The 255,000-nt window shown below is 46.2% G+C and overlaps 13 protein-coding genes and 1 long non-coding RNA gene across 19 annotated transcripts; 8 read left to right on the top strand and 6 right to left on the bottom strand.

Moving 5' to 3' along the window:
- Positions 1-22,141: 22,141 nt before the first annotated feature.
- Positions 22,142-30,351, top strand: sncb (synuclein, beta; the record flags this gene model as incomplete). The annotated part of the gene is made up of 5 exons (XM_079744573.1): positions 22,142-22,262; positions 25,807-25,836; positions 26,037-26,122; positions 27,938-28,021; positions 30,331-30,351. The coding sequence occupies 5 exons, from the start codon at positions 22,142-22,144 to the stop codon at positions 30,349-30,351; spliced, it is 342 nt and encodes a 113-aa protein (XP_079600699.1).
- Positions 30,352-39,955: 9,604 nt separating this feature from the next.
- cdhr2 (cadherin related family member 2) lies at positions 39,956-50,772 on the bottom strand. The gene is made up of 28 exons (XM_079744342.1): positions 50,715-50,772; positions 50,444-50,494; positions 50,261-50,350; positions 49,747-49,836; positions 49,535-49,657; positions 49,258-49,401; positions 48,642-48,717; positions 48,432-48,541; positions 47,796-48,002; positions 47,540-47,689; positions 46,939-47,100; positions 46,563-46,624; positions 46,104-46,347; positions 45,586-45,825; positions 45,405-45,474; positions 44,699-45,289; positions 44,341-44,412; positions 44,123-44,172; positions 43,870-44,021; positions 43,658-43,754; positions 43,440-43,528; positions 43,261-43,329; positions 42,926-43,061; positions 42,476-42,597; positions 42,019-42,132; positions 41,708-41,791; positions 40,390-40,447; positions 39,956-40,198 (listed from the first exon to the last, which is right to left on the bottom strand). Exons 2-28 carry the CDS (start codon positions 50,444-50,446, stop codon positions 40,061-40,063), a joined length of 3,543 nt encoding a protein of 1,180 aa, XP_079600468.1. The 5' UTR covers positions 50,447-50,494; positions 50,715-50,772; the 3' UTR covers positions 39,956-40,060.
- A 2,766-nt stretch (positions 50,773-53,538) lies between these two features.
- rnf44 (ring finger protein 44) lies at positions 53,539-61,156 on the top strand. 4 transcript variants are annotated; one of them, XM_079745317.1, is made up of 11 exons: positions 53,539-53,646; positions 56,039-56,230; positions 56,593-56,842; positions 57,697-57,864; positions 58,383-58,562; positions 58,912-59,073; positions 59,236-59,351; positions 60,142-60,229; positions 60,505-60,626; positions 60,756-60,855; positions 60,982-61,156. In XM_079745317.1, exons 2-11 carry the CDS (start codon positions 56,124-56,126, stop codon positions 61,042-61,044), a joined length of 1,356 nt encoding a protein of 451 aa, XP_079601443.1. In that variant the 5' UTR covers positions 53,539-53,646; positions 56,039-56,123; the 3' UTR covers positions 61,045-61,156. The 4 variants fall into 4 exon arrangements, with proteins under 4 accessions (XP_079601443.1, XP_079601445.1, XP_079601444.1 ...); XM_079745319.1 differs by lacking the exon at positions 53,539-53,646 and adding an exon at positions 54,801-55,204 and having other exon boundaries at positions 57,697-57,816; XM_079745318.1 differs by lacking the exon at positions 53,539-53,646 and adding an exon at positions 54,801-55,204 and having other exon boundaries at positions 58,921-59,073.
- A 4,319-nt stretch (positions 61,157-65,475) lies between these two features.
- On the bottom strand, positions 65,476-70,233 carry faf2 (Fas associated factor family member 2). The gene is made up of 11 exons (XM_079744278.1): positions 70,159-70,233; positions 69,376-69,444; positions 69,106-69,240; positions 68,902-68,978; positions 68,678-68,816; positions 68,486-68,571; positions 68,308-68,399; positions 67,918-68,095; positions 67,415-67,586; positions 67,179-67,322; positions 65,476-67,020 (listed from the first exon to the last, which is right to left on the bottom strand). The coding sequence occupies exons 1-11, from the start codon at positions 70,219-70,221 to the stop codon at positions 66,838-66,840; spliced, it is 1,338 nt and encodes a 445-aa protein (XP_079600404.1). The 5' UTR covers positions 70,222-70,233; the 3' UTR covers positions 65,476-66,837.
- A 528-nt stretch (positions 70,234-70,761) lies between these two features.
- pin4 (protein (peptidylprolyl cis/trans isomerase) NIMA-interacting, 4 (parvulin)) lies at positions 70,762-72,486 on the bottom strand. Its single transcript, XM_079745542.1, has 4 exons — positions 72,355-72,486; positions 72,098-72,168; positions 71,578-71,697; positions 70,762-71,128 (listed from the first exon to the last, which is right to left on the bottom strand). Exons 1-4 carry the CDS (start codon positions 72,425-72,427, stop codon positions 70,970-70,972), a joined length of 423 nt encoding a protein of 140 aa, XP_079601668.1. The 5' UTR covers positions 72,428-72,486; the 3' UTR covers positions 70,762-70,969.
- Positions 72,487-73,281: 795 nt separating this feature from the next.
- On the top strand, positions 73,282-81,295 carry slc30a9 (solute carrier family 30 member 9). Its single transcript, XM_079745191.1, has 19 exons — positions 73,282-73,363; positions 73,800-73,946; positions 74,093-74,260; positions 74,547-74,570; positions 74,657-74,704; positions 74,842-74,941; positions 75,451-75,543; positions 75,694-75,776; positions 75,906-75,964; positions 76,326-76,393; positions 77,034-77,192; positions 77,317-77,452; positions 77,676-77,715; positions 77,820-77,891; positions 78,114-78,221; positions 78,576-78,741; positions 78,978-79,107; positions 79,498-79,611; positions 79,874-81,295. The coding sequence occupies exons 2-19, from the start codon at positions 73,841-73,843 to the stop codon at positions 79,916-79,918; spliced, it is 1,719 nt and encodes a 572-aa protein (XP_079601317.1). The 5' UTR covers positions 73,282-73,363; positions 73,800-73,840; the 3' UTR covers positions 79,919-81,295.
- Positions 81,296-83,504: 2,209 nt separating this feature from the next.
- On the bottom strand, positions 83,505-85,665 carry grxcr1a (glutaredoxin and cysteine rich domain containing 1 a; the record flags this gene model as incomplete). Its single annotated transcript, XM_079745394.1, has 4 exons — positions 83,505-83,684; positions 84,172-84,237; positions 84,342-84,581; positions 85,255-85,665. 4 exons carry the CDS (start codon positions 85,663-85,665, stop codon positions 83,505-83,507), a joined length of 897 nt encoding a protein of 298 aa, XP_079601520.1.
- A 5,572-nt stretch (positions 85,666-91,237) lies between these two features.
- atp8a1 (ATPase phospholipid transporting 8A1) lies at positions 91,238-195,244 on the top strand. 3 transcript variants are annotated; one of them, XM_079744610.1, is made up of 37 exons: positions 91,238-91,566; positions 105,448-105,562; positions 109,071-109,170; positions 111,382-111,480; positions 115,249-115,294; positions 115,917-115,957; positions 118,446-118,519; positions 119,918-119,987; positions 120,125-120,252; positions 120,676-120,787; positions 121,573-121,738; positions 125,332-125,459; positions 125,760-125,837; positions 126,571-126,659; positions 129,553-129,597; positions 132,572-132,644; positions 137,636-137,741; positions 140,086-140,168; positions 141,648-141,697; positions 142,339-142,408; positions 142,928-143,012; positions 143,895-144,034; positions 146,414-146,552; positions 150,796-150,860; positions 156,033-156,205; positions 158,900-159,083; positions 160,965-161,075; positions 167,892-167,966; positions 169,791-169,913; positions 177,607-177,685; positions 179,106-179,167; positions 179,450-179,506; positions 180,180-180,287; positions 188,641-188,729; positions 189,231-189,323; positions 190,588-190,679; positions 192,155-195,244. In XM_079744610.1, exons 1-37 carry the CDS (start codon positions 91,518-91,520, stop codon positions 192,250-192,252), a joined length of 3,495 nt encoding a protein of 1,164 aa, XP_079600736.1. In that variant the 5' UTR covers positions 91,238-91,517; the 3' UTR covers positions 192,253-195,244. The 3 variants fall into 3 exon arrangements, with proteins under 3 accessions (XP_079600736.1, XP_079600737.1, XP_079600738.1); XM_079744611.1 differs by lacking the exon at positions 118,446-118,519 and adding an exon at positions 117,573-117,646; XM_079744612.1 differs by lacking the exon at positions 129,553-129,597.
- A 1,572-nt stretch (positions 195,245-196,816) lies between these two features.
- shisa3 (shisa family member 3) lies at positions 196,817-198,811 on the bottom strand (the record flags this gene model as incomplete). Its single annotated transcript, XM_079745492.1, has 2 exons — positions 196,817-197,528; positions 198,535-198,811. The coding sequence occupies 2 exons, from the start codon at positions 198,809-198,811 to the stop codon at positions 196,927-196,929; spliced, it is 879 nt and encodes a 292-aa protein (XP_079601618.1). The 3' UTR covers positions 196,817-196,926.
- Positions 198,812-200,812: 2,001 nt separating this feature from the next.
- On the top strand, positions 200,813-212,617 carry bend4 (BEN domain containing 4). The gene is made up of 6 exons (XM_079745053.1): positions 200,813-201,637; positions 204,592-205,197; positions 206,353-206,444; positions 206,717-206,743; positions 207,989-208,229; positions 209,389-212,617. The coding sequence occupies exons 1-6, from the start codon at positions 201,082-201,084 to the stop codon at positions 209,676-209,678; spliced, it is 1,812 nt and encodes a 603-aa protein (XP_079601179.1). The 5' UTR covers positions 200,813-201,081; the 3' UTR covers positions 209,679-212,617.
- A 1,799-nt stretch (positions 212,618-214,416) lies between these two features.
- Positions 214,417-223,268, top strand: LOC307081631 (uncharacterized protein; the record flags this gene model as incomplete). The annotated part of the gene is made up of 8 exons (XM_079744882.1): positions 214,417-214,796; positions 216,749-217,278; positions 217,598-218,195; positions 218,767-219,800; positions 220,092-220,187; positions 220,941-221,169; positions 222,119-222,260; positions 223,008-223,268. 8 exons carry the CDS (start codon positions 214,417-214,419, stop codon positions 223,266-223,268), a joined length of 3,270 nt encoding a protein of 1,089 aa, XP_079601008.1.
- Positions 223,269-225,002: 1,734 nt separating this feature from the next.
- Positions 225,003-232,630, top strand: sfxn5b (sideroflexin 5b; the record flags this gene model as incomplete). Its single annotated transcript, XM_079744622.1, has 14 exons — positions 225,003-225,059; positions 227,380-227,448; positions 227,562-227,639; positions 227,829-227,855; positions 227,995-228,049; positions 228,189-228,214; positions 228,400-228,453; positions 228,590-228,646; positions 229,013-229,078; positions 229,578-229,668; positions 230,136-230,251; positions 231,531-231,616; positions 232,057-232,174; positions 232,553-232,630. 14 exons carry the CDS (start codon positions 225,003-225,005, stop codon positions 232,628-232,630), a joined length of 978 nt encoding a protein of 325 aa, XP_079600748.1.
- Positions 232,631-240,853: 8,223 nt separating this feature from the next.
- On the bottom strand, positions 240,854-243,999 carry LOC307081382. Its single transcript, XR_013812143.1, has 4 exons — positions 243,846-243,999; positions 243,065-243,237; positions 242,542-242,798; positions 240,854-242,270 (listed from the first exon to the last, which is right to left on the bottom strand). It is a non-coding gene; the product is annotated as an uncharacterized lncRNA (long non-coding RNA).
- A 705-nt stretch (positions 244,000-244,704) lies between these two features.
- Positions 244,705-250,120, top strand: smyd5 (SMYD family member 5). Its single transcript, XM_079744328.1, has 13 exons — positions 244,705-244,813; positions 245,140-245,248; positions 245,728-245,867; positions 246,340-246,461; positions 246,553-246,622; positions 246,982-247,086; positions 247,298-247,360; positions 248,090-248,160; positions 248,318-248,424; positions 248,636-248,692; positions 248,793-248,887; positions 249,145-249,215; positions 249,791-250,120. The coding sequence occupies exons 1-13, from the start codon at positions 244,721-244,723 to the stop codon at positions 249,939-249,941; spliced, it is 1,254 nt and encodes a 417-aa protein (XP_079600454.1). The 5' UTR covers positions 244,705-244,720; the 3' UTR covers positions 249,942-250,120.
- Positions 250,121-255,000: the final 4,880 nt, after the last annotated feature.

The raw sequence follows: 255,000 nt of genomic DNA, 5'->3' as shown, positions 1-255,000 counted from the left end.
GCTCATGTCGCTGCCGCCCTGTGCAACATGCTAAATTAAAGCAAGGCTAATTCCGGCGACAAAAAGAAAAGCAATTCACAGTGTATGTAGAGAGGGACGAAACATTGGGCCACTCCGAGTTCATGTGTATTAACAGGAAGGGAATAAGGTTTTCTGGCAGAAGCGCCCGGGCTGTTGACGGTGAGTGAATGACAGGCCTGATGTGAATGACAGAGTGTGATGTGAATGACAGGGTGTAAATGAGGGTCCCCGGACGCGAGGGGAGCTGAAGGGTAGCCTCCCAACTCCTCCTGCCACATGTCCCCAGGAAACCAATTACTTCTGTGTCCAAGGTAACCGCGCCGCCTAATATGATTTAACTTTTATCTGTGCACGGCCCAGGGATTTTTATTTATGTGCCCTCTTTTTTTCCCTTGGAAAGCCGTGTTTCGTTTCATAAAAAAAAAAGGAAAACGAATCGTCTGTCGCGTCATAAAATAAGTATTATAACGCTTTTTATGGATTTTATTTAGATGGAAATCGGGATGAGAACACACCAGAGGGCCGGGCGATTTAGGCGCCGTTGAATAATGCTAATGTTTGGAAAGAGGTCTGTCAGGGTGGTATTGGCTTTAGGAAGAACTTGGCAAACCGCTTGCAAAGTTAAGCAACTTACGTCACGTCGTAAAGACACACAAAGATGATATCGCCTTTAAGCATTTAAACAGACATGGAGGGTTTGTATGGCCTTCCGTTGAACCTAGTTTAGTATTCAGTTGAAGCAGTGAATTCTAAACGCTTTGCTTTGATATTGTAATAGTGTATGTTCTTCGTCAAGTCCCATTAAACGACGCTAAAAAGCTCAAAATGCATTAGTCTAAGTGGAGTATAAATGTTATTGTGCACTTTTGAGGTGAGGGAGTTTTTGAATGCTACTTTAGTCAAATACACACCCTATGATTTCATCATACCTTATGATGGTTATCAGCCTTGTGAGACCATCCAGGTGTTCAAGTTGACGAATAGACCATCAGTCTGGCCATGGCTGGGCAGCAACTCATTTCTACATGTGTGCCAAATGACATTGTTAAAAACCCTCCCGACTATCAGATTAAATAACTAAGTGACACCAGGGGTGTTAATGGCAAGGTGTGGGCGCTGCCAAATGAAATGTGCTTTTTTGTTATCAGGCTACACTTGTTTGGGGCTTTTTCAAATATCTCTTAGTAAAATACAATTTTTAATAAAATCAGGGAAGGGAAAAACGACTAACCTGTATTTGACCCTCATCTTTTTATCCAATAACAGTGTGGGCCAGCCGTTTCCATGCCCACTTGCTATCGGGAGGGAGGCCAGGCAGAGGTTTAGGCTGTTTGCAGTAAACTTGGCAGACATAAGAAACCCGGTTGAACTACTTTTGAAGGAATTACCTCTGAAGAACATTAGGCATTCAGGCATATCATATATTGTTATGTAGGGAGATTTAAATGTGTTTTTTTGCTGGGTGAGGTGTTGTAGATTTCAGCCGTAATAACGCATTTACGGCCGTTTTCTCATTGTTTATAAGGCCTTGTTTAAGGCCTTGCTTATAGTGATAAATGATATGTAGGCCTAATTGCACTGACCATGATTTTGACTTTAACAATCCAATAGTCGTACTTCCAAGAAAAGTTGTCAAGGTGGATCAGTTTTTTCAATAGTTTGTGATATCTGATATAATAAACCCAGAATCCTCTTCGGGGACTTTACTTGATATTGTCGTGTGGGGTCAAAGTTGTCGTCGTAATCTCACCCTGTTGTCTCGTTGTGGTCTCTTGTTAAATTGAAGCCACTGGTAGCCATCCCTGAGCCCACAGCCTAACCCCTAGCTGCTCCTGAACAACATGTGTTTGAAACGGTCTGGTGAATCCCACTGCAAGTTATGGATAAAAAGTTCTGCTCTTGAAGAGTACAAGTATGGTATGAGTATGAGTCAACGAGTAAGCAGTTAGCAGATGCTTTCACTCAAAGTGGCTCAAATTGAAGTGAGCTAAGGGACATCAGGTTTAGCTCTTAAGTACAACAAGTGAAAAGAATAGCCTTGGAAGAAGCACATCCATGAAGTCAAAGACAGGTCTCTCTGTAGTTTGGAGGCCCTTGTAGGATCCGGTGGGTGGCATTGATTTTTTGATTGCATTGGTTTTAAGTTGCATTGTAGCAAAACGAATGCATGCACTTTTCTTTATAAACACCACTTTGCAAATATTGACCGATAAAAATACCGCAATAATAGATTACTTCAAGGAGTGGAGTGCTCTGAATGAAGAATATCTACATTTCTCCTTCTTTTCCCTTCTTAAATGGGACGGCTAATCATGCTAAAGTAAAGTCCTTCTCTTCTGTGTGGAGGAAATAGCTTCAGATGGAGCTTGTAAGTGCCTCACATAATGACACGTTTTCACCGCGGCACTTTGCTGTTTGTTTTGGACTTAAAAGGTTGAAAGGCGATTGAAAAACAAACCGTATCATCCGTAACCGCCAACACAGCACCAGAGTGTTCAATATATCCACATGTGAACCTTAATGATGAATTGATTATTTATATTATTGATTCATTCTTTCCTTTATTCCATTTTTTGTACGTATATTTCGCTTTTTATAATGGAAAATCCATGATTTGACATCAATAATTTTCATTAGTATGGCATTTGAATCCAATTTGTTACATGTAAAACAGATGAAAGGAATATTGTGCAAAAACAACTGCAAACCACCATCAACAAAAAATTAGAAAAAAACAATATCGGAATTGACTGTCTACAAAGCTCGCTAATTTAAAATATTCTGTCTTTGTTCCTCTGCCGGCTGGTCATCTGTATTTCTCTGTCCCTCTTGATCGAGAATGACAGAGTAATCTCTTTGGATGCTAATGCTAATTATACACCGGTCGCCGTTGCAAAACTGATGAGAGCTTAGGGCACACAAAACACAATCAAAGCAGCAAAGCGGACGCATAGCTCCACGAAAGCCAGGGCCGGGCCCCACGTTCTGCCGCCCACACCCCGGCCACGCCACACAAACCAACTGGCCACTTGTGGACTCCGCGTAGCCGCATCATAGCCTGTCAACAATCTCGTCTGAATTATGCACAGCGTGGGTAAACAACAGACTGAGGGACACAAATTGGCTGAACACCAGCTGTCTAATTAGCTTTGTGCTGCTCTTGAAAGCAAACAAACAGTGAAAATGGGACGTCTGAAAGCCGGCCATGAAGCGAACCACTCCGACTGTCGTGTGTCCCCCGCCCACCCCCCTCCTCTCACCCCCAACTCAACACCCCCCCCCCCCGGTCGGGGATCCGGGGGAACTCTGGTGCTGTGTTGGCGGTGCGGAGGTGAAGTTTGAAACTGGAGAGCGAGATTAGATCACACGGCAGGTCCCCAGAAGGCTGCCACTTGGTTATTTTGGAAACACTGTAAAGACTCACAAGAGGCCGGGATAGAATTTACATTTTAATGAAGTCTTAGCTGATTGCTATTACGCAAAGTCTCTCACAGCTGCCTGGTGGAGGCTTATGAGGAACGCACAGGCAAGCGTACACTACACTACACACGGGCGAAGTCTGTCCCAATCGCATACACGCACACGCAAACACACACATACACGCGCACTCAAGCTTGCACTGCTTGCATACACACAAACACACACAGATGCACAAGCAGACACACACGGACATCCACAATCTCTCTCCCATGCACACACGCACACAAACACATACACACGCAAACACACACAAAGACTCACCTAAGCACAGGAATGGGAAAGGTTTTGCCTGCCAAGAGGTTTTTCGCTGGAGCAAAAGAAGCTGTCTCAGACACACAGGAAGCTTGTTGAAGCCACAGTAGGGACCCAGAAGTGCTTTACCTGACAACCAGAGCCCTATTCTGCCGCTGCTATGCTTTCTTTATGGCCACGTTTCCTTAGCAAGCATGAGGGAATAGTGGGTGGGGGGAAAAAGTGGAAGCTAACTATTTATTAAAACCATTTGTGTCCCTCAGCAACCTGGGGGGGGCGGGGGCGAGAGGAGGGGGGTCGATGTGAAATGATGTGAAATCAGTTTCAATGTAATCACAGCGGTGTCCGCCTCAAAAGAGCGAGCCATGTTCGAATGCTTTTGCTGTCATCTTATTAGAAAAGACGGATAGAGACAGGGAGGCCCCTCTTTCTCCCTCCGTCTCCGTCCCACACTGACAGCCAACCGGGAGCGTGAGGCATCGCCGCGACGAATGTGTTCCTGATAACTCGCCGCTGGGGTTGATAGACTGCTCTCCTCCGTCAACACCGCCGACACACAGTCATCCGTCATTCAGAACCCGCGTGCGTCACGTGGGGGGGGCTTGAAACCCGACAACAGCCAACCCCACGCGTCGGTTAGTTATGAGTCCTAACCATCAATTACGTCACACGTGCGGCCGGCGTTTAGAAAAGAGGCACCTGGGGACATCAGCGAAGCGCTAAAAGCTAGCATCCATCCGTTTATTACGTTGGACGTGGCGGCAGTAGGAGACGGAGATGCAGCCGCCACGAGCACCCCCGACCACCACCACCACCACCACCACCACCACCACCACCACCACCACCACCACCACCATCTCCCCCGCCACCGCCCTTTTAGACAACGTTAATTTCCTCCCTTTGTGAAAAATGGCAGGTGCTCTTGGGCACCTCCCAAGCACCTTATCTCCCTGCGGCGTCTCCGGTGTGGCCCTTATCGCCCGGGCCCCGATGGAGCTATCGCCAGGTATGGCGGCGGGGTTCAGCATGCGACCGCACAGGGAGGCAAAAGACCCCTTCGTCTGTTTTGACGCACAGCTGGCACATTCCCATGCGATAGCGCATGACACAGCGATATTACCCTCCCTCCCGATAGCAAACAAGGGAAATATGGAGCCCAGTGGGGATTATTATCTGCCTTAATAAAAAGGGGCCGATCCGGGATAAGTCTGTGATATTTTTCTTCTTTTTTTTGTGCCTAAACGCCGGCGGGTGGCTGGCTGGCTAGGTGTGTTGATGTCGTGGTTGTGGCTGTTGTTGAGGTGAATAAAGTCTGCCTCTTTTGTCCCCCTGGCCCTCGCTGCTCTGTGCTGGGTCTCTCCATTCATTCTCATTCTCTTACGGCCTGGCTTGTTTCTTTATGTTTGTCGATCTTTCATTTACGAGGGCTACAGTGTTCATTTACTTTATTGTCCTCTTAGACAAAAGAAAACGCTGAGGCCACAGTCCTGGGACAGGCTTTTCTCTCGGGAACAACACACACACACAGACAGAGACGCACACACACGCACGCACGCACGCACGCACACACGCACGCACACAGACGCAGAGACACAAACACACACAGCTGTTGACACACACAGCGGCAAAAATGGAAAGACAATGGCTTGCAAGACACACACAAACACAGAGAGAGAGAGACAGAGAGAGAGACAGATTGGAAGTTAGAAAGAGTGAGAGTGAGAGAGAGACAGACAGACAGACAGACAGACAGACAGACAGACAGACAGACAGAGAGGCACAGAAAGAGAGATCCTTGATGCTGGTAAGAATTTAACAAAGGCGAATATCCTGGACACAGCTGGAGCACTTGAGATGCATTTTCACATGACAGAAAGAGCAGTGACTCCCAACCCTACTTAGACATATGATGACATACACCCTTTTAACTATATATTTAGGCTTCAAAGTGTGGATTTCTTTGCAGGCTTGAGAAAAAAAAAAAACTTCGCAGTGGGGGTTGACAAGAGATCCCATCGCTGATAAGCGCATAGGGGCAGCTGGGCCTGGTCGAAGCCCATGTGATAATGCTGCTCAGGTTTAGGTTAAGGTGATCCTCAGAGCTCAACGAGAACTGAATGCGTCACAGCGCAAAGGGTCACAGGCAAAACTAAATCATTTCAATTTGTTCTTTGCACTGTATTAAGTTAGGGACAATTAGTGGACCTTTTTATAACGGCATATTGTGACTTGTGTGTCACTGGATAAGAACCTTGATATTTCCTCTCTCTCTTTTTAACTTGATTCCTCTCCTCCTCCTCTTCCTCCTCCTCCACTCCATCTGCTCTCTCCATTTAATTTCCTCTCCTCTTCCTTCCCTATTCTTGGGCTCGTTTGAGGTTATCTCAAAGACCCTATCGCCATGGCAACGGTTAGTCACATCATCACCGCCCACCACATTGCAATTCTGTGATTTATTTTGTGTGGCTTTTTTTCCAATGCAGGTTTATCCAAGCACCCATACCTTGTTACCTTGTTGGCAGGTAGCCATTTTACCTGTTGTGGTGAAGTGAGGGGACGGGGGGAGGGTATTTTTTTTCTTCCGAGGGACATTACCATCTGGTGGATCAGGGTGTGTTTGCGCAGAATGAAAGGGGAGGGGTAGAGGGGAAGGGGGTTGAGGGAGAGGGTGAGAAAGGCGGGGGTCGTTATTGAACAGCATCCGGCTGGGATGACTCATGACAAGGCAATCACATGCCAATAAAGAACTCAGCCCCCCCCCCCACCCCCACCCTGCCGACTGGGTGTGTGAGGTCCAATCATATTTCAGCGCTTCTGTCTCAGCGCTAAGCTTTGTCAGACACATCCATCTCCCCGTAGTTAGCGGGCGATCGCCCGTCCTCAAATTGAATTAAAAAACTCATCATCGGGAAAAGTGCGGTCCGCCAATCGATTTAACAACTATCTGATGTACAAAATGGCAATATCGTCAGTCTGCTCATAATGGTTTGTGAAACAGCACTTTAAACACAAAGTATTACCGCGAGGGGAGGGAGTGCGAGGTGTTGTACAAGTGGTTTAATTGCGATGTGGTTAATTAAACGGGAGTGGAATGATTTCGGGCAAGCCACCAGAAGCTGCGTTTGCCTCAGCTCCTGCCATACCGTGCCGTACGTCTCAGGATGGAAACCACCATCTTCCAGTGCCAGACGAGCAAGCTCAGACTAATGGGAGAGAGGAAATATTGGCTACGAAAAAGTGTTACCCTTCAAAACTTGGAACTGCCTTTGCCTCCCTGTGGCCCTGATGAAGTTTTCTTAGTTGCGAGACTGTTTAAGTCATCTACTGCGCCTTTAGGCAGAATTCCCTCGTGTCGCACACCGATGATTTACATCATTGCCAAATTACTATGAAGTGTTTTCCGAGGACCCGAGGTGTTGTTCTGTTGTAGTATTGGTATGGATGTAGGGTTGGATATAAAGAACCGTTTGATAGCAAGATAATAATTAATAATAATAATTGCGTTCTGTAATTTTCACAACATCAATTGTCCCTGGTTTTATATTAAATCTTCATTTCTGATTCTCAGAGCATGTCCTCCTGCATCTAATCAATTAAAAACACAATAATTGATTCAACAAAATTAATATTTGCTGGGCCATGAAGTGCTTCCTAGCCTCACTCCTCCAGAAACAGAACTAGATTATCCTTCTGCTTATCATACTTCCATAAGTGTGGCACCTGGGTTTGAGTGATGATAAAACACAATCTCTAAATGAATACGTCTGGACCCTTCCACCAGAATTACACTTGTCTTGAGGTATCTTCCAGGCAGCTGCTTCATTCGGAGTCGCTGGCTGTTGAACAATACATTGCTTGCCAGGAAGAAGAATATAGAAATAAACAATTGGTCTACAGTTGTCCGATATATATAGCCTCGAATGAAATGGGTTAGTCATCACTTCATGGCTTCTCTGTAGCTCTCTCATTGTTCTTCTCCCTCTCTCAGTCTCACTCCCTCTCTTTCCATCGCTCGGTCTTACTCCCTCTCTTTCCATCGCTCTCTCTCTCTCTCTCTCTCTCTCTCTCTCTCTCTCTCTCTCTCTCTCTCTCTATAGAATGTGATAAAACAGTGTATTTTAAGATGAGTATGTACTGCCCAGTTAGAAATTTGACGACTGACGGCTTCCAAAACAATCCATGGATTTAATATACAGTATTCGCGTGCTTTCCTTTTGCTCCAGTCGAAGTACCATTAAATCTGCAGTGTGCATAGCAATCCACATGAGGGCTGATATCCTTCGGTGTAAATTGAACAGAAAAATGTTTCTTCTCTGTGTACACATTAGATTTGAGCTTTGGGCCTTTGCCAAACACTAGTGAAAAAGCAAGCACACTTCCCTCTAAGGGATTCAGTGAGCAGTACATGACATTTTCAAAGTTTCCCCACCAAAGTGCCACTCTATGTGTAGCACCCTCTGAGGTATTAAGGATCCCACCTTAATAAATGAATACAACATATAAATAAATAACAGAACTCTGAACTCACGTTTCCTGCATTTTATGCATAGCAAATTAACGGTTGTAGCGCTTTCCCTTTCATCAAGTATTCCTACAGAGCAAGGGAATTTCTGTGGGGCTCTGTGATGTTTTCTCTCAAGTGCTTCTCTCCTTTGACGAAGGGGTTCAGAGGTCAGGCTACAAAGATGCAGCCAAAAGTAACACGATGTACGGGTATGCGGCTCTGTGTCTGAACACAGCGATGCCTTGCACCCACACTATCTCCAAACGGTGGCTTTGTTCGTTCGCCTTCTTGTTTTGTGTGCTCCTTTTCAATTACAGCACCGTGCCTTCCTGTACGGCAGAACTCATCCATTTTGCCAGAGATTTGCATCAAGTTTCATGGAGTTTGAACGGCACATAACCGCACTGAATGCCGATTCTGGTCAACATTGTTGCACGACACAGGGATCCTATAAGCCCTTGCATCAGAAAAAATAATTAATTTCTTGTATAGTAACACAGAAGATGGTATTCCAGGACAAGGAACACATTTCAATTAATGTAGCCGGTTTGGAAGACCTTAAGAGAATAGTGTTCATGTGGTGCTCTTTATTGTTTCTGTTTCCTTTTCCCTCATGTTTTACATAACAAGCCTATTTCAGTCAAATTATTTCTTCAGCCTCACAGCCACCAGTACCACGCCTTTATTGTGTAATGAGCTTTTATTTTGAAACGAGAGGCTGGGCAGTACCGGACGATCCTCTTAGTTCCAACTATCCATCCTCAATACTTCTATTGATCCTGTGGGCTCCATTAACTCATCCAGCAGTGTGAACCCCCGCCCCCCCCCACACACACACACACACACACACACACACACACACACACACACACACGCACACACACACACACACACACACACAAACACAAACGAGGAGAACTCCACGTTATACCCACCACAGAGGTCATGGAGAGGAAGGCCCTAAATTCTGCTGACGGAAGCAAATTCCCCCGCATTAATATGGATGAGTAGGGGGGTGTGTGGGGGGGGGGGCGTCTAGGTCCTGGTTATCTGTGTCCATCATGGCTCGAAGATACCACGGTTAGATTGGAGAGTAACAGAGTTTGAGAGCCGAAAGATCGGAGTAGAGCAACATTTTGAAAGTAAACAACGCAAAGAAACATTCCCCTCCCTCTCTGCTCCCTCCCTCCCTCCCTCTCTGCTCCCTCCCTCCCTCCCTCTCTGCTCCCTCCCTCCCTCCCTCCCTCCCTGCTCCCTCCCTCTCTGCTCCCTCCCTCCCTCCCTCTCTGCTCCCTCCCTCCCTCCCTCCCTCTCTGCTCACTCCCTCCCTCCCTTCGCTTCTCCCCCATGGGAACGTGCCGCCTGTGATTGACAGGGAAGATGGATTCCCGGTTACAATCACGGAAGAGATGCCCTGATTGATCAGAAATTAACGGGGAGCTGTCTCAAATTTAAATTGGCTCATAAAGAGTGGGCGCAGTCCACTTGAAACTGATATTCTCCAAAAATAGCCCTTAAATGTGACCTACTCCACCTTTAAGAGTTTGGCTTGGTGGCAAAAAGGGGGCAGGTGGGGCATCACTGAACATTCACCCATGGCTCAAGCCAGGGGCCGTATCGACGGCCATGAGCGGTGTGTGTGTGACCAGGTGTGTGTGTGTTTGTGTGTATGTGTATGTGTGTGTGTGTGTGTGGGGGGGGGGTCCCGTCCAGAAGAAGGGGGCGCTGTAATTAAAGTGTAAGGCGGAGTGCAAAAGGCGCCGGCGGGCTCCTTGCCACGTCTCCCGTTGACTTTCATCTCCACGGCAGCGAAGGTCGCCGAAGGTGTTTAGAACAATCTCCGCAAATTGTTGGGACTGGGAGGCTTGATAATCTCCAACGGTTTTAATGGATCCGGTATCTGTTTACCAAGTGGCTGCTGCGCACAAAGTCATTTGGCAATTGTTTTACCCCCTAACACAATAATAGGACCGGGATTGGCTTTCTGATTAATGACATCAGTGGTTAAGTTGATATATTCAATAAGAACGCCAACCTTGAGCCCCGTGGAATTATTATGCGTGTGCGCGCAGGCGCGTGTGTGTGTGTGTTTGTCGTGTGCGCGTACGCCTGTGTTTCGTGTGTGTAAAAATACATCATCCAGAGGAGAAGAAAGAGAATGAGAGGTGTGTGTGTGTTTGTTCTGGAGAACAAAACGCAGAACAACAAAGCGATTGTTCTGCAATCGCTCCCCCCCCCTCTCACTCCCTCCCCCACTAGCTTCCGTCCCTCAGAATTATTCGCAGACGTTTCCTTATTATGCTGCTGCATAATGGACATGCAGACTCACAGCAGGTCAGGCGCTGGAGCAGGCTGTAAACCTCCTCAGTGACTCCTTTACTACTTCTTTCCTGCTGACTCAGGTAGGCAGGGGGAGAAAAAAGCGTCGCACATGACAATGCGAACCGGCGAGCCAGAGAGCGACTTGGCTGGACGTCCCCTTTAAGAACCGCGCGGCGGTTATGTAGAGTTCCCTCTGCAGTGCACCCCATCATGTGTGAGGAAGTCGTTGGCACGGTCCCAGGGCAGGCTGGCCTAGCGACCGGTGCATTTTGGCCGGGGGGGGGTTTGGGGTGGGTGGGAGGGGAGGGACACTGGCCTGCCTGCCTCACAGCAGATCTGAAGGGGTTTTTTTAATGGGTCATCTGGTCAACTCTTTTCCGGGCGTTTATGCTTGAGTGGATAGGGATGGACAAGCCCGCAGACTCCCCCCTCCCTCTGGAAGGGCTGCGGGGCCGAGCGGGGCTGCCTGCATGTCAGCCCAGGTGGCCCCGGCCCCCTGGCTCACACCGGCTCACACCGGCTCACACGGAGCACACCCCACCAGACAGCAGCCCTTCCACACGGGTCAGGTAGTTATCTAGCAGGAAACAGACCACTGCAGGAGACAGGCAGACTGGGAGACATGCAGACAGGCAGGCAGGCAGGCAGGCTGATATACTATGAGACAGACCGACAGACTGAGACACTGAGAGAGAGACAGACAGAAAGACGGGGAGACAGAAAGACAGAGCCGTAAAGACAGAGAGGCAGGAGGACAGACAGACAGACAGGATAGGAGACAGCCAGTCAGACAGACAGACAGGCAGGTAGACACGCAGGCAGACAGATGTATAGACAGACTGACAGTGTGAGCGTGCTTGGTTAGAGAGAGAGAGATAGGGAGATCAAAAGTACATGGTACATGTGACAAGACCGTTTAACATGAAGTATACTGCGGGATACGATTACAAGCGAAAGTGAGCGGAAGACAATCATGTAAAGACGCAGATGGCCCTTGCCAAAATAATCTCTGCTTCCCTCCGTCTTGGGTGACACATACCGATGGAGCAGTCGAGGGAGAGGAAGGAAAGAATTAGCAATACTTTCTTCTCGTAAGTACTTAACAAGCATAGCGTACAACTTGCTCTACCACATTGAAACTCGGATGCCATTTCCATATTCTCTCAGGAACTATTTAGGACGAGAACTCTGTTCTCCTCCATTTTTCTTTTTGCTTTGCGATCTTAATTTCATTTCCACACCGTCTATAATTGACTGTGATTTCCAAAGGCCTCTCTCATTGTATTTCCCAGGTGAAAGATTTCGTTGATTTCCCCCCCCCCCCCCAAGTTCTGTATGTGTTCAGGCGAACAATGCGAACACAATTACAAGACTTGGCAACGAAACCCCCCCTCAAAAGGCCTTGGCACCAAAAACCCTGTACAAATTGCAGAAGATAAAAGTGCAAACTCATTAGCCTGCTAGCTTTTCAATCAGCCAGGGCTTTTATATGGCATGCGTCTGGGGCTGCTACATCTCTCATCTGATGATCACCATTTCCACGCCACTTCAAAGGAAAACGCTGTTGCCTCCAAACCTTAGTGTCAACTAGTTTCGACGTAGGGGTTTGTCAGGAGCACAGATGCTAGGAGTGGAGACACCTGATATTTCGCAACCTCAACTCCCATCACCAGTTAAACAAAATCCATCCCTTTTGACTCTCACATTAGTTTAACACTAACCGAAAATAGAGGGGTACCTTATTATACACGGTCATGGCTGTAGTTTCCAGGCTCTTGCTGTTAGGGTTGGGAGGTTTCCTATTGTGAATCAAAAGCCGTCGCCCACCTCGAAGCCAAACTGAAAGTGAGAAGGGAGTCCATCTGTGGCCGTCCACCATCGAGCTGATGAACAGCCGGGGGAGAATTCCCAACAGGCAGCCAACACTGCAACAAGAGAAGCTACCACCTCTGCTTCTTCTCAGGAGATCAGGAGGGAAAGAGTGAGCGAGCTGGATGAGTGACACAGTTCTCACCTCGTTTCAGAGACTTAACAAACATCAAATTATTTTATGAGCATTTTTTAAAAAGGCTACACTTTTCGTGGATAAATTCATTTTTTGTTTTTTACTTTGCTTTTGGTTTTTGGATGACGTTGGACGTTGGTTTGAAGCACATACAAAGACGGTGCAGCAAAAAGGAGTAATGTTTTACCTTGGGGCTTGGACGAAGCACTCCACTTTGTTTTGCAAACGCAGTCTGCTACTAGCTGATTCATGGAAAACAACTCATTACGACCCTCCAATGTAAAGTTAGGCTATTTCTATACCTTTCATAAACAATCTCGAAAGACAAAACGGCTCTTCAACTCAAGCCTATAGTTTTGTTAATCAACGTGATTAGATTCAGCCGACATGCATATAAGCAGATCTATTGCACCCCTGGGTGCAGAGCACATAACCACCGCTCCCTGGAGATGGCGTTCATTTGCAAGTCTATCATTTCTTTTTTGCCATCTTTTTTTATCCAAGCCGCTGCCTGCTGCAATAATGGTTTATGTGAGATGTGACACTATTAACCTATTAAGGCTCATATCTCTGAATCCGCTCCCTTCATTTTCAGACACTCTTGTCATGTGCGTCGTCATCATCATCATCACGCTCGTCATAGTGATCGCGGTTTGCGTTGTGGAGACAAGGCGCCGCTGCGTGATGCCGCAGTGCCACCTGGCGGTGAAGATAGACACTGCGGCGTCGCTCGCCTCAGCTGTGGTGGCTTTTAAGGTCGATCAATTCCCCTTTCTTACATGCAACCCCTTCTCTGTACTAGTGTTAGCGTATACCACATACCTCATATTGGCAAACAGCAGCAGACTGGATATAGAATGCTAGTGGCTGATTTTAGCTGCTCACACCTTCTTCCCTGTCAGTATCAGTATCAGCGTTTTTTGACGCTGATACTGACAGGGAAGAAAAGTAACACGCAAGCAGCACGTATTACATAATATTTATTCATTAAACCAGAAAACATTTGTATGGGAAGCCATCCGGATGGATTGTGTGTGTGTGTGTGTGTGTGTGTGTGTGTGTGTGTGTGTGCGCGTGTGCGTGTGCGTGTGTGTGTGTGTGTGTGTGTGTGTGTGCGTGTGTGTGCGTGCGTCTGTGCGTGTTTGTGTGTGTGTGTGTGTGTGTGTGCGTGTGTGTGTGTGTGTGTGTGTGTGTGTGTGTTTGAGTGTATGTGTGTGTGTAGTGGGGGGGAGGGGAGAGAGTGAGACGGAAAGAGAGTGAGAGAGACAATAAAGTAGATTTACAAGCTTTGACAGAAAGCAGAAGCAAAGGGGGTTCTCCCCCATACCATAATAACCAGCCTTGTCTTCTGCTTCATTTGCCTTATTTTGCTGGTCTTGAGAAAGCTGAACCATTTGTATATGGTTAACTGTAATATGGATTTCCGTATACATAATGTATTCATTCTGTGAAACATGGCTTTTGTTCCGGTGTGGTGTATATATATAGCGAGTTATACTAGTAAAAGTGAATTAAGGAGGCATGCAGGAAGAAAATAGAACCTAACTCCAATAACTTAGTGTTTTGAATCTGCATAATGCTTTTGATACTGATACATCCTTTATTATACCCAAACGACAATTCAGCTGCAAAAATACCAGACTACACAATATGTTACAAATAATATAGTGCGTGCTGCGCTTCAAAAATTGCATTATGCAACAAACATGGTACAGCAGTATCCAGGCGAGATAAATTAACATATGTTATCAAAGGGGCTGGATATCTGATGAAGTCAATGTGTGTAAACAGGCTTTCATTGGGACTTGCATGTACATAAATAGATAAACATTGAATAAAAATTGAATTCCGAGCCTGATAAAGTGTGTATCCCAGCAGGTAATGGGAATCATGTATGTGATCAAATCTAAGACATTGTAACAAATAATGGTCTTTGCATTCCTACTTCCTATTTCCCAATCCCCACTTCCATATATACATGTGTGTATGTATATAAATACATTACGTCAAATCATGCATCTGCTTTGTACATATATGCCTACCCATTGGGATGATTTGACAAACCCGTCAGTTTAGTGAAACGGCTCAGCAAAGTGCAAGTACAGTGTCGACTGTTTAGAAGTTGGAGCCTCACCCGTTTTTCTTAAACCCTCATGCATTATGCATTATGCTAATGAACTCCTATGCCAAAGCTGATGCTCAAACATTTGCATGAGCCTCTGATTGCAAGAAGGAGAAAAAAACAAAATCCAGAAAGTTCAGCCGTTTGAAAGGGGGGTGCAACAGACAAACTGACGGACATACAGGCAGACAGACATGCAGACTGTGTGTGTGTGTGTGTGTGTGTGTGTGTGTGTGTGTGTGTGTGTGTGTGTGTGTGTGTGTGTGTGTGTGTGTGTGTGTGTGTGTGTGTGTGTGTGTGTGTATGTGTGTGTGTGTGTGCGTGTGTGTGTGTGTGTGTGTATGTGTTTTTGCTCGCGAAAGTCATTGGAGAAAAATGTCTTGGCATCTACCACCGCCATAAATTCAGCTGGAGCGCAGCCCCGGTCTACGTCAAGATTTTATAACCCGGATTGATTGAAATTTTATAACGCTTGCTATGATTGAATGATTGAATGACTCGACTCAACGGATTTGAAGTAAAACCATCCAGCAGAAGCTGAGGCCGTTAAAAAGACGGATGACAGATATAGGTGTTGTTGTTGACCGGCGGTGCCTCCATCGGCAACGACCAAGTGAAACGCGTGGGATCGCCGTCTGTCTGGGCAGAACTGCGGATCTGCCATAACGCAGATGATGGACGGAATCATAATGATAGAAAGCAGCACTGCTATCGAAATATGAAATGACTTCTAGACCCGTTTATGTCCACAAGTACCCTTGTATAATAGGTGGCCCTGCTGCTAGACATCTGTCCTCTAAGTACTGTGCTGCTTTTTTTGGCGCCTCCCATGGACATGATTGACGCACCGGGCGAGTTCAAAACGTTCAAACTGTCTAATGGCGCCTCGGCGCTCCGCATTTATGCAAGAGTGTAGAAAAAGGCACTTAACGTCTGAATGCTATTCCAGATACTTTGTAAGCATGCTGCTCTATGTACCAACACCTCTGATGTGATCGTTATTCAATAGCCCGAGGCTAAACACGGTTGTTCTATTACTGTAAATAGGGTACAATTTCAACTTTCATCACCTTTCAAGCAGCTAATGCATTTAATATACTTTGATACCATAATAAAATAAGGGGCCACAGATTTATATTGGGGATCCAGATACAGAACAGGGTGCCTGTAGTCCCAGAGGTCCAGGATGTTTTATTAGTCCAAATGGAAATCCCTGCTACTCCGGTCCTGTGTAAGAGGCAGACGGGTTCTGGGGAGTTGGTCAGTGTGTTTAGGCTCTCCCCAGCCCTGCCTACGTGCAGGCCCATGTGGGGGCGGCTGCCTGCCAGGTCGGGGCAGTGCAGGCCAGCTACAGCCCAGCTCCAGGCTGAGGAGGGGTGGTGGGGGATTGGACCGGGGATGTCGATTCTCTCTCTCTCCTCCCCCACGCCCGAGGCCCTGAGGGTCCTGAACTGGTTCCAACACCCCTCACCCACAACACACTCCAGGGAAGAAACGACCCAACAGTCACCATCTCCTGCCACCAGTACCGGGAATGTGGAATGTGTTGGGGAGCACTTGTTGTTTGCGCTTTGTTGTTGTTGATTGATGTTGTTTGTTTACGGTTTGTTAGTACCTTATTGGTCTCCTTGAGGGAGGAGATTTCCTCTGCATGCCAATACAGTTGATCTGTCTTTCTAGTGTTTGTTGTTGTCTTTAGTGTTGTTTGTTTCCTGTTTGTTTGTTGTTGTTGTTGATTGTCATTTGATATTATTTTTGTCATTGTTGGTTTGTTGTTATCTGTTTTGTTGTTGGTGGGGTGGGTGGTTTTAAGGTAATACATCTAGAAAGCAGAACTAACAGTCGGGATTAGTGCCAACTGATATCGCAAAACTATAAATTATCTTATGAAAAAATGCTGGACGGAGTCATTCGTTACTCACATATTCTGCACCTCACACACATCCCCACACACCACAGTCCTCCTAGCCCTTCTCCTCCTCCCTGTATACATTATTAAAGCACTGCATTCAAGCAGGGAAAGATCCACAATGGTCTGCCAACCTCCGTTGTTTTGGCAGAACAATAGCTGCAATATCAGGTTAATGGGGCGTGCTTACAGTGGAAAGGAAACCAAACAGGAAGTGAAGGTTAATGTACGTATCTGGGCTAGGGTACGGCCATAGCCTGTTGTGGATAGTACAAACACTTAAACTCTAACAAGGAAATAGATCAGGAAGCTGCTGCAAAAAGTTTAAAGACAATAAAGAATAAAGACTTTTATTTAGAACTTTAACAAAGTAATACAAAAGCCTGGCTCGTCTGCAGAATACCTCCCGTTCCAGCTTCGGCACACCATCTATACAGACTCGCTCTATGATTCCTCTCATAAACTCCAAGGTTTTTATCAAGCAAAGCCCATACATGACTTCACCACAAACCAATTCCTGTCGTTTCCGTTATTCTAGGACTTGCGCTGTGTATTGTCACCTCAATTTTCAACGGCCACGTCTGAACACTCTCTACCTTTGTGTCAGACAATGCCATGCATGCGTCACTCACACATCTTGTTGTTAAAGCCCTGAAGACAACGGTGCAGACTATTCACACCAGGGGCAGAATCTGTCCCTGAGCAAAGTGTGTCTACGCTTTGTCAATCTCAATAAACCTGGAGTATCTCTGGGTGATACTGCCCTCGGTCATATTGGTTCCCAGGCCCATGTCTTTGGCCTCAGAAACGTCCAGAGCTGGAAACTGACGACAGACGGAAGAAGAGCACACGTTGTTCATGGTCTCTCACATTCTCTCACCATTAGGTTGTCTCAACCTTAACAGAAAAACTCCATTGTACAAGGAATGTCAGTACATACTGGCACAGTACATCTTAGGACATTTACAAGAGACAAGATTCTCTTCAGGAGACGACTCTCAGTGTTTTTCCACGCTTATCCCATTCCTATAGCATGTAAGGCAAGATAATGATTATAATCTCTCTAAGGGTATGATCAAATTCTCCCACGACCTCAACCAAGTACGTTCTCGACATTTAAGTAATGTTTATTTGGTTTATTGGATTAACAAACATCCTGGACAGAAATGGCCCAACATAGAAGCTGTGGTGTAGTGCATTGCCCCCATGTAGGTTTATTGCAAAACAAGTTAACAGGTGAACATTACCATATCATATCAGCGTGAGTAACTACTATTTGGTTTTAGCAGCTTTGAAAAAACTAAATCGTAGTAACTCAGCTGATGTCATCAACGGTTTGCTCATTATGGACCCTGAGCTTGTATGACCAATAAACAAGCAGTTGATTAGCCTGAAAGCTGCCCGTCTGTAAAATCTTTCAAAAGTTAAATCCAGAAGCAAATCCTATGCATTATCTTTTGTACTTTCCCTCCTTTCCCAAATGGGCTTCAACATAAAGGTCTTGCTGTGAGCACTGACGTTGTCCAAAATAAATACATTTTGCTTGGAATATAGGCTCAAAGTGGTACATTTTCACAAGTCCACCATTTGGGGTGTCTTTGCGTCATCAACACGCTGTAAAAGACTCTCCTGCGCCCTCTAGTGGGACATGACGCTCCGCCTCGCAACGGCAGGCAGTGGGCATAAGGCGTCCTGCTGTCGGTTGTTATGGAGCTGAGTGAGCGTGTCCTCATCGGGACTTCTGAGGGTGTTCTCTGAGTGCAGCGTGTCTCTGACCAGTGTGACAGTAATAAAGGGGAATGTGTTGTTAGGCCTCCGTGTCTTTCTCCACTGGCATTGTGACATGGCAGGTGTGTGGGGGAGATTAAACTCTTAAGTGTTATCATCGCAGCCTCAGTAAGTGCGAGATTGTTCGGAGAGATGATTCAACTGATAGGCAGTGCTGCACTCATTTTATCTGGCGGAGGAGGAAGAGCCCCTCTCTATCCTGGAGTAGATGTGCTAGCAGGCTGTGACAGGCATGAAGGAGATGGTGTTGATATTGACAGGCTGGGACCGAGAGAATGACTGTGACGGCGCCTGTACCTTAAGTGTCCACTAGATGTCGTCATTTTCTCCAGCAGTAATTGAGTATTTCATGTATTTCATGTATTTATGTATTTCACCTGGGTTATTTGTAATGTTCCTCACCTGTTTAGAGTCTATTAAGTCTTGAGTTTATTGGTTGTGTGTTGTGTTACCCTGATCCCTCCTTGTGTTATTCACTGAGCAGGTACTCTCAAGTAAGCTCTCCTAGCATTCGCTGCCTTAACTGACAAAGGACATACAGGCGGAGGAGTTGACAAGGAGTGACGGGAGTGACAGGAGTGACAGGTCTTTTGCTGACACAAAGCAACCGGAGATGAGAGATGTGTCACTTTTTTTTATTTATTTTTTACTTTTATCTACAGTGCTTCAGTGCTTATTCACATAAAGGTTACAGTTTAGGTTATGGGCAAATCCTGTATTTTATCTTACAGCAGAAATTATAGCAGAAATTGTAACTTATCTTTTTATCTTTTTTTTTTATTGGATATATCATATGGAAAACCATGATCACAAACATTTACAAAATAAATGTTAATCCCTTTGCATTAGCCTACATCATTGGCATTTCTGTAATTCCTTCCGGAATTTTCATTAATACTATTACTTATTTTGATGTTTTTCTCCAAAAAACGATTTGAGTTTCATTTATTTTATCGCATGCATGTTGTCAGTCCTCTGAATGACCACGAGGGGGCAGGGTGGCTTTACAGATCCTAGGGGATGACGTATGGGCTCAGCTTGCCGTAAATCTCTTCCTCCCTATCTTTGAGCTAGCCACACACACGATCAAAGCACAGCTGGTAATCTGTAAATAAGTAAATATTTGAACTATTCGAATTGTGAGTTCAATGGCCTAGGCTACAATGCATTTTTAGCCTATTGAAGCTAATGTGGTGAGCCCTACACTGTGGCACATGGGAATCATGGACAGCTTCCCTGTCTTTAATTCAGAACCATGGACAGCTCCCCTCTGGCTTTAATTCAGAACCATGGACAGCTTCCCTCTGTCTTTAATGCAGAACCATAGACAACTCATCCCAGTCTTTAATTCAGAACCATGGACAGCTTCCCTCTGGCTTTAATTCAGAACCATGAGCGGCTTCTCTCTGTCTTTAATTCAGAACCATGGACAGCTCTGGTTCTACACGCTATGAGCTGGTATCGACAGAGGGAGGGGAGAATCACTTATTTAAAAAACTATGCGCCTTGTGTTCTTTGTTAAATATAAACAAGCACCAACGATATGAGTAGGACTTTAACCTAAACTGATTTAATTTGGGATTACAAAACGCCGTGCATTCTGATTTCAACTCACACAATGAACGCCATACAAATGCACCGCAGTTAAAATGCAAATTGCAATCGTTGTCGAGCGTGTCGTTTGTGTGTGTGTGTGTGTGTGTGTGTGTGTGTGTGTGTGTGTGCGTGCGTGCGTGCGTGCGTGCGTGTGTGTGTGTGTTGGGGGGCTGTGGTTACTCGTATCGTGACAAGATGATGAGAGACAGAAAAACTAGAGGTTGCTTTGCTGGGAATTCCTCAAAGGGGGGGAGGGGGCAGGTCCGGTTCACGCACTCCTTCTCCCACACACGTCACGTCGTGGTCGACATGTCGTCAACCAACATAATAAGACGCATGCGATTCTGATTTATGGATTTAGTCTTAATATCCTCCTATATATTGTGCAATTAATTATGTTAAGATGATTATCTGTCTCATCAAAAACATCAGCCTTTCCGTTTACTTCTATATGGCCGATGTTATAATTGTATGAGACAAAAATACATATAGAAGGTCAGTAGCCTGTTCATAATGCATTGATGAGATACAATACAGTACAATTCGCAAGGGATGTGAGGTCTATTACATGGTTTTCAGATGTGCTTTAGGTCGATACCTTTTAAGTTAGAAAAAAAATGTTATGTATTGGCCCTAAAAACGTGAATTGACTAGACTCAGTCAAGTTAATGTCTTACAAAAAAACGAAGTGGTCCCTGTTTCTAAGTTCAAACGCTGCATCGGGTACTTACACAGGAAAACGAATTGCAGGAGCTTATGCCTATATTGCAGTCACCCTTTTCCACGATGGCTCATCGTATCATTGATCGAAGGATTAATCACCTAGACCTACATTGTAGTCTACAGTATAAATAATATAGGGCAGAAATGAGTGAAAAAAAAACGTTTTCCATCGTACTTGATGGCCATGCCCCGCTGTAGGACCCAGTGACAGTAGCTGAGCGCTGGGCTGATCGATAGTGGTGGGAAGGGGGCGGGGGGCGGGGGGGTCGTGACGTCATCCACGCGGCTTGCATGAGGCACGTCCCCATTGGTGGAGAGCAGTGAGCGCTAGGCCCACCTAGTGATCATTCCGAGACTTCTCTCCTTTCGACGAGATTTTTGAATCGAGTGTGCAATTGTAACTGCAAAGGGGACCAATCGAAAGCTGTTATTAGGTAAGAAATCATGATCGCATGCCTATATTTAACAAAATGTTTCAGACGTCTCAACCCGTTTAGGCGTCTGGTGATAAAAAAAATAAAAAGGTTTAATCGTGCCTGAAATGAGATCGACATTCAAACGCTGCGATCCCCCACACGTTACACATGGTGTGTGTGTGTGTGTGTTAAGATCGCTGCATGTTGTATATTATATCATGTTACATGCTTATTATTATAACATACAGTATAGGCGATATTTTGACAGGAAAATCAAGGATGAGTAATGAAATGAAGGATGGAATCATGCATTTCTGTGTCTAATATTGTAGACGAACAGGCCTACTATATAAGACTGTATCAAGTATTGGACTTGGGGGGGCGGAAATGAAAACAATTACATTATGAACATTGGATTCGGCCATAGAATACTTTTCTAAGGTAATTGTATCATGCATTTCCTAACGCTGGTATGCATCACTGTAGGCTCCATATTTTCCCATCCCCCAGCAATACTGTCGAGCTCTTGTAGATTCCAGTCTATAATATATAGTATCTGTGGTCCATTAAGGCCTATGTGCCATCTTGACGAGCCATCGTGTCCCTGTCACTGAGAGCAGCATTACACGCGAGCAATAATAAATGAGATGCGTTGACAATCAACCATTTCATTGAAATCTCTTCTCGTTGAATATTTCATGCGTTGGCAAAGATGAGTCAAAAACGGGGGGCTGGAAGCGTGACTCCAAAGCGGGTTTCACTACAAGTCCCCGAGCGTCACGGTTGAATTGCATGTATTACAACTCGCCATAGGAGGCGTTGTTTCCCTCGCCGTGATAACCTATGGCCTAGTCACAGGTATAAACCTCTCACTATGGATTCTTCAAAGGACGATCCACGCCGAGCTCTGACATTGATGCAGAAGTGGACGTCCAGAAAAACGTCTTTGATAGGCTGAAATAATAATAAAGGACCGTCGTCTCTCCACAGAAACACTGCCAAGATGGATGTATTTATGAAGGGTTTGTCTAAAGCTAAGGAGGGGATGGCTGTGGCCGCAGAGAAGACCAAAGAAGGCGTAGCTGTTGCAGCTGAGAAGACTAAAGAAGGTGTCATGTTTGTAGGTAAGATGTCCAAGCCATGATTTGACATCTTCAGATGATCAGCTTCAGGGTGGCGATGACCAATCAAAATTGAAATTGTTTGTTTGTGTTTTATTATTCTAACTGACTACAGGTCTATAGGGGTTCCTGTTCCTGATTCGCTAAAGGTGATTCATGTAAAAATGTATATAGATGTGGTTTGATCCTGTATTATAATCTAAGATACGTAATTTAACAACCCTTAAATTGGTGAGATTATTTTCCACAGTCTCTTTGAGACTGTGTGGTGTCAGATTACACATTATGCTGCAGAAGAGACCTGACACTATCAGTTAACTCAGTCAATAAGGTGGTGTGTCATTCAGCTATAGTGAGCCGTTCAGCGGCTCAATTCATCAATATGTGGGCTAGGCATGAAGGTCAAAATACTGGGCTGTTTTTAGATCATCATGATGATAATCACCATATAAGTAACAGTCAATAGTTATAACAGAAGTGTGCATATATCCAATCAACTAAGGATGTGTAGGAGTAACATTAGTGGTAGGTGTTGTACATTACGTCCATTTTCTTAACCTTCACCCCTCTCCGTCTCTCGCTCCCTCTCTCTCGCTCACTCTCTCTCTCTCTCTCTTTCCGTCTCTCTATTTCTCTGTATCTCTCTCGCTCTCTCTCTTCCCCGTTCTCTCCCTTTATTTCTGTCTCTCTCCATCTGTGTCTCTCCCCCCTTCTCTTCCTTTCTTTCCGTCTCTCTCTCCCCCCTTCTCTCTCTCTCTGTCTCCCTCCCCTTCTCTCCCTCTCTTTCCATCTCTCTCTTTCTCTCTCTCTCTCTCTCTCTCTCTCTCTCTCTCTTTCTCTCTCTGGGGAGAAGCAGTAAGGAAGGGAGGCAACAGAAGGTGGTGGTGGTGGTGGTGGTGGTGGTGGTGGTGGTGGTGGTGGTGGTGGGGGACAGTGGGACACGGGGCTTGTGTGAGGAGGCAGCCTCTCTCCCAGTGTGTCAGTGAGCTGGGCAGCAGCAACAGATCGGGACGCTGGGACCCAGCAGCCCTGAGGTCTCCCACAGATCGGAGATTAGAATACGTTCATTCTGGCACCAGTCTACACCAACAGCGCTACACATTAACCAAAAGACAGCTGCTAAACAGCAAGCAGTCCCCTCCAATGTCAGGCGCATGGGCCCTTCTTCAGTGTTACTGCAATAAATGTTTTGGTGGAATTACAATATTTATACTATTTACAATTTAGTCAATTATCCAAGGCCAGTGATTATGTATTGTTCACTTTGTATCACTAAGGTTGTTAGTCATAAATCCTTAAAACCAAGAACAAGTGATATCGTGTATAAAATGAATGCAAGGGTGGGCGACGGTGCACTTAGTGTTGATGTTCTGTTTGTAGTTCCAGCCCATTAACATTTAGTCATCAAGCCTTTTCAATGCACTCCTTTCCATTCTAACGCACATCTCTGAACAAGAGCATAGAAAGATACAGACACACACACACACGTACGCACGCACGCACACACAATGTATTTTCCATTGTGTACGGCCGTGCTATGATTGGTGTTCATTTCTACGCCGTCTAATTCAGTCCCAGCGGTCTCTGGAGGAACCTGGGCTCCCTGTTGTCTTAGATCATTATCCTCCATCGCGCCCCACCAATCACAGCCATGACCTGCCACATGCAAGCACGTGCAAACCCTGTGCCTCTGCCCTCACTTCCACCCTGACAGGGTCTAATCCAGGTCTCCCCCTGCCTTTAAGAGGTCCAGGTCGGGGAGAGGAGAGTGAGCGGGGATTGAGAGGGGAGTTGGGGTGGGGTGTGGGGGGGATATCTGGAACATATCTCTGCCTCTCTGCCTTCTCCTGCTTGTGGAGCCTGCCACCACTGCCCTAGAAAAGGTCTGTGCGATGCGCTTGAAGGTCTGTCTGTGGAGGAGGGGCGGCAGCGACGCCATAGGCCTGCTCCTCCACCTTCGGACAGATGCCTCCTCCCCCGCTGACGCACATCCCCACCTCCCTCACGCACACACATACACACATATATATACGCAAACACCGCCACCACCATCGCCGCCTCCCTCTCCATCACCGCCAACACCACGACGACGTCCGCCCAGCTGAGGCGGAGGCTGTACTGTCACCCTCGGGGGGGGGGGGAGCGGGGAGGCAGAAGAGTGGAGGTGGTGGTGGAGGTGGCGTGGATTAATATCCTACACTTGCTAGCTGACGTCGCGAAGAAACAGCTGAAACAGATGACGGGTGATGCTCCTTCCGTCTCCCGCTCCGAGCTACCATTCAGTTTACAGTCCCGTTTAAAAAATGAATGAAAGAGGTCGATGCCTCAGCGACACAGGAGTTTCCCCGTCTAGGATTGGTTACGTTTTTGTCTTATCGTATCTCCTATTATTTCAAAGACAGCCCATTCAATGGGTTTTGTTGTCAGCGTTGGCAGAATCGTGCTTCGTATTGTTCAGAGGTTCAAAGTCTCACCATCAAACTCACTTTAGACGTTTAAGCGTTTCATTCACAGCCTCAGAGTCACCTTGCGGCGCATTAAAGAGGAACAATTCAATATCACATTAAACGAGAGACATGGCTGCCACGTTCATCTTACCCTATATATATCCAGTGACAATACTGTGGGAGTAGAGCTACATATCGACACGCTGGACCACTGATCTACCGGCTACGAGCCTTGTGTGTGTGTGCAGTGAACTTCGGCACTCCCCAGAGGTTAACACAAAGCAAAGTATTCCTGTACGCCCAAGTCTGCTATGAAGCTGGTTATAATGAAGAGGCAATCCTCCTGTCACAACCTTGTGGAGGGGCAGTTAGGGGTTAGATCACTCCTTGCTATGGAGGAGGAGGAGGAGGAGGAGGAGGAGGAGGAGGTGGGCTGGGGTGGGGGGTTGTGTAATCAGGGCCAGCAGGGCCTTCCCTGGAGTGCTCAAGGAGTACACTAGCGGTGGCACATCTGACGTAAGTGAGATTGGTGCGAAGGTCAAGGAGTGACAGAGAGAGGGGGAGAGTAAGGAAGTTGGAGTGGGTATGCTCACCAGACAAACGGAAGACCAAACTCTCCCTCTCTCCGCACGTTGACACGCAGGCCTTCTTTATGCAGCAGCAGCCAGATCGCTTTCCATTGCGTCCCGGGATCATTGACAATGTGACAAGCCATCCCCAGAATTGCAGCGTATAGAGCGAGGATCAATAGCAGGGGAATGAGAACTGTCTGCTCTTAAGGCGACAGAAACAGTCGCTTCTCCATGAGGATGGGAAGCAGGCTGAAGAAGGCTGAAATTGCCTGATGCGGTAGCTAGGCGAATACTGTTAGAGCGCCAGAGCCGTTATGAAGCAGCAAACTGAGATTGATAGCCGCCACATCACAATGAAATAACCTTGGTAGGAGAAATACTCTGTACAGCCATGTCGGTGCTGTTGAGCTAAAGGCATGCAGTCTGTCTTCTCCTATGCAGCGTCAGTATTTTAACGCTGTATCCCTTGCACAGGCACGCATTTTGCTGTTTATTTTGCTCATGTGTTTGTTTATATGTTTATTTCAGGTTCCAAGGCTAAAGACGGCGTTGGCTCAGGTGAGTTATTGGCTGACTGCACCCTATCTGACATCCTATCTGTGTAGGAGTCTCTGTAAACACATTTAGATACAAATTCCTCATTAAATCAAAGGAAGAAGTCAAGCGTGAGTCAATCCTCATTTTTGTTTTGTGTGTGTGTGTGTTTGTGTGTGTGTGTGTGTGTGTGTGTGTGTGTGTGTGTGTGTGTGTCCATCCAGTGGCCGAGAGGACCCACGGAGCGATGGGCAACATCGCTGCAGCCACTGGCCTGGTGAAGAAGGATGAGTTCCCCACAGACATGAACGTACGTAAACGATCCTTCCCGGGTTATCCGCCTCTGTTTATTCACACCAGAGCCACAGTGAACGCCAATGAGGTTGAAGGCAACTCTCAAGAGACGCGGGACAAGATACCGCAAAGAGTGCCTATGACAGTAAGGGGAACCAGTAAGTGAGAAGAAGGATAGCTAATAGACACTAGAAATACACGCTAAAACCTATAATCAATACGGATAGAGAGGAGCAGCTGGCCAGGGGGTGTCCATGTCCAGGTGACTTGAAATGACCTACCCATGGAGTCGTACTGAACAAGGATCTGTCCTCTGTCCTATATCAACAAGTCTATTATTACAGCCTGCTAATCAATGTCTACCAGTCTCTCTTTACCCCCTCGCGACACAACAGAATCCACCGGGATCTGGTGGCAGAGAAACTGGAGAGAGGCACAGCCAGGCGGGTTGGAGGGTGAAAGGTTTTAATTATAGATTAACAAGCGTCAAACTTTAATATCGGTCCACTTGGTCTCTGTGAGTTGAGGGCAGGACAGTAAGCCCGTAATCAGCCACTGTTGTAAAGCTAATAACTGAACCCAGAGACCAGCCGCCATGTGTTGGGGCCATGGGGTCGTTCCTCCTAATACTCCTCGCTCCGACACGCTGACCAAAGCCTCTGAGTTTGTTAACAACAGCGGCAGGACTCCCTCCATCACCGCACCGCCAAACCCCGTAAAGCCCCCGGCAGACTTAGACCCTCCCCCCCGGACGCAGTGATCTAGTAAATCTCTGGCACCCGGACTAATAGGCTTGGTCAAGGGCCTCGCTGTGGAAGAAAAAGTGATTTTCTTCTCACCGAAGTTTTCTGCCGCTTGTTCTTCAGTGAAATTCAATTGAAACCTATAGATTATTGAGATTTGGCGCAAATGTTCATTTCATAGTGGGATACATTTCTTTAAAGACAAACGTAAATTGTGTCAAAAAGACCCAATTTAATCGTCACGAGCAAGAAGTGAAAAAGTCTCATGCTGGAGCCTTAGAAATAATAATAAAATGATTGTCTTTTTCAGATGTGCCCTCATAATATACCTTATACAATATGTTATATAATAACATAATATATCATATTTAATCAGATATTCCATCAAAATGATCCCTGTGGTCACTTGCATTTGCTGCAGTGGGCAGTAACACTGCCCATGCTGCGTTTGACACACAGGGCCGCGCTGTGCCTTCCTGACCTAATTGACGTGATTAGCGGAGGCTTTAAAAATAAATGTGGGCCGAACTAACTAGCCTTGTTAGAAAGGGACCGTAGTAGCAGGTGCTGTGAATGATATGAGCAACGTGTGCACAGTAACCCTCTTAGTAAGAGATACTCGAAGATCAACAAACTTGTTTTGACACCGTAAATATATCCGTCTGTAGACAAGCTTTTGTTTGTATACTATTCAATGGGATGATATGTCAATATCAATATGTCTGCTTTAGTATCTATAATAGTGTATCTGTCATTCTGAGAGTGAATCATATATGCGTATTGTATGTGTTGAATGCAAATGAACTATGTGGAAATTAATGCATCGTGACTAAAACAAACTCCCCCCACATCTCTCTCTACATAGCAACTCTCCTTCTCTCTCCCATTCCGGCTTGGCCTGTATCATATCTCTTGAATTGCCAATTAATGTGGATGAATGCATACCGATTAAAGGTTAAAAATACCGACCCTCTCTCTCTCCCACCTCTCCTCTTCTCTCCTTCCTATTTCTCTCTCCTTCTCTTCATCTCTCCCTCTCTCTTCATCTCGCGCATGTCTCTTGCCCTCTGCTCCTCCTGTCTGTCCAGCCTGAGGAGTACGGCCAGGAGGCTACAGAGGGCCAGGAGGGGATGCTAGAGCCAGAAGGACAGACGTATGACGAGAGCCAGCAGGTAAGCGATGACCGCACAGGAAACCACAAGGCGTCCTCCGGTATCTATCTATACCCTGCTCCGGTGGAAGTGCTCCAAAGCATCACTTGGATATCCATGTGCTTTACAGTAGTAGTGATGCGGAGGGTATTAGCTGGGAAGGAAATGGCTCTGAATGATGCTTTCAGTGGTGGGGGTGCATGGTGTATGGTGGTTTGGAGACTCGAAGAGAAGGGGACACACATACAGACAGGGAGGGGCAGAGAGAGAGAGGGAGGTAGGATGAAGTGATGGAGTGAGAGAGAGAGAGGCGGGTGGGAGAGAGAGACAGAGGTAGAATGAAAGAGACAGAAAAAAAGAGAGAGGAGTGAGAGAAGAGAGAGGCAGAGAGGGGTGGAAGATAGAGTGAGAGTGAAGGGGAGAAACCCGGAGTCAGAGAAGGAGACAGATATAGAGACTGACCAAGCAACAGAGAGAGAGATATAGAGAGGGACAGAGCGACATAGAGAAAAGGAGAGAGAGAGATGGACAGAGCGAGTGAGAGAGAACCAGACAGATGGACAGAGATAGAGAGAGAGAGAGAGAGAGAGAGAGTGACGGACATTGCGACAGAGCAAAAGAGAGAGAGAGCCAGACAGATGGACAGAGCGACAGAAGGAAAGAGAGAGAGAAAGAAAGACATACAGAGGGAGAGAGAGAGACGGACAGAGGGGCAGAGAAAGGGAGCGAGAGATTGACAGACATAGCGACAGAGAGAAAGAGAGAGACAGACAGACAGATGGACAGAGTGACAGGGACAAAGAGAGAGAGAGAAACAGATGGACAGAGCAACAGAGAGAAAGAGAGATCGACGGACAGAGTGTGAGTGAGAGAGAGAGAGGGCTCGGCTCAGCTCCAAGTGATGCTTTTATGTGAGAACGGAGAGCTGTGTTAATATTCTCCAACTCGACGTGGTTACTCAGTGTGGATTTAGTGTTTTATCGCCACTTCTCTGTATTTCCCCTCCACTTGCTCTCCTGCCTCTGAGCTCCTGCAAATACAGACAGTAAGGTTTGTAAGAGAGGCGTATTTTTATTCTACTTCAGTTTATGTTTTCTATAAATAGATGGATCAGAGATCTGACTTAGCAAGCAGAGTGCCCTTTCAAGCCCTGCAAGCCATGGTGCTCATATAGTGAACGTCGTGGGTGTGTTTGCACGTGGGAGTGGAGGGAGCATGTGACCAGAGGCAGATTGATGCTAGAGCGTGCTTCCTCACGACCATGAGGATTTGACTCAACCCCTTCCATCACTACGAAGAAAAAAAAACATTCACGGGATTTATATGAATCGATAGCAACCCTTAAAGGGTGGAGGTGAGATGCAGCAGGAAGGAGTAATCTTTTGAGTGGTTCATGTATTTAATTGTATTTTATTGTATTAATCCACCATTAGAGCGAGTGAGGCTATTTTCAGAACATTTCCAGAGAACAAAAACACATTAATGTGATTTAACATGGCGTCAATAGCACGGGATGAATTGCATATTTCTCCCAGGGCTGAAGCGTGAATCCTGGTGTCCTCCAACCACGAAGCCCCCCCCCCCCAAGCCCCCCTGCCTCATCTGCTGCATCTCTTCCCCTCCCCCAGCACCCTTTGAAAATACCAGCAGTGTGTGTGTGTGTGTGTGTGTGTGTGTGTGTGTGTGTGTGTGTGTGTGTGTATTCAGTCAGGCTGAGGGGTGTGGTGGTGACGCGTAGCACGCAGTGCATTGTGGGTACAGGTCCTACCGTCAGGGTCTCGCGCATTGCTGTAAATATGGAGTCTGCTGGCGGAGCCCCTCCGTTGCCACGGGTACTTGTCCTGTGACTCTGACCTGGTAGGCTAATGCTAGACGGTGGTTCACCAGTGGGACATACAGAAACCCCTCTGAGTGGAACCCATGACCTAGATGTGTCGAAGGAATGACATGGACACACCAAGGGCTTTTTTGTTCTATTTTTTTCGATCATGTGTGGAGGAAATGGAGGCGGGCTGTGAGGAGGAAGCCTGTTCGGAATAGCAATGGTGGTTAAAAATGTGCTCACGACACGTCCTTGAAAGTGGTGCGAGCTTTTGCTGCCCTCTACAGGTTATTGGGGGGAACTGAATCAGCGGAATCAGTGACGTCTTTATTTATAGTGGAGGGATTTCTGTTGAATGGTAGAATATATTTGATCTGAACTACGTGGTATTATTCTATTCTATTATTGTTTTTCTATATATTTTGTTCACAATATATAAAGTATATATATTTGTATGCATGGCATGTGTGCCTTCCTTCTCTTAGTTCTGTTTCTGTGTTTCCCCCAGGACTACGAACCAGAAGCATAAAGCCATCCCTGAACGCCCCCAACACAACCAGCAGCACAATTATATTTCTGACAATAACGGACACACGCCGACTACATGTCCCACACAATAATAATACCCTCCATTGCAAAAAAGAAAACGACCGAAAAATAAAAAATCGGTGCATTCCCTCAGAACATAAGAAAAAAAAGTTCTTCCTTCGAGACCAATCTTTTATTATTCGATATTGTAAATGTCATGTTACTCATGTGATGTGTTGGGTGTAGGTATTTATTGAGACGTAGGACTGCCCTGCCGCACTCATTTCCTTGAATCCCTCCCAATGAAATGAGTCCGGAACCGGGGCTTGTGACTCTGTACTCGTGCGTATTTAGAAACATGTGCAATAGATGTATTCCTCAGCTTCCAGCCGACGGGAGTTGAAAAGATTAACAACAAATTAAGTCTATTTGCAAGCAGATAGGATTGCATCGATATCCTCTCTAAGTGTGTTTAAACTGCCTGTTTGTGGGTTTTCTCTTTTGCATTGATTTGAAAAAGTTATTTATTTAAAGGTTTTTTGAAGTAAGAGTTTTATACATTGTATCTTTATAGTTACTCGTGAATCATTCCAGTTAGTTATTTGTTAGAAATGGAAAAACGATACATATTTGTGTGTGTGCGTGTGGGTGTGTTTGTTTGTGTGTTCTGAAGATTTTAAAGTCAACCTGTAATGTCTGGAGATCATCACGGTTATCATAACAATATGTGCTTTAAAATACAGGACGTGTCAATATAACGATGTATGTGTCAAGCCAGACAAACAAATCCTCTGTAAATAAAAAAAGAGAAAAAAATCAACCACTTGTTGAGTGTTGCTTAAAATTACAATTATCATTGCTCAGAAGCTACCATACAACTCCTTTTTTACCATAAAAGTGTATCATAAAAACCAAAAAAGTGAATACAAACATTTAATTGATAAAGCTTTAAAATAAAAAAATCTAACTTTATGCACAAATCCAAGTTGCCTCCATCTTGTTAAAACACGACGATGCCGTTTAAGCATCGTGTTAGCAAATCTTTTATCTTGATTTCATGCTGTTGGAGTCTGTGCCTTGCTTGGTGGCGATCAAAACATTAGAATCTGCTGAGTTGGCTAGTGGAGGCTGCGGTCCGCGGCAGGGAGCTGCCATACTCGGGATGCCAGGCTAATCGCTCCCCTTTGGTCGGTCCTTTGTTCCGGTAATCCGGAGCGCTCAGAATTTGCCCAGACCGAGTGTCATCAGGCCCATACAGCGGGGGAGGGAGGGGGTATTAAACCGGCCCGTCCCTCCGTCTCCTCTTTAGACCAATTTTTTGCCACCAGACCGCAGCTGGGCGACCGGAGACGACTGGAAAGGAACAACTATGGCCTCCTTTAAGAAGTCTTTCGAGGGCCTAAAAAGCACCAGTCAATCAGCAGCAAAAGGAGTTACAGAGTCGGCAGGTACAGTGCTGTAAAGTGATGATCCGTCCCAATTTTATCAATTGTTATTATTATTAATATCATCATTATGAGTAGTAGCAGTAGTAGTAGTGGAAGCATTATGCACATCACTGCATAATGTACGGCCTGAATTAATTAGCAGGAAAACTGTTGAAACAATCCAAAAACCCAAAACATTTAGAACGGAGAACTTGTGAAGTTATAGAGGGAGAGAGAAATATCATTTATTCTTTTTTTACTCTTGTATTTCCAGCTCAGGCAGCTCAGGCAGCTGTGCAGCAGGTGGAGCAGTCCACTAAGGATACAACCGACATAGGTACAATCCCCCCCCCCACACACACACACACACACACACACACACACACACACACACACACAGCCATCCATGTTCTCTGAAAGAGAGGAGACATAGTTTGGTTATCACAGCTGACGTTGGTTGTGGCTCCCTTTTGGATGGGTTAGGGAGGCAGCAAGCACCAGTCAAATATATGTTCTTTTCCCTTTTTCTTTCTGTAGAAGACATTTTTTGATGAGGTTACAGTATAATGAACAATTACAGTACAATGGATGAAAATAAACGATTTATAATCAAATTGAACAAATAAAAGATGGAGGTGTATGGATTCCATTTAGATGAGTTATGCAGAATTGGTATTTCTAGATGTGATAATCTAATGCTTGACTTTTCTTGAAGCTGCACAAGAGGCCAGCAAACAGGCTCAGGAGACCATTGGGAGAGCTGCAGACAAGGCCTCAGACACCATCAAGGTCTTTGGACAGAAGCTGTAAACCAATTGAAAACCTACTGTTTACTGATGAATGTCTTGTCTTGCCATGAGTGTGTCAACAATGTTGGAAAGAAAATGGCTTCAAAGATAGGTATACTAGATAGATAGATAGATAGATAGATAGACAGATAGACAGATAGACAGATAGACAGATAGACAGATAGACAGATAGATAGATAGATAGATAGATAGATTGATAGAGATATTTTTGATCTTTTACTTTCTGCGCTTTGGCAATGTACATGTACGTTTTTCATGCCAATAAAGCCCTTTGAATCCTGAACCTTGAAGCTAGATAGAGAGACACAAACAGACAAACGGACAGAAAACACTATTCCACACACTTTTGGTGTGTATCTCAATGAATCTAAATGAATAAATATATGATCGAAAAAACGAATACAATCACCCATCACCCTCCATTAGTAACAATCGTATCACTAGATAGATAGATAGCCTTGAAACAAACAACGACCGCGGAGTGGAACAGGGCGGGCGAATACATGCTCTGTGGCGAGGGCTTCTTATCAACCAATCAACATAGTCATTATCACCAGCACAATACTGAGTGGGACGACGCTGGCAGCCTGATGCCTCCTGATGAGAACGTGATGAGAGCTGTTTACCTTGGCCCTGGCTGGCTCAAGTAACATCTCCACCCCATCCACCTCCCCCCCCCTTCCATCACACTACGAGTTGCTAGGCAACAGAACTCTGCCAGGGATTTGTTGGGCGTTTGAATTACTGGAGAGAATTCTGCTCTCAGTACACAGTGTCCTGGCCAAGGCGCAATTCAACATTATACTCTGTGAAGGAAAAGAGGACATGTTCAATGGCCAAATGAATAAAAATATCAGCAACATAAGTCTGCTTTGTAGTAGTACCTCAATAGGCCTACTGAAGTGGTCAAACGATTATGAGAGGAGTGCAGTGTGTGTGCGTTTGTTTGTGTGCGTGTGTGCTTGTGTGTATACTTGTGTGTGTGTGTCTAGAGGTGTGTGTTTGTGAGGGGGCGGTATTGAAAAATTTGTGTTTTTTTGAGTGCTGACGTGTGTGGGAGTAAGAAATCTGCTCGCTCCTTCTGAGACTTGTCTAAATTTCATATACTTTCCCAGCGAGCTACATTATGACATCAACAACAAATACATTGTTTCTTAGAGTCTTCATTTAAAATATATATATATATATATATATATGTTTATATATATATATGTATATAGATATCATATATATATGTTATGCAAAACTGCATGCATCTTTTCCAAAGTATTCTTGAGCCTGACTACCTTGATTGAGATCCCATATGTCAAATATCTTTGATATCTAATCAGAAAAGAGTATAGTCTATAAAATGTATGTCCTTCAATGAACTTACTTTTCACACTTCAAACACTGTGCAAATATCTGACTGCAGCGGCAATACCCCCACATTTGATCCTTCTTTTCATTTATTTCAATAAAGTCAACTTGTGGAATTCACAGGTTAAACCCTGTGCGTGCAGTCATCATTGTGTGATTATAGAAACCTGAACTTAATTACTGTAATTTGTCTATGATTGGATAGCAGAAGAGATATTTTGTCATTACATGACCACTCACTGCCAGAAACTCCACGGTGGTTTCCAGGGAAACAGGAAATCTGAAGGCTTCCATAGACACAGCCACAGCTAAAGCCAGAGGCTTGCCGAAGATAGATTATTCTAGAGAAAAACCTGTAGCCGCTGCTATCAGGCTCAACCATCTATCCCGATAGCCATGTGTCTTTTGTGAACACGAGGATTTGCAGATTACGTCTTAAATTGTGTGGAGAAAAGAAAATGAAGAGACTAAAGGCTGGCTTCCATTGTTGAGGTATGTCCCTCACTCATTACTCTCTCTGCTGCAGCTCGTTGTGTTGGGGATTACTGCTCTATCTGATGTTAATACTCTTTATGAATTCCGGTGCATGCTTATGATCTGTAACAACGGTGTCGTACAACCACATGTTGTGATGCACTGTGATGAATGAAAATGTTGGAAAGTGTCGTCACAATCTGAAGATATGAGAAGCTAATAATTACACCATTCTGGATTTAATTCAAACACAAAACCATACTTTACCATACCTAAAACCAATGTACCAATGTACATTTGCAAATCTATTCAACTAGATTTGTTGAAGAAGCTATTCAACTTGAGCATCCACAATGTTATTAGTTCAGGTCAAATAGTTTCCAGTAAGACTAACACTTACATAACACCTGATGTCCGTATGAACAACATGGCACATGAAACGTCAGAGATGTGTGCTCCTGACAGTCATGTGCATGAAAACAAACATGGGAGTCACCGTCGCCGTGCCTTGCAGGTCTCTGTCGGTCAGCGTTTGTGCGTGGGGAGAGAATGGGCAGCCTCGAGGATGAGAGCGGGAGACCTGTGAAGGACTGTCAGCACCGCGCCGGAGACACCGATGATGGAGAGCATCTGGGCGGAGCAGACGCTCTCAGAGCTGGCCCACAGCCGTCTCCCACCAACACCGGCCAGCGCTCAGCCAGCAAAGAGGACCGCCGGCCAGAAGTCCAGAAAGTGAACATCCAAGAGGAGGAGCCGGAGACCTCTGAAGCGGCTGTAGACCCCGCTGTGGCGGTAGACGGTGTAACTGTCATCGTTCCTGCGGAGCCCCCTGCCGCCATGACCCGCGTGGCAACCGACAGCTGCCCCCATGTCAAGAGCGTCCCACTGGAGGTCGACCCGCCCGGCACAGATGACCCAGCTACAGAAGATAAAGTGGTCGCCGCGTCTACCAGGGCGGCCACGTTGCCCTCTTGTGGTCCGACCGACAGCGAAACCAGAAACCAGAAACCAAATACTCAGGAAGGACGGGCTGTGGCTGAATCCCTCTCTGTGGACAATACCACAGGAAAGGAGAAACCTGAGCAGGGAGGAGATGAAGAAGCAGGGGGAGGAGGAGCAGGAGCAGGAGGAGGAGGAGAGGGAGCAGGAGGAGGGGTTGAGGCCCCTCCCGTCCCACCGTCCCCTGCCCCTCCGGGCCAGCAGCACATGCGCACCCAGGTGAGCCTGGAGGTGGTGCAGTGCCACTCGGTGGCTTGCAGCCCCATGACACCACCCGGGGGCGGCCACACGTTCGTGTTCCCCGAGGGAGCGCAGAGCAGCGACGGCAAGGTGCAGGTGGAGTATCGCTCCATTGCCACGGCGCCTATGACCCCGAGAACGCCCACTGCCTCGACCTTCCCGGAGGTGGTTAAAGGAGAGTCGGGGCGGGGGGAAGGGGAGGTCCGGATGGGCAACGGGAGCCCAGAGAAGGGTCCGGTTCAGTTAGACAGCTCACAAGTTACCGCCCAGCCACCAGGTCGGCCACAGACACACAGGATTCCGAGCATGGACCAGGACATTACAATCCTAGTGACGCAACATGACAGCATGACAGATTCACAGGATGAAGAGGATGAAGAGGAGGCCAGGGTATCTGTCAGTGCTGTAGCTGGGCCAATTGGGAAGGTAGAGGAGGACGAGGACCGTAAGGCTGAGGTGGGAAAGGAACGTGTTGACAATCAGGTGTCCACAGCCAACAGCCACATGGAGAAGAAAACTCTGACTGAACATGTGCCCAACAAACCCATAAGCAATCTTCAACAGAGCAAAATGCAAATCGAGGGCCCCTCAATCATTTTCCGTGACAAAGACCATCCAGTCGAAAAGAAGACATCAGAGTCTACGATGGGAGAAACCAAAGAAGAAGCAAGTCTAGGCGCCAACCTCCCCGAAGGGGTCACCAAAGAAGCGGGCTCCCTGAAGATGCCTGCGGTGCCCAACTCCCCGGCACCCTCGGGGTGCAGCAACATGTACACCCAGGTCAGCCTGGAGGTGGTGCAGTGTCAGTCTGCAGCTACTAGCCCCATGACTCCTCCCGAGGGGGGCAACGCCTTCATCTTCCCCCCCTCTATCGCCACGAAACCGCAGGTAGAATACCGCTCGATTGCCACGGCGCCGATGACACCAAGAACGCCCCTGACTCCCGTAGGTTTTCCCACGAGAGCGATGGAAGCGCCGGAGGTGCAGAAGATGCCAGAGATGGACACGGACAAGGGGAAAGGCAACGCCGGGGAAACGGTGGCCGATGTGCACGAGGAGGGAGGTTCGTCGGTGGGGAACGGGGAGGTCGAAATAGAGAAGGTGGAGGGTACTAAGGGAGACAAGGGAAAGGATGAGGGTACTACTGGAGAGGCTAAGGCAGATGGTAGTACTGGTAGAGAGGGAAAGGTGGAGGATAAATCAGGAGAAGAGGGAAAGATGGAAGATATGACGGGAAGAGAGGGTAAGGTGGAGGATAAATCTGGTGAAGAGGGAAAGGTGGAGGGTACTACTGGAGAGGCTAAGGTTGATGGTAGTACTAGAAGAGAGGGAAAGTTGGATGGTAGATCGGGAAAAGAGGGAAAGGTGGAGGTTAAATCGGGGGACAAGGGAAAGGTGGAGGATACATCGGGGAAAAAGGGAAAGGTGGAGGGTACGCTGGGAGAAGAGGGAAAGGTGGAGGGTACTACAGTAAGAGAGGCTAAGGTGGAGGGTAGTCCTGGAAGAGGGAGAAAGGTTGGTGGTAGTACAGTAAGAGATGGAAAGGTAGAGGGTGGTACATTAAGAGAGGATAAGCTGGATTGTAGTCCTGGAAGAGAGGGAAAGGTCGACGGCACGACAGCAGGGGAGGAAAGAGCTGAGAATAACTGCAAGGAGGGCGTTGAGGAGGAGGAGAGCGAGGAGCCGGTGCAGGAGGTGAGCTGGGACGACAAGGGGATGACCTGGGAGGTGTACGGGGCGGTGGTGGAGGTGGCCGTGCTGGGCTCGGCCATCCAGAAGCACCTGGAGAAGCAGGTGAAGAAGCAGAAGCAGCCGTCGCTGCCCCCACCACCTCCGCTGGACCCGACCGCTGTCCCGCTCCCCTGCCCCACCACCACCACCACCACCACCTCCGCCTCCGCCAGCGTCAACGCCACCGCCGACCCCACGCAGGCGAGCTCCGGTAAGGGCCGCGCAGGGAAGAAAGGGGAGCGTGGCGTGAAGGAGGGCCGCCGCAGGAGGAACCCCTTCCGCCTGCTGCTGCGGAACATGCAGCAGCCCCGCTGCTGCTCCAGAGCCCATAGTGCCGAGTGAGCGAGAGAGGGAGAGAGAGGGGGAGAGTGGGGGAGGGAGATGGAGAGAGGGAGGAAGGGAGAGGGAGAGAGGGGGGAAGGGAGAGGGAGAGAGGGGGGGAAGGAGAGAGGGAGAGGGAGAGAGAGAGGGAGAGGGAGAGAGAGATAGAGAGAGAGACAGAGAGAGAGAGAGAGAGGGAGAGAGAGAGAGGGAGAGGGAGAGAGAGAGGGAGATAGAGAGAGAGAGACAGAAAGAGAGAGAGAGAGAGAGGGAGAGAGAGAGAGGGGGAGGGAGGAAGGGAGAAGGGGAGGAAGGGAGAGGGAAAGAGAGAGGAAGGGAGAGGGAGAGAAGAAGGGAGAGGGAGAGAGGGGGGAGAGGGAGGGAGGTAGAGGGAAAGAGAAAGTAAGGGAGAGAGACACAGGAAGGAAGAGAAAGAGAGGAAGGTAGAGGGAAAAAGAAAAAGAGAGAGACTGAATAAGAGAAAGAAAGAAACAAAGAAAGAGTGAGAGAGATAGAGAAGGTGAGGGATGTGTGGGTGAGAGAGAGATCCAGGCTAGCAATCACATTACAGGCTTAGATAATTGACTTGACTTGGAGAAAAGTACAGAAATACAGAAATTGACTTACAGAAGAGCACAATGCATCATCTTAAACGGTGACTGGTCTACTTAACGGTGACCAGGAGTTCGTAATTTGTACTTCGTAATGTGCTACAGTCTCTCTGCGGGAAATGAGTGAAGGACAACCTGCCTTTTGGGACAACTTAAAGCACAGAAACATTTTATACACAATCGGCTTCATTTACTTAATGGATGAGCCATATGGGATTGGTTTTGCTCTGGCGATTTTTATTTTCACATTTGTTTATTAAAGATGTCTTGTTATTAATGTTATCAAACCCCCAAAAATGACATTAAACTAGCCGCCAACATGTAATACTCAATTTTACTTTTTGGATATTTTCGTTTTTTTAAACAACCATCTATTAGTTGTCTGCTAATTTAAGCAGTTTTTACATTTCTGTTTTTTACATCATTGATTAGTGGGTAGCTATGTGGCAACCAGGAATTATTTGAAACTTTGAGCATTTGTCATTTATTGGGTTATTGGGTGATGATGGGAAATGATGAATTATTCTTTTGAAAGTCACTGTAGTTAAATGAAGATGAGAATAGGGATATGTAGTATTGCATGGGTAGAGAGAAATCAAAAGTGGTCTAAAGTCACTTCAATATGGGAATGAGGAAAATCCAGTGTTTGAATGTGGCGACAAAGTCTTTTATGCTGTATATCCTTTTGGCGCAAACATCTATGCTTATTCTTTGTTACTGTCTACCTTGTATTGTGAGAGTTTTACATACACACTTATGGAAGATGTGGTACTCATAGTGTTTAAGAGAAGTTATAATTAAGGTTGGATATAATTTCTGAGTTAGTTTTGATTAGTGATTCAGTTGTAAATGTTAATGTGTTTACTTCATTGGTTATTTAGCATTTATCTACAGAAACATTGGAATAGAAGTTTTTCATATGACAACAGATTAGAAAAAAGTGCAATACATTAATTTTTCTAATCCAATACAGGGTTAAATATAAATTATATTATACTGGTCATAAGTAAAGCCTATTGCTGTTGTAAAAATAATATTTCCTAAAGTTTGCTAAAGTTAAGGATCCCGGAGAATATTTTTGTGTAGAATGCTTCCATGCTGAATATCCTTTAGTCACATAATGTAGGAGAGGTATATTTGCTTTTTAACCAGTTTTTAATCATAATTCTTCTTTCAAGAATTGTGTTGATTTGAGCATAATACATTGACAAAACAGAAAGCATGATAAGGAAAATGCATATGAAACAACATTTTAAATATAGTACTGAGTAGAATAAAGTGATTCACATGTGCAACACAAATTTGGTTGGTTTTCTTTCCTAATACCTTTTCCTTACCATTATGGATTGTTTTTCAAATCCCTGCATGGTACAATTGAAAGTCAAAATGCCATCATTCATCAGTTTTGAATGAAACAGAAAGGTGCATTTATTATTATTATTATTATTATTATTATAAGGTAATTGTTTTAATATTCTACAATTTTCATATTATTCTTAGGTAGCTTACGAGTCTATTAAATGTCTGTTACATGTCTATTACAGGGCTGTTACACATATGTTACATGTCTGGTACAGGTTGATTACATGTCTGTTACAGGTCTGTTACATGTTGATTACAGATAGGTTGCAGGTTTGTTCCAGATCCGTAATTGGTCCGTTCCGGGTCTGTTAGAGATTACAGGTCTGTTACAGGTCTGTTAGAGACATGTAACATGTCAGTTCCAGGTATGTTAGGGGTTACAGGTCCGTGACGCTGAAGGCAGGGTTGGTGAAGCCCATCTCGGAGCTCCCAGCCTCCCGCCGGTTGGCTCTCTGGGCCAGTGCTGCCCCCAGAGGCTCGATGTTGATGGACTCCTCGTCCTCCTCCTGGATGACCTGTTATATATATGAAGTCCCCTTTAAAGAAAGATATATCATCCCAAGTATAGACAAAGAAATGTATGTCAAAGGATAAAAGTACAGTTAACTATCCATAGGCAATAAAGAAAAATTGGTTCTTGACGGGAATATTGCTGACCCGTGTGTCATATTCCAGATAAGAACTTGAACTTTGAAAAAGGCCTCACCATCATAGTTCTGTCATTCTCAGAGTGCAGGCTCATGCCGTCGTCAAAGGAATTTTCACTTTAAAATAAAAACACAGACACACACAAAAATCGTCAAAGACATGGATACAATTCCATTATTCCGGTATCAGCTCATCCTTATATGATGAGAAATACAGAGAAGTAGTGAATCTGCTTCGGTCAACCTGGATCCTATTTGACTACTATTTTTCGACGTAACCCAAGGTCCGATGACGTGTAAACAACAGGCTACTTCCTCGTTTGAATGTAGATATGATGATGGCATATCATGATGTGTCATCACAATAAAATGTTTGATTGGAACTGTTCCCAGACTGTATATTTTTTGGTACAAAGGTCGAGATTCTCCTGTCACTGTAAGTCACTGTGCTGGAGAACAGGTGTAGCAGGAGAACAGGTGTAGCAGGAGAACAGGTGTAGCAGGAGAACAGGTGTAGCAGGAGAACAGGTGTAGCTGGACAGGTAGTGCAGAAGAACAGGTGCAGCAGGAGAACAGGTGTAGCTGGACAGGTGGTGCAGAAGAACAGGTGTAGCAGGAGAACAGGTGTAGCAGGAGAACAGGTGTAGCAGGAGAACAGGTGTAACAGGAGAACAGGTGTAGCTGGACAGGTGGTGCAGAAGAACAGGTGTAGCAGGAGAACAGGTGTAGCAGGAGAACAGGTGTAGCTGGACTAGTGGTGCAGAAGAACAGGTGTAGCAGGAGAACAGGTGTAGCAGGAGAACAGGTGTAGCAGGAGAACAGGTGTAGCAGGAGAACAGGTGTAGCTGGACAGGTGGTGCAGAAGAACAGGTGTAGCAGGAAAACAGGTGTAGCAGGAGAACAGGTGTAGCTGGACAGGTGGTGCAGAAGAACAGGTGTAGCAGGACAGGTGTAGCAGTAGAACAGGTGTAGCTGGACAGGTGGTGCAGAAGAACAGATGTAGCTGGACAGGTGGTGCAGAAGAACAGGTGTAGCTGGAGAGGTGGTGCAGAAGAATAGGTGTAGCTGGACAGGTGGTGCAGAAGAACAGGTGTAGCTGGACAGGTGGTGCAGAAGAACAGGTGCAGCAGGAGAACAGGTGTAGCTGGACAGGTGGTGCAGAAGAACAGGTGTAGCAGGAGAACAGGTGTAGCAGGAGAACAGGTGTAGCAGGAGAACAGGTGTAACAGGAGAACAGGTGTAGCTGGACAGGTGGTGCAGAAGAACAGGTGTAGCTGGAGAGGTGGTGCAGAAGAATAGGTGTAGCTGGACAGGTGGTGCAGAAGAACAGGTGTAGCTGGACAGGCAGTGACGAATCACTAAGAGGGACCCAGTTACCTGATTCTCTCAACGTTGGAGCTCTCCTCGTCGAAGCCCAGGTCTGTCACCGTGTCTATGTTCAGGTTGAGCACCGGGTTAGCCCTGTTAGCCAATCAGGACCACACACACACACACACACACACACACACACACACACACACACACACACACACACACACACACACACACACACACACACACACAATAAATAACAGTAACAGCAGTAGATGTAGGCCCTACTTTACATCACTACAACGCTAGGACCCTCCTTGTTTACTGCCACATCCCAGGTGAGGTGAAACGAAGACGTTTAGGAGGTAAGTCCTCACCCCTCCATGGTGTACTTGTTGGTTCCCGGGACGACCGGACCCCCCCGCTGGTTTTCTGTCGTCTCCATGTTGGTGTACTTCATGGCCTTCGCTGCCTTCAGTTTGGTGCGGTAGCTGGAGAAGTTACAACAACACAAACCTTGAAGCTGTGTTTGTGTGTGTGTGTGTGTGTGTGCGTGCATGTGTGCATGTGTGCGTGTGCTCGTATTTGTGTGTGTGTGCACACTCGTTTGTGTGTTGGATGGAAGACATACAAAATATAAAAAAAAGACTAAGGTGAACCAATCAGCAACACATAAAATAAATACAAAACCATTGCTACAATATAGTACTTTTAACATACCACAACACAAGTCCCTATGTAAGACCTAAGTCCCTAAGAAGTCAATTCTTGTTGGTATAAGGTACATTCATATGAGTGATGGAAATGTTCCTGACGAGATGGAGACTGTGTTACCTTCTCCGTGTGCAGACCAGAGTGGTCGTGAGCACAATGAGGACAATGATCAGGCCCCCCAACAGACCCAGCAACCCAAACTGCAAAGTGTTAGGGGGCTCTTGGGACACAGTCACTTTGCCCTGGAAACACACATGCACACACACCGCACACACACACATGCACACACACACACACACACACACCGCACACACACACATGCACACACACACACACACACACACACACACACATGCACACACACACACACACACACACACACACACACGCACACACACGCACACACACATGCACACACACACACACACACACACACACACACACACACACAAACACATTTGACATCACAACTTCTCAAGGACTACTCACCAGCTAACAATACAATTCAATACGAACAATATGACATTAGATAGTTAATGAATAGAAGTACATGTGAAAGGAATAACTCACAACGTTATCGAGATTGTATTTTGACAGTAGTTCAAAATTTTGTGGATCTGACAACTTCTTATTCACATCTTCGGAAGAAAGGGCGGACCCGTTAGGGTACACGAAGTACGCCCTCATTAGAGTGTCACCCAGGGCCCTGGGGAAAATAACAAGTTATATCTACATGGGAACTACGGGAGGACATTGTTTAGTGAAGCTTTGATAACTCTGGTATGCGGCTATTGCAGACTATGTGACCTCGATATTGTCCGTGAGTTTGGCTCCCTCTAGTGGGTAGAATAAATTCAACGTGGGGAGCCTCACTAGTCTTTTGTTTACAAAAAAAAGATGATTACCTGGCTTCACCCGGGTCATTTTCAATATCCGTTACATAAACAGCAGATTTGGTTGCAGCAGTAAGAGCCCTGAAAACATTAAACAGAACACCTGATAAGAATTGTCCCTGAAAATGGATATTAAGAAAACATAAAAAGACTAAATACCAAATAATGAATAACACAATAAAATGACTTACAGAACGATACTGTCTCGGCTTGCAAGCACTTCCGCAACTGGCAATCCAAATCGGATTTGAACTTTAAATGATATGTCGATAATAAAAATCTAAAATACAGCAAAAAAGAGCATGAACTATTTAAAACATGTGGAAAACCCAAACTAATGGATGCTCCATTATCTTTAATTCAATTAAGTGAACAAACTGCCCAGGAATCAAACCAAGGTGCTGCTCACCTTGAGTTCAGTTGTTGCGGAGAGGCCACCGGTGTCTGTCGCGGTCACGTTCACCAAATACTTCCCCTTCTTTGAGCTTTCAAGCTCTTCAGTAGGTCTGCCCAATAAAAAACACAAAGTCTTTAAAAGATCTGACAATGGACCAATTAAGACGGAGATCGTTTAGAGGGAGGATACCACCTGGAATGAGGCGTGGTTGTCTTTATACTCACTGAATGATTCCCACATAAAAGTCATTCTGTTGAGTGGTGACAGCCTCAAAGATGGTCCTAAAATCGCTTATCTGGGAGGTAGTGTCCTCGTATTTCACCTTTGTCACTTTGAACACGATTTCCTTGTTCTTCCCGCTGTCCCGGTCCGTAGCCTGTGGACGTGGGAACGTTTGACGTGGTTAATGACTGTCCCGGTCCAATGTTCTGTATGGGATCGTGGAGATGTTGCCAGTGGGTCGTATGGCCTACTCACTGTAACCTGTGTCACTGATGAACCCTTGCTCGCGGTTTCTGACACCAGCACTAAAGAAGAAAACAAGATATCAGTTTGACCCTCATAGTCTTTGCTCGCCTCATCACCTGCCAAGCAATATTAGGATCTGCAAAGATAAGCCATGGATTTTTATTATTCGGAGTAAAAGACTCCAAATGAGATACTTATTTTCTGACAGATGGATGCTGTGAACTCACAAATGACAGCGTCTGAGATAAGGAATTCTGGAGCGTTGTCATTGACGTCCTCAATTTCCACCACCATTTCCGCTAACATCGAGTCGAAGAAAAAGTTTACATTAGGGTTCAATATGATTTAACACATCATGTACGTGTTCTATCCACACATTTGCTATATGACATATTACATGCCACGGTTACAATGCGGCGTGTATACAAGTAAGTGTATGCAAGTAAATAAACAAGTAAACATCATTATAGCATCTGCTGGTATGCATCAAGCAAGGAGAGTCGGTCTTGCATGTCTATGTTTGTGCAATGTGTGTGTCGCCACCTGTGACAGTCACAGAATGGAGGCGTGGCGGCTCGTCCTTACCTGCGCTGATGCTGTTGTTCGCTCCCACCTCCGTGTTCTCGTCCACCACCTGGGCCCACACCTTCACCCTGTCACACTCCTCATAGTCCAGCTTGGCCTCCGGGTTGATGGTGACCGCTCCCTTCCCGTCCACCAGCATCCAGTCGCAGGGTTTATAGGTGCCATTGCATTGGCACTCGCAGGACTCCATCTGGTAGACCAAGGAGCTCGTCCCGTCCTTGTCCTCCGCCGAGAACCAGCCCTCCGCGGTCCCGTTGGGCTTTCTGTTCTCCTTCACCTTCACGGGCTCCTTCATGGGCTTGAACTCTGGCCTCTCGTCGTTGACGTCCAGCACCTTGATCTTCACCTCCACCTCCGCCTTGCTCCCCGACAGGTCCATGCCCTCCACCTGCAGGTTGAATTCTTTGGGCTCCTTTTCGTAGTCCAGCTCGACGTCCGGGTCAACGGTGATGTCGCCGCGGTAACCCGTGCCGTTCGCCACCGTGCGGATGATGAAGCTGCCAAAGCTCCCTCCGAGGATGGTGAAGGAGATGCGGTTAAAATCCAAAGCCTGGTCCAAGTCCGTCGCCTTGACGGAGCCCACGATGGCACCTGATCGCACCATGGAAAACAGAGGGCAGTGTTGGCGGAGGTTTGTCCGTCGTTCTCTGTGTCAATCTCTGAGCAGGGAGCGAGCGCTCGAACAGCTTCACACCCTCATGCTCACCTTTCACCCCTTCCTTGACGGAAAATTCATACGAAGCCTTTGTGAATATGGGTTTGTTGTCGTTGACGTCCTGCAAAACACGCAGCGAGAACACAAAGCGTGATTATTATGAAGGGTCGGGTCGGGTCGGAGCCGGGTACACGGTGAGATCTCTGTCAATGGAGGCTGCTCTTTTGCTCACCTCTACATTGACGGTCACAGTGGCCATGGTCATCAAAGCAGGCACACCCTTGTCGGTAGCAGTTATATTCAGCTCAATCTTGCCCTTTGCCGTGGGCTCTAAGGCCTCTCTGTCCAGCTCAGCGCTGTTGGTCAGCACCCCCGTGGCGGCGTCGATGGTGAATTTATCACTGTACTTGGTGGGGAGGATGGCAAATACTATCTTTGAGTTATCCTTCTCTGGGTCATCTGCGTCTGTAGCCTGTGGAAAAAGGGATCGAATACATGTTCATTCAGAACACAGCTATGAGACCAAACACCTAAGGTGATTAAAAACACATTAATTCAAAACAGAGTTATGAGACAAATCACCAAAGGTTATTAAAAACACATAAATTCAAATCAGAGCTACTGGACAAAACACCAAAAGTGATTAAGAACATGATAATTCAAAACAACTATGTGACACCAAACTATGTGACACCAAAATGAGCACACGCATTGGGATTTTAAACATGCATATTCTTATTTCATATGAACCTCTATTTGAAGTGTGAACTGCTTGCCCTCTTCAACAAACACATTGTAGGAGTTGGGGTTGATTTTGGGTGGCATGTCGTTGATGTCCGTCAGACTGATCTCAAGCACTGTGGTGCCGATGAGGTTGTTGGTGTCCCTGGCTTGCAGTGTGGCTGAGTACAGAGAACTGACCTCGCGGTCAATCAGCTTGCTATTTGTCACATAGACTTCCCCTGTGTTTTCTGTTACGTTGAAATATTTAAGGCTGAAAAGCAAAGACATTATAGTCAGAGGTGCAATTGAATGTACTGTGTTCATAGTCAACACATACATAAGCGGCTTGAGTTAAACCAAAGGCATCCTTCCATAGAAACATAATAAGACAGAGACTCATGTTGAATCCAATGTGATAGGAGAGAGGTTATAAAATTGACATTTATGATCCTGAAACCTAATGGGATTTAGAAATGGCTTGCTCACATGCTCTGTGGAAGCATTCGGTAGGTGAGTTTGTTCTTGTCCATTTCGTCTTCATCTGTTGCCTGAAGAAGATAAAAGAAGCCAAATACTATTTGACTAATTTAAATGGATTTGAGATGCCATAGAATTGTGACAGCTCCAGGGCAGTGAATCTCTAATTCTGCCTTAATATTATTGGCTTACATATTAAGGCCAATCAGAAAATACTTATGCTGCTCAACCAGCCTGCTCTAACATTGTATATGTATATATTTCCCATATTTCCATTATTATTATGATTATTTTTAATGTTCACAATAGCTTTGATAGCACTTGAATCCAGCCATGATGTACAGGCTGTAACCGACCCTAGAGGCTGCGTACGTATGTCACATACCGTGATCACTTCCACTACTGTGTCAACGGGACTGTGCTCCGGCAAAGAGAGCTTGTACGTGTCCTGTGGGAAGGTGGGGCTGTTGTCATTCAAGTCCAAGATCTTAATGGTAACGGTGGCGGTGGAACGCATGGTGGTATCCTCCACATCTATGGCGATCACCTGGTCCGTGATGAACAACAGAGGACACACAAACCCAGGGCAACAGAACAAAGTGAAGGACGAACCGCACAGAATATCTTCAGTATGTTGATTTGATACATGCATACAAATGGATTCTATTCTCGATGACTATGTTATGATGATTGGGTGTAATTGTAAAACTTTGTTTTCCATGACTGCCACATGATTAGGACAAGCTGATAACAGACAACAAACAACTGACAACTGGGGTCCAAAGGGTGGCGAGTATTCTCCCTCCACCCATTGGTGTGATATAATATTCCCGTATATCTTCCATGTTGACACAATAACCCACTCTCAGTCATTTCCCCTCTCCTCTTGTTTAGCTCAGTGAACCCTGACTCACACTATCAGTTTTATCGCCTGGGTAGACGTGCCTTCATGTGGTGTGGGCAAACCGTGTACAGACGCATTTTACCTGAACAACCATTTCTTTTTTTTTCTCAAAGTCTAATTTTTGAGAGTCTTTGACCACAAGCTGGACGGTGCTTTGTGAAGTGGTTGACGTAGGATTCACGCCAAAGGCGTCCTTATCCACTCCATCCACTTCCAGTTTGATTTGTCCGTCCTGAAAATGACGGGATTATGAATTGACAGTTTTTCCATGAATCATCAAAAGCGCTCGGCAGTTGTAAGAGTTGCACGTTTGTGGTTGTCATGATTTTTAACCAGACCTGATCAAGGTCTTTGACTGTCATGCTGATTTGAAGATTTCCGGCTGAGTTTTCTTGGATTTCTCCTCTAAATTGACTCTCTTCCACGCATTTGCTTTCACAGTTATAAAACTTGGGCGGGTTATCATTAATGTCAATGATGGATATCTGCACATCAGCAGTGGCAAAGGCAACCTCCCCATTTATGTTTGGTTTCTGCTCAGTTGCCTGTAATACAATAGAACATAATAGAATTAGAAAATATACATAGAATAGTGTGAATATAGTAGAATATGTTTACAAATCAAGCATCAACCTAAACCTCTGGTTGTATTTAAGATCAATAGACTATGAACATGAACTAATCCAACCACTCACACACAAACATGCACACATGCACACTCATGCTCATGCCCGCTCCCACGCACGAACACACACACACACACACACACACACACACACACACACACACACACACACACACACACACACATACACGCACATACCTACACACATAATCTTAAACATATATAATTGAAATAATCATCCGTATGGGCCATTGGTGCTGTGAACTTAAATGTCTAAAATGTCTTAATAGTATTTGATCAACGACATGAAAGATAATTTGCTAAAGGAAACGGTTTAAAATCATCCTACCTTGACCGTCAGTGTAATACTATTACCAATGATTTCCCGGTCGATTTCTGAACGGACAGATATGACACCTGTAGTTTCTGAGATGATGAAGGGTACCGGTTCGCCTGAATCTGCTGACACAAAGAGGAGATGGTGTTTGATCACCTGCATCCATTCCCTTCTTAAAGTTAACGTAGTTACAAGTCAACAGTTGTCCTCGTGGACGCTCACCTTCTATGCTGTAGAGCATTTGGTCGTTGACTCCTGTGTCTTGATCTAGGGCCAACACTGTAAGCACCGTCGTTCCCTGGTGAGAGGAAATCACACAACCTTGACATCATGCCTCATGAAAGTAACACTACGTAAACACTGCAACTGTGCTTGGAGTAACTGCAATTTAACGTGCCGGCTGCAAAACCATCATCCTTACGCGTGTGAAAACATTCAATAACTATATGTTTTTATATGTTGTTCCGTGGTATATGTGGGAAGAGGGTTTATCTGTTATCTGTTGTATATGTGGGAAGAGAGTTTATTTGTTATCTGTGTGCTACACAGTGTTGCTACACTGTGTTGTCCCTTTTTAAATGTATGATGCCCTGAAACCAACTTGAATGTGTAAAAACAATTATCCCCTTGGGCACATTAAAGAACCTCTAACTCACTAACCCAATCGTTTGATCATCGGTTTTCCAGTGGATCTACATTATGTATAATTGCTGTTTTTTCACTTAGTTTGTCTGTACTTGTTTTCTTGATTCTGGTGACACTCAACAGCCCTACACATGTGACTCTCCACAGACTGTACCTTGTTCACTCACTAGTGTAAGGACAGAACATCCCTTACCACTGTTGATCCCTCTTGCACTGATCCTCTGTACGGAAGCGATAGGAATCTGGGATCGAGGTCCGGAACGTCCACCACTGTGATGAAGCCGTAGGTGACACTGGACTGGGGTTTAGTCATTGTGCAACTGCCACCTCCGTCATCCTGGTATGGGATAAAAGTGGGCCGCCGTTAGAAGGGAGGATGTGGGATGTACTACACATTGAACCTAAGGGCTGTAATTATACTGGAAAACTCAACTCAACACAAAATATCATTCCACATGCAAAACACTTACAGACGCATTTATCTTTAGCCGGTAGAAGGTGCTCAAAGAAGTGTAGTTTAGAGGATGGATTAGTTTGACCTCACCGCCACGGTCGCTGATGGTGAAGAGCTTTTTTCCATCAACTGGAGATACCTGAAAAAGACATTTGAAAAATGGGATTTAAACACAGTCATGGCAAATTACTATTCCAATAATGAATTAAAATGTATTGGCCAACTAACTTCAGCAATTCTGTATATCTCAGCGCCTGCCGGTCCAGTGTCCGGATCAATTGCCGATACTTTGAATAAAGTTTCTCCCACAGATATATTCTAGATATTGAAAGGAAGAATGAATAAAGAGCACAATCAGACACAAAAGTGGATCACCGTTGTTTACCAGGATATGTCCAGGTGTTGGTTCGATTTGAAGGGTAGAAGAAACTATAAACTTGCTGTATTTTGCAGTCATGGTTATGTCATTGTTGTAGGGTCACATAATGATGGTGAAAAACATGGGGCCATTGCTTCTTAACACTCGCTTGCTTACATTAAGTCAGAAAAACAAGACTACTAAATCATATCATTCTTCAGTTTAATCCATCTTTACTTTTTGAAATAATGGAATTGGGCTGTTAATTAACTTGCTGTTTCTTCATTAATTTTGTGGTGAACAAAAAATAAAGAAATCAACACATTTAAAAAAATGTCGAGAGGTATTTGAAACTAGTCAGCATCAAGAACACGTCCCACCCACCTCTTTGACCTCCACATTGTAAGAGGATTCCTGAAACATGGGCGCGTTGTCATTGGCATCCAATAGTATTATTGTTAGGTCCTTAGTAGCCTGAAAAACACGGAGGAGCATTGAGGCCTTTATGAATACAATACGTTAATAGTCATTTTTAATACAAATATGTTAAATTTACTGAAACTTTACCATATTTTTGCCATCAAAAACATCAATAGTGACCACAAATGAGTCTCTAGCCTTGACGTAAGGAGAAACAACAAAAAAAGAATACATTCAATTAATAAAACAATGAAAAGTTTAATAGCTAACAGTTGTAAAGTGTTAATGAAAAACAATCTAAAAAATGTTTCAAGCTGTTTAAACACAAAAAGGTTCACAAAAGCCATTTTAGGTTGAGTTACCATAACATGTTGAAAAAATATATATAACGAAAATCGTCTAATAATAAAACTCCTACCTCTCGATCAAGTCGGGTATTTATTGTGACTATTCCAGTGGCTTCGTCCACAGTAAAGAACCCGGCATTTGGTCCACTGATTGAGTATCTGAGGGGGTCCCCGTCCCTATCCGTTGCCTCTATTTTAAAGGCATGTCCATCTTTAAAGAAACAAGAACAGGACACCTCATTGTTAGACTGGTGGATTTGTACAAATACAAAAAACGCTATTAGTATTGAATATTGTATGCACACCTTTAGGAATGTCTTCACACAAGCTCACAAGGCTATTGTGAATTTCAGGAGTCATATTCGCTGCAGAGCAATTTCCGAGAAAATAACAGTTTGTTAGAATGCACAGGTATGGTCCAATCAGCTATTTGTTTAAAAAACATGAAGCTCAACTCACCATTTGTTAATGTGATCAATGCAGTGACAGTCAGAAGCAGTAAGCTGCTCGCTGTGATGGTAGGCCTGCCCATGCCTAACCCTGAGACAAACATAATAGTGGGGGGAAAGGTTTCTTTACAGGTCCTTATTCAGGCCTATACCTTAGACATTGTTCAAATAAAACATTTTGGTATTTTCTTTCATACGCCACTGGAAATTGCTACATGTCAAATAAATTAATCTATGTAGCAATTTACTTACCGTTCATATCATTTCATGAGAAATATGGTTGCTGTAATTCATTTTTATTAGTGCATACAAAAGTTGACTTTTGGTAAGTCATAAACGTAATCTTAAACTGAAGGGAATGTTCACCAAAATAACATGAAACCATAAAATGTAAAGATTAAACAAAAAGAGAAAGTCTACACCGTAACATAAAACAATAATATTCTAAACATACAAACATATAGCCCAGGTTCATACATTACACAATTCTGAATGTTAACACAACTTCCACCTCTTTTATCTGCATTCAAGTACGCACAATAAGAGGAACCATTGACTGTCTAGTCCAAGCAACTGATTGATTCTCTTGATTTACGTAGCAAAAAAATCATTTTGCCAGTGGCTGTTGTAAACGTTACCTGGCAAGATACTTCTTATTCTATCTGAGCATAATGGTAGGAGAAGAGAGAGACCTACCAGGTGCTGTTCTCAAGCTGCTCCTCAAACACTGAACTAGAGTGGACCTTTGCCTGTTGCTTTGGCCCCCTGATAACCGTCTCCCAGCTGTAAATATGAATGATTAACATTTACAAGAAAGACCCAGCCCATAACAGAGCCCTATACGTGCCACCTGTGTGCGTGTGTGTACGTGTCTGCATGTGTATGTGTGTGCCCACGCGCGTGTGTGTGTGTGTGTGTGTGTGCGTGTGTGTGTGTGTGTGTTTGGGTGTGTGTGTGTGTGTGTGTGTATGCTAGAAAGTTCCACCGAAACCGATCTCTGATGATGGCACGAAATCTTCCTCTTGCTCTCTCCTCGAAGCCAAACGAATGACCTTATATCATGTACAGTCCAAAGGCAAAACACAGCAAGAAAAATAAGTCACAATCCACATTGGACAAAAGTTTTTTTTCTTTCACTGTTGTATGCATTTTTACTATATTTCTGCATCTTTCTTTCCTGTGCCTGTCCTGTAATCCTGGTAGAAACTTTGAGGGCGGCCATAATAATGGGTTATCTGATTGGCCATCCCCTTCATGTGAACGTCACCCTCATGGCAAAGTGCCACAATATGGTCCCCATTAGCGAGGTTCATGGCTGGAAACACATAGCGTCAACACCAAATGATCTCAGATGACGTGTGTGCCTAAAAGGTAACGGTGTTTAGTAGCAGATACCTCTGTCTTGTGCATTGTGAGAATATTATTTGATCATTTGGTCTGCTATTGTGTCAATTCACAAGCACAATGTGTGCTTCGAACCAGAGTTCTGTTCACCTCATTAATGAGCTTTTCCCATAAAGATACACACACAAACACACACACACACACACACACACACACACACACACAAACACACAAACACCCCACTGTCTCTGTTCTTGTGATAAAAGGGCCCTAAACAAAGAGTTGTGTTCCTCCATCTCCGTCCTTCGTAACTATGCAGTTTTATACAAAACAGCACAGATAATAAACAACAGACACCAAAGTTAGGTATTAGGTTAAAGGAAGATGACAATATATAATAGAGCGTTTCTAAGACGAGACATAAAACTGTTTAAGAAATGCATGGACATAAGATTGGACATGAAGCATTATTATTAATTCCTCATGGACTTTAAGGCTTGAATGAACACTGATTTTAGGATGAAAATAGGGTATGTGACAACTAAAGAGAACATAACTCAACTAAAAAATATATAATTAGTTGTACGACCCTTAGTTTGCTATCGCTATAACAGTAATAGATTAACAATAATCACATTTGTATTTCCTTCTTTATGTTATAAAAAACAGTAAATGATTATCAATACGCAAGTACCCCATTATAAATTGTTTTTAATGAATGCATAGTACGAGTTTACTTATCAATAATTATGTTTCTGGTCGAGGGGCGTATTGACACCTATGCTTTCCGTACAATTAGGTCTACCCTCCCTAAATCATGCACGCACGTAATCGGTCCATTACGGTAAAAATGGCAGTCTGGAGTGCGCTCTCAAGATACGTAGACATGGGGGTAATGGGAAATGTGAATACACAAACGCATAAGAACTGTACAGCTGCAATGACCTATATAAGACTTCAAATAATTATCCGTCATTCTATTCCCATACCCCCAAGCGATACTGTTTCATAAAATCCCAATCACATCCCATGTATAAACAGAAACTCTAACGTAGGTAACCTTTTTCACACTAGTGGTGAAATCCGCGGAATGCTCTGTACACGGGGACAGTCGACTGGAGGATAACGCGCTCAGCCTCACGTCATGTGAGGACTACGGGCAAATAACGGTGATCGGACGCCTGCATATTCGCAATCAAGTCGTTATTGGGTAAGAGATTGTTTTTCACTTTATCTGAGATTTCTGCGTCGCATATGGAGGCTGCAGGCGAAGACTATTTCCCGGGCTGTCACCCAGCACAGCCTCCAGCCCCTCCTTGTTTTCTTGCTTGCGACGTTGTGATGTTTACATCTATGTCCGCAAACCGCTCCATTCCGTACTTACACAACAGTATAGGCTCCTTGCATCGACATTGCAAATTGCACCCGCTGTGTCGTTTCAAAGTTTGATGATCGAGCAACCGAAGGACGATCATGGTTTATTTTTGTTTTACTGGCTCTGCACTGAACTCGGCCTAATATTATAGGCCTATGTGTGGCATGCATGTTAACTTTAACGTTAATCAGTTGGGTGAGACGCTCTAACTGGCATCAGTGGTTTCTTGGTTTGGAGGCCAATTCTGCGGTGGTTACAGAGCGAGTGCTCTTTAGCCACTGTACTGCACTCAGTCGTGCATATGTACATCTCTGCTTTTAGGCCTACAAGGCTACTTTACATAATCGATTGTCTACCCTGTTGTAAGTAGTTAAACTTTGACTGATGCGCATATATGAACATGCGCATATGTTCACATGCTTAATATTTTACCCAATTCAACGAGTAGACCTAAGCGTCAAGCACAACCAAATTAAACGTTTCAAGTTGTTGCTAGTTGTCTGTCTCTCCAAATGGTTTGTTATTCTAATCCGACTTGATATGCACACACATTTTTGGGGTTATGAAAAGGTCTACTTTGGCCAAAAAGTACAATAAGATGGTATGATTGGTATGATGGTATAATGATATGCTTTTTTTTTTGTTATTCATGCAAAGCTTGTGTGTGTGTGTGTGTGTGTGTGTGTGGTGGGGGGGGGGGGGGGGGGGTGTGTGTGTGTGTGTGTGTGTGTGTGTGTTTTAAAAGAGATTTAAAAGTAAGGTTGGCACGAAGTGCTTCTTGATCTATCTATACTGTGCCATGGGTTTATTTAAATGCGGTTTTCTGTGGTGGTAATGATCACTTCATGCTATTCGAAACAAGAGCGTGCATTGATTGTTTATTTTGATCCACTGGATCGACTCAACTCAACTCCACGTTATGTGGTGCCTACGTCGCTTCTGATTGGTGGAATTTTGTGCTTACAACAAGGATGAGGGCGTGGCTTAACGCGAAACACTTCGAGGAACGTCCTCGCGCGAAGGAATGCTTTAAATTATACATAAACCGGAACCCTATTAGCGAGCCTGTGTCGGTTTTCTTCGTTTATATTTAACATTCGTTCGTATATAAAATAGTTTTTTCGTGTTCAGTGGAAGCAGATCTCCCATGCAGTTTAACCTTTCAATCTGATCAGAGCTAACAGCACAAAGCCTGTCCCAGCGTTGTTTCTCAACGTTTATTGAGAAAACTGTTGCCACGATCGGGCTGACGTGATCGATCATGGTCACCATTTACACCAGCCGTGTGATGTAGTTTGTGGTCATATACCTCGGCACACGCGAAACTGGGGAACACCTTCAAGCTGATTGTCTAAACAAAAGCTAACGAGCAGCAAAGGCAGCCTGTAAGAAAGTAAGTTGGGTTCTGAGCCATGGGTCGTACAGCATGAGCCACGTCTGACAGATAACGCTTCAAACTTCAACAAACTTGATGATCGATGATTAAGTGCATTGACAAGAACCGAAATCAGCTCAGCGACCGCTGGTTAGACGTGATGTGTGCAGCGTTAGGAGCTAGTGCAACAGGGGGGCTAATGTGGGGTAGTTTGCCCTGGTCAAGGGCTTATGGTGGTTAAAAAGATAATGGATCGGGACTCAGTTGTTTGATTGCATAATATTCTGATTGCTTCCCCGGTGTTGGTTTTGAAATGGTGGAATTATAGTTGACTATTTGGGCCTGCAAGTTGCAGTGTTTGCTAGCGGGTTGGCTAGTCTACTACCATATCCTTTGTTGTTGCTTTGTTTCTGGAGCACATGGCTTTCCATGTTTTTGTTCAGCAAGCTGCAGCGCCCCCTGTGCGGAAACATTCAATCCTGTCCGAGGCTCTTAGCTGATGCTCCTATCCTCCTCCTGTCACTCTTTTACGATATTTAGTTTCAAATGAAACATAAATGGTCGGTTGTTAAAATAGCAATGTAAATGGGTAGCAAGATCAGTATAAACATTTAAGCATACCGTTTTTTTCTATTCTATTTAATACGATTATATTGTTCTCCCAATAGCCAGCAGTATGTTCAAGACGTCAATGTATATGTTTTCTCATCTTCTTGTTACTGCTTTTCAGCCTTTACTTTCCCTGTTTATATTTGAGTTGTTTGTTGCTTGTAAAACCTGAATTTCCAGGATTATTAAAGTGTTATCATTTATAGAAACATTATGGTTTAAACCACATTTGTTTTTTCACAGGGTGAAGACAATCAGAGGCGACAACACAAGTGTCCCCTTTTAAGTTTATTTTCCCGGGGAGTGAATCGTCTGTACGACGTCACCAATGCGACCATGGGAAATAGCAGTCAATAGGCGGCCACCAACTGCCCCTTTAAATCAGAGGAGGTTTCCCGGAGAGCCCTGTAACACACCTGTGCATCTCAGGAGAAGGTATTGCTTTTGTTTCTTTGTAATCAAATTGTTTGTATTTTTGGATAAAAAATGCAAATTGTTATGCAATTGTTATTAACTTGAGTTGATTCAAATACAGATTAGATAGTGTCACCGAAAACTTCCCGATATCGGAGATGGGTTTAATATTGCAGTATTAAATGTTCATTGCTTACGTTAAATCAGACATTAACTGTCCAAAGCTTGTACCCTTACATCAGTATGTCATTTAACATTTAGAAGCCCGACAATGCAAAGGAACTACTCTCCAGCCCATGAACCAACGCTCATCCAACACGCTCCTCGTAACTGTCACTATGTATCGCTGCCACGTTCTAATGTAATCTCTGTCCAATTGGCAGCCCGCCACTGAGACGCCAGTGGGTGGGGAGAGATAGGCCTGCACTTCACGGTTCCCTGATCCAGGATGAGAATTTCCACCGCCTGCTCTTCTCCCAGCATCATCAGCAGCAGCAGCAGCAGCATCAGCAGCCACAGGTTCCTTTAGATGAATCGAGACATTACAACCACGCCAGCGCACCTCCACGCATGCTCCACCCTGCCGCACACCTGCCTCAGCAGAGCCCCATCATGGTGGATCTACATGACCAGGTAGCCACAATAAAAGCCCTGGCCTGAAGGCCGGACCTTTCTGTGGGGGTCAGCGATTCTCCAAAGCTACCTTTCATGGGATTAAAAAAAAGTAGCACTACAGATTTGCTATATACATGTGTTACAAGAATATCGTGGTAAGCATTTTTTCGAAAGCCTACAATTATTTAAGGATGCTAATTATTTTATATTACAGGAAGATAAATTTACCTTAAAGCTATATTCTCAAAGTTCTGAAATTGGAGGGAATATGTCCCACTAATGTTGTTTAGTTTTTAGAAATGTTAAGCGGCAAACAGGTTGTTTTCCTTAAGTATTCTCATAGTTGCCGCTGTTTATTCCCTTTCTGTGTATGCTATGTCATCAAGGTAGATGATTGTTAAGCATGACATGAAATAACTATAGGGCAGGCAAAATCCTGCATTACCATTTGTGTGTCATCATTTGAGAATCAACTTCATCGTAGTCATTGGATATGAATTGATGATTGGAGCACCAGTATTAAGTGTAAAGGGGTTGATTTATTGTGAGATTCAATCGGAATCAATCACGCTTTTCAGCATTCAGCAAATTGACCTTATTGTGTTTAACTTCAAAAACTGAAAGAGATACACTTTATTGTTTCCCTGTGGGGAAAGCCATTCTTTGCATTTAACACACCCTCAATTGCCTTGTCTTCAATTCATTCGTTTTACAACAGGCAATGGATCTTCCCATTATCCTAGATGAGAAAAGGATCCAGACTTATATTTAACATATTAAAACAATTGATTTATTATACATCATTTCCAATGACCCACGATGTCCTGCTGTAATGTTTTTTGACACAATGCTGTTTTTATCCCCCTTCAAAGATGCACCAGGGATCTGTACCAATATCGTACACCATTACCACGGTGACGACCCACGGCTTCCCCATCCACACCGGGCCGCCCCTCGCTGGGTGCAACACGCAGCAGCTCCCAGCATGCTCGGTAATGTTCAGCGGACAGCTCTCTCTGCTCTGCTGCCTTCCTCCTCCAGTGAGTTTGAAAAGGAAGAGCCTGAATGTCAGAAGCATCCATTTAAGCAAAGCACAACCATACCAGCGGCCGCTCAATTTCACCCTTCAGGGCTAATTGACTAGCTGCCGCCGCCGCTGCTACAGCTTGCCAATTTCATAACGCATTAAGCACCGCAGAGCGCCCGTGTGGTGTTTAGTCATAACCATTTATTACATTATATATATTTTCATTTAAATAATTTCATCATTGTCGTTGTTGATTGGGTGTTTTTTTCCGTGATAATATTATAGTCTGTTGTGTTTGCTGACGTATTAGGATATTACGAGCCTAAGCTAATGTATTATAGTTGAGTAATAATAATGAGTCACCTTGTTGTTCATGCGCTTAAACATGCTTTGTGTTTAATTATGCTTTGCTGCCTCAATAATACAGGCCTCTGCGTTTGGGGAAGCTCAAAACATGCAGATTGCTTCAGCATCACCGACCGGAGCGTTCACTCACCTGACCAGCTCCACTTGTTGTCTTTCTGTCTCCAGCTCCTTCAGGCCTGCACCATGCAGCACATGCCAGTGTCTTACCAAGCCTTCCCGCCCCTCATCTCCAGCGAGCATTTTATACTGCACCCCAGTCCTTCTGTGCCCCCCCACCCGCAGCAGCAGACCCACCTTACTCCCCTGAGCCAGTTCGTCCCTTTACAGCCTCAGCACCCACGCATGGTGAGCCTTCTGCAGTTCTTCTTATGGCTATTTTACTGTTTCTTTCTTTTCTTTCTGCAGCAAACCGCAATGAATACAGTTTAATTGATTGATTCATGGCGGCGGTAGGGGTTAGGCATTATGGCTGCGTAGACACATTGCACTGCGGTTCAAACAGTCACCCTAGCCTCTAAGGTACCCTGTGTGCACAAGTCTGAGCTATTACCCGAAATAGCAACATGCTCCCACGCGACACTTACCCATTTCATGGATTTAATAATAGCTTTTTTAAGCCAAAACGTGTCTGATGTGGGGTCCCCGGTTCGGCGTACATGTGTGCTGTATCCATGAGATGTCCTGGTGTCCCCAGCCTCTGCAGAGGATGGAGAACGACGTGGATCTCCGAGGAGAGCAGCACGCTCTGGGGACCTTCCCGTACCCTCCGTCCCACCACCCTCCAGCGATGCCGCCGTCAATCCCCCTTCCATACCTTCCTCAAGAGCCCCTTCACCAGGAGCTGCCCTTTGGAGTGGTAAGGGTACCTTGCTTGATGGTGTGTGCGTGCGTGCGTGCGTGCGTGCGTGCGTGCGTGCGTGCGTGCGTGCCGTGTATAGCCTTGAGCTCAATGGCTTGTTTTAGCAGCACCATGGGTTGGCTCCCATGGTGCGGTTAACCATAATTGTGTTCCTTTCAGCCATTTCCCCACATGCTTCCCCGGCGGGTGAGTGGGCAGAGATACCGGTTACAGCAGGCTCCGCCCGCCCCTCCACCACCGCCCTCCTACTACCCAGGCTTCCTCCCCTACTTCCTGTAAGTACCCTGGGACAGGTCCCCTCTGTCAACACCTGGTTTATTATCCTCATCGCCTGCTCCCCATGTATTTTGAACTGAGGCTGATTACTGTGTTGTAATTTGGAGGATCTGCACAGAGTTTACAGTCCCAGTGTTTCCACATGCTAGCCGTAACACTGCAGTTGTAGTAGTTTATGTTGCATGTGTATGCTGTGTGTGATGACGCGTACTGCTGTGACTTTGAATATCCCCCTGAGGATCAATATTCTTTATCTAGTGGTGCATTCACGTTTAGAGTTAGGGTTTCTGTTTTTTTTAATTTTTTGTAGGGCTGAACGATTAATCGAATTCAAATCGAAATCGCGATGTAATAGCACACGGTATGCAAATCGCAAAGGCTGCGATTTAGAAAAAAAAGTGATTTGTTACCGTTACTGACTGGAAATCAGTACGATTCATTTATTTTTATGTTTATTTTACAATTTAATAGTTAAATAAAGAAGTTTACAATATAAATTAATCTCAACCCATCGGCCTGGCCTAAAGGAAAGAGCAGTTTTTGTGTTGACTGCTTCCACTGTTGTGTTGGTCATACTAAAGAATGATTTATTCATTTTTTTGTGAATAATACACAACATAAGGAACTTTAATAAATTATAAAAATCACACATTAAATCGCAATCGCAATATTTGTCTAAATTATCGCAATTAGATTATTTCCCCAAATCGTTCAGCGCTAATTTTTTGCCTGCATGTTTGAAAGACTTGCGAGGTAACACAGAAGGTTTCTGCTGTCTGTGCCCGCCAGGTCAATGCTGCCTGTGCCTCCCACCACGGTGGGTCCAGCCATCAGCCTGGACCTGGATGTGGACGACGTGGAGATGGAGAACTATGAGGTGCGTGTCTTCTTAGACTGTCCCGAGAGGGCTAGAGCTCAATAATGCTGGGTTATTTTTGATTAAGTTGAACTGCAGTTCGCAGCACTGACAACATTGAATACTGGCTCCTGCCCATGCCAGCTCTGCCAGCACTCCGGCTGTTGCAATCTGCTTTATCTGGAAAGAAATGCCTTGCTCTGTCAGGACGGGCCATTTGGAGCCGCCTGAAGTTGTGATGTTTTGTGTGTGTGTGTGTGTGTGTGTGTGTGTGTGTGTGTGTTTGTCCCCACCAGGCATTACTGAACCTGGCAGAGAGGCTGGGTGAAGCAAAGCCCCGCGGGCTGACCAAAGCAGACATAGAGCATCTTCCGTCCTACAGGTTCAACCTGGAGAACCATCTGTCTGAACAAACGCTGTAAGCTCAACCCCTGCCCCCCCACCCACCCTGCTCCCACTAAACAACAGCCCCCACCAATCAACACCACTCGTTTCAATGAAGACTCTCCTTGACACTTCCATGTCCCGTTTTCCCCCTCTCTCCCAGGTGTGTCGTGTGCTTCTGTGACTTTGAGTGCAGACAGTTACTCCGGGTTCTGCCGTGCAACCACGAATTCCACGCCAAGTGTGTGGACAAATGGTTAAAGGTAGGCCGACGCAAAGTCAGCCTCTCTTTGGCGTCATTCATTTCATTACCGTTCACCTTGAACTTTGAACCCCCACCTTGGAGCCCACCTCCTCCCTGATTTTTAACCTGCCTCTCCCCCCTCCAGACCAACCGCACCTGCCCCATCTGCCGCGCCGACGCCTCCGACGTCCACCGGGAAGCAGAGTGAGGAGCCACCGTCTCTCGTCTAGGAGATCCACGTACGGCCGAGCAAAATCCCCCCCCCCCCCCCCCCCCCCTGGCCAGACACTGTCTGGGTGGGGGTGGGGAGGAGGGAGGCTGAGCGGATGGGTGGAGGAGGAGGAGGAGGAGGAGGCCGGGGAACACCCACACCTGCCACAACCTCGCCCGATTTCCTCCAGTAATTACAGCTTACAACCCCACCCGCCCCCCCCCCCCCAACCCCTAAAAAAAAAAAGCAATCCAGGACAGTTCCCTGGAAGCTATCATACCTCTGCTGTGCTTCAACGTGTGAGTGTATTGAAACCCACTGCCTTTCGCAGCCTATAGCCAGAGTTCTGGGATTGCCAGCCACTTACTTCTCTCCCCCCCACCTGCCCCCCAACTCCTCCTGTTGCAAAATTCCAAAGATTTTCCCCCCACGACGTTGTACTGCTGCTTTAGGTCACAAGGTATCTGTTCCTCTTTTTGTTCTTTTAACTCTTGCAATGTGGATTGTGGTGTTCCTTCACGGGGAGGGGGGGTGGAGGTCCTGCGCTGAAAGTGGACGGGAGCGGCAGTGCTGTAGGTCGGCGGACCAGACACTTTGTGCAATTAGCAGAAACAGAATATGAATTCTTCAACATGGATATCTGTGTTTGGAGGCAAACGGCTGTCCTTCATAGATGCATGTTTATGTTAGGTCTTGGGAAAAGTGACTTGTTAATAATGTATGTTTTGCAATAATGTATTGATTATTTCAATAGTTTACCCCTTTTTTTTCTTTTTTTGTGGGCGGGGGGAGGGGGGGGGATTTGCCAACGCTATTGTGAACGTGTGACTTGCTGTGGTTTTAAAGAAGAAAAAAAAAAAAAGGTTCCGATTGGGTTAAGCCTGAGGTGGCGGACTGCAGATGATGGGACAGGAACTATTTTTTTTTTTAACTCTCCGGACACAGATCTGTACTGAAGCAGTCTCCTGGATTTGTGGATAGAGGAGGCAGCAGCTTCACTGAGGGCGGTGTGCTTGTCAATCTGAGTAGAGGAGGACAAAAGACTGCTTCTTTCTGAGGGGATCCTCCACGACAGAGGTCTCCACGCGTACAGGTGTGCATGAGTGTGTGTGTGTGTGTGTGTGTGTTTATCGTGTGTGTGTGTGTGTGCGCGTGTGTATGTATGTATGTATGTATGTGTGTTTGTCCTGTCCACAGAGCCGATGCATTGTGTAACCACTGGATACAGGGCAGCATGTTAGGATTTGCATGGACTGTTGATTCAGACTAGCAATATTTTAATCAAGCATTGCCACCAAATGTATCAAACAAATTTTAACAAAAAAAGTATACAGATTAAAGCAAGGAAGAAAACTTAATTCTGTTTTGCTTATCCAGAAAGTATAGAGGAGGGGGGAAAAAATGAAGAGGCTAATGCTTTGGTTCCATTTTCTTTTTTAAATGCAGTGGTATAGACAGATGTGGTATTCTGAAGGCAGAGCTGGAAGGATGATGCGCAGAAAGCAATATGTGCAATGAGCGGTGGTTAAAAAAGAAAATTTCTCTCCTTCCTTGTTTGGAGCACCAGGCTTTTTGATTTCTTTGTTTGTGAGCCAAATATTCCAATATTACAGATATAGCCTACTGTTTTCAATATTTCAATATCTGCCTTCTTATGACCTTGACAAGCACAAACTTATTACTAATGTTTCACTTCGTCATTTAACCCTCTTTTTGAAAAGGTATTCCGTTTTGTGTATGTTTTTTAAGTTTATTTATTGGTTTTAGTCCAGTATAGAAAAAAATGCATCGAAGGAATCAGTTGGAGCACTAACATCGTTTTTTGTGTATGGTGTTTTTAATTCTTTAATTCCAGCAAACTCGGTCAGGTATAGCCCCTGGCAACGGTCACATTAAATAGTATGTGTAGCTTTTGGCGTGAATGCTCTTCGATAGAATGGCTTGTTTTGAAGACTAAAGAATGTTGAAAACCCTTTCGTAGTAGAAGTCACTGGGGACACTTCTGCTACATCTGTCACAGCCCTGAGTGGACAGAGATGAATTAATATGACAATATGAGCTGGAGTTGTTGAGTAGTTGCACTGTTTTGACTTCTTGTTCTCTGCCTGGGAATTCACTTCCAAACTTGGTGAATTGTGGTTGGGGGGGAGGGTGGTAGGCTATTGTTTCACTATAACTGTCCCAAGATGCACTAACAGGTGGTTTTTAAATCCATAGTGTTTGTGGAAAGGGATGCCATTTACTTTTCTTTTTTTTTAATCACGCTATTGCGTTTTTAATGTGTGTGTGTGCCACCTTACAAGTAAAAAGAAGCCATTTAATGCGTTAAACCCACAGCTTTCAGAATTAACCTATGTGTACATAATATCTATTTGCTGGCTTATATTGTAAGTAAAAAAAAATACTCAGGGCCTCTCAACATATAAAAACAAAGGAAAACAGTCCATTTCAAATGGAAAAGATGCCATGAAAGGGTATATTTAAACTTTTTTGTTTCTCTGACCATATTGTCATGTAAACGATTCTTCTATATTCTTTTCTGTCAAAAATAGTACAATTAACCTCATTTAAAGACAGGCATGCAAGAAGAAAAGATAATAAAGACGTTATGAATATTCACAGAAAAGAGGCAATGTATACACTGCAACTCATTACCACTGTGTTATTCAAACCTGTTTACCTTCTGTTCTTGTACTTTAACCACATGTTAAAACATAGCGGTTGTAATGCCATTTTAAAGACGTGCTGTGGTGCACATTATCCTACCTAAATCACTTCCAAAACTACTTCAGAGGTGTTGCATGATTTTAAAGAAGAAAAAAAAGACATAGTTTTAAAAAATAAGCGGAAGGAAGATATCTAGAGAATCTGGTGAAGAACAATGTAAACGGGGCACAATATGCATGCTTGTCGACCAGATCCCAACAGAGTTTTTGTTCTAGTTGGCTTCAGATCGTAAACGCTCAGCTGATAACTGCCATGCATCGTACTGCACACATTTGTAATAGAACTGAATGACTACAAGATTTTATGCGCTTTCTTTTTTTGTTATCTTTTCTTTTTAAGGAGAAAAAAATGTAAATGGTCTTGAAACCCATGATTTGAACTCTTAAATTCACCGTATTAATGTTTTTGCCCAAATGACTGAAAAATACATGCTCTGAAACTACTGTAGTTTATCAAAAGCCATAGTGAAAAGGTGCTAGATGTTCTGCTTTAGGTATAACTGTCACTGGCGTGAATGCATTAGTTTGTCATGGATCCTATGTATTCTTAAAAGCATGTTATACCGATACCTGTAACATTGTCAGTTAAAAAATCAGTATAGTTTAAGCAATTTAAAACATACTTCTATATTCATACTAATTTCAGTGTAATACTGCACCTGCCTTCGATAGGCTCCTTCACTTAGTGTATCAATATACAATTTATTGTTCACCTAATTCGCTTAAATTTAGCAGTCTTACTTTTGAGTATGTATTTTATTGATGACAACTACCCTATTAAATAAAAATCAATATGTAACCTCCCTGTAAGGCATAAGTAATCACAATCTTTAAGAAGAATTATAAAATAGAGTCTTGTAGTCTTTCTGTTGCAAACAATTACTGAATAATCTCACAGCTTGTGTGGTGGAAAAACGTGTTCCAATAAGCAGCTAAAAAAACATTATCGGGGATTTGTAGTGTATAAATTGCTTTGTTGATGCCATTTGTTTACCGATGGTTTTTTGCTGTGGTGGGATAGTGGCTCACTGTTCTTACATCCCCTGGCCTATAGGGGGCCTTGGCTTGTTAACAGATAACCGACCCTCTCACAGAGCCAGGGGCACGTGTCCTGTGTTAGGCAGAGATTTTTGCTTTGGTACTTGCACATTTACAGTTACCTCATTTTAGCCATGTTTGTATTTTGTGGAGGAAAAAATAAAACTAATATATATTATATATAGGATACAGTTCTTCTGCTATAATTTTTTCATTCCATTGGAATCATATTGTTTGTAGCAATTAACAACTAGTTAGTGTATTATATATACATCTGTATACGGTTTGAAATTTTTAAAATTTGTACTTTTTTTAAATGAAAGTTGCTAGTTCTGCTTTATCAAGTAGTGCAATCATATTTTCTTTTTTTTTATTGTGGCTGATTTGAAAGGATTGTTCACTAATAAATGTATGATGTATACCTTGACTATTGGACTCAGTTGCTATGTGATCTAAAGTTATTATGGCATGCACTGCTGCTTTCCTTTTCAATTTCTTTCTTAAACCTTTTCACGATTTCTTGTGACAGTCTCATAACATATTAGTCTGCACTGCAGGGGCTGTCTTCACAGTCACTAACTATTCGTTAGAAAGTATGGCGGTTGTGCCCCAAAGAGATTTATGTAGATAAAAACACAGGAAACGCTACATTGAAGCAGGCAGGACTTTATGCAGTAAGTGAAACTAGGCATGGCTTTTCCTCTCCCTATAAAACTTCGACAATACAAGAGCGCAAATGGCAGTAGATAAATTTCCTCGGGAGCAACTGATAAAAGTTTGATTTGTTTTTACAAACATGAACCAAAATAAATTAGGGAAAATGCTGCATAGTATGCAATTAATTTTGCACGTCATTCACCAAACATAAAAAATAAAAAACACATCTACGTCAGACTTAAAAAAAATGGAACAGATCAGATATCAAGTGTAATTGAATGAACCCACATTTTTCAATATTTAATTTAGAATTGGAAAATTACATTTTTACATGACCAGCCCATTCAGATGTTAAGTCAGGCAAAATGGGAATCGATGAATAACCACAGGCACATTATGGGCAGACTACTACACTACATTAAACCATGTAAAAGCTGTGGTCCGTTTACATTTTGCTGTATTTTCAAAAAATTGTTATGAGTCAGTCTGCATTTGTATATACCGGTAGCAACCATCCCACATGTGGTCATTTTATGACAAGAGTCAACGGGAAAGCATACATCTTTTTTTTTTAGTATTGTTGGGATTCTTCTTTAAATAACTAACCTATGTACAGAGTATGGCTCACTTAGAACAGGTTTCCCACATTTTTCTGTTCCCAGATCTACACACGATCGGAAAATAACACACTGGCTCTGCACAACAAGTTGAAATCACAATCATGGCAAATAAACCAGAGTCCAGACCATTTCTATAGGGGTCAGTCACTATGTGAGAAGCACATATGCAATTGTAAGGCAAAAGGTTTAAAATTGGGATTTTAAATATTTAGAATTGATTTCCATAATGTATCCTGCAGCCATCTATTCTCAGCATCATACACCAGTCATCCAATTACAGTTTTGTCTTTAAATTAATCTACCATTTCCTTTTATTTTAGTGAATAGAAGAGATTTTTTTTATTGAAACAATGAAAGGAATGGCAGGGCCACTGGTTTTCAAAAAACTAAAAAAATTAAATAAAAGTATAGTATAGGTTGCAAAGGATACAGAACTGGGATACAGATATTTGTTCACACAACCTCCATGGTTTCAAGAGCGGACTTCCAAAGAAGTTTATATTTAATAAAATGCAGGAATCTTCAGGCTATCGGGAACCCTGTCAACTCCACCAAATGTGGTCGGCATATCAGGGCGTTAAAATGTGTTTTTCCAAGGTTAGCAATTTCTCCACAAGAATCCCATGAGCATGAACGGCCATTAACCAAAAAAAAAGAAAAAAGGGTGACTGGGGTGGAGAGAGGGGTCTTGGGAGAGAGGGTGGTGGGCGGGAGGGGACGGGGGTCTTCCAAACAGGAAGAGTTCACTGTTAATCGTCTGTGAGGTCCTGAACAAAAAGGACCTCTGAGCGGCTGAGTCCTGCCTCCTTCAGGGTGGGGGGGTTGGGATGCTCCTCAGTGGGGAGGCAGGGCAAGACTCGACGGGGAAAGTTTGTAACTATCTGGTACTTCTCTGGGGTTTCTTTCAAAGAGAACAGGAAGTCATATATAACCTGCAAGGGGGGAGAGAAAGACGGTTTGAGACACACGGAATAACAGAGTGTTACTGAGAGCAGTCCTACCCACAACCCTTTAGATGACTTGGGCCCGTTAACCGAGGCCTTGATTATTTTACATGAGCACATCGCTCACGCTTGAGAATGGGACCTACCGCCAGTGACTGATCAAACAGGAAGCGTCTCTCTACTCGTGTGTCGTTGGGCAGCTTGAAAACTATCTTGACACTCTCTGGATCATCTGCGGGAGGCTCCTGGGGAAGACATTCGGACTTCCTCTCCTTCTCCTCCTCGAGGTTCTGCAGCCACAACAAATACAACAATGAATACAAGAGGACCACTACATTGGTTGTTATTGGCTGAATTCAAAGAATGCACCATCAAGTCGTACCCTTCGCTTCCGTTCTTCAGCTAGAGCACTCTGGAGGACCAGCTCCTCCTCTTGTCTCTTCTGCTCCTGCTCCTCCCTCTTCTTTCGGTCTTTCTCCTGGTCAGCGCGGAGCGACATCAGGTAGGCCTCATCCTGCTGCTGTCTCAGCACTTGAGTCTGGTTCCTCTCCTCCCTGAAACACACACACACACATAGCCTGCAGTTGTAGGAAAGGTCAACCCACACCTAGACAACATCTATTGAACCTGAAAATAAACTTTTGGGATTTTTTTGAAAAACATTACATATATTCAAGATTATAGTTGCCTCATGTATAGCAAGTTAAGCTTTTGTCAGTGTCCAAGTAGACTCAAACTCCTAGGCCTCTAGGAGTTCTGATTTTTTTTGTAACCAAAAACTTAAGATTGGTCACAAGAGTGATTTGAACTGAGTTCTTACTCTCATTGAGGCGGGCTCAAAGAAGTCAACGTTCAAGTGATTGCTATACGACAAGTGTCCCCTACCGCTCCAGGCGCTCCGACACCAGATATGTTTGGTTGGCTTCCATGATGAAGTTGAGTTGGTTGATGAGGTCTTCTGGCTGAACCAACCCTTCTAGTCTGCCCACAACAGTCATCTTTCGGTCCTTCAGCATGATCATGGCCAGGAATGGATAGGTATTCTCACGCAGTGCCTGGGAAACTGAAATGAATGATCACACGCACAGAATCGTATTAGGTTGATGACCAGAAAGGCCATGATAGTAATATTCATTAGACGAGTATAATAAGCAAATTATTATCTGTTACTGTGCCATATAAACACTGCAAGATGCACACAAAAAAGGAAGTCTAAAATGATCATCACAATCAATCAAGTAAATAATGTCTGCGTGTAAAAGCACATTACATTACCTCTGAATCCCTCGGGCTTACTGGTGGAGCATGCCCAGAAGAGCATCCGCGCGTTAATGAAGGTTACAACTTCTTCTGTACACAATGTGGAGCTGAAAATGAAAACAAAAACAGACCTCAGGATAGATGACATTACTGAGTTTTCACAACACGACCAAAGAGATTATTCAGAGCGTACCGGCAGAACTCGTCAGTGTCCTGGTGGTCCTCTCCGTGAAGGTACACTAATAAGTAACGAAGCTCGCGTTTGGCATCATTCAGCGCCTGTTTTAACACACATAAAGCATTACGAGTTAGGCCTCGAGTGACTGAAATTCCTGGAGGAAGTTTTCCAGCTGGAAAGCGGTCAAACTAGCTTTGTGAAGCTTACCTGGCTGTATGTCCCCTGGTAAAATACTGGGTGTGATCGACCATACTTCTCCTCAAAGGTTTGAATGAAGGACACAACATCCCCTACTGGGTCGGTAACACGGCCGCGGGGGTCCGGCCGTACGAATCTCAGGGCAAACCTGAGGGGAACAGAAACGGGGCGATCAATACCCGTTAGCTCCCCACCTCCACCTACTGAATCAAGATCCGAGTGCTTCTGCTCACCTGAATACGTCCAAAAGGGTGTAGTATGTCAATCGGAACGGTAGCATTATCAAGTAGTAGCTCCATCCTAGTAATCCCTTAATTAAATAAAATTGGGAAACAATTAAAAGACTTGAGTGCATCTGGGGGTAGAGTGTATCATACTGACTCGCACCTTTAACATCCTAAAGATGTTTGATTTTATGTTAAAAGGTGTAGACCTACCCGTGGTTGTGGCCTTGAGACAATGTAACTATACACTCTGTGGTCGGCAGTATTGACTTGTAAGGGCCTGGACGGCGGAGGGTTAAACACACTTGGAACTCCTTCCTGTTCATTGAGTCTGTCTTGCACTGCTGCCTGTGACAAAGAAGAGGTATACGACTATTCAAACTAAAAGTATTTCCTCTGGACAAAAACACATTGCCATGCTATTGTAGAGGCTTTGGCCAGTAAACTGAAAAGACACAAGGACCCTATTCATTTCCGCATCACCTCAATGTTCCAATTGTGCTGTTCTAGTGTACGACGACATTGGTCCATGGACTCCAAGCCAGTCAGGTCCTGTTGGGGAGGAAAACGTGTTGTCCATCACATAATATCCCAGCTGTAAACACTAAAGAAATCTTTCAGTTGTGTGTGGTCGGCGAGGGTTCATTAGGCGATAGGTCACCATCATATATAGTTTCCTAGACTAGAGACTGAACCAGTGGGTTAAGATGCACTGTCACTTTAGTTTTCCATTGGCTATGCTAGCTGTCCCAATCGAGCAGACGAACTAGTCATCACGCTACACCATAGGAAGATTTTATTTGAATATCGTCCAACGACGGTAAAAATTTTACCAGTTTACACGATAACATTACTTATTATACGGACGAAACTTAACTAACATGACAGCTCATCCCATGGTTATCCGGCTAACGTGACTTTAGTATAATTCAGCAGAAGCTAATCGCAGAGCTAAATGTGTCCACTGAAGATACATGTAATAGTGTGTTTGATGGCCCATTCGGTCTAAATGAGTGCAGGGTAGTATGGGTCGGCTGGGTCGGTATTCGAATGGTTAGCCTAACATTAGTCAGCTAACCAGCTAGCACAGTAGCTACGCTTAAGTTGACGGTTATCGTAGGCGCTAGCACAGTGAAGTTGACTGTACGAAAAGGGGGTTGATTCACGCCGCGGGACGTACATCGAACCACCCAGGCGTCCGTTAACAGCTATCGATGTACGGAACAATGAAATCAGAGTTATCGTGACACATTGTGAGGGCTCTACCTGGAATTGTAGGAGTTTTTCAGTCTGCGCCTGAGATAACTCTTGCTCCTCTGGCGCCGCCATCTTACCTCGCCAATCATTAAGCGAGACGTGAGAACGTAAAAACTCTACGCATAACACACTGACACAACCCCTGCCTAGTAAACTGACGTAAAGACCCTGCGTATAGTAAACTGACGTAAAAGCCCTGCTGATAGTAAACTGGCACCTGGTGCATACCGCCGTCTAGTTCCCGGGATGTGGGCCCGACGAGATTGTGGCTCATCCTCTTCTCCACGTATATATTTACGGGTTTGATTTAGGCTCGTTTGATATGCACCATTATGGTATTCTATAAGAATACACAGCTATCAATCAATATTTATTGATACTGATCAAATAAAATTATATTAAAAAATAAAGAAAAAAAGAAGCCAACTGATGTCTGTTTGCACATTCACACCACTGCTTGAATCTTTCTGATCACAATAAACTGGCACCCTGACAAATCTGAAACTCTCTCCAAAAAGTACAGAGACAGGTTTACACAGAACAGAGCCGTATCGAATTGTGTGGTACATTCTTACATAACAAAAATTACTTTTGGTTAGAAATGTTTATTCAATTTCTTGCATATCATTTTTGTTAACAGTGAAGAGAAACTCTCTCCCAAAAAAAGAGTTTTGTTTGAAATCTACTCCCATTGGAGAATGTTTTTGTTAAACATTCTCAAACTAGCAGATGGCTCACCTGCATAGCAGCAGGTGTACCTAAAACATCAAATCACACAAAGATCACTCATAGTTAGATCACAGTGTTTGAGCTCCAAAATTCACTTTTTTCCTTCCACCATAATTATATGGTAGCCATGTTTGGTCTTTATTGGGGGATCTGTGTAGACTGGTTTATCCGTCGTACTGTTAGCCAAGGCAAATGCTGCATCCTGAAAGGGTCCAACCATTGATCCTCGCGTCATCCAACCCAAATCCCCCTGTTCAAACAAAAACAAATATTTGCTTTGTACATATTCAATCATCAATAAAATTAATTATTAATAAATGTTTAAAATATATTTGTTGTTGCTGTATTAATGGCTTTCATCCCCACCAAATTAGACGATTCTTTAATCCAAATTAAACATTTAAATAGCTCTAACAGAACATGTTCTGAATATCACAATGCCGATTTGGGTTATGAACCATTGTCGTCTCTCGTGGCTTAAAGTTAACAATATAATTGGTCAAAATGATATTCACTATATGGCCATTGTTTACTATCATGGTACGCTCACTTACACTAAATGCAATTCGTTTTCGGAAGTCATTTTTACAAATGATATTGGTGACAGATGTTTAAGATGATTTGATCACCCAGAACGGTATTTCCTTTAAGAAGATTGAGAGGGTAAATGTGTTTTTTGTCAATAATGCATGATCTTACTCCTTGTCTGGCTTTGTCTTCACTATATTGTGTAGCTACTTCGTTGAATCGAACACCAGCCTTTAACTTTTCCATGGCCTCCATGCATTTCCCATGTTTTTCACATAAGATATGCCGGACCTAGGGAAATATGCATGTTAAAAAAAAGATAACCTCATTAGCTTGAAGTGATGGGCAACAGCAAACCACGGCATACTAGTCAGGCCTGAAAGTAACATTAGTGACTGTTCGACCATCTTCAGGAAATAATTGATTGTATCATGACAATAATAGTTGTGCAGGGCCAAAATTGGCACAAGGAGTGATGAAGCTTTTAGAAAGGCCAGGATCGCACTCACATATTATGCGTACAAATAAACACACTAAAATTCCTGGCTGTCGACTGCTGAAGACAGCAAATAGAAAGGGATCACAGTTAATTATTATCTGAACACTGTTTTATGCTGGAGCTTCGTAAGAAGCTCCTTGATGGATTTTCTTCCTATGATATTTGTTTACAGAATGGCCATATCGTGGTTACCTTCACAGCAGTACCACCCTTCGGTGCCTTTTCGTTTTTGTCTGTATCTCCACTTCCCGAGGCAGCAGGGGCTGTGAATAATAAGGCATATTCAATGAACTAATGTTTAATCAGCGTGACTATTTCATTCATTCTGAAGCACATAAGACACATCATGTTTGCATTCGCAAGCTGTTCGGTATGCTATCCAATTCACCATGAACATCAATGATGTGATCTCACAAAAGTTCAAACCAAACGGGGACTTGTTTGCCTACCTTTACCCCCCTTACCACCTTTCCCCTCCTTCCCACCTTTCCCCTCCTTCCCACCTTTCCCCTTTGGTGGCATTATCTAGCAACGTGGTTTATTTTACAATACATACAACGAAGTAAGCGCGTTACTATGAGCTCTTTGAATACTGTGGTAAACATGCGCTACGGAGTTCCTGTCAAGTGGAGCGCATGCGCATGCGCACGCGCATACTAAACACAACAAAACAACTCCATTTGAAACAGCAATTTTAGTATTACGGTCTGTTCAATCAACATCATTGTTTTTTAATTTATGTTATCTTCGATGACTCTCAAAACATTTGGCTCGATGTTTTGCAAAACGAGCATTTCACTTTTAGCTTCATGTGACATAATTGTCTACCGCTGCTCCCTTGTGGTGGTCCCCTGGACCAGTATAGGTCCCTCTACTTTTGAACCACAATTTAACTCACCTCATAGATCTTCCAAGCAACAGTTTGTCACTCAAAGACACGCAGACACGCACGCACACGCGCGAGCGCGCGTGTACACTGCAGGTACACACGAATTCGTAATAATACGTGGCCTATATTAGTTGATTCAATGATTCATTGATCAACATTCATCGTAAATGAATGATTTAAAAATCACGCTCGTCTCTGTTAACGGTGATTACGGGATGAGACAAAATTAATAAAAACGCACATACAACATTACTGCTTCAATTGATACAATTATATCTTTCTATTGTATTCCTTCATACTAAATCACTCGAGGTTTCGTGCGAAGGGAAATAAAGGTTTAAATTGTTCAATGAAATGACCTTGCTGTACATTATATTTATTGTGCTATCGCGATACCATGTAACATATGACTCTGTTGTTTTAATGACGCTTCTCCAAGTTCTCGCAGTGGTTGTCACTTGTAATTGTTTTTCAGTGCACTGACGTCCACGCACAGTGGCGCTGCTATCACTTTTGCCAGTACTTCAGAATGGGCTCGGATTATGCGGAACAAACACTTCCATAAGAAGGTGAGCATCTGGAATTACTCAAGTCCAAACTGAACCTACAGCCATGAGGTTGAGCTATCTTTAGACTAACTATATATGATCGTCAGCTTCTACGACTGGCGAATATGATCCAATTGTGCTAGCTAACTTTCTGGATCTGTAGCTAAGCTAGCAGGCTAGGGTTAGCAGCCGTATGTTCTGGCCAGTAGCCGGCAAATATTATGATGTGTTTCTTCAAGGAAACTTTCTCAATCCTATGATAGTCAAACGGTTAACTTTTGAATCATTGTACGTATTTATTGACACGTTTTCATGTTGACAAGTGACATACTTGATGGTATCCCTCTTCAGTGGACTGGGAGATCATTCTGCAAGGGTTCTGTGACGTTGTAGGTTAACAGTTACCTTGGTTGTCTCTTTACTTGGCTATTAACTGCTCAGTGTGTTTTCCTTTCAGACAACCCCCGCACCACTCTACCAACCCCCGCAGGAGCGAGGATGATCCCGATCCTGGTAAAGCGACCATGGTATGTTTTCTGCAGGGTCTCTTTGCAGCACAGAGCGTCTCTGTCACACCGATTACCGAGGACTCCGCAGCTGGCTGGTGGGGCTCTATATGAATTAATCCGCATCTAACGTTAGTCTATACACTTGTCATTCATTCACCATGTTACTAGTCTCTAACCTGTGTGGCTGGCAACGCTACCCATGGACAACACAGGGTCGTTTTAACTTTTATCGCCTCAACAGGTTGGCACGGGGGAGGCCTGCCCAACGTATGGTTTCGCCTGCCAGACTGGCGTGTAGCATCTCCATGTCTAGGCCAGCTACACTACTACTGTACCTCTGGTGACAGTAAGGATGGGCCTCCTAAACAAGTGTCGGTTAATGTTCCAAGCACAGAGAAGGTGCTGTCTGGTAAGACCTTGCTTTTTATAAACAATACTTAACAGTTTGGTCATAAGTGTGTGTAACAATTTGATATGATTGCTCTATAATATGGTAATTGTATTTCTTATTATAAGGTCTTACAAACAACGTATTTACTTAACCTTTAAGTTACATGCAGATCAGACAGTGATCAGTCAACTAAAGACTGCTCTGTTGGTCATTTCTCTCAAAACCTTATTGAGGAATATATTGCATCTATAAAAGAATGTCACTCGTTCTTGACTGCTGACATATTTTTTCTTATGCCCATCAGCCCCAACAGCAGCAACCACCCCTGGTGAGTTTGCCTTTTATCATGTGGATTTTACATTTATTTATTGGTTTGAATTAAATGTATGAATTATATTTGTTTTCCTTCTTCAGGTGCAACACTCCTGGGGTTGACTAAAACGGAGACGATACAGGTCAAAGGTAAGGTTGAACACTAGATAAAGTTTTTTTTTATCCTCAACATTAGGGGGGTTCAGTAGTTGCAGTCTGACTCGACTGATGTCTGAGTGAAATTCATGCAGCAATGCACTAAGAAATATGATCCTGTTGGTGTGCAGTACGAGCTGTCCTGAAAAAACGCGAGTATGGATCCAAATACACGCAGAACAACTTCATCACAGCAGTGAGAGCCATGAATGAATTCTGTCTCAAGCCCAGGTTAGTCCTGTTGACCAATACCTTCAAAGTCTTTCATTCAATAAAACACACACTTATCATGAATTTATTAATTAATCACATGGCATCAACCATAAAGCATTAAAACTGTTCGTAAACGCTATTCCTTGCTTGAGATATTGCTGTACAATTCCCTGTCTTAGATTTTGTGTATTCAGTGCGCTGAATTTGACTCCCAACAGGAACTGGTGGCATACTGAAGCTATGATACGGTTTTGACTTAGTTAATGGGTAAACTCGCCGCAGTGAATAACTAAATAGCATTGTATCGGCGCGCTGCTCTAACGCGGCCATTGATGCTGTTCTTCAAGAGCAAATTAACCCAATTAAACCTGGTAATTAGTCTTGTATGATCGTAAACATCTATGTCACGATCAAGGGACAGCGGCAGCGACGTGTTTACTTTGAATCTCAGTGTTTGAATTCCAGCTGAAACAGAGGGTTAACTTTCTCTTTTAATTTAGTGCATTTATTTTCGTTTTCTCCTATAGTGACCTTGAGCAGTTGCGGAAGATTAGGAGGCGGAGCCCACACGATGACACAGAGGCTTTTACGGTCTTCCTGCGCTCTGATGTCGAAGCGAAGTAAGTAGACACACTCCTCATTGTAGTCACATCTCCCTTTGTAATGCTCAACCCACCTATTTCCTCAACTCATCATTCTAGCTCAGACCACAATGCTTACCGTTCTAACACATGTATGTTATTAACATTACATTTGATTGTTTTTCTCAGAGCACTCGATGTATGGGGAAGTCCTGAAGCTCTGGCCAGAGAGAGGAAACTCAGGAAAGTGGTTGAGCAGGAATACCAAGAAAGTAGGTGTCTCCCTGTCAACTGTCAACTGAAGGACAAATTATTAATCCATTTCTACATTCTTTACATACTTTTTCTATGTCTCCACCTTGAATTACATAGACCTTTACAATGATACTTGTTTCTTGCAGATATTTATCGAAATCAGCAGTTGCTGAAAGAATATAAAGACTTCTGGGGAAACACCAAGGTGAGCGCATAGATGTTGCCAACCACGTTTCAATTGATCTCCCCCCACATCGGATCACTAGTAAATCCCAGAACCAACTTGTTTTGATTGTCTCGTCATGGTTCCCAGAGAGCTTCCATGGTGTCCACCCAACCTTTTCCCCCCATTGTGTCTTGCTTGGACAGTCTGTCTATCTACATGACAATAGCCTACTGTTTTCCAGTACTGCTCTTCACTATACAGCACTGCGCTTTACCAGCATGTTCACTTGCATGTTTTTCTAGCATTCTCCGGCAATACAGAATGACACAACATTGATGTTAATTTCCAATATGCAACCTTTTAAACGCTTGCTTTTTCTTCTTCTTTCTTTTAAATATAGCCTAGATCAAACGTGAGGGCCACGTTTCTACAAGGTCCAGGGAAAGTGGTTATGGTCGCTATTTGCATGTAAGTTGTTATGTCCATGGGTGCGTTTTCCATATAAAATCTAAGAAAATGGTGTGTGTTTATAGTGAGAAACAGTATTCTATTGTCCCATTTGTCTAATCAAGAGTACCGAAGGCTGAAGTAATATCCCCATGCCAGTGACAATAAAACAAAATGAGCAGACTCCTAACATAAACTAAAATAGTAGGCTTAATGGAAGGGTTAGGGTTCAAGAATGTGTAGGACGGATCTCACATGATGAGTGTTCGTGGCTGCTTAGATTAGGATGATTGAGTTAGGAAGCATGTGCAGTCACGTGTTTGACTGCACATGTCTAGTTGATGTCTAATGCAAGACATCAAGTAGACACAGACTTGACAGACCAAAATCTCAAGATTTATTCAAGCCTGGAGCATTGAAATAGTTGTACTATGACCACATTTTGCTTCATAAAATGTTGAACAAATGAGCAATCCTGGTAGACAGATTAAAGGGTTTCAATCTGCCTACTCGTGAATATGCAAGTTTTAATTAACTAGTGTATATTCAAGTTGTGCAGCAAGAGCCTTAACAGCACAAAAGTACACAGTTTCCAGGTAACCTGACCCCGCTTGGTAGGGCTCTACAAACTATCCCATTCAAACATGTCTCTTGTCCACAGCAATGGGCTGAACTTCTTCTTCAAGCTCCTGGCGTGGGTGTACACTGGGTCTGCCAGCATGTTCTCTGAAGCCATACACTCCTTGGCCGACACCTGCAACCAGGCCCTGCTGGCCCTGGGGATCAGCCAGTCTGTCCGTAACCCTGACGCCGTGCATCCGTAGGTTCAAACATACTTTCATTAGGAGAAACGCGTCTTAGTCCGAGGGGGGCTACTCTCTGATCCTTCAATTAGGTCAGATACTCAAAAGAAAACTTGTGTGTGTGTGTGTTCCCGTCTTTAGGTATGGCTTCTCCAACATGCGGTACATTGCCTCCCTCATCAGTGGAGTGGGCATCTTCATGATGGGAGCCGGTCTCTCCTGGTACCACGGCATCATGGGACTGCTTCACCCACAGCAAATGGAGTCCCTCTTGTGGGTGAGTGGCTCTGTTGTCCTCATGTCTCTACCACGGCAAGATGGCAGTTATGTTCTTCATCCCCGATGTCGAGAGCCTAACCTGTCACATCTTTGTGCAAGATGCCCTTACCTGCTTATGATTCAATCAGTCTCAATTCATAGGTTTGTTTTCGATAAAAGAGTCTTCTAAATGTATTAATATAGGATGTTCATATTAATGAATCCTTACTTCTGTCTTAAAGGCCTACTGTATCTTGGCTGGCTCATTGGTCTCCGAAGGAGGTAAGGTTTCATAGTGAATCTAGCATTTCTCCCCATATCTTTTTAAGCTATTTCGTTTATACTCACCCAACTGTTGTGTCATTAACCCTAACCCTATTTTTCAGCTACACTACTCGTTGCAATCAATGAAATAAAGAAGAGTGCCCGTGAACATGGAATCTCATTTTATGAATACGGTACACATTTTTTATATCAACAATTGATGTTGGTGCTCTGGTCATTTCTCATGTGGGAAGGCTTATTCCTTACTACACATAGCATAATATTCATGTGTTTTAATATTTATTAAGCCATAAACAGCTTTGTGAAGTTCTGCAGAATTTTTAGTTAGAGACCAGAAGCTCACTCTGGTGTGTGTGTGTGTGTGTGTGTGTGGTGTGTGGTGTGTGTGTGTACAGTGATGCAGAGTCGAGACCCCAGCACTAACGTGGTGCTGCTGGAGGATGCTGCTGCTGTTCTGGGGGTCATTATGGCCGCAAGCTGCATGGGGCTCACCTCCCTCACGGGTACGTCAAGGCACTCTCCGGCCTGAAGACCAATCGGCTGTTTACTGTGTCTTTCTGAATAGTTGACTTAAGCACACGGACGCAAGTTTCAGTTGATATTTTTGTAGTGCACCCTGAAAACTAAATGAAGTCCCATTGTGTAACAGAGGGCACAGGGGAGCGTGATTTTACAGGGCCTGTATTTTCCGCTCGCTTTGTATAGAACAAAAGTATTTTCTCGTAAATTCTTGAACATTATTTTGCATCCGTCCCGACAGAAATCTTAAAACTGCATCTTAAGCAGCCTCTATGAGATGGTTATTACAAAATATGTTATTATTTAATTTAAGTCATTTCCACTTCATAACCCACCAGGTAATCCCTACTACGACAGCCTGGGGTCCCTTGGGGTGGGTACCCTGCTGGGGGCCGTCTCAGCCTTCCTCATCTACACCAACACGGAGGCCCTGATTGGACGCTCCATACAGGCTGAGCACGTGCAGAAACTCACAGAGTTCTTGGAGAACGACCCGGCTGTCAGGTAGACACAAGCACGTACACGTACACACACATAGGTACACACACACACACGTACACACACACACAGAAATGTACGTCCATAAACAATGACTGTGTTGTGTGGTGGGCCTTTATAACTTTCACCTTCAGTACCCAAAATAGAAAAATGTGTGTGTGTTGTTCAAAGTGACAGGAGCGGCTGTCGCTTTGTTAAGGTTGAATCTTATTACAGGATCTTGTGGTTGTTCTGCTCCCCAGGGCCATCCACGACGTGAAGGCCACCGACCTGGGCCTGAGCAAGGTGCGCTTCAAGGCGGAGGTAGACTTTGACGGGAGGGTGGTGACGCGGTCCTACCTGGAGAAGCAGGACATCGATCAGATTCTCAACGTACGTCAGCGTCCCACCTACTTTCCATGCATGTATTTATTGTTAACTTTTTCATGTGGTTAATGGACTCGTTGTCCATTAACCACATGCAAATACATATTGCAACACATACGCAAACAACAACAAAAACTAAAGGCAATGATACCAGTGTTTCCACATGGGTGACTGGTATTGCACAGTACTAAGTCCAGGATTTGACAAAAGCATAATAATGATATTACAAGAACCATTCAAACTGCCAATAAATTTGCACATATTTATGTATACACATTATATCTATTATAAAAAAAAATATCCAACCTTCATGCATATGGATATTGGCACCTGTTTCAGAGCGCCTGTGTTTCCATGTGAGCCTACGGTTTACATTGGTCTGTTGGGTGTCTGCAGGAAATCCAGCTGGTGAAGACCTCGGAAGACCTGGAGAACTTCATGCTGAAGCACGGGGAGAACATCATCGACACCCTGGGGGCGGAGGTGGACCGCTTGGAGAAGGAGCTCAAGGTGCAGAACCGGACCTCCATTTTACACTTTCATTCACCCTAATTGCCCCTTTTTAGCCTTATTATGGCCAAGCAGGCAGGGACATGTTTCCCATTAGCTCTCCACTCAGCTTTGAATAGCTCATAGAATTTTTAAGTAAGTAATTCAGCTTTTTGGAAAGGGGAAGACCCAATAACGTTGACCCAATGTAACTATCATCACAAATGTGCTTTAATAAATACTTATAGTGATTTTTGGCCTAATTCATCGTGCTCCCATGCAGCAACGTAACCCGGAGGTTCGCCACGTGGACTTGGAGATCCTGTAACGTCAAGTGGAGCTCCGCTAAAGGAACGGCCTTCACCGAGGCCACGTCCCCCTGCTGTTGGAACATGGGAGAGGAGGAGCCGACGAGGGGCAGGGCCATTCCCCTTGCCACCCCACAAATCTGCCACCCTTTTTTCCTGCCATTGACCCTTACAGCTTAGCCTCCCTCAGCTTACCCCTCACCCAGCCTTACTGTAGTGTAGTGCTATGGTCAGTCAACAGTCCTTGGAAAGTGTGGTGTGTGTGTACGTCCAACTTTGCCATCGGTTAGTGGTACTTGATCATGCAGATGTGCTTGGGGTGTTCTCCTGTCTGTGTGTGTGCGTATGTGGAACCAGTCTTAACCAGTCTTTTCCTTGACATTTCCATCTTTTCGACTTCTCGTAGAGCTGTTTCACGTTTGTATCGCGACGTGTGTTCCCGTTCCGACATGAATGTGTTTGAATTGGGTTGAAGGTTTGACATTTTTAAACTGCAAATAACATTAGTGCTTCTTTTTCTTTAATAATATACATGTTGTATACATAGGTAAGGCTACTGTAGGTTTATTATTAGTACAAAGGAACAATTGTGATTAACCATATATATGAGACTAATGACCATTATATTACTTTATAGTCAATGTATTGAGTGGATGAACCGCAACACAGAATCTGGTACGCAAATTATTTCAGAACCCATGAGAAGCACTTAAGATCACTCTCACATTTCTAAGAGCCTCATACTAAGGAAGACACACTTGAAAAAGGATAATGAAAAATAATGCAAATGTGAAATCATGTCCATACTTTGGACCTATAGCAAAAATCTCTAAATGCTTGTTAACAAGATATTATTCACCAACTCCCCCCTCCCCATTTCTGCTTGCTTATGCATCTTCTGGAAGACTAACCGCTGCTGCAGCATAGGCATCCAAGGCAAGGGTTGGCAGGCTGTCATTGTATGACTCGATTGTATTGTTCCAAAGAGATCCACTGGATGGCCCTCTTCCAGACGGAGCCAACGCAATGACGCCCAGTTTCACCTGTAAATAAGGGTCCGCTACAGTTTATATTTTATCTATGATTTAATTTGGAGGGAGGTGTGTGGTGGTGTACATTATGGACATAGGTTAACCGATGGACAATAAAATATATTTTGACTTGCCGAACCCGACATCCGATGTACGTTGAGTCTGACATTAATTGTCTGCACTGAGTCACAGACAGGTCTTTGGCGAATGCAGTGGGTGATGATCTGTGAATGAGGCTTGTTTCAACAGCCCACGCTGCAGACCAAGAGCTGGTTAGACACGTGGTTATACAGATATAACCACCTGTCAATATATTTTCAGATGTTAACTGATTACGTAATATTTCCCCAATGTTGGACCATGTAATGCTGAAGTTCTTTGAACACATTTCAGTTAATTTATTAAAATGATTTGCTTTGATTCTTTCCTTGTGGGGGTTCTTTTTTTTTAATATACAATATTTATTTAACAGGTGCAAAGGGAGATGACGCCTTGCTTAATTTATGGGAAAGCATTCGGGAGGGGGCTAATTTCTAATTCCAAATTGATAAAATCATAAATCATTTCAAGGTCATCAAATGCTGATTTAATTCAATAGTCAATGTAAACATTTATAAAGAAGTACCAGTGCAGTTAGTATGGCTGTATGGTGATGTGCGGGCAGGGATGCTGTGAGGCAAAGCCCGTTAGATGGAGCCCTTGTAGGGTGGAGGAGGCGAGGAGCGGAGTAGCCTACGCTGACGTCAATAAAAAAAAAAAGCAGTCATTTTTAACCAGTCTGCGCATTGACCGACCGTTGATAACATTGCGCACAGACAACATCGCTGCTGGAACATACCTAATCTCATCGAACCACCGTAGAATTTCAACCGGACACCGGAGCACGGAGAGATAAAAAGGAACCCCGTCGTTTGCAGGTTTTAACCATTAAATGTTGTCTACCATTTGGGTGTTGCCGCACATCTTGGTGTCATGTCTCGTCATACCATTCCCAAGTCAATTGTGCCCGTGCCACTGCCCATTTTTCGTTTTCCTCCATGTCTTTCCCCCGTCTCCAGGTCATGCATTGTGCCGTTGAGGATCAACATGCTCCCGGTGTAAATAACCGTGTAGCGTCCTCTCAGGGCTTCAAAAAATGGGAGAATGACCGACCACAGTATCTATCTACATCATGTTCTGTAGGCTAACCGTCTTTCCATTGCGATTCGTGGTTTAATTTTTAGAAATCTCTCGTATCGATCTTAATACGTTTACGTAGCATTTTTTTTTTTTTAAAGGGGGGAATTTGTACATGCAAATATATATTCGGTATACGCTTCCCCGTTTAACCCCAGTTGGGGGAGCAGCAGCAGTGGTCCACCATGGTTTGAATATCTCCCACATATCACAAGGCCACGATGGCTACCAACAATCAACACTCCCCCACCCACCCTCACCCATCCTCACCTCCACCCATCAACAGCGATTGCGCCTGCGAATTGGCATGGGACTTTGACACTCAGGACCTTTTGCATACATAGCCTAGATACGCATGACGTCGTCTTAATTTCTGGTCGTTGTTTCAATCACAGGTGCGGGTGGGCTGACGTCTGCAAGAACAACCGACCGAGGCAACGCTTGATGGAGGAGTGAAAGCTCGATGGCGGACATGTCTTTTGCTCTACGCTTTTAGCCTCTTTACAGTGCTGCCTTGTCGAGTTGTTCAAGCAGCATTGTACAGGGCTATGACAGCGTCGAGCGCCCTCTCCCCTCGGGCCCACTGCCCCTGACCCCTTGGATGGAGGTCAACCAATTGAAATACCTATTAATGATTAATTGTATGATTAACCTTTTTTTATCAGTGTGCTGATTACAAGGGGGAAAATTAGTTAGATGTATAAAAATGTATGTGTAAGAAGCTATGCGTGAAAGGTCCACATGTGCATATAACGTTTGTAAACAGTGCATACTTGGCACAGGGCATTCTTAGACTGCCAGAGATATTTTCTTTGTCTCTTTTGTCTCTAGTATTCTCTTGAATGTTTTAACCGCCTTAAGCAGGCGGTCACTTAGAGGCCCAGTTCAGTGATTTGACCAGACTGCAAACTGAGCTGCTTACTTTCACTGTCCTGTCAGTCTGCACAGCCAGTTCTGTTTCTTAGTGCTGTCCGGGGAAGGATTATTGATGAAGGAATGCTTAATGAGGAATCTCCACTCTAATTATCTAACAAGATCAAGTTCACAAGTACTCATGTATTTGTGAGTATTTGGTTACTAGACTAGTTCTGCATTTGGTTATTTTCTGCAGAGAACTAATCATCTGTGAAGGGCTTTGTTCTCAATGGATCTATGTGATCTTTGATATGTATGTCGTAAAAAATGAAAAAAAATAAAAATATCCTGATTGAAGAACTTAAGCATTTGAACATTCATTTATCATTGAGAGGAATAGAAATAGAAAAATAGAAAAAATGAAGAGAGATCCCAATTTTTTTTTTTTTTACAAAACATATTATTGAAAACGGTTTTTACGAACGTTTGTGTGCAGCAGTTATGTGCGTTCCATTGCAAGGTTCTTGGTCGGGCCTTTGTGTCCTCATTTGCTGCAGCTGGGACAAGGCTGGAGCCCATTCTCATTGCAGGAAGTGCACTTGAGGGCTTTGAAGGAGTCCGTGAAGCAATTGCGGAACACAGACATTTTGCTGCCATGGCACATCGGGCACGGGATGAAGGCGAAGCCTCCACAGCTCTGGCATGGGTGGTGGTGCTGGACCCTCTGGAGGGCAAACAGACGCAGAGGAGCGGAAATTCAAGGGTTCTCCAACGTGAAATATCTGTACGTTTAGATGATCTCTTATCCAATAAATGTTGTATGAATCTAAGTGTGATGGTGTGATATAAATAGGATTCGGATGAATTTTTTATTTGAGAGATAGGCCTACACATGAGGAAATTCATACCGAGGAATTGTGTTTCAAAATAAATGTAACCGTTTGGTATCAATTTGCACCCTAAAATCGGTGTAAAATTCATTGTGTGTGCATATATTGTGACCAGTTAAAGTTGATGTGTGAACTGCAGGGTGTAGCAATATACATTTGAACATTTCTATTCCATTAGTGGTAAAGACTAAACGGACAAACAAGTGAGTAGGCCTAGATCATTTTGACATTAGTAATGACATGATGCCAGGATACATCAGAAATTACACAACAGAATAAGGTTATTAAATGATGGCACAATTCAACATGATTAACGCCTACCTCAATTTTTGTCAAGAGGTCTTGAAGTTCTCCTGATTCATTCATGTCTAGTATCTTCTCAGCACCCTGCAACATACATGTAAATATATTGTCAATAGTGATTGGGTTCACACAACGTCTGTCTACAGGAGCCTAAAAGCCTCCCAGGTCAGAAGAGGGGGGGGGCGTACCCCAAGGTAGTGTCCATCGACGAACACGACCGGGAGTGAGGGGGGCTCCCCCACACGCTTGCATCTCTCCTCCAGGTCTTTGCCGTAGTCAATATCCAGGGCGATGTTCTTCTCAAGGAACTTCACGCTGTGGTTCTGGAAGATCTTCCGGACCAACTCGCATCTCTCGAAGGTAGTCCTCACCACGCGGAAGCTTGTGGTGTAGATCACGATCCGCCCAAACTCGAGCAATAGCTGGGGCTGTGTGAAGGCCTCAAAAAACTCAATCAAATAATGTTGATCATCTTTAAAAATCCAATCTCTTTGACTCTCTCTAATGCACCAGCACAGGGTCATTTTAGAAAATACAAATTTTACCTACTAAAAGGATAATAAACAAGTGTAAGTAGTGCATTTTTTGATATGCTATGCTATCACAAACAATTAAATACTTTAATAGTTGCAATTACAACTGTAAATATAACTTTAACTTTCATTTTGCTACTGCACTTGGATCACTTTTCAGTCTGATTTCTTTGCAAGACCATAACAGAAGACCCTCAAGGAGAAACCGTACTTCTACAACAGCGTGTTAATATCGACTTTGCTGTTTCCAGTCCAGCCCCTTTACATTTGTAGGCCTATTCGCACACATTGACCCAAGAGCGCCTAACCGGAGATACTAGAAAGCAAAGACTTCATTAACCTGATTAGTTCCTCCTGAATCACCTTACTCAAATGCGTCATCAATCTTTAATTTCCCTGTGACCTTGTACTCTTTTGTTCGCCCCTATTTGCATACATGTGGCTACCTGCTACTTTCCTTGGGTCGAGGAGAAAACGTTGACAAGACAACTTCCATTCAGAGAAAACAGTGACCTCATCATTTCACATATACACATATACATTGCTCTTTCACGCCAAACATACTTACACAAATGGATTCGGACAGATTCTCAAACAAGACTTGACCCGCGCTCACTTTGTCCTTAACCCCCCTCACGGTTCCGTTCTTACTGACTATATTGACCCTCTTGGTTGTGAACACGCGGTCCTTACGCGCCCCGGCGTGCAATAGCAGGTCGTCCGGCTCGCTCTCGCTTTCGTCCACCTCGGAGCCCAGAGAGCTGTACAGAGAGCCGTACGTGCTCGTGTCCCCGCTGGTGGACGGGGTGCTGGCCCGGTCTGCATCGGAGCCGCTTGTGCAGTCTGAATCCAGAGAGTCGGAGGGGCCGTCGTCCTTGAATATCTCTTTCAGAACCCGCCCGCTGTTCCCCGAAGCCACGCGGAAACGAACCCGCTTCTGGGGCTTCTCCCCGGCCGCCGTGATCGCAGTCTCCTCCATCGAGAGGCCGGGTCCAGGTTATTACATGGCTCCGAGCTCTCCTGCCTCTCATTCGCAGCCAAATGTAGAGCTTAGACACACTATTTCTTGCCCATGGATTACTTTCCCGGTGCTTAATCCTCACAGTTTGAAGTCTGCTAAGAATGGCCGTGAGTCTAAGCTGCCCGCACAGAGTTACCGGTTGAATAATAAATGCCATTTCTGCCATGGTTACCAAAGAAAGCCAACCTTAGGTAAACTGATCCTGTGCGGCTTGTGTATTATTCATGAGTTTTTACACAGGTTTCTCTATAGGCTTGACAGAAGAACTTTAATGGGCCTAACATGGGTTAAAAGAACACGTAAACAAACATTTTGCTTAACAGGATATTCAAGCAGGCCCATAACTGATAATGATTCCCTCTGTGTGTATCGTATGTATGTATGTATGTATATATGTATATATATATGTGTGTGTGTGTGTGTGTGTGTGTGTGTGTCTGTATGTGTGTGTCTTTGTTTGAGTGTATCAATCTGTCTATAACTGACAGTCCTCAAGCTAATTATAGAGATAGCGATAGATCTTCAGACAATGACGCCATTGAAAACACACACTACACGAAGTCTGCGGTCATACTCTACAGTTCACGGACGGATGGAGGGAGGGAGGGATGGCAGGAGGTGGGATGGAGGGAGGAGGGAAGGAGGGAGGATGGGAGGGACCAACAGAAGGAAGGTGTTAACTGGGTGTCCCAACAACAAAAGCAGTGGCAGCAGAAGGGAACCAGACCATAGGAAGCGATAGAGGCAGCAACAGCAGCAGAAACAGTCTTTTATACAACAGCACATCTAGTACCCTGTCAGGGCTGATGAAGGGTCACTCGGGAAATGTGACACGTCAGCCAACGCGGCGGTGACAACACCGCTCCTTCTGAGTGGCATTGTTGCCCCTTTAGGGATGCCGCCACCTGCCATCCCCTCGGCCTGTTCCCTTAACCGTTCTGCCTCGTGCCGACAGACCCACCACAGAGTCACGAGTGCGATGGTGGTGGTCAAATGTGTCAGGCTAAGGTTTCCTGGCATGTGGTGGTCCAATGTGTCAAACTAAGGTTTCCTGGCATTCCCCCTGGGAAGGCCCGGCTGCTATGAACTTGGCTAAGGTGCTGGGTCCCATTGATGGGCATGGACACCCTCCAGAAGTCCATCTACATCCACACCATTATCGAGAGCCCACACAAAAGTAATTACTGCTATATGTTAATGCAATTCTCGGGTCTCAGGATCAAGACTTTTTGTTTTGTTGTGTATTTGCCCATGAACATTTATATCCAGCTTTAGATGGGAGAGAGGTGACACATTTTGTGTCATTGGGCTCATATCATTTGATATTATGACTCATTTATTTGTGTTGTATTACCTAATGTAGAGATAACACCAAATACCAGGATTCGTTGCAAATTTCACCCAGGCGTCATGACTTTGAATCATATTACATCATTTTCATGAGTTTGTTTATGCTGAGCGGGTTTTTCCAAATTGACAGCATTTCTCTGTGCATATCTGCACAATCGACAGCAACCGGGAGTCTCCTACGTTTAACATTCAACACAAGGCCCATCTCCTTCCTTGTTTGTTGAAACACCAGGTCTCTTGTTTTATCTCCCTTAAACACACCAGAGAGCAGAGTCACTGGTGGGGAGGGGGGGTGTCTATGTAGTGTAACGCCACGCCTGTCCTACCTCTGCACCAATAGAGGAGCTAATGTGGTTTTGTAGTGTACCTCGGCTGCCGTTAAATACCAACCATTTTAATAGATAATGGCCCAGTTGGCGCTTTTCGATTTCCCCTCTGTACCATAACTCCCCCCCCCCCCGCCACACAAACACACACACACACACGCACGCACGCGCGCGCGCACACACACACACACACACACGCACGTACACACGCACACACACACACAAACACATATACGCATATATATGTTTACTAGTAACAAAAAATATACACTGTCATTGCATATATGTAAATTATTTTTTGGTACGTATAGCCGACATTTTTTATTCTTAAGTCAAAGTGTAACTGTAGTTGCATTCCTATTTTCCTTATAGAGCATTTCTCCAAACAGACAGTCTAAATAGAGATGGTCTACACACGGGTAGCTGTCTAGGGTGCAAACACCCATTACATGAATAGTAGAATATTTCCCTTCAAGCAATGGGTCCACCTTGACTACAGACCCGCATCCACAAGGGGGCAGACAATTGCAATCGAATTAAAATCGAGTCAGCTCTCGCTGGCTGCCCCGCCCCATCCCCTCACCCTCGGCTACTCCTTCGAGGGCCAGGGAGACGAGCAGAGCAGGGCGTCCGTACGCATCCCTGCAACCATAGAACTCAGCCTTCCACCGCTGGAGCTAAGATCATTCTCCTTTAATGACCAAATCATTGCAGCCCAGTGAACAGCGCTAAAGGGAGGGAGTGATCCATTGACACAAAGGTGGAGGGGGTGGATGGGATGCAGAGGGTGCAGCCATAGATGTATTTTTCGTTTTTAACTAGAATTGTGCATTGGCTCCCTGCTGTGAAGTATAATAGAGGGCTTGCCAATGGCTGCAATACCTTGCAGAATGTAAGTTGTTGGGGTCAGGGTCAGGGACAATGGAGAGACAGTAGCAAAAATAAAGACATGTAACGCAATTGTTTGTTTTATGAGCAACAAAGCAGTGACTGTACCGTGCAAACCATAGCCTGTTTGTACATATTGTAATCAATATCGTCCATTCCCTCCACAGGCAGGCTACATAAAATCACATGGGTTCTGGTAGTTAACAGTAAGACTCAATCATCAACGAGCTACAGTGGGACCAAATTAGGTCTGGGGTGAGAGCCAACCAGGCAATCCTATTGTGGCCTGAATACATCGCCACCGGCCTGCCTGCCTGAGCCCTGGGTCTACGACCATAACGTCACAGGCTCATGTGACGTTCATATCAGAGGGCTGACAGAAATGCAGAAAATATACATTTATGCTGATTCAATAGCCAAGCTAAATATTCAAAAGTCTCTGTTGTAAAATACGCAAACACAAATTCAATTCCAAGCTATTATTAAACACCTTTATTACAACTGACTCATGACAAGCGGCCTATTACTGCTAAATAAGTTACCAAAAGCATTCACATACTATCTATTCACTTATACCTTGTTTAATTATGCTTAAGACAACATACTGTGGTAAGAATATTTCTCCCATTGTACACATGGCCCTGCACCAAATGCCTTTTGGTACTCTCTCAGATCCAAACATCTACTTATTGAATTGAGGGCGCGTTAGAGCTTTGTTTAATTAGATGACAGGTATCTTATATTCAAAGTAAGTAGAAAAACGAAGAGAAAACAAAGAAGATGCAACGTTATTTTAGTTAACGTACATAATACATTGATTGTGTAACATATTTTCCCCACCTTTGGGGCCCGGGGTTTTGACCGGGATGGGGATTTGGCGCGAGGCGTTATTCCGACTAATTTGTTCTGAAACACAAAAACCCTGTGCCCATAATCGAAGAGGCAGGCTTCGTCTGACTGTTGCCTAGCAACCACAGGAGGCACAGACCCAGATCCTCTCTCTGCCGTTCTGATGTTGAATTAGGTGCAGCGGCAGGGAGAAAGGAAATCTTTGGAAAAGAAAGGATCCACCCTGAGCAGAGGATAGCATGAAGACATCGTCAAATAGGGATGTTATCTCTCTGAACATCTAGAATATTCTGTATTCCATTTAGGATTAGACGGGGTAGCTGGGTAGACGGGGTAATACCTCTATTCAACAGTTATATACACAAATCAGTATACCAGTAGTTACAATTCTCCTCAGTCTGCTAGGGGGCTGACGTTGAAACACAGAAATGGCTTCAGTCAAGTACATGTAAAGAGACAACCTAACAGTGGTATAGGGAATATGCACAACATGGTTCATAGGTTTACAACTGGCCTTTGTTCGGCAGCCCTTACAAAGAGGAAAACATAGCAACACATACACACACACACACACACACACACACACACACACACACACACACACACACACACACACACACACACACACACACCCACACACACACACACACACACACACACACACACACACGGTAAGTAAATGTCAGGAGCTGAAGTTCACTCAGGCGACTGCAGGGGTGATGCTGCTGTACACATGCAGCCTCTGGTGTGATACGGATTCCTCCCAGCTGCAGTAAAAAGCCGATCCCTTCAGATATTGTAGTGTAAGTCAGAGCTTCTTCCATACTTGTATTTGCATGTGGTAAACAGTTTGGTTTACAGGTAGGGTGCAGACCAGAATATATCAACAGCCACCTATCTAGGATTATGCAAACAGGTTTATTACATATCGATCAAGCAGGGTTTTAAGGACGTGGTAGCACACAATACATCGCCCTGGCTCATGGGGTCAGACCTAACTTCAAACCAGCCTTCCGTTGAAATAAGAATGAAAAAGTAATTATAACACTACGATGAAATAATGAATTCAACTGCTGCTTATTCAAAAGCTGGGCAGTATTTGATATGCAACTGAAATGAAAACCGAAACTATATCTGCTTTTACCCTCCAGGCTGTCCTCCCTGAAATGACCCATCAAGACACATTCTTCATGTAGAAGCGTCTGCATTTTCCTCCAAGCATAAATTAATTAAGAAGAAATAGGCCGTGTGGTTAAAATGACCCACGTGATTAAAATGGTAATTCAATTGCAGTCTTGGAAACGTCAACAAAGAGGGAACTGAGTTGAGGGGTAAATTCGCCTAGTATTAGTAATAGTAGGTCTACTCCAGCTATTCCTAAACTGTAAAATAGAACAAACCTTACATTATTGTAAATAGTTTAGGTAAATTAACAGCTGGGCTAATCTATACCATAGGCCTATTTGTGTCATGATGAGTTTTGATAGTAGGCCAAGGCCTATATATAGATAGCCAGATTAACGCCTGTAGGACATAAGGGATTCACATTTGTTGTTTTGTAATTTATGACACCCCTTGCACCGTGCAGCATGGAAACAAGTGATAGGCATTGTACGTGCAACCCCGTTATTTATGACATGGGGTTAAGATAAATACCACAATCTACTTAATAAGTGCAAATAATAAAAGTGCATTTTTGCCGCGAGTCATTTTGTACTTTAACTGATTGTGTAACTGAATGGCCTTATGCATTGGAGATCATTATAGATAATAGGTCTAGACGCACACAAACTAGTTTGCTCGTTTCCTCAAAGCTGACGACTGCAGTGAGCAACCCCATAGGATTCACCGAATAACAATATATTGAGCCAATCAATATCTACTCCCATCAAGTTCAACAGAAAACACCCGATATTTTTCGAGCTCGACGTCTGTCCTCCCTCAATTTCGCCAAAATAGTCAACTTCAAATCTATATTTTCCTTTACATTTATCATATTCGTATGAAGTAATACGACCGGCGCCCCCCTACCACGCAGATGGTACAGTCCATATTGTAAAGCGGCAGCGTCCCCCCCCTCGTCGCACTGGAAACCTGTGTTCCTCTCTGTTATTTCAACCACGTCTCTGCTCTCATACTCTCTGTGTACAGAGGGATGCGGGGGAATCCGTGAAGTCGTGAGGGCTGCGGTGGGTTTCAAGGCGATGAACGTTCACGATCCTCAGCTCAATTGGAGGGAAGACGCAGCGCTACCGCTGTCCGCATGAGAGAGCTTACTTAGTCACGTTAATGTCGGTTCTATCATTCCTAGACGAGTAGAAAAGAAGACCCGGGGAGAGTGTCATAAGCCGCGTTTGACAGGTGCCCGTCGGCTCCGCTACCGGTCGGGCAGACGAGATGCCGCCCGTTCAAAGGACGATGTCGGACCTCCGGTCCCGTGCCGAGGGTGAGTACACGCCGCCGTGCAGGTGTAGGGAGCCGTAGGATAATAAGACAGTGCTGGATGTGGTCCGCTGTGCCACTGTAAGGCGGGCAGCTCTATGGGAAACTACCCGGTAACTTGCTAGCTAGCGCTCTGACTATTAAGCTACCAACTTCATAGCCCACCCATCACCTTGTGCCACCGCAGGCCTGATCCTGTCGTCAGGTTTGAGACAGGCTCGGCTTGATGAACCGCCTCGTCGGCCGTGAGGGAGGAAAAAACTACTATACTATACGATAGATTCTTATTCGACACTGTAGTCCTGGATGAGTATGGTTGTAACTGTTAAATATCGTTAACTTTCCTTTTCACCACGGTGGTCTCCATTAGAGAAAAGGGGGATGCGAGCGCATTGGTCAACTTGACTGAAGACACAAATGCATGCATGTTTACTTAGCAAGAATGACCCCACATGTTGCTTGTTTAACTGAGCTGCAGTGCAGCTATTACTACTACGACCCACTCCCCAATTGTATGGTTGCTTCTTACTTGAATTCGTTGCAGAGAGCTTGCTTTCAGCAAAGCAGTAAGTCATACAGTTTTCATTAGTTTGTGTACAGCTGAGAGCTCTAAAATAAACCCTTTTACATTTACTTTCCATCAGCTGTATAGCTATTTACGTAATGGTAACCTGGCTGCAGCACTGAGGGGCTTCAGGTTGTGATGCGTGAATATTGCATTCTGTTGTGTATTTATTGGTGAAATTATCAATAATTCAGTTTCAGCATATATTCCTGAGAAGGCTATTGTCTATTGCTGCTGCTGCTGCTGCAGTCAAAAGAGCTAACACATAAATTATGCAGCACTTTATGCTGATTCCCTCCGAACAGCCTACCATGACAGACAATTTTGCTAAGAAAGGGCATTCTTCCTCAGTAGGACTAGCTGTGAAATGCAATCCTTCTCTCCTTACCTCCTCCACCCATTTTTCTCTCCCCATTAAAGCGTATCCCTAGATGTAGCGATCACTGGGTTATTTTAGGCTTGGAGGTCTACCAAGTGCCCCAGCATTCTAATGTTGGCAACCTCCAATCACTCACTGCATTGTTAACCATGTTACCTGATAGCACCCACATTCCCGGATCCACCCCGTAGCGGCCTACATGCCCCCGTCTCCCCTGGGTTTTATTATTTAATCACCCCAGAACATCGGCCGTAGCGTCCATCCAGAAAGGGCAGCCCTCTGCCAGGCTTACCAACTAATCCACCCATGGCCTGTCCATCATTCTCCTCTGAGTCACACTTCCCAGACCCGTCCAACACGTGTCAGAGCGCTGGCCTCGCCTCTTTGTCTCGATCTGTTGCCACAACAGGTTTGATCCAAGACACATGGGGGTTCTGTGGCACGGTGATACGGCCGCTGTCAGTGTGCAGGTGTTCATTCAATTTTAATTTGTTTGTTTTTTTGTATTCACTGAGAGCCCGAAGAGGGGGGGGGGGGGGGCAGCTTAGTTTATTATTTATTATGTCTTTGTGAGCGTTGCATTGTTCAGAAGCTCCAGCGATGAGCGGTATGATAATGGGTTTGCAGAAAACAAAAAGGATTACAATCCTGTTTGGGCTGTCTGATGTTTTTTTTGAAGATGCAAAAGAGAATCGTCCGACCGTCGAGGTACCAGCTCTGAAAGTGAGACCCGTTCAGTGGCGAGACAGTGCCTTACCTCGTACATTAGTGGAGCTCAGAGGGCGGCTCGGGACATGAGGGTGGATGGGGGATGTGGATGAGGGAGGGTGAGCCAGTGAATGCCAACATCAAGGATTTCAACCTGATGCAGGCTGCCTGACTGCTACAGAGAAGGCAGTGGAGGCGATACGAACCAGTAGAAACAAGCTAAAAATGTGCCTTTTGCAAGTCAATCTTTCGTATGACAGAATACTATTTATTTAGCTACATTATTTATCATCATCCTGTAAAATGCTAATTAAAGCTAACCCTTATCAGTGGGCTTATCTCACTTCTTCTTATTCTTCCAAGAATACATGCATGTGACAGTGAAGAATCAGTTCCTGCTCAGCCGTGGCTTTATGACTATCACCAGCGGCTAAGCCTGCGTGTGAGTGGTGCTCACAACCCAGGGAGAGGAGGAGGCCGCTCCCTCCTGAGTGGCTGCTCCAGAGCTGCCCGTGTGCCCAGCGGATCACTGACTGATAATAACGCTGCACAAAAGCCCAACACGCTACTAAATCCCCTGTCTGGGGGGGGGGGGTGGTGGTGTCCTACCAAGGCCCCTGCAGCCTTCCTGTTCTGTTTCCCGTCTTCCACGGCTGTAGGACATCTCCCGGCCCCCGCCAACATTTTCCACTTTCCCATCCTGCCCTCCGTCGCTAACCTGCAGCGGTGTAATGTGCGCGTCTTCACACACTGGGTTCTCCCCGTCGTGTCGGGTTCTGCTCTTCGGGCTACGAGGCAGTGCAGCAGTAGAGGCAGGTGGCTGTGTGGTGGCGGGTTTCTGAATGTCTCTCTTGCAGGCATGATGAACACATGTAGGCTAAAATAACAGGGCATTTCCGATTATTTTTGGAGTAAATGCTAGGTCTCTGAGATTCAAATTTTTTTATTGGTTGACTGTCAGATATTGATGATTATATATGGTGATGAGCAGAGAACCGGTTTATCAAAATGGTCTTCTGACCAAGACTTTTGTACCTACCAGGCATACCGAAACACCATAAGGTGGTAATTTATTGATTTTATTTGATTGTAAAATAAATAAGCATTTATTACTTGTTTGTCATCTTGATAAACAATATCTAGGCTGCAGACGTGTAACATAATTTATTATAATTAGATAGATCTATGTAACGTCTAAATTAGTTATGATGTAGGTTTATAATAATATGACAGAATAGAGATCTTTTGAAATTGAATGAGAAATGATCTCCTGTAGCTGTGGTGGATAGAAAGCCGATACAACAAGCCCAAGCAGGCTGCCTCTCTATGCAGATGATTACAGCTGGCAAGGTTTTCACTGCCCACTACAGTGACGGCACAAGTTATTGTATGTGTTCTTCTTAGATTTAAATGATAAAACCTTTCCTTCAGAGCTGTAGTAAGGTGAAATGCCATGCAAAGGTTTTCTAAAAACAGCCGCTCAGTACTGCCAATGCAGCATCTATGTTGCAAACATTGTTAGCATAGTCAATTACGCACTAAAACATTTTATTTTGTCTTTGTTGCGGAAAATGTATTTTGAAATTCAGCTTTACTTCTTTAACCCTGCTTGCAGATGTCCAACTTGAGGATGTGAGTGATCTATTTTATGAAATGGATTTGATCCTCTGATCTGGAGTCAGCCCGCAGCCCTTAGCAGTGACCCCAAGTTCAGATGAAGTCCTGTTTATGAGCCATTTAACGACTGCATGCCAAACATAGGCTCAGACCGGAATGACGCAACCACGCATCAACTCCACATAACAGTCTTACCACGGCCTCAGAGGACAGAACTCGTCTCTTTCTCTCTCTCTCTCTCTCTCTCTCTCTCTCTCTGTCTCTCTCTCTCTCTCTCTCTCTCTCTCTCTCTCTCTCGGAGCTCCTGAACATCAAATAACTTATCAATAAAGCGGTCAAAGAAATTGTGAAAAGTGTGCGTGCGTGTTTGCCGTGATGACGAAACGAAAGGAGCTGGCTAAAGAGGGGTCTAGGACCCACATGCCCAATGAGAGGTAGGGTGGGTTTTGTCGCAGGAGGACTGCAAGGTCAGATGGTCAGGCATCAGGAGGCTGCACTCTAGGGGAAGGGAACACCATCAGTGGTCAGCAAGATGAAACCAGCGCTGTCCTTGAGCCCCCACAACCCGCCCCCCCCCCACACACACTGTCTTTGAGTCTCCGGTCATGAGACTGTTTTCTGCTCTCAGCTTGACATACAACTATGTCACCCCAGTGGCAATCCTGCCGGCTGACAGCTGACAGCTTCCAGGAATGGACTTATAGCCACTCTCAATTCCTGACTCCTCGTGTCCGTATATTGGCTGAAAGGTGAATTTGGCTCTGAAACATCTTCCCACTGATTGTCTTTGCATTTGGGGACTGAAGGGCGATTGTGAATTGGGTATAACAACTTTACTATATTATGGTAAGAATTGTGGATAGAAAATGCACCATCGTACACACACGATGGAAAAGTGACAGTGAAAGTGATATGACTTATCGGTTTTGTTTTACACTGTGTAGATCTTCTTATTCAAGTATGAGGTCAGAGTTGTGTGCAATAGTACAAGGGGGATCAATAGTAAAGCTCCTATCAATCAAATAATCTATCATCATTGAGAGCCTGGTGATTAGGCAACAGGCCATGTATGATAATTGGAAGGTCAACGGTACATAAGGTCAACAATATATTGGGGCACTGGGTTTGATATGGCACCTCGCCAAGCTGTTTTATCAAATAGGTCAACGAGCATCACTTATCCAGCAGGCCTGACCATTGTCAAAGTCTATATTAAATTGTCTCAGGTGTGAAACCTATTTTTAAGTCAGGGAACTTTTGACAATGTTCCCTGATTCCTTCTTTCTGGATCATTTGAAGGGCTGAAATTATGGTATTCAGCAGCAGCACCTATTTTTCTGTGTACCTGAAACATTTGATGCTATTTTTTTCATTCAAATTTTCTAAAGCTAAATCGGGATTAACTTGCATATTCAGTATGTTTACATGAGAGGATGGGCAATGTCTATTAACACTACCCTTTATTCAAATTACAGTCATAAAAGCTTCTCAGACCCACTAAACAAGCGGTTTGACAGCTAAAACCCTCATATTAATAGATGACATAAAATAGACCATAACCCTTAACCCTTAAATGTCCATGGATCATTGTTTCACCAAAGGCCCAGTGGTAAAGGGAGGATCGCGTGGGAAGGGGCCCATGGAAGTATTCCACTTCCATGGTGCAAAATGAATGTTTCTTTGGGAAACCGGGTGCAGCCATTCATTATCACTTTGAGACGCGGCGGAATGCCAACGTGGACGTGTCAAACCCAACGAGGCTTGTTGCCATGGGATCCCAGAAGTGGGGGGTGGGGTCAAACAATTAACATTTGGTGTCATGTGTTCACAAGTGTGCGCTGTTGTGGTGGCCGTTCGGTTCGGTTACTTCAGTTACAGGGCTGTCATAATCAAAAGTGAAACTCGAGAGGATCTTTTTCGGTTTGACTATGTCGAAGGCTCGGAGCGACAAGCAACGAAACAATGACTGACGGTGGCATTTAGAAATGTAGAATTATTTCCAACCCTCCCCTGCCATTGCTCAAGGATGAGGCTCCTGTCATTCGCAGTGGAAAGGTTTTCTGTCCCTGCTGATCCCATGCTAAGCCACACCAGCCCTGTGATGTCACAGCCCCCCCCCCCCCCCCCCCCCCCCCCCCCCAGCTGCCGGGGCTAGCCCTGTTCCTGGAGTAACCGTCGGTACGCTTCCCTGGCCTAAAGGCTGAGGGATGGGGGAGGGGACACCGGGAGGCGGGGGCGGTGGTGGTGGTAGTAGTGGTGGTCGTGGTGAATTCCGCGGTTGCCCTGTTGTCGCGAGCGCTGCTTACAAGCACAGTGATCCGATAAGCGACTTATGGACACTGGTGGGTGGATTTAGCCTAGATCCATATCCCATCTCTACAGATTTTCACTAATTCATAAACTAAAGCAGATCAGTTCCGTTCTCTGCGCTTTGTCTTTTCTTGTGAATAGATGACGGCGGTGGCAGCGGTGCGTACTGAACTATTTATCTGGTCTAAATGAGTCATGTTGAGATCCGTCAACGCTGGTGATAAGCTCATATAGGGGCCGTGTGTTGGTGGTGAAGATCTGGGGCTGTCAGACCTAAGAGATGCTCAGCAGGGACGGCTGGACGTTCAACCTAAAGTGGACACACAATGGCATCCAGAGTGTATTCAACGTCTGTAATACAACCCATTTCCAGATAATGCCGGTAATTAGCACGGGACAAATGTAGGAGAAACGCATATGAGCCTTTCATTCAATTGCATTGTGCTAAAGGGAGGTTGGCCAGCTGTTTCAGAGGAGAGGAAACCAGTTGTATTGCAATTATGATATTGAAACATATGATGTAGAGCCCCTTCCAGTGTTGACAGTTTGTTAATTGCAACTAATGAACAGAATGTTAATTGCCTTCGGAATATTTTGCTGTTGACTTAATCATTTTTATGACTTTGAAAATGTCAACACGATTTTAATTGCGTCTTAAAAATTGGAAAAGTACTGCCATGGTGCAGTTGGTTGAATGTTTAGAGGTGTTAAAATCGATAAATTACTAACACTAAACACAATAAAACAATACAAACAAAAAACCCTTGCAAGGGTACCACTGATCCCCTCTAACCAATCACGTCACTGCATCCCCTGTTGTGTCGGTCTCCTCCGTAAATTACTAAGCGGCACGTCTCTCTGCTACTGCGTGTGATCCGGGTGCTCCTGACGGGGGTTTGGGTTTGGCTGAATCGATGGGAGAGCCTCATCCACCGTGGCACCACTGAATGAATGAGTGTGGGAGTCTGGCACGATCCAATCTCGTGGCCCCGTTTTTCACGGCCTTATTGACCAGCCAATGAATCTTTTGCCTTCATTAGAGCTTGCTCAACACTGGCCGCCATTCCCAAACACATCGCCCTGGGCATCTTATTCGGGCCGATGTGAAATCTCCCAATTATTTTCGATCATCTTGAAGCTGCTACATTTATGTATATATTCAGAGTGATGGGTCTTTTCCTGAAAAGACCCCTTGTAGGCCTGTGCTTTTTTACAATGAAGCCATCTAGTGTAAATCACTACGACGCACGGGCGATGTTGAAGGGGAAAAAAAAGTGAAATCCAATATACCACACATCATTATTGATGGCCTCATTCTAACACAACCGTGGATGGGCCACAATTGCAGAGTGGTATTAGAAATGGCCGGACTATGGTACTGAACCTCAGGGGGGTTTCGTAGGCCATCATTAGGGCCATTACCCTAGTTATTGTTGGCCATAACACCTCCATCCCCTTTTTACTGCGACTAGGTGTTTAGGTTGTGAGAACGCGAGGTGTGAGATTGGATGGCCGAGCTAAGCAAACAGACAAGGGGCGAGCTGCAGTGATTCTACATGACTCGGGTTTTATTGCTCCTGTCACTCTGCCATCGGTTGCATTTAATATTGCTTGTGTTGACAGTCTTACAGCCATTATCTTGCATTGATGTGGTAGTGCTTGATCTGGCCCCATCACCACCCAGTTAGGCCGTATACCCAGGGAGAGAGAGTGTGGTATTTTAAAAGCACTCTGCAGTGTTTATCACTGTGCATATCCGATGTGAATTGGATTTTGATGCATTTCGGTAAGCTTCTTATGGATATTATCGATGAGCTGGAAAGTTACTGTATAATGTTTCCACCAAATTGGAAGAAGTACAAACTAGACAAGTCACTGTTGAATTGCAACGTGCGTCATTGTATTGCTATTTTTAAGTAAACTTTTGGAACATTGTGATTTTTGCCTAATGTTCAAGTGCAAAACAACATAACGAGTTGAGAATACATTTGATAACATGGGGAGCCCATGAATTTACCTATAGATTATTTCCTACTTCTTATCCTTATTATAAAAATACATTCCAACACACTTTCTAGCTGTAGCAACGACAATGGTTCACTTGGGAGGTTAACCTTAACTTTAATCAACCATTAACAACTTTGCTAAACTTTTGCAAAGCAATGGCCAAAACACATAGCAGCTAAGCTGATGCTATATCAGGCTGAGGGGAATCTTCCCTGGCATCTGACTAGTTCTATTAAAAGGTCGCCTGGTTGGATTTACACATGATGTTATTTTTGAGCTTTGAATATCGTTCCAACTCATGTGCCACGAAAAGGATTTCCCTGCGCTTTGATTGTGTAGGTAAAAACTATGCCTTAAAACCGAGAAGCAGAGCCCAAAAAGATGTACTAGGGGATAGAGCGAGCGAGAGAGAGAGAGAGAGAGGACGAGGGCCTTGCCCAATGCCAAGGCATGCTGTGTCCAGTTTTTCCCTAGTGGGCACCCCATCCGATATGTGTGACCCTTGTGAGCATTGTTCCGCCCGTCTGTCTGCTGGCTGACACATGGGATAATCCTGACATCTGGCCCGTGTCCAAACTCATTACGACACTTGGTGGCATTGATCCCTCCTCTTGGGGCTTCCCCTCCGGTGCCATGCTGTCCTCCTACTTCCCCCCCCCCACCACTTCTCCGGCCACTCATTTTAAAAAGAACCCCAGCTCTCTCAGCCTCCCCTCTCTTCATTTCCTTCCTAATTCTCCTTAAAGCTTCACCTTTTTTTAAATATGTCTCCGTTAAGCTCTGATCCGCCAGTTACGGGCTAACTGAATTAGGGTGATGTCGTTGGTAAAATGCGTTAGAGCCTGGTAGTAATGCATGGTGGTCAGAGACGGGTTAATGTTCATCACGGCTGTTCTCACGCCCCCCCCCCCCCCCCCCCCACTGTAGGCTGTGTGGTTGAGCTGCGACTCTGCCCGCGGTAATTGAAACGAACGCGGACGGAGCCAGGGAAGTCCACCAGGGAATACTAAGAGCAGTTAGCGAGCAGGAATCTGAGCCATTGGCTGGGTCCGCTGTCCACGCTGTGTTCATGGGTGGCAGCGACTGAGGAAATTAAACTGACACGACGGAAGAGACAAATGCCTCTACAGGGGGAGGTTGGGACAGGCTATTTTGAAACCCCCCCCCCCTTGTTGCCTTCTGCTAAATTATCCTACCGCCTCCCCCTGAAAGCCTGGCTGTTTGATGTCGGTGCTGTCCCAGCTCTTAATGTCTCCCATAGCCGAAGTTTAGCCTAGTTCTTTAATGATGATGTCACTTTTTGTATAAAACTAACATTTCAATTAAGGGTGTTTCTATCAACAATAATAAAACAATCCGTTTTTTATAAATTACACCCATTTTTTCCGTGGTCAATTTTGCCAATAATTTAAAGCGACAGATTTTTAAGCATTCAATTTAAACCAATGTTAATCATTTTAATCTTTTATAACATTTGTTATCAAAAAATCTTTCAAGCAATTCCCTTTTGTTGAGAAACCTATGACCTATGGTCATCCATTCAAGTAGTAAGGCTATTCTATTCCTCTTGTAGTCCTTGCATAAAAAACTGATTTGACTACATATTGACTTTGGATAAACTCCTCGTTACCTCATGCAAAAGGCTGCCCCAGAGTAGGTGTTCAAAGGGGGTAAATTGAATTGTCCCAGTGCCAGGCGTCACTGGCGCAATGCACCACCTGGCCATCTCCAGTATGCAGGCCCCCGCTGGGAGGAACCCATCCTGAATCTAGTGGGGTCCCATCAGGCACTTCTAAAGCTGTCGGCTACCTTACACACATGCTGTGCTCCAGTTTCCACACGCAAGCACCTGAACTGTTTCATCCACCCTGGCACACGGTTTCTCTTTTATTGTATTAGATTATTCATGCTGTGATTTATCAATGGGCCTCATGCAAATGTCAGCCCCCAGCCCCCCTGAATAGGTTGGTGAGGACTTTTTTTAGCGCAAGCTGGACTCCATCTCTCATCTGGTGGTAATGGACGTGTTCTTTTGAAAGAGCATTCTTCAACATTACTCAGTGGAGATGTGATTCAATTAGATCTTTTGTCACTGAGTCTGGTTCCCCTATTGTTGACATGACAGGAAATGGTCTGTTGTGATGCATGGTTGTGACCTGTTAGGCATATACAGCTGAAAGGCTGATGTGGAGCTAAATGTGTGTTTTTATAATTCCTTAAAAAAAGAATATAGAAAACTTGAACTCTGACCATCCGACTAGTCATTATTTTTAATTGTTCATAAAGACGGGCAAAATGTAGACCATTTTACCCTTCAAATCATCAAGACCAACACTTTGAGTTGGTGCTGGTCAAAAAAGATGAAGCAGGATGAATTAGTTAATTAGCATGCAGCCCTGCATGCTGCCAGCCGAAAGTCAATTAGAGAGTGGGATCCAACTTGGCTTTTACATACTTGGATCCTTTTTCTTCACCTCTAGCCACGGCCGTCTCCTTGCCCTGAACACCTGTTCGTGCATTCAGCTGTACTATCTAGAAATCCCAGCTAAGAGCCTTGGCTGAATCTAAGGAACCTGTAATATTGGATGCAAAGAACAAATGGTGAAACAGTGGAAACTATGACGGAGCCAACTAGATATGCATTTTCTGCAGAAGCAGAAAATGCTGCTTCTGCTTGAATGAATTCTATATAGTACTCTTAAATGCATCTGCATCTACTGTAGATTGGATCTCCAGACTGTGAAGAATGTTAAAAACACAAACCACTGCTCACAGTGATTTATTTAGGACGTTTAGCTGACACTTTTGTCCAAAGCATCTTTAAACCATTCATTTATTATTCCCACTTGTTTTTTTATCTCTCCAGTGACGGTGTGCACCCGCTAAACAATAGAGTGCAAAGTCGCAGACGCTCTTAGACGTGTTGCCTGGAATAGAACTCCAGGTGACCGGGTCAAGTTGAGTCTGGGACCTTGTTCTTATTCAATCTCAACTGTCAGCACCGCCTCGGCTCGTCAGGGACATCTTGGACCACCAAGGCTTTGAAATACTGACCGCTCCGTCCTTTTATCCATATAGCTAATGGTAGTGCCGAGGAGGGGTCTGTGTAGAAATAACCGCGACATGCAACGTGAGAAACAGTGAGAGTAGGAAACAATGACATTCCTTATGTGTGTTATCTCCAGTTAGATTCAAATCCTTTTTTATAGGATTCTTTTCAAATAAAAAAATTGCAATTTGAAACAAACGTTTCATTGTATTCCAGCCACCTCCTCAGCATTAATAAGGGAGCACATAGTTAAAAAAAACGATCCAGGTTTCTTTTGCGCTAATGCCCCACAGGCCATTCGTTTAGCAAATTTCCTCAGGCTTTTTCATGTTCTCTTTAGGCTCCTTCTTATAGACCTAAACTGGTTGTACTGCAAGGACTCAACTGCAAGGACTCAAATTATTTGAATAACTGAATGATCCGAAATCCCCAGTAGAAATAAAAGGTTGCAGCAAGCGGTTGTGTTAATTGTTTTAGATGGGGTTAATAACAAACGTATTAGAACGTTATTTAAGTGTTAAAACACGGTCAAAGATACCCAAAAGCTGTACCTAATAATAACGGGTAAGTCATTTAATTAACTTCACTATAGCAAGTTGTGATGTTTATGGTGTTCCTTTATCCACAGAAGTGCAGCGGTAGTTCTGCTTTGCAATAAAAAAAAGAAGAAGAGTGAAATCTTAAAGTAATCTCCTACTATGGAAGCTGTGTGTTTCTAATGCAAGGCAGAAGTTATCAAAATGACATCATACAATATATTGTCACAATGCATGCTTTTCCATCGCGCTGCTGCTGATCACACCAGCTCTTGACAGAACACAGCACGCTGACATCGGCCAGCCCCAAAGGGAGACACAACATCAGTTCTGCCTCAATCCAATGAATGGGTTTCGTGTTTCTTTGTAGTGGCGTTTTCCCTCCCAGCAGCGGGGACCAGCCTCTGGAACCATCAAACCCTCTCGACACTAATCCAATAACCCACCTACGCTGCTCTGTCGTCTGGGTGGGCCGTTGCATAATAGTAGGAGAATGGCCAACCCCAGATGCCCCTGGTGACGTGATGGGTTGGGTTTTGGGGGGGGGGGGAGGGGACGACGACTGTGTATTTTTAGCCCCGGAGAACACATGTGCGGTAGAGCGGGCTAGGTGGAGAGCTAGAGAGAGAGAGAGAGAGAGAGAGAGAGAGGGAGAGGGAAAGAGGGATGTTGGCACAGTCCTTCCCTTCCCCTTCCACTAATCCTTTGTGAGAGGCCAAGTTATCACTTAAATGACCAGATATGTAATTAAAGATATGGAGTTGATGGAACGTGAGTGAGATTGTGTCGGATCAGAGGGTTGACGGAAATAAAGGGATTAGACTGGAGGGGTGGCAGGGGGACTTGAGGAAAGGGAGGGGGGTGTGGGTCGCAGACCCGCCAAGGCCTCTGGTTACGGTGGCCTCATACTGTAGTTTGTTGTTGTTGTTGACTTTTCAAAGAGGCACTGCCTCCCCCCCCCCCCCCCCCCCCCCCCCCCTCCAGTTCCACCCCTTTAAATGGAACTTCCTTCCACTCTAAATTTAAACACGGTTTAAACACTCACCCTCAATCCCTCTTTCCCTCACCCCTCTTTCCCTCACCCCTCCTCGCCCTCACCCCTCTTTCCCTCACCACCCTCCACCGGCACCAGTGCAGAGTCTACTTTGGAAGGCAATCAGAAAGGGAACTATGCGTGGTGCAACCGTAGCCTGTGCACACAGTCTTTAGGGTCGTCTGGGCATCTGGCGCGAGCGGGCTTCTATCTACTCTTGTTCCTTATGTTCCTTATCTCATTCTCATCTCGTATGACATTTGAGTCATCCTAGTGGGATTTAGGGTTAGTGAAGAAGTGAACTGTTGATGAGTGATATGTGTTTGCTTCTATCTATTACCATGTAAATATGACCTATGGAAACTTTTTAATCCGACACTGGGATTGCGGCCAGCAAAAGCTTTTCTAAAGCGTGGTGGTGGGGTACCTTACTGCTCTGAGCTCGGTCACAACATGAGCCAGACCATCTTGGCTGTGATCAGGTACATTGGAGAACAACGTAGGGAAGGGCTGGGACTGAATGGTCTTACCAAAGCCTATGTCTCTTTCAATTACCACTGGTAGTAATCTATAATTATCAAAGGTAAGACCGGTTATTTTGTGTATGCTAGTGTCAATTCATTGCAGATGAGCGTTGTACAAGCGTTGCACAGAGTGTGCATGGACCTGCTGGTTTTATTTAATTGTAGGTATTTTAGGTATTATTTAGACTTCGGTTTTTTGTATACAGCAAGTTACTGTGTTACTACAGCGCATTCTGTGTATAATGTTAACATGCCAAGCCTAATGCTTTATCATTTGTATCAAGTTAATGTCCATACAGTTTGGCCAGTGATGTTAGCTTTTAATATTATTGGAGTGGCAGTTGCAACATCCATCACTGAAGTGCTTTGGTTAATTTGACTTCCCGCCGGTGCTCCAATACTAAGAATAAGAATCCGTCTAGACGCCAATTATGGTTTCTGAGCCAAGAAATGTGGCCAGGGAAGTCCAGCCATCTGCAAAGGGTGAAACAAACGCATTAAATCTATATTCAGAGACCCTCATGGATCCAGATTCACTGTTCACCTCCCAATCTGACGGCACTATCCTCTCCAGCCAACAGGAAGTAGAACTAAACAGTTTTTCTCATGACTTGCAGCAGTCGTTGTCACCAAGCTGAAGAGACAATGCAAGGAAGCTCCCTGCGAAAAGACAGCACATTGGTGTTTAGAGATCTTCGCTCAATAAGCAGATGGGAGAAGTTTATTGAAATAAGATCTCCTTCACATCTTAGAGTCCTGAAAGATCAATCTTAGGGTCCTGAAATATTGCAACACGATTTGTTGATGTTGTTATGTGCCAACTGCCAGTGGTGCGTATTAGTTCCATGAACTTTCTTCACCTGTAACCTTGCACTGTGGCAAAGGCTTAGGCCGAACATCTGTTCATCACATGGCCGGCAGAGGTCAAATGACATGCGATGATGACTATCAGAGAGCTCTGAAGTGTCCATGGTGCATTCATAGGGTACTGCATGTTCTCTCATCTACCTCGAGATGGCCAGCTTACCAAAGCCTGCCACACTCCTCTATCCTGCTGATTCCCTGACCCTTGCCTTGTCATGTGATCACTTTGTAAAGAAAGGACCATGAGTCCGCCTTTGACAATAAAACACTTTGGCTTCTTGTTTGTAATACAGGTTACAAGAACACGGAGGACTCCACAGAGAAGTCGTCGATGGCTGACCATGGAGAGAGCCGGCTGATATTCCTCAACCAGCAACAGTATACAAAGTTCTGCAGCAACAGAGTCAGGTGAGAAGCCGTCTGAAATATGATGCTCATGCAGTTGTACTGTATTGATCAAGGAACCAGTGTGGAGCATGAAACAGTATTCAGGGATATATATGGCTATGGAACATCTATACTCTTATTGTTCGACTTGGGTCGAATACACCATAGTCTGTAAGCCACAAACTGTAAATTATACCTGCGAAAACTTCCTTTGGATGGTGATAACACAAAATTCCTGTGCTACGTTCATTTCTATGCAAGCCACAAACCACATCTCTTTAGACTGTTCTTTGGCCTCTCCAGATAAAGAGACAGTGGCAGTTCCAAGACTTATCTCTGTGTCAGCAGAAGGTTTGAATGAAAAACGGAACTTATACATACCGTGTCCCATATCACATGGCCCACATCGCTAGCTGCTAGCATGTTTGACTGGCAGTTGGAAAGGCGGCACTTTATTTATTTTATCACAGCTAATTTCACCATTTTCCACTTACCTTTTATTAGCCAAATACCTATTTCTGATCACCGGACCAATTTCTCTGATCTGCGTGTGATTGATATTGGGACGTTGGGACCGAGCCGGTGTCCAGTTTGAAGAGATATTCACACATTGTCTTTTACAGCCTGATAGAATTGTCACATGGAGCTGGTGAGTAGGGGTTTCCATCCTGGAAGGTGACAGAAATAGAGTGCATAGCAATGGCCCAAGGACAACCTTAGTCATAAATCATCCAGCAACAGCCTCTGGCCATAACGCACACCGGCGGCTTCCCCTTTCAGGATTATTGTTTAATTATATACACCCAATATATATGTATACTACTATATCAACATACTATATCTTTTGTTCTGCGGTGGTGACGCCTCATGTCTATCGGGTGGTCTTTGGGTGCTGCTATTGTTAAACCTGAATTTGGTAACCAAGACGCATTCTTTCACTGGTGTCAGTGTTGCCCCCACGGTGTGACCCTTCACTTTTAACCCCGGCCCGCCCTCTCGCTCCCTCCTTCTCTCTCCACAAGTCCTCAGAGAATAATAAAAACGGGCCAAATGTAGTTATCAGCGGTGAGGCTGCCACTCAATTGCTCTCCCACACACACACCTGCTCCTTTGCGTCGTCCAATGGCGTCCCTCGGCCGAGACCTCGCTGTCACACGCGGGTCAGGTCCGCACGGAGCTAGAGGAGTGGATTGGACAGCAGTGGGTCGGGGTTGTCTGCATCTTTTGTGACCGAGCCGTGTGTATCTGGCTGTGGTGCGTGAGGAGAGCCTGCAGCTGCCTTAGCGCTGGAAGGTCAGGTCCCGACGGCCCGTCCTCTGTCGAGGGATGTGGTTGTACGCATTCCTGATGCATGAGCCGCTCTGAAAAAGGAGGAACACAAACCCCGGAACACACAGACGGCAAAGGGAGAATGTACAACAGAAGAGGAGCTTTGGGGAGGAGAGAGAACGTGGCGATGGTTGGGTGGGTTGACGCCACGTGTTGACCCTTTGTTGAGGAATTATTCACGTGGTTTAGATGGGAGCTGCAAGACTAGATCGAGAAGAAGTCATTAAGACTCTGGAATGAGGTCTTTATACAAATGAATTAGATGGTTGAGGTGGTTGGGGTGTTGGTGGCTGTCCTCAAATCTTTCCAAAGCTCTGTATTTTGTTTAGAATTTGATCTTCATTTCATTCCTACTTTGCCTTGCCTGTCTTTATTATGTTTTCAGAAGTGTCCACACGATAATTAGTGATACATCAATATAGTGTGTGACTAAGGGAGGGCGAGTAATGTATTCAGTTTTACTGTTTGTCAAATCAATCATTTTATCATACATTTTGGATGTAAAGCTTTCCTGTGACAACTACAAATTGTAGCGCAAGACAAGATCTTTAGAAGGCCGGTTTTATGCTGACACACACAGCCATAAACACAACACAATGTGCCCACAAACAGAGGTCCAGGTTATAGCAGTAAGTAATGGTACCACTGACAGATGCATGGGTAGTTTATCAAGGTGTAAACGAATATAGACCTGTCCAACCAGTCCCTCATCTTGACTTGGGTCTCTGTTGAGTTGTCCATAACTATAATGATGACGAGGGGCTTGCATTTAGATGGGAAAAATACAGACTGAAAATATATTTCATATAAAAATCAATATCCAGACCTGTCCAAGTCCTTTCACAATAAAGAACTGCACTGCGAGTTTTTATTTTTATTTTCACAGCTATACTCTTTCTGCTTCCCTTTGACAATGTTTGACATGGACACACCCACGAATCCAATGGAATGAACCTGATGGCATTATGTAACACAGCCAGCACTCACGTAGCAGTTTATCGGATTAAGGTAACTCTTTATTTAGTGGTTGGCTCTGAGATAGCACCGGAGCGGGAGGTGGCAGCACTCTGTGTCTCATGCTGGCCTGCAGGCAGGAAACGGGCAGCAGCAGGGCTGATTCATCTTTAACGATTAGGCCCAAGCAGCTCTTCCTACCCCTGGAGGAGTATTTAGGGATTAGGCCAACGACAAATGATTCCCCCTTAGACCACGGTACAAAAACACGCAAATGACGCCGGACGGACAGATGCATTAATCTCAAAGGTCAAATGGTGATTTGTGACAGACACTGAGATGAGATTAGAAAGGGATAGCTAGAGCTATCCCTCCACAGGTAGCCTCAATCCCATCACACATCCATTCATTTATTTCTGTTTTCATGTGGGCCTGGACCACCATATCCAGGCATGCTGTCCATGTGGTCCTGCCCATCAGGAATAATCATGTTAGGCTACCACATCAGTCAAGAAGGATAATCTGAAAGAGATAAAACGACTTTGCTTGGCTTCAAGCGTGTGTGCTTGACTGTTTGATCATACACACTTATGCGTAAGCAAAGCGCTGTCTGAGGCTTGGCTTGATTCAAGGTGTGTGTATATATATCTCCCCCTAAAGTGCCTGTTCTGACCAGCCCTTTAACACAGCTGTAAATCATGCTGCTGTAAGCCTGATCCAAGCTCCAATCAGGGCTCCAGCCTCAGCCCTCACCCCCACCCCCCATTCCTGGCACCGGCCCTCATGTCTGGGCCTCCCGTCTGCCCGGGTCCCTCTGCTGCTGCCTGGCTATCCCCTAGCTCCCAGATTTCCTCTGATTATTCTTTATCGTCATTCAGTCTACCGGCCCCTGCCAGCACACATCCATCACCAACACCTACACACACAGACTTGATAAACATACACACAAACACACACAGCCTTCGGCCTGGTTCAAATGTTTTAAATGGTATGTTTTATAAATTAATTGAATGTGTGTGTATATTGAATTACATTAGCTTTTTACCATCCATTCTATGAATTGGGAACCAATGTGTGGTTTAACAAGGCCAGTATTCCGAATTCACCTCCTACTCTGTTGTTACCGGGGGTGACTTGTGGTCAACCTCAGGAAGTGTTCCTTCAGTTAACATGTCTTCTGTTTCCCTTTCGTCTTCTCTCTCTTCCTCCAACGCCGCCGTCCCCAACCTGATGCCGGGGCCTGCAGCACGGCCAAATACAACCTCCTCACCTTCCTCCCCCGCTTCCTCTACTCCCAGTTCAGGAGGGCGGCCAACTCCTTCTTCCTCTTCATCGCTCTCCTGCAGGTAAGAGCGATGAAGTGACGTGCGGCCTCGCGAACAAGGTCGATTTAGCGCCCCGGGATTTCTGTCATAGACGATACCCGGGTACGGGATTAGAGTATAGCCTTGGCGTTAACATTGCGAACGACGTTGTTTATTTTTAATCGCCTTCTGCCTCGTCCTTGACGGGATCTCCACATGTCAAGGCTCTATTGTATTCTAATCATGCAAACGCTATGGCAAACGCGCGCGCACACACACACACACACACACACACACACACACACACACACACACACACACACACACACACACACACACACACACACACACACACACACACACACACACCCTGTGCCATTGTATTATCTTTATGAATAATGCAGGGGTATGGGAGCCCTCTACATCAGAAACTTGATTTGACTACCGGCTCAGGATATATTATACCATACATAATGTGGTGAGGAAATGCATTGGTTGCAGTAAGTGGACAATATTTCATTTGCTGTACAGCCTGGTGTGTGACAGGGCTGTACTGTACAAACCATGAAGTGCATAAACATACCGGTATGAGTACATGTGGTGCAGGGACCAGCCCAACCTTCCTGGCCACAAGCTGATACACACACACACACACACTAGCTGCTTCTTGAAGATGATCTGATCCAAGCAAATAAATAACAAATTTGTCGTTGACGAATACACACTCAACAACTTGTGTATATACACATCCACACTTATGACCGCATTGCAGGGGAAAACACAAAGGGGGTTTTTGGTCGACACCAGAATAAACCTAATCATGGAACTTTTGGGAGTTCTTCTGGGTTTTCTCCTCCACCACCACCACCTGTGATCCCAGTTAAGAGCACTTAAGTCCCCCGCGCCCACTCCTCCATCGATCGCAGGGGCGCACACTCAAAACGAGCCCGAACTCATGTGCCAGCCAGGTTGCTCAACAGCAGAGCAGATAGAGAGAGAGAGAGAGGGGGAAGACTTCAAAAGGCCCCCGTGTGTGTCTCTGGCCACGTTGCTAGCAGCCCTTCCACGTGATGCCGGGTTAGGGCCGTGGAGTGGGCCAGGCCCCCCCCCCCCACCCACCCAGCGACCTTGCAGCCCGCCTGCCTTCAAAGAGCGCAGTGTTCGTTACCTGTTGTGTCACCACGGCAACAATGAATAAAACATGTATGCTAATTAGGAGAGGCGACTTTATTTATTTATTATTCATTTTAGCTCCTCTTTTATAGTTTGCTGTCCTGTGAGACCGCATCTGGCAGTGGCTGGCTTTGCGAATTTTAGCTATCGGATCATTATGGTGCATGTGCACGTCGATTAGTGGGTATTTAAAAGGCGTTTTGGGATTTACAATTTTGGCTTGGGGTTTTGATTAGCTTGCTAGTATATGTTCACTATGGGTAGAGGTTGAGCATGGATGCATTACAGACCTCTGCTGACGGTAGAAAGAGTGGAGCTGTCCGGGGCATTATGCTGTTCTCACGGGTGTTCTCACTTGACATCACTCTTAAAGATCATACCCTCCATCTTCACATTATGTGTGGCTGACATCCTGTGTGCTTACATTGCACCGCCCTGCCTTGTGTACACACGTACATAAACAAACCCACATGTACACACGCGTACACACACACACACACACACACACACACACACACACACACACACACACACACACACACACACACACACACACACACACACACACACACACACACACACGCTGTGATGGAGTGACAGATGGGCACTCCCTCATCCCCTCCATTGCTCTGCCAGGGTAATGGTGACTAGACCCTGGCCTTCTCTCTGACCTCTCCTTGACAAACTACCCCCTGCTGCACTCAAGGAGAGTCCTCTGATATCACAGGGTGTGTGTGTGTGTGTCTGTGTGTGTGTGTGTGTGTGTGTGTGCGTGTCTGTGTGTTTGACCTCCTGTCAGCTAACATGCACGCACGCACCTTTTTTCCTTTGCCGTTTTCTTGAAGAAAGTCATCGTAGATTTCCTTGACAGTTCCAGTATTATAACCAAATATGTCACTCATGTGCTTGAGTGACACTCCTTAAAATAAACATAACACTTCAAAATCAATCATCGTCACAACGTGATCCAAGATAAGATTTAATAGTTGCAGACCAAAATAAATAAATGTCAACGTTAAACTCTTTTCATTTTTTTTTTTTGTCTATTTAGTGCTTCTTTCTTTTCTTCTCTTTCTCCAGCAAATTCCAGATGTTTCTCCTACGGGTCGCTGGACCACTCTGGTGCCCCTGCTCTTCATCCTGGTGGTGGCTGCCGTCAAGGAGGTCATCGAAGACCTGGTGAGACCTTCACGGGCCCTTTTCACTCAGCGTCCGTAGTCAATAAGCTTGCTCCTTAAGATGGTGGAGGGCCCCCCAAGCTACCCTGCAATCGCTTGACCTTGTTTTTATTATCAAACAATACAGAGGTTTTCAATAGCGTTTGTGGTTTTGGATGTGATGTTCGCCCACACACACACACACGCGCCTTCGCTATACTGCTACAACTTCATTAAATCAACCTGCACACTTAACGTTGGTGAACACAGAAACCAAATACCCTAACAACTATGTACCTTCAAGCTCATTGGCAATTCCTTTTCCAAGTTAACATTCAACCTAAGTGAATAAAGAAGTGCATATCACATAACGTAGCAATGGTTGTTATTCATGTATATTCAAGTATTTCTGATGCAACGCTTTTTGTTGCATGAAAAGCTGTCGGGGAATAGTTTCCTGTACACTTTGGAAAACTTTCCTCTTAACTCCCAAGGCTGTGTGTATCAAGAATGTCCTATTTGCACATTCGTAAGTTTGGTGTGTGTGTGTGTGTGTGTGTGTGTGTGTGTGTGTGTGTGTGTGTGTGTGTGTGTGTGTGTGTGTGTGTGTCTGTGTCTGTGTGTGTGTGCCAAGACAGAGGAGGTCGCATTGTACTGTATTGCAGTGACCCTGCAATGCGATCCTCTGCTCAAGTCCCAGTAGGCAGTGACTCTCTATACCATGAGCCTGTATCTAGTGGCAGAAGTGGCGAGCACAGCACTTTATCCCCCTTGGTCGCAGGGAAAAAAAAACATGACAACAGACGGGGTGATGACTCTGTCCTTCCTGCTGAAGGTCACACACATACACATACGCACACACATACAGTACACACACATGCGCACACGCAAGCACTTGCACACACGCATACGTACATACACACTGACACACACACGTATATACACACACACACATATAAACTCATGAACATAAACATATAAACACATAAACATACTTGTATAAACATACACAACTTCCTCATAAGTTGACAGGCCAGCATCGACCCGTAGCTCACCCCCTGAGTCTTGCAAAGGATATCGCGCCACAAGCTCTTCTTCTACATTTTACTCGCTGATTATTGACAGCAATTCTATTAAAGGGGCGTCACACATTTGCATACTGCTTGCAGTGCTTTTTTAATACCTCGTGCTAGACAGAATTCGTAAAAATGAAGTATGTAGGTGAACTGTGTTGTTTGCTTATTTTGTCACAAGTCTCTGCAAGCAAGTGTGAAAGGCAGAAAAAAAAAAAGAAAAGAAAAAAATAGGAATTACCATCCTTGGCAAGTAATGTGTTGAGTCTAGCATTATTATGACATCCATTGTATTTCATATTTTTTTATGCATGTTTAGGACCCTTATTTAATGCCTTTCGTATTTCATATTTTGCTATGCAGCTCTGAAATTAGGAGCCTTGCATTCCATACTGTAGCTATCCAGGTGAAGATTTATGATTGAATGCCTGCAATTCAATATTTTGCGGTCCAAGTACAGAATTACGATGCTATGGATTACGTTCAATATTTTTCTGTCCAGGTAAGGCATCAGTTTGCGATTGCAGCTCATGAATCTGGATCTGCACTTTACATTAGGACCACCTCATGTGAAACAGCCACATGGAACGTTGCAGACTCAACCGGGACGTTGTGTGAAACTCTTATTTCTCTAGGGGAGTAATTCCCAAAAATACCGGCACGCTTGCAGATTCACGGTTGCGTGGCGAACGCCGTCACAATCCTGGGTAATTAATTCCCAGTGCAGACGCTGTCATTGTTTTGTCTCCGTCTGGAGGTTCGAGCCCCACAGAGATTGCTTCCACGCGGGCTGGGCCATGCATGCCTCCTGCTGCCACCCAGCCACCCCTTGCACTGTAATTACATGCCTCCTTTAAACACCCTCCCCGTTCATCTGTGACCATGGGGACACCAGGCACAGAGGAGGACATGGGGACGGATGGGTGGTTAGCAGACAGGGCGAGACGAGGCTGCGTGGCAGGAATCCGTGCATCACACATGGGGAAGATTGGACATTTAAGTGGGGGGGAAAAAACCCAATGCTACAAAGCAGAGTTTTAGATAGCCACTGTGCTCTGAGGATGGGGGCGGGGGGGGTTGGGTTGGGTTTATCCCTAGGGAAGGGGTGTCATGGCTGAATGACATCATCTGACAGCTCACGCTCGACTGGAGTGAGATGAGGGATGGGTTTTCGGGGAAAGCGTCTCCAGCTAACTTGTCCTGTTGCACTGCAGCTGGTGGGGGGGTGCATGTGACGCGCCACACTGCCTGTGCTCCGCAGCCACTACAGCAGAACGCGGGCGATGTTTCATCCCACCTTAAAGGTGCAGGCGGTTGACTTTAGTGCCGTTCTCCTTCGGTCGGATGCTTTCCAAATCGAGCTTACGCCGGCTGTTTCCACCAAACCTGCCTACGCCACACCTGTAATAACGGAGCGGGCATTGGGAGGGGGGGGGGGAAAGAGAGGGAAGAGAAGGCGTGAGGGGGAGCAAGAGATAAAAGAGGAAGAGGAGGAATAGAACCGTGAGTCTGTCTTAGGAAGGGAAAGCGTACAAATGGGTGCGGAGGGAGCATGCAGTATATGAAGAAACGATCAAGAGGAGGGAGGGAGGGGGGAGGGGGGGGAAGCAGGGTTGAGATGCAGCAGAGAGCCAAGCAGGCATCCTGGCAACCCGAGGCCTATCCCTCAAACGGGGAACAAGAGGGACAAGCCGTGCCACGTGAGGAGCTCACTGAGCACTTTAAGGCTCACAACACTGATTCCCCCCCTCCTTCTGCTCTGCCATGGCCTTTCAGTGAACCTCACAGAGACCTGTTGGCTTGCCTTGTGATTCCAGGACGGGAATAATGCTCTGCTCTCCTTCATATGCAAACGTCCCTGTTATCGTTCCAATGGCCTCTGTCTTTTCCCGTCCGACAAACCATCAGCCCCATTACTGTGAACTTGAAAACAAAGCAAAACAATCGCAACTTGCTCCTTCATTGTCTGATTGTCAATGGGATGTTAATGGAGGCGACTGCACTCACAAGACATGCTGATGAACGTCCCATGGGTTAAACAACATACAGAGTCCATAAACCCATTGTGTCGAACATCAGACTCTGTCAAGCTGGTTTGCCCACCATATATCTGCTCCAAAGATTAAAGTGGGCTTGCGTAATCCAGCCAAAGAGTTTGTGCGTTTCCCCGACTACGCCTTGGATTCATGGAGCAAGCTCTCCAGAAGCATTTCTATAGAGGTGTTTTTCTCCCACACTGAGGGTGATCATGAGCAAATTAGCTCTTTAGTAATGAATACTGTATCAAGTGGTATGGTAGAAGTGAGAGTTCACAGTTTGCACAGACTCTGCATAGCCCCACCCCCCCACCCCACACACAATTATTGTTTATTGTACGTCCTGGCACCTGATGTATGCACTTATTGTATGGTGTACGTGCTGGGACTTAAAAATTGTATAGCATTGTGCAGCATCTTATCCTAGCCATCTTTGTTGTATACAGGAAATTGGTTAACCTAGAAATTGAACATCGCTTGGCACTTGTTTCTATTAATATCTTTACTGTACAAACAGTGATATATAGTGTTGTTTCTCCTTCTTCTGACAAATGTACTCATTTTTAGTCGCTTTGAAAAGAAAAAAACATCTGCTTGATTCCCAAAATGTAAATGTAAGAAGTGGATCACCAGAATAAAAATTATGTTTCATAATTTCTTCTTCTTTATCTGCCCCAACAGAAACGCCACAAAGCTGACAATGTTGTGAACAAAAAAGAATGTCAAGGTAAATACAGTTTGGTCGTTGTTTTGTGTTCCTCTTTTCGGTTTTGAAGATTTAGTCAAGGTCCTCTTAATTTGTCTCTAGGGATTAGGGCCTTTTTCAAAATTGTGTTTATTGATCCCGCAAGACACAAACCAACGTTGCTGCGAACTTGGTTGTTAGTTACACTTAATACAAAAATGTTATGAGGCAGCAGACACCAAAGAGTGATATGTATATTAACCTTATGTGTAGCTTAACATACCTACTGTGAGTGGGGACAAACTACTGAATGCAACAAACCTTGTGATATTTTGACCAATGGGGACACTTACTGCTACAAACTAGCAAAAGACTGCGTCGCTTGGCTACAGACACTTGCATGTACAAACCCAAAAGGTTGACACATCATGCATAACATTCTGCTACTCTTTTTAATAACACTTCGGTTGCAATCACTGTTGGAAGCATACGATCATAAACCTGTAAAACCCCTAAAAAAATTCAGCGTAGCAGTTGGATCGTATGTGATTCTAGTCATCTGAATGGCGCATTGCCCAATCTCTTAAATAATGTGAATGCATTGTTTCGCCTGCCATAACCTTTCTCCCTGCTCATAATTTGCCTTTGTCTTTTCCTGCCACAGTGTTGAGGAATGGTGCCTGGGAGATCGTGCACTGGGAGAAGGTAAGGTATCTGACCACGTACTGGGTGAATGATCCTGCTTATAGACCTCTGTTTACTGGCCCTGTTGTGGGGCATCTGGGAGCAGACGAAGCACACGTTTCGTGTGATGAAACTTCATTATGGAGGCGTACCACACACATTTCCTCATCAACATCCAGTTTCTAATCATTCCAGTGTTAATGATGCGATTGGAGGGTGGTGAGTTGCTGCAGGATAGAGGGCAGTTCCAACTATGGTGGGGGGAACTGCCGGTTTTCATACCATGGCCAAGGCACTCTGTTTGGAACCAGGAGGAGTGTTGGAACGCAGCCTGAGTAAAATGTTATGTGTAGGAGGATACAGCGCTGAACAATTTAAATGGCTCTGTCTCCCTTTCTCTATGTCCGCCTTTGTCTATCTATCATCATCTCTCTGTCATTATTTCTCTCTCTCCCAGCCCCGCCTTGCCTTGTCTTTCTGTCATTCTCTCTTGCTCTTTCCTTGTTTCTCATTATCTCTCTTCCTTTCTTTCCGTCTCATTCTCTCTCTCTCTCTCTCTCTCTCTCTCTCTCTCTCTCTCTCCTCTCTCTCTCTCTCTCTCTCTCTCTCTCTCTCTCTCTCTCTCTCTCTCTCTCTCTCTCTCTCTCTCTCTCTCTCTCTCACTTCCGCACTCTCCCAGTCTTCTCCTACTATCTCTGTCTGACTCAAAGGGAGAGAGAGGGTAAACTGAAACAGATGTACGTAGCCAAAGAGGTCTAGGCAGTGTGTTGTAGGAGAGGGTTGAAATCTAGCCTTTCAGTGTCTCTTTACCATATATTGCCATATCAATCTCTTGGCTTTAGTTCCTCATAGTAGAGGAGTTTCTGTTATTTAATCGTGTGAGGCACTAACAATGCCAAGATGTCAACGAAAGGGTTAACAAGCAATAATGTAACACTGTATCAGCCCTTACTCAAATTAAAAGTGCACATTTTTTCTGGATTTTTGCACACTTGTATAGTGAAGGCTTTTTATGAGTCGCTTCTCACACTGAATTGGGCTCTGTTTCTTTTTAGTGTACCCTGTAGACCGCATGGCCCCTGAAATGATTAAAAGTGTTCATTTTAATTTGCGTTTGCAACATCAGTGACAACTGAAGAGCTGAGTGGGGTAGCCGGTGTTGTAGTGTTACAAGGTAACCCTATTGCTAGAACAACAATTCATTGTCATAACACAAAACATCCTTATAGGCTTGTTCTGTCTCACAAATCAGACTTTAGAGGGATATCTAAGGTCTGACGGCGTCTACCCCCAGTCTTTCTGCTATAACATAGGACAGCTGGACCCAAGATGGGTTATTGCTTTCAGGGCTTCAAGGATACAATAAAGGTTAACTGTTTTTGTAGGCAGAAGAAGGCATATTCTCACTCACTGAGTGTCTTTAGTTCCATTCTGCGATCGGGGAATGTGGTTCTTGGTAATGCTTTCTTTTAAGGAAACATCACAGTGAGTTTGTCGGTCTTATCATGTTTTTTGTAAATTCTGTTCTACTCCCATGTTATTCCTGAATCATTCAACTCATTTTGATGGAAGTTTTCCTTCCATTTCTGTTTCCAAGGTCATGTGCCCCAGTAACCAGCTCCTGTATTGTTTGCAGGTTGAGGTTGGCGAGGTTATTAGGCTAAATGTCAGCGATTACGTTCCAGTGGACACTGTCCTTTTATCGTCCAGGTATCGTGCTCAGACTGGCTGCAGGGATATGGGGGGAACGTCTGACCCCCCCCCCCATTCCCCAAATTATCCTTATTCTTCCTTCTTGCTCACTCTAACTCACATTTCTCACTAAACAAGTGATGTGGAAACTTGAACCGCGACAACAAAGAAATTATCTTTGTCTCCCAGTTACATTATCTTTAGAAAACCAGTTAAACATTGGCTTAGAATGCATCACTTGCTTAGCTTGCATAGCTGTGCTGGGACTATGTGATTAAGTTTCGATCAACCATGTTTGCATTTGTGAAAAAGCACCACTCCTTCGCCTCTTCAGAAAACATTTGGGCGTGACTTGGCCTTTGATTTTACAACCTGCATTTTCGCAATGTTTTTTTTTTTTCAACATATCAAAGTTTATAGACAAACTTCAACCTAACTCCCAACTGTATTTTGTAACATTTGCAGACATTTCAATAGTTTCCTTAAGTTCCCAGCATCCCTACGTGACTCAATGGTTCTCATCAACCCTGTCCGGAAGGTTTCCTTGAAGAGGCGAACTCAGGAGAAGCCCTCATGTTTGGATCACACAGGGTTAACCATTTTCTGTCCCCTCCCCGTAACGGTTTCTCTCTCTTCTCGCTTGCGATTGGTGCCCGTCCGTCTGGGTCAACGACCAAAAAACAAAAGCTCCTTTTTGTTTTCTGCTCCCTCCCACCTCTTCTTGTCCCCTTTCTGAACGGCCGTCTCCCTCTTTCTCTCCCTCTCTCTCCCCCTCCCTCCCTCCCGGCCCGTGCCATTGTGTGCCGGCTGCCATCAGGTGGGCGTCGGGGAGGTAGTTCGGGCGGCCAACGGAGACCACCTCCCGGCTGACCTGGTCATACTCTCCTCCAGGTCAGCAATCCACCAACAGCACCACCAACACCAGCACCACCACCCATTCACAACACACTGGCAGCCGACAAGAACTCTTGTTGGCGGAACCATAATGGGTATAATGGGTGGGGTGGGTGGGTTGGGAGGGGTGGGGGGTCAAGGCAGCACACAGTACTTCAGTCCTATCGATACAATGCCTTCAACTGTAGCCTAAGCCCCGGTCACTATGTGGCCCGGCCCGGATAAAACTAAGTTTTCCCACTCCGGAGGAACGGACTGATTGTCTTGGCAGAAGCCAGACACCGGACTGAATGCCAGAGGTCACTGACCGCTCCCTTGTAGTCCTCCCCGTGTCCGTCTCCAGTTTAGTCCCCCCGGTAACACCACTATGGTTCTGTTGATTCAGTTATGGGATACTTTGGAGTACAAAAGCACATTTGGATGCGGCGCAGGCCCGTGTGGTCTGTGATCAGGGAGGGGCAGGTGCTCGGATTGAGGAAGTGCACCGTATTAACCTTTTTTGAAGAGTGATCTGTTTAGTGCTCTCCACTCTTTGCATGGCTTTGCTCGCAGGCGGAACATGCCATTTTGTTGTGAGATCTTGCATAGAGTCTCATATCAAGTGTGTAAAATGCCTAATCAGCGTTGTTTTTTTCACCTTAATGCTACATATTGCTATATTCATATTGTAGACTATTCTTATTGTAGTGTGCAACTATTCCAAAAGTATGGAAGTATTGTCCTCCTGTTAAGGAACGGGACTGCCAGTGTATTGCACAGGTTCCAGCAGAGCCCAGCATACTGCTTTCATGCCATTGCTAATAACAAGATGGTTTTAGAACGAGCTCCAGAGCCCAATTCCCTTCACTTAAAGGACGTCTCCTCCACCAGTGTCGCTAACTAACCAGCCAGCCAGCTCACCCACTTGTCCATGGGGCTCTGTCTGTTACGATCCCATTTGCCTGCTTTAGGTGTGGTGCTTTTGTGTGCCTGCTACGTCTCCCGGCCATCCCATCTCTCGCTCTCTCTCGCTCTCTCTCTCTCTCTCTTCTAACAAGATACTTGTTATCTCACTCTATACCTTTTTTTTCTCTATCTTGCCTGCATGTTCTTTCAGTGGAATGCTGCTGCTTTCTTAGGAAGACAAGGCCTAACTCGAGGCAGCAACAAACAGTTGTTTTACTTAGCGGGCTTCATTATTGTTTACTTCCCAATCTGAGAAGGACCTCTTAGTACAATAATGGGTAAACATGAAGAAACCCAATTCCACTACGAACTTGCACGCACACTTTTTTGGCAGTGATCGTGGCTTATGCAATCTTTCTTTCAAATCCCTGCAATGGAAAGTCTATCTTTGTGTCTCCACTGCATCCTATGAATTGGAGCCACTGTCCTCCATCTTTCTCTCATCCACAGTGAACCACAAGGTATGTGCTACATCGAAACCTCCAACCTGGACGGAGAGACCAACCTCAAAATCCGACAGGTGACCTCATGTGATAACCCATCCGTTTGCACGTGACACACACTGCAGTATACGCAACGCAGCCTACACACACTTTGCTTACTATAAACAAACCATTGCGCCATTGGCACTGATGGTGTCTGGTGATGTCGACGCAGGGTCTCCAGGTGACCTCGGAGATCAAAGACACCGACAGCCTGGTGCGGCTCTCTGGGCGCATGGAGTGCGAAAGCCCCAACCGCCACCTCTACGAGTTTGTGGGAAACATCCGATTGGAGAGAGACAGGTGGGGCCACGCACGCAAGGCCCCGGGCCTCACTGCTGTGGGCTGTGTGTTTTTTTTTTTTTCCACGTGCAATCGTGCATTTTTAAAATTTCTATTAATTAAGTTGTTTATAGGGCTTCACGTTTGGAATCTTTAACCGAATGTTCTTAAATATGGCTTTCCACAACGTGTAGAAAGATAGTCTCTTTATTGTTTATCTCTTCTATGGAGATCTAATTTACAGATATGATTTAATCTAGGGAAATTTGATTTATATATATATATTCCATATATATACTCAATGTATTTAATCTAGGGAAATAAATGAACAGATATGAACATAATGTATACTGTATGTATTTATATATCATATATAAACAGAAATGACCCTAACGTATTCCGTAATGATTTCCTGAATGGGTTTGTTGGCCGACGGCTCTACAGCACCCTCTCTCTCGGCCCGGACCAGATCCTGCTGAGGGGGGCTCAGCTGCGAAACACCCAGTGGATCCATGGAGTGGTGGTCTACACAGGACACGACACCAAGCTCATGCAGGTAAAGTTTCACGTATTCATTGACAAAGAATTATTCAAAAAAAACCCTGACTGATTGGTAGTAGAGGTGTGTGTGTGTGTGTGTGTGTGTGTGTGTGTGTGTGTGTGTGGATGATGGCTGGTTTAAGCAGCCTCACCTGGCCTGAGTCAGACTGATTTGAATCTGGGGCAGTGTCCAGCCATGTGACTTTAATTAGGGTGCTGATGTTGGAAAAACCGTTTTATAGCAGCGGTTGATAGACAATGATACGTGAGCTGCTGCTCCATGTTTACCATGAGAACTCTCTATAGGGCGAGTGGTGATGGCTGGTTTAACCTGTTCACATTGATTACTCAATGCACAACAGGTGTGCAGCCTCACCCCGCCCCAGAATCCTATCAGCCTGACTCGGGCCAGGTGAGGCTGCCTAAACCAGCCTTCATCCACACGCACTCAACAGATGGGTCAAAGAGAAGCAACCAATAGGATCACTTATCTTAACATATCTATTTAACCAAAATTCGAACCAAAGTGTAATGATTGTTCACATTACTAGTACCTAGTACTAGTAATGTGAATGTAGTTATTAAGTTTGAACATTAATGTTAGTGATTTTTGATCACACCGATCCAGGTCCTGTAACATAAGTATTGTTGCTAGTAATCACAGCCTGTGTTACTTTTGATTTACACAACTCAGTCTAATTCGCCCATGGTCGGGCGTACACATGGTCGGATAGGATCTAACCCCCAGCCACTCCCCCTGACCTCATCGCCTTCAAACCCCCCGTCGTCTCCTCCACCCAGAACTCCACCCGTCCCCCTCTGAAGCTGTCCAACGTGGAGCGCATCACCAACTTCCAGATCCTGGTGCTCTTCGGCTGCCTGCTGGCCATTTCTCTGGTGTGCTCCATTGGACAGACCATCTGGAAGTACCAGTACGGCAACGATGCCTGGTACATGGACCTCAACTGTAAGGGCCCTCACGCGGCAAGCGCTCTCTACCTCTATAGATATACATAGATGTATACCTCTTATTCCACATATTTGGTCTCACTTGTTCATAACGGCTTAGTTCTTTGTCGTTTTGAGTTACCTTTGCTAGTTGTTGACGTGTGTGTCGCTGTCGTTTTTTACGTTGCCTTGGTTGACTTTAAGAGTACGTATCGCAACACAAGTGAAATATGTGGCAATGTGGGAATAGGTGAATTCCCTGTAGCTGTAAAAAAAAAAAATGGACGATGTGTGACACGCATAGACATGTGATGTGAATGTGTGAAAAAAAAAAAATGGTTGACTATCATTGCGCTGCTGTTCTGTTTGGTTCCGTTCTAATGTTCTTTTTGATATTTCTTTGTTTTGTTTTTTTATTGTTTTGTTTTTTGTTTTTGTTTTTTAACAGCTCCAGGTAACAACCATTTAAAAGCCTTGGCCATCCGTGAATGACCCTCCCTTACTAACCCCTATCAGAAGCTCTGCCTTCGCTAAGCAAATGAAGCCCCCCTACCCTCGCCCCCTAAATGGTTGCCCTACATTCTAAGGGCCAATGCCATGGACAAGTTCATACCAGGCATCCAACAATAGGTTTCTCCCCCCTTTCAGCTCTCTCTCTCTCTCTTTACCTTCATTTAGTTCCGTTGATAGTGCCTGATCCAAAACGTGTATCTCTCCTTTCTTCCATTTTTGATTTCATTTCTTTTCTCTGTGTGGCACGTTAAACTCTTTGCAGTCGGCAGGGCTCAGACCTCCATCTTATATTTTTTTCCTCCCCCCTCTCTCCGTCTTACTCTCTACACGCCCAACACAAACACAACTCCGACAGTGTTTCTCTGCTCTGTGCCTGCCAGGGAGATGAGGTTGTAAGCGGGATGCTTTTCACGGCAGACGGCTTATTTTGTTTGTCGCTTGATATCAAAGTCGCGCCGGCGCCCAAGGGCGGAGAGGGGCGTTGACATTCTCCAAACGCCTCTGCCGGCCTTATTTTCTTGTGTTGATTCTCTAAAACACAGACAAACACAACAGAGATTTTGTGAGGAACTTACCACCCGAATCTCACATGGAAAATATATTCAGATTCTCAAATGAATAATGAAATTGTTGAAAGAAAATATGACAATTCTCACGTGAATAATGACATTATTTAAAGAATATAGTTTTAAATTCTCACGTGAATAATGACATTTTTTTAAGTATAATTATAAAAAAATTCACATACATTTTTTTAAGAATATAAAAATTCTTACATGAATGATGCTTTTTTTTAAGAATAATATATTTCATAGGCCCATATTCGGTCCTTATAATGATATAACACAAGGAAATGAAGGCACCATTCAGTGGTCTATACGTTAACTAGACGGGTTAAAGGTGAGTGCTTTAACCAGCATGTCCTGATGAAGCTCTGAACACCGGGTTTACAAAGTGCTTATCGTGCCATCCTGCCCCATTACTGTGTCTCCCAATAGCTCTGTCGAGGAAAGATTGTTCTCTGATCAATTCAAACTTGTTTTATGACTTACATTGTTCCTTTTAAAAAGAAAAATTATAATAATTCGATGATGAACATATGTATGTGTACATATATAGTTTGGCTTATCTCGATTGATGCCAAAGAAGGCATTAGCGTTAACCCAGATCTGAACGAGGGTGAGAAAACACTGATGAGGTAACCGTAAGTCATAATCCAGGCAGCCATTTTGAGACTGTTTTTTATTTTGTAATGAGGGGGGGGTTGAGACTCTGTCCAGAGCACATTTCAAACCGGTGAGAAAAGGGAGAGGTGGCTTCAACATATATATATTTCTGAGTTTATATATCTGTTTTTCACATACACAAACATGTGCCCAAATTAATTTTTTAACGATAATGACGACGTATGTCAAAAAATTTAGTCAAATCAGGATCAGACAGCCTGGGATAATGGTTAACTGTCACACATCAAACACCATAGGTCAGTTAATATTCACTCCTGGTTTAGGAGAGAGTAGACATATCCCGCTAACACCAGTCTACACTGGAATGACTCGCTCGTATACAGCTGAGTACAGAACTGCTTGACAGTTGCAATGTATGTCTATCCCCCTGGGATCTTGGATGGCTCTCTGCAGTGCTGTGATGTGCAGTCTTTTGCTGATATAATATTTATCAGCTTCCCTGACTAAGTGAAGCGATCGTTCGATTCATGTTCAGCATTTTTTTGGTCTCTGCTGAAAGTTTGTTTGATACCCATGAAGGTCGAAGACTCTAAATGTTCTCGCCTTCAGTGTCAATAATCTGTGAAATGGAAGAAAGCCTACTTATTTTTTTAATATGTTATACTCCTACCTTCCCTCTCATCTGACTAATTAACCAAGCTGGCCGTGAATACTCAAATACCTAAACACTCACTAACACCGACGCATGTCACAGGTTGCTGTGGTTTTGATTGACCTCTCCATTGGCAGCAGCCTTTTTAAAAAGACATCCCATGCATTAAAAACATTTTTAGCCAAATAACCTAACCATTTTTTATTGGGCACCACAACGCCAGCTACAACGCAGTGTTCCTTCCGCACACACCCGACTGTTTTCAACATGATCCAGCTTCTCTTTTCCCACTCGTCGTTGGTTGGTTGAGAATGTGCTTTGGACTGAATCTCCCTCCTTTTTGTGTATTGACAGCATCCCTTCCCTCTCCACCACCGTCCGCCTCTAGACTACCCTCCCAGCCCCCCCCCCCCTTTCCTCTTGTGCTGTTGTCCATCTGGCCATCTTCTGTGTGCCTTTTTTATTTTTTTTATCATTATGTTTTTTGCAATCATTCTGTCATGCGGGGTGGATTGTCCCCTCTCAACCGCAATGCTAAGATGAAGTCTTGGGGTTGATGAAAGGTAACTCTTGCACATTCACCGCAAGCCGAGTCAAAAAGGTAAATCACATCACTCCCCTCCCCTTCCCTCTGTTGTTTGCGTGTTCACATGTGTCGTGTGCGTGTGCGTGTGTGTGTGTGTGCGTGTGCGTGTGCGTGTGCGTGTGCGGGTGGGCGGGGCTGTTACATGTCTCCCCCAATCACAGAATGAGGGCGGGAAGCTGCATCATTTGCATAGTCATCCGTTAAGACCATCGCCTGGATCATGCTGGATGCCAAGGCTGCTGCTGCTGCTGCTGCCGCTGCCGCTGCTGTTGTTGTAAAAACATGACTCGTGACATCTCCCATTACGAGATCACAGTCGTTTTCTGCTACTTTAAAACCCGTGGGGACTCGAGGGCTAAAAAAAACAAACCAACAACCACTAAAAATACAACAGACTTCGCTTAAATTGGTTGTTGAGAGGATTCGGTTGGGTGGAAGCGGAAGGTTAATCCCGGCTAATGGACACCAGTTTCTTTTTGCGATGATGCTGTACATTAGCTGGGAGTAGCTTTGGGCGGTTGTTCTGATTGTTGTGAGCGACTCCCCCCCCCCCCCCCCCCCCCCCCCAAAACCCCCCCTTCCCCCTCCAACGGAGGCCAGGACTCACTGGGCCTCCTGTGTTGTCGCTCTCTCTCTCTCTGTGTCCTCCGCTTCCCCCCCCCACCTCTCGGCAGACGGTGGTGCGGCCAACTTTGGCCTCAACTTCCTCACCTTCATCATCCTCTTCAACAACCTGATTCCCATCAGCCTCCTGGTCACGCTGGAGGTCATTAAGTTCATCCAGGCCTTCTTCATCAACTGGGTGAGCGAGACGGCGTCGGAACGAGGATTCACGTGGATGTTTTTAGTTCTGTTTGACTTAGTTTCACCGCTCGTGTTGAAATCAAACAGTTGAAATTGAAATCTTTGACAGTGCCATGTTCAATATTTCAGAGATTTATGTAGTAATGCATGTTAAGCTGGTTAGGCTAGAGGTAAATTGTAAGTTGTAACTGCTACTTCCGGCTTTCTTTGTAATGCCTTACTGCAATTCCTATCTAAATGGAGCCCGTCAATTCACCGAAATTCATATGAATGTTGTTTGGTTTGCTGCTGGTTTCAGGACACTGATATGCTGTACGAGCCGACCAATACACCTGCCATGGCTCGCACCTCCAACCTCAACGAGGAGCTAGGCCAGGTAACCCACCTGGTCATAGCCATCCTCACACCCATCGGTGGACATTGTAGTCTAGTGGATAGTTTATTGATGAGTGTACAAAATACATAACAATACAAAACCCTGGATGTAAAATGTCCAATGTGAGATAGAGATTTACAACCTTTAAATCGCAGTTGATGTAAAGGTTATTTTAGTAATTTGGCAGAGATGTACGTTTTTGAAATAGGACTAAGCATTAATTCATTTTAATGAGTTATATCGTTATCACCAGTTGACACATGCTATGCGGATTCTATTTCCTGGTAAGAAATTGTATGTAATTAACGTTTGGGGTTGAGTTAATCATACAGCACACCGTTCCTGCCCTGTGGGACGCCAGACTGCAGGAACCCCCCCTCTCTGTGATTGGCACAGAGACATGGCTCACTGTCACTCTCAGTCACGTCTCATCCCCCTCTCTGCTCTCTCTTTCCTCTCTCCTCCTTCCCCCCCGCTCTCTCTCCACTCACCCCCTCCTTCCCTCTTCCTATCTCCTCCCCCCTCTCTGCTCTCTCTCCTCCCCCGTCGTCTCTCTCATCCTCCCCCCCCCCCCTCCCTGCTCTGTCTCCTCCCCCCTCTCTTCTCTCTCTCCTCCTCCCTCTCTTCTCTCTCTCCTCCCCCCTCTCTTCTCTCCTCTCTCACCCCCTGTTGTCTCTCTGATCCTCCTCCTCCCCCCCCTCTCTCTCCCCTCCTCTCTCCCTTCCCCACCCAGGTGAAATACATCTTCTCTGACAAAACAGGCACCCTGACCTGCAACGTGATGCAGTTCAAGAAGTGCTCCATCGCCGGGGTGACCTACGGGTGAGTCTTCATCCACCCCCGCCCGTCCACCACCCTAACCTAAACACACCCACCTAACCTCCGCCCTCCCACCGATTGTTTACAGCCCCGCCCAGGCGTCTCTCCATGCGGTCTCATTCTTAAGGCCTCTCCTCCTCTCACCTTCATTAAATGCCCCGTGTGCACGGGTGTACATCTGCCCCCCCAACTTCCTTCTTATTAGCAGCCACATCAGCGCTCCTCTCCATGCAGACTATAAATAAAGAAAGAAGGCAGACGTTGGCTAAGGAGGGGGGGAGGTCCTCTCGGCAGTAGTTTGGCTGCTGGCGTGAAATGTTTATTTTTTTCTCTTTAGTAATTTATTTTTCTGTGCTCTCGCCTGCGGCCCGAGATCAGCACAGAGATGGGCCGCTCAGATAAGCAGTGTAAAAGTTCAACTGGAATGCTGAACGCCATGACGTGTACTATTTATACACACACCTTCTGTGGTGCCTAGGGAGCCGGTCCACCACTGTAAGATCCCCGTGACGTCACTTGACTCCTTCTGCGTCCACGCCTTCAGGCGCGGTGACGTCACCCCTCATCACTCTACTATTTTAGGGCCCGATGCCACGGCTGGGAACATCACGTTTGTTCCATGAGTTGGTTGTACCATATGAGAGAGAGAGAGAGAGAGAGAGAGAGAGAGAGAGAGAGAGAGAGAGAGAGAGAGAGAGAGAGAGAGAGAGAGAGAGAGAGAGAGAGAGAGAGAGAGAGAGAGAGAGAGAGAGAGAGAGAGAGAGAGATGCTAGTGTGACAGCACGTGATTAATCCCATTAGGATTCAATTAAAAACGTGATTGACGAAGCGCAGGCTGAAGGACATGTTGAGTGGGCTTTATCTAGAGTGCTCCCCATTTGCTTTATCTCTCATTATTCCCCCCATCCAGGGAGTAGACGACTTGTCGTTGTCGACCGCCTTGTCAACAGTGTACGATCTGGGTTTGAGTTAAGTGCTGAGTGCATCCGCAGGCCATTCGGAATATAGCTTTCTTTATCTCCTGCTGTGACGGCTTTACAATCATCGAGTCAGTTTTAGTTTTCAAATGTTGCTTCTGATTGAGCTCCAGGTCTGGGAGGGTGGGGCAGGAGTCGGTCCCTTTCAGGTTTTCAACAGCTATAGCTCAGGGTCTCTATCCGAGGCTTCTTATAAATATGGAGGAGGGTTTAATTCACCCGATAGGGGAAGGGCTGATGAAAACGATGAGTGTCCTCGCCTCTCAGATCTGTGTTCTTAAGACGAAGGTCACTGCAGTGAAACCCATCTCATACTCATAAATATTAATTATTCAGCACCAGACTGCTTGAAACCGACTTCCAATATGGGATCGATCATGTTGGTAACACATTTATCCAGATATACCTTTTATCCTGATAAACATATCGTACTTTTTTGTACCTTTTTGTTGCAAAAAGTGCAGTTCACTATTTCTGAAATGCTATTGAATGCACCACAGTGTTTGGTCCTGAGAAGTTTAGATGGGAGAACCAATGCAATGTTTTAACAGGGGGAAACTGAGGTGGTCTGAGTCTAAATGACTGAGAAACCACACCCTAACACACACAGACACATTCCTGCATGCAGATAAGGCATAACACTTTATTTATTGTTGCCTATTATTAAAAACTTGATCATTGTTATTGAATCCAAACCAAGGGGTGTTTAGATATTTGTTGAATTCCACACATGGGTGTAACTTATTTTTGAGGATGTATTTTTTAAAGAGTCTCAAAACTCTTGAATCAAACGGATGCAGCACCATTTCTGGTGAGGTACAATTGATTGCAATTTTCGATTGGTCAAGTAGCTGTCAATCAGAGATGGTGAGTCACAAACTGCCATCAGTCTAACTGAACTGCAGCAACAGCATCTCTGGTCACTTTGAGAATATTACTGCAATATTTCATTGGATTGCAATAAAGATACGTATATTAATCTGGCTAGAGTGGCTTTGCCTCAGAACATTTATTTTTGGTTGATATATGAGTGTTGTATGCAAAGTACAACTTGCGGTATATATATTTTATGTATTCCTATTATCACATTATGACTGCTTGAAACGGTTTGAATCAATGCAGTTCAGTGAAGTACCTTGAATGCTTAGCCATTGAAAAGTTGGCAGAAAATTGTGTTACTCTTATTTTATTTCTAAGATTTTGCTTGGTCATGAGCACTCTGTTTGACTGAATTTTAAGCATGACAAGACTAATCAGATGTGACCACATCTACAGCCACACACACACACACACACTCACACAGCGGTTATGGATTCGCGGCATGTGCCCAAGGTGTTTCTGGAGGCTGTGATGGGGACCTCAGAGATGGGGTTGAGTGTTTCTCTGATGTTCGGTTTAGCACATTCTCCGAGCTTCCCTCAGTTTCCCTGCTTTCGCCTCTACTTCCCCTTTACCATCCCCTTTAAAAAACATCCTACACTTTATATTCCTCAGAAGACAACGTATAAGATGTTGAAGTCGTTGTCGTATCTTATGCTGACGTGAACCATGTCCTGCCTCTATGACCATCCACGGCATCTTCCGATGATCCTGGATGCCGGCTCGCATGGGTTCCCGTGGTTATCTTCCTGGAAAAACAACTCTATCGTCATGTTTCCTACAGGGTTGCTTTCAAACATCAATCTTTTTTTTGTAATTATTATTTTGCCTGCAATACGGAACACTTCCCCACGAGAAGCTGGAAATGACTCAGACAAAGTGTCAAAATATTAGTATTTTGTTTCCATGGTTTTTCTATCCGTCCTGATAACGTGCAGCTCTCCCACTCACTCCCCCCTGAAATGACAGCCCGTTAAATGTTCCTCTTCGACCAATCAAACGAGGTGTTGTGCATTCTCTTCCCACCTCTGCTCCCACAGTCACAACCCAGAGGCAGAGGAGGGTAGTTTTGCAGAGGAAGACCGGTAAGACGACTTGTTGGGTGTGATAAGCCTGGTAGTTTGTGTTCCTTCCCCCATGCTTATGTGACGTAAAGAGTGCTGCTTTGCATTGTGGGAAATTTGTGGCCTTGAAAAAAGAAAAGGAAAAGGTATTTATTGGTGTTGTTTTCTTAACCGTGTGTTCAGTGCTCTGGCGTGTGTTGAATGTGACTGCTGCTCGCCTTCTCTTTCTGCTCATATCCCAATTAGAAACACACACACATCTGTGCACATCTGCGCTCCCATCTCGTTTAGATCTCAGGAGGATTCCCCTGGTGTTGTGTGCATTTTGCACTTGGAGATGCTCTGTTATATTTTCATGCACATTACACTTGATTTTCATTTATTGCTCAACGGTGCAACACAGGGGTGTTTCACTGCGACGGCAATGGGGGAAATGTCAGCACATCCATTTTAAAACACTTGAACCCACCCACCCACACACACGCACTCACACTCTCACACTCTCAAACTCTCACACACAAACGCACTCACGCACACGCACACACTTCTATCGTGCTGCTTTAATCTTGTAATCTATAGATCGCAGCATGGGCGCTCCTCATCCATTCTGCATGGGGGTGTTGCGCTGTTTGCTAATGCCCACACTAAGAAGGATGGGTTGGCTGTTTCACAGGGAGAGACATGTGGGGGGGTGGATTGCTGCCTTACTAACAACAACAAAAAAATCTATTTTTGCTGCTTTTCTTTTTTTAAACATTTAAATGGATTCAAGCATGGGAGGTCTACGGAGAAAAATGTATGATGTGTCAAACGGCCATGAAACTGTATGAGCCTCCACCGTGTATCGTGGTAGGATGTTCTGTGACCTGTGTGGGTGACATAAACCTTGAGTTAATATTCAGAAATTCAACCTCCCTTCTCTCTCCGACACCTTGAGGTGGTGTCAGCCATTTTGGCCCGTGTTGCAGTAGCAGTCCGCAACAATACACCGAGGGAGTGTCACAGGACCGTAGCGTAGTAGGGGAACGCACAGCCGTCAACTGGTGAACAGCCAATAGGCCTTGTTTCCATGGTGACGAGAACATTTTGTGCCAGCAAATGATCAATAACTGACTTGCCTTCTCTCTACTGCCAGCCCTTGAGCCCAATAAACCTCATCAAAGCGATAGATGGGTCTTACTGCGTTACTCCAAACAGCCTGCACCTCTCCCTGGGCCGGTGGCTCGTAGCTGCTCGTTTACTATATGGGGGTCAGAAAGGACACATAATCAATCGGTTGGGATTCTGTCAGATTGGTCGTTTGGTATGGTGTTTGTAGGCTAGAGAAGGGTATACGTTGTGTTCTGTTCTGTTACAATTTCAGGTAGCCCGGGTAGTCAGGACAGCTAGGGTCGGATCCGATTTATCAAACCCAAACCTGGCCAGACACAGACACAACGATGCTGCGATCACAAACGATCAGACAATATCCTGAAACTGTTTTTACAGACGCTCTTCTCTATGCATAGACTCTTAGCGGTCGATGGGAGATAAGACCACCTCTTACTTTGCACCGTGGCACGTTCCCACCCCCCCATGACTGTGATTGATACGTGGCGCCACCTGAACGCCGTGTTTATGTCACGCCCGTAGCCTCGTGCGTATCCTCTCTTTTAGAGAGCTTCCTGCCCTTCCCTAAATTGAACTATACGGGCATTAAGGAGCCTCAACGGAACAGGTCCGGTCGGCGGGAGAGCGGTCCGAATGAGAATTTAATTAGCTCCGGGAGAAATAGCCCCGAGGAGCCGTCGTCCTCCTCCACCTGATATACATTACCGCTCCTCTCTTTATCGTGCCATCGATCGATAAACACGGGAAGGGGGCAGTGGTGGTGGAGTGTCCGCGGGCTATTTTTAGTCCGTCTCACCGACCGCGAGGCGAGAGAGACGTGCGCTGGAGACACTGTATCCCAGGCAGATGGATGACTGAGATTATTGTTTTTAGCTGTGTTATCTGGCAGATGTTGCATCTTGTTCTCCCCCCCCGCATGACACGGTCGCTGCATTTTGATGAACTGATCCTGCCTCCGGGTTGTTTTGAAGTGTATCGTCACGTACCATCATGTACATGACATTTGTGGGTTTTTTTTAGGGTTTCGCTCGCTGCGATGAATATTCTCAACTGACATAGTTGTCTTTATATTGTCGATTAGCCTATTTTGTTCTGTGTCCCTTCCTTTCTTGAAGAGCCAGGATGCATCGTAGAAGACGTGCACCGGGCATGTTTGTGATCACCAGCTTCTGCTGGGATCTGCCGTTGTGCACTGCAGTCATCCTGAGCACTTTCCTTCCCTCTGATATTTTCGACTAGCAAATCAAAAGCTCAGACAACCGGCGCACCACTTGCGTAAGATCAGACGCGCCGCCCTTAAGAATCCATCAACCTTTGAGCTGAAACATAGGGGGGTCCGCAGCAAAGTGCAGTGGCACATAAACGCATACAATGCTTGTGATGCTTCTCTGCAGCCTTGGCTGTTAAACCAGCCGTTGTGAATGCCGGTCGTGTTTGTGTGGTATTGTGGTTACACATAAGCGAAGTCTACTCTGTGTTACTTTTTCAGGAGATGGAAGAGACTCCACCATTTAGGCTTTCAGGTTGTTTTATTTCTTGCTGTTGTGTTGTCAGAATCAAAGTACAGCCTCCCATGACTTTGTTGGAAAACCACTAAGCATTTTATTCTACCTCAGTGTAGCCATCAGTGATGTTTTTCCTTGACTAAGGTTAACCTTGATGAGTTTCTGGTTTAAATAAAACATGCTCCAAACGTTTCTGTGTAACGTTTTTAACAAACACTTTCACCCTGCCCAACATGGGAGCTGTTTGAGGACGTACCGTTGTCTGGCATGTTGTGTAGTGGTCTGTTTGTTTGTTTGTGATTGTGTTCAAAACCCCCCCCCCATCCCCTCTAACTGGGTATGCCGGTTCTGACTCTGCCGTCTCTCTCACTCCTTCCCAGGCACAGCACGCAATCGTCAGAGGAGGCTGAGTTTAATGACCCGAGCTTACTGGAAAACCTCCAGAGTAATCACGTAAGTAACTCTGGGGCGTCCCAGTCCTCCACCCCCCCGCTGGGAAGGCGGAGAGGGGTGGGGGGGGGTGGATTGTGTGTGTGTGTGTGTGTGTGTGAGTGTGTGTGTGTGTGTGTGTGTAAAATCTGTTAATGCCACGTGATTTTCCTGATTTCCTGGGTTTTTCTAGGGTGCATGTTTTTGGTCTATAAATACATTAATGAGATGATTAAAAAAAGAACAACACACAGACCAAAGAAAAACAATCCGCACTGTTCCAGTCAGCACTCTGGGCCGATGTTCAGAAGCTGTTCCACACTCTCGTGGCTTGCTGCTGTCTTCAATACGTCAGGATGTCTTTTGTGGACGGGCGCCACTGACGGCAAAGTTCAGCATCACGCAATCGCCAGCGTTCACGGCTAGATTTGAATTTTCCCTAGGGGTTTGAGGAATGTCTTCTTTAGAGCTGGTGTAAACAACTAGCTAGTTAGCCCAGACTGGCAGGATGACAAACCGGCGCTTTGTTTAGTTGTTACCAAAATCTCTCTGAATTCTAGAGCCAACACATTTGCTTTCTTCAATGTTTGTCCTAGCTACATCTGTTTCTTGTTTTGTTTTTAAAGACAGAGCAACACTTTGTGGTGGCTCCCTTGTGTCGTTTTTTGTGTCGGGGTGACTGCTACTGCTTAGTTGGTACGATCGTTGATGTTGAATTCGAGGTCAAATAGGACTGACTTGAATTTTTTGGAGAAACACATTCTTGCCAATCTTTTTTTTGAACAATGCTTGTTTGTACGCTCCTCCACGACTGCTGTTGGTGCATTTGTCGAGGTGTTGGGGTTTTTAACACTTCTGGAAATGTCGCCAACACTTCTCGAAATGCAGAAACGACACTGCAAGTGTGTCAGTAATAAATGGTGTGTGGTCACGGCCCATTCCCTCACTTCAATATTTTTGCTTTCTGACAGGTTGCTATTTCCTGTTTAATCGTTGAGCAGACACTTTAATCCAAAAGCTTGCAGATCATTAGTGTTTTGATAGCTCATTTTGTGTGTGATTCATGAGCAGGAAGGGATTGTACGCCTTGCTCATTGACGCCTACGGGTGGGCTGTAGAACATGCTGGCTAGGAGACGAAGAAACGTAACCACACTACACTACTTAAATGCATAAATGCATTTGTTCGCTCTTCAACCACTTGAAGACCATTTGAATATCTTTAAGGTGTGATTTCTTTCAAAGATGTCTCAACTCCTGAGGGTGAAACTACTATCAATGAGATCACAATATTAAAAAAAATCACATAACATGGGTCGTTGAAGTCATTCAATGTCCCTATATTGTTAAAATATCATGCATGTCCTTGTAAACACAGCGTGTTTACTCTCAAAATGGCTGCTGTCATGGCCTCAGCCCCTCCTATGGGGACATAGAGGATCAGCCTGCTGATTGATGAGGCAGATTTACCAGCCGTGAATGTTTATCTTTACATTATCGGACATGCAAATAAGTGAGAAATTAGCAGCAGTGTTTGTTGAGTGTGTGTGTTTGTTGAGTCCAGGGTGTCACTCAGAACACTAATCCCAAAACGTATCTTCCACCACAAATTACCTAGAATGCACCGTTCAACCCATTCCAAAAATGCAAACGACCTACGAATGGCCGTGTCAAATTCAAAATGAATCATCAAGTTAATATGAAAACATATGACGACACACTCGGGGAAACCGGTGTGTTGACGGTGAATCTTTTGGACGGTAGCTTAGATGTTTATCGATTCTTTATAAAACGGGTAAATTAGTGAGAAACCACCAGCATTGTTTGTGCTGTGTGCGTGTTGCGTGCCACGCCTCATTACATACGACAGTGGTACCCCTGGGAGTGGGTACGTGTTATGATCGCTGTTTGCCGTGTTTATTACAGCAACGACAAATTAGCGAGATAGCTTCGGATCAGCGTTTGTCTCCCCGGCCTTTCTTAATTATTACGTTGTAATCGTTTGTTTTGCTCTGGTCTCTGTGAGGAGTCCTAACGATGATGTGTTGAACGGCGCGCGGTGGCGTCGGCATTCTGCCCACACTCGCTACGTGTCTGAGCTGTCAGGGTTTATTTCCCTCTTTTAAAAATAAAACGCATTTCTAGTTCAGTGTCTTTTTTTCGACGTGTGAATGCCAACACTTGACCCCGTTGTTTATCGCGAGTGTCGAGTGAACGTGAGAAGGTTTCACTCAAAGCGTTGAGTGAAATCCCGCCCTTGTTGGCCACCATCTCTGCTTTGCCTGCAGCGTGTTTCAGTGCGGAGGCTAATTGAGTGGCGAGGTCAGAGAGGTGGAGTACTCTGTTGATGAGGAGTTAACAGTTTGTAAATAGACCGAAAACCCTTCTTGTGTTGTGTTTCGGCCCAGTCGCTGCTACCAGCGGATGGCTGCGAAAGGTCTGTTCCCTTATGTTGAACACCGCCTTAATCATTCACTGCATTGGTCGTTGTTTAGACAATCCCCCCTAAAAAGCACTGATCCCAGAATGTATCCTCCGCCACAAATTACCCAGAATGCTCTACATACTTCCAGCCTTGTCAAATTTAAAATTAATCATTGACGAAGTTGACGTGAAAACAAATGACAAATTACTTGGGAAACGGTTCACAGTGTGTTCTGTGTGTTCAAAGTGAAACGTTGGACAGTTCACTTTTTTAACTTTACATCATGTGACCTGTAAATAAGTGAGGGAGCAGTGTTTGCATGTCCCTTTGGTCTCTGCGTCTTAATTTGATTAGATTCTAGCCTTTCGGACCCGGTTTCCTCTTCTACCGCCGCGTTGCGTCCAGAGCTGTGAATGTCTGTCACCGTGGCGCTGACACTCATTACCCAGAAGTCTCGGTCGGGGGTCAAAGCCGCTGCCGGCGTGCTAACCGTCACACCTGATACTGCTGCTAAAGCCACGGTATAGGTCTACATGGCCTGTTCCATTTACACACACACACACACACACACACACACACACACACACACACACACACACACACGCACACGCATACACACACAGGTGAGCACACACAATCACACACACGCACCGTAATGCCTAGTCCAGAGGCTGAAAGACCTGCTATAGCATGATCCAGGTCAGTAATAGGCTGTGTTCTTCCATTCAGAGAAAGGCCTCTCCGAGTCGCTCCACATTGTTCATGGAGTCTGCTGGCAGGGGCCAATATTGAAACAGCGACCAAGGCGCACACAGCACACAGCCATGAAAGCCACGTTTGCTACGTGCACACAAAGCGTGGCTTCCCTCAGAAATGCATAAAGGGTTTGGTTGTTTGAGGAGCTATTGTGTGGAAGGACTGGGGCCTACACCATCTTTTGACTCCTAGACCGTCAAGGCTTTGTGCAGGTTGTTTGTTGATGTAGCAGTACCAAATGGCTTCATTAGGGCCCAAGACACAGATACAGGAAACACGGACAGGCAAGCTCACACACACACACACACACACACACACACACACACACACACACACACACACACACACACACACACACACACACACACACACACACACACACACACACCCATAGAATCACGCAGCCAATTTCACTAAATGTCTAATCATTATCTAGACTTAAGCCTTTACGATCATCACGTGTGATTATCCACTTGTGAATCATAACCCAGAGTTAATATTTACATTTACAATTACATTGATTGCATTTAGCAGACGCTTTTATCCAAAGCGAGTTACAATAAGTACATTTGTAATAAGAAAGTGAAACAATATATCGCTGTCGGTACAGCGAAGGACGTTCACAGAACCAAGTGCCAAGCACTAGGTTAACCCATTCCCCGTATGCAACAAAGATAGCTAGGACAAGATGCCACATAACTAAGCACTATGACTAAATACGACACACAATAAGTGCGTACATTAAGCGATACAAAACCCTGACTGAGCCTGGCTGACGTCCCGGTGTACACCAGTGTCACCCGGAGTCCCAGCCAGCTCTTTTACATCCAACACGAGAGGCTGCGCGATGACGCGCCTTGCTGCCAGCCCACCCGTCACCGCCACTTAGTGTCCCCCAGGGGCCCGTGGGGGGAGACCCGTGACCCCGGTGGAGGTCCCTCGCTGCAGGTCTGGGGGCCCTGTAACCCTCAGCCGTCAGAGCTGAGCCCCAGCAGATGCCGGCCGGTTGACCGCGTGTGTTGTCGTGCTGGTCGTCACGGCGATCGCCACGCTCGTCGTCACATTTCATCGGCCGGGAGTGGATTAGTGTTTTTTTGTTTTTCTCACTGCATTGTTTTTCAACCTCTTTTTCTTTTTAAATGCGATTTATTCATTCATTCTTTATTTTGCTTTGTGCAGAATGTTTTTTTTATTCTGCTGTTAATCCATTAATTTGATCAATTTTATGTAGATATCGCTTGCTTTTTATTGTTTTTGTCCATTGTCTTTGTTAATTAATTTACGATTGACGCGAGCGTTTCCGTATTTGATTCACCCGACTAAAGGTGTACCTGATGAAGTGAATAGTATGCCTGCTTCAGGATCGTATTGAGACCAGCCCTATTGTACAGTAGCTCTGCCTCCCCTGGCTTCAGGCCAGCAACTCAGTGGCTCTTTCTGCCATTCTTTTGGCAAAACCTGGTCGGAATAAGGCCAAGCTGGTTTGTTTCTTTTCCTGGCTTGTGCACGGCTAATCGATGATCTCGTACATAGCATAGTTTTCTGTACTTCTGTGAAAACACTATCTATATATGGCATCGCCATTCTTCAGCTGGAATGCTCGATCACTGTAAATAGCATCATATTTAAGCTAGAACGGCCCAGTTTGTTCCCACGTTGCTTTGTCCTACTTCCAAATGCTTAAAATAAATATTGATTTTGAGAGAAACTCTGTAACTGTACTGCGCGTAATGTCTTCATCCATTTTGTTGAATTTGTTTGTGATTCCAAAGACGAACCCGGTCAAACCTTCTCTCTCTCTCTCTCTCTCTCTCTCTCTCTCCCCTCGTGTGTAGCCTACAGCAGGCGTGATCCTGGACTTCATGACCATGATGGCTGTCTGCCACACAGCCGTACCGGAGCACACAGACGGAGCCATCTCCTACCAGGCCGCTTCTCCCGGTACGCTCCTCTGCATCCCTCCTTCTCTTTATCCTCCTCCTCCTCCTCCGCTTTCTCTTTCTCTTTATCCTTCTCTTTATCCTCCTCCACTTTCGCTTTCTTCTCCTTCTCTTTATCCTCCTCCTCCTCCTCCTCCTCCTCCTCCTCCTCCTCCTCCTCCTCCTCCTTCTCTTTCTCTTTATCCTTCTCTTTATCCTCCTTCTCTTTCTTCTCCTCCTCCTTCTCTTTCTCCTTCTCCTCCTCCTTCTCTTTCTCCTCCTCCTCCTCCTTCTCTTTCTCCTCCTTCTCTTTCTCCTCTTTCTCCTCCTTCTCTTTCTTCTCCTCCTTCAGTTTCTCCTCCTCCTTCTCTTTCTTCTCTTTCTCTTTCTTCTCTTTCTCCTCCTTCTCTTTCTTCTCCTCCTCCTCTTTCTTCTCTTTCTCCTCCTTCTCTTTCTTCTCCTCCTTCTCTTTCTTCTCTTTCTCCTCCTTCTCTTTCTCCTCCTTCTCTTTCTTCTCCTCCTCCTCCTTCTCTTTCTCCTCCTTCTCTTTCTTCTCCTCCTTCTCTTTCTCCTCCTTCTCCTCCTTCTCTTTCTCCTCCTTCTCCTCCTTCTCTTTCCTCTCCTCCTTCTCTTTCTCCTCCTCCTCCTTCTCTTTCTCCTCCTTCTCTTTCCCCTCCTCCTCCTTCTCTTTCTCCTCCTTCTCTTTCTCCTCCTCCTTCTCTTTCTCCTCCTTCTCTTTCTCCTCCTTCTTTTTCTCCTCCTTCTCTTTCTTCTCTTTCTCCTCCTTCACTTTCTTCTCTTTCTCCTGCTTCTCCTCCTTCTCTTTCTCCTCCTCCTTCTCTTTCTCCCCCTTCTCCTCCTTCTCTTTCTCCTCCTTCTCTTTCTTCTTTCTCCTCCTTCTCTTTCTTCTCTTTCTCCTCCTTCTCTTTATCCTCCTTCTTTTTCTCCTCCTCCTCCTCCTTCTCTTTCTTCTCCTCCTTCAGTTTCTCCTCCTCAGACCAGACCAGACATCTTAGAGTGGTGAAAACAAGCCTGGTCCCTTCCTCCACCGTTGGAGAGTAGTCCGGGTGTAAGCGTTTCAGCCCTCGAACCCAAATGTCTCAAGTTAAAATGTAAAAGGTGGAAGTTAGTCTCTGGTTTGTCTCTTTTTTTGCTGCGTATACTTTCAAGAGACTCCATTAGGACATTGAAACAACGTCAAACTGATGAACTGGATAACACCAAAAAAAGGCAATGTTCACGGTTTGCAAGCAAGCTGTCCAGCCTTTATCCTTTTCATAACGGACCAGAGCAGTTTATCAGATGATGTTTAATCCTTTGAAGTGAGATCCCATTTCCCTTAGAATTGTAATTTCCTATTGTACTTATGCAAAGAACAACTGGCGATTGTGATCTGTTAAAAAAATATGACATTCAGATGCTAAATATTACTTATGGAAATTAGCATTAATATTAAGGATGGAGGCGAGAGAGAGCTTTAGGAAAATCAAATTTCCTGTGGTGAAAAATCTCCTAAGCATAGCAGAAAGAGTGGCACAGCGCCCCCTTTGGACACAATTATTACTGCAAGAAGGGTTTGGCCAGTGGGAAACAGTCAGCAATGATGCTTTTGCTTCCATTGTGTATTTGTATCACCAAGTAATGCAAAACATCAATGGAAAACATAACAATGGATAACGTATAAATCGGACTGCACAAAGCAACACTATATATATAGCAACTGCTATATATACAATCAAATGTAATGCAAAGACCAATGTTTATTTTCCAAGAATAAAAACCCAGGTACCACGTGCAGTACCCACACACACCACTAGTTGTCCGCGTAGGTACAGGGAGAAAAAAGGTGTTATGGGATATCTAATTGAAGACGTGGTTCCTACCATAACCATGTTGAGTAGTGAATACAGATGCAGGTCATTAAGAAGCAGCTAGGGGTTATCATAGGTTGAATCGTGCTGAAGGTGGACTCTCAGGTAGGCTGCAGTCATCAGGGATCACACACAGAAGAACCTCCTGTGCTGGGAGTGGAGCTCCCTAGCCACTACACTGGTATTGACAAAGCACCCAACACCCCTCCATCAATGTTTGATCGAAAACAAAAAGGCAGCTCCGTCTTCTTCCTACCGTTACCGAGAACAGCCATGACTCTAAGGGGAGTTAGAGAGGTGCTGGAACAACCTACCGGGAACAGTCGCTCTGTGGTCTGTGTGACACCCTCGTCGTGCCCAGTGCGCCAGTCAACGACAGACCACAGTCTTGCAAAACCAAAAGTGTCCTGCGCCTTTACCTGCTGTTTGTGACGTGTCCCCTGACGTGTTGAATGTCTCTCTCTCGCCCCGTGTCTGTCCCGGCTTCTCCCCCAGACGAGGGAGCTCTGGTGAGGGCCGCACGCAGCCTGGGCTTCGTTTTCACTGGCCGGACCCCCGACACTGTCATCCTGGACTCGGTGAGACTGAGAATTAACGGAGGGGGGTTTGAATCCCAATGCTGACTCTAAGCGTGTCATCTCGTTGTAAGACCCCAAGGGTCTACCAAATGACGTGTGTTTAAAGGGGACATATTATACCACCAGGTGTGAGTGTGATTAGCCTTATTAGCCTTACAATCTGCCCCATATGACTATCTCACTAGTGGGCGTGTCCACCTAGATTTGTGCTGCATAGATGAGCAACGTGTACTTCAGTCCACTGGGTAGGCTGTTAGACTGATCTATCCAGCACAGATCTAGGTGGACACGCCCACTAGTGATGTCATATGGGGCAGATTTTTGAAACGGCTTGTAAGGCTGATCACACTCACACCTGGTGGTATAATATGTCCCCTTTAAAGATGAATGTGTTTCCATCAGGGGAAGTGATGTCGGTCCGATGATGAAATGGCCAATAATAGGAGTCTTTATGCATTGGCTGCGGCCTGCGAGTCTAAAGGGCAATCGTGTTGAAACTAAGGAGGCCTGTCATGCCCTGTGGAAAACCTCCCACATCGCAAATTGTATTGTTCAGAAATGTTCTGTTTGGCTAAATGTCAGGAGGAACGTCTATTGCTCTCTCGCTGTTGCTATTTCACAGCATTAGCGTTTAATGGGATTGAACAATCAAGGGCATTGTGTAAAGTCACATGCTCGTGGTCTTATCCAGGTTTCATCCGGATTTAATAAAGCACACTGCCTCCGGGCGTTGCAATAGAGTAAATACCCAAAAACACAGCCCTGCAAACAGCAGCCCCATTAGCAGTGACGGAAAGAGAAAGCTACCTTCAAATCCCATGATTAAATTATGACGTTCTTGGGCTGTGTGTCTGCTGAAGGCTCTAAGGTCAGCCCGGTGTCTTGTGCTTTTTAATTGCCTAACGGGGTGACTGCACCTCAGGGTAATAAGGTAAAGGCCGGAAGACCAGAAGCGTTTGCTTATTATAGCTGGCAAAGCAGGCGCTCTGTCTCCGAGGCTCGGGTCAGTTGTGTTAACCTTCCTATTAGGTTCTCACATCGCACAGCGCAACGTCTCCTTAATCAGCTGATCGCCTGCACTGAGCAGTCCTCTCCAATTAAGAGAATTAATTGACTTTTCAACTAAGAGAATTAATTCACCTGCTTTAACGTGTTGCCTTCTTTCTCTGCATACGTTGCCAGTTGTGTTGACTGATTGAAAGACAGTTAAACTTACCCTAACTGATTTTAGTCAGTTAGGGTTAAACTAAAGCCTGATTGGCTAAGTTAAGTTTAAACTAAAGCCTGATTGGCTAAAGGTTCTGGGTTTGCTGTGTGTGTGTGTGTGTGTGTGTGTGTGTGTGTGTGTGTGTGTGTGTGTGTGTGTGTGTGTGTGTGTGTGTGTGTGTGTGTGTGTGTGCTTGTGTGCGTGTCTCTACTCTACGTGCCCTTTAATACTGTCCTTTTCTAATCTTGGAACGATGTGTCTTGTGTTTTTAGATCGGGAAGGAGGAGAAGTATGAACTGCTGCATGTGCTGGAGTTCACAAGGTATTCACCTTATTAATAGGTCACATCTGTGAGGTACTGGCCTCGTACCATCTGGTCCGCTTGTCCGTCTAAACGTGGACAATTCTATGAAGATTCTATGATGCATATGATGATGATGACGATAGAAGCTGTTATTTTATCGAAAAAAAAAGTCCAAATATATAGAAAATATATGCTTATTGTATATATTGTTTTGTGAAATCTGTTCATACACTATGACTCCAACACAAGTTCAAGGAGAAACAGCACGGTTGCGTTTGAGGCGTTATGTCTTAGATTTTGCCTGCTCGAGGTGATAATTAGCTTAGCTTTAGTGGTGGTAACACCTTTGGTATTTGCTCTCTCCATCTCTCTCACCACCCACCCCCCTCCCTTCTCTTTCTGTATCACTGATATCACTGTATCACTCTTTTTCTCTGTTTCTAACCATCTGTGTCTCTCTCTGTTTCTTTGTACCTCATCTGTCTCTCTCTCATGTCTCCCTGTCTGCATGTCTCTCTCTCTCTCTCTCTCTCTCTCTCTCTCTCTCTCTCTCTCTCTCTCTCTCTCTCTCTCTCTCTCTCTCTCTCTCTCTCTCTCTCTCTCTCTCTCTCTCTCTCTCTCTCTCTCTCTCTCTCTCTCTCTTCCCCCCCCATCCTCAGCACGAGGAAGAGGATGTCGGTCATCATACGCACCCCATCCGGAAAGATCCGCCTGTACTGCAAAGGAGCCGTGAGTGCCTGTCTCTCTCCATGGCAACGCATGACAGACCGTCGCCCCTCGTCGGAAACGCTCTGCTCCTCACGCCCCACCCATCAGCAGTAGACATAAAAAAAAAGAAAAAGAAAAAGATCAGCGTTTTGAAATATCAGATTTTGTGACTGGAAACATATTTAAGAAATCATGCAGCACAACATATCGTTCGAGAGCCCCGTTACTAAGATCAGTGTCAATGACATCACTATTTAAAACATACAGTCTCTCCCACTGCGCCAAATGGAGGGGCGCAGTTTGATCCAGTCGGATCACACCTTTATTCAAGGCGAAACGAAAAAGACAGCCTTCCGTCATCAGTCTAAATCAGGGCTTCTATGTGCGTTTTCCCGACTCCAACTTAGCCCTCTTCCTGAACCTGATAGCACTGTTCTGTAAGACCAAGTGGTTGGTTCATTCATTCGTTCGTTCATTCATTTGTTGATTCATATTTGTCCTGTGGCGTGAGTGGCCAACGTTGGTGTGTTGTCTCTTCAGGACACTGTGGTCTACGACCGCCTCGCCGACAGCTCCAGGTACAAAGAGATCACACTGAAGCACCTGGAAACGTTCGCCACCGAGGGTGAGTGGGGAAACGGCGCCCCCTGTAGGCCAACAATAAGAGCTACATTCGGTTGTGTTTCTTTTATTTTTTATACATCTCATTAGTATGCATGCCATGTATCAGTTAACTCCCACGAATCTTTAGAGCAATCCCTCGTCGACTGAATTTGAGTTTTAGGGCAAGGTCTAGGTGGTTTACTGTATTTGGCATTGTTTTGTTTGTTCCTAAATTTACAAATGATGCAAATCAAAATTAAGGACAACATTAAGGAGGATCTTGAAGAAGTGCTGTTATGAAGCCCAGCTCCTAGAGAAACTGCATCAGATAATGTAGGCACATAAACTGTGGCTGTTTTCACATCTGGGGTAATACTGCCCTCTTGTGTTAGTCTTGTACAATGACTTAGTCGGATGTGAGCGATGTAGGACTAAATGTGCTATGCAACAGTATATGTGAAAGGTTTGATTATTTTGTATTTAGTAGCCATTTTATGTTTTTTTTCGGCGCTTTTGCTATTTGGTAATGGTTGGGTTACTTATAAATTGGATGATCTTTTCATTCAAATGTAAATGCTTTTGTTCCAGAGTTGTCTGCAATAGCATCTTCAATAAGGATCTAAAGACCACCAGATCATCTCTATCAAGAACATCTTATCAGCCAAATTGTGCACTTTAGTTTTAACACATACATGACAGCGTTGTGATGTGTTGCACTTGAGTACCACTCATAATTAAATAAACCCTATTAGGCACCGTGGTCAGATTCCTAAAGCCACTCTGCACTTTTCACTTTCTCCATTCATTGTCTTGACTTGCTCATACCGCCATTTTTGTAGTTTTCCTAGCCGCTCCAATGGTTCCCCTATAGCTCTGATCGTCGATGTCAACGCTGTCGTTGCAGGGCTGCGCACTCTGTGCTTTGCGGTGGCGGAGGTCAGCGAGTCGACCTACCAGCAGTGGCTGGAGATCCACCAGAGGGCCTCCACCTCGCTGCAGAACCGCTCCCTCAAGATGGAAGAGACGTACGAGCTCATAGAAAAGGTGGGCGTCACCTCACCCCGTGCCCACTGTAGACACAGACACAGACAGATAGACGGATGGATAGGTTATAGACCAATGGAGGGGGGGGGGGGGGGGGGGGTGAATAGATTATGAAACGGGTAGATGGATGAAGAGCGAGAGATAAATATAGATCGAGTACGGATGTAGAAATGGTGATTGATTATCCAACACGGCCATTTTAGATCGCTTAGCAGCGCTATTTCTGCTGGATTCAACATCATTATACTTTTTAATACTAGGTTCATAGCTTTAGGATTTACAACAACACTGGGAAACAAATGATATGGTAGAAGCCTCCACGAAACACAGGCTTTAAACGCAACCGACTCTAATTGTTCTGCTCCGTCAAAGACTTCCATGACCGCGGGCTGGGACCTTCTCCCCAACAACAACCTCTCCGCTCCTCTAACCTCTGGGCGCTCTGGGTCCTCGGTCCTCGGTGGCATGTGGCCTGTTCCCCTTCTGTCGCGAGCCTCCCTCCTAATCCCATGTTTACCTTTCAGCAGAGCCTTCCGTTTCGAATAACCCCAGTCAACATGGCCGCTCGCCTCAAACGGGCTCCCCTCGATGGAATCCCCCGTCAGGACCTCTGGGTCGTTAGTGGCCACGTCAACGCGCACGGAAACCTAAACACGCTTAGAAGTGTGCGTGCGTGCATGCGTGCATGCGTGCGTTTGTCGGTGCGTGTGTGTTTATGTCGGTGTGTCATGGTGTACATGTCGCACGGTGTGGCACCGTGCTTTTTGGTTTGTTTGTGTGTGTATGTACGTGGGTTTACATGTCGGTGTGTGTTTGTGTGTCGTTGTGTTGAGGTGTGTGTGTGTGTGTGTGTGTGCACGTGTGCAAATCTGTACGTGTGTGCCCGCGTTGATGTGCACGCACACGTGCAAACTGTAAGTGTGCATGTTACTGTGTTTGTGTGTGTGCTGCGTGCGTGCGTGCGTGTGCGCGTCGATGTTCCCAGCTAGCACAGGGCAGGAAGTACAATCGCTTCCCTGTGAGCGCCGTCTGATGTGGACGCGCTGGTCAAACATGTGCAGCCGGCCTCGTAAATCAGGGCCCCTGGCGCGGCTCCTAGTGGCCCCTCAAGGCTCCCACCGACATAAATGGACGCCATCAATCATAAAGTTCACGTAAAAGCTCTCCGGGGGAAGTGGTGGTGGAGGGGGCAGGGGAGACGCTGGTCGGTGTGTAGCACATTACCGCACTAACTTTCGAGAGAGGTTTATGCTTCCCAACCTGAAAGTTTCAAACGTCCAAACTTTGGATATGGGAACGTGATTTTACAGACACTAAAGAGCCCGGCGGGTCGGTGTGTGTGTGTGTGTGTGTGTGTGTGTGTGTGTGTGTGTGTGTGTGTGTGTGTGTGTGTGTGTGTGTGTGTGTGTGTGTGTGTGTGTGGTATCAGTGGCTGTACCACAAGGTGGCGCACTAGATTCAAGTGTAAGTCTGATGAATTGAGTGTCACTGTTTAGACCCGCTAACAAGATCCAGACGGAAAGATTATGTTGGCCAAAATTGTACAGAGGTGACTTTTATGATAAAAATGACGCACGTTGTTCACTTTTTGACATTTTATGAAGGAAACTTTATTTTCTTCAAAAGTTACTGCATTAAATGCATCCAATTTCTGAATGACAGGATTTGTGTACCAAGTTGATTCATGTACAGATATTCTAAAATATTCCCTGTTAAAAAGGAAATTGCAAACCAATTGCTCAGCGAGAGATAATTTTTTTTTACTAGAGTTGCAAACGTGCATCATGCTACAGGCACCCTTACTTGATCAATACAATTATGAATTCAGCAAAAGCCTTCGAGGGACTAAGGAGATCTAGTCCTAGGATCTTGATTATCTACACAGAATTCAATCTTTGTTATATGACTCTCAGTAGAGATTGTACGAATGCGTGCGTGCGTGCGTGCGTGCGTGCGTGCGTGCGTGCGTGCGTGCGTGCGTGCGTGCGTGCGTGTGTGTAAGCTAACCTCTGTGGGGTGGTGGGTTTGCTCTGTGGGGTGTGTGTGTTCACCTGTATATGTGTATGTTTGAGGTCCCAAATGTACGCATGTGTGGCTGCTTTCATATATATATACGTGTGTGTGCGCGGGAGTGTGCAGTCTCTTCTTAAAACTACATTAATCTCCCCCTTCTGACCTCGCTCAAACCAACCTAAAACCTAGCGTCTTTGCCGGGTGGAAAAACAAGCGCAGCTGATTGGATGTAAAAAACACCGCCCTGACTGAGTGACACAGTGCTGCCGGCCGGGGGCCAATACTTCAGTGACACATGACGCTGTAAAGACCCCTCTGCGGTTCCCCACCTACCAAGGGTTGTTTACCTTACCTCTGCGTCCACAGAACCTGCTGCTGCTGGGGGCCACGGCCATAGAGGACAAGCTGCAGGACAAGGTGCCCGAGACCATCGAGACCCTCATCAAGGCCGACATCAAGATCTGGATCCTGACCGGGGACAAGCAGGAGACCGCCATCAATATCGGTAAGAGAATAGATGAAGGGGGATGGAGGTGGTTGAGGGAATGAGTTAGTTGTTATAATCCATGGAGTTTATGTCGCTCATGTTCAACTCGATTCAAGAGGTTGAAAATGTAGAAAAAAGAAGAAATGTACTCATCATATACTCCTCGTTAACAAGTCATTAAAGAAATGAGTACTAAAAGGTTCAAACTTTGTTCAATCTAAATCCAATGTAGCAAAGCCACGCATATTTATCATCTTCTTTGGTTTTGTGAAGTGGTTCACCTGAACAGGACCCTCAGAAAATCAAGCAGGGCCTTACATCAAATCCTAGGGGCCATTGCTCCCCAGTGGCGGGGGGGCAAACACCTGACAAGGCAGCAGACGATGTAACGAGGGACGGAGAGGGGGAGGGAGTCAAGAAGGCGTTGAGTCCAGGGGGTGTGTGTGTGTTATGTGTCTTCGTGTGTGTGTGTGTGTGTGTGTGTGTGTGAGCCCAACGACTCCATCCCCACCCAGACTCAACAGTGTCTCTACCGCCTGGTGCTGGTGACGAGGACACCACCGTTGCCGTGGAGACGACCACGAAGAGTTCTGATCCAGAGACAAAGTTCACGGGAGAAGGAGGGTTGGCGGGGGGGGGGGGCAGAGCTTCTGTCTGCATAACATCCAGGAGAGTGGAGAGAGATCAGCCTTCCAAGGCCGATGTGGGGGAGCCGAATGAAGATACCGATTGCTTTGGGTCAGGCCGACTCTGCAATTTTCGCCTGCCTTAAGTCTCTCTGGTACTCCCTGCAATATTCCAGATAGCCGAATTAGCCGAATTGTACAAGCATACTGACGGACATTGAGATTAAATAACACACCGTGTGTACACCAACACCCCCCTACACACACACACACACACACACACACACACACAAACATGCACACACACACACACACCGTATGTAAATAACACACCGTATGTACACAAACACCCCCCTACACACACACACACACAAACATGCACACACACACACACACACACACACACACACACACACCGTATGTAAATAACACACCGTATGTACCCAAACACCCCCCTACACACACACACACACACACACAAACATGCACACACACACACACACACACACACACACACACACACACACACACACATATGCATGCACACAGGGTCACACACACACACACACACAAACATGCACACACACACACACACACACCGTATGTAAATAACACACCGTATGTACACAAACACCCCCCTACACACACACACACACACACACACACACACACACACAAACATGCACACACACACACACACACACACACACACACATATGCATGCACACAGGGTCACACACGCGCACACACGCGCACACAAGCACACACCCCTTACCTTTCTCTGCATATCTAGCAGTTCTATGGGATTGAGCCTAGGGTATCCCCCCAGGCCCCACCCCTGCCCGCTCTCATAAAATAAAAGGGAAAGCGCCCCGCAGAACTCCCAGTGACTGAGCGGCGGTGTGTCCAGCTCCCACTCCCTGTAAGGGCCGGCCTCTTAATACCCCTCAGATGTGGGCGAGTTAGCACAAACTGCAACAAGCGAGTTGTCCCTGCGAGCGGACAACCTGTTAAAAGAGTGGCGGGTTAAAACATTAAACAAGGGAAGGACCTCCGTTGTGCGGCCAGCCACCACCTCGGCCCGCCTGAATCGGCTCTTTGTGCCCCCGCCGTGCCCAGATGGGGAGGAGGTCCTCCAGAGCCACACAAACACACACATACATACGCATACACACAAACACACACACACACACACACACAAACACACACACGTATGAACACAAATACACACACATACACATTGACACACGCAAACACACACACACACAGACACACACACACACACACACACACACATACTGACACACACATACACACACACACACACACACACATACACACACACACACACACACGCAGGAGGGGAAGTGGTGTTTTTTAATGCTTTTTTTTACGGGCCGGGCCGCTTTGACTGCACTGCTGTGTGGAAGCTGTTGACTTAGCTTTTCATTTTTTTAATTTTTTTTTCACCCTTTGGCGTGTTGAAAGATGTTCCCCAAACACCGAGGTTCACGACTCACCTCTGGCCACAGCAGGTCGGCCCTGTAACATCTGATTGGTTCTACATTATCTCTGGCCCCCTGATCCAGCCGAGACAGCGGGCTGTCACACTAATGACGGGAGTAAAGAAATAGGTTAGCATTGCTAACCAATTTCGGTCCCGCCAAAAACGACAATGGTTTTTAGTCTCGCTCAAATCCATAAGTCCTCGTCTATGACCCGGTTTTGTCAACTTGTCGACTCAAAGATTAACTTGACTTCTGAATGAGAAGTCGGAGCTTTGGGATGGCTGTGTCATACTCTGTGAAAAACATCAAACGCTACTGGCCAATCAGTGAGCTTGTTGATAAACTCCCACTGGTTAGAGATATGGATATTGAGGAGTTGGCACAGGCAGGGTGGATCTTGGCCCGAGGGCAAGATCACCATGGGGGGTGTTCTCTCCACCTCTTAACAGGGATAAATGCAGTCTGAACTGCCAACACTAATACTACCCCCCTCCCCAGACCCACCACCCTCACCCCCTTTCTACATGTGCACCCCCCTTACCTGCACCCCTATTCCCTGAACGGCTTCCCCTCCTTTTTGCCTGCCGTCCTGACCGGCCCGCAAACCCAACTCCCTGGCAGCCATTTAGAGCTCCAACTGTGCCTTAATTTGTATCATTAATGACCCCCCTCCCCCAATAGGGGGCTGCGGGAGGTTATTGTGTGACACTGTTGTGTGTCGCGCTTAAACATTCCCCAACCCCTCTGGGAGCTGTGTTTAGTTCCCCCCCCCCAAAAGAAGACGCCGCCTGGAATGGAACGTTTCTCCGGTGGAGAATGAACAACGGCGATCGCAGGGAGGGGTGATAGAGCTTGAATCAAAAGAGCTAAGGCTCAACACTTCAAGCAGTAGGGGGTTTCATTCGTGAAGGCATTGACCCTCGGGCTAGCCGTGTTGAGATGGAGGGACATGTTTCCACCCGTGGAGAATATTCTTAGGGAAGTTTACTTGTTAGCGCTTAAGAAAACAACCTGGCCCGGACCAGAGCTCTGGGTCGCCTGGCGTTGACTCGGGAAGGCCCGGGCGTATTTCCTCTTACAGGACCTGCTCTGTGGGGGACGGGCCCGATGTGTGCCTGTCTCCGTGTTTTGCGTCCGTTGACGTGGTCTTGGATGACCTTCCCTGCGTGCGTTGCTCGCGCTGGGGATGGTGATTAGGGGCTTCTGTGTGCAGGCCTCTTTGCCCCCCTTAAACGCTGGGCAAATATTGTCTGTTTTACAGAAAAACAACTTTAGAGGCGACTCAAAATAGAATAAAAAACTAAAAATAGTCACAGTTTACAAAGAAGCTGTGTTGATCGAGCCCTTGGAATTATTAATAATGACACCCAATTTCATCTCTACGCCTACGGTACATGAGTTGTGCTAAAAACTGCACATTTTGAGGTCCCGCCACCAAACACAAACCTAGTGAAAGGGGAAAGCTGTTCTGCCTCAGATTCAGGGATAACTCTGATGTCCTGAAAGGCATTGCTGTCCACAGCATGAGCACAGCTGTCAGATAGCACGTGGACACACACCACAGACATGTACAGCTGACATTATCTGTGAAACACAAACGAGTCCCATAAATCCGTAAATCCTAAAACCTAACATAAATAACGGCCGAACCATCATGTTTTTGAACATGCAATATCTTCAAGGGATTCCTCTTATGGTATAGTTAACCTGGGGGTCAGGCTGGAGTTGTGGTTGTGTTGTTCTGCCCCCACCCATGGGAGTCCCTAGCTGCCACCCTGCCCGTGACCCGAGCACCCCGCCCAAGCCAGGGGTGACCTCCCCCCAGGGGGTCCAACAGAGCAGTAACGGCCTTCTCCAGCAGGAAACGAACGGCCCTCTTGTAAATCTCGAGCCGTAAAGGGTGTCCCAAGAAACTTGTTCCATAAGTAATTGAGGTTAACTGAAGTGCTGTGTAACATGCTGCTCCCAAGTGTTTCTTCTGGTTTACTCGTTACACAACGGCTTGTTTGGCTCGTTTCCATGGGAAGGTGATCTGATCTGAATCTGGTGATTTTTGGTTTGAAATTGTTATATCATGGTGATCTGTCTATTGACCAAATCACATTTATTTTCTTCCTTGTTTTGCAGGACATTCTTGCAGACTGCTGACCAAGAACATGGGCATGCTGGTGATCAACGAGGACAGTCTGGATGTAAGTTATTCATCATTTGATTTATTTATCTTGAAGTACGTTTCTTGAAGTACCTTGAAGTACCCTTCTCGAAACACCCTCACTAAGCAATCAGTTCAGCATTGTCCAATGATTTTTTTTGTATCAAATACAGGCTTAAATTAATGCTTGATTTGGATCCATATTAGAAGTGTGATTTTATTCTTTGCTGTATCAGTCTCATTCAAGGTTTAGTCTTGGTTTTCTTCAGTTCATAGGTCAACGTATCTCCAACCTGTCCATTTTGTTTACAAGTCACACCTTGTTACCTAGATGGTATCCCTCGTATGAACAAACAATAGGCAATAGGTGGACATAGCGCTAAAGTAATCCGAGTACATTATTATGCTCCTCATGCCACTAAACTGCATTTTTAACCATCATTATTCCCTTGTTGTACACCGAGCACCTGTTGTGCTTGGCGAAGGAGGTTGATTTCATTTTTTTTCTTTTGTCTTTTTTTAATTTCTTCTTTTGAATTATACAATTCAAATCAATCGATTTATTATTGTCTTGGATGCTCCATTGGCGTCTATGAGGGTCATTGTGAGGGATGAATGCGCAACTTAACTAAAACAGACTTCTTTAAACAAAACCAAACCCAAACATTTTTCACACCAAATATGGCTATGATACAGTGTATCTGTAAAACATTCTAAACACGAACTTGGAATAATGAACCACCATAAAACCGACAATTTCTAAACTTTCATCTTGGCCTTGGTGTTCAGATCTTACAGTTTTCGTACGTCTTTCAAAACGTCTCTCGATGACACAAAGTATTTCCTTGCGTGCATCTCAAAATATATCACGTTGCGTCCTCCTGTGGGGACGTTCACTAGACAACGGCCCGTAGCTCTCCTTTCGTTCAGATTGAAGAAGACAACTGGCCAGAGGCGGCGAGAGGCCTCGGGAGAGCCGTCACGTCCCGACAGAAGAATCCGTTCTGCTCACGATCCGGACAGGGACACCTGCCGTCCTCCTCAGACAGGAGCCACTCATCCTCTGCTGTGGAGGGCCTTAGACGTGGAGCTATGGCGCCTCTCTCGCTGGGAGGGAACCCCTCCAGCAGAGCAGGGGAACCTCCAGTCCCTCCTGTTTGGACCAGGATCAGGGGGAAAAAAAACCCAGAGTACATGGATGGAGGTGGAGGTGGAGGGGGTGGACTGGTTCTGCGTGGAGTGGTTTCGGGGTGATGGTGAAGAAAAGTCGGCGAGGGCCTGAGAAGGAGAGGGTGGTGGAGAAGTCGAGCAGAGTCGGGGACTGAGGGCGGGGGTCCGATGACGGACGGCCTTCAGCCGGTCGTTAGGCATGATGAATGGAGTGGAGGGTGAAACGTGGGGGCCCGGGGCCTCGGTTCCAGCACGGGGGAGCCAGGGGGGCCCTTTTGAAATGTCAGCTCCCATTCTCCTGCGGCTGCACAGACGCCCGTACCGAGACTGTTTGTTACCGCGCAAACAGAGGAACCCCTCTAGCGAGACTAAGCGGGGGTCCTCGACGAACAACAGAGGGCTGCGGCCCCCCAGCCGTGGTGGTTGGGGTGCTCTCGTGTTGCTAAAAAAGCCAGCCCGGCCCGTAACGTAATCGGAGCGTGACCCCCGCTTACCCCCGCCCCAGTCCCAACTGTGTGTTTAGAAATGCTTATCAAGGAAGGCTCGGCTTCTCGGTGATTTGAGCCCCGGTGGAGTACCCCCCCCCCCCCCCCCCCCCTTCCCCGGGTCCCCAGAGAGGAGCCCTGCTCCCCAAGGTGGTCTCAGGTCATCAGGCAAACTTTATTATCCAGACGGCCGCGCTTTGATAGTTCCTGAAAGGGCTGCGTGTTTACAGAACATGTGGCCGCAATAACTACTGTGATATCTAGCTTTAGTCATACATTTGGTGTTGTAAATATCATAGGTATTATAAGTATATAGGCAGTCTGACGATAAGGTGGATATAGAGGTTTTGTTCCAGAATGGTCTACAGGATCTTGGCACTTCACCAAACTGCCTTTTAGCTTTTATACATTAGCAACAGGTGATCCCCCGATGCCCATCCATCCTCACCATGCTGCTGGTGTGTGTGTGTGTGTGTGTGTGTGTGTGTGTGTGTGTGTGTGTGTGTGTGTGTGTGTGTGTGTGTGTGTGTGTGTGTGTGTGTGTGTGTGTCCTCTCTAGAGACCGGCTGTACAATACATCAGCGTTATGCCTCCGGCCGGTGTAGAGGTGTGCGTTTACGTGTATGTGTTAACGAGCGTGTGTCCGTCCGCGGTCGAACAAGCCTGTGTATTCCCCCCAAGCCTCCGTGCGTCGGCCTCTGTGCGTGTGAGTCTCTATCGGACACCATCTGCCCGCGGGGCACCCTAGGTCTGCGTTAAACACAGAAACATGCGATGGCCCCGCTGGCCTCCATCAGATGATCCTTCCCCCGTCTTGGCTGTCAGGGCTGGGCTGGTTGGCTGCATCACTCAGCGCCTGTATCAACAACGGAGCCCCAGTACAGATGCCCCGGAACATCCCCACTCCCAGGCCAAACACTGGAGAGACACGTAGGCTAAACCGGTCGATTATAACCATAACAAAAGAGGCTTTAGCCGGGAGACACGTAGCATTAGCACGGGAATTCCTCAGCTGAAATTAGGGGAGAAGTGGCTACCCCCTACTTGAGAAAATGGCCGCTGTGGTAAACTGTGCTTATCGCAACGCGTGATGTATAGGCTGTACGGCGACCACACAAGAGTTGCTTCCCCACAAATTCATCACATGTACACATGTGCACGGACACACACACATACAGCAGGCACACACACACACGCACACATGCTTAAACAGATGTGCTCATGTGTAGTCAGCCGTGCCAACTAAAATGTAGTTTCTTCGCACTTTACTCTAAGGTTTAATATAGTTGTCACGCAACCCATGCATAGCCCTACACACACTTGCACGCACACACACTCTCACAGCTTGACATCACCTATCGTCTCCTCTGGTTTAGCTCTCTCTCTCTCTCTCTCTCTCTGCCAATCGAGATGTCTCTCTCTCGCCGTCTCTCCTCCTGAAACTCAAGAGCCCCCTGTCCAAATATTTCCTCTGAGCTTGGGTTTCAGCGCTGTGTTATGCCAAGCAGGGGTGTCCTCTGTGATCCCACGAGGTACGAACCCCGGTGTTCTCCATTGTTCTGTTCTCCCCCCCGAAAAAAATGACCTATTGGGAAACACGGGTCAAAAGAAACAAACGCAAAACGCACACCTTAACGCCATAACACTAAGCCCGCTCGGACCATCGCCTCCTTTAAAAACGCTTCACTGCGCCGAAAGAAAGTTTGGAAGTGCCTTAATTGGAAACAAGTGAGAATAATTGCCGGCCATTATCTTGTCTCCGTTCCTCCATTTAAAATGATGAAGCTCTGCTACTTAATTCCCCGAGATGTATGCGCCCAATCAGCTGTTTATTTGGTTCGGCGCTCCGGCGCCATTTAGAGCCGTTCCCTCCATCCGTCCCGGTCACCCCGCCATCTGGTACTGCCAGCTTTGGTTACGGCTCGCAGCTGGCCCGTGTGTTTACGGGCGGCGTCGCGTGTGCCATGACATCAGGTGTAACCGCCGGGCAGGTATGAGCGATGCAGTGTTTGCTTTGGGTCTGTGTATGTTTTGAGCTTCAGTGGCGGGATTAGTTATTAATCACCTGAACACATTGACATGGGGGCAATCCATGCTGGTGTGTTTTTGGGACGCACCCCTATGTGTGTGTGTGTGTGTGTGTGTGTGTGTGTGTGTGTGTGTGTTTTCCAAGTTTGTGTATGTGTATTGGGGGTATAGTGTGTGTATGTAGTGGCCTCATACAATAAGGTTCTAATAACATGTTATTTTCCATTTTCCTAAAATGTGCTGTTATTTAAGACTATTACACTGCCCCTAATGATTGATTGAGGCTTTACATTGGCCCAAAATTACTAACCGAATTGTTGTTTTAAACGGTCTAATAGTATTTCACCATCTTGCTTTAGAAGCCTTATGTCTTACACTAAAATGTGTTGGCGTCTCAGTTTGCTTTTGAATGCAGTTGTAGGCTGCTTGTGTGGGTCAAATGGTTGGCTTCATTTCCCGGCGTCTTCCCCATGTGGTAAGAAGATCACAACAGGATGAATAAAAGTCTCCACTCCCATTTGTCTCCGTCAAGGTTTACTAGAGGTATCCGTTTGTCTTGTACCTTTCGACTTAAATCCATTGTCACCCTAAGATTTATAGCTTTTCATCGCCCTGCATGGCTGTGTCTGTATATATCACCAAACCTGGGCCGTACACCTTCTGGGGTCTGGTTAATAGGCGTGTAATGTGTGCGTAAAACGGTGCAGGATACTGGTAGTCTTAAAATATTTGGTTTCATCTTTTTAGAGAGAGGTTTGACGAACATCATACATGATGTGTAGGTTTGTAGCACAGTATTGTATGAAACGATAATGACCCGAAAGAATGTATTTGGTCATTATTGTTTTTTGACTTAATCAGTGTAGTAGAAAGATTTTCAGTACCAGGGCTTTACTCCTAATGCCTAGCAGTGAGGAATTGTGTTGAAAAAGGAACATCTTGCCTTCAGTGCACCGTAATCCCTGGCAAATCCACCTCTCCTTGCAATTTAACAAAGTTCAACTGTTAAACTAATACTAAGGTTGGGTTGATGATTGCTATTTTACTTGTCAGGTATGGTTAAAATCCTGGCTTCCCACACATTTCCATAGGCTAACCTCAGCCTAAGGAACCCCACCCCCCGCCTCTTTCATCAAATTACTTTTCATGCCGTCCTGAAAATGGCTTGCAACATATTGCCTCAGATGGAAAAATAATCTCCAAAATGATTAGGCTTCACTAGAATATCTAGTACATCTGACTTTACATTACCCCTCGTGAACGTGGACACTAGGACGCTTGGTGGACGCTGCAGAAATGTACCAACACATTTAACACGAATAAATATATACACAGAGGAGCATATATTTACTTCACGACCATACAGTATACATACATGTACCATAGGGCTATTATTATACGCATACATGTTTTGAAGTCGATCCATTATCTTTTAAGACCTGTAAATTATAAACCTAATAATGCCATTAATAAAACTCAAAATAAACAACGATATAAAACGTGTTTTCCCGTTTGTCTTGTGCCCCCAGGCGACCAGGGAGACGCTGGGCTACCACTGTGGCATGCTGGGCGACGCCCTGTACAAGGAGAACGACTTCGCCCTGATCATCGACGGCACCACCCTGAAGTACGCGCTCACGCTCGGGGCGCGCCAGCACTTCCTGGACCTGGCCCTCTCCTGCAAGGCCGTCATCTGCTGCAGGTAATTAGTGTTGTCCCGTTAACTCTTTAACCCCAGGTACACAGTGTTGATCTGTTAACTCTTAAACCCCAGGTACACAGTGTAGTCCTGTTAACTCTTTAACCCCAGGTACACAGTGTAGTCCTGTTAACTCTTTAACCCCAGGTACACAGTGTTGTCCTGTTAACTCTTTAACCGCAGTCGATTGGAGTAGTGCCGTTAACTATTTAACCACAGGTAATTACTGTAATACTCTTAACTCTTTTATTAGGAACAGAAAGAATCATGGTGCGGTGAAAGGTTCTGGGTTCAATCCCGTATCTGAATACGCTAACTTTGAACGGACGGCCTGTGCTCAACAACTAAATGGTCAATGGTAATCATTGTGTTGATACAGGCGCAATTATTCAACCCAAAAGCATGGCGTCTTTTAGAGTCTGCCTTGTTGCGTCGGTGGCACCTGGTAACAGGAGGTAACATGGTGAAGTGTGTTCATGAGGTAGTTTACCGAAGCTGGGAAATCAAATCAAATTAACAGTCTCACAGTTTTGCTGGTGATTACTGGAGTACTGCGCTTCTCGGATCAACAAATAGCTTTGCGTAGCTTTTTCACCCAAAGTCACCCAAAAGCAGTACGAGGTATTTCATGAGCGCTTGAGCCATTTCATGAGTGCTAACCTGTACTGGTTGACTAGAACCCAGCCAGCTACACAGGATGAAGGGCCACAGTGTTGACGTACCGGGGGCGGAATAAATAGAAGGAAGTGCTTATGGGCTCCGGGGACGGTGACCAGGTATGCAGCCAGGGGCCCCGGCCCCATGCTCTCACAACAACACTCCTACAGGTGCCCGACTGGGACTCTCAGCCTGACGTCCCGGCGGCTTCCTTTTAGCTTTTAAACGCTGTTAATGTTGCATGTACACGCCGTCGTCCTCCTCCGCGCACACACACGCACGCACGCACACAGAAGGCTGGTATAGGCGAATGAGGCCTCTGCTGGCCAAAGCACCAAGAAGCAAACCACCTTTCTCTTCACCAGGAATTTGCTTACTTTAGAGAGGTTTCCCAGTTTACAACATCATCTCTGGAGACCGGCTGTACCGTACATCACTGTGCTGCCTCCGGCATGTGGAGAGAGAGATGTATGTGTGTATTCGTTGGTCCATGTGTGTGTGTGTCCTTGTGTGTTGGTCCACATGGATGTGTATGTGTACATCCAGATGTGTGTGTGGGTGTCCGTGTGTGTATTTGTCCACGTGTGTGTCCGTGTGTATTTTCCCACGTATCTGTGTGTGAGCGTTTGTGTGTGTGTGTATTTGTCCACGTGTGTGTTTGTGTGTGTGTGTGTGTGTGTGTGTGTGTGTGTGTGTGTGTGTATTTGTGTCCACATGTGTGTGTGTCTGTTTGTCAACATGTGTGTTTGTGTGTGTATCTGTTTGTCCAGATACACACACAATGTGCATGTGGAGCCACATGCACATGTGGCTCCACGTGTGTGTGTGTGTGTGTGTGTGTGTGTGTGTGTGTGTGTGTGTGTGTGTGTGTGTGTGACCACACTTATGTGCATATCGGGGGGGGACTTGCCTCAGGACTGTCAGTCAACATGACCCCCAACGCCTCGTAAAGGAGGAGTTTACTGGATGAGTCAGATCCATCATGGGTGACGGACCCTATGGGCCCTTTGAGATGGGGCCCTTCGTGACAGGGCTCAACGGGGCCCTGCGTAGCGGTGCCCAGTGGGGCCCTTCATAGCGGGCCCCTGCGTGCCGTGGCCCGGTTACGTAAGTCAGGCAGGAGTCCGCAGGGGAGTGGGAGAGAGGCAGACTGGGGGGAGAGCAAAACGGCTGTCGTATGCAATTATCCTCTAGAAGACCAGATAATCGTGCATGAAGCCGGGGCGAGTATTCTGCATGTGTCGTCGCCTGCTTTGCACCGCAAGAGCTCGTCCATCTTGAGCGTTTAGCCTCAGCGGTCGGTGGTGTAATGTTTGGACAACAATTGAAGAAATGTTACAATCATCGTTTTTACTGCGTTACGTGATTTCAAGATTGTTCCGCACTCGAACGTTGTTTCACTCCATATTCCAGGGAGTAGTTTGTGATTTATGTGACATGTGCAACGTTGTCCAAACAAATGATGAATTGAGCAGGATGTATTATTTATTTAAATTACATGTGTTTTTGGACTGAACCATGAAAACTGCTAAACGACTTCATTAGCCTTTTCTTTTGGCATGTGCAAACTGCGCTCTATAAAGCGGTTTCATAAAGTCGGTTGGCCCGGCTCACTGTGTGTCTTCAAACCGCCATGCTTGTCAGGGACGTTTGAGCGAGCGCGCCGGGGTTTGTGAAACGCTGACCGCATGACTTTTGTGTTTTCCTACGGACCTCAATTACATTGCTCAATACTAGGAAAATTGGGAAAATTCTGTGCGAGGATATACATCGAAATGCCTCCTGAAGGGATTTGCCGCGGCGTTTATATTTAACGGTTTATAGAACGTCCTGCGGTCGCCCTTAGTCCTGTGTGTGGCTTCTCATCCCTTTATGAGATTCACACCATGCCCTGAAAAAGGGGGACTCGGGGTTTTCCGACTCCTTTTTATAATTCCTCTGCCTGCCAATGAAAACAAAATGGCTTCCCCCCAATTTCGGAGAGTCATAACAAGCCGTGATGAAACGTCTCTGTGGCTTCTTCGCCCCCCCCCCCCCCAGGGTGTCTCCGCTGCAGAAGTCTGAGGTGGTGGAGCTGGTGAAGAAGCAGGTGAAGGTGATCACCCTGGCCATCGGCGACGGGGCCAACGACGTGGGCATGATCCAGACGGCGCACGTGGGCGTGGGCATCTCGGGGAACGAGGGCCTGCAGGCCGCCAACTCCTCCGACTACTCCATCGCCCAGGTGGGACCCCCGCGCCCTGCCGCACCAGTGACCCGGACTCTTGGCGTGGCCGTTGTAGTTGATGTTGTTATGGTGGGCCCTGTCATTGTCCACCTGGTCTTATAGATGACCTACTGGAGCGGGGAGTTTGAGGGTAGTGAAGACGTCTCATTGATTAAAACGAGGGAAAAAAGCACACAATACGTTACAGAATCGCAAAATAACCATCAGATAGATAATGTCTTTTCTAAGTGCCAGTCGGCCCAAGTGTAACTCAATCAAAGCAGCTTTGCAAATTTGATTAATGCTGATGGTCAAATGTGGGTCTGAAAGCAGATTCCTCCGTATCTTGCTATGCCCTGTTGACCATGCCACTAGCAGCGTCTCAAATACGCCTGGCTGTGACAAGCAACTTAACATTCACTACTGCACATTCTCCCCAGTAACAGAGCCTTTTGCCAAACGCTATGTAAACCAACCCACACAACCCAGTAACCAATATACCTGAAACTCAGCGTCGACACGCGAAACTGCATAAACAAGCAGGAATATGCCGCCAACAAAAGCTAATGGCTCTCCTGTATTCCGGTTATTCACTGCCCGCTGTTCTGTACCTCGTGTTTGCGGCAACTCTGTAGCCAAAGGCCTAGATCGGGGTGGGGGCGAGGAGGATCTGGAGGAGTGGCAAGGCACAGTCAATTCTTTGTGTCTCAGCGTTCGGTTACTCACAGAGGGACTTGGGTTTGTCTTTAAGTGCCCCTTTCCATCCACATGACATGCAGAATGCATATCTTTAGCAAAAAAAATGCGGCCTGAAGTAATCCATTTAGTCCCTGCGTCTGATTAAATTACCGCTTCGGACTGGTGTGGTTTGGCCCTTATTGGCACAGAGGTGCATTAGGAATAAGTTGCCCGCCGACTAACATTAGCGAAGTCTTCCGAATTCCATTGTGGATTACGTTTATTGACAATATCTGCACGCCGTGACATTAGATTACGATCCCCCCCCGCTTACATTAGTTTATTTCCCAACCTGTTTTTCAGAAGTGGGGGGTGTGTTCTTAAAATCAGGTTGTATAATCCTTTTTAAAGAGGCCTGGTTAGACACAGAGTCCCCTTCTCCGCCCCCTCTCCCTGGTATCTGGTGGAGCGGAGAGGAGTGTCGGTGAGGAGGGCTCTGGGCTGAGGCGCCTCTGCTGTCCGTCTGTCATCAGGTCCACTCTGTGGTAACTGCCTGTTTGATCCGTCGCAGCCAGGGTCAGGCAAACGGGAGGCCCGCCACTTGGCTCAGGGATAGCGCAGGGGCTCAGATCTGCTCCGTAGACATATACAGAGAGGGAGCGTTATGGTTCTGGGATCCGTGGGAAAGGATACCTCCTTCTCCCTACTTTACGCGGAGCTACTGGTTGAATTTCGGTCTCAATGTTTGCGTTTTTAGCTGCTGAATCTTATCAGAAACTCTTACAAAACAGTGGTTTCGCAGAGTCTTGTTTCAGTTTAATCACGGCTATCGTCCAACGAGATAATGCTTGAACAGGAAGTGGACTCCTCAGCCTCCACAATGTGCTTATTAAGCCATTTAAACTACCGTTCTCAGTGTAGGATCCGTACCCCCCCACTTACTCTCTCCCCTCTGCAGCAACCCCAGACAGCGCCAGCCTGAGTAGGGTCAAACTGTGAGCAAAAACACCTGGAATGTGTCAATGTAGTCAACCCTGAATCTGCCCTCCTTTGCTCCCCACTGTCAAACGGCAATAAGGACTGTTTCTGTTTCCTTAATCCAAATGTTCCTGTTAACACTGTAGGCTTCCCGGCCTTAAAATGCTGCAATGAACGCCCCCGAGTCCTGCTCTTCGTTGATCTTGGCTTTGTGTCTCCTCTCCCTCCTTCCCTCCCAAACAGTTCAAATACTTGAAGAATCTGCTGCTGGTGCACGGGGCCTGGAATTACAACCGTGTTGCCAAGTGTATCCTGTACTGCTTCTATAAGAACATTGTCCTCTACATCATCGAGGTAGGTCTCAGGCTTTTCATTTAGTCCTGATGCTGCAGCGCCAGACTCTCACATATCGCCATGTGTCTCCTCAGCATTATTATTATCCCTGCTTTCTGTTTTTCTGGTCACTGACCGTGACCACTTTGTGTGTCTATCCCTTAAAAAACTCCAAATGAATGGTAAGCACTCACACACACCCACTATGGGTTGGAATATACCCAATCTAACTGGGAATCTGTTGCTGTGTGAGTATGTGTGAAAGCGATTCAAGCCTTTAAGTGTAAAGACACAGGAATTGGAACACTTTCATAGTGCAGTCTGCTGGCACTGCAGCCATAAAAGATTGCCAAACTGATGAAAGCGATTCCTATTCTACTCGTTTGACTTGTGGAGAAATGTAAACGAGCGGTGGCTGGTACAAGAACACTCTCTAGTCTGTGCCAGGATGGATTGTGGGAAATGTTTCTCCCACCGCAGGGGTTTCGGCCTGTGACGTGTGTGTGAAGCCACTTGACAGAAAGCAGAACCAGCGCTGATAGCAGGTTCAAAGGTATAGGCAAGAGTCCCTAGACATGTTAAGGGCTTTATCTTAATCTCCATCGTGATGGGTGCTGTGTTGTTTTGATCTACGAGCTATGCACTTGTCTGCAGAGAGTCTTGAATCAGCGCTGGAAACATACCTTCCTCGTAGCAGGGAGACGGCTTATACGTTTTCCACCATACTTCTTATAACAAATAGTTTTGTAAATAGTGACGGATTGAGTTCCATTCATGCAGCGTCTATCTATGCAGACTCCAATGTTTGCTTATAATTCATACTGTATTGATTCAAATTGAATATTTGCATCTAATGTATGTTGTTCATACATCAATTCCCTGTTGTGCAAAGTGACTCAAAGCTCTGCCTTTCAACAAAGCGGCGCCCCTTTCAGTTCTCATGATGCCCTCCAACAGGTGGAAATGTTCTTGTGTACGATCCCCGATCCCCACGCTCAGATTTCTGCCCTGTAATGTAGACGGTGGAATGTACTCCCTGGGGGGCGGGCATTTCATAAGCTGCCTCTATTCTCACAGGAAAACGACATCTTAATAACACTAATACCCTTACAGAACAAGCCCGATACATTGACAACACTTATTTCATAAAACGTCGCTACATTGTTGTTGTCGTGGTTTTAAATTCCATCGGATTAAACGTGGTGTACCTCCCGCCTAAGGGGTCCCGTGTTCAGGGAGGACCCTGGAAGCAATGACGCTGCTCTGGAGTGAGACCAGAGACGTGCGGTGAGGTCCGTGGCTGGTGAGGCACTGACTTTTTCAGAGTCCGACTTACAAATAAATGAACCCAATTTTTATATAGTACCGGCCTTGAATCATTATCTTCCATGTTTGCAGTCAGAAATGTTTTTTAAAAAATAAACAAACTGATGTAGTGCACTTGACTGCTTTAAAGAAGTTAACGGAAGCATCCTGTAAACACTGTGGGCTCACGCATAGGCCCCCTTCAGTGAGGCAGAGGCACTGGCTGCCTCATTTCATGCTCTTTCAGCGCGGTTTTATGTCAGATCAGCATATTTAGTCTTGCTGCAAGACTAAATATGTTAAACACACGCATCAAATACATTAACTAGTTTAAGTAAAGTGCGATCATACAATAAAAGTGTCTACAAACATTACATTGGTGACAACGGTGAAAAAGCAAACTGGGTTGAGCACATGCGCTCTACCCAGTTTGTGAGGGATTGCGCAATTCTCGTGAGGCAGCACTGCTCACTGCCTCAGCTGGCCTCAGTTTGCGTATTTCCCCTCAGGAAAAAGGTATATTCAGCGATTTTGATAATAAAAATGATTTAAATTATTGGAATTGTACATTAATTACATTAAGACCACAGATCAGTAGACAAATACCAATATATAATATTTTTTTTAATTTTTAAATTTGATCATAATTAGATTTTTCTTTTCATGATGACAGGGGAGGCTCTGCCTCACCTGCCTCCCCTGACTGCATGTCACTGAGTGAGACATCAGGAGAGGCTAGCAGGTAGTCTGCAGGAGCTGGAGCACGCTCCAGAGGCCAGCCGGTCTGGGGCCCTGAAGAGGCCAGCCGGCCGGGCCCCCCGAGAAGGCCAGCCGGCCGGGGCCCCTGAAGAGGCCAGCCGGCGAGGGCCCCTGGAGACGAGCGGTGACCCTGTTGGGAGAATGTCACTCTTCATCAGACCAGACTCCCATGTGTCTTTGATGAGACCGAGAGAGGGGCTTCTGAGCGGCTACTGTTGCTGCCGCATACCCTGCTCGTAGAAATATGAACCCCTTTTAAAATTGTTTTTATTTTTTCATGCTACTTGACCTCTGAACCCGCGGGCCATCTCCATAACAGTTTATGGAGCGTAGAGAATCTGGGGATACTCTGAAGGAGGACATTAGATCCCGACGTGTCTCGTTGAGTTACACAACCAGGCTTTTCTGTTGTTGTTGTTGGGCAGGCTGGGGAAAACAGCGTGTCAACAAAACCTTCTGTCAGACTTTTATATTATTGATCATGTTTGATATATAGAATTACTTTGTTGACATTTTGTAAACAAAGAAAAATGCTGATAGCAGTTTATATGAATATCGATGTTTAGTTTCTTCCTTCATTGATTTACTTTTATTTGTATATAATCCACAGAAGCAAAGCGAATTGATTTCAGTTAAGCTGCCCACTTTGTCTCATAACCGGACGAAGAGCAGGATTACCCCTCGGAGGGCTGATGCAGTGCAATTCAATACGTTTATCAGAAGGCTTAGCATGGTACACGCTTTGTGTGCAGAGTTTCCAATATCAAATTAAAACCCTGGACCTTTCCTCTCTTTCACTTGTTTGCCATTCACTCTGCCGGTAGATCTTTCACAAAAAAATACGAATCAGTATAAAGCTTCGGAAACTGTACATTTTCTTTTTTTCATTGTGGGCCTCAGCAGGGATATAGCATATTCAGTCCAGTAAAACTTTAAATGAAGTTCTGCATTTAGTTTGGTACGTCTTGGGCTTTTTTGTCCGTAAGACGAGCCTCTTCCCAGCACACCTTTTGTTAGTCTCTGAAAGCCCGGTCAACCTCCTCCTCCTCCTCCTCCTCCTTCCCAGCCACCTCCTTGCCCGTGCAATTCTGCTTCAGGGGATTCCAGTAAATAATAGGGGATTTATTCCCCTTTCGCTGCTTCGATATATCAAACGCCCCCATTTTGTAAGGCATTGACAACCGACACAGGAGCAACCCCAGGGTATCGGTAAAAGCTACATTTGTTACACTAATAGGTTTACCTTTGTGCGCGCATGTTTTCCGTGTTGACTCCCAGAGTACTTGGCAAAACAAAGAATCATGGAATTTTTCCAGGATTTTTTTTTCTCCTATTTTCTTTTTCCCTTGGCGAGCGCTATTGTCTGTTATATGGGTGATACAATCTAAATTCCATGACTGCTTTATTCTATACTTAATCCCTCTCTACCTCTCCCTCCTTAAAGTTCTTTTATAGAGACAAATGGAGAAGGGGGGCCGGGGGTGAAGGATTCTGTAGCCATTGTGATGAATTTGTATGCAGTGCAAGTCTGGCCCAGGCTCTCATCATTGCAGCTGGCTTGTAATTGGTGTTTTGCTGGGACTTTCGATTCAAGGGTTAATTGTCAGGAAGTGGAGCTGTCACTCTACTGGATGATTGACTGACAGGCGGTGCCATTAAAGTTGTGTTATTGTTCGGAGGGCCGCATGTGAATGGAGTTTGAGTTGTTTTCTAAGATGTGTTACAGAGGGAAAACTTTTGAGACACAGTCTGAACAAATGTAAACATCCTTGCATGGGGTAATGACTTATCTATCTCGTTAACACCGCAAGTCACGTCGATGCAACTATTCCAACACAAGCTGACAAAACACAGTGTTTCATCGCCCATTCATAACCGCCGTTCTTGTGGCTCTCGTTCAAACAGTGTGTGTTTCTTGGAACCCCAAATGAAACGGGCCATCAGCCTCAAAACTATTTTGCAAGAGACCTTCAAAAAATAAGTTGCCTTGGCAACGTGATTCCAATGAACGACGCGCTGGCCTGGCTCATGTTTGATTGACACATTGCCCGGCTGGCCGCTAAGGGATCCGATAGACAAGTGGCATTTATGAGGTAATTACATGAAAGCTCATTGAGTCCGGGGGCCCAGTGTGGTCGGTGAAGGGAGGCCATTGAGGAGCCGCGCATGCTGACTGCTAGTTTGCCGTCCAAGGGGAGAAAAACAAAACCCCACAAAGGCCGCTGACTGGCATTGTAGCGCGACTTAGTGCTTTTCACCTTCACACATTTCCAGCATATTTATGGAGCTTCTTTCGCCCTTTTTTTGATGCCCGTCCACATTCCCAGTGGCCTTTTGTCCGTGACATTCATGATCCATTCCAGAAAGGCCACAGTGCTACGCCATAAGAGTTAAAAGACCTTAAGAGTATCAAGGGCTCCTGGCCCCCCCCACCCCCTCCCCCAAGAGCTGTGGCGCAGCCTCAGGAATCATTGATTTTTGATTTGCTGATGAATATGCAGAGGGAGCTCGTCTTATCGGCTTTAGCCCCCCCTTCAGCCCCACTCAGCCAGGCCCCCGGCCCCCTTTTCTCTGGGCTGCGCCACATCTCTCCACTCTGGTTTTCAGAATGTGCAGTGGGGGAGAGAGGCCGGCCACACCCCTCCACTGAGCGGCGCTCAATGAGGAGAAGAAAGGGTGAAGAAAGGCCCTGCCTGGTCCTTCCCCTAATGAGCGAATCAATGCATCTGGTCCCACAAGAGACGAGCGAGAGGCAGAAAGGGAGAGGGACCCGGGCCAAGACACTCACCAGTGCAGGAGCAGTTACGGCCGCGCTGTGAATGCGCCGTCTTCTTTGACTTAGCACAACAATATATTTGCCCAGAACTCCTCATTGAACGACGCTGTAATTCATTCAGCACTTTGACCCGGCCACCAAACCCCTCGTTGGGCCTACGTTCAACCTGGCGCACGACACTGGCCTTCGCGCGCCCCCCCCCACACACAAACACCTAGCAACCGCCTCTCGAATGTGGCACTCAACACGGCAGCCTCCATCTTACCCGCCCTCTGGTCCTCGTCGCAATCCCTTCTGGGTAATAATCTGACAGACTGAGGGTTTGTTTGTATGTGACGCTGAGGCATCCAGAGGCCGTCCACGCCCCCGTCCCCCCGTCTCCCTCCCCCCATCGTCATGGTAGAGTGCCCCCTGATGGAGGATGGGCGGGAACTGGAATGAGTGGGCGTCGTCACGGGGGGGAAGCTGGGACACAGACAATCGTAGGCCTCGTCTATGCACCCCCTGTTCGCCTCGGTTAAGCGGAATAAGTTGAGGTTTGGGGGGAGGGCGGACATCTATTGACGGATAACACTTTCACACGATTCAAGGATTGATTGGGATGGGCCAGTGGCGGGTATTTACTGGTCATTTAAAGCGCCGCGGCACCGGGTTCGACACTGTTCCGGGCTTTTGTCCAAAACGGCAAATTTGTCGAAGGTCATGCCTTCGTGATGACAGCAACGGCTGCTCAATGACTTGTAATGCCATGACGACCGGTGTCACATCTTTCTTTCCCGGTGTGAGTAAGGCATTGTCTGAACGTGCAAGCAGTGTTTAAATCGGTCATGAGTTTTCCACGGGATTGATTAATGTTTCACCGGTATAACTCAAATCAAAGGCACATTCCCTGGACTTGCCTGCCGTTAACATCACGGACACGGTCGGCTTTCCGTTTCATCCATAGAAAGAAGCGATGGTGTGCTTTGTTAAGATAAGCATGGATAATCAAGACGTGAACTGATAGAGCCCATCTCCGCCCAACATGTGGTTTGTGTTACCGTTCTCCCCTCTCTCGTTCCCGGGGCAGTATAACTGTTCTCATTCATCGCCCCCTGGTCCCCAAAACCCTGATTTCGGGCCCCATAACTAACCTGGCCTGTCACCCCCATGTCTCGAGGTGGATCACATAGAGGAACCGCCTGGCCTGATGTATGTCCCCAACGTAATCCCTCTATGAATCCAGCAGACGATTTACACTGTGGTATTAATATCTCAAAGGTCTTGGCTCTACCTGCTCCCGGGGTGGATAGCGTTTCTGATTCCCTCTCACCAACCCCTCCCTCCCTCCCTTTATCGCTGCCAAGTTAGAGAAAAAAAAAAAGAAGCCAGTTTCTCGTTCAGACTAATGATGTGTTGGGCATAGGTCACAACTTCAAACGGCGCAGGATTAGACGAGGGATTCTTAACATTGATTGGAGATGTGTTTTTGGTTGTTTATTTAATTATTTTGTTGAATGGGATCAGGGTTGATGCATGAAGAAGAGTATACTCGTAGACGGGGAATATTCTCCATTCTTTCTGAATGTACATTTCCTGTGTGAGTCTCCTGTTTGGAACGTTCTTGCGTTTCAGCGGCCATAAGACAAACGCTGATGTTTCCTGATTTTCTTGTCAGTTGTTCTCTTGATATTAATGTGTTAAATAGGGTCCTACTCTGATTCGCCCTTCATGACACACTCACAGACTCACAGAGTTCAAAAGGGGGTTTGCATTTTACGAAATGCAAAACAAGTCATGGAACGTAGAACTGTCTTTCGAGGTCTACCAGTCTCTCAACAAATAAATATTTTAGTTATAGTTTTACTTTTTTATGTAGTAAATTGTACAGCACATTTGTACATACATATACCCAGATATGTCTACATGCAATGGTGTGCCATTACTTTTCACTCCTTAGTTGTACTCCTCACATTGTTCTCATACTTTTGTGCTTCTCTCTTTCCCCTTTTCTTTAGATCTGGTTTGCGTTCGTCAACGGTTTCTCGGGACAGATCCTCTTCGAGCGCTGGTGCATTGGCCTGTACAATGTGGTGCGTGTTCCTGTGATTAACTCTTGTCCCTCCATTAACGTTAAAGAGCCCTCTTCGTCCCCCACGCCCGCCCCCCAAACTCTCCCGGGCACGGACCCCGTGTGTGCCGCTACATCCCCGAACTTGGCTGCCTTTTACGGCGTGATCATGTCATCGGCATCCTGGAAGCCATCAAATATATTAACGGCCCCTTGTCAGCTCCCGATTCCCTCGGCTGGCCCAGCTATGCGTTGAATTTGAAAGAACAACAGCCCTGCTCCTCCAAGTGAGCACGCTGGGCCACGGCGGCCATTTGTGAATGAGGGAAAAGGAGGATAGGTCGGAGGAAGCTGGCAACGCGACCGGCTTGTAGTATCTGGGAGTCTCTCAGGGCACCGTAACGGGCCCCTTTCTTAAATGAACTCATATTTCACCATCTGTAATATACATTCAATAGAAGACAAAAATCGGCATCTGCATTTTTTTTCTTTTCCAATACCACACTGTTTAGCTCACCGGGTGTTGAAATGTAACTTTAAACTGTCCATCAAATACACGGCATTCAATAAACACACACTGAATGAGAAACGTGCGAGGAGACGAGTGCCCACACACGAGTCGACTCGCGGCTCGGCCAATGGCATTGATTAACGGCAGCGGGCCACAGACTTTGCAGGAAGCGGCCGGAATTTACACAGCTTTAGCTCTTACGCTAACTCCTTCATAAACCGCCATCTTAAAACATCAACACTCTGCGAGGGGGTGGAGGTGCAGGGGTTAGGGCGGTGGTGGGGTGCAACTCTTTACTTCATCTGAACAGTAGAGGAATTCCACTGGCTCAGTGGGAGTCTGTCGGGGGCAGTGAGCTGGAGACACACACACACTAACACACACTCTAACTTACACACACACACACACACACTCTAACTTACACACACACACACACACACTCTAGCTTACACACACACACACAAACACAAACACACACACTTACAAACACACACACACACACACTCTAACACAAACACACACACACTCTAACACAAACACACACTCTCCCACACACACTCAATCACTAACACACAGAGACACAAGCACGCACGCACGCACGCACACACACGCTGACAATAACACACACACACACACACACACATACACACTCCACCTTCTCAATAGAGATCCTCCCGGGCCCTGGATGAGAAAGGAGCCCAGTGAAGCATGCCCCGTGGCCCCGACAGTCTGCAGACTGCTGGGGGCCACGGAGGCCCCAGACCCAGATGGACCCACAGGGAACCCACACCCACTGACCCAACGATACCCCATCCCCCTCCCTCCCACCCTCCCACCCAGCCACAGGAACACAATAACATCCCTTCTCTGTCACCACCTGCCAGGCAGGACAACATTACAGCAGGGCTTAGAAATGACACAGGGCTTAAATACCTGCTCTCTAGTGGGGAGCGGCGCAGATGTTGGTGACTGCCCGGCCCTTTGCATATGAACAGCCTGAGAGGCCTGGCCAATAGTGGAAAACAAAGATAAAGTGTTGGCGTTTGTCGTCAACACAATACAGTGGAGAATCGGGGAGGGAATTAATAAGGAGTCGTTTTAACGCTAACATCTTTCAAGTTGTTTGGGAATAAGGCGCAAAATGTCTGTTACAAAGTCATTTTTACCTATATTGTATTTACTCTGTTGTCTGAAATGTTTTAGTTTTTTGAAATGTTTAAATGCATGACATTTTTGTTTACTTTATTTTTCAATTGTTTTGAATTGTGTTTCAAACATTTCAATTGAAACCCAAACATGTGCTAAATGTGTGTCACCTCTCAACGTTTTATTCAGATCTTCACGGCTCTACCTCCTCTCACTCTGGGCATATTTGAGCGTTCCTGCAGGAAAGAGAATATGCTGAAGTACCCAGAACTCTACAAAACCTCACAGAATGCAATGGGGTTCAACACCAAGGTAAATCCTTTCTCTATGTTGAAATTGTCTGTTTTATTGTTTTTTTGTCTTCTTTTTGTGCCTGTGATTATCTTTCCAAACTGTTTTCATTATACTTCTAGTATCTTCTTTCGTGGTTTATCATATTTATTTTGAAAGGGACCAATTTTCTGGTTAGATTAACTTCTTCATATTGGCTTAATGGTTGCTATATTTGACTCAGGACTGCACTGGACATTTAAACAAGTTAATATGGATTGTCTGGTCTGTTTGGTGAGTCTCCACTGAACCTCATGTCCACGGTGACAGAGACAAATCCCAGTCCCATTGACCACATCAGTGTCAAGCAGTTATCTGACCAGCCTCAATTGATGTTGTCCATACCCGGGTTTAGTCATATAATAACGTCTGAAACCGATTTAAATGGGTGAACTTGTTGGTTAACTTCTAACCAGTTTAGTGTTTTTAGCAGTTTGTTTTTGGAGTCTGTCTGAAGTCTGTCTGGCGGTCGAACCTTTGACCAAATTTAGTCTCGCCCCCTCTCCTTTCAACCCTTGTGTCAGACTAATAACTCTTAAAACGTCTGTCACTGCATACCGAAATAATGTTCATTGGTCCAAACCCCCAAGCAAAAGCACACAAAACATCCCCAAAAGCACAATACTCCCCAACTACTTGTCATAATATAACCGAACAATGAAAACAACACAAAAATGTTCGCTGCTAAAACCACTACCACCTTAGGCTTCCCTTAGTGTGTGTGTGTGTGCGTGTGCGTATGCATGTGTCTGTGTGTGTAAGTGTGCGTATGCATGCGTCTGTGTGTGTGTGTGTGAGTATGCCTGCGTGTGTGTGTGTGTGTGTGTGTGTGATCGTATGCATGCACGTGTGTGGTGTGCGTATGCATGCATGTGTGTATGTGTTTGCGCGTATGCATCTGTGTGTGTGTGTGTGTGTGTGCGTGCTGGCTATCTTGTCCCACCGTCTGAACCCATCCGTCAATGTTGCGGCGTCCCTCCGGCGGTCCTCAGGCAGGGGGTCCTGATAGCCTTGGGCCCCCGGGCTCTGGTCTGGTCTGGGGCCCCCAGCGCCGCTCCATTACCAGCCGCCCCCTCCAGCCCCCCGCTGATAATAAAGACGTCTTCCCCTTCCTCCACGCCGTCTGAAGGACCCCTCCCAGGCGTGGTGACCTGGTTAGTGGGGCATGGAGGCGGATTAAAGGCCCATTGGCCCTGGGGGTCACCGGGGGCCACGGGAGGGCTGCACCAGGGGTCGCCTGTGGCGGGAGACGAGTTGCTGTGTTTTGTCCGGAGAGGGAGAATGGCGGTGGGAGAGGGTGTGTGCGGTCATGGTGTGATGGCATTCGTTGCGGGAAATGATGCAATTAGGTTTAAGCAGGCGCTGGCCGTGTTCTGGGAGAAAGACTCTCCCCCCATGTGGAACTGACACGGCCGGCTGGAGGGTCGACCTGGCTGCCGCCCGCCGCCCGGGAGTGTGTTCATTCAGCCGGTGTTCAGACCGTCCTCCCGCGACACGAGACGGGGACGTGACATGTGGAAGCAGCTGGGTCACTCTCTGCATCAGAATGACATGTAGGCCGATGTCTGCTCTTTTTATACTTGTTTATGTTTGGGCTGGCATGAGGGCTTGTCTGTCGTGGCGTTCATTTCCTCCTCAGGGATTAGCAGGGGGACATTGGTCCAGCTGAGCGATTGTAGGAGAGCTACTTTATGGTATGGCTCAAAGTCGCAGGACACTTCTTGTTTTGCGATTCAGCATAGAGGCAGAAGTTAGCATGCATTCAACTTGATTTGATTCATGCACGTGTAACACCAGAACATCAGTTTTCATTGAATGAAGAAGACCGTGCTTGATACGATATTGGTTTTCCTTATGGGAATCTGCGTTGCACACTCAAATAAGGTTTCGTTTCTGTGGGAAAAAAAGCTAGGAAGGAATCTGCGCACCAAGGCTCAATATCTTAAGTATGGATGTATTTTCCTTCCCCAATCATTGATTACAAATACTGCTGAAATATATTTTTCCAATAAAAAAAAAAAGAGGAAAAAAAAGATGTTTGGTTCGTTCAGTAGTTACATGCAATGAGCCGCCATTTGGATTGGACCTCACATCCCCATGAAGAGCCATGGCTTGACGAGGCCTGGTGGGCAGGTTGTTATTGCTGGCTTCTCCCGCTCCTTTCCCCGCTGATATTTTCCCTCGCAGCTGGCCCGAGTTGAGGCGAGAAAATCCAACAGGAATTTGGCCCCTGAAAGCTTTTTCTCTTTTCATTCCCTTTTCTGTTCAATGACCAGCTCTTGTGTAGACAGCATATACTGTCTTTGTGAATGGGATCTGTTTGTGTTGAGGTCAGAGGAAGGGAGTGACGCGGAGGGTGTTAAGAGCTAAAGGTGTGGCCTTCTACGGCCCCCCCAGCTCCAGCTAGTTCACTTTTAATTACAAGTTCCTCACACAACATGTTCCAAGTCAACGCGTTGCCCCACCGTCCCCTCACTTCATGTGGCCCCTCGTAATTACCGCTTCCCCTAAACACTGGAGGACCATGTACTCTCTCTCTCTCACTGTTTCACATTATTTACATCACATTCCATTTATTTAGCCGATGCTTTTGTCCAAAGCAACTGACAATAAGTGCATTCACCCGTACAGACCCAACCCCAAAATGTGATTGAATCATGCGAGTTCATAACATTGATCAAATAAGCAAACTGCTCCAAGACATTCATCATGAATTATTCTCCTGGGCCGCGATGCAGTCTGAACAGATTCGCTTTCAGTCGACGACAGAAGATGTGTAGTGTCAGCCTTCCTCTGTCTGTGGGGAGCTCTTTCCACCAGTGTACAGCCAGAACAGCAAACAAACAAGATTTCCTTGTGCGAACACTGGGGCCCCCTCAGTACCAGACAGACAGACCCCTCCAAGCCGTTTGACGGTCACAGAGGACTGGCTGGGGGGTATTGGTGGACCGTGTCCTGGATGTAGGAAGGGCCGGAGGCTTGGGTCTTGAATCGGACCCAAGCAGCCACCGGGAGACGGTGCAGGGTGCGGAGGAGGGAGGGTGCGCTGTGGGGGAACCCGGGACGGCTGAAGACCAGCCGGGCTGCTGCATTCTGGGTAAGCGTCGGAAAACGAAAAGCACATGCAGGCGGCCCGGCCAGAAGGGAGTTTTGCTCTAGTCTAGACGAGAGAGCACAAGAGCCGGGACAAAAGCTGCCTTGCCAAATGTGCACCGGCACCGGGAGGGAGTAATGAAGAGGAAGGGTGGGGGGGGGGCGGATTGAGGAACACATGTCATTAATCTCTATTACAAAGTAGTTAACAAGACAGATTTTCTTGGGATTGAATAAGGAAGATTTAATTTCGGATTGAATGAAAGAAAGCTTTTAGCTGCAGATGTGCAGGCAGAAAAGGAGGAGAAAATGGTAGGCAAAATGGGTCGCCTGAAAACGCCCTTTCAGGCATAGGGTGACAACCACAGAGCTGGAGAAGCCGTGCGAGAGTCAAAAAGAGTGACCGTTGCAGAGGGGGGTGGAACGAGGGAGATGGAGTCAGGTAGAGAGGGGAGAGCCAGAGAGCCAAGGTGGCCGCGGATAGGGACGGCACATGAAGAAGAGGGAGATTTGGGTCGTGTGAGAAAAGGGGGAGAGTGTGAGAAAAGAAGTGGGCAGAGATATGAAGAGGAAGTGGAAAAAAAACAACAGCTGAGGGGCTGGCCACTCCGTCTGGATGTTTGAAGCACAGAGGAGCACCAGCGAGGGGGCCTTGTTGGACGGGAGGACGACAAAGTCCTCCAAGAACCTGGGCCAGGTGGGCGGTGGAGCACAGCCAGGTTTAATTCCACCGGATGAGTTACGGACGGAAGGGTGTAATTCACAATTAAGTGAATAACACCGGTCGTCTCCCGGGGCTGCGTGCTTGTTTCGCTTTGTGTCCCTACATGTAGTTCTAACATGTGTTGTATACTTTCTGTTGTGTTTGCATTTAACTCTCCCTCTCACCAAACTCTCTCCCTCTCCTACTTTTGGCGTCTCCCCTTCCTCTCCCTCCTCTTCCTCTTCCTCTCCCTCCTCTTCCTATCACTCCCCTTCCTCTCCCTCCTCTTCCTCCTCTTCCTCTCCCTCCTCTTCCTCTCCCTCCTCTTCCTATCCCTCCTCTTCCTCTCCCTCCTCTTCCTCTCCCTCCTCTTCCTATCCCTCCTCTTCCTCTCCCTCCTCTTCCTCTCCCTCCTCTTCCTATCCCTCCTCTTCCTCTCCCTCCTCTTCTTCTCCCTCCTCTTCCTATCCCTCCTCTTCCTCTCCCTCCTCTTCCTATCCCTCCTCTTCCTCTCCCTCCTCTTCCTCTCCCTCCCCTTCCTCTCCCTCCTCTTCCTATCCCTCCTCTTCCTCTCCCTCCTCTTCCTATCCCTCCTCTTCCTCTCCCTCCTCTTCTTCTCCCTCCTCTTCCTATCCCTCCTCTTCCTCTCCCTCCTCTTCCTATCCCTCCTCTTCCTCTCCCTCCTCTTCCTCTCCCTCCCCTTCCTCTCCCTCCTCTTCCTATCCCTCCTCTTCCTATCCCTCCTCTTCCTATCCCTCCTCTTCCTCTCCCTCCTCTTCCTATCCCTCCCCTTCCTCTCCCTCCTCTTCCTATCCCTCCTCTTCCTATCCCTCCTCTTCCTATCCCTGCTCTTCCTATCCCTCCTCTTCCTCTCCCTCCTCTTCCTATCCCTCCTCTTCCTCTCCCTCCTCTTCCTCTCCCTCCTCTTCCTATCCCTCCTCTTCCTATCCCTGCTCTTCCTATCCCTCCTCTTCCTCCTCTTCCTCTCCCTCCTCTTCCTATCCCTGCTCTTCCTCTCCCTCCTCTTCCTATCCCTCCCCTTCCTCTCCCTCCTCTTCCTATCCCTCCTCTTCCTCTCCCTCCTCTTCCTCTCCCTCCTCTTCCTCTCCCTCTTCCTATCCCTCCTCTTCCTATCCCTCCTCTTCCTCTCCCTCCTCTTCCTATCCCTCCTCTTCCTATCCCTCCTCTTCCTCTCCCTCCTCTCCCTATCCCTCCCCTTCCTCTCCCTCCTCTTCCTATCCCTCCTCTTCCTATCCCTCCTCTTCCTCTCCCTCCTCTTCCTGTTTTGAACGTTCCGGGCTTAGAGGACGGTGGCGGGAGGGGTTTGGAAATATTTGGACCGATATAAAGTACAGGCTTTCAGTCCACCTCTTTGGGGCAATTAGGATCAGAACAAAGGTCCAGATCTTTAGAGGACAGACCGGGGCATTCACTCTGCCGAGGGGGTCCTTAGCAACCCGCTGGGATGGCAGTGAAAGAAGCCGGTTGCCGAGGGGCTGTGGAGAGGGGGGAGGGGAGGAGAAGGGGGGCGCTATCCCTGTGACAAATGATTATGAACATTTATCGATACCATTAGCATTCATTATTAGAGTCGGTTAGGGCTCAATGGGGTGGGAGGGGTGAGTTTACATTCCCAGTGTCGGGCATGGGGCAGGGGGGGGGCTAGGGGTTGAGTCCACTTATGAGAGCCCATTTACCACACGTTCAAACCACAGAAATGGCGGACTTGTGGGTGCTGGTGGCCACTCTTTGACCGGTGTGTTCCCAGTCGGAGGGAGGGAGGGAGGTAAGGGGGGGTGTTGAGTTGCTAGGCGACCGGGTTTTGTTTTTTCAAGGCCAATACGGAGGTGAGAAGGTCAGGCCACAGAGGCCAAGGTATCCCATTATAGGCCCCGCAAGAAAAGCCCCATTCTTTCACTCTTCCTCCGTTCCTATTTTCATTTCCAATTTTCCCATTTCCTTTTGTAAACAAGCATATTCTCTCCCCTCATTCATTTCTTTTAACTGTTCTTCCCATTTTTTATTTTATTTTCCCCCTTAATTTAATTCAAGTGTTTTTTATTTTATTAAAATGAATAACACAAAAACGTATCAGAAGAAAGTCATGTTCCAAACCATACAGTTTAAAGCACGTTCAGATTTCAACTAAAAAGTTTTGCACATTTTAAACAAATTATAACATTCAATAATCACATTTTGTCTCGGGATCAGCATTACTCAATTTTTTTTAATTGTCGAAATAACTGATTTGAGTGCCTAGGTCAATGTTGTTTTAGTTTGTACCGAGCCAATCACTGGGCAGGATTTGAAGGCTTCTGGGCTCCCAGAGTGCCTTGCGGCTTAGTGTTGGTCAGGGCGGGGCGAGAATGGGTGCCACCGCAGGCCAGACACTCTCTCTTTGGCAGGCTGGATTTCGTGGCTGTTTCATGGTACATCACCCATTAGTGTTGTGTTTGGCCCTGGCCCTGCATAATGTACATCTGAAACTAGGTGCTTCTGGAGAAGGCTGTGTTCAGTCAAAGGACTCATCCAAAGTCCACACACACACACACACACACACACACACACACACACACACACACACACACACACACACACACACACACACACACACACACACACACACACACACACACACACACACACACAAAAACACACACACAAAAACACACACACACACACAACCACACACAGATACGCACACAGATTTCCCTCAATTTTATTAATTATCATAAAACCCAGTTAATCGTTTTCAAGGCCTCCTGTGTGCATGTTTTCAGGCACACTTTCTGCTTGCTTCATGTTTCTGTAATTTATTTCTCTGCTCTCTCCGGCTCGCCTGTTTTAATATCCAAAAGGAGGAAAAAAGGGGAAATCTAATGAAATCTAATGAGGGGAAACTCTGATGCTGGCGGGCCATACATTAACACCCCACAGTGCCCCGGCGATGGAGTTTAAAACCACAATGCGCCGTATTGCTTTTCAACCTCCGCAGCCTTACGCTTGAGTATTTTTGGGCTTTCGTCGATGATTGATGCAACCGTCTTGTTCAATGTGCAAAGGGGATTTAATGAAACCTAAATGTGCAAATGAGATTTAATGAAATGAAAAACGTATATATAACCACACACAGGCATTGTGTGTTTGTGTCTCTGTGTGTGTGTGTGTGCACGCCAGCACACGCACGCACGCGTGCACGCACATGCACACTTACATACACAAACTCAGCACCCTCTCTCTGGTGACAAACACGCGGGGGATATACAAAGTATCTGTCAGCGGGGAGGCCATTCAGTGCGGAGGCCCCTACAAAACCGCCACTTAGCCTAGTACTGGGCCCAGACAAAAGGCCCGGGTCAGAGGTCGACGGGCAGGCTGAGGCTACCCGCACCCTTTTCTCATGCTTTATTTTTTCACTACCCTACCCTCTCTGTCTGTCTCTGTCTATCTTTCTCTCTCTGTCTCTCTATGTCTCTCTCTCGCTCTCTCTCTCGCTCTCTTGTCTCCTACACTCTCTCTCTCTCTCTATGTCTCTCTCTGTCTCTCTCTCTCTCGCTCTCTCTCTCTCGCTTTCTGTCTCTTGTGCATTTCCTCCTTCCGTCTTTTTCTAACTTTTTGTAATTCATTGCTCCTCCTCAACTCTCTCCCTCTTTAACCCTCTGCTTCTCCCTCTAAAAGCGCCATTCCTTAACTATCTCTTTGTCTCCCCGCCGGAATCTCTTTCAGATTCTCTGCCACTTAAAATGCTGATTTCCCCCCCCCCCCCCCCCCCCCCCCCCCCAACTACCCTCCCCCACCCCTCCTCCCTGCCTCCCACTCTCCTTTGCTAATTCTGCTCCATTTTGTTCACTCTCTCTTTTCTCTCTCCTTCTCCGGCAGGTTTTCTGGGCCCATTGTTTGAACGGCCTCTTCCACTCCGTCATCCTCTTCTGGTTCCCCCTCAAAGCCTTCCAGCATGGTGAGTAGGTCCCGGGATCCCCCTCCCACGGAGGTAGAGGAGGAGGAGGAGGAGGAGGAGGAGGAGGAGGAGGAGGAGGAGGTGGAGGAGGAGGAGGACACTAAAACACACATACTTTGTCTTAATTAGTTCCCTCTTCAACCTTCCAGTCATGAATTACAAACATGTGTGTGCTCTGTGGAGACGGGGAGACTCTCACACACACATGCATGTGCACACAGACATCCATAGAGACAGATAAGCGCACACAAACACACACATACACTATGAGGCCCACACACACTCCAACAGGCATGCCCGTTGCTTTCATACGCAGGTTGGCTGCGATATTGAAATTGTGGGAATTTATTTTCTCATAATCACTCACAGGGATTTACCTTGCCATGCCAAACACATGCCCACTTACATTTATACAGGTCATTGCCGTGTGTGCGTGTCTGTATTTATGTATGTATATGTGTGAGTGTGTGTTTGTGTATCTCTCTGTGTGTGTGTGTGTGTGTGTGTGTGTGTGTGAGGGAGAATAGGGGGGCCTTTTAGGTGGTAAGTCTTGGCTGGTCACGGCCGGACGGACCACACAGGCTTGGCCCTGCTCCCCAAACAAAGGGCGCCAAAACCCCTTCCGCGTGACTGACGGGCTGTCAGCGGAGCATCACTGCACGCCGGGTCACATGACCCCCGCGGTCGCGCGCTACAGACTTATGTTTCACTCCCCCGGCCCTCTCCGACTCACCCGCGCCCCAGTTTGAATGGAGGTTTTATTTTGTTGAAGTTATATCAAAGTAATCGTTTTTTTTATTCTGTATCTCGTGTCACTCCCAACAAAACGGTAAAGACGACTTAAGGCGGGGGATTCGTCGGTTTCTGAAGTCAGCTGCTGTGTGGTCGGCAGAACAGCCTGGTTTCGTCGTCCGTTGGTCGGTCTGACCAGAATCAGCCAGCATGTCAAAATATTCCCACCGTGATTAATCGCCCGAACTCTTCAGTCTAAGCGGCGGCCTCCAATAACAAGCCTTACTCCTAATAGTTGTGAGTTGTGTGACGGAGAAATCCTGCGTGAATCCACTCGCATCGGGGCATTAATGAACGTAATTACCTATGTTCTCCCTTTTTCCCATGTTCACGGGCCATAATCCCATTGGGCTCCGAATGAGAGGGCTGGGAAAAGGCGAATTAAAAACAACAGAATTCCTTCACACTTCAGTTTATCCATACCGTTCCTTTTTCTTCCCACGGGCGAGATGCTATTCTCTGGCTAGCTAGAGGCTAGCTAGTGAGCTAGTGGCTGGCTAGCAAGCTTGTGGCTAGCTAAGCAGAGCTCCAGCGCTCCAGGAACAGCTTGTTAAACTCAGGGGCGTTTGTCTCGATGCTCAGAAAGCTTCTGTTCTCCATTTCACCCCCCTCCCCTCTCCCCTCACAGACACAGTGTTTGGCAACGGGAAGACGCCCGACTATCTCCTCTTGGGCAACATGGTTTACACAGTAAGCAATTTTCCTTCCACTGATGTCCCCCCTCAGTTTACGTTACGGTGGTTTAGTGTGTTAAAGGGACTGAGGCGTCCTGGAAGCACTGGAATGTTCTCCTCTGATGTGGCTTGACGGATGAGTGCAAAGCATAATAATGAATGATAATAGCTGGTTTGGTACATTTCCAGATTAAAGTCCCAGTGAACTCATTGTTCCAGATTGAACGTGTATGTTAAATTTGGGTTGTGGAGCCACAGGTTCCGTTTGGTATTTAACTTTCCTTCTGTTCCTCTGTAGTTTGTGGTCATCACAGTTTGTCTGAAAGCCGGACTAGAGACCTCGTCCTGGACCATGGTAAGACCAGTGCTGTCTGTCTGTCTGTCTGTCTGTCTGTCTGTCTGTCTGTCTGTCTGTCTGTCATTGTGTGGTGGTCTTTAGATCTCTTCCTCTCTCTCTTAATATGACTAGAGGTTAGAGTAACATTAACTGAGCATACGGCTCTGTTTGCTGTTGCTCTCTAGCCCAGGCTAGCTTGGCCCTCATTGGCCTCGTAACCATAACATCAGTCCGATGACACAGACACTATGGAAACAGCTGTATGGAAACACTGCAGAGAAAGCCCGGCCTTATTCAATGCAGGACATTTAATTCCCCATAGAAGTGTAATATAATGAATTAATAAAATGGTACTTCCTAATGCAGAAAATAGGGTGAGGAGGTTTTATTTTTTCAAGAACAAACAAAATATAAGGCGATTGAACTCCCAGCCTAAAGGTTCAGGTTTCAATCCCCATGTCAGCGGCCTTAAGTCGGGATGCCTGACCCATTCTCGCTCCGGTAATCCACTTTGCCGGGTAAAAGACGGAGCGCTAAACGCTAGGAATCAATACAGAATACCAGAAGGACGTCAACTCGTACCACAGGTCAGCCCCCCTGGACCCTGGGGGCCTCTCTCCCCCCCGTAACCCTGTGGTCCCAGCAGCAGGGGAAGCCTCTCACTGTGCTACTCTGTCCTGCCGCTCCCCAGTTCAGCCACATCGCCATCTGGGGCAGCATCGGCCTGTGGGTGGTGTTCTTCGGGATCTACTCCTCCCTCTGGCCCTGGATCACGCTGGCCCCCGACATGTCCGGAGAGGTAAACGATAAACAATCACAGACACGCGTACAAACGACAACAGTTGAGTGACATTGAAAGACTAACAAAAAAACGAGCGCACACTGACGGACGCACAAACTACAACAGAGACACGAACACTAGCAGACACACAAACATCACCAGACACACAAACTCTTGCAGACACGTGTGCAAACTACAACAGTGGAGGAACACTAAAAGACTAACAAACAAACAAGAGCGCACACTGACAGATGCACAAACTATAACAGAGACACTAACACTAGCAGACACACAACAGAAGACACGCGTGCTGTAGCAGAACATTTAGGGCTACTAACACGAGGCGAGGTGAGTTTCAGATGGACCAAAACAATGGGATAAGATACATAAACAGCACACAATCTCAACACACAGACACACACAAACACGTGTGTAATCTGTCTCACTATTGCTGTAAACAATGCGAATGAACACGGATACACTTCAGGAGGCGTAAACAAAACACACAGAAGCTTTCCCTTAGCCAGATAGTCCGACAGTTTGGCTAACCGAGATGCAACACACACACAACCACACGCACACAAACACACACACACACAAACACACACTGATTACATGTAAGCAGACGTAACCACACAAGCTCATCAACCCAGGTCACGTATATATACAGAGGGGATACACACACATTCACACACATTGTAACAGACACACGCAACTCCTTTTTGTGCGTGCGTTCCTGTCGCACAAAGACAAACCTTTGATCATGACGTTGCCCATCACTCATTAACTCAGGATCCCTTAAATCATCAGACGCCGTGAACTCAACCCGGGTGTGTTTTTTTCTTTTTCTTCCTTTTTTTCTTTTTTGGACTCTTGTTGTATAACCTGACACTGGGGGTCTCTCTGAGCCGAACCAGGGGGGGGTCCCACCTCTGGCTTGTGTTATGTAATGACTTAATTGGGCCAATTAGCCATGTGTTTGGGTTACGTCGCTCTCGCTCGCCCCTGAGTATCCGCAGGTGACGTTGGGTCTGTATTCATTCGGCCATACACACACACACACACACACACACACACACACACACACACACACACACACACACACACACACACACACACACACACACACACACACTAACATACACACTAACACACACACACACGCACACACACTAACATACAGCGAGTCACATACACACACACTAGCACATGCACACACACACACACTAACATACACCGACACACACACACACACACTGGAGTCATGTGTTGTGTGTTGTTTCCCCCCCGGCTGGCCATGAGAGTTTAGCCACATTGGCTTCTCCTTGGGGCCCAGACCTCGCCTGGACCTCTGCTTTGATTTTCTTTCTCTTAGTTTCCTCATCCATTTCACACACATAAACACACACACACAGAAACACACACACAGATACACACCCACAGATACACCCCCCCCCCCCTCGACCCGCTAGTCCTCCAGTAAGCAGTCTGTCAGAAGTGCGTGGCTTTCATCCACTGCCCACAGCACTGGATGACGACGGGAACGGCGCCCTGCAGCCAGCGTGTAACCCAATGCCCCCGACACACACACACACACACACACACACACACACACACACACACACACACTGCACCCTGCACCCTGCTCGGCCCCTGACACCCGAGAAAACATCAGACGGCATCCCCACCTGAGAGCCCTCGAAAGCCTCAGAGCAGGAGGGTCAACCCCACCCGATTGATGCATCTCTCACTCTCTCACTCTCGCTCGCTCGCTCTCTCTCGCGCTCTCTCACATGCTCGCTCTCTCTCTCGCGCCCTCTCATTCGCTCTCTCACATGCTCTCTCTCTCTCGCGCTGTATCTCTCGCCCTCTCTCTCTCTCTTTCTCCCTCAGTCCGTCTGTCTGGCTTGTGCTCTTCTCTCTTCCCCCCCTCCTCTCTCTCCTTCTCTCCCTTTGATCCTCAGTCTTCAACTACTCCTCCTGGATGCACTCTTTCAAACTTTAAAACGTACTTCTCTCTTGTGCCTTCTTTCAACATGTGTCATCTCATGTCTTTTCTCTCTCACATGTTTTCCTCATCTTTCCCTTCCCCTACGTCTGCTCTACTTTTTGTTCTGGCCTCGTTCTCTATTATTTTGTGAGCCGCCGCAGGGCCAGTAGTGCAACCCACACCCAGAACCCTTTCAGACCTCTTCTCCTCACGCCATACCTCCCGCTGTACACGGCTGGATCACAAACACGTCCGTCAGCACGACACAGGCTCTCCTCGTCCCCCCCCACTGCCGCCAGAGGTCATGAGACACCCAGGGGGCTTATGTGTGGAATCTTACTCATCGCCCCCGACGACCACGTACCCCATCCATTCTGCCCGGACACCGGTGGCAAAGGGGAGGTGTCCGATTATTCTCTACAAGTCATGTAATCCCCCACCCCCCACTAGCCGGTTGCTAAGCGGCTTAGCCACACCTCGCTTCGCCACTTCAGGTAGACCCTGTCCCCGCTGCTGTCATCACTAGAGCCCGCCCCCCACACACACACACACACACTTATTCCCGCCGTCCCTCCGAGTGTCGAGGTGTCCCCGAGCAAGACACCGACCTCACACTCATTGCTCCTGACGAGCTGACAACAGTTCATACACAGACTCACACACCAACGGCGCTGTCACCTTGCATGGTTGACAGCGCCGTTGGTGTGTGCGTCTGTGTATGAACCGTTGTAACAAAAAGCATCTGCTCAACGCCCTAAATGGAAATATCACCTGGGCAGCTCCGCTGTCTGTGACGAAACACTGCCATACGCGGGTACCAGCAGCAAGCAACCTTCTCCCCGCTACATGAACACGATGTGCAGCGTAGCGGCAGACCACAGGGCAGGCCGCCGCGTTGAGATATGGAGGGGATTTACGGAGGTATGAGGGGAGATTCTTGCGGTGGGAGCGATTGCGTTACCTCTGGGGGAGATGTGGGTTTGTGTTCACCCACAGCTGTGCATACAGCACGTCACGGGGGCAGCACATCGGCCCGCCACCTCCTTTGAAGTGTGCACTCAGCAGAATGTACTTTTAGGTAGGAAGGGAGAGTTCTATGTCCCTCCCCGGCCCAGATCTTTCGCTCTCTCTCTCTCTATTTCGGATTCTCGCCTTTCTCACTCTCCTTCACCTCTCCCTCTCCACCACCTCTCACTCTCTCGCACTCGCTCTCTTTCTCTAAGCTCTCTCTCGCTCTCTCTCTCTCTCTGAACTCCTCTCTTTCTCTCTCTCTCTCTCTCTCTCTCTCTCTCTCTCTCTCTCTCTCTGAACTCCTCCACCTCTCTCTCTCTCTCTCTCTCTCTCTCTCTCTCTCTCTCTCTCTCTCTCTCTCTCTCTCTCTCTCTCTCTCTCTCTCTCTCTCTCTCAAATTCTATCCGACCTCACCTCTCCCCAGCCAACCTGCTCACGCCCAGACCATAAGGTCCATCTTGAACCCAGGCCCATAGGTTTTTTTCCGTGTCCAGGCCCAACACACACACACACACACACACAAACACACGTGTGTGTGTGTGGTCATGTTTGGTAACACAGATGGTGTGTGCAGGTGTGATCTCGTAATGGAGAAGAAGTAAGTGTGGGGTGCAGAATTTCCCCTCATATATCTCTGTCTCGAAGCACGACATGGCACTATTCTAGAAAAAAAAACCCCTCCCTAGAGCTCCCCCCCACTCCCCCCTCCCTATTCTGTCCCCCCCAGCCCCGAGTAGGTCTTCATCACTGTTAAACCTGTGAGAAACCCTTGCGAGGAAATCAGACACCGACACCTCCGCTGTTCACTTTGTTCTGCCCTCCAGTGTGGCTGAGGTCCCCATGGCTCGGTTCTCAAAGAGCCACGCGTGAGTCGTATGAAGGGGGGGGGGGGGGGGGGGGCGAGACCCTCCCTCAGGGGCCATGTTGGATCTGTCGCCGCGGCACATGGAAAACGCACCAGTTCCCCGCACACGGAAAACCCATCGGCCCTCTGTGCGGTAACGTCCCGACGGGACGGCCGCTAGGCGTATTGGCGTGCAACAAGGGGACGAACGGACTGATGTTTCCCACCGACACGACGATCGCAACGTATGCATAGATAAATAAAGACCGGGTGTCTGCCCTGCTGAAGAATCAATCCATGATCCGCGGTCTGTGGTTTAGTGTTTTTCAAAATGGGTGGGAGCCCATCCTGAAAGCAGAGCTGAGGCGCCTCGGCCCTGCAGACCTACGCCGAGACGCTGAGTGTTTATCCAAGGGATTTATTACCCTTGTTGGTCTGATGAAGGGCTCAGGGTCCCGGCGACACACATAGATCATAGGGTGGAAGATGAACCCCCTGTGTGTGGGTTCCCAGGTCAGCTGCGCTCACATTGGCTGCCCCCTGAATCGCCCCAGAGGCCCACTTGTCAACTTTCTAGGGAGAGTTTGTGTGTTTTTGGGATAAAGTGTGTGTCTAAGCGTGAGTGACCATGCTTCTGTTCACGCGCTGCAGATTTCTCTTTTAAATGATCTTCTGCTACTTCTTCTTCTGCTTTCAGAGCGGCCATATGCTGGGACCCCAACGTACAGCTTAGCCTTCCTCTCTCTCTCTCTCGCTCTTTCTCTCTCTCTCTCTCTCGCTGTCGCTCTTTCTCTCTCTCTCCCTCTTGCTCTTTCTCTCCCTCTCTCGCGCTGTCTCTCTCTCTCTCTCTCTCTCTCTCTCTTTCTCTCTCGCTCTTGCTCTCTCTCGCCCTCGCTGTGTCTCTCCCACTCTCTCCCACTCACTCACTCGTTCTCTCGCTCTTGCTCTCTCTCTCTCACTCATATCAGAATCTCCAATCCACAGCAGTCCTTCCCTGTTTTCTTAACCTAATGTCCTGGCAGCCCCGTACCTGTTCCCATTGTTGTGATTGGGGTCCTGTGGAGCCGGTCTAATTTGGCTGTTGGGACAGGAGCACCCCCCCCCTTCCCTGATAAGATGCGTATTCAGCCTCTTCTGGCTCAATGTTAGCATTCACTGACATCACCCCTATTATCAGCAATTAGTGTGTTTGTTTTGCAGTTGAAAAGGTGTGTGTCTGTCCGCGTCTTTACTTTAGCATCTGTGTGTGAACCATGTTTTTGCAGTTGCGTGCTAGTGTGTGTGTGTGTGTGTGTGTGTGTGTGTGTGTGTGTGTGTGTGTGTGTGTGTGTGTGTGTGTGTGTGTGTGTGTGTGTGTGTGTGTGTGTGTGTGTGTGACACATAGGGCTTCTCTCGGTCCGTGTGTCTGGTGGGGGACATTGCCTCAGCGGTGTGTGCCTCTGCGTGTGTTAACCATCACAATGGCCCTGCCTTAACATTCTTGGGGTTGTTATCACTGAGCGCCTATATCCCATGCCTGGCTGGCCTTCCTCCCTGCGTGATGTACTCCCTGGATCAATGCTCCCCGCTAATGGTCATGGTTAAGGGCCTGCGTGCTCAGACTTAAGGATCCCTGCCGCTGACGTCCTCCTGGTGCAGATTTATGCGTTGGCGTTTGATTTGAAATGTCTTTCCCATATTTTGGGGTTTTTTTTGGGGGGGGGGGCGGGGTTTGTTGGATATATTGTGTGTTTCGCTCGCGCGGTTCTCTGATGGCTCACACGGTTCCTGTCTTTGCAGAGCAGCAGGGAGGAGGGGTGCATTCGCATGCTGTGTCTTAGCTCAGGCATGTTTGGTTTGTTAGTGTCTGTCTGTCTGTCTATTTCTTTTGTGTGTGTTTGTGTGTGTCCTTCTGTCTGCCTATCTGTCTGTCTTTTTATTTTTCTGTATGTCTGCACGGCCTGTCATGTGTGCGTTTGTGTGTGTTTGTGTAAATGGTGTGTGTTGGTGGTAGTGTTCGTGTATGCGTGAGTGTATGAGTCTCCGTCCTCTTGGCCATGAGGAGTCTGGATGGCCTGTCAAAACATCACACCATGGCGAAGCGTCTGCACAACCAGACAAGTTTATTAGTTTGCCCTGAAACTCCCATTCCCCCCCCTCTAAGCTGACCCCTTCTCTGTCTCACCTCCCCTGGGGCCCGTGGTATGAGCCATCACCAACATGCAGCAGTCACTGCTTGCTCAGTGGGTATGAGGCGGCTTCCCTTCCAAACGTTCCGGTGCAGACAAACATCTGTGGATGGTTTTTGCTCCGCTATTATTTTGAAAAAAGTTTTTCGTTCATTTAAAGCGGTGTCGCAAGGAAGTTGGTCCAGAATGGCATGGACCACGAGCCCCCTGTTTTGGTTTGGGAGGATCTCTCCCCGTCAGTTAGGACAGCAGGGTCTGTTTGGGCCAAGGTTTTAAAAATGTGGAGGTTCTTGATCTATCAGGGCCTCCGGCAGTCTCTAATTTAATATACAGAGCATACACCCTGGGCTGATTGGAGGATACTTATCATGAAATTCAAATACTTCTTCTAATTCTTATATATCTAATAAAAATGTACAATCTGTTAGGATAGAGGACATTTCTCTTGGGCCCGGGTCAATTACAAATTGACGTCAAAGTGTCCTGTGGGCTCGTGTAATTTTCCTTAATCGTATATATTTTCAGTCGCCTGGGAACATAGAAGAGCTCCATTCATCGCTGTGGCGTTTCAGACTGTAGGAAAGACGTTTTGATTTCCAGTCATTTGGGATTTCCTCCTTCCCCCGTGTTGTGACAGACATCAAAGCCCATTGGCTCGTAATGACCAACAGATTAGCTCATTGAGCGCACCTGAACACTTTAATACTTTTGACACTGATTGCACGTATGTGTATGTGTGTGTTTATGTTTGACACTGATTGTATGTGTGTGTGCGTGTGATTGCTCGTGTGTGTGTGTGTGTGTGTGTGTGTCTTCCAAGGCTCCTTCCCATGGCCCTGCGTGCCTCAGGTTACAGGAAGGACATTGTCTGGGGCCCCCAGCAGTTTGAACAAGTGACACAAGCGTCTAAAGGCCCAGCGTGCAATGCGAGGAGCGCGCGTTCTGCTCTTTGACACGTAATGACAGATAGTTTCAATGCAATCGGGCCAAAGCAAACACGGCCCTCTCCCAGGGAGTCGGCGAGGGTCCACCCACCCCAGGGGTGACCCCCTCCCTCCCCTCCGGGCTCCAGATGCTCCCTCACCACCATCCACCCCTGACACACACCCTCCCCATCCACAACCACACCTCTCACTCGTCCGGATGATGGCTTCATTCAGATGGATCTAGTGTTTTTAAGGCCTGACTGTTACGGAGACCTAGGGCTTGTGTTGTGATCCGAGAGGGATTTTGTATCCGAGCGAACAGCTATCTCATCGGCTTGTGTTTCTTTGTCTTGGCGGGCTGGCCTGATTTAGGTTGGCGCCAATACAAATAAATGTTCTCTGTGTTTAGTATCACTGGTGAGGATGCAATCACAACATCTTCCCCCTGCCGGGGATTGTGTATCCACTGCAAAACACAACACTTCCGCTGTCACATGGAGGATTCATTTGGCGCTCCCAAAATATTGAGGGATTTATATTTAGATAATGATATGTATGTAAATGTCAAGATACCGCAGTTCATTTAAGAGCTGGCGTAAATGGGACTCAAACGTTTAACCTTTGTCCTTTTTAGATGTAATGCTTGAAGGCTGTTGGACGGGAAGCCAGCACAATTTTCACAGTATAAACACGACATGGAAGTCCATAGTGGCTTGTCTGTTGTTTTTTATTAATATTATCTCAAGAATCTTAAAATACAGTGATAGGAATACAGCCGCAGGAGCAGAAGGGAGACTTTATTTTCTCCGCTTTCCTAGCTTTCCGATATCAGTCCCTTCCCGTGGTCAGCGAATCTCACCTTTTATACAAAGTGTAAACGTCACCTGCAGCCTCTGTCCCATCTGCTGTGATGTGTCCCCAGGGCCTTTACCCACCAACACATCGCACAGTGTAGGGTTAAAAGGGACCCTACTGTTTGAAGCCGGTCGCAGGACACTTCCTGCAGGAAGAACAGTGCTCTCATCAGCGCTCCCAGTTCCTCCTTCAGGCCACAACCCCAGCCCAGCCCCCAACCCACCACCTCATCTGGGTGGGGATGGGGGTGCTTGAGGGGGATCAGAGAGGATTACCTGCTCTGTCTGAGGCCTCCGCCTTCGTTTCCACAGCGCAGCCTGTTTGTTTGTGTTGGGGTTTTGTTATAAGTTTGTGTATTTGTTGTCGCGGGACCTCCTCCCTAAGGAGGATATTGGCTGTGTGTGTGTGTGTGTGTGTGTGTGTGTGTGTGTGTGTGTGTGTGCGTGTGTGCGCGCTAGAGTGCGCGAGTGCGCTAGAGTGTGTTGTGCGAAAGCAGCCTTCTCAGATTACCACCTCTACACCGACGATGTATTAATCTACCTGTGTGTGTGTGTGTGTGTGTCTCTCCCTCGGTCAGGCGGACATGATGTTCAGCTCGGGGGTCTTCTGGACTGGCCTGGTCTTCATCCCCACCACCTCGCTGGTCTTTGACGTGGCCTACAAAGTGTAAGTCTCTCCCTATCCCCCTCTAGTCTCTGGTCTCTCCTCTGGGGCGTGTGGGGGGGGGGGGAACCCATCCCGGGTTCCCACGAGCCTGACATCCCCCCCTCCCCCGGACGGGAAGTGGTGCATCATGGGAAAGAGTGTTTTTAATGAGTGCTATCCACGGGTTAGGCGAGCCCCGTCCAGGATCACAGTTGTTACCGGCGCGTCAAAAAGAAACCTCTGGAAAGGGTCCTATAGATTACCCTCCCTTCACACCTGGGCCCCGGGGGTTAGTGGGTTCAGGCGATGGTCTGATCCGAATCGCCGGTTTTACTCAGGGTCACACAGGGAGTAATGGTTGGGATAATTCTCAATGTCCTGTATGTGTGTGTGTGTGTGTGTGTGTGTGTGTGTGTGTGTGTGTGTGTGTGTGTGTGTGTGTGTGTGCATATGTGTACGTGTGTGTGTGTCTATGCCTGTGTGTGTGTGTGTGTGTGTGTGTGTGTCTGTGCGTCTCTATAGTGTGAAGAAGGTGTGTTTCAAGACCCTGGTGGACGAGGTCCAGGAGTTGGAGGCGCTGTCTAAAGACCCCGGAGCCGTCGTCCACGGCAAGAGGTACGGTGCACAAATCTCTCTCCGCCGGAGCCCTTTAGTGTGTTCCCCTCCTCAGGGGCCCTCCGATAGGGCCCTGTGTCAACCACATAGAAACTCAAACACATCAGGGGCCACATGCCAAAGTAGATTTAGCTGTACAATTATATGTGTGTGTACTTGTGTGTGTATATATTTATATACATGGCCCCTTGAGTTCAGAATGCGTGAATTGATAAAGTGTCTGGGAACGGGTTTCTCACTGCCACTAGCAATTTGCACCGAGGTGGGTGGGTATGGTCGTTCTATACGTTTCAATGTTCCTACACATTCGACGCGCCCGTGCAGACCTGAAACCGTACCCCTCACAGAGACACACGCAGGGCCATTACAGTTAGAGAACCCCCCCATTCGACCCGCTCAGCTCACCATGTCCTCCGTACGTGGTTCAGACCATGTGTAGGAGATGGTGCACTGCACACACTCACCGCCTTCAAAGCGTGGAATTGTTCCGCCAGAAATCAGGTGTTTGTTTTTAATAAGTTTATTTTTTTTCAAATAAAAGCCTGGCCCGAGTATCACCACAGCGGCCCCCCTCTCAGGTGGGTCGGGGCCCGCTCGGCCGGCCTGGGGGCCCGGGGCCCTGCGGTGGGCATTAGCACGGGGGCAGATCAGTGTGAAATCTCCTGCCCGCTGAAAGCGATCCCCCAGCCTGGCGAGCGGCCCAGACCCAGCAGGCCCCAGGGCCCGGGGCCCGACCGCGCCCTGCTCCCTCGCTCGCTCTCACACACACACATGCGCACACAGAGACACACACACACGGAGAAACACAGAGAGACACACACACAGAGAAACACACACACACACACAGGCTCTCACGCACACATTACGCTTCATGCGAGCACTTTGGCAGATGCTCATTTAATTAGGAGGGAGCAAACACTAAAAAAGAGCCACACCGCCCCATAAATCCACAAGACTTCCTCGTAGCGCACGCACACACACACACACTAACCGAGGCCCACCGACAGGCGCGCTCCTCCGACCGGCTACCGCGCACGGCGGCAGCCATTCATACATTTCAGTAGCGCGCGGCCGGCCGTGTAGCCTCCCTACATGGTCTCCTCTCCACGGCTCCTGGCTGCCGGGCCTTCCTGTTCGCCCAACGGTAGTGGGGACACTTGATGTACGGGTCATTAAACCTGCCTTCAGGGCTCTGCTGGAGGCTAACTCACTGTGTGTGTGTGTGTGTGTGTGTGTGTGTGTGTGTGTGTGTGTGTTCTTCCAGTCTGACGGAGCGGGCCCTGCTCCTGAAGAACGTCTTCAAGAAGAGCACCGTCAGCCTGTACCGCTCCGACTCCATGCAGCAGAACCTCCTCCGTGAGTTCCCCTCCTTCCTCCTCGCTCTCTTCCTTTGCTCCTTCCCTTGTTTACTCCTTTATTTCTTTCCTTCTTTTTACCTTTCTACCATTTAATGTCTTCCTTTACTTTCCTTTAGTATCTTCCCTTACTTCCGTTCCTCCTTCCTGGTTTTCCTTCGTTCCGTCTTTCTTTCTCTCTTTCCTTCTATCTTCCATGCTCTTTCTTTCTTCCCCCCTCTCTGTTTTTCTTTCCTCCTCATACCAGACCACCCTCGCTTCGCTCCCATCGCCCCAGGGTGAAGGCACCCCACCGTTAGCTCCCCTCCCCCCGGCCCCACCTCATCCCAGGGTTTAGATCTCCGTGATTAATCTCCATTCAAATCAGGGATGGGAGGAGGGGGGAGGGGGGTGGGGTTAGCAGGCAGTCAGGGGAAACAGGAAGCGTGTCGCCCCCCGCCGACTCTGGAGGAGAAGAGGACGTCTTCCTCTTCCTCCTGTCCACCCCCCCCTCCCACCACAGTGCTGTTATTCGCATGTCCCCCAGCGGACCGCTGCAGGAAGTGCCCATCTATAATCCTGTCCTCAAGGCTGTTGGCTCGGCTCCCTGTAGCCCGGGGCCGCCCCCCGCACTAACAGGGCCTCTCATAGGATGTGCAGTCGAACGCACACTGCATGGTTTGTGGCTTTAGTCAGTGTCCGTTTTTTTTGGTGTGTGTGTGTGTGTGTGTGTGTGTGTGTGTGTGTGTGTGTGTGTGTGTGTTGCTCTGTGTCTGTTTCTCTGTTCTTTTTCTGTTCTTATATTGTGTGTTGTGTTAGTTTTCCTTGCGTGTCTCAGGCGAGGCGTAGACTCCGTAGTGTGTGACAGCTCTATCTCTCCCAGTTCTACCAGTAGAACTACAGAATCTAACCCTATCCCACTAGCACCCCCCCCCCCCCCCCCCCTTGTAGAAGGGCCCCCCCTCCATTGCTTTGCCCCCCCACTTCCTTCCCCGTGTGGAGTGCCTTGAGTGCAGTTCTCTTAAAACCTTAAAGAGCCCGATAACAAAACTCACTCGCTGCGCTGTTATTTCCCACAATGCACTCCTCTCAGCGGGCGACCCTTTGACCGCGCCCGCTGCCCTCCAGGTAGTGGCCGAGTCATTTGACACCTGAAGGTGAGTCCAGGGGTCGAAGGTCAGAAGGGCATCCTAGACGCTAGCCTGAGATATAGTGGGAACCCTACTAAAGGAGATAGGAGACAGGGCTGGCAAAACGTCCTTTACTCTGAGAGACTTCATTTAATTTATTCATTTAAAGTTTGTTTAATTTATTTAATTTTCAATTCATGTTATCTTCTGTTAAGCTCTGTTTTCTTTTAAGTGTGTTGGATTCATTTTAATGGACGTTCTGTGTTTAAGTCAAGCTGATGTGTCCTCGTCATGTCGCCTTCCCACCGGTTCTGTTTTGGTGCGTCTTTACACTAACCCCTCCCTCCCTCCCTCCTTCCCCCGGCAGACGGCTACGCGTTCTCCCAGGACGAGAACGGCGTGGTGTCTCAGTCGGAGGTGGTGCGCGTGTACGACACTACCAAGCAGCGGCCAAGCGAGTGGTGAGGGTCGCGCTTCTCCTCTTTTTCGGCCGACGCCATCTTTTAAAAAAAAAAAAAAAAACCCGACAACGACGTCATCAACGGCCGTAGCGTCACTTGCGGTTGGTTTGGGAGCGGAGGGCCGCGATTGGTCGGTGAAGAGTCGACCCCGCCCACACGATACAGGAAGCGTCCGACCTGACTAGGCGGGCGCTGGAGATGTGACATCTGTCTTGTTCTACTTTTAAAAAAAAAGAAAACTATGAAAGGGATAATTGATAAGGAGTGACGTGTGTTGACTTGCGTATTCACTATGCTGTTGTTGTGTGTCCAGCAGACATAATGAGCACTGTGCTTGCACTCTTTGTTTGTTTGTTTGTTTTTGTTGTTTTTGTTTTTTTTGTTTTTGAGTCTGCGGTCTGAAGTTCCTGACTGTTGTAGCACTGTTGGTCAGGGTCAAACTCTCGCCTCCCATTGGATGAGAGGAAGAAAGGTAGACAAAATCATTAATGTTGAGCCAAAAAAAGTTTAAAACGCCTCGTCGGATTGAAATTCGAATTCTTTGTATCGCCATTGTACTGTTAAGTGTAAAAGAGAAAGGAAGAAGAGAGGGAATGGGGGATTCTGTTCCAGGTCACACAGAGTATGGGTCCTGTCCACGGATTGCCAAAGAGCAGTCGTATATACAATCACCTCCAAATCTCAGACAAGAAGGGAAGAAAGTGAAAATGAACCACCAACCTAAACCAAATATAATCCCACCCTCGAGTGTATTCCAGCCCTAAATGGACCACTTCAGACCAGACGCTTTTAACTGTGTTTAACCCATCCCTGTTTTTGTTCTGCACTTCCAAACACACGTCTCATAAGGCCTTACATACATCCACAAATAGTTTTTCCGTCGCTCTTCTCATATGTTTTATTATATTATTATTATTATTATTATTATTATTATTATTATTATTATCATTATTATTATTTTGAAAAAAGCGTGTAAATACTGTGCCTGGTTCTAATATAATTCTACGTAGGCCTATCCGTTTTCTCTGAGTTTGAATCGTCAGCCTAGTTGACGTCTAGAGCCTCACTATGTTTTACACAGCAGCCTGATTGCTCGTGACTAGTAATTGCATTCCACACATTACTCGGCTGCAACAATCCCAATGGTGCCTAACCAGTCCTCTTTTCCCCCGTTAGACCACCTTAGCCAAGAATAGTTTAGCGTAGCCAGCTAGCGTAGAACAGTGCTCCTCACTCTCTCACACACACACACACACACACACACACACACACACACACACACACACACACACACACACACACACACACACACACCTATTGAGTAGACAAGCCCACCCCCCACCACAGTATTGTACTCGTACAACGTGACATGTGAAATACACATTGAGTGCCTTGTGGCACGTTATAACAAAGGATAAAGGATAACGTTTGTTCTCACGAAGTTGTAACTGGGAACACTGGGAGGGGGGGGGGTCGTTCAGTGGTGTTGTCGAATTTCTGTCTGCTTACATCGGTGGTGGCTCTCTATTTCGCCGTAGTGTTTCCCTTGACATGGATTGGATTCCTCCAACATAAGTGCCATTAGCTTAAGGGAGAGAGGAACGGTAGTCAGGAAACTCCACCCGTGTCGGCACTACTTGGTCTCTATAGTTATTTTGTGAATTTGTATTTTTATAATGGAGATGTATGGATTTTGCATCGACTGGCTTTGTAACGAATCGTTCTCCGTACGTTTTTTGTTCTTCTTCTTCTCTCTCAAACTGAACCGAATGAGAAACCTGAGCTTTCTTAAATGTACCGTGGTTATTATTAATATGGATATAGCTTTGTTAATTTATAAATTGGACTACTTGTGTCTGTGCGAATGCTTTTTCTTCTCCCCATGGGAGATTGTTTTCTCTGAAGGAATGAGTGTGTGTCTATGTGTTGTCTGCATGTGCATGTGTGCGCACATAACCAGTGTGTGTATGTGTGTGTGTGTGTGTGTTGACTCTTCTCCTGTGCATAACATATATGTATGTATGCCTTGCATGTCTGTTTCCTTAATGTGAGGCTGGGAACTGTGGACTTTTCTCTCTCGTGGCAACCTATCAGTGTATTTGTGTGTATTTGTTTTGCGCGCACGTGTGTGTGTGTGTGTGTGTGTTAACGAGTGCGCATGTGTGTGCTCACGCCGGCCTGTGTGAAGACGCTTGCTCTTACTGTCTGTTTGCACGAATCCAAGTATAGGAACGGTGTACTGCTGTCCGCTGATGCAGAGCCCATTTGGGTCTGTGTCTTAAGTGAGTGTGTGTGTGCTTGTGTGTGTGTGTGTGTGTGTGTGTGTGTGTGTGTGTGTGTGTGTGTGCTAGAAAGGGAGATGTTGCACAATGCACTCAATGTAACTCCTCAGTAGTGGATACCTGGTATCATCTGGTCATGGGTTTTTCTTTGGTGAATATTTATTTGTTTTTTCTAACTTGCGTTCCTCATGCAACGTTTTTTGCGACATAACAAAATGGATTCTGGTTTTTGCTTCTGTTGGGTTCTGTTTATTTGTTCAGCTTCGGGCAAAACAAAATAGGGGTTTGTTATGCTGCGCTTTTGTTTCGTGTTCGGTTCGGCTTCTATCCGCCGTGAAAACCTCTAAAAATGCTGAATGTTGATCTTGTGTTTGTGGACGGGCTCGCACTCTTGGCTTTTTTCCGGAAACATGAAAACACGTTACGGTCCCTAGCCCCCCCCCCTCCCTTCGTAACAGCGGGGGTGAGGGGGCCGCATGAGTGGACTAGGATAAAATCAGTTCCTTAGTTAAATGTGTATTGTACCACTCCAATTCTCACTCAAGTATTGGTCACTTTACAAAAGAAAATGCACTTTTACATTTTTTGGTGTTTTAATATTTTGTTTTCATATGCCATTTTGTTAAATGATTGTTCTGCATGTTGGGGACTGCAAACTTTTAAGTGTTGTCTTTTACTGCCATGGAGGACTCCTGAAATAAACTTTACAAACAACTCGTAGTGTCGTTGCGGCTAATCGTGTTTTTGTCCTCCACCAAACGCATGCCGTGCACTTTGGTTCCCGCCCTCGTCGTAAAAGCGCACGTGTGTGGTCACAAACAGGACACACAGTGGCGTGCGAAGCTAAACAGGAAAGGCAGGGAAGAGGCGTAAAAAATAACCACTGCCTGGCTCACCCAACAAACAAGTCCAGCCAGTAGAGTCTGTGTTCTGTTACACTCCCATAATTACTGCGGCTGAATAATTAATTCCTGTTTCCAGCTATGGTAAAATTAAAATGAATGTAGGGTTTCCAAATTTTTCTAATAATGTTTTATATTTGATTGTGTGTGGGTTTGGATTATTTTTGGATTTGAACAGAGTTGATCAATACTCTGAGCCTCTGGATAGTAATATAGTTCTAACTATTCAATGCTGAATTAAAGGAATATAATGGTACAAATCGTTTTTTGTGCTTGACATACACCTTCAACGAAAATCTGTACGTAAAGGACGATTGCCTAACCTTACGAAAAACAGAATAAATCAAGTCTCAACCGCTATGGCTGCTGCGTACACCTCCACACAGACCCACGGCCCACATTAAACCGGAGGGGGGGGGGAACTGCTGCATACGGGGCGAGGACTAATAACAACGTCCAGGCCGCTGGAATGTGGCGGCGGGTGGAAGCATCAGCAGAATGCTCTTAAGACAGTGATTGCCGGGTCTATTTCACACTCAAATAGCTGCGGGAACAGAAAGGTCTTTGTGAGCCCATGGTGGTCTGGGGAGGGGTGGGCCCTACCTGTTGATGCAACCCAAACCTATCTCTGGGCCCAGTTGTTTTAGACACTGTGGCCGTGGCATGCCCGCTGAACATCGACAATGACTGATCCTCACTGCTGCATTCCTGCACTCAAATCTGCCGAGAGAGAGCGAGCACCAGGCAGGTAGTGAGCTGTTAGTGTGGAGCCTGGGTGACCCCACGGCCGTCTGTTTGCGTTGGAAAAGTGAACAGACGCTTGGCTCACGCTCGCGAGTTGACCTTTAGATTGGTCAAAGAAAGCAATAAAAAAAAAGGGATGATTCATGGTTTGACCAGACCCTTCCTTTATGACCGTAAATGGTCGAGGTGCCGTTTTATTCACAGGTTTTGAGGAATAGTTATTACACCCCGGCTCTGTTGTCTTTTCGCTCTGTCCAAATACCGCATGGTGTTGTGAAAGAAACGCTCGGGACTGCCAGTGTTTACTATTCGACCCCGACTCGATCTGAAGTAGTTCCCCTCCTCAAACTTTGTTTTGTGTGAATATTACACACTCGTATCAAGAATCATGTAAACCTTTTTATAGGGCATCAAAAGAAGAAGAGAGAGATGTAGGATATACCGGGGACGGTTGAAGGTGCATACCATACAAAGCCAGCACTGTGTGTGTAGTAATTTCACTTTTATTACAAAATAATAGTTCCTGCGCTCCGACACAGCCGTACAAAACGCTCAGCCACTGGGCTCGGCGATTTCAAAGTCTTCCAAGCTTAAAAATCTGTTTCAGCAGCTCCGTAATCCCGGCCTTTAGTCCCTCATACCCCCCTAATTCCATGGGTTCAACCTTAGCAGGCTGGCCCACTGTCTCCCGGCCCGTTAGTTTCTATTGGACCGTGTATTGGCTGCTTCTCCCCCACCGCCAGAGCCCCGTCAGCTCTGTCCGAAGTCCGCGAAGCCCTTGGCCCCGGCGTAGGGGTCCGGCGGCAGGGGGAAGTAGTACTGCCGGGGCAGCAGGAAGCCCTGTCCCTGGGAGGGGTGGGCCAGCATGGGGGCCTGGTGCATCTGCAGCTGGGTCAGGCTATGTCCGGAGGCCAGGGCGTGCTGGTGGTGCTGCACGCACCCCGACGCCGCCGCCGCCATCGCCGGGTTGGTGTAGGGCGGGGGCGGGGGCGGGGGCAGCAGAGTCTGGGGCGCGTGCGAGGAGGAGTGGAGCGTCGCCGACGACGACATGGTGGCCGTCACCAGGCAACCGCCGGAGAAGCGGCGCACGGAGCTGCCGGCGCCGGCGGAGCTGGAGCTGGTGGTGGCCGTGCTGGACTGGCGCGACGGCGTGCGCAGGCTGGGGGCCGCGCTGGTGAGGATCATGGGGATGGTCTCGCCGCCCTGGCAGCTCCGCAGGGAGAAGCGGATGGGCTGCGGCGTGGGCTGCTTGGGCCGCAGGCAGGTGCAGCAGTACACGGCCACCAGGGAGCCCACCACCACAAAGGCCACGAAGATGCTGCCCACCATGAGGAAGGGCACGTAGATGGGCTCTGGGGGGACGAGGAGACAGGTGGGGTAGGGTTAGGGTTAGGGTTTTCTCCAGGGGATGATGGTTTAGCTAGGTGGATGATTAATAGAAGCTGAATTATTGTGTGTGTTTCCACATGGTTTTTTCAGGTAATGTGTGTGTCGGTCTATTTGAGGTAAGTTTTTTTTATTAATCGACGTTTAATTCAGAAGTAAGGTTAATCTGACACTGAGGAAAGTCAGTTTTGAAATGTGTCGTTAAACAATGGTTTAAAGGCTATTGACTTCTGTTTTCAATATCACTTTTTGTAAAAAGAATAATATTTCCATGTAACCCAATATGACCATGTTGGGTTATTATCATTTTAGAGCTTTTCTAATACAAATATTTACTTTATAAAAGTGTCTTCATAATAAATTCAAAACACTTTATTTGTGTATTACAAAAGACAAATGGAGATAAATGAATAATAAATATAATGCATAAATTTGTAGAAGTATTTGTAACATGATTTGTCTTGTCCTTCAATAATAGGTAAATAAACTCATGTGCTGTCTTTATCAACCTTCCAAACTGTTGCTTTTTCCTTGTGGTGCCTAGTGGAATCCACCCGGTGAATCTTTAAATCATTCATTTCAATAATGTGCCAAAGCATTTCATACAAATCCTTTTGGACAGAGCAGCTGACCACTAATTTATTACATAGCTTTTCCAAATCTTGGAACTAAAACATTTTTAAATGATTACAAAACATCGTGTAGCCTACAGTAGGCCCTCCTATACAACTTTCAATAGTTCAATAAGATCCAATGCGTTGAAGTGAATGAAATGTATATTTCACACACAGCAGCAGCACTAATGTTTAATCTCCCCTCACGCTCTTATCCAACTTTTAATAGTTGAATGAGACCCAATGAGTTGAATAAGTGAATCAAATGTGTATTCCGCACACAGCAACAGCGCTCATGTTTAATCTCCCCTGCCCTCACACTGTGATGAAGAAGTCTGACGGCAGTAAGTGAACTCACGGGCCGCGAACTCGGTGCTGTCCAGCTCCCGGTCGTTGGTGCAGGTCCCCTGGTCCAGCCGCGCGTCCACGGCGGCGCAGCAGTACCGCAGGGCGCAGGAGCCGCAGCACACCGTGGCGTCCGTGGTGTCGAAGTCCTCCGGGCACTGGAAGCCCTCATGGTAGTTCCCGTGCCCGTCCAGCCACCCGTGGCAGTACTCCCCCTGTGCGTCGGATATCCGTAGATTCCAGGTCAGATAGCCCAACAGCAGCCAGCGGAGCAGCCCCCTACCCGTCATCCTTTTACTGGTCACTGTGTCCCGCCGGACGCTGGAGTGTGAGAGCTGGTGTGGAAGTGGATCAAAACCATCTCATTGCGATCGATTCCCGACCTGACCCTCCTCATACAAGCTCATCACTTGGGGATCTCCATCACGTTTTGAGTTTTGTTCACTTAGTGAGTCGATTTTATTTCGTTTTTGTCATAAATCGCACGTGTAAAACCACCCCGACCAGACTCCTCTTCACGGCTGTCCCGGTGAATCACTCCTCGAGTCCTCCGATGACATTATCGCTCTTCTCATCAAACGGTGCCAGAATGAATCAAGCTGTGTATATGCACACACCCACACACACTTGACTGACTACCACCGCGATGCTATCTCTGGAGGACGAGTGGAAACCACTTTCTGGAAGTAATCCATGCCGTTGTTGTGGTTCTCCTCCGAGTGAAGACGCGGTGTGTGTGTCGATCCGCTACTCTCCGCGCGCTGCAGTCGGCTGGCCGCCTCGTTTGAATTCTGTCGCTTTTGTTGATTGACTCCACGGGCGCGCGCGCACCCCATTGACCAGACGTGCGCGTCCACATCGTTTGTCGACCAATGGTCAGAGCGCGGGGTTGTGGCTTAGTGAGAACGTCTGGTTCATGCAGACACACAAACAATTTGGGCAATAATCCATAGTTTGGAATTTGTAAACCATAACAAAACATAAAAAACATTGAAATAGAAATAACTATCTTATATTTTTATTTGTATTCATTTATTTTTACTCATTGTATCGCACCTGCCGAGCAGTTTATATATATATATATATATATTTTTTTTTTAGGAGATAAGTTCAGTAAACATCTACTCTAGTAAATACCTTGATAAATTGGAGCTGTCAACAACTTGTGCCTTTGCGCCAGACACTTACATAACCAATTGACCAGGCGCCCCCATGCGGTAGACTACACGAACTGTCCACTCCATGTTTAGAAAATAATATAAATAAATAAAAAAAGAATTATAAAAAATGTAAGCCCATAGACCTTAACCCACCCAAGATCTAACATCTAGGGCAACTATTCAGTGGCTTGGGTAGGCGCCAATTTCCAAAACTAACCTAACCAACACTATTTTGCATGTATGCCAATATGATGAGAATAATGTAATTAACTCATTTGATTTGTTTTGTTACGAGATCTCTCTCTCTTTGTATGTTGTAAGTATAGGCTGGAGAGAGACTTTAAACGGGAACTGTATTTTCTGTGTGTTCGCGTACGTGCGCGCTGGTCTGCGTACGCGCGTGTATATGCGCGTGCGCATGTGTGCGTGTCTGTGAGGTAACTTGTCAAGATATCAACTCGTAACAAACATCCTAACTCTATTTTGAGGGTTATTAACTCAGGATAAAGTTCCCGCCTGACTACTGTGTAACTGTCCCTCTCCTTCAGAACCCCACAGGCTCTGTTCTGCGCACGCATTCACAATATTCTGGCTACTGGCGCTCGCCTTCTGCTCGCAACAACAGGATGTGAATGTGTGACTGAATGCACTCCGCGCGCAGAGCCTGAAGGTTGCACGAGCCACACGACACGTGCACCACCTGCGCCCGGTGCATGGTCTTCCTTCACGTTTTGTGGAGATCATACAAGTCCGACATCAGACACATCTTCGACACTTCTTCGACACTTCTAGGCCTTCCAATGCATTTCAATCTCAGTACGTGTTGATACATTTGGGGATGGGGGGGGGGGGGGGGGGGGGGGGGGGCAGACGCTGCCATTCAATAATTAGGAGAAGCTTTTAAAGCAAATTGATCAATTTGTCGTCCGATAGTCCGTGTGCATATCAATGAAACCGTTTCCAAACCAGAATCGTTTTAAACACACGCTGGCTGGCAGGGAGCCCGTGAGACTTGTGCAGGTGTGCGCGCTGCAGACGTGTGTTTTGTCTACAGCAGCAGCAGCACCATTTTAACAACAGCGAGCAGCGCGGCTACGCAAGTCCCGCCCGCATCACCCTCGGCCCAGTGGTTTAACAGCAGCGTACCCGGCTGGGGATTGGAGCCGCAGCCTGTCTGTAGATGAGCCCACCCTTCGTCTACAATGTACACGGAGCAGGGGGACCGAGCCAGACGGTGACGAGAACAGGTCCTCGGTCATTACCAGCCGCCTGTCACCCGACGAGGACTCCACACCGCCGCCAGCAGACACACGCCTCCGCCGCGACACTCAATCATAATCATAATCATAATAATAATAGTAATTATTATTATAATAATAATTGCCCTAATAACCACCGCGATGGAAAGAGACATGCAGCCCGCAGAAGAGGGGCCCTGCGCGCCTAAGATGTGCAGACAACAACAGCGGGGTCCGTGCAGCAGCCTCAAACCCTTCCAAAGTAAGCGCTCGGCGGGTAAGTCGCGCTTTGACAGGTCGGCTGTGGTGGAGGTTCCCCTCTTCGGTGGCGGCGGTGGTGCCGATGAGGTTGGCGGCGGCGGACAGCATCCCTTCAGTTACAACCCCGGGCAGCCGCATCCCTTCACCTCGTCGCATCACCAACAGAGGGTGCAGCAGCAGCAGCAGCCACAGCACCACCAGACCACCGCCACTATCAGTAGTAGCCAGCAGCATCACGCGGCTCCACCACAACAGCAGCATCGCTTCCATTGCAGTGAGAACAGGCCCAGCAGTAGAGCCGCGACGTCCACCTCGGCAGCGGGGAGCAGCGCGGCCGGCTGCCCCCAGCGGCACCCCGGGGGCGGGGAGCGTGGAGCGCCGCGTCCCGACGCTGGCTTCTCACCTGGGAGAGCCGCTCTGGTCGCGTCCCCAGACTGCAGCTACGGTATCAGCTCAGGTACCCGAGACTTGTTGAGTAGGCTGATCAGTGATTTCAAGTATTCGAAACAAGACCGGACTACCATGGTCAGAAATGTACTCGTAACATGCTTTTTATTATGTTATCTTTTTTTTTTAAATGTATTATTAGTGTATTTGTAGATACTTTTTTTTTTTTAATGATCTATAAAATAAGATTCCATTTACAGGACCAAACTATTCATACATAGTTTGAAGCGGAGACTACACTTGGTGGCAGCACACTGGATCATATGTTTATCCTCCATCTCTAATGGCTATCATTAGTTAACCGTAGTGCCTCCTTTGTCTAACGTTGCTCGTGTTTTTCCATCTTCTTCTCTGTTCGCAGTGATTGATTTTGTGGTGCTGGTGGTGGGGTTGGTTGGTTGGAGGGTTGGGGGGCTTGGTGGGGGGGGGGGGGGGAATGGGGTTATGTTCCACTAATCAAAAAATGAGATACTTCAGTTGCATGTGCACGTCCCCACCGGCGCTCAAGAGCATTGTTTAATGATATACGTCTGAGCGGCCTGTAGTGTGTGTGTGTGTGTGTCTGTGTGTCTGTGTGTGTGTGTGTGTGCGCGCGTGTATGCGCGTGTGTGTATCAAAACGAACCCACAATGAGAGATGAAAGCAATGGACCGAATCTCTGCAGTCACTAAATTAAACATTTGACGTCTCATCAGGCTAATCAGATATTAATCTCGTTATAACGTCAGCTGCTGCAGCGGACTGGATTCGCTGGCGGTTACTCTGTCTCCGCAGCCAATCAGACGCTCAATCTACAACAGCTCACAATCTATATTAGTCTACACATGAGACAGGGCTGTGGGAGTGGAGCACGGTGCGATTTAAAGAAGAGGAGAGGCCTGTCTGCCTTCTAGAGAGAGGGGGAGAGAGGGGGAGACATAGAGACAGATAGAGAGGGGCAGAGAGAGAGAGGGGAGAGAGGGGGAGACATAGAGACAGATAGAGAGGGGCAGACAGAGAGAGAGAGAGTGTGAGACAGAGAGAGTTGGAGAGAAGGCGAGACAGAAAGAGAGAGATAGAGACAGAGCCAGGGGGGAAAAGAGAGAGAGAGAGAGGGGGGGGGGAGAGGGGGAGACATAGAGACAGAGAGAGAGGGGGGAGAGAGAGAGAGTTGGAGAGAGGGTGAGACAGAGAGATAGAGAAACAAAGACAGAGCGAGGGGGGGAAAGAGACAGAGAGAGAGAGCGAGAGAGGAAGAAAGAGAGACACAGAGATAGGGTGAGAGGAAACAGAGAGAGATGAATAGACAGATACCGACAGAGAACGACAGACAGACACAAACAAATTGACAAAGTAAAAGAGAGGCAGCAAAGAGGGAGCAATCGATAGCCGTAGATAGAGAGCGAGAGATAAACAGAGAAAAAGGAGCAACAGAGAGTTACATAAGTGAGGTACGAATGAAGGATATACCAGCGAGATCACAGCGACGTGAACTACATTCAGAGGCCCCCAGAACTCAGAGAGTTGTGATTAAAATAAACGGGGCCTCTGCCGTGCATGATGTTTCTTTAATGACATTTTATGAGGCTTCAGCACATCCACCGAGCCTGTCGGAGGGGGGGCATGGGGGGGGGGGGGGGGGGGGGCAATATCAAACACATCTCGCTGGGAACATGGAGACGGCACGCATATTAATAAACACGGCACATCTGCAGCAGTCTGATAGACACGTCCCGACGGCTGGAGACACATCCAACACGGTCTCTATATCTGTGTGTGTGTGTGTGTGTGTGTGTGTGTGTGTGTGTGTGTGTGTTTGTGAACGTGTTTGAGTGTGGCTGTGTGTCTGTGTGTGTGTTTGTGTGTGTGTGTGAGTGCGTGATTGTGAGTTTGTGTGTGTGTGAGTGATTGTGAATGTGTGTGTATCAGTGTGAGTGTGTGTGTGTGTTTGTGTGCGTGCGTGTGTGCGTGCATGCACGTAAGCGGTTAATGCCTACGTGCCACCGACCCACTCATAATTGTGTGAGGTGGACGTGTGAGATCATCTCATTGGAGGGGGGTGCTTCTTGCTCAACAGCTTCAAGCCGATTTCTGTCCGAAGAGGTTCACAGAAATACGCTTCCTCATTCCTGTTGTGTCCTTTCTTTTAATTGACTTTATTTTATATGAAGGAGCAATACAGATCGAATAGCTTTTCAATCCAAACAAATATGAACAGTTTAACAGGCAGGGTGGACTGGAGATAGGAAACCGTTTCGAAACGCCTGACACCTAACCTTTGTTGTTGCTGCTGTTGATAAATCTGCGGCATTAATATGGTACAGGAAACCGACCTGCTGTGGTATGTGTCACCCTGACACCCGACGCCTCACATCCTGAGTACAGGTCACATTTTTTGCATGCAGCCAACGGGTGTATAATAGAGTGATGATAATGGGTGTGTAATAGAGTGATGGTTTATAATATAGAGCAGGTTGGGGGGTTTCAAACCCAGAACCTTTTGAATGGGAACCCCCTAACCACTAAATAGTCCTGCCTCCCTTTCTCTCTCCCACTCTCTCTCCCCCTCTCGCTCTCTCCCTCTCTCTCTCTCTCTCTCTCTCTCTCTCGCTCTCGCTCTCGCTCTCTCTCTCTCTCTCTCTCTCCCCCTCTCGCTCTCTCTCTCTCTCTCTCTCTCTCTCTCTCTCTCTCTCCCCCTCTCGCTCTCTCCCTCTCTCTCTCGCTCTCTCTCTCTCTCCCTCTCTCTCTCTCTCTCTCTCTCTCTCTCTCTCCCCCTCTCGCTCTCTCTCTCTCTCTCTCTCTCTCTCTCTCTCTCTCTCTCCCCCTCTCGCTCTCTCTCTCTCTCTCTCTCTCTCTCTCTCCCCCTCTTGCTCTCTCCCTCTCCCTCTCTCTCTCTCTCTCTCTCGCTCTCGCTCTCGCTCTCTCTCTCTGCCTTCGCGACACCACTAACCCTGGGCAGAGTAACCAGCGTTGTTCCGTCCCCAGAGAACCGGCTGATCCTCGACGCCTTCGCCCAGCAGTGCAGCCGCGTCCTCAGCCTCCTGAACAACGGTCGGCTGATGGAGCCCTCCTGCTCCACCTCCTCCTCCCCCACCATCAAGCAGGAGGACGGGCCGGGGGGCCAGCCCATGGACTCCTCCTTGGGGACGGGCCCCACGCCGCCCCAGGAGGAGAGCTGCTCCACCACCGACCCCGAGGGGGAGGCGCAGCGCAGCCAGTGGAACCAGCAGCAGACCTCCGCCTTCCTGCGCATCTTCACCGACTCCCTGCAGAACTACCTGCTCTCCGGGCCCAAGCCGCTGAAGGGCCAGGGCCTGATGGGCCAGCCGGGGGGCCCGGAGGTAGAGCTGTGCCCGGTGGCGGAGCCCGGGTCCGGGGTGTCCCCTCACGGCCACCAGGCCCTGGGAGGCTGGAGCTCCCCGGCGCCGTCCGAGTCGTACCTTCACCCTTCGTCCACTCTGCCCGAGGAGGAGGAGGAGGAGGAGGAGGAGGAGGAGAGCTGCTGTCCCCGCTGCCTGGAGTTGGAGCAGGAGGTGCTGTCTCTGCAGCAGGAGAACGAGGAGCTGCGGAATAAGCTAGAGAACATACCAGGTGAGGTGGGGTTGTCTATGTTGGCTGCTGGTAGAGATGTGTTGGACCTCCTTTAGGGGTGTAGGTATGCGTACGTTTTACACGGAATGGAAAGGCAGGTTAGGTGGCAGGGTTCCTACAATTCTACTATACAATACACGTTTAAGATCTATAACACATTCTTTCTTTCAACTCATCTTCTCCTCTCCTCTTGTATGAAGGCCCTTTCAAAGTGGAGATACATGGGAAACATAAGAATTCAACAGCTGGCATTTATTTCCACCATTTCGAGCACGCTTTTATTGAACCTTTATGAAGTACAGTGGAAATTCATAGTCTAAAAAATCTCTTTCAACGTTTTTAATTTTCACGTGTTTATTTTCTCGAGCTAAGTATTGGCACCCCATAAAATAATCACCTCAATCCAAGTATCACAACATGAACTATTTTGCCAGGGTAGCAACACCGTCAAAGAGATTCCCGCTGAACAGAGGCTTTGGTTAGACGAGAGAGGAGGCGAGAGGAGGATATTAGGAGGCCCTATCTCAAGGGCCCGTTTAGGGGAACTAGGTTGAGGAACTAAAGAGGGGACAAACGGTTCATATAGAGGTGAACTATAGTTAGTAGAAATGTGAGACACTACAGTTCAATGCAAGGTTAGGTCTCAAAGGGCTTCAAGGGCCCATTTCCAGTTCAATTAGCGGGGAACTCCTAACCTAAGGCCAAAAGAGCCAGTGGGAAAAGGCGGGAAACCCTGGGAATGAGGAGTGATCCAATCTTCTACGGTGACTCATAACCTATTCTATACTGTCTATTTTGGAGAAGATGATTACACTTTTACAATTTGGGGGCGCCTTAGGAATAAAATGGGTGCTGAATTTGATACCTGGCTGCCATCAAATTCAGATTGCATAGTCAAATAATGTAGATTGATAGTATGTGTGCCCCAGACCTTGTTTTCTATTTCATTATCTTCCTTCTATCGCTGTTCATTGGTTAATGGCGCACTGGCACTAACGTGAAACTAGCTTGCAAGCTTATATGCCCCTTAACTCCCTTTATTCCTATGCAGACATTTACAGGTTCAGCAAAGCACATATATTCATAGTAAAACGGCAAAAAGATGTATCCTTGAATGAATAATAACCTACGTATAAACGGTCTATTTTGATACAGCGCCGTGTCAGAATGTTCTGGACTACTTCCGGTCGGTCCTGCAGTTCCACAACCAGCTAGTTCAGCCCATTGCAGAGGAGCCGCTGACAGAGGTAACACCTAGCTTACATCAGACTGACTCAGACTCAAGCGTTACCTGTTTCTGGCAAGCATCTCCAATTTCATACCATTTGCTGTATGGAATTGGGCCCTGTGTATTGATTTGGGTAGTTTGCTGAAGGTACGTGTGTTAAGCCAAACGTTAAATAAGAGAAATATAAATATGATACATGGGGTATATAAATTGTATATACTTTCATAAGATAATGAATGCAGAATCAAATCAAATGTGAGATTAAAGAAACTTACTTACTTACTTTTACAGGAAGAAGAACGGCAAACAGTCTTTGAGGTTGGTGTTTTATTTTTATTTCAAACTACCTGTTGCAACGAGAAGCCTAAATATTTATTATTATTTCAGTAAAAGTTTTTGGGTCAAATTTTGAAATGCCTTTTACAGTTTACATATTGAATACATGCTATATTTATGATTGAATAGGACAAAAACTGTAACATTTGACAGTTCTTTATTTCATGCAATTTAAAATTGCATTCAATATGGAGTGCATAGACATTAACATTTTCTGTATTTTTTATGTACATCAAAGATAGTATCACATACACATATGTGTTACAACACACATATTGGACAAATAATTCTTAAGGAACATGATGGTATGAACAACTTTGAGCTCACTTCCACACACCGTTTCAAAGGCCGCAACCCCACTGAGGCCTGACTCTTTGAGTCACCTCAGGATTTACCCCCCCTCTCACTGTCTCCCCCCCCTCTCACTGTCTCCCCCCCCTCTCACTGTCTCCCCCTCCCTCTCACTGTCTCCCCCCCCTCTCCCTGTTGCCCCCTCCCTCTCCCTGTTGCCCCCTCCCTCTCACTGTCGCCCCCTCCCTCTCACTGTCTCCCCCTCCCTCTCCCCGCCCCCTCCCTCTCACTGTCGCCCCCTCCCTCTCACTGTCTCCCCCCCCTCTCACTGTCTCCCCCCCCTCTCACTGTCTCCCCCCCCTCTCACTGTCTCCCCCCCCTCTCACTGTCGCCCCCTCCCTCTCCCTGTCTCCCCCTCCCTCTCACTGTCGCCCCCTCCCTCTCCCTGTCTCCCCCTCCCTCTCCCTGTCTCCCCCTCCCTCTCCCTGTCTCCCCCTCCCTCTCACTGTCGCCCCCTCCCTCTCACTGTCTCCCCCCCCCCTCTCCCTGTCTCCCCCTCCCTCTCACTGTCTCCCCCTCCCTCTCACTGTCGCCCCCTCCCTCTCTCCGCCCCCTCCCTCTCCCTGTCTCCCCCTCCCTCTCACTGTCTCCCCCTCCCTCTCACTGTCTCCCCCTCCCTCTCACCGCCCCCTCCCTCTCCCTGTCTCCCCCCCCTCTCACTGTCGCCCCCTCCCTCTCCCTGTCGCCCCCTCCCTCTCACTGTCGCCCCCTCCCTCTCACTGTCTCCCCCTCCCTCTCACTGTCGCCCCCTCCCTCTCCCTGTCTCCCCCTCCCTCTCACCGCCCCCTCCCTCTCACTGTCTCCCCCTCCCTCTCACCGCCCCCTCCCTCTCCCTGTCGCCCCCTCCCTCTCTCCGCCCCCTCCCTTCCTCTCCAGGGCAGCAAGCAGCTCCTGGGGAACTACCCTCTGTTCATCACCAACAAGCAGTGGGACGAGGCCGTCAACTCCTCCAAGAAGGACGGCCGCCGGCTGCTGCGCTACCTGATCCGCTTCGTGTTCACCACCGACGAGCTCAAGTACTCCTGCGGCCTGGGCAAGAGGAAGCGCTCCGTCCACTCAGGGGAGCCCGGCCTGGAGCGACGCCCCCTCAACCCGGTCAAGGTCAGCTGCCTCAGAGGTGAGGGGCGATGATGATGATGGTGGTTGTGGTGGTGATGATGGTGAACATTAGGATACTGATGATGGTGTCGCTGAGGATGACGTTGATGTTGATGATGTCATTATAATGATGACGGTGTTGATAACGATGATGATGGTGAAAAGGATGAATTAATTAATTGAATAATAGTTAGTAAGTACTCAAAGGCACTAAGAAAATAAAAGTCCCAGTAGTAGGCCTATCAAACAAATGTATATAAAAGTCCCACTCAAACATTAGTAAGGTACACAAAGTATCAGAATAACAGAGATAGAGTTAAATATTAAAGCTATTTTAAAAAGGTGCGGCTTGACCGATGTTTTAAAGGAACCAAAAATGTAAATAATAATATAGCTGCAAGCAGCATTAACCGGTGTCAAGCATGCAGCTGTGTGCTGCCACCTGCTGCATACAATTAAGGAAATTGTGAATTATATTGGAGGTTACTTTAGGTAAATAACTCATAGTCGAAAATGCGACCCTTCTGCCTATTTTCTCCATGTGAGATCGCGCCCCCAATTAAACCAAAGCGCCCCTACAGCTGGAAGTAGCCAACCTATGACAGTGATTTTATTTCATGCAATTTTTCAGACCAGACTGCTGGAAATAGCTTTAACCTATACCAGCCCATTGCAGCCAACACAGTGTGTGCAAGGCCTGCATCCTCTGCTGCTAGTAGTAGATCATAGACTCAAGGATTGTGCCTTCACTGCCGGAAGCAGTAGACCATTGCTTAATAGTAGACCATAGACAAGCTGTTTCCTCAGACCACATCAGATGTTAGGTGCGAGTATCATTCGACCCAGGGATCTTCTGCTTGCAAGCGTGTACTCTAATCGCAGAGCTACTGATGGCCAATTAGCAGCAGCTGCGGCTTTTTTCGCAACCCCATGTAGCCCCCACCGCCGCCATTTAAATGAATGAATGAACTGCAGTTTTTGCCGCAACGCCTGGCACTCACACTGTCTGGTTTTAATGGGAAAAATGGGTTCCATGTAGGGTAAATGTACATGTAGGATATGTAGGGTATAGATGTATGTATATCCACAAATGTATTCATTTATTAACCTATTCATCAGGTCTTAAAAACACAAGCGCCTTGATTTCCCTCTCTTTCTCTCCCCCCTCCCTCCCCCAGAGTTCATACGGATGCACTGTGCCTCCAACCCCGACTGGTGGATGCCGTCGGAGGAGCAGATCAACAAGGTGTTCAGCGACGCGGTGGGCCACGCCCGGCAGGGCCGCGCCGTGGCCAGCTTCCTGGGCGGCGGCGGCGGCGGCGGCGGCGGCGGCGGCGGGGGCGGGGGCAGCAGCGGCGGCAGCAACAGCAGCACCAGCAGCCTGTACATGGAGGGCTACGACGCACACCTGGCCCAGCCCGACGAGCTCTACCTCAAGGGCTGCCACAACGGCGGCCAGGCCGACTAGAGGCCGAGTCAGGGCGGGTTCAGGCTGAGTCAGACCGAGTCAATGTGAATTCAGACCGCATCAGGCTGAGTCAGGGTGAATTCAGACCGAATCAGGCCGAGTCAGGGTGAATTCACACCGAATCAGGCCGAGTCAGGGTGAATTCACACCGAATCAGGCCGAGTCAGGGTGAATTCAGACCGCATCAGGCCAGGTCAGGGTGAATTCAGATCACATCAGGCCGAGTTGAGGCGAATTCAGACCGCATCAGGCCGAGTTGAGGCGATTTCAGACCGTCTCAGGCAGAGTCGGGATGAATTCAGACCCAATCAGTCTGAGTCAGGGCGAATTCAGACCGAATCATGCTGAGTCGAGGCGAATTCAGACCGAATCATGCTGAGTCAGGGCGAATTCAGACCGCATCAGGCTGAGTCAGGGCGAATTCAGACCGCATCAGGCTGAGTCAGGGCGAATTCAGACCCATCAGGCTTTGCGGCGATTAGTGCTAACTGCCGCAGTGATGTGGGAGTCTCACCTCATTTGTTTGACGTCATGTTGGGAACTTAAACGACTCCTCCATGACAGGGTTGTAGAGCACTGGAAAGGACAACACGGCGGCGATCAGTCTCTCTTCCATTCACAATAATACAATGCTGACGCCACATGGTAAACAAGGTCCTTCTTCCCGCGGGAATCTTCCTGTCTGATCGCCTACTTGCATGATTGGCTCCCACAACGTGACATCAGGTTGTTTCTCCAAAAGTTGATTCTGTTTCAACTTTTCACCGCAATCGGCTGCATTTTATTTTCAGAACCAAACGCAGAACGCACTACCCCCATGCAAATGAATGGTTGATTTCGCCTGATTTGGTCTGAATTAGCCCTTTAACATCCATGCTTTGCATTCATGGTTCTTCTTACGTCAGTGATTATGCACGCAGACTGCCAGACAAGATTTTACGGGGCATAAATCTGTTGCCATCGGGTGATTTTTATCATTATGAGAGGATGATTGGGTTAATCGCATTAATTTGATCTACCAAACCAGATCCACAATGTTGTCAGTGCTGGCATAAATCAACCAGCAAATGTAGCCCGTGTAGCAGATCTCCCCTGTTCCCCGTCCCCCCATGGCAACCTTCCAGTGCCCTGCAGTGTGGGGAGATGTGTGGAGAGGGGTACACCAGCTCCAGGGATCCAGATGATGAGAGTGTTCTTTAGTCGTCTTACTGTGCTATTCAACACAGGTGTATGAATCAGCCTGTTGAGTCATTGGAGTCATTGGAGTAGACTTTTTAACCTGAACCGTATTATTGTATAAAGAATGACCGTTATCTGTCACTTTACATGGGGGAAAAGGGGAGGGTATCGTTGAAGCATTCCAGAGACACTTCGATCCAATGTATCTACTTTTACTGTTAAGATATTTTCAAAGTTGTCAATTTTTTTGCGTAGTTTTGTACATTGTTGTCTTTTTTTACATTATTTTGTTACAAGCGAGCCTTGGATTTTTACATAAGAAAGATGGATTGTCTTCCATGTGCATTTTCTTTCATGAGCAGTTGGGTCATATCAGTTTTTGGTAAATGTATAACTGGACCAAAATAGACAAGTGAGACTGTTCAATCTCTTCGTTGTTTTTTTTCAGCATTTTAAAACTATGCCTTCAGAGTATTACAGTTCAAAAGTCATCAATGGGAGTTGAGTTGTTCGACCCAGTGTCAAAGTCCTTCATTTGAAGTGTATCTGAAGCTACACACTTACTTTAGGCCGACACTGAGCTAAAATATAATTTGTGTATTCTCTCAGTTCGGATCCAGATGGCTTCAGTCGAGTGACGCCCTCTCATCACCTCCTCAGCTTTAGTGCCTGTAACAACTGAAGGAGCTACACGTCATGTTTTCCTACCCCCTACGGTAAATGTCCAACATAAAACACGTTGTGTTATTTAGTTTACATGTAAGGGAACAAACAGTGACCCCTGGAGGAGTTTAAGAAAAGATCATCGTTTCCTCTTGAATCATTCCAGTAGAAGGCTAGTGGGAAACAGATTTTTATGAATCAATGATAACGGGCCTCCTACCATTGCGTTATATAGACTTGAAGAACAAAAGCATTGTTTTATACACTGTGTGTCTTATAATAGTTACCGTATCAGACATGTGTTTTTACATTGACTTTTGAGGGCAGAAAAACAGAAGTGGCAGTAATACATAAGATTGTATCTCAGTTCAGTTGTCTGAAATTTTATTTAAATAATTGTATTATTTTTTTATCATGGATTACATTAGTTCTATTCTATAATGTATTTGAAAACCACCTGCAGTTTATATATTGCTTTGTTTTTAATCACTGTGTGTAACCAAACTTAGCTTTTGGAATCTGAAATACCTTTTAGACTAGAGGTTATTGAGAATGTATGTGCACTCAATGCAGTTTGTTTCTAGTGTGCTAGGATGCTAGTACTAGTATTCGGGACTGCCAGACTGTCAATGAATAATGATATGTTTCAGAGGTGATGTGTTTGCAGCTAGAGAAATGTGTTGCTCTGAAAACATGCATACTGCAACACCACCACCACCACACACATCTTAAAGCTCTCTTAATTGTGGGACTAATTAGCAACAAGATGGTATCACATCTGTTTTTGTACACCCAGATTTGTCCAATGTCTGACTTTCCCAGATTTAGTACTAGCCTTCAAGCTGATAACATAAACCCGCTAACAAGGGAGAAATAAACACCAGTTCCTAGTAAACTTTATAAATATATATTATATTAATGTGTACAGTGTTGCTGTATACTACTGAATGAAGTAGAAAAGTGCCACAGAACTTTTGCCGATTAGTTTCTGTAATCATATACTGTTCTGAATGTGAGCATTTATATGTGCTATCTTTTATCCTCCAAAGTTGCTGTGTCAACACTGTGAAATGTCAAGTTGTTTTTTTACGAAACAATTTAAATAAGACTTTGATTTTTATTTATTATGAAATAAAAATGTAATATCTATCAAAATTCATGGTAGGCTACAATGATTTTCTGTGATATGGGAGAATGAGAATAGAAAAACAGAAATAGCTAGTGTAGAGAATTGGGGTAGATGGAAAGGCCCCTTTCTGTCAATTTATTTGATCCCTTAACAGTTGAGGTTTAATCCTTGTGTGAAAATACAGTAAAGAGGTTTAAGTGGTTCTTAAAAATACATCTAATAGATCAAGAACAAACCGTCCTTGGCCACTAGTTATAGTAAACAAGCAGCTTTCCTTCCCATGCAGTTTCAGAATGGCTGCTATTGCAAAATAAGTACACTGTAACAGGCCTACATTGATGCAAATAGTGTGGTGAATGACGAGCTGTTTGTCTGCCAGAGGAGGGCCAAGGGAATTCGATTGGATCTACACGAAAGCGGTGGGGTTTGCAATCAATGCACAGCACGGTGTCCGGTTTATCAGGGCAAGGTTACCGGGTTGACGAGCCCATGCATGCATAGGCGAACCAGCATCAATCTCTCATAATGCGGTACGATAGTTGGCCACCAGATGGCGCTAGAACGGCGAACAGCAGCGGCAGCAGGGATGATACAGCAATAGTCTGCAGGCGCAGACCATAAATGAACGTTATCATCTGAATGTAAACAAACATTGACGTCAAGTTAGCAAACAATAATACTTTTGAGCATGCATTGTATTTGAAATTGACGTGTTACTCACAATTGATGGATTACTTTTTATTTACTATGCTATTCTGAATAGATGTTATCTTCTTTTCCACAGAGAATTTGGCTTTTGGCTTAGAGGAGATTGGATTTTTTGGGCTTCTAGGCTACCTTGTGCTAAGTTTAACAAAGCACGCCATTGTGTTAGGTGTTCCTCTCTAATAGTATAAGTGATATTAAGCCTACAACTAAAACTTGGTCAAACGTCATGATTCAGGCCTATAGGCTATGTAAGGTATAATAAGAACACAGCATCGCCTGATATTGATGCCTTTGTTGAACACGCATGCCATTGCTAGAGCATCTGAAATAGTTCCCATCATGGAGGGATGAATTGGATAATGAGGGGTCCGCCCATGTACTGTATTCACCCAATGATGCCCGCTGCCCACCCAGTTACCGCATTCTATATCCCATGACAAACGGCTCCAACATTCCCAAACGCGTCTCCCCGATGAGGACTCCATGCCTCCTGCAGCATGCATGATGCAGAACAGCTACACTTTTCGGATAAGGCTTTTTGGTGACGGTTCCCCGTTTATTTCGCTTGCTCTGCGGCATCCATTGCAGGGCTGCTGCATGCGGGACTTATTTGGGAGAGGGGCGGGCCGGGCCATGCCCTAAACTAGTTTGAGGAGTGTATGTAAACTGCACACACGCATGGATGTACCACCGTGCATGTGAAGTATTGACTTTTGCTTGCCTCACGTCGTCCGTATATGTGTCCGGCGGGACATTGTATTACATTACATGGGAGGAATGGCATGTGACTACTTAGACCGCAAGCAGGCCGTTCGCTTCTGCTGCTGGACTTGACGTCGCTAAAAAAACATCCCCAAATCGTGAGCTCCGTGTGTACTTTCGGATTGACATTCTGCGCAAGACACACGTTGACTCCGAGCGGACGGCGAGCAGGCGAAGGCGAGGCGGGACGACACTGTACCGAAGAACAGACCCACCGATGCGCCACTAAACTCCAGATCCGCAGAATTCCAGGTGCAGACGAGTCAGGACTTCTACAAACAACAGCCTGCCGTCACCATGATGTCCCTCATAGACCTGGACGACGACCAACGATGGGTGCCTACGCATGTGAACGTCACCGTCCTTCGCGCGAGGGGTCTGCGGACGAAGGGCAAGCACGGCAGCCGCTATCTGTACACCATCATCCAGGTGGGCAAGGAGAAGTACACCACCGGCCTGGTGGAAAGGGCTCCGGTGCCCGAGTGGAACGAGGAGTGCTGCTTCGAGCTGCTTCCAGGGGTGCTGGAGGAGGGGGGTCGCAGCGCCTACCCCCCCGGGAGCGGCGACCTTGTGCTCACGGTCATGCACCGGGTGCTGATTGGGCTGGACGTGTTCCTGGGACAAGCCTCCATCCCACTGGATAGGATCTTTAATGATGGAATGTGTCCAAGAGATGAGTAGGTCACAATTGGCATTTCCGTCCACCTGCATCACCTGCACACTCAATGTCGGTCACGTCCACTACACATTCAGAAACATCAAACTGTCATTGTCATAGAACAATGAAAGTCGTTGTCAGTGACTTTGATTGGTTTATTTTTAACCGCATGTTTCTATAATTGCCTAATTTCCCCAACCTCTAATTGCGCAGCACGGCTCAACTTTCTCCTGGCATATAGAGACTCATTAACTCAATGTCCAAATGCGCTCCTCCATCTAGCTGAAGGGCTGCTGATGGTACTTACCACACAGCACTTGGTCTTTTATTTATTCACTGCCTGAAGCAAAACCCAAATCTGGATTGGATGTCATGGGCTTCAATACAAACTTATGTGAAGGGAAATGGTTCTGGTAAAACTGTTGTAGGCCTCCTTTTTCAGAAATGTGCACTCCGAGGGACAAATTGAAGTTGCATGAAGAGTAATTTGAGGTGAAATCTTCAACAACGCCATGCCTTACGCTCAGAAAAACTAGTTATTTAGGTTTGCTTGTGGTTCGCTTATATATAGTAGTTAAGTGTCCTCATAATAACCTTTATGGCTGACCATTTGTAGTTCACTCTGCTGTGGGGGAGACATTTACACACACACACACACACACACACACACACACACACACACACACACACACACACACACACACACACACACACACACACACACACACACACACACACATTTTCAATGCATGGCTCTTTCACAAACTTCAGGCTACATACACAGGCAGGCATCGGTCCCAAATAAGTTATACACTTCCTAATATCATTAACCAATCAACATCAGAGTTATTCCTTATTAGCTTTATTTTAGGACAGCAATAACTTATTTTTTTCACGTGACAATGGCATATTTTCATAATACTTGGCTCATGTTGCAACCAAATTGTACCACTTTGTTATGTTCGCCTGTTGTTCCACAAGAGAATCAGGGAATGGGTCTCATCGATAGTAGAACAATCCAAATGTAATCCCATCTTTATCTTAAGCACACATTGATGATTTTATTTTTTGTTAGTTTGGTCATCAGGGTTAGAGCAAACTACTAAAAGGAGCATGCCGTCTAGCAGAGGCAAACGCTATGACTAGACAGACGGTATTATAGGAACAAATCTCAACAAGTTGTTCTCACTGCACACAACTGAACAACAGTCCACCCAGTTTAAGGAGAACCTAAGATGTGTTATGTAAGGAGTGAAAGGCCTGACGTTTTTATTCACAGCTTTGTAGGGACATGGTATTACATGGCAATAGCATTACATGGAATCAAAATAGTTTCTATCATTTGTAGCCTCTTCTGTGACTTTTCCTCCCTGCTGCCAACCAGCTAACAACTCCATCCGCAGGGCACATTTTGTCTCAGTTTTATGCTCATTAATTAAGTGTAAAAGCCCTGGCTTCATGAAATATACATTTTTGGAGATTATTACAGGCTTTCATGATGTCTTGCGTAAAATAGAAAGGAGATTGCATCAGCATCTATGTGCTGCTTTACTGTGCTTTTATGTTTCATGATTCTCAATTATTTTAAATGTGGTAGGCACTTTTGGATTGATTTGATAATTTATTTTTGACACACACACACACACACACACACACACACACACACACACACACACACACACACACACACATACACGTCAGCATGACTAGATTCTAAAAGGAGCTTCTAAAGTTTTGTGATCATCCCCAGAGTGAGTCGTAAAACCTCTCTTAGATGCATTATTTAGCTTTTGTCTGTACCAGGGTGATTCAATGCCAGAAATGCCTCAAGGCAGTGTCTCAAGGCAGGCTGGTTTGGGGAGTGGTACCATTTCACATCGGCTGCCCACCCACACACATTGTATTCATATCAAATGATCTCAAGCTACGGGTGGACGCCGCCATGTCTCCTCTGTTTCTCGTTGGCTACAGATGGATGAAGCTCAACTCCAAGGCGGGCAGGAAGGAGAAGGAACGAGGCGAAATGCAGGTGACCGTCCAGTTCACGCGCAACAACATGACCGCCAGCATGTTCGACCTCAACATGCAGGACAAGCCGCGCTCCGCCTTCGGCAAACTCAAGGACCGCGTCACTGGCAGGAAGCGCGGAGACGTGGAGTCCTCTTCGGCCATCCTGCCCGGTCGCTTCGCCGCTGTGTCGGGCAACCTGGGACAGCCCTCCGGAGAGGGGGGTGTCGGGGTGCCGTCAGGGGAGACGGAGCTGGTGGTGGAGGAGAAGAGAAGCAAGGTGAAGGACTTCTTCAAGGGGAAGCTGCGGCGGTCGTCCGACACCAGATCCTGCTCCTCGCTGGCGTCGGAGAGCAGTGTGTCGTCTCTGGCCAGCGATAACCTTGGCCCCCCTCCCAGCCTGGATCTCCTCGCAGATCCTCCCAGCTCCCCCATTTACACAAGCAAGGTCAGGGTGGACAGCCTCTATGGCGAGGCCGACCTGGCTAAGAAAGGTAGGCAAGGCCAGGCAAGGCAAGTCTATTTATATAGCCCATTTCATACACTGGTGCAATTCAATGTGCTTCACATAAATATATAAATATACAAGTATACAATACAATGTACATGATCATAAAACAGTAAATAATAGGAAATAAGAGCATGAGAACATTAAATTAGGCATAAAACCAGTAGTAAAAGCATAGAAAAAAGGAAGAAAAAATAGAATGATTAATAAATAAATATACTAATGTTGTTAATATGTGTGAGAATGGCATGTTAATGCGACTCAAACAAACATCCCTCGCTAACCCCATCGCTGTGTTCCAACAGTGCTCACGAGCCAACACACCACAAAGGTCCTCACCCACAAGCGGGCCTTCAGCGACGAGGCGAGCAAGATCACCACGTCGACCGCCCGCACCTCCCCCGCCGTGGAGGCCCTGAGGGGCCGCACCATGACCCAGTCCAAGTCCTCCCTGTGCATCAACGGCAGCCACGTCTACGACTCGGAGCCCTCCACGCCCCGGAGCTCGGCGGCCCTCCAGTCCAAGCTGGTCCTGCTGGAGAAGTGCTCCCCGCTGTCGCGGTCCCTGCAGAACCTCACCAAGCGCGGCGACCCCACCACCTCCCCCGGCGAGAGCCGCCGCTGGTCCTTCGACAAGGGGAAGAAGGAGGAGCGGGAGGAGGAGAGGGAACCCGATCCAGCGGTGTCAGCGGTCCAGAGCGCCCGGATGGGGGGTCGTCCCCCGCAGGCGCCCGGGCCGACAGACGCCTCGGCCGCTGACGGGAAGAAACAGAAGAAGGCGCTGTTTTCAGGGGGAAGGAGCGACTCCCTCCCGGCCAAGTCGGAGCAGGGCCAGGCGGGTGTGGCCGCAGAGGGGAGGCTGAGGGGTTGGTTTGGATCCACTGATACCCAGAACAAACCAAGGTGGGTGAGGGCGAGATGAGCCATGCCTGTAGGCCTGCCCCGTGGTGTTTGAGGGTGTCTGCCTGGGGGGTTGTTGGTTGAGAGTGTCTGCTTCCCCCCCCTGCACAGTTGGAATGGGGCTCAATTAAGTTGACACAGCATTTTCTGCAATGCCATATCATTTCATGTTTCTCCCCCTACAGCTTTCTCATCTTTGAGGTTTCTTTTCAGTTCTCAGTAAATTACAATGTTTGAAGTGGGTTCACCCAGCAGTCTGCATGATCAAACGGGATTGTTATACACTATTATATTCTTCGGTTTGAAATGATCTGCAAGCACCGCATCTTTTTGCTTCTTTGAATTGTCTTCAGTTGCACTTTCCATCCTGCTTTCTTCTTTCTTTTAGTTCGGAACTTTTCAAAAGCTTCACAAATTTCCGTTGTGCAGCCAGCAAAAAAAGTCCAATCTTACATGAATGTCACCAAGCATTCGGATGGTCTTGTTTTTTGTTTGTGTGTAAAGAATTGCTCCCCATTGGTCAACCGGCACATTATTAACTAAGAAGACTACTTGTGCCCTATTTCCTTCACAGGCTGGAGGTTTCTCCTAAGGTAGAAAGCAGCTCAGATGTGCCCCCCCCGCTCCTTCCCCGCTCACCCATTCCCCAACAATTTCAGTTCCCCTCCCCCTCGGCCTCCCCCAATGGCCCAGCCTCCCCCGACAACGGGAATCACTCCTCACCCTTCTCAGCCACATCTTCTCCATCCACCACCCCCATTTCCACCTCCAACCCCTTCCTCACCCATATGCAGCGTAACCCCTTCTTTGAGGAGCTCATAGCCGAAGACTTGCGCAAATCCCCTCCTCTCGTGCCTCACTCCCCTTCTGTCCCGGCCTCTTCCCACTCACCTCCCTTCAACCCCGGCCCGTCTCACGACGCAAAACCAAAGAAAACAGCCTCCGCGAGAAGGGAGCGGCCGAGGCCGATGGCGAGGCAGATCTCCCTCCCAGCGTTGCTTCCAAAATCCCCCATTCCCTGTTCCCCCAACCACTCCGCGCCTCGCTCCGCGTCTGAGAGCCAGGAGGAATGCGACGACTTCTTTGATGCCTTCGCCTCGAGCAGGCTTAACTCCCCAAAGGGGCCTCTCCCCCCAAAAACGTTTAAAGCCATCCCAAGTCATCCTCAAAGAGGTAGTAAGGCTCTTCTGAACAGTAATTCCTTTCACACCATAGAAGAACAGAAGGCAGATGATGCTCAGCCTCCACCGTTGCCCCCCCGGAGGTTACTCAGAACCCCTGTGAACGATTCCGACACCTGGCTGCATAGAGGCCAGCAGTTAGCCGTCCAGCAGGAAGCCTGCCTCCTGTCGCAGACGGGTGCCGCGTCCCGGCAGCACGGCAGGGAGGCGGACCGCAAGAGGAGCACACGGAGCGTATCTCCGGACCATCTCTCGAACAGCGAGACGTCAGAGTCCCTGAGCGTACTGACCTCACCGTATGAAAACCTAACCGCGCCGACTTTCCAATCTGAAGAGAACCTCAAGAAGTTTAGGTATGAGCCGTTAGAGGATGAGAACGATCGCTGGAGAGGGATGCTGTTTGAACAGGATTTGTACGGACGTGTCGGTATTGGAAATCGTAGCGAGCCCAAAGTCAACAGCGCACTGAGCAGTGTCGCTCCAAAAAATGCCAATCATTTGGAAAACAATGATTGGATAGGGGACAAAGTGTGTCATGATGACAAAATGGTAGTGTCTGATTTCTTGGGTAGCTTGTCCGCAGCGGTCACCAAGTCTAATATGATTGACATTGGTGACACTTCCTCCATATTACAATCCGCAGTATACACACCACCTGTGGACCAAGATCACCCTCCATGTACAAACAACGACATATCTCAATCATTCACATTTGAAGACCTGAACATGAATGTGAATGACTCCGATTTTACTTTCATTGATTCTGAAGGCTCATCCCCATCCGAAATGGCTGACCCTGTCAAACATCTCAGAGGTCTCGGCACAATCTTCCAACAGCCATCTGAAGACATATTGCTAGCAAACTACCATATGGAGATGAGTATGCCAGATCAGACGTTTAGCACAACACAGACTAATGTCTCTTTGGAAACCACAAGTACCCTATCCAATGAACAGCTTATGATGCTACCAGTTGGGGAAGATGAGGGATGTGACCTCCTTCAACTGAAACAACCAACTATCTGTGAAGTGGATTCTTTAGTCAGCCTAACATCTGCCCAAGCTGATGTTGAGTCGAATCAAGATAGAACCAAAGATGCTTTGAACAAGACAATCGATGAGGACCTTGATGGCAATGGAAACCTCCAGGCCAGCCTAGTGACTCTCAATAAGAAAGACTCACCTTCGTTATCCTCATCATCATCGTCGTCATCATCGAGAGTGGTCAGTGCACGTCTCAGACCAAGTGGGATGAGATGTCCTGCGAATCAAAGGCTTCAGGGGGAGGCCGGTGAACAACAGTTTCCACATCAACCCAGTAATTCACTTCAAGTCTTTCCACTGTCACATGAAGATACATGCGACTTTATTGAAACAAATATAGAATGCGACACGTCCTCAAAAGCAGACCCGGACGCCATGGAGCTCACACATACACGACAATGTACCACAACGGGGACCAGAAGCAGCTTTGAAGAACTCCACGCAAAAGTAGCCCCTGAGAAGAGAACCCTTTCAAACTCCAAACCTTCCCCGTCCCTCTCTTCCTCGGCCCTTTCCACCCCAGGCGGTCTACCTCACTCGGTCCCAGAGTCCTCATGCAGCTCCATCCACCCCTTGAGAACGCTACAGAGCGCCGGGTTCAACAGCACACTGGCTGTGGCCCCGTTCACCTCCTCTCCCTCTTCCTCCTTCCCCCCTCCATCCACCACTGCCCAGCCCCTGACCGAAGCACTGCACACACTTTTGCCTGAGGAGATAGATCCAGCTTGCAACCTGCCCCGTCAGGAGAGCAGGTGAGAGACCTCACACTTAAGCTCCACAGGGATTTCTGCTACTAACCTCCACTTGAAAATAGACAACCACCCGAGTTACAATGTGTGTAAGGCGTAGGAATTATACACAACAAACGGCACATCTTGTAAATAGGGACTTAATTGGCGGATGTGTGCGTATGATTCTGTTGTGCTGCCGTTTTTTTACACCTTTTTTGTTGTTGTTTGTTGGGTGTCAATTGCATGTGAAGCTCTTCATTTGTATATCCAAAATGAAGGATGACTCTGGCTGCACATTTTGCTTTGTTTCAGTTTTATGTTGCTCATTTCATTCATGTTTCAGTTTGATGTTTAATTGACATTCCAGACCACAAACCATTCATTGTGATGAGAAGACAAAATGGAAAATAGTAGATCTTCCTCATAGTTCCTAATTGCGCTTTAGTCAAACAAGGAGTACCTCATCGGTTATTGCTGTTTTTTGTCAAATTTACTTGATATATTCCTGTTGTAATAATGTATGTATCGCTAACGTGCTAATGCGTATTGCTAGATACTCTACTTCTAATTGAACCATTCCCTTAACAAGCATAGTCCTTACATTTACACAGTATATTCCGGTGTATCAGTGTACGCTTACTCATGATAATGCTAACTGCTCATACTCACTGATAATTCCTTCTTAGTGTATTATCAACCCATTTTGGCCTAGCGCGACTTATTGTTTGTTAAAAACTAAAAAACCAGAGTTGTTTTTTAGACCTTCTTGTGTGATCTTGGTTACATGAAGGGCCGTATTTTCTCCATGTTGATCCATTAAGCTGTTGGAGAAGCATTGATGTATTTTCTGATGTAAGCATCAGCAAACCCCCATTAGTGTTAAATGTAGCATAACGGACCGGGAGGATTCGACTAAATTGACCACACGCCTGAGTCCAATATGAAGGGCCGTTGACTTGTTGTGTTCCAGCCCCCATCCAGTGAAGCCCATGAACACCACAGGGGGCCAGTCGGACAAGAAGGAGGGCCGCTCTGTCCTGGAGAAGCTCAAGTCCACCATACATCCGGGCCGCACGGCCAGTCAGAGTGCAGCTGAGCCTGAGAGGAGTCAGGTAACACACAGCAGCAAGATGACAACACATCTCAAACCTTTGACATCTGTCGTGTTTTACCAGGAAAGGCACATTGAGAAGAGCAAATATATTTTCCTTGAGCATCCTGGTAAAGATATGCAGCAGCATGTTGTTACATAAAAGTGACCAGCAGAAAGTTAACTAATAGATACCACAAAATATAATCTGTGGGTTGATTCGCCTGCTCTGTGAATCAGAACAACATGCACGTCAACATGTGACCTAGAACATCACACAGCTGTGACCTTTGAACCTTTCCATGGCCCCTCCTATTCCCCCTTCATCTCTCTCTCTCTATCTCTCTCCCTCCCTCCCTCCCTCCCTCCCCCTCTCTCTCCCCCCCTCTCTTTCTCTCCCTCCCTCCCTCCCTCCCTCCCTCCCTCCCCCTCTCTCTCTCCCTCCCCTCCCCTCTCTCTCCCCCTCTCTCCTCCTCCCTCTCTCCTCCTCCCTCTCTCTCCCCCTCTCTCCCCCTCCCTCTCTCTCTCTCCCCCTCCCTCCCCCTCTTCTCCCGCTCTCTCTCCCTCCCTCTCTCTCTCTCCCTCCCTCCCTCCCTCCCTCCCTTCCCTCCTTCCCCCTCTCTCTCCCCCTCTCTCCCCCTCCCTCCCTCTTGCCCTCCCGCTCCCTCTCTCTCCCCCTCTCTCCCCCACCCTCTCTCTCTCTCTGTCCCCCTCCCTCTCTCTCTCCCCCTCCCTCCCTCCCTCCCTCCCTCCCTCCCTCCCTCTCTAGCTGCCGAGTGTGGACAACACAGCCCAGTATCAGCAGCTGTCTAACATGGAGCTGATCTCGCTGCTGCTGCAGCAGGAGATGGACATGCAGAAGCAGCAGGCAGACAGCGAGCAGCAGGGGGCGATGCTGGACAAGCGGGAAGCCGAGTTGAAGAAGCTGAAGCTCCAGGTGCGAGACCTGGAGGACTACATCGACAACCTGCTGCTGCGTATCATGGAGCAGACGCCCACGCTGCTCCAAGTGCGCGCACGACACAAGTGACCGCGCCCGGCCGACACAAGCGACAGCGACCGGCAAAAAGACGTCGCTAGGACAGAAGATTTGTAACCCCATGTCAAAGACTCGGAGGCAAACGATAGATCGTAGTAACTCCCGTTTTCAGAAAGGATTTATTATGCACAGGGATAACACAGGTCCTGTCTGGGAGATCGCTAGTTAAGACAACTCCCCCCCCCACTCTCTGGGCCTCCTTGTCAGCGAGGCCTTCTCTCTGCTTCTACTGCCCTGTCGATGTAGACACTACCACCACGTATTACCCCCCGAAAAAACGGCATGCTTGTTACAACCCCTGTTTGGTGCGGTGCTGGAGGAAAGCGCTGGCTACCAGGACGTTCCTTCCCTTGTAGCTTCTGGTCATGCTAATTGCGATACTACATTGAGATACATTGAAGATGATGCTACGCTCTTGTCACTTTACAAATCGCATACTGCTTCCACATAGACCTTCCGATCTCATGTTCCAGGGTATAGGGCTAATGACGCTTGGTCATCAAATGAACAGTTTTGATGTTTTTTTGCACATGTTAAAAACATCTAATCGTTTTGAATTTGAATTACAACTGGAAAGAGTTTAATTGTGGTGATGCAACGTTTTTTTTAAAGATATTGGGAAAAGAAAAAATATAGGCTAGAGAAAGTGCTCATACATCACACCACAACATTAATGCATTACTTCATCATAAGCAACAACTAAAATGTCCCATCCTTGCATCTCGCTCAAAGCAGAACAATGTAGGTATCCTATTTATGTATTTTATGATCCGTTTTTTGGTTTTATTGTCAAAATCGTTATGTTTGAGTATTGACCAAGACATCTCTGTTATTTATTATGCGAGTGTTAAATGAATATATTATTCAGTAAAGAGTTATTCAATTTACACTATTCTTTTACATTATTTTGTCAAGAAATGATACAAACTGATATCACTTTCAGTACCACTGTAGCCAATGGCAATGCTTTGCATTATTGCAATATGTTGATACATCAAAAATAAAGTGCACAGTTTAAAAAATATTTGTTTCATAGTCTTCATAATCTTAACTCTTATAATTTCGTTACCAAAACTTAGTGGAGAATTCATAATTAAAGTTTTGGAGCTAGTTGGCAAGTTATAACGTTGTATCTCCTCTTGGGGGCCCTGTTTACTAGCATCCACTTACGCAGTCACAACAGCACCCTCTGCAGGACGTAAGAGGAGGAGCATGTTGTACGGTTGTCTTGGCTACCCTGCTCTTTATATCATCCCTCTATCTTTGTATCGATCTTTCAGTTGCATATTGGCAGGTTTTTCCTAGGGCAAACACCCAAAAACAAAACTAATGACATCGTTGATTTGTCGCCAGTTTATATGTTGTCGTCATTTTAGCACATCTCACCACCCTGACTTATTTTGTTATTTTGTATATGTGCATTGCACAAGCCAATCAGCATTGCGTACTAAGCATCAGTATGCCTAATTAAAGTCTTAATTTTCCAGTGCATCAACTGTTTCTCCTGCAATCAAAGCCAGCGTATCAATACAAACAGTTATGCAACTCCATCCCCCCTATTGGCTCTTCGGGGCGGCGATGTCCTATGTTGTCTCACTTAATCTAGAAACTACACATCCCGACAGACGCTGCGCCTCGCTGCTCGACTACTTTCACAGGAGCTGTAGTTCAACTCCACTCCAATCTGTCCATGATTCGCCTCATTAACACAGATCATTCGGTGTCATGACGGAGCCGGGCGTGTATCCTGCTTTTCAGCTTGGGAAACCGCAACATGACCAGGTAATTCCTTTTAAAACTTTAATTTGCATGCATTGCAATAGTATTGTGTTTTATTCTGCACACCTAAAAATCACCCTGCGCTTCTGGGTGCTCCGAGAAGCGATGCTGAGTGGCGAAAGTTGCCTTTGACGCGCGGTATAACCGCCCTGTTTCTGGGTCTCCACGAGGAATGAGAACTTTAAAGTGACAATCCGTCCATAGCGGTCCTTCCTCTGGCTGGGATGGCGATAAAGGCACCAGAGGAAGGATTCTCTTTATGCGATGTTATCGTCGATATGTCCACGTTGCCCCTCCACTCATTGACATTTCCTCCTCATTCAAGCACCAAAACACTTCACAGCGCTCAGCGAGTTCACCACCAGTTCTCTTTATTCTGCAGGTCCTGTTGTTCATGTTTTTTCCCCCCGTCTACGATTGTTGAAAATCGCCTACTTACTGTGTGCATGGGATTGTAATTAAAACAAGTCTGCAAGCAACCTGCTCTGAGGCTGCACTGGTAGACTTTTGCAAAGCTATTATATTCCCTCTGAAAGGAATTCGATTTGGGCAACTTTAGGATATAAACGACCTTAGGTCAAATGCACCAGGGAGCATGTAGATAAATATCCATTATTAAGGACAGGTGCAGTACACATCATGTTCATGGCAATAATTGTTGTAACTAAACGATTATTTGTACATTTACACACGTTCTTTATCTATTGTTTGCATGGTTATTTAACAACTACCACTACTATCAATCACTTGTTGTTTATTTTATACAATAAAGTAGTAATATAGTGCTATAGCCTTGTAATAATAAAATATATCTATATATTAAGGATTGCTGATTCCCGCATTGTAGTAATTTCTGATTCCAACTCGTTCTCTATCCAATATAATAATCCGACTCAGTCTAATCTAACCTACAACAGACTCCTTTTCATCTAAAACCCTGTACTAAGTGAATAAAGAGAAGATCTGTAACACGTGTGGTATGAGTATCTTCCTTCCCTCCTCAAGGCTAAATGGAGAGGCTGAGACAAGGCTCTCCTTGTTGTTGTATCCACCCTCAACCTAAAGCTCTGTGCCCGCGGTGTGCATGAAGCTCCATCTTCACCAAAGCCTCCAATTCTCTGAAGAGCTGGAACACATACATAATTAAAAGAGTCTGAGCACATGGATCTCTCTCGCCCCTCTCTCTCTCTCTCTCTCTCTCTCTCTCTCTCTCTCTGCCTCTCTCTGCCTCTCTCTCTATCTCTCTTTCTCTCTCTCTCTCTCTCTCTCCATCTCTCTCTCTCTCACTCTCTCCATCTCTCTCTCTCTGCCTCTCTCTCTCTCTCTCTCTCTCTCTCTCTCTCTCTCTCTCTCTATCCAGTCTAATCTGAGAAGGCAGCATTGCAGCATGAGCAGAGCATATGGCCTGTGCAGACTGTATGTAGGCCTTCAGACAGCGTTTCCTGTGACAGACTGCTGCCGAAGATAACCTGGAGACATTCAGGGAGCGACAGATGACAAATGTTGTTCTTTGCTCCGAAGCCAAAGAGTTCATTGCAGAGTTCGGGCTCATCAATAGAGTTGGGGGGGGGGGGGGGGGGTAAATTATATTGGGGATTGATTCAAGTTCAATTGATGACATGCCAGTACACTCTTTCTCCTTGTCTGCACATTCCTACTGTTGGGTTGACCATAGATTCCTACTGTTGGGTTTGCTGTAAACTCCTTCTGTTGGGTTGGCTGTACATTCCCACTGTTGTGGCTGTACATTCCCGAGGTTGGGTTGGCTGTAGACTCCTACTGTTGGGTTTTACATCACTCATGGGGATCTGATGGAAGCGACTGCCTGTGTTTTAGCATGCTGATCTCGTCAACAAAAGGGAGGTGGGTGAGATGGGGGGGGGGTTTTGGCACACACTGCCATGGGGCCTTTTCAGAGTGTTGGCACACATAGTTCAGCTGGCATGTTTGCGTCCAAAGGAGCGAAGTAAAAAGGAAAATTATAAAGCCTGGCTGATGATTAATACAAGCATGGCTGGACGCTGCAACACTTTTATCGAAAGATGGTTTCAAAGTGATAGTTAGTGAGTTATTTTTGACTGCCACAAAAAATATATTGGACCAGACTATCTGAACTGGGGGGACTGTGCAGCACAATGATGGGTCATTTATTTCCTCTGTGACAAGCGGAATATCATATGGATTGCTAGAGAAAACAAATCCTTCATAGTTTCATTAAGCGGAAGGGGGGACCATTAAAAGAGAACCGATACTATTGAACAGAAATATTGATTTGGGGTGAGTTTACGACAATTCACCATCTACCATATTTTTCCCTCGACAGGGTTCGTTCCTTGGTCGACTGAGGCACTTTGTGGACATCATAGACCCCAGCACGCTGTTAGTGTCTGAGGTGCAGTCAGCATTTAAATGCATTGAATCTAATGTCTGAATGATGTAATCTAGTTGATATTCCCTGTAGTCCTAAAACATTGAAGCCTGTTTTCGCCTTTTGCTTCTCTACAGGAACGGTTGCAAGAATGCATCAAACTCCTGGACGATTTCAAACATGACAGACTTCCACCGGGAGTGTCCAACCAACAGGTCATCTTTCAGTCCTCATACCGTAATATTTAACTAGCGTGCGTGATAAAATGCGGCCCTATAGTCAAAGAGTTGGTCAATGGAGTCGACCTTCTCGTTAATATGGTCTCAAAACCTCACACATTGTCTTGTTATACAACTAATGAGTCATCCTCGTTTAACCATTATGTGTTTTTCCTTCTCGGTCAGCTGTGGGAAGCACAGAAGGTCAAACAGGTTAGTGTGGGCAGAGTGGATCCAGAGGTGACAGGCAGCCGGCTTATCTTGTGTGCTAGCTCTCGTAGCTGTGCATTTTAAATGACCTGCGCCCTTGCGGCGGGCAGCATGGTGATGATGTCACACTCTTTGCACGCAGGCCATCATTCACCCTGACACGGGAGAGAAGATCTTCATGCCGTTCAGAATGTCAGGTATGACTTCAGATGAAGATCTTCCCCCCAAACGTGGACTTTTTTAGTTGTGTCTCAAACCATTCTGTCATAATCCTTCATGGCGAATATGGTTTTGTGGTTTGTGTGTTTGTTTGTTTTTGATTTTTTTACGCTGCAGGTTATGTACCATTCGGAACACCGATTGTGAGTCCTTTTTGTAGCCCATGATATCTCATATGCTTTCTGAATGCATAATTTAGCTTTTCCACAAGTTGACTCCTCTATGCTGATGTCCATCTGCTCCGTGAATGCATTTAAATTATGTGCATTTATTTTCCTCATTAGACTCAAGAGGGAGGTCATAATATTTAATATCACATTTTGTGTAGGTCATCGGCCTTCTGCTTCCAAATCAGACAGTGGTTTCTACCATCATTTGGCAGGTACAGTATACATCAATTCAGACATTATGCGGTTTAAAGATTGGAATGCAGTGAAGGCTTAAAGTATCACTTTGTTATGTACCTACCAAACTTCCTTCTTTCCTTCTTTCCATCCTTCCTTCCTTGCATCCTTTAGTGGCTGAATCAGAGTCACAATGCCTGTGTGAACTATGCCAACCGCAATGCTACCAAGGTAGGGAAGGTTAAACCCACTCACTTCATCTTCATAGTTTCCAGGGTCACAATTAGACACTGAAAACGAATATTATCATCTAAAGTAGATTTGATTGATTTTATCGTCATTTTATTTGTTTATGTAGTGATTTCGCAGGCTTCCAAGTTTAAGGCAACTCACAAGTAAACTTTTTTTTTTAGAATGCCAGAGTAACAATAATTATCAAACCTTGAAAAGGAGCATTTTTCTACCTGATATATTGCACACATACAATTTATATTGCTCTACAAGTAAGTTGTGTTCTATATGATATGTATTTCACACATATATAATATATATAAATATATTATACATTTATATCATGCCTTTGATATTGTTATACAGCCGACGCCAACTGCTAAGTTTCTGCAAGGCTACGTGGGGGCTGTGACCAGTGCCGTCTCCATAGCAGTAAGTCCCTGCTCCTCATTAAGATTGTGTATTCCTCCCTTTACTGCCGGTCCACACCATTGGGTTTTTACATTCAATTCAATTGTGCTTATCAGAAGGATAAATCCTTGTGGCAGTCTCATGGACAAATCAGTTGTGCATGTTCGGTTTTAAAGTAGTTGTAGTGACAATGCATATATATAATAATATATACATTTAATATTAATAAAGAAGTTGTAAGAGTTATACAGTAAAATGAACTGTTAATTAACATTATTTGTTAACTAAGGTGTTCAATTATAGGGTTAGGGTTATTGTTAACCCAAACTGTAACCTGTCCTAACCTTAACCCTAACCCTTACCCTTACCATAACCACTATGCTAATACTGCATAGTAACGGTTACTGCTGCATAAACTAATGGTAATTAATGGATCATTAAGGAACCCTAATGGTAAAATATTACCTATTAGTGTAATAGCAACTAATCAATGTTACCTAATTGGATATTTGCGCTGTAGGTTGGACTGAATGTGCTGATTCAGAAGGCCAACAAGCTGAGCCCATCCACCCGCATGATTATCCAGAGACTGGTCCCCTTCCCAGCTGTGGGTACGCACTGGTGTTCTGCTATGCACTGGATCCACTGGTAGGACAGAGATTAAGACAGGGTTAGGGGGTCCGATTTATACGAGGATCAACATGTGCAATCAAGGAGTATGTATGGACTGTATTGAAAGGTTATTTGGATGATATCATGCCATCATGTTAGAATATATGTTAAAGTTTAACATCAGCAATTGGATGCATTACAGCATGCACTCCATATTGAACCCACAATTTGTAAGTAAAGCAAAATGGTGCATATCAAAGAAATAGCAGACCCAATATTTAGTATGTTCCTAATCAAAGCATTTAAATACAACCACACATTTTAAATCACAAAACACATATGCTTAATGCCCTCCACAAAAAAAGTAGTTCCCATTGAGGTCAACAGAATCATAGTGATTTTCCTTCATTAAAAGCACCAGCTGTGCCTTACATGCTTCTTTAAGCCTATCTCTTCTGTCTCTCAGCCTGTGCAAATATCTGCAACGTGGGCCTCATGAGGCACAGCGAGCTGACCGAGGGCATCGACGTGCTGGACGGCGACGGCAACGTGGTCGGATCGTCTAAAATCGCTGCTAAGCATGTGAGTGGGTGGTGCCACCGTACCATAGGAAAAAAACACATTTCGTGTTGAAAGTTTTCTATATCGTTAGACTCATAGCATAATTGCCTCAGTCGTATTTTAAGGTTTATCCTGTATTTCAAGTCAAATAGATGACTTGGCAGATCGTGATTATGGAATGTAAAAAGCACTCTGATTGGCTTAGGATATATCCAGTGAGGCACAGTGAATCAGCAGCGTTAGAAGAGTAGAGTAAGGTTAGATATCACAATTTGACCAAAATATGACTTAGGCTATTATACTATGAAGCACACGATATGGTCATATAGGAGGCGCCTTCATCCGAAGGGACTTACAGTGTACATAGATACACGTCATGAGGTCCCAGGTAGGGTTAAGGTGTGCACACGGAGGATCAAACCCTTTATCTATGGGTCCAGAGTCGACCGCCCCAGCCATTACACTATCTGCGACCTCCTACAATAATATGTTTAGACATAACTGCATTATCTCATTCGACTGGACTGTCTTCTCCATGCATGGGGAATCCATCAATTTGATGCTGTTGATTCTATGTGGTTTGACATTAAAGAGCTAGGCGGCTGTTGGTTCAGGCCTGCGCAATGCCACCGTATCACTACAGCCATGCATCTTGTTCAACATTCAATTTTTACCACCATTTGTTTCTCTTCGGGCCATATCGATTTAAAGAGAAGCACAGAAATCTTGTTTGATTGATCCGTGCTTGTTATATTGTTTCAGGATTCATGCCTCTAAGTACCATGAGTGCCAAACCAGTCAGAGTGATTGAACCATCGTCTGTACAACCATCGATCCGGGCTTGACTAAAACATCTGTTGATGGCAATATCATTTGTCAAACTGACTTCCTTGTAATGTTTCCGCTGAAGAGTATTTTTGCTTGAGAGCAAATTATATTGGTATCGGATGCTTTAGTAAAGCCAGGAGAGACAGTTTTGACCACTAAGACTGGTATTGTCCTTGAAACATTCCACCAGACAATATACTGGACCTTTGGAACTGTTTTTAATCTGCACACAATCAGTAACTCATTTACCACTTGAATTGTCTGCATGTCTCAACACAACCCAAATGAAGTTCTAAACAGAAAAGTAAAGTTGAATTATGACTCCGGACAAAGCAATGATTGTGATGAAAAAGGGACACTGCGTGTCTGTATGCGTTGCTGGGAATAAATCACATATACTGTATATCTCAACACATGGCCGTGCGTTGAACCCACATGTGAATTCTCCTCCTGTCCCCCTGTCCTTCTCCAGGCCATCATGGAGACCGCCTTCACACGTGTGGTTCTGCCCATGCCCATCTTCGTGTTACCGCCCATCCTTATGTCCTACCTAGAGAAGTGAGTGTACAGATAGTGTCTGAATGTACCGTGCATGGTTGTTTACCGATATGTCTCCGTATGTGTATGTAGATACAGTCTTAAAGGGCCAGTGTGTAGAATTCAGTGGCATCTAATGAAACAAACTACAACATAAACGGGTCTTTATAGAGATTTTGGCTTTATTTATTTTTCTCCTTTTTTTGGTCATTGCCCTTTAAGACTATTCACATCACTGACCCGGCAATTTTCACTCTAATGTTTTTGGTGTTCATTCACCAGAGGTCTAATCCAACATCAAGCTTGCCCCATCTGCAGATGGCATACTGAGCATTCCTCTAAGGAATAAACACACTCTTAAAACCATTATTACTGCACACATAACCACGACAGATAGACAAACAAGCAAAGCCACTCCGCACCACAGCCTTGTAGTTGATTTTTCAACCGCGCTTCCACAGAATGCGGTTCCTACAGAACCACCGCAGACTGCGGCTCCCCATCCACAGCCTAGTGTGCCTGGCTACGTTCAGCCTCTCCCTGCCGCTGGCCATTAGCCTGTTTCCACAGATGTCTCAGGTAGGTAACACGTTCTGGGCTGTCCTTGTGCCGCTGAGTGAACCGCAGCGGCTGCTGCTGCTGCTGTAAGCGCTGACGACGCAGCCCCCTCTTCTGTGTGGAGAAACAGCTGGGGTAGAATTCCAATTACATGCACTTGGCTTGACAAGTGCACCTCTTGCCCAGCCCCCACCCCCTGCATGCCCCTTCCTCGTCCAACCCCAGATGTGTTCTTCCGCGTCTAATTATGAGTCGCATTGATTTTCCACGGGGCCCCGGACATCTTTTCTACCCAATGACAGCAGCCTCAAAGATTGAAGAAAAAACATATCGAATTCCCGCTTGATTCGTTACGTTTTGTGTGCTTTGCGTGTTGTTTTTTTTGTGCCTTTCCCGCAGATCGAGGCTTCTCACCTTGAGCCGGAGATTGCCATGGCGACAGATTGCAGAGTGTTGACTTACAACAAGGGCTTATGATGAATGGTGTGTGTCGGAGAGTGGATGGCGGGGGAGTGAATGGGGCTGGCTGTGAATAATTGTCTCGGACAAAGCCCATCGGAACACAGGCCAAGGACCCTCTCGCTGAGGAACAGGGGAGTAGCTCATCACACACTAACCACACGGACTGTAACACTAACACACGGTTCTGCCGGGGCCAATGGAATAACAAGACCACCACCACCAAACCAAGCCTACTGTGAAACATCATTATTACTGTACAAGTACATAGCTAATATAAATCTCAGAAGATGTGTTGTATGTGTTACAGCCGTGTATGGATGTTTGTATACTTTTATGGTTTGAGCTTTTACGATATGATATATTTGACTAGATGTCCACACACCAGGTTGTCTGAGCCCAATAATGTGAAGACGTGAACTAACAACACAAACACTTACAGCGAGGTTGCAGGTATTGGTTTGTCTAAAAATGTTCACTCTCGTGCATTTTCCTTGGAAGCCAATTAGCCGGAGGGAATTTGCAGCTACAGTATTGACAGAGGAAAACCATAGCGATTTTCTGCACACAATGCTACATTTCTTTCCTTGGGCTACGTGATTCTGATTAATTCATACTAAATGTTTGCTAACAAGTGACTTACAAGAACTTTCTGTAATTTAAATGATGTAATAAATACCTTTGCTGAATACTTTCAGGACAGAGTGTTTCCTGGCTCTAACGAGGCTACGGCAGTACCTAGGGTGGAGGTGCAGGGGGACTACTGAGTGTTGTTCCCTCTTCCGTTAACGCTTCCCTCTTCCCACTTCATTTAAAGCTGATATGGCCATGCCCAGATAGTTCAGAATTTGTTGAGTGATGGATATGTGAGAATAGCGTGTTAGATAAGTACACCCCCGCCCCCATTTTACCATAATTTGTTTAACAGTCATTCTTCTTGTTTTTGTTTCATTTTGTAAACATTGTGCTCCATATTCCTTTACGCCCATATAATGTAATGCATGTAGTACCTAATTTCCGCCACAGAGTGGCGTTGGTCTATTGGTGCACTCTGTCTGGTGAAAGCTACACATTCTGTAGAGCAGTGTTGAGACATGGCGGACAGAGCGTGTCGTAACCAGATGTGTACCTTGCTTGTGTATGTTTACAGAACTCATTAAAGAAACTACTCTTCAAGTCACGCTTGAGTTTATTTTCAAGTGTGCAACAAATTTGGTGGCAGCGGTGGGATCAGCGGTGCTTCTGTGAGCTGAGAAGAGAGAGATTGCAGTGTCCAAACACAAAATGGAGCTGGAGAGTCTGCAAGATCAACTGGCCGAGTCCTTGGTGCAGTTGCAGTGGGAACAGCTACAAGAGGTGTGTTTTCAAGCAAAAATCTCTACGGAAAAGCAGACCAAAAAGCATACGCTGATCAGATTAATAATTGAAGCAGCTGAGAAAGCTGTAGAAGATGAAGAGGAGCAAGTAGCATCTGCGTTTCTGATCCGCTTAATAAAAACTGCAAAGGAATTGATGCAAATAAATGAACAACCACAGTTGAGTGACGATATTACTAGCAATGTTGGAGCACTAGCTAGTCTGCAGCAACAATATGCCGCACTGCAACTGAGTTTTCAAGCCTCTACAATGAAAATGGAAGGAGACATAATGAGGTTGACGAATAAAATGACCAGTCAGGAACCAAGCAACCCTGTTTTACCACTAACAACCCCCTTTTCAGTTACCCCATCAACAGCTTCCTCTTCAGTTACCAAGCCATCTGAAGTGACCATTAGAAGGGAGTTCAAAATAAGCGGTCAAATTGGGGAAAGGGGCCAGAAAGACAAGCTTTCACACTCTAATCTGACCCATCAGATTGATATGGGGTTGAGAAAAAAACACAGTGAGGAGGAAATAGTTGAGGCAGTTGTAAGAGCCGTAAGTCCTGGCTTGACCTTACGTGACATGCTAGAAATAAAAGCAAACCTCACCCTTTCTCAACTGCGCACCATCTTAAAGGGACATTACAAGGAGGACAGTTCCACTGATCTTTATCATCGGCTCCTCAATGTCACTCAAGAAAGTAATGAGTCACCCCAGAATTTCCTTTTTAGGGCAATAGAACTAAAAGAGAGGCTGTTAGTTAAATCCAGAGAACTCGGTTCAGATGAACACTATAGCCCGGAACTCATTCAGAAAAAGTTCCTAAGAGCTTTGGAGACAGGACTCATTAGTGACAATATAAAATACCAGCTCAAAGCTTACTTGGATGACCCAGCGGTCACTGACGAGGTTCTGATTGTGAAAAGCAACGAAGCAGCTATTCTTGAGTGGGAAAGACAACAAAAATTCAAGAAAAACTGTAAAGAGCCCAGAGTGAGAGAAATCCATGCTGAAACACAGTCAGTCCCAGAGGCATCAGTCGGAGCAGTTGGTGGACAAGAACGGGCATCCTCCACATTCACAAAAGGTAAAGTGAATCGAACACCACTGGCAATGACTCACACAGAATCTGAACTACTCGTTGTTATAAAACAGCTGAGAGGAGAGGTGGAAGAAATTAAAAAGGTCATGTCTGAGTCCCCTAGATCTTTTGCCCAGCAGCGAACAAGCAGGAAACGTGGCTGCAGAAATTGCCAAGAGAACAATAAAGGAGGCAACTGCGACCATTGCTTCAAATGTGGGCTGAGTGGACATCTATCACGTGGATGTAGAAGTGGAAGGAGGCCTACTGATAAACAAGGACAGGTAGATATGTCATCTAGCACTGTTACAGCTGCACCAACGCCACCTGTTGACAAAAACAATCAGAATGAACAGCTCAGAGATGTCTACAAGTTAATCACAGATAGTATCCAGCACTTAGAGGCTAAAGTGGCAGCTAAAACACAAGATATGACCCTACAAAAGGAGGAAGCGGTCAGTGTCAGTTTCCTCTCCCCAAAACGAAGAACAGAGTTACTCCGTCTGATTGGCAAGAAATACGTCATTACCTGCCTGATAGATGACATAGAAACTAAAGCTTTGTGGGACACTGGATCACAGGTCTGCCTAATCAATGAGACATGGAGACAACAAAACATTCCACATGCTGCAGTCAGGAATCTAGCTGAGATTCTGGGAACAGATAGATTGGATGGGAGGGCAGTAAACCAGACACCTATTCCTTTTTCTGGATGGGTTGAGGTCACATTCAAATTACCCTCAAACAGCACCAAACAGCTTGAGCTCTCTGTGCCAGTCCTTGTAGCTGATGGAGATGGGGTGGCAGAACAACCAATCATCGGTTATAATGTAATTGAGCAGGTGTTAGCGAAGGGTATAGCGCCACCATGTGCTGTCACAGAAGCAGTCAGTGCAGCATTCTCATTTGACTGTAAGAAAGCTGAAGTATTTCTGAAAGTAATGAAGGGTGGTGACGACGAGATAGGTGAAGCTACAGTTAAAGTGGGTAGAGAGATGAAGTCTATTCCAGCTGGTCAAACTAAAACGGTGAAGTGCACTGTGAGGGCAGGCCCACTCCCAGACCACCAAGATGTGTTGTTTGAACCCTGTTCACAAGCAGAATTACCAGAAGGGTTAAAAATGGAAGAAAGTGTGATTCGCTTACAGAGAGGTAGCTGGTCACGTGTTGCTATTCCAGTCACAAACAGCACTAGTCATGATATCCTATTGCCACCAAAAACAATACTGGGACAAACACAGAGGGTTAAAACCATGTATCCAGCAGATACAAAACCCGTAGACATCAGTCTGTCAGAGGCAAAGTTCCCAGACACGGAAAACACACAAACAGTGGTGATAGAAAACAGAGAGAAGACTAAAGAAAACACTAAAGGAAGAGAGAGTGAGGAGAATTGGGATCCCCCAGTCCCCCTTACTCACCTTACTCCATCACAACAGCAGCAGGTCAAACAACTTCTCAGAAAGGAATGTAATGCTTTTGCTAAGGATGAACATGATGTAGGGACCATCCCCTCACTGCAGCTCAAGATTCGTCTTAACGACCCCACACCTGTAAGGCGAACATACATATCAGTGCCAAAGCCGCTTCATAAGGAGGTAAAAGAATACTTGGAGGATTTGTTAAACAGGGGCTGGATAACAAAGTCTAAGTCCCCTTACTCCAGTCCCATTGTGTGTGTGAGAAAAAAAGATGGAAGCCTCCGACTGTGTTGTGATTACAGGGAGCTGAATAAGAAATCCATTCCTGATCGACACCCAATACCCCGCATATTAGATATGTTGAACAGCCTCAAAGGAAGTTCCTGGTTTTCAGTCCTTGACCAAGGAAAGGCCTATCACCAAGGCTTCCTGGAAGAATCAAGCCGTCCTCTCACAGCATTCATAACACCCTGGGGACTGTACGAGTGGGTAAGAATCCCTTTTGGCTTATCATCCGCACCAGCAGAGTTCCAAAGGTCTATGGAGGAGTGTTTGCTTGGGCTGAGGGATGAGGTTTGTTTGCCTTACTTGGATGATAATCTTGTACATTCTCAGACATTTGAACACCACCTGAATGATCTGAGGCAGGTACTGCACCGTTACCAAAGCCACGGAGTAAAGCTGACTCCCAGAAAATGTGAAGTATTCAGAAACCAGGTGAGATTTCTTGGGAAGCTGGTTACTAAAGAAGGCTACACTATGGACCCTGCAGATATTGCCCCAGTGCAGGCCATGAAGCAGAGGAAACCCACCACCATCGGTGAGTTAAGAAAATTACTGGGATTTATTTCCTACTATCGTAGTTACATCCCTAACTTTTCTTCCATTGCAAAGCCCATGTATGATCTCCTCACCGCAGACAAATGTGGAAAAGGGAAGCCGAAACAAACCAGACAAATCAGGAAGAAACAAAGTGGGGGAGGTCAGTTGCCATCATCTCATCCGATCACATGGTCTCCAGATCACCAACAGGTACTCTGCAGTCTTATTGACTTTCTCTCTGAGCCACCAGTGTTAGGGTATCCGGACTATGAACAACCCTTCACCTTACACTGCGATGCTTCACAAGTGGGGCTCGGGGCTGTGCTTTATCAGAGGCAGAAAGGGAAGCTGGTGGTGATTGCATATGGATCGAGGACGCTGACTGTCCCTGAGAGAAACTACCACCTCCACTCGGGAAAGTTGGAGTTCCTAGCCATGAAGTGGGCCATATGTGAGAGGTTTAGAGACTATCTCTATTATTCACCACCATTTACAGTCTATACAGACAACAATCCTCTCACGTATGTGCTCACCACAGCCAAGCTTAATGCAACTACTCATAGGTGGATAGCTGAACTAGCTGACTTCCAGTTCACTATTAAGTACCGCCCAGGCAAAGCTAATAGGGATGCTGATGGACTGTCGCGCATGCCCTTAGACATGGAGCAGTACATGCTAACATGTACACAAGCTGTGTTGCCTGAAGTTATGAACAGTATGATCCAGGCTGTAGCTATTCAGTCACAAGAGAGTGAGCCCTGGCTTTGTCCAGTGACCATATCGACAGCTATCGCTGAAGACGATGATGGTGTGACATCAGTGGGGGAAATCCCTAAAACAGAGTTGAGAGAGGCACAAAGAGATGATCCAGTGATTGGGCCGGTGTTAAAATACATGGCATCAAAACAATGGCCAAAGGGTGGAAAACAACTTCAAAGTAACAAAGTAGCTGGACTGGCAAGACAAAAACATAAACTGCACCTTAGTGATGAAGGACTGCTGTACAGGGAAACAACAAACAGACTACAGCTCCTCCTGCCTCAAAAGTACCATCGGCTGGTTTACAAAGAACTCCATGAAGATATGGGACATCTTGGAGTGGAAAGGGTGGTGAATCTCATCAGAGAGCGCTTTTATTGGCCGCATATGCAGAAAGATGTTGAGCATTACATCACACAGGTGTGTAGCTGTCTTAAAAACAAGCGTCCAAACAAACCAACCAGAGCGCCTCTCACCAACATCATCACCACGTATCCTTTTGAGTTGGTATCAATTGACTTCTTACATCTGGAGAAATGTAAGGGAGGATATGAATATATCCTTGTTGTAATGGATCATTTCACGCGGTTCGCCCAGGCTTACCCCTGCCGCAACAAAGCTGCCAAAACAGCCGCAGAAAAGATATTTGGAGATTTTGCACTGAGGTTTGGGTTCCCTGCACGCCTTCATCACGACCAGGGTAAGGAATTTCAAAACAAGCTGTTTGCTAAACTACAAGAATACAGTGGGGTTAAGGGGTCCAGAACCACACCATATCACCCACAGGGGAACGGCCAGGTTGAAAGATTCAACAGGACACTTTTGGCCATGCTCAGAAACTTACCAGAGACTGCCAAAGCAGATTGGAAAACGTCACTTGCAAAATTGGTTCATGCATTTAACTGTACTCGCAGTGAGGCCACGGGCTATGCACCTTATTTCCTCTTATTCGGTCGCAACCCTAGACTCCCTATTGACCTTATGTTTGGCATTACACCAAAAGATCAAGGTTCATCGCATAGCGACTACGCTGAGAAATGGAGGGCAAGAATGACTGAAGCTTACAAGCTGGCTTCCAACTCAGCAAACAAAGAAGCATTGAGAGGTAAAGTCCTCTATGACAGAAAAGTTCATGGTGCAGAGTTGTCTTTTGGATGCAGGGTGCTGGTTCGAAATCTGACTGAAAGAGGTGGTCCGGGAAAGTTGAGATCATTCTGGGAAGATAAAGTGTATGTTGTGACACAAAAGAAACATCCAGACAGTCCAGTATATGAGCTCAAACCAGAGAACGGCAAGGGACGTTGTAGGATCCTGCATAGGAATCTTCTGCTGCCATGCGACTTTCTCCCTGTGGAAAAAGTGGACTTACCTCTGGAAACTGGAAAAAGGAAAACGAGACACAACAGGAGCAACCACAAAGAGCAAGAACAGAGCTCAGAGGATGAAAATGAGGATGGATGGACATCCATTATTGGACTACAACAAAGAGCCAGTGGACATGGTGAAGATCATCTGAATGTGGAGGCACCGGAGTTTTATCCAAGCAACGGAGAAGCAGCAGAGATGGAACACAATGAAGACGATGGAATAAGACAAGACCTGGCATCAGATGGAGAGGAAATCAGGGCATCAGAGCAGGACACTGAGATATCTGACACTCAGAGTGAAGAGGGGTCTCCTGAATCTGCACCCAGTGATGAGGATGAAGATCCTGCTGATCCTCCTGCCGTGGAGAATAAGTATCCTTTCAGAGCAAGAAAACCAAAAATGATATTTACATATCATAAGTTAGGGCAGCCTACCATGTCACATGATTAAGTGCAAAGATAATGCATAAGGAAAGATTGAGCATGTGTTAGGAATTATTTGCTGTTGTGTTCAGAGTAAAAGCAAAATATTTATAATCAGTTAATAGTAAAGTTATACTTGAGCAAGGTGGAAATACAGTTGTTAATGTTTAGCAAGTAATGATTACTAATTTGTTGGGTAAAAAGTGTATGACACTAAGACAGACTTTATCAAAGGAAGTGTACCACATGTTGGCTTAGATAGGAGGTTATTCCTGGGTAAAGTACCTTACTCTCAGGGAAGATGCAGATGTCCTCGCTTATAGCGAGGTGGCAGTGGGCTGTTATCGTGCACAAATACACCTGCTGCAGACATATGGCATTAACAGGAGATATATGTCATATTTGGGACTGTGAACAGTCATGCATCTTTATGGACACATGAACTCTGACTCCTTGGAAATAACTTTCCTATATTCTATGCATAGATGTCACATGTGGACTATTGAAATCATAATGTGGTTTGGTAATAGAATGTCAGGGACGACATCACTTTTTGGAGGGGAGAATGTGAGAATAGCGTGTTAGATAAGTACACCCCCGCCCCCATTTTACCATAATTTGTTTAACAGTCATTCTTCTTGTTTTTGTTTCATTTTGTAAACATTGTGCTCCATATTCCTTTACGCCCATATAATGTAATGCATGTAGTACCTAATTTCCGCCACAGAGTGGCGTTGGTCTATTGGTGCACTCTGTCTGGTGAAAGCTACACATTCTGTAGAGCAGTGTTGAGACATGGCGGACAGAGCGTGTCGTAACCAGATGTGTACCTTGCTTGTGTATGTTTACAGAACTCATTAAAGAAACTACTCTTCAAGTCACGCTTGAGTTTATTTTCAAGTGTGCAACAGATACATAGAGACCACTATGTTTTCAATATGTAGTGTTTTGTGTTAGAAATAAATGCATACTGTGCATGCAAAGGATAATCCAGTAAATCTACACAATTCAAATGAATGTTCTATTAATCAATCAATTAAGTTATTAACAATTGAATGAACATGATATGCCATGTGATATTATATGCCATATTATTTTGTTATAGTGACATCAAAAAGAGTAATGAACCTCCTAACGCAGAGTGTTAACCCTCTAGATAGAAAAAAAATATTAATTCTGCCATTATAAATACATATTTGATTGCAACATATAGTTATAACATATTTTTTAAATAATAAAAAATACACAACAAAGCCCAAAGGCTTGTTTCCATTGTGGTTCACTTCGGGGGTCAGGGGGACAGTAGCCAAGTGGCCATAAGGAGCATTAAAAAGAAGCAGATCTATTCCACTCGCTGCACTCCACCTGATTGAATCTACCCTTCCACACCGATAGCCGATGTAGTGACTCGGGGAGAGAATGGAGGAGAGTGATGGGCTGGGACAGTGTGGTTGGACCCTAGATGGACACTCACATGTTCTGATGCCACTATGGCACAGGGAAGGGCAGGTTTTCTAAAGGCTTGTAATGGCTAAGCACGCTCACACCAGGGGGTATAATAGGGGCCCTTTAATTGAATGAGCTTTGTGTAAAATTTTACTAAAAGGGTCTCCTTTCCTCTAAACTGACAGTAATGGGTCATTTTTCCATTCCATTTTTGTTTTGGAGGCCTACCACTTAGCACTGCAATACTTAAAACCCTCTTTTCATTCCAGCCAGGACCTGTCCACCGCTGCCCTGTTGTGTAGAATCTCTCAAGCCATGACCACCTCCTCTTTTCCTTATCGATTCTGTATTGCTTGTCAACCGTCTTCCCATGTTGACAAGCAAGATGGCAATTAATTCTTTGCAGTCAAGATTTAGAAAATATTTTTCAGAAATTCAAATGCTTTACTACAAAGTAACTTTTTCATTTAAAACATCTGTTCAGATGAGGAACAATTATTGATATCAACATAACATCCCCAGCATAATGTCATCAGGGCACATAATTTTTAACAAATGTGAGACAAAAAGTGGTAATGCCTTAATCCTCTCAATGTTCAAATTGACGACTCACTAAGCAGTTTGAAGATCTTCAATTTCACGTCGTTTTGCTTCTCAAGTGGAACCTTCTCCAGCATGTCGGCGACCACAAGCCCAAACCGCCCGCTTTCAGTGTTTTGGCGTCGCTGAGGAGCTCTTTTCGCCGCCGTTCCCAATTCCCTCTTCACTGGGGCATCTTCATTGTGTTTTCTCCTCTTCTTCGGTTCTGGAATAGGGGTGGGAATGGCCGCTGAAGAGTGTTCCACAGGAGTGGGAAAGGCAGAGGGGTTTTGGAGGGCTGCGGTGCAGATGGAGCTGAGCTCTGATGCGTTGGACCAGGAAGATGATAACGACTGGGGGATCATCACAAGCTGCAGCCCTGATGCCTCCACAGCAACCTGGAAACACAAGAATGGGTTGATTTAAATACAATGTATCTCAGTGTAGCTACCCATACTACAATAGCAGTTATAGCAGCAAGCAGTTCCAAGGACAACATTTGGAAGACCCAATAGCTTATTCCACCCAGATAGTGTTGAAAGTTGATTCCACCCAAATACGACATTCTGTCTAAGTACTTAATTTTAAAGGTTAATTCCGCACAAATACTACTTTCTTTCCGTGAACTTTGTTTTAAAATAGTTTATGTAGAACCGGCTGCAAACAGACCATTTGCATTTGTGCATTTGAGGTTGTTGGCACAGGGAGAGGTGCTGGTGTTTGAGCTGGGATGGTTTGATCTGTGTTGGCTAGGGTGGTGGGCGCAGTTGGAGCTGGGATGGTTGGAGCTATTTTAAAGGGCCTCTTCTTGCACACAGACAGATGTTTAATGAAGTCCAGTTTACGTGACAGCATCGACTGGCAGTGGACGCAGTGGTAATGCCAACGCTGTCGACATTCCAACCCACATCTGTGAATGGTGTACCCTAAAAAACATAAGATAATAATAGAATAATAGAATTAGACTAACATAGAAGAGTGCAATTATTTTAGGATTGTTGTGTTTCAAAGTGGAAATTGTGAACACCTGCAATCAGAAATGAGTAGCTGGTCACCATAAACAAATCAGAGAGGGACTGGATTGTATTCATCGCTCCAAATGGAATTTAATATAACATTCAGGCGGCCTTTCATGCATAGACCCATCGGAATTCTATTTGCATTTTTCCGAAAGAATGCTCGCAAACTTTACCTTCATGGAGAACCGCGCGGTTGAAATGGCTCTCTAAATGGGTTCTGACCTTGCTGAGCTTTGTTGGTTGGAACACATTTGAGCTACAGAAGGGACAGTGGAAGTGCTTGCAGCATGTGGTGCATTTTTCCAATTCGGGCAGGGACCTCCCTTCTTGGATTGAGACATGCATCCTGAAAAGGAGAGCCTAATTGATCAAATTGAACATTTTATGATCACTTATCTGACATAGAACAGTCCTAAGCCAAGTAATGGACCCAAATACATTTTGATTCTTGTCCTGGATTGAGCTTATTGTGCCCATGACATCACTTGATAAAGGCTATACCAGACATGACAGATCTAACGTGGTACAATGGTAACATTTAAATATAAGGTGGGAGATGGTTAAGGTTAGGTATTAGGTAAGAGATAGTAAGGTGTAGGGTAGTTGAAGGTGTTTTTAGATGTGCGTAACGTTAGGTTTAGGTTAGGTATTAGTATTGAGTTTGGTAAGTTTAGAGTTAGTTTAGGTATTAGGTTAGAAATGGTAATTTTAGGTATAATGTTAGAGGTGGTCCCAGAACTGTGGTCCTGAATTTTCTAGGTGGTCCCAGAACTGTGGTCCCGCATTTTCTTTTGTCGATTTCCTGAGGATTCAGTTTACATTTGCGATATATTATCGATGGAAGCTCACCTTCCCTTCGGCTTGCAAACGTTAACTTTGCTGTCCAATTCCTGACACATTGTTGTTTTGTTTTAACGTTAAACAAATATAACTTGATTCACATTCAGTACTCACGGTCCAGAAATGCGGTCCTAGGACTACGGTCCTGAAATTGCAGCCTCCTCTATTGGAGGAACATACCACTGGCATCGCGGTTAAACTCCATTTGTAAACAAAGAAGTTCTTCTGTATTATGAAACTAAATGAGTAGCTGTGCGTTTTCGAAACACTGCCCCTACAGTATGGAAAAAATAGCAGGGGTGCGTGTTTTTGTAAAACATGCACAATATAAAATATGTTTTGCATGCATTTGCATAATGCTTCTTAAATGAATAACAAGGACCACTCCTCTACTTTAACAAACCAATTCAAATGTGCAACATGTTGCAGCAGTCTGAGGTGTCTTTTGTTGTCTTGTAGATCCTCCTTTCTTGCCTTAATCAGGTTCCCCCTCTTGTTGTTTCCCTCGACTCTCCGTCTGTTTAACCTTCTACTCTTTCGTTGTTGGCCCTGAGGTAGTACTAAACACAGGATCTCTTCGCCCCGCCAATTCATGTACAATTCCATTAGCACCAACAATCAAGTTCGTCTGAAGTGTGACATCATAATTTATATGAGAAAACGTGCGTTCTCGCAACACTGCCCCCTACCGTTTGGAATAATATCGTTTTGGAGCAGTGTGTGTGTGTTTTTGTCTATAGTCCATGGTATGTTGCTCTTGTGGGGGGGCGGGGAATACTGGGTAGCCATGTGCAAACTGTTTGATGAAAGTTGGTCTATAACAGCGGAGGGAGACTGTTATGCGCTCAACTCTAATACAAAATAAACATTAAACTTTTCTGAACCCTGATTTGTTTTGTTTTTATCTGCCACTAGAGGGAGCCCTCTTTGCATTCATTCTAACACCACGTCGGTCCAGGGTTGAAAGGGAAAAGGTTACACAGCTAAACATGGCTGCTCCCCAAGATGACATGTTTTCCCTCTGCGTGGATCCCGGCAAAGTTAGCAGTTGTGTGGAAGTCCGATTTATTGACAAGACCAAGGTAGACCCTTTCGCTGCTTGGCGGTGACTCGATTGACTAAAGTGCCGTGCTCGAGTTCGCTCTTAAATAAGACATTAGCTCTACATTAGCAGATCCACGTGAGTGAACCATGATGATAGGATCTCACAGCAGACTATCTGTCCCTAGGATCTGATGGAGATTCCGATCAGAAGCAATGTATGATTGTATCCCTAAAGAATCTCTGGGTAGCGTGGCAAAGACTTTAGGTCTAGCTAGTTTCCATCCTGCAAATATTGTTTTGTCATGACATGCTCTTGTGTTAATGTACTCTACAACCAAACTAATGAATAACTTCCACGTTGCAGGGGAAAGGCCTGTTTGCCAGGCGGAACATCAAGAAAGGAGACACTATTTTTGTAGAACGTCCCGTTGTTTCATCTCAGTTCCTGTGGAATGCATTATATAAATATAGAGGTGAGTTCTCTTGCACATTGCAACAGTTTGCAAATAACTCTAGCAGTTGGCACTATCATTAATGTGGTGGAAGGATATGTATTTCTGTACATTTGTTGTAATGTATAACATAATTTCCTTGATTTAAATGTGTATGCTGCATACATCTGATCCTATTGCAGAAACACTATTTTCTTCATAAATTGCATGCAGCCTATATCAATACCGACTTTATTGATTTTAATCAAGTAGTACTTTACTAAAATCCGACCAAATAGGTTATTATTACAACTGGCTTAATAATGGCCTGCAACCTTGCTTCTCTCTCTCTCTCTCTCTCTCTCTCTCTCTCTCTCTCTCTCTCTCTCTCTCTCTCTCTCTCTCTCTCTCTCTCTCTCTCTCTGGTGCAATGGCTCTCTCTCTCGCTCTCTGTCTGTCTGACTCTGTCGTTCATTCTCTTTCACTCACCCTCTCCATCCGTCGGTCCGTCTGTCTCTCAGCCTGTGAGTACTGCATGCGTGCTCTGGAGGGAGCGGAGGAGAATGCCAGGAGGCTCAGTGGGAAGCCGGGGCTCAGCCTGCCGTACCCGGAGCTGTGCCGGGTGCAGTCCGACCGCCAGCAGGCCTGCCCACACTGCCAGGTGAGCTCTCGGTTGCTTGGTTACACCAAATCATGGGAGGCGTCGCTCAAAGCGTGACTGTATGAAACGTGTGCATATTGCATATAGTTTCACTTGCAGTGTACACTTTGGGAATCCTATGGCAAACTGGTAGTTGGCTCGTTGTATACCTGCAAATGTATAGCCACATTATAGGATAAAATGTTTATGCATATGGCTTGAAATGAAAATGGACATTGCCCTTTATTTCTACTGAGCAGATGTAACAGTGGAGTATTTAGTGGAATAGCACTGATTTCCTTGGTTATAATGGTTACCATAAAAAAAGAATGACCTCCATATCCAAAGATAGGCTATGGAAACTGTGCCATGTCTATAATGAAATAGTATTTGGAAGAGTGATGGTACCGATTTAGGTTGTCTCTCCAGGTGCCCCATATAAACCCTTTCTCTCATCCAAAAGGAAATACAAGTTCTTTGTCTCCCCCTGCAGGTGATGTACTGTAGCAGCGAGTGCAGGCAAGCTGCGGCCGACCAATACCATCGGGCTCTGTGTTTAGGACCCTCCCATGAAGACCCAGACCATCCACTCAACAAACTTAAAGATGCCTGGAGGTTAATAAAGTCATGGCGTGCATTACTGTAGAGGTTCTTCCAACTCTTTATTCACCATACCTTAACCCTGAGTCATTTCTGTGTTATCCAGGAGTATGCACTACCCTCCTGAGTCCTCCAGCATCACGTTAATGGCAAGGATGGTGGCCGTTGTCAAGCAGGTGATTCTCTCACCATTACTCATAGGTTCAACTTTATATCAGACTATTTTCCTATAATTCTCAATTTGGATGATTGCACAGAGTTGGTTGATGGATGACACTCGTGTTACAAGATGATAAAAATGTGTATTGCAATCAGTAGTTAGGACTAGATGGGTCCCCGTCATGCCCCCCCCCCCCCTGGATATACGTATCACAGTGTGTAATGGGTCCAGAGAAGTATAATCTCTGGGGTCCAGAGAAGTATAATCACTATACATTAAAAACAATATGCATTGTTTTTTGACAGCGTGTGACCATTGCACATCAAATAGCCGATTTAGAAGTCAAATATTGTGGATTATTTCAATGTTTCCCAGGCCAAAGACAAAGGACGATGGCAGAAACTCTTCTCGCAGTTCTGCAGTCGCACTGCAAACGAGGAAGAGGAAATCGCCCATAAGCTCCTTGGGGAGAAGTTTAAAGTGAGTGACCTACTCCACTTCAAGTGTGTAATTTTTACTGCTATTGTGTTTTCAAAAGCACGTCATTCAGATTTAATGTCCCTGTTTGGTATTCTCCCTCCTAAAATCTATTGTTATATTCACTCATCAAGTTGCCAGTTGTAATTATGGCAGACTTCCAAATTGTAAATCATGCAAATGCTAATGCTTCGTTTGGTACATATTTCCAAAGGGCCAGCTGGCGTTGCTTCAGGGCTTCTTTTCAGCTGCACTTTACGAAGATCACCTCAGTCAAGTAAGTGATGATGGAGCCCATTGTTTTGGTTTGTCTTTTAGTATTATGTGTGATAATGTATACCAAAACAGGCATTCGATTTTCAGGTGTCATGAAGGAAGCTGAATATGTTACTTCTAAGGCTTTTTATTCGTTATCTTAAATTTTGGGGCGTTATGTTCAGTTATTCAGAGATAATGACCCGATGTTCTGTTTTATTTGAAGTGTTATTTTAATCAATATGCCAAACATTTTAGGTCACTATTCTTAAAGAAATTTCTGATTGAGGGGGGGGATTGGGATGAAAACAGCATAGCTTGTGTTTATGTTCTGAAAGCCTTTTCTTAAGCTGAACATTTAAAACTGAGCAATTCAGTTTATCAAATAGCCCATTACAAAATCTTTACTAACACACCTAAGTATGGTACAAGTATTCAAGTATTCACAATGGTAATTCATGTTTGCCTACAACTACTGGCAGTGCTTCAGATATCATTTGGCTTTGGTCACAAACACAGAGCGTCAAGAGAGTGCACGACAGTACACGAGAGCGAAGCACCAGCCTCCAACCAGCAGGGGGCCCCGCGAGGAAGCATTAGGGGGCCCTCGTGTCCGCAAACATTGGGGTAGCGGTGAGAATACCAGGACGGCATCAGATATCGGGCAAAGCACTGAACCCCTCTTTAGGAGGTCATGTGGCCCTTCATATAACATGTTTAAACTCTATGAGCCGCTGTCTTTGTGCCCCAGTGGTTTACCCCTGAGGGTTTCCGCTCCCTGTTCTCCCTGGTGGGGACCAACGGACAGGGCATCGGCACCAGGTGGGTCCTCCCTCATTTTCTTTCCATTTGCGCCCGTTTTATTATCAAAGGCTAATAATTATTTTGTATTTTCTGTGATTGAAGTGCCGTAATTTGAGCAATTTGTTCAAATCGCCATAGCAATTAGTATTATTAATAATGTCATTTTTTTGTCTAGCTCCCTGAGTCAATGGGTTCACGCCTGTGATGCACTTCAGCTTCCTGCACAGCAGAGGGAGCAGTTGGACTCTTTCATCGACCAGCTGTACAAGGATATCGAGAAAGGTCAGGATTTATTTTCCCTCTCGTTAATATTCAGACGTGTCGGCCTCATCAATGCTGATTTGTCACGGCTATATTGAATTAGAAAAGGGGAAATGTGAAACAAGTGCATCAGTGCAATCGTTCACTGCGTGCGGCGTGTGTTGCCAGGGCTGTAATCTTGATAAAGGTCACTTCCTATTGCTTAATTATTTATTTTCTCCCCTGTCTGTAGAAACGGGAGATTTTCTGAACTGTGAGGGGTCTGGGCTTTTCCTGCTCCAAAGCTCATGTAAGTTCGGACATCTGAGGGCTTTGGGGGAGAAACCACACCAAACCACTCTGACCTGTAAAGACTCATTACTTGCATCATGTTCTCCTCACCCACTCAGGTAACCACAGCTGCATACCAAACGCAGAGGCCGCCTTCCTGGACAACAACTTCCTGCTTCACCTCAGTGCCCTTAGTGACGTCCAGCCCGGAGAGGTACGCCAAGCGGTCTGGGGATGGCTAGATATAACCCGCCCCCCCTTCTGAATGCCATGCAGAAATGGCTTTGAATGACCAATGAAGCGCTGTCTAAGACATGCAATGGTGGGTTAAGGGAGGCCATCTCTCTGCATGGGGGTGCTGGAGGGAGGGCACTGCCAACCTATGACGCAACCCTTGAGATGTCGTGAGATGTGTTCTCCAGCCATGCCAACTCGTTGTCGCCCCCCCCCCCCCATCCCCTCGGTCTGTAGGAGATCTGCATCAGCTACCTGGACTGCTGTCAGCGCGACCGCAGCCGACACAGTAGACACAAAACTCTGAGGTAAACAGACTCTCATCGGTCCTGTGATCGAGTCATTCCACCCATTTTACACTTTTGTGTGTGTGTGTGTGTGTGTGTGTGTGTGTGCCCGCGTGCGCTGGAGACCCTATTAATCAACAAGCAGTCGATCCCGCCCATTGATTGTGCACCTTAGTTCCTCATGGGGACAAGGGCTTGTTAAGATTGACATTTACTTCTCACGGGCAGGACGGGGGGGTCCTAGGTTCACAGCCATATCAGCTATGGTGGGGGTATGGGCAGATGTAGGATTCCAGATCACTGATGGAAATGCATATTTTTAGTCTTATAGGAGGAGCAGCCAGGGGTATGGGTGTGTTGGAAGGGGCAGGGTGTGTGTGTGTGTGTGTGTGTGTGTGTGTGTGTGTGTGTGTGTGTGTGTGTGTGTGTGTGTGTGGGGGCTGCCATTGATGGTCCAAAAACATCTGATGTGATTTGCTCAGTCTCCGTGAAAGGACAAGATGTACCCTTATGCAACCCCTCTCCCTCTCCCCCTCCATCACTCTGCTCTCCTTCCGTCACCCTCTCTCCCCCTCTACCGCGCTCTCCCCTCCCAGGGAGAACTATCTGTTCGTCTGCTGGTGCGCCAGGTGCACCTCCCAGGCCGACGAGGCTGACGTGACCTCGGAGGAGGAAGAGGAGGACGAGGGCGAGGCCGAAGGGGAGGCGGAGGGGGACGAGATGGAAGACGAGATGACGGATGTCTGATTCGGGAATACTGTTATAAAAGATTAAAAAAGGAAAACAAGGGAGCTGGAAGGAGAGACTTGACCCCCCCCCATTGGGAAGCCCTTGTGTGACCGGCATGATGTTTAGCCACCAGAACCACACAGCCACGCGGGCTTGGAGCCACAGCCAAACCCTGACCTCGATCTCCACAGCGCCACATCCTGTCACTGTTGGTTGTGTGAACAATAAAACCGACATTCATACAAACCAAGTTCATTTACTTTTCTTGGCTTTTTTCGTGTTTTGGTTATGTTCTGAATCCTTTTACAAGGACATATTTTCAAAACAGACCCCTCCAAAATGCACTGCAATTTGATATCTGAAAATATAGTGTACTTTGGAGGGGTGTTTAATTGCTATTCAGGGAAAAAATGTAAGCGGTAATATTTTGCCACCAGTTGTGAGTTTGATTGGCCATTACTAGCCATTTAAAAATCTAGTCCACCGAGTAGGCTGGTAGGCTGGTCTATCCATCATACATCTAGACTAGATGGACACGCCCACTTGTGATGACACTAAGGCACTGTGAAGGGCAGATCTTCAAGCATCTTGTGATGGCTAATCGCACTCACACCTGATGGCAAAAGATCCCTCCTTTAAGCAAAGCTCGGGCTAAATATGGTGTGAATCTAGTGAAGCACGTTTTCACCAGCAACAGTTTACAAATGGCCCCCCCCATAGCTGTTGGTTTGTAATCGACTATCTCCCCTCTATCTTTTATTGACAATGTGACATCAGCTATCGAATAATGATCGAATCCACATCAGGGTGAATAATTAAGAGTTTGGTTTGCAAACATTATCGTAATGTATTCCAATCCACTTGGTCTTGTTATACAACCTGGGGCAACGTAGTTACACATACCTCTTCTTTCACCATTTAGATATTTTCTATGTGTCTGTACTGTTCCTCTGGCAGTGAAGAATGATTTGAACACTCTTTTGACGTAACTGGTGGAATCCATAACGGCTGCTCCGTAAGAGCAGCCAGGAGAGTTGATTTGTACAATTTATAAAATAAATCCTCAAAATCGACTATGTTCCCGGTTGGGGTATGGTACCATAGTAAAGAGTGGAATCTCATAAGTAAGTTGACCTTCATTTCCAGTATTGAGGACACACCTACATAAGTCTGATTTCAGCTGGCGTTTAAATCAAACACCAAACAGACTGTGGCCCACTAACACCTTTAAAACCCACGGCTTCATAAACGATTTGTGTGGTGTGAATTTTCCCCCATTTTCCCAGCTCTGTTGGTACATAATTGTCTATTTTGTTTCTTCTGGGCAGACCCTTTTGAATAAAATTATTTGTTAAATCAGTTCATTAAATGTTTGTGGCCAGCCTGACTCAACTAGCTGTGCCAAATACAAGTTTACAGCAGCAGATGTTAGCCAAGTATTCAACTATGACGAATTTGTTTTGCATTGCAATCATAAAATGAACCAATGTTTTTCTTTTTCATTCAACATCATAGATTGCTATTGGATAAAATGATTTCATGACAATCTTCTCATCCACTCACTAATCACATAAGAGTCTAAATTCACCACATACCTTGAAACAGAGTAATATAAGTTATAATGTTCTATTTCATGGTCTATGGTAAATAAATGCATAATCGTATGGTTAGTTCAAATTATATAACCTCACAAAAACATAAGTCAAAATTATCCTACGTCTCTAATCGACTTGTTTGCTTCCTCACTCACCTCCCACCTCCTCCTCAATCGCCTCCACAGGGCAATGCACAGCACTGTAGCAATCATAAGGACGTGATCCATAAGGTTGTCCATGTTTATGGATGGATTAATTAGTGTACTCTCTATAGAACGTGACGATGATCAATGACACACTCTATGTCGCCCCATCTCCTCCTTCTGTACCAAAGTATTTTCCAGCCCATACGGCTCTACTGCTTCTCCTGTTTCTCTAACTAGCCCCTGTCAGAAACAAGGTCACACGTATAACCAAACACTTCTGCAAAGATAATAGCTCTCCAAACTCCCAGCCGATCGGAGCTCCACTGGAAGGCCATTACACGCAGCGCAAATACAATTCAAGAGCACCAGACTTCCCACAGCCACTCATCATCACTTCGCTGTTCGGTCTTCTGCTGGCAGGTGCAGGACCCTGAGGTGCAGCAAAAGGACCCTGAGCAGCAGCTACAGGACCCTGAGGTGCAGCTACAGGACCCTGAGGTGCAGGTAAGGGATCCTGAGATGCAGAAGGGCTCGCTATGGCCATAGCCTGATACCCAAAGCCATGGCGGCGCTAAACATGAAACTGCTGAGGGAATAAGGAGTCTTAGGAGTTCTTTGTTGTGCGTTGATGTGTTATGCTTTTTGTATTGTCACTGTCTGGTTTTGTTGTGTGATTATGTGTGTGAAGGGTGTGGTTGGTTGTCCTTGTGGAGTACAGTCGCCCTGAAAATGATTTCAACCCGGGGACAATAAACTAACTAATTAAGTATAATCAACACATCAATCTAAACGTTCCGCATAGGAGAACATCTTGGATATATGCCTCGTTACTCAGAACCCTAATCAGTCACTTTTTATTGTGATGCTCTTTGTTCTAATGACGTTAAGTACACCTTGTATTATTGGCCATCTTGTGTCAGGGACTCACCGATAGTGATCTGATGGTGAACTATGAATACCAAACGATTTTACGTAATAGTGCTTCTTTACCTCTCAGTGTAAACACACACACAGCTTCCACCTCAGCGATCAAACCTGACACGCATCACATGCTAATTAGCTCTGGACGCTTCGATGAGAGATGAAGAGACACACATACACACACACACACGCACACACACACCACCGCGTTATTTACACACACACACACACACACACACACACACACCACCGCATTATTTACATGAGAGGATGCACACCTGGGACCTCAAGCGTGGCAGAGTGTCGGACCCCTGGTAGTTCACTGAAGTACCCCCCCCCCCCCCCCACACACACACGCACACACACACCCACCCCTGCCGTGGCTGTCAGCTGTCCTCTGAATCCATGCCAGGATCAGGTTCGCCGCGGTTCATGTCGGAATGTGCTGGACACTGGGGTAGCGTTTCCACCGCGGGAGGGGGGGTTTGACACACAAAGGGGGGGTTTGACACACAAAGGGGGGGTTTGACACAAGGCAGGCCGGGGGGGGGGGGGGGGTGCCTTGCGTATGAGCCTCTTCACAGAGTACACACACACACACACACACACACACACACACACACTTAGAGCGTATGTTTCAAGTGTATGTGTGTGTGTGTGTGCGTATGTATGTGAACAGATCTTACATATCTTATGTAACGCGTAGATAGCCAACTCATGTCCATGGGGGGGCGGGGAAGGGAGGGGGGGTCAAAAGAGCTTGGGTGGAGATGGTGGTACGGTGGTGAGTGGTGGTGGGTTGGGGGGGAAGTGGGTCAAATTGTCCCTCGTCGAGGGATGAAGGAGTGGATTGTCAGTCCAGTGTTGGAGAGGGAGGATGAGGAGAGGGGAAGAGAGTCCGTACGAAGGGCAGATATAACTGTGTGGACAACGGGCTCATTTGTTCAAATGCACTCAACAAATTGGCAGTTGAAACATGTTGAAACATGGCCGCAGCAGAAGAAAGATGTCAGAGTCTATTATGGTTGTGAACACTTAGGGGTGGACGGAGGGAGAAGGCGCGCGCAGTCTAAAGGCGTCCATGAGTTGGAGGACATTCAGGCTCTTTAGAGATAGGTGTGTTTTCTCTGAGCTGTGTTCTGCTTTGACGATAGTTTAGTGATGGTGTAGGGCCTACTAATAAACCCATTATAATGAACAGCATGTCAACTTGAAATTGGATAAATCCACACTTTGTTGCTGGTGTCCTGCTGTCAGTTTTAAAAAGTGATTTAAAATGTAATTAACATAGACAATCCTGTGCTGTCAGCAGTGTGATTCTCTCAGGGCTTTAATTCACTTATTTGTTCACTTATTTGGCTGGGAGGGTGCCGACCAGACGTAAATGTCAAGAGCTTTTTCATTCAAGTGGCAGTTGGAGAATGACTAAGGGCCTCTAAAAGTCAAAAAGTATTTTTCTCGTGTCACCGTTCTCTATTGAGCGGTCATAAATTAACATATTTGTTTGGTAGTTGTAAGACCTCAAAAAGAAATAGGATAGTGTTTTCAGGCAAGCACTCAGTGAGTACTTCTTGATACAATTCAGTGCCACATTGTACTACAATTACTTATTATACTTTTTTAACCCACCTCTGTTGTTAATTTACTCACCACAGGGTTAAAGGTGGACCGTTGTTTACGTTGAACGGGTGTGAAATGTGTCCCTCCTTCTGTTCGCTACATGACTAAACGGCCACGAAACAGGCTAATGGCCAAACGCATGGACTTTGGGAACCACAGGCGCCATATGGTAACCATTTTGAACCCATGCATTAGCACTGTCCGGTTGGGTTAGCGTAAAGGATACCATGGTCGCCTAGGAGGGCCGAGGCCCGGGTGATGGACGACCACTTCATACGAGACCAGCCACGCTGAGGCTTAGCAGTCGCACCGCAGCTCTGGGAATGAATCGCTGTAAAACAAACCAACGCTCTCTGGGAAAACATACACCGCCACAACAACAAGTGGATGTTTGTTTTGATTGAATTATGGGTGTTTCGATGGTGAGATCACCGCAGAACCGTTTTCCATAGCAAGATTAAAATAACAAAGAATCTAACAAAGGGGTTTTCTTCTCATTCTTTGATAATGTAATGTAGTTCTGGTTACTAAGGAAGCCTTATTGTCTTTTTCTTTTAAGAAAAAACAAAGATTTTTTTTCATGTGAGATGTCAAAGAAAGGGGGAATCAATTGAGTGTCAGGTCAAGTCGAGTTCCTTTTAAAACTCAGACCAGAGCAATACTCGGAGAGAAGCTTCTGCCGCGGAAAATAACGTTTTGCTGAAAGTTTCGTAACAGCAACAGCAGATTACATCCCTTTACGAACCCTTCAAAACATGGTCAGAAAGACTGAAAGAACTATTACACAACCTTGCC

Source organism: Pollachius pollachius (genome assembly GCF_949987615.1).
Source record: "Pollachius pollachius genome assembly, chromosome: 10".
NCBI classification, from domain to species: Eukaryota; Metazoa; Chordata; class Actinopteri; order Gadiformes; family Gadidae; genus Pollachius; species Pollachius pollachius.
Note: the sequence above shows the minus strand (reverse complement) of the source record. Positions and strands in the feature narration are given on the sequence as shown.

Coding starts and splice junctions, on each gene's coding strand:
- faf2 (XM_079744278.1), bottom strand. CDS start 70,221: ATGGCGGCGCCAGAGGAGCAAGAGTTATCTCAGGCGCAGACTGAAAAA. Junction 69,241..69,375: donor AGCACAATTGGAACATTGAG/GTGATGCGGAAA, acceptor TCTTTGTCACAG/GCAGCAGTGCAAGACAGACT. Junction 67,323..67,414: donor CTGAAGAACGGAAGCGAAGG/GTACGACTTGAT, acceptor TTGTGGCTGCAG/AACCTCGAGGAGGAGAAGGA.
- pin4 (XM_079745542.1), bottom strand. CDS start 72,427: ATGCCACCAAAGGGGAAAGGTGGGAAGGAGGGGAAAGGTGGGAAGGAG. Junction 71,698..72,097: donor AGGGTGGTACTGCTGTGAAG/GTAACCACGATA, acceptor ATATTTCCCTAG/GTCCGGCATATCTTATGTGA. Junction 71,129..71,577: donor AAGACAAAGCCAGACAAGGA/GTAAGATCATGC, acceptor TTGTTTGAACAG/GGGGATTTGGGTTGGATGAC.
- rnf44 (XM_079745317.1), top strand. CDS start 56,124: ATGCGACCATGGGAAATAGCAGTCAATAGGCGGCCACCAACTGCCCCT. Junction 56,843..57,696: donor TGGTGGATCTACATGACCAG/GTAGCCACAATA, acceptor CCCCCTTCAAAG/ATGCACCAGGGATCTGTACC. Junction 59,352..60,141: donor GGCTTCCTCCCCTACTTCCT/GTAAGTACCCTG, acceptor TGTGCCCGCCAG/GTCAATGCTGCCTGTGCCTC.
- bend4 (XM_079745053.1), top strand. CDS start 201,082: ATGGAAAGAGACATGCAGCCCGCAGAAGAGGGGCCCTGCGCGCCTAAG. Junction 205,198..206,352: donor TAAGCTAGAGAACATACCAG/GTGAGGTGGGGT, acceptor ATTTTGATACAG/CGCCGTGTCAGAATGTTCTG. Junction 208,230..209,388: donor CAAGGTCAGCTGCCTCAGAG/GTGAGGGGCGAT, acceptor TCCCTCCCCCAG/AGTTCATACGGATGCACTGT.
- cdhr2 (XM_079744342.1), bottom strand. Junction 45,475..45,585: donor CTGTGACCGTCAATGTAGAG/GTGAGCAAAAGA, acceptor CGTGTTTTGCAG/GACGTCAACGACAACAAACC. Junction 42,133..42,475: donor CTGGTCTGCACACGGAGAAG/GTAACACAGTCT, acceptor TAACTTCTCCAG/CTACCGCACCAAACTGAAGG.
- atp8a1 (XM_079744610.1), top strand. CDS start 91,518: ATGCCGCCCGTTCAAAGGACGATGTCGGACCTCCGGTCCCGTGCCGAG. Junction 137,742..140,085: donor CTACCAGGCCGCTTCTCCCG/GTACGCTCCTCT, acceptor CTTCTCCCCCAG/ACGAGGGAGCTCTGGTGAGG. Junction 167,967..169,790: donor GCATTGGCCTGTACAATGTG/GTGCGTGTTCCT, acceptor CGTTTTATTCAG/ATCTTCACGGCTCTACCTCC.
- slc30a9 (XM_079745191.1), top strand. CDS start 73,841: ATGATCCCGATCCTGGTAAAGCGACCATGGTATGTTTTCTGCAGGGTC. Junction 73,947..74,092: donor GAGGACTCCGCAGCTGGCTG/GTGGGGCTCTAT, acceptor TCGCCTCAACAG/GTTGGCACGGGGGAGGCCTG. Junction 77,716..77,819: donor CTCATTGGTCTCCGAAGGAG/GTAAGGTTTCAT, acceptor CCTATTTTTCAG/CTACACTACTCGTTGCAATC.
- smyd5 (XM_079744328.1), top strand. CDS start 244,721: ATGGCTGCTCCCCAAGATGACATGTTTTCCCTCTGCGTGGATCCCGGC. Junction 247,361..248,089: donor ACGAAGATCACCTCAGTCAA/GTAAGTGATGAT, acceptor TTTGTGCCCCAG/TGGTTTACCCCTGAGGGTTT. Junction 248,693..248,792: donor TTTCCTGCTCCAAAGCTCAT/GTAAGTTCGGAC, acceptor TCACCCACTCAG/GTAACCACAGCTGCATACCA.